The 218,824-nt window shown below is 40.1% G+C and overlaps 1 protein-coding gene, 2 long non-coding RNA genes and 1 pseudogene across 8 annotated transcripts in view, besides 7 other annotated features; all 4 read left to right on the top strand.

The window, feature by feature from the left end:
* LOC105372101 (uncharacterized) overlaps nucleotides 1–369 on the top strand; it is a 2,558-nt gene extending 2,189 nt beyond the window's left edge. The window contains exon 3 of the long non-coding RNA XR_935441.2: nucleotides 298–369. This is a non-coding gene — a long non-coding RNA (uncharacterized LOC105372101). The remainder of the gene's footprint in view (nucleotides 1–297) is intronic.
* A 14,734-nt stretch (nucleotides 370–15,103) lies between these two features.
* Nucleotides 15,104–23,676, top strand: LOC124904297 (uncharacterized). Its single transcript, XR_007066360.1, has 2 exons — nucleotides 15,104–15,475; nucleotides 21,372–23,676. It is a non-coding gene; the product is annotated as an uncharacterized LOC124904297 (long non-coding RNA).
* Nucleotides 24,287–25,216: a silencer, noted in NCBI's record as "silent region_9428". NCBI's record gives its function as "represses an Ori minimal core promoter by ATAC-STARR-seq in GM12878 lymphoblastoid cells {active_cell/tissue: GM12878}" and the evidence as "EXISTENCE:reporter gene assay evidence [ECO:0000049][PMID:35858748]".
* SMAD2 (SMAD family member 2) lies at nucleotides 24,992–146,907 on the top strand. Of its 6 annotated transcripts, none has more exons than NM_001003652.4 (11): nucleotides 24,992–25,064; nucleotides 59,055–59,343; nucleotides 85,300–85,389; nucleotides 86,428–86,621; nucleotides 87,407–87,541; nucleotides 90,731–90,805; nucleotides 104,537–104,590; nucleotides 107,177–107,389; nucleotides 110,064–110,201; nucleotides 110,380–110,524; nucleotides 113,914–146,907. In NM_001003652.4, exons 2-11 carry the CDS (start codon nucleotides 59,108–59,110, stop codon nucleotides 114,035–114,037), a joined length of 1,404 nt encoding a protein of 467 aa, NP_001003652.1. In that variant the 5' UTR covers nucleotides 24,992–25,064; nucleotides 59,055–59,107; the 3' UTR covers nucleotides 114,038–146,907. The 6 variants fall into 6 exon arrangements, with proteins under 6 accessions (NP_001003652.1, NP_001129409.1, XP_047293463.1 ...); NM_005901.6 differs by lacking the exon at nucleotides 24,992–25,064 and adding an exon at nucleotides 25,205–25,503; NM_001135937.3 differs by lacking the exon at nucleotides 85,300–85,389.
* Nucleotides 25,247–25,776: a silencer, noted in NCBI's record as "silent region_9427". NCBI's record gives its function as "represses an Ori minimal core promoter by ATAC-STARR-seq in GM12878 lymphoblastoid cells {active_cell/tissue: GM12878}" and the evidence as "EXISTENCE:reporter gene assay evidence [ECO:0000049][PMID:35858748]".
* Nucleotides 36,888–37,500: an enhancer, noted in NCBI's record as "NANOG-H3K27ac hESC enhancer chr18:45444735-45445347 (GRCh37/hg19 assembly coordinates)". NCBI's record gives its function as "activates a minimal SCP1, AML or CMV promoter by ChIP-STARR-seq in naive H9 embryonic stem cells {active_cell/tissue: H9 hESC(naive)}" and the evidence as "EXISTENCE:reporter gene assay evidence [ECO:0000049][PMID:30033119]".
* Nucleotides 53,839–53,888: an enhancer, noted in NCBI's record as "active region_13287". NCBI's record gives its function as "activates an Ori minimal core promoter by ATAC-STARR-seq in GM12878 lymphoblastoid cells {active_cell/tissue: GM12878}" and the evidence as "EXISTENCE:reporter gene assay evidence [ECO:0000049][PMID:35858748]".
* Nucleotides 59,919–60,119: a silencer, noted in NCBI's record as "peak3140 fragment used in MPRA reporter construct". NCBI's record gives its function as "represses an SCP1 promoter by STARR-seq MPRAs in K562 erythroleukemia cells {active_cell/tissue: K562}" and the evidence as "EXISTENCE:reporter gene assay evidence [ECO:0000049][PMID:32103011]".
* On the top strand, nucleotides 102,392–102,634 carry MTCO2P2 (MT-CO2 pseudogene 2; annotated as a pseudogene).
* Nucleotides 127,497–128,142: an enhancer, noted in NCBI's record as "H3K27ac hESC enhancer chr18:45354093-45354738 (GRCh37/hg19 assembly coordinates)". NCBI's record gives its function as "activates a minimal SCP1, AML or CMV promoter by ChIP-STARR-seq in primed H9 embryonic stem cells {active_cell/tissue: H9 hESC(primed)}" and the evidence as "EXISTENCE:reporter gene assay evidence [ECO:0000049][PMID:30033119]".
* Nucleotides 206,498–206,677: a silencer, noted in NCBI's record as "silent region_9426". NCBI's record gives its function as "represses an Ori minimal core promoter by ATAC-STARR-seq in GM12878 lymphoblastoid cells {active_cell/tissue: GM12878}" and the evidence as "EXISTENCE:reporter gene assay evidence [ECO:0000049][PMID:35858748]".

The raw sequence follows: 218,824 nt of genomic DNA, 5'->3' as shown, positions 1-218,824 counted from the left end.
TGCTTAGACCTGCTCCTTTCTGCATCGGTGGGCGTGGGATGGTCTTTGCTGCACAGAAGGCAACAATTTGGCTGGTGGTTGGGAGGTGCAGTTTTTGGCTCAGAAAATATGGCCGCTAAACCCATAGGGTAACACTTGTTCTGAGTTTTCTCAAGGAAAGTCAGGAAATATTTGGAAAAGGTAAGCAAGGCACAAGCCACACCCTTCAGTCTCTAGGCCTGACTGTGTGCTTATTGCTCTGTGTTGGTCAGGCCCCAGCTGCGTCACTGCAGCCAGGTCTTAATGCCTCTCTTTCAGACAATGTGGCAGCAAGGTACCTGCCCAGGACAGTGGAGATGTGGACACCTGGGTGCTGGTAGAGCAGTGGAACGCCCTGGAGAAGGACAGCCTGGAGACAAAACTTGAGGTAACACAGCAGCAGCCATCAGTATCGTCAAAGGGCCACTAGGAAGTCAAGTTTTAATATAAAACTAACTTGGGTGCAGTGACACATGCCTGTCATCCCAGCTACTTGGGAGGCTGAGGCAGGAGGATACCTTAAGCCCAGGAATTCGAGGCTGCAGTGAGCTATGATTTTGCCTGTGAATGACTACTGCACGCCAGCCTGGGCAACACGACGAGGTCCTATCTCTAAAAAAAAAAAAAAAAAAGAATTAAAAAAATATATATAAGACTGGGATTTAAATGCCCTAGAAGTAAAATGTCTTATTTTTAGAGGAGGAGGGATGCCTGTGGAGCTTAAGCACAGGTTAGGTGACGCTGTCAGGAAGAATGTGAAAGGGATTCTTTTCCTGAGCAAAAAGACCACATGATTCTAAGGTCTCTTCCAACTCTGAGATGCCAGGTTCTGATACCTAATATATGGCAATTGATGGGACTTATACAGGGAGTATCCAGTATTTATATATTTGGTGTGCTTACTTATCTCCGATCATTAGTTGTTAAAATCCTCCCAGCCATAACTTTGACAGGAATAGAAACGACAGTTTTTGTTGACTGTAAATGGACACAGAATACCGTGGCTTTGGAGATAAATTTTAAAGCACTAGGTATATTTGGCATCAGAAATACATGGCTATCTTGTTCATGCATGCTAATACGGAACAATAGTCAAGAGATGTTAAATGAAGATGAAGCAAGGATAACAGTGTAAAGCGCACACCTCCGGCTGGGCGCAGTGGCTCACACTGGTAATCCCGGGAGGCAGAGGTGGGTGAATCACTTGAGGCCAGGAGTCCGAGACCATCCTGGCCAACATAGTGAAACCCCATCTCTACTAAAAATACAAAAAAATTAGCTGGGCATGGTGGTGCGTGCCTGTAGTCCCAGCTACTAGGGAGGCTGAGGCACAAGAATCACTTGAACCCGGGAGGCGGAGGTTGCAGTGAACCAAGATCATGCTACTGCATTCCAGCCTTGGTGACAGAGCCAGACTCTTGTCCCAACCTCAATTTCAAAAAATGACATATATGTATATAAATATGTATACTTGTACATTCATGGAATAACTCCAGAAAGATATCCAAAAATCCGATACCAGTGTTTTGGTCACTGAGTGGCTGAAGGTAAGAAAAATAATTACTTTCTACTGGTTACTATTTTTGTCCTTTTTGACTTCTGTACACTGTGCTTGTATAACCTATCAATAATAATAATAATAATGATAATGAACCTTAGCTGACTTACCAAGAAACCACAGTTACTGGTAGGCACAGGGGAAGGGTAGGGAGGCTGTGGAAAGGGCAGCCTTTGGGGGGCCCAGGGAGAAGAAAGTCTGTATTTAAATACAGTTCAATCCTGCCCACATTTAGAAATCATTTGCAGTGAATTCCATGTGGGACTAGATTAGTTTGAACTTGAGCCACCCTCGAGTGGATCATAAAAGTGAAAGGGGGGTTCATGACTGTTCATGGTAACAAGTGATTACTTTGGGCTGTGGATATTTTCCTCAAATGCTCTAGTCTTCCTGGATGAACAGCTGGGTGCCTGGGTCCTGTCCTCATTCTGCCACTGCTAACAGTGTGACCTTGGGTAACAGACTCTGTTCTCTAGGCCTCTTGGAGAAGTAATGAGCTCACAAATGTATTGTCTAATTTATTCTGTCTGAACCAGGGTGTGGATGTGGAAACACCACTGCAGAGCAATGAAAACCAAAGGCTGGTCTTGAGGAACTAGAGAGTGTATCAAGGAAACCACAGCAGAGTTGGGCTAAGCCTCGAGAGAATTACCATATCCTGTTTTCTGTCGGAGCCTGGCCAGACCCTTTGCCAGGTTCCAGTGAATCACCAAATCACTCTGGGCACGGCTCAATGCACAGATGGTGCTGGGAGCTGGGAGAGCCGCGTTAGGCGGTAAATCTCTCCTGCACTAATCCTAGGAAGCATATGCTTAATTAGGCAAGGGTGTGTTGGACTTCCAGAGTACAGATAATTGAAAATCAGTGGAGATGGCTTGTTTTCACCTAAAAAAAAAGATGAAATATATGGGTAAGTGACAAAATTAAGGAGGCCCAAATTTGTTAATCTTTGAATTTTTATTGTACACTTAACTTTACAGAAAATAATTTTAACTGAAACGTTACCCTAGAGTCTCTTCTGATCTTGTTTGATATATAAACACATTTTATTATTTATTTATGTATTTATTTAGAGACAGGGTCTTGCTCTGTTGCCCAGGCTGGAGTGCAGTGGCAATCACAGCTCACAGCAGCCTTAACTTCCTGGGCTCAAGTGATCCTCCCATCTCAGCCTCCTGAGTAGCTGGAACTACAGGTGAGCACCATCATGCCTGGCTTATTTATTTTTATTTATTTTTTATTTTTTAGTAGAGGCGAGGTCTTGCTGTGTTGCCCAGGCTGGTCTCAAACTTGTAAGTGCAAGCAATACTCCCACCTTGGCCTTCCAAAATCCTGGGATTACAGATATAAGCCACCTCGCCCGGCTACAAACACATTTTTTAAAATAGGTATTGTATTTTTTATTTCAGAGGTGATACATGTTTTTATAAAAGGGTAATTGTATTTTATATTATTTTTATAGACATTTGGAAACAGAAATATATACAGAAAAAATAGAACTCATGAAAGAGTGAAACAAAGAAAAAAGTACTGTGTTAGCAATGTTGCAGATTACTCAAGTCACACTTGGCTGGATTTTAAAATGTGGTTTCATTTTGGTTTAATATTGTACTGATATTCAATATTAATACATCATCAATATATTTCTGATATTCCCCGTGAGCACCTCCTCATTGGACAGTAAGGAGCCCTAAGGCTTCCCAGTGAATAGTATCCCATCTCCTCTGGTTTAAACAGGCTACTTTCAATTTATAAATTCTTACTTCTCAGAGACCAATCCCCCGTAAGGTGTCAGCTGCCCAGGGATTGTATCTGAACCTGTAACTGCTGAATAGTACCTACCCCGACCTGGCTTCTTGGGATTCTGCGCTAGCACATGTTGCTGGGGCCTTTGAGCCCAGCAATTTAGCCCCACTTGCTTCTGCTGGTCCCCTGACCTTCTCAGCACTGTTGCATTCCCTACCAGGGCATTTGGCTTCACATGGATCCTTTGCTGTCTGTGAGCAGACCATGGAGAGCCAGGAGCGCATGGTCCATCTAACTGCCTATCATCTGCCAAACCTGTCTCAGCTTCTTCCGTGCTCAAAGTAGCCACAGGTAGGGTTTCTACCCTACCTGTATTGTGTCCAGGGAAATGAGCTGCTAGCCCTGATGTCCTTGCACTTCCCCAAATCTATTTAGAATGTGTAAGTGCCTGCCTGGCATATGTGGAGAGGAAAATAATAGGGATCCAGCACCTGACCTTCTTGCACTACATCAGTCTTTCTCCTTTGTTCTTTCACCTGAGTAGGAAAGGTCTGTCTTTGGATGTTCTGCTGTCTCTGTATATGTATAAATATACACAGAGGATATTATACAGAGACAAACGTAGATATTATATAATAGATTATATATTATACGTTATATATTATATAATAGATTATATATTATCTATATTTGTCTCTCTATATCCTCTGTGTATATATAGGCATATATATAAGTATATACAGAGGATATTATATGTATTATATAGTTATATGTATAACTATATATGTATATAAATATATAAATTTATATATTACATTAAATATATTAATATATTTATGTAAATATACTTATATATTAAATAGATATATATTAAATATATTTATGTAAATATAATTATGTATTATATGAATATATTATATTTATGTAAATGTATGTTTATGTAAATATATTAATAATTATATATTAATATTATGTATCTATTTGTGTTTGTATAATATCCTCCTTGTCCCTTCTCCATCCTAGACTATAAGGTTAGCAGACATCACAGTTTAACTGTTACAGGCAGAGTGAAACTTTCTTCCACAGTGAAAGAGACTACAGAAATTTAGAAATCCTGTTTCTTCTGACAAAGTCTGTCTCTCCATGCTATAAAACCCAATTTTGGATATCAGAAGCAAATTATTAACTCTTGTTTTTTGTTACAGTAAGACTTCTATCTGCCCCACCTGACAGCCTCCCACCCCTAATTCCTCTCCTTCCCCTTTACCCAACACAGATGGATTTTGTAGGCTGATCATGGTAAGGTCAAATGCACAGAACCATTAAGGGTTGGGGGGAAGCACATTAATGTGCTTAGAAATATTACTCCAGCTACAACATCTTTAAATTGCAATGTTTTGGTAGTGACTAGGAAGATTAAACATTTTTTAAAACATCTCATGTTTTATAAATATGAAATATTTTATTACTTTATAACAGTTCTGTATATAGTAAGGCTATTAACTCTGCCTTGGTGCACATTTTTTTCTATACAATGTTTTTGGTCTTATAAAATTTCCATTTCTTTCATAAGTTTATGCTTAGAAAACTTGTCCCCAAACTCTATTTTCTTTCACATTTTTCAGTCACTAAAATTTTTATGATTTTATTTTTTCTCTTTAATATATTGGGAATCTATTCTAGGATATACTGGAAGGAGAAGATCTAACTTGATTACTTCTAAACTGCCAGTTTTCCCGGACTCATCTGATGAATATTCTAGAAACATAAGTATTTATATCACTGTATCTCATGCAGATGCACTTGTTTGTGCTTTTCATCACTTAACCATTTTTGAATGGCAAGCATATGTACAACCTCTTCTTTCCTTTCCAAATGAGTGGTTTCCCTCCTGTGTAATCTTTTTAGAAGGTTACTCAATTATTCTAAGGATGCTTCCATTGATGGAAGTTCTTTTCTGGTTTCCTTTGAAAATTATTTTTGGCAACAGCTTTTGAGCCGTATAGAAAACCAGTCTTATAGCTTACTAATACTTTTTTATTGAACCCCCCAATTACTGCAGCTTGATTACCTGATTTGCCAGGTAATGTGGCTCCAGATGACTCCTTCCTATTTCCAAAGAGCAAACACACTTTTAAAGCATGTTGAAGGAGAAAAGGATAACCTCAGTTCTGCTATGTTTGTTTTAAAATTAGTCATGACTTTTTAGTTGCATGTGACCAGGTGTATGTATGCACATACATGAATAAGGTTTAATCTTCCCGTTCTACATATTTGGCTGTAACTACAAATTAGGGTCATGTGCACTTGGGAGGAAGATGACTTTCTAAAGTTACTGGCCTCTAAGCAAGCTCAGAGGGCAAGAAGAACTCTTCCCTTCTCCCTCCAAGAAGAGACTCATTGGATTCACCTCCCATAGTGGGATCCGCCAATGGGGATAGTGAGTGATTCTTGGAAACAGATTAGCTCTCTATTTCAGTGGTAGAGGCCATGGTTCCATTTAATTTTTTTTTCCAGTGCCCTGTGTATTTCTAACAACAACACTGACTAAAGGAAAGAAATGCCAAAACTGATATCCCTCTGGATTTTATAGATTTCCTAATTTTCTAATTGCTACACTCCTGCCAACAAAACACAGTGAAAGAATGCCCCATGAGGAGAGGTCTCAGAACACACCACAGGATGGGACTACAAATTTCAGTGATTACAAACAATTAAAGCAGGCAGCCAACATGTAATTTTCTTTTTAGGCATGGACATAGAATGAGAAACGACTTACTGGGTTGGAATAGATAGACACAGAGCTGTTTCCCTTTGTGTAAAAATCATACTTGATCAAGTAGAGATTACAGCTAATGTGCCCTCCCCCATTTGCCTTTAAAATTGAGGGATGTGGAAATTAGTGAAATTAAATTCACAGCTGCATTATTTGCAAATAACAAAAATTCTATTTGATCCTGCAGATGCCAAAAAAGGAATGTTTTGGCTTGTGGAAAAAAAGAAAGAGTTGAACATCCAAACAATGGGAGAGGAAGGGATACACTTGAGTCTCTAGGAACAATTGGAATCATGACCCCAAATATAACTGGAACTATCTCCCTCTGTTCTGCATTTTGGCTTCTTTCCACGCATTGACTTCATCCTGTCTCACTGCAGACCAGCCTTTTCCATGTATCAGAGTGGACGTCTGCACTAAGCTCCTGAATTTTATTGTCTCTGTACTGGAGAGATACTGCCTGTCATATTGTTGGTAGTCTGAAGTTCAAAAATACTGCATTGGAGTTACTGCAAAAACCTAGGGGTGCCACATGCCCCATAAACATTGTAGATGTCAACAGTTTCCTAACACAGGGTATGAAGTGTCTTGAGGAAGGGCCACTTTTTTTCTAATTTACACAAAAGTGCCATATGGACTCATGGTGGCCCTGGGTAGAGTTCTGATGGACACAGGTTAGGTCAGATGCCCATTCCTGGTCCAATCACTTATGGCCATATGGTTGAGGTCCTCTAAGAATATGGTAGTCCCTATAAGATTCTTATAAGCAGAAGAGGAACAGTTTATAGAGAAGGGAGATGCGGTTCCCTGAAGAAAGGGATGTGCTGGCAGGCAAAATATTAATTGTCCACTATGCCACAGTAGGAGTTTGGTGAGCCTATTTTACATTTTCTTTCTCCTTTGAAAAAATTTCTTGCTTCTGTTGTTCTTTGCGAAATTTAAACCCTGATAGGGCAATGACTGAGGTTCCATATTTTTCCAGAGCCAGGGCAAATACTATTTGTTAAAGAATACACTAATTTATTTATTAGGCGATGCTATGGTTTGAATGCTGGTGTCCCTCTAAAATTCTTGTTGAAATTTAATCTCCAATGCAATGGTATTAAGAGGTGGGGCCTTAAAGAGGTGATTAGACCACTTCCTTCTTAAAAAATGGCAGGAACTTGAATACACTTTACCTATTGAACACTGTGCTCCTGATCTTCTTATTATTATTCAGAATATTAATTTACTCTCCCTTTTATAAGCACGGATCATCAGTTATTTTGATTTTTATTTCAGTCAATATTAATTAAATTTATGGAAACATATTTTCTTATTCTGTCCTCATAATATTTTCTTCTGTTCCATGTCTCTAGTTATCTTTCTTTCATTTTCTTCTTCCTTTCTTATTTCTTTGGATTAAAAGGCTTAAGTGTTCTCTTTTAGTGAGGTTTGAGGGTGGTAAACTCTCTCAGGTTATGTGTATGTACCTACATTTTGCCATCAGTTGAATGGCAGTTTAGCTGTGTATAAAATTCTAGCTTGCCAAATATATTTCCTTGCATTTTGAAGATATTATTCCATTGTACTTTGGCCTGATCTTTTTTCCAGTTAGAAGTCTATTATTAGTCTATCATTCATTGTTAGATGATCTGTTATTTTCGTTACTAATTATTAAAGACTTTTGTTTATGTTCTACAGTTTCACTATAAAGAATCTAAGTGGGGATTTAGTTGTGTTCTTCCTACTTGGTACTTGGAACACACTTTCAAACCAAGGACCTGTATCATTGCTTAATTCTGGCAAATTTTCAGCTACCACCTCTTCAGTTATTACTTCTTCCTTATTCCCTCTATTCTTCTGGAACTCTTATTAGATGTATTACGTGGTCTCTCAATTTATTCTCCATGTCTTTTAATTATTATTTAAAACTTTTCATATATTTTGTGCTGCTTTCTGAGTGAATTTTATAATACTGTAATTCAGTTCATTAATTTGTTCATCAACAGTGCTCATTTCTGGTCTATTAAATTTTTAAATCTGTATTTCTATTTCAAAATTTATAATCAATGTTTTGTCCTTTCTATATAGTTCTTATTTCTGCCTGTTTGCTTGCTTTTTTTTTGAGATGGAGTCTTGCTCTGTCACCCAGGCTAGAGTGCAATGGCTTCATCTCGGCTCACTGCAACCTCCACCTCCCGGGTTCAAGCAATTCTCCTGCCTCAGCCTCCTGAGTAGCTGGGATTACAGGTGTGCACCACCATGCCCAGCTAATTTTTGTATTTTTAGTACAGACGGGGTTTCACAATGTTGGTCAGGCTGGACTTGAACTCCTCACCTCATGATCTGCCCTCCTCAGCCTCCCAAAGTACTGGGATTACAGGCGTGAGCCACCACACCTGGTCGCTTGCTTTTTTAAATGGATTTTAGCATCCCAAGCATATTTATGTTTTAGTCTTTCTCAGAATAACCCCTAAAATATATTTCTAATAAAGCAAATTATATTTGAATAACTGATTTTTACTCTGGTCTTTCTTAGCATTTTAGCTTTCTTCAAATGACTTATAATGGTTTTAGTTTGTAAGATCATTTTGAAAGGGAGATTTGTTTCTCTCTTCCCTATTTAGTAGGTTTCTGATAGCGTCTACTTAGTTTCCCCCACCCTCATGCCAGTATTTCAGTCTAGAACCAAGTCTTAGGTTTGCGGTGGGGGATTCCTGCCCTATAATGACACTGAGGATGCTTCAGATACAGTCACTAGGCCAGGAGGCAGCTTGTTCCATTTCCTAGTTGTGGTGTTATGTTTCTGTCTTCTGCCTCCCTAGGCTTCCCTCCTGCTTTTTTTTTTTTTTTTTTTGAGACGAAGTCTAGCTCTGTCGCCCAGGCTGCAGTGCAGTGGCGCCATCTTGGTTCACTGCAAGCTCCGCCTCCAGGGTTCACGCCATTCTCCTGCCTCAGCCTCCCGCCCTCCTGCTTTTATAAAAGCTATAAGCTCACATACAAGTCAAGAAGAGTTTTCTTTTTCAGCTTCCTTTCATGACCAGGTAAATATTCCTGGCTTTAATACCCCATCTCATGTGGGATCCACTTGGTCCCTATTATTCTACAGGACTGAGCTCCTAGACATGACTACTGCCTCTGCACCAGAAGCCCAGAGCACCATGGTTTTAGCCCTATTTACTTTGTTTCTGGGTCATGGAGATTTTTATCTTGTTATTGAGTCCAGTTGTATTACTTTAGTTTCTTTTTTTAAATCATCATCTATTACTGCTATATTTTTTAGTAAAAGGAATGCTTCTGAATTTACCATTTCCAGTAAAAATTTAAACTGTATCATTTTACAGTAAAGTATCACATAAAAGGTGAAGGGATATTCCTCAAGTTGAATACTAGTGTGTGTACTTATTCTTTTCTTTATCTTTTATTTTATTTCTTAAAGACAGGGTCTGCGTATGTTGCCCAGGCTGATCTCGAACTGCCAGGCTCAAGCAATGCTCTCATCTCAGTCTCCCAAGTAGCTGAGACTACGGGCATGTGTGCCACCATGCCCAGCGTGTGTGTACCTATTTATTTATACTTTTCTTTATTCCATAAATAAGGATTTGTATACAGCATTTATAATAAATAGTAAAATTTAAATAAGATATTAAAATTGAGTTTAAGGAAAATATAAATTAGAATAGATTTATATTCTATTCTATAGAATATACATAAAATTTCCATATTCACATTGCAGATGATAAGGTCCCACATATTGGGCTGTATATTTGCCTCTGAGCTTCCATATAGCCAAAGTGAATAAACACAATTGATTCCTTAGTTCTCTTTCCACAAAGAAAACCCTTCTCAGTTCTTTGAGAGAAGTCAAGTTCTTCCAGCAACACATTCTAAAATAAATTTCTGCTGTGCGTATCATAGAGAGGACACTGACAGGTGAAGTAGATGATGCCTTCAAAAACATAGCTACAATATGAGTTAGCAAGGCTGACTTTTAGAGATTCTTCAATGAAACCCTAAGGCACAATGCCCACTTCGTTAGCACATGGCAGAGTTGAGATAAACTCAGGTATGAGTCATTGTCAAATGTTCTTTAAACCTCACAACACTCCCCCCTCTCTAGGGCTTTAAAGGATCTCCACAAACCAACCCTGTATTAGATCACTTTCGTCAGCCTGAGGCAAGAGGTGAATTCCCTTATTAGTCATTTGATTGTTTTTATTGTTGTTGCAAATGACAGGAACTGAACTCAAATTAACGAAAGCATAAGAAAATTAAAATTTTTAGTTTTGTTAACTCTAAAACCCAACTGAATAATTGTAGGCAAAGAGTATACTGGCTGTAGAGACAACTGACTGCAGGGAAGTGAACACTGTCACGATCTTTTCCCCATCTTGTCTCTGCTTCCATCTTTGTGTTGGATGACCAAAGAGAAAAGAGAGCGCTTCTCCAATGGATCAAGTTACACAATCCTTGGGAGGGTTTGGTTTGGATCACATGCCCATCACATTTATTAGGCACATACTGTGTACCAAGCTCTGTACTCAAGCTCTTATGTGAATTGTATCATTCAATCTTCATGATAACTCTAAGGGAGAGGTAGAAAGCAACTGACTGAAACTAATCTCTGCCATAGGTGGTTTTGACCTTGGCCTTTCAGTTCTTTGATTCCTCACCTGCAACGATCATACCCTCCATCTCACCAAGTCACACAATCCTATGGTCATACCCTAAGGATTGTTTTCAACAACTGCAGATTCCCAATTTCAAGTGTCCTACTCTCCAATCACCACTGCCAGTACCCTAACTCCAACATTCATTGATCTCATTGGGTTTGCCAATTCACTGATCCCACCATTTTTCACTGCCTATCAACCCTCTCTTTTTTCCACCCCCACCTGCACCATCATGTACTTAACTCTCTTCTCACCTGGCTTGAAACTATGGTTCATCTGTGTCCTAGTTTGCTTCCCTCAGAAGCTGACCTTGAGACAAAGATTTGAGTGCAAGTCATTTATTTAAGAAGTGATCCCAGGAAGCATTGGGAGGGGAGTGGGAAAGTCACATAGGGAAGAGAAGGAAGTGAATACAGGGAATTTATTAAGCAGGTATGTGGAACATCCGTAGAATTATTCCCCTCTCAAGAGCAAGGAAATTGTAGTGTCCCATCCATTGTTAGCTAAAGGTTATTCTCAGGGGCTTCCTAGCACTTCAGGCCTATTCTAACATAGACCAACAAGAAGCCCTTCCACAGAGAGCTGCAGGGGCTTGGTGTGAGAAGCCAAGAACACGTGCTGTTATGGGGAGTGCAGAGTGAGGGTAGGGAATTGAGGACCATTATAGCCACTCTGTGGGAGATGCCCTTGCTCATATTTCCAGCCATTGTACTCCCCTAGTAAAATCCCAACCCTGGTGAAACCCAACCACTACCTAATCCAAGCATCTGAATGCAGTTAGAGAAAAGCACACAAACATGCTGACTGATCTCACCTTAAGGAGTCCATCAACATCAAGTGAGTCTTTAGTCAATTCCCTCTCTGACCCTCTAAGACATCAATTTCAACTTTCTCATCTCTTGTCAAACCTGTAAAACTCCCTTTCTCCTTCTCATATTTGGTTCTTGCTCCTTATTTCACTGGGAAATAGATGATATCAAAAGAGAGCTTCCACATGTTTCCAACATCTAAACACCCGAACATCAGAACACTGATATCTACTCATATACTCTCTGCCTTCTCTTGAGTTACCGTAGATCAGTGTTTCTCAACCTTTTCTTTTCATTATTGCCCCTCAAAGTGTCTTTTTAGATACCTTTTTCCTAATTGCCTCATGCCATAAGATTATGCACTGCATGTGTATCTGTGCTTTGTACATAAAAAGAGTAGGAGCCAACTTTTGTCCTCATTGAGGATACGTGCAATAGGTGAACCATCCAAGTTGCTGTGTTAGGCTAAACCCTCCCAGTGCACTGGGTTCCATCTCCTTTCACCAACTCTAGAGCGCCATTCTCACTGTTATCTGTTCTCTTTCCTGTACTAACATTTCCCCCTTTCTACTGGTTTATTCCCTTCAATCTATAAAAATATTCTATGTTCCATTTGATTAAAATCTTCCCTTAACTGCATATCTCCCTTCACTGGTCTTTCCTATTTCTCTATATCCATTACCCTTTACCAAAGACTCAAAAGACCATGTGTAGGTGTGCTGGCCAGCAGCCAGCATCACCCACCAGACATGTGAGTGAAGATGCCTCCAGACAGCGCTAGCCCCAGCCCCAGGTCTCAGAAGGGCTTTTCGTCACTTTCCTTGGAACCAAAGAGTGGAGATGCAAGAAAGACCCCTGAAGGCTAGCTATAAGAGAATTCAAACCCATTTTCACTCAGCGGAACTGTGCGGTTGCCCATGTGACCACACTTGGTAAATATTTCCTGGTTTTCACCTCAATTGGAAATGTCCACTGTGGCTTGTTGATCTTGGGTTATTTTACCTCTATGGGGACTTCTATTACTTATGAGAAAAATATCTTCCTAATGGGGTTATTGGAAGATCAAATGAGATAAAGTGAGCTTTAAGAACCTGGCACAATGAGAGGAGACAATAAATGCTCCCCCAACCTCCTTGATGCCACCTCTTGTATTTCCAGTAGAATTGGAATTTCACTGAGAGAAGGAACCATACCTACCATTCCTTTACATTCTTCATAGCCCATAGGACACTACTTTGTTTGTAATGTTTAATAAATCTTTTTTAAAAAAAATACCCCTGAATTGGACCAGAGGATAAAAAATTTCCAAAGCAAAAATAATTAAGAGCCTTGTTAGTTGAAGGCCCCTTGGTGTAGGGCTGTTTAAAAAATTGAATTAATTATAATTGTGCCAATGAGGGACACTAATGTTGATACACTTTGAATTCTTTGGTGGTGCCTCTTCTTTTGAATAAGAAATTTATTAAATATGTATAATATATGAAATATTATTGGTTTCTTTATGCACCGATTATGTGATTTAACACTTAATGCCTTGAAGTGAGGAACCAAGCATTGTGAAACATTTTGTAGCCTCAGAGATTGGAGTAATCTCTTGTACATAGGAGGGTCACACATATATTTGTTAAATAATAAAAAGAAAATAATTTAAAACATTACTGTTATTACAAGTTGACACCAAATTTGAAGATTTTGATTAAAAGAGAAACACATTTACTTCTAACATGAACACTAAAAAGTAGTATTTCACAAATTCCTTTTCATTTTGTATATTTTTCAATAAGTTTTTGTGTTTGTTTTGTGTTGAGAGGGTCAAACATTCAGTGAATGTTTGATCCACTGATTTTTTTTAATCCTTCCCCTTCAAGCAGAGGAACTTTTCCTTAGCATGGCTTTCAAAGCCCTTAACAATGTGGCTCTTCTTTATTGGTTCAGCTTCATTTCCTTCCACAATTCCTCATGCCCCTCCCCTCTCTTTCCTTTCCTTTCTCCCTCCCTTTCATACAAACATGCTCCTCTCACATCTGGGCCCTTGCTCATGTGTTTGCCTTTGCTCTCTTGGCTCTTTTCCTGGCTAACTCCCAGCAGTACCACCCTGCCTACAGTGGCCTTCCCTGACCGCCAAGACTGGGTGAGTTGCATCTCCTACAACTGTCTCCTCGAACAGAACAGAAGATCCTAGAGGGCAAGGACTGTGTCCTAATTCTTGTCCTCACAGTACAGTGCACAGTCCCTAGCAGATAAGACTCTCCAAGAACATGGCTCCTTGGCATCTTTTTTTTTTTTTTTTTTTTTTTTTTGAAACAGTCTCACTCCATTGCCCAGGCTGGAGTGCAGTGGTGTGATCTTGGCTTACTGCAACCTCTGCCTCCTGGGTTCAAGTGATTCTCGTGTCTTAGACTCCCGAGTAGCTGGGATTAGAGTGGGCCACCATACCTGGCTAATTTTTGTATTTTTAGTAGAGACAAGGTTTCACTATGTTAGCCGGGCTGGTCTCAAACTCCTAACCTCAAGTGATTCTCCCACCTTAGCCTCCCAAAGTGCTGGGATTACAGGTGTGAGCCACCACACCCAGCCTTCCTTGGCATCTTTTAACAGGTCACAAAATGTCATTGGAGATACAGTTGTTTCATTAGTTCAGTGAAATATTTTCTATATTGATAATAATTACAATAACAGGAAGGCTGAATCTTTGCCAGGTAAACTTTAGGCCTTCAATAACCATTAATAATCAATAATAAAAAGCCTAGAAGAACCTTGTAAATTACTGGAGAGCCTACTGAGAGACAAGAGCATCAGAGGGGTGGAGGAATTTTTGAAACAAAGTTATGATTTAAAAAGTAGTAGAGAAATATATGTGAATGTTTACAGCAGCATTATTCATAAGAGACAAAAATGGAAACAAGCAAATGCCCAATATGGTATATCCATATCATAGAATATTATTCAGCTATAAGAAGAAATGAAATACTGATACATGCTATAACATAGCTGGACCTTGAAAACATGCTTAGTGAATGAAGCCAGGTCACAAAAAACCACATACTATATGATTCCATTTCTAGGAAACATTCAGAATAGGCAAATCTATAAAGACAAAAAAGTAGATTAGTAGTTGGCTAGGGTCAAGAGTAGGGGAGAGAAGAATGAGGAGTGAATGCTACCAGTATGGGGTTTATTTTTGAAGTGATGAAAATGTTCTAAAATTAGATTGTGGTGATGGTTGCACAGCTCTGTGTATACTAAAAGCCATTGAACTGTACAGTTTAACTGGTTGAATTTTATGGTATATGAGTTATATCTCAATAAAGTTAATTTTTTTTTTTTTTTTGAGACAGAGTCTCACTCTTGTCACCCAGGCTGGAGTGCCATGGTACGATCTTGGCTCATTGCAACCTCTGCCTCCCAAGTTCAAGTGATTCTCCTGCCTCAGCCTGCAGAGTAGCTGGGACTACAGGTGCTTTCCACCATGACTGGCCAATTTTTCTATTTTTAGTAGAGACAGGGTTTCATCATGTTGACCAGGCTGGCCTTGAACTCCAGACCTCAGGTGATCCACTCGCCTTGGCCTCCCAAAGTGCTGGAATTACAAGTGTGAGCCACCGCACCCAGCCAATAAAGCTGATTTTTAAAAGTAGTACGGAATATTTGTTGCAAAGTTAAATATCAAGAGGCTGTGAAAAAAGTAATTTTCTACATAATCTTTGCTGATATAGTTCTACTTTGTGCTTTTTGGTAAATGAAAAGCCAAATCTCTAAAATCTGGGCCTTGAAACCCTGTGCACACAGGCCAGAAAGCCCCCCACTCAGTGTTGACCAGCCAAGTGGGTGAGAAGTCGCAATTACAGGATGCTAAAGATGACAGCAAAGCTGGTGCTGTGTGATGAACTCAAGGAAGAGAGCTGTAAATGAGGTGAGTGAAATGATTATTCGAAGGACATAGCATAATTAAGGGAAACAGCAAAATTACGTTTACAGTGTAAAACGTAAACATATACCTGGAAACTGACAGCTTGTAGAAAACGCAACTGTTTTTGTTGTAGACATCTCTCTGGCTAGCCGTCATATTTGGAAAGCATTCATTTCTGGCATCAATATAGTCGGGTGTAGTAGGAAGGAATCTGGTCTAGGTCTTGGGACACCCAGGTTCCAGTTCTGGCTCTCTCATTTATTCGCCGTTCAACAAACAACTATTAAGGCTACTGTGTGCTAGGCACCGCAGCTAGCCCTGGTGACTCAAAGTTCAAAGACGCACTTGTTCCTACCTCGAGGATCGTACTGTTCAGAGAAAGACAATTCAAAATATAGTAAGTGCTGTGGCAAGGAGCAAGGTACATCTTCCATCTTGAGGCATGAAGAAAGAAGGAGTAGGTGTGAGGGAAAGCCTTGCCACAACTTGAAGTTGTATTGTTTCCTTGTTAACTCTTTTTTTAAATATAGTTTTTGTAGAGACAGGGTCCCACTATATTACCTAGGCTGTTCTTGAACTCCTGGCCTCCAGCGATCCTTCCAGGCCTCCCAAAGCTCTGGGATTACAGGCTTGACCAGCGGCCACTGGCAGCCACCTTGTTAACTCTGCTGTCCCACAAGCATATCAGCTCATTGAGGAAAAGGAGGCTTTTTTATTACATTCATTTTTTATAAACAGCTTTATTAAGACATCACTCACATAGCACACAATTCACTCATTTAAAGTATATGATTCAATGGTTTTTAGTATGTTCACAGAACTATACAATCATCACTGCAATCTAATTTTACAGCATTTTCATTACCACAGAAAGAAACCCTGTACCCATGAGCTGTCACTCCCCTTCCCACCCCATCTCCACTCCCAGACGTTGCCAAACACAAATCCACTTTCTATCTTTATAGATTTGCTTATTCTAGATGTTACATATAATGGAATCACACAGTATGTGACCTTTGTGACCGACTTCTTTCACTTAGCATAATGGTTCAAGATTCAGTATTCATCCATATGGCAGCATGTTTCAATACTTCATTAATTTCATGGCTGAATAATATTCCATTGTATAGATACGCCACTGTTTATCATTCATCAGTTGGTGGGCATTTGGGATGTTTCTACTTCATGGTCTTATGAATGCTATGAACATTTGTGTAAACGTTATTGGGTGGACATATGTTGCTATTTCCCTTGGGTATATACCTAGAAGTGGAATTGCTGGATCATGTGGTTACTCTGTCTAATCTTTAGAGGTGTTAATACTACCAGATTGCTTTTCAGAATGACTGCACCATTTTACATTCTTGCCAGCAATATATGAAGATTCCAATTTCTCTACATCCTTAGGAACACTGGTTATTTTCTGTCTTTTTGATCATAGCCCTCTTAGTGGGTATGAAGTGGTCACTTTATTCATTTTTGTATCCCTGGTGCCTCAAAGACAACATGGCACAGGTAGATGCACAATTTATTTGTTGAGCAATTTTGAGAACATGGTGGACATTTGTCATTTAGGGGCTCCCCAGAACCTGGCCCCCTTTATTTTGTTTAGATAATTATCTGAGGATTACTGGAGAGAAGCAGATCCCCACTATAATATAGAAGGCTACCAAAATGTTAGCTCCTTACTTTCTCAACCCTGCCTGCAAGCAGAGCATGCAACATAGGCTAAGCTTGGTTGACCTAATAGATCTGCCCCGGGCTTCAAAGACAGGGCTCTAGTAATGCAAAATACGGGTGGTGGAGAAACAATTCTGGTGGCAGTAACAGGCACTGCAGTGACATCTGATTGCCAGGAGCAACAGTGCTGATAGTGAGAGTGGTGGGTAGCGAATGGTGGGTAATGCCCAGTGACACTGACTTGGAAGTGAAGGCCATGGCATCCTGTGTGGAATGGTGGTGGCAGTGATGGTTGCCTTCCTCCCTCAGTATGTGGTCCTGTGTCTTGGCTGTCTTCCTGGCTGCTGCCTAGCCTTCCTTGTTTCTTCTGCTTATTGTCTGAGCCTGTTTCTGCAGGGGCCTTCCCAGCAATTGTGTCAGCCACCCAATATCCTTTCACCAAATTCTCTTTCTCCTTAAGTCAGCCAACATCAATTTCTTCTGTTGCTTGCAACTAAGAACCTGGCTGTTACAATAAACACTGAATGGCTGAGTGTGTGTGTGTGTGTGTGTGTGTGTGTGTGTGCGCACGTGTTTGTGTGTGTGTGTCTTTGTATGTATGAATAGAGAGGTCAATGAATGAATGAGGGTACTGAAACTCTATACAGAGCTTCGAAGGGTGAGCAGAGGTTGGTCAGGCACCATAGGGCAAGTGCTTTCTAGCAGAACAAAGAGCACAGCATAGGCACTGGGGAATGAGAGAACATGGTGATTATGGAAACTGTCAGGAGTTCAGTCTGGCTGGGGAAAAGGGAGCAAGATGGGGAGTGTTGAGATGTGACACTACGGAGACTGGCCTGGGATGGATCATTAAGGATCTTTTAGGTTATGCTAAAGAGTCTTGATTTTATCCTGGAAAAAAAAAACAGGAAGAAGGACACTATAAATCAAGGTAGTGATATCAGATTTACATTTAGAAAATATGCTATTAAAAAAATTCTGGCAGCAGGGAGGAGGATGAATTGGAAGGGAGCAAGAGTAGAGACAAGAAGACCAGCTGAGGAGCTAAAGCAATACTTCCAATGAAAGACAGTGAAGTCTGAACCGAGGCAGTGAGCTTGGAGAGGAGGCATTGGATCTGAGATATATTAAAAAGGTAGAACCAATGGAAATTTTGTCTTTGATATACAGGAATTAAGAAAGAAGGAAGACCATGGATGACTCCAAGGTTTCTGTTTAAGCAGATCCGACAGGTGGTGGTGTCATTTATGCAGGCATTTATTCAACAGAAGTTTAATTAGCACATAGTGTGGTAGCTGCTGTGTATAATGAAGTGGATAAAATAAACCTGGTTCTACCTTTGCTGTAGTAATGATTACCCTATGTCAGCCTTAATTTACATGTCTTCTCAGATTTTCTGAGCCTTACCATCTCTGGGACCCTTAACCTCTTCTTCTGTTTCAGCTGCTACCAGTAGAGACTTAGTTAAGTTCCTTGTGGTTTAACTGCCTGAAGCCAACCAGCCACATACCCACAGTTTCCTCCCACCGCTTCTGAACTCCAGGGCATGGGACCTGGCTTTCTGAGTGACTGTTAAAGAAAATGGATAACCCAACTGGGAAGTGAGAAAATTTTAACTCCCTGAGGGAAAAGCTATGACCAACAGGAGACAGGAGACACAAAGATAAAATTCCTTCCTTATTCACATTGTTTTATGGTGTGATTTCTTCATACTGCCTGTCTGGAGATGTCCTGTATGGTCAAGTGGCTGTACCTGCCCAAGAGACAGGCTGTATTTCTTTAAGGCTTTTCATGGAGTAGTGTTTAGCACAGCAATGCATTGCTGTACCTTGTTCCCCATTTTTTCTTATCTTTTTCCTCATACTGTTGCCCTGGGATTATACCTTCTAAAAAACGCATCAATACTTAATCCTTGCATCAGGGTTTGTTTTCTAGGGAACTGGGCTAAGACATACTCAGATAGGAAAACAGAAGGAGGTCATCAGTTCCATTTGGATATGCTAAGTTTGAGTGAACTTGAGTGAAAATTATTCATCCATTCAAAAATACTTATTGAGTGCCTCCATATATGCTTGAATTAGGGATACTATGGTGAACAAAACAGACATATTTCCTGCTCTTTTAGAGCTTACATTAAGTGTTAAGGGTTGACAAGTAATAATTCAGTACAGAATAAGTAGACGTGATGATTCTACAAAATGATAAAAGTTTTTAAAGAAAAAATTTTAAAGGTGATGTGGTAGAGTGTGACATGTGTATGTTGGGAGGGACGTGTGTATGTATGACCACCCTAGACAGGGTGGTCAAGGGAACAGAGAGTAAGTGGAGGAAAAAGCTTCTCCAGAGGGATAGGCAAGGCTTTTGAAGAAAGTGGCTGGAAGGGTCAGTCTGGAGACAGATACATCTGTCCATCACTGGGGGTTCAGGCGTGGGTAGGAAATTTGCCTCTATTTTCACCACGAAATAGTTGGTGAGGACATATGCATATAAAGTAATGGGAACTTGGAGTTTTGTAGAGCAGCAAAGGTTCAGAAGTGTTGTTTTGCAGCATGGGTGTGCATGCAGACCAGGAACAGGAAGAAGAGTCAGTGGGCAGTGCCAGAGCAGAAAAGGTGGATACTACCTGCACAATCCATGGCACTAAGTGGTCACAGGACTTTGGAGAAGTAAGCCTGGGCCTCAGTTTCCTCAACTGCAAAATAAGAGCACTGAATCAGGCTCCACGATTTTACAAAGGAAAAGAGGAGTTGATATGAAACTACTATATAGCTATGCAATTTTTCCTTGAAACTCACCAGTGAAGTCTTTAGGACCCAGTAGTAATTGGCTCTCCCCCACCATTAATTACATTCTGGCCACTTGTCAGCTAACACAATTGTCAGACTCCTTCAGCAAAATGTCTTTTTCATAGCAAGGACCATTTACAGTAAGGACAAACAATTGGGACTCATTAATTCAATAATTAGGACACTGCTTATGCATCTATTGTCTACTCTAGTCAGCTATGTTAAGTAAGCTCTTCAGTCTTCATCACAGCAATTATGCTAATAAGCTTGAAATTTTCCAAGAGTATTAAACCTTCATACACTTATCCTGCCTAGCAGCAGCCTGGCTCAGTCAATATTGTCACCCACAGACAATTATAATGAAAGCATAAGGCCCAATTGTTGGCATGTGACTACCAAATAATCTCCCCTCACAACAGAACTTCAAACAATTTGTATATTGTTCTTTCAGGGTTTAGACACTGGCCTTTGTTATTCTTTTCTCAAAATATGTACATCTCAGATATTTAAATGCCTTTATGGGAGAGCTCATTGCATTGGAATTGTATTGTAATTTTCCAAATAATATTTGAACAGTCACTGAGTTATCCAATGATCTATTCATCTAATCATTATTTATCCATTTAAGTGTAGAGATAAGAAATATAATAGTAAGATGCCTGGAGAATGATGAGAAATATAATTTGTTTTGCCATATATTTTTGTCTTTATCCGAGCCAACTTCTCTTTTAATCTCTTTCTCTCTTTAATTATAAAAAATCCTGTCTTATTTTTTTTGAGTGACTTTGGCCAAAGAGTGAGAATTTTCCACTATGATCAACCAATGCTTCTGTGGTAGGTGCATGACAGACACCTGATGAACACTTGTTACATTTGAAGTTTTTTTCTCATATATGCCTTATTCCTGTCTCCTGCATTTCCTATCAGATGTGAAATACTATTTCTTTTTAGCAAAAACTAACATGAATAAGGATTGTGTGTTGGGGGGGGCGCATATGTTCAAATCTGCAACATAAATTCATTTGGAACCTGAAATTTCATTGTATCAATATAAATATCTAGCTGGTGTTGGATTTCTTCCTTATTATTTACAATAAAAGTAAGCCCATGCATTTGTTCTTTAAAATTTTTACTTATCTCATTTAATCAGGGTCCTCTCAGTTGCAAATAACTGGATCTTTCCTTAAGATGTAGTAATGCTCACTGCAATTTAATCCCACTAGGATGAGCAAATGATGTTGAAAAGAGACCCAACAGTTGTATGGAGGGCCACTATAAACCGGAAGAATGGGCGCAAAGCTGTGTAGAATGTTTGCAGATCTGTGACATGTTTTTCTTTTATACAAATGCTGTATTTCATCTTTCTTCAATTACTTAGTATTTTGGTAAGGGTAGGGGAAGACAAGTGAAAATAAGTTGTCCTTGTCCTTCAGGAACTTACAATCTAGATGGGGAGACAATATATATACACAGGAGAAGCTGGAAAAAAAAACTGCTCAAGACTAAATGAATGGTATGTATATCATCGTAAGTATAAGAGAGAAAATTCATATGTGAATGGTATAGCTTTGGGCTGGGGAAGCCAGAAAGGGCTTTAAAGATTTACCAGAAGGGGAGAATATGAGTTGTTTTTTGAAAGATCATGACTGTGTGTGTGTGGTGTGTGTGTGTGTGTGTCTTTGTATGTATGGATAGAGAGTTCAATGAATAAATGAGGGTACTGAAGCTCTATACAGAGCTTCCAAGGATGAGCAGAGGTTGGTCAGGCACCATAGGGCAAGTGCTTTCTAGCAGAACAAAGAGCACAGCATAGGCACTGGGGAACGAGAGAACATGGTGATTAGGGAAACTGTCAGGAGTTCATTCTGGCTGGGGAAAAGGGAGCAAGGTGGGGAGTGTTGAGATGTGACACTACAGAGACTGGCCTGGGATGGATCATTAAGGATCTTTTAGGTTATGCTAAACAGTCTTGATTTTACCCTGGGGAAAAAAAAACTGGAAGAAGGAAACTATCAATCAAGGTAGTGATATCAGATTTACATTTAGAAAATATGCTATTAAAAAAAATTCTGGCAGCAGGAAGGAGGATGAATTGGAAGGCAGCAAGAGTGGAGGCAAGAAGACCAGCTGAGGAGCTAAAGCAGTACTTCCAATGAAAGACAATGAAGTCTGAACCAAGGCAGTGAGCTTTTTCAAAAAAATCAAACTACAGAAGAAATAATGATGAAATTTAAATTTTCCACTTATGACCCTCAGGCTCTTTCCAGAAGCAACCACCATTATCATTTTTCTTTCGTGTCTTTCCAGTGCACTTAACTACTTTTGAATTGGATTCTGAATTGATTTGGATGTAATTGATTTTGCAGTGTCATGTTTAATGAAGGGTTAAACTTGGTCTCTATCCATATAAAAATAAGACTCATTCAATCTAATTTATACAATAGGGACCTACTGATAGATCTTGAGGTACCCTAGTGGATTTCCAAGCTGTTTGTTGCCATAGCAATCCCTGCTCTATGTGCCTTCAGTTTCTGTCTTGACCCACTTTGGTTTAGATGCATTTCTAGCAGAGGGGACAGTAGGCATGCTCCCATTTCTAAGCCCCTTGGGGACTGCATTGGTAGCCAGATTGTCCCTTCTCCCTCTTCCTCAATTGTAGATCCTGGAAGGCTTCCTAAATGGAAGAGTTATGGACCCAAAGTCTGAGACTTTGGAGAAATGGTCTAACTTAGACCTCAGGCGTACTACCCACTTAATTAATGTAACCTCAAAGTACCTAACTTCCATACTAGGAGCACATTCTGGAATCCCAGCCAGGCCTGCTTTGGTTCCTATTTCTACTACTCAGGTGGACACCCAAATCCACACCCTGTTCACACAGGAGAAAATACTTGTGTGACCAGGGTAGCTTTTAATATGCTACTTCATATTACAACTGTTGACTTGTATTAGCAGGAAGACAGACCAAAAACAAGAAACAGCCTTCCTACTTGTAAGTTGAACAGCCTTTGCCCTGGACCGTCCTCCCTAGTGGCTCTGGAAAGAGGAAACAAGGCAGAGGAGGTGGGACAGCTCCACCAAATGGCTTCCTGGGTGTCCTTCACAAACTTTTTTATTTTTATTAAGGGGTTAGTAGAGCTGCCTCTAAACTAACAATGGAAGAAACCACCCTGGAAGGGAATTTTTGGAGGAAGAATTTCTGCTGAGTAGGTTCGTCTCAGCATAAATGTTCGCACGCAACAGAAGAGAAGTTAATGATCACTGACTTTCCTTGAACTTCAAAGCCCTATGTTATTTACTTTCATATTTATTATTTAATCATCACACAACTATATTTAAGTAGGTATCGTTGCAGGTGAGTTCCATTTGCCAAAGATTACAGATCTGGAACAGAGTCGTACTCAAAGCTACAACGTGCCTGACTCCTGGGTTTATGCTCTTCATCGCAACCTTCCCGTGAGAAAAGTTCCTCTATGTGTGAGGACAGAGACGGTGGAAAGGACAGAGATTTTGAAAGGACATCTGGAAAACTTGTATGACTCAGGGGATGGCCACATCTCTCTTAAGGTCCATCTGAAGGCACCCTCCTCTGGGACACGTTCATTTCTCAGAAGAAAGCGTATACTTCAAAAACTCTTACTGTTTGGAGTGCTCATTTGGTACTTCCTGATTACCGATTTGTATTGCTAGTGCTTCTTTCCCGCTTATTTGAAGTCCCCAATTAAATCTATAAACTAAGCCACACATGAGAATGAATTACTGGACAGGCAGCCAAAAAAAAACTGTGTTCTAGTCTTGTCTCTGGCACCTGTGTGAAACCTAAGTTTCTTTTCAACTTTAGTTCTACGGTACTCCCTGCCTGTGTCACAGTGGGTGCATAGTAAACACCTGATGTGATTAGTTGGGCTCAATATTTTGTCAGCAGAGGCTTGGGTGTTCCTAAGGGTAACCGCAACAAGGTTTTCCCTGGGTGCAGTTATGTTCTGGGCAGCCGTAAGTTTAGGGCCTTGCTGCCTCCTGTAGGGCAGATGTGCAAGTTGGGGCCTAATCGTCGCAACAGTGGAGAAAAGGGGAAGGGAAGATATCCCAGCCATTAAGGGACATCGTGACAGATGTTTCTTTTAGACTTCACAAAGACCCTTCGGGACATGGATTATTGATATCATTTTTACTGAAGACGGAACCAAAATTTAGGTTAAACACTTATACCTGGCATCCCCTACCCGGGCCCTAAGTGCTCTCCAAAGACCCCACCTCTGGGCTTATTTACATCGCGAACCCGCCCTCGTTCAGCAACACGAGGGCCCCGCCCGCTCATTTGCATAGGGCGCGCCCAGTCACGGGCCGGGTCCTCGGGCTTCTCCCGAACCCCTTTTCTCTCTCAGGCGCGTCCTCCGCGCTGCGCGGGGCCTCCCCGTGGGATGAGCACGTGTCCGCTGCCGGCCTCACGACGGACGGTGGACGAGGCGGCAGGCCCCTACAGGCCCCACCCACGACGCTGGCGAGGGATCGGGCGGTCACCGGGAATCGTCTTAATGCGCGGCAAGGCGCGGGCCTCTCCCTCTCCGCCCGTGAGCCCCGGTGGGAGCGCGCCGGCGCCCAACTCAAGCGAAACCGCGGGCGTCCCGCCCCGCCCGGCCGCGCCCCGCCTCGCCTCACGCTAGACTGGGGAGGCGGGACCAATCAGCGAGCGACGTCTCCCTTCCGATTCGAGGCCCCCGATGCGCGGCTCACACCCCGAGCTTCCCTCGTGCTGATTGGCTGCGGGCGCCGCCGGTCCGGCCGGGAGGCGGGGCGGGCCGTAGGCAAAGGGAGGTGGGGAGGCGGTGGCCGGCGACTCCCCGCGCCCCGCTCGCCCCCCGGCCCTTCCCGCGGTGCTCGGCCTCGTTCCTTTCCTCCTCCGCTCCCTCCGTCTTCCATACCCGCCCCGCGCGGCTTTCGGCCGGCGTGCCTCGCGCCCTAACGGGCGGCTGGAGGCGCCAATCAGCGGGCGGCAGGGTGCCAGCCCCGGGGCTGCGCCGGCGAATCGGCGGGGCCCGCGGCCCAGGGTGGCAGGCGGGTCTACCCGCGCGGCCGCGGCGGCGGAGAAGCAGCTCGCCAGCCAGCAGCCCGCCAGCCGCCGGGAGGTGGGTGCGTGGCGCCGCGGCGGCCGGCGGCCGAGGGCGGAGGGCGGAAGCGGAGGTGGGCTGGCGGGGGAGGGCGCGGCCGTGCGGGCGGCCGGTAGGGCTGCGGGCGCGCGCCTGAGGGGAGGAGGGGCAGCGCGGGCGCGCGCGTCCTCACCCCCTCCTTCCCCGCGGGCGGCGGCCAGGCTCCCTCCCCTCCCCTTCCCTCTCCTCCCCTCCCCTCCCCTCTCTTCCCCTACCCTCCCGCGCGCCCGGGCCGCCGGCCGGGCCCGGGCCTGGGGGCGGGGCGGGAAGACGGCGGCCGGGAGTGTTTTCAGTTCCGCCTCCAATCGCCCATTCCCCTCTTCCCCTCCCAGCCCCCTCCATCCCATCGGAAGAGGAAGGAACAAAAGGTCCCGGACCCCCCGGATCTGACGGGGCGGGACCTGGCGCCACCTTGCAGGTAAAGCCTGGGCGCCCGCGGGCCTCCAGCTAGGGAAGTGTTTGCGTGCGTCCGCGGCCGGGGCGATGGGCCGTGTCACATGGCCGCTGCGGGTGGGGGCTGGGGTGTGGTGAGTTCGGGGGCTGTGGGTGCGCCGGCCCGGGCGTGCGGGTTCGGGGCCGGAGAGCCGGGAAGGGACGGGGCTCGGTTGCACTGCGCTGCCGCCCAGGCTGACGGGGGCGGGGGCTGCCTGCGTCCCTTCCCCTCGCTGCTCTCACACTCCATAGTTTGTGGTTCTGATTTTTAAAGCCGAAGGGCCAGAGCTCTTGTTTCAGGAGTTGTGGGGAAGCCTTGTTAGGGACGCGTAATACTTTGCCTCCACTTTTTTTTTTTGGTCTCGTAACCTTTGTTAACAGTGGTAGTCTCGGGTTTTCCATGGCTTGTGTGTACTCACAAACACGCACACAGCTGATAACTCTGTGATCATCCTTCACTCACTTGTGAAAGTTGTTCTGCGGGTGGAGCCTATTAGTTTTTATCACACGCCTTTGGAAAGCCCTCGAAGTGATTTCTCGTATTTCAAACTTGGTTTTTAAAATTGCAACTTACTTTGTTCTCTTGGAGGGGGATATTGTCTTTGGGTCAGGTACTTTTGTCTTTTACTTATCCTTAAAATGTCCTTTTGATCCTAAACAGAAAAAGAATGCCTGGGTTGGTTTTGTTATTCCTTTCTCTTGACCCTTTAAAAGCAAAATACCACCAGTGTGTTGTCAACCATACCTTTAAAAAAGAAATTTCCAGGTAAAACGAATTTGCAAGCAGCATTTTCCATCAAAGTCATGTCTTGTTTGTTGCAATTTGGACTATCTTAAATTTGGGTTTGTGAAACTTTTAAAACGACATGTGTAAAATAATTGTTAATAAATAAATAACTTGGAATAATTACATCTTTTTAGAAATGGTCTTTGAAATGTGATTTAATTTCCAAAATTCTTTTTCTCTCTTCTGACTTCATATGAATTGAACCTGATAGTTTCGTATGAATGAATCGCTGATAGGATGTTTTCCTTGAGCCTAGTAATAAATTTGCTCTTATTATGCTGAAAATTTGCTATTCTACTTTAACACCCTTTAAAAAGTTTCCATCTTACAGAGAAGTTAGTCAAATAGTTAAATGGAGTTTCAACAGTTTTAATACATGAATTAGTGAAGCAGATGAAGCAGAGATGGGAGAAGTAATTTAAAATGGGCTTCATAAATGTACCATAGTTTGAGGGTATTTAAAAAATTTGCCTTCGGAAAACCCATACAAGATATTTAAAGAATTTCCTCTGCCAGAAGGTCATTTAGCAAACGTTTATATTAAATTCAAAAGTAATACTTTTATTTTTAAAGTTCCTTAGCCGTTGCCGTAAACTTAGCTGTCGTAGTAAATATAAATAGTTCACATCTTTCGGCATTTCTAAAGAGTGTGCCCACTTTTACTATAAATATTAAACTCTGCTGGATTTAATTGAGTTCAAGGCTGTTCACTGGCCAGGTTTAATTAATGTAATGTGATTGGAAACGTTCATTTTGGGGTTTTAGTAAGAAATTGCTCTTAGAGCTTGGTTTTTATACTTAGCCACACCTTCTAAAGTGCGGCCACAAGCATTGTAGGTGTTCAACAAAAGTTTGGGTTTTCAAGGTTGTAACCTACGTTTACTTAGTCATAAGTGGTCATGTCTCTACACAGTCTGTAAGTTTCATGAAATAATAGTCTTTTAAGAAACTGTGCAGGGTAATTTCCTGTTGTTTGTGTCTTATCAGGCTTGGTATGTGTTTTAACTCTTGTGTAGGAATATTGGGGATGGTTTTGGTATTTCAACAGAACTTTAGTAGGAACAAAGGTTGTTTCTATTCTACTTCAAGATGGCCAGAGGTTGTTGTCCCCTTTTCATTTTCACATTGTAAATATTAGAATCATGTTGCTATAATCTTTACTTCACATTTGGGGGAATATATGTCAATGGAAAAACTCGGTTTAGCTGTGTAAACCGCTGGCCAAAGACCTATTGAATTTTTACATTTTGCAAATACTGTCAGTTTTAAAAGTCTTTCCTTGTTCTTGTTTGGTTTTGATTCTGTTGGTTTTGTGCTTTAGGGCTCCAAAAACCTCGTTTTGTAGCAGCTTTTTTATACAGGTGTTTTTGTAATGCATATAAAAGCTGTATTTAGTGCAGTCTGGCAGATGGAGATTTATTCATATTCTTAGGACAAAGAGTCATTTTTAGAGGGTAGAGGGGGGCATGTCTTTTAGATTCTTAGTCTTTTGATGGGTGTAGAAGAGCCATTTTTAGGCCCTTAGTTTCTGTGAGAGGTAAGATGTTTTCCCCTAAGTATTCCAAAGGTATGTCAGAAAATGTGAAACGTAAGGAATTCACAACCAGTTAAGAGAGGTTATGAGAGATTATGCATTTATATATTTTATTTTATTTTATTTTGAGACGGAGTTCACTCTTGTTGCCCAGGCTGGAGTGCAATGGCACGATCTCGGCTCACCGCAACCTCCGCCTCCTGGGTTCAAGCGCTTCTCCTGCCTCAGCCTCCTGAGTAGCTGGGATTACAGGCATGCGCCACCATGCCTGGCTGATTTTGTATTTTTAGTAGAGACGGGGTTTCACCATGTTGGTCAGGCTGGTCTCGAACTCCCGACCTCAGGTGATCCGCCCACCTCGGCCTCCCAAAGTGCTGGGATTACAGGCGTGAGTCACCGCGCCTGGCCGATGCATTTATTTTCAACAAATACATTTATTCATTTATTCAACAAACAGCTTTTTCTGTGTGTCAGGCTCTGGACTAGGCAATAAAGTCTCTTAACAGCAAACAAGTACACCCCTGTTCCTTAATGGAGTTAGAAAAGTGGAAACTCATGTCCCTTGCCCTATTCTCCAGTGTTTAGAGTAAGACAGTTGTTAGTGTACAAATCAAGGGCACATGCATTACTGAGCCATTCCTAAAGTGAGCTTGCCTTGCTTCCTGTAACATGTAGCAGATAGCACTAGGGAAGATGTGAAGTGTTACTCAGTGTCACTGGGAACAATCTGTGTATTTTGGGGGGACCTTGGCACCAGTTTTGCACAGTCTATACAAACTGAAGATACGGCCAGTCTTTCAGAAACATGTTTATTGCTGAACAGATGTACACTTGTAGAGCTAAGCTTCATCTGACCTTAATTTGATCACTTATTGCCCTTTAATTACAGAAGCTGGTTAAGGAAAGAAAGCAGAGTTGAATAACTCAGTGAAAGGATCGGGAATAGTGTAAAAAGTTAGTTAAACCGAGACCCAGGATTGGACAGCAGTCTCATGTAGTGGAAAGGCCTTGGGTTTTGGAATCAGAGAGCCCTAGCCTAATATTTTGTTTCTCAGTTACAATACTGGGCAATTTACTACCAACCCCAGGCCCTTGGTTTTCTGACACAAAATGGAAGTACTAACCCCTTCCTCTTATTCAGTGATCACAATTCAAGTACCTAGAACATTGCCTGAGATATAAGGGTCCTCCCAAATGATTTCTTCCTCTCTTGTAGTTGTGGGTTTGTTACTTGGGCTCTTTCTAATCCAAATGATTTGCCTACACTGTTATTATGGACCTATTGTAAAATGTATTTGAGAAGCAGACAATGAACAACAAAGGCCTGGGATAGCCAAATTGTCCCAGTCCATAGCTTAAAGCTTAGGAGAGCCTTGGAGACCCTTAATAAGAATGTGTTGGCATTTATTTAAAGTGTTTCTAACAAGCAAAGTTATCTGGCTTCTAAACCTGCACTAGATTAGAAACAAGTAGATTATGGGTACTGTGGGAGGCTTAGAGGGGGTGTGGTGGGGGCTGGGGAGTAGGATGTTAGCCTAGTGTCTCTTGTCAGAAAAAACAGATAACAGCTCGGTGAGGATAATAGAGATAATCTACAAGACACAAAAATAGTCAAAGCCTGACTAGCATGTCTGGGGCCATTGAGTGCAGGACCAGACCTGAAAGCATAGTAATGAATGTTCATCAATTAGCCTAAATCATGTTTGGGAAAATCTTTTTAAGAGTGCAATAATCTACGTAATATACTTTAGATTGTCACTCAGGATGATTAAGAAATGTTCTTAAAGGGGTTGAAGATTGTGCTATAGCTTATGGCTTATTTCATGAAAGATCACAGTAGCTGTTATGACCAAGATGTTTTTCATTTGTTTTGCCATTCAGACAGCCATTCAGATTCCAAGCTGAAAGGGTAGCCAGCAGTAAAGAAAGGCTGTTTCAGTGTGGTAGCACCCTATGTCACCCCTTTCTTTGGTGTAAGTAATTTTTTTGTCAGTCTGCAGGAGTATCATATAAATTTTCACTTGTGCTTTGACAGTAGTGTATGCTTTTCACTGTGTTTTGAGATAGAGTATGCTCGAGATTTCTAGGATAAAGCAAGAGTGGATAGTTGGCCAGTCTCTCTGTTGAGGGTTTCTTGACTCTTGTCATGTGACTTCTGCCCAGTATTAGCACTGATAATTTTTTTGATCCCCTTTCTTGTAACCTTACCTCAGGGTTACTTCTTAAACCATCTACACCATCAGATAATTATTGGTGACCTTGTAATATGTAGCCTTGGCTGTTTTTAAGAATCAGGTTTTTTTTTAGCAGTAGTACAAAAGTACTAGCCTTTTTGGTTTAAAAATGCATAGTTAGAGGCTTATTGCTTGTCATTGATCAATTTTGATCATTTTTTCAGGTTGGTGTAATTGTGATGTATTCAGTTAGGACATAATTCAATGTTGATTCTAGATTTACATCTCAAAGATAGCTCGCAGCTTCAGTTCAGCAATTTCATGTAGGGAGAATATAATTTTTCCAAGCCAGGTGGATTTAGACACTGCCTTTAGTTTGGTCAGATAGCCAGAAATATTAGGGCAATTCTGTGTCTTCTGTGCTTGCCTCACATTGTACAGTGTGAGTGGTTCTCCTTGGCTCAGTGGGTTCCTCTTATTTGTAACTGAGGCACATTGATAGGACAGGTGCTTGATGTATCTTTAGGTTTGTAGTCTTAAGAAAATAGAAATTCTGACGTGATTAATTCTTATCAAAGTTTGTGAATTTACTGTGAAATTGTCACTAATTATCCTAGGTAGCCCTGTCATTTTTCAAAATCTGGTTTTACATTGGCCTCAAGGCTGTAGAGTAGTGGAAAGCGAGGATAGACTTTAGTTGCTTCTGTTTAGTACACGTGTCTACCTTAATGTAAAAATTTGCATTTCCTTGAATAATCTACAGTGTCATACCTTCCCTCATTTTGTGGGGAAGGGGGATGTAGTTTCACATTTAATGTATTCAGTAGGAATAATCTTGGGTGAACCACTGGTATTCCATCTGTTCATTAGTTTGAGTCTCTTAAGTCAAAAAAGACTCTTGATCTGAGGAAGTAGCATAGTGAATCTGTGATCTTATAGTTTGCCTATGTTTAAAAGTAAACTACATTTTCATATGCTGCTTCAGCTACTTCCAGAAATTCTGTAGAGACATAATGGTTAAGGTCTTGTAAATATCAAGGAAACGTTCCATCCTCATCACGTCTTTCATTTCAGAATGTGAGGTGGTGAGGCCGGAGGCAGTGGCTCACGCCTGTAATCCCAGCACTTTGGGAGGCTGAGGCGGGCGGATCACTTTGAGGTCAGGAGTTTGAGACCAGCCTGGCCAACATGGTGAAACCTTGTCTCTACTAAAAATGCAAAAATTAGCTGGGTGTGGTGGCGGGTACCTGTAGTCCCAGCTGCTCAAGAGGCTGAGGTAGGAGACTTGCTTGAACCGGGGAGGCCGAGGTTGCAGTTAGCCGAGATCCCGCGACTGCTCTCCAGCCTGGGAGACAGAGCAAGACTCCGTCTCAAAAAAAAAAAAGAAAAAAAAGAAAATGTGGGGTGGCAAATCTTTTTTGCAGAGCCTCCTATATAAAATCCTCATAAATGATGCAGTGGAAGCTGGGCCCGTGAGCCTTCTGCCTTGACTTGAGTGAACTATTGAAACTCTTTTGTTGACTAGAGATACTTTATCTGTGGTAGTAAATGTAAATTTTCCTTATTGAGATCCACTTTTAAAATTCTTTTTTTTTTTTTTTTTGAGACGGAGTTTTGCTCCTGTTGCCCAGGCTGGAGTGCAGTGGTGCGATCTTGGCTCACTGCAACCTCCGCCTCCTAGGTTCAAGCAGTTCTCCTGCCTCAGCCTCCTGAGTAGCTAGGATTACAGGCATGCGCCACCATGTCCGGCTAATTTTGTATTTTTAATAGAAACGGGGTTTCACCATGTTGGTCAGGCTGGTCTCGAACTCCTGACCTCAGGTGATTCGCCCACCTTGGCCTCCCAAAGTGTTGGGATTACATGCGTGAGCCACTGCGCCCGGCCTAAAATTCTTAATAGACAGGTAGTTAGGTTGTAGTTCATGTTAGCTGATCAATTAAACTTTTTTTTAAAAAATGTTTTAGTTATCAGGAGGGTCCAGCTTTGGCCTGAGGTTGTGCATTGGCCATTTCTGCTCGAAACCAGTAGTAGTCAGACTTAAAACATGTGCACACCTGCACACACAGCAGCAACTAGAAAGCCTTTAGAGAGAAATATGCAGAATTTCGAAATGTAAAACAGATAAAAGGAGTAAAGCTGTTTTGTGGAAGGAAGAATAGGCAGTTGTTGAAGTCCTGCCTGATCAGTTTTCCTCTCATCCTCACCACCAGGAAGCCTTTGAAGCACAGCTGAAGAACAGTAGGTCTTGGAGAAATTTTTGCTGTAGACCTGCTCTATCTTAACAGGTAGCTGCCAGCCACATGTGGCTATTTAGCACTTGAAATGTGGCTGCTGTGACTGAGAAACTGAATGTTAAATTTTACTTAATCTAAATTTAGATAGCCATATGCAGCTGATGGCTACTGTATTAGACAGCACAGATACCCAAGGACATTTACATCATTGTATAAAGTTGTGTTGGGTGGCACTACTCTAGACTTTGCTTTAATTGAGCTTTTATGGCCTGAGGACCCCACTCACGTGAATTGACGTGGTATTAGTTGCTGCTTCAGAAGAGGGTCAGGATAGACTTTGGGAATTTGAAGAGCAATTAGAGTACTTGTACTTTATATTTGTGCTGATTTGAGTCTGGGCCTGTGTAGTGTTGTCATAGGTGCTTTTTTTTTTTTTTTAATAATCTGGGAATGATAAACCAATATGTAAGTTACGTGTTTACAAGTTGATTATAGAGTTGTGGATTCCACAAAACTCATTATAGGTGATAGGAATATAACTCTTAGTTAAAAAAAAAAAAATAAGTAGTCTCTTTACACAGCAGTCCCTATTTAATGTGGACTTTTGCTAAAATAATAATTTTCTTGAATTAAATTCAAGCTTGCATTAGGTTTGACAGTCCATAAAGTTGAACACATGAATGTTTTCTGTTTGCTTTTGTTTAAAAGACATGACCCATCATTCTCCATGGGGGCCGACCTAGGTTTCCAGTTGGCAGTGTCTTTCCTTACTAGCTTACGCTTTGGAGAGAACATAGTTGTAGTGAGAATTGAAAAATCTGTTTTTAAAAAATTGGGTTTTATGTATTTTAATTTTTTTGAGGTTTTCTATTATCCTGGTTACTAATGAATTATTTATTTGACTAAAACAGTTATACAATTCCAGGTCATTGATGCTGCTGTTTTTTTCTCTGCCTTGTAGTATGTTTGAACATAGATTGCTAAAAATCTCGGTCTCCACAGAGGATTGGTTCCGGGACTCTCCTGCAAGCACCAGAATATGAGAACGCTGAAGTCCCTTGTATAAAATGGTGTAGAATTTGTTTTATGCACATTTTATTGTTATTCTTTAAATCCTCTCTAGATTACTTAATATCTAATACAATGTAAATAGTTGTTATTCTATATTGTTTTAGAAATGATGAGAAAAAAGTCTGTACATGTTCAGTACAGTCACAGTTTTTTCCTGAATATTTTTTATCCATGGTTGGTTTAATCCATGTATTTGGAACCCACAGATAAGGAGGATTGACTGCACAGTGATTTTATATTATTTCTAGTGGGACCTTAGATGTTCTAGATGAGGCAGCACCATCATATTTAAAGTATTTTTGTTGAAATAATTAACTTTGGTTTTCTTTCTAAATAAAAATTCACATAGGTATTTGGGGAATATTTTGTATTTTCCTGCAGTTTGAAGATTTGAAATTTCTCTTCCCTCCATACCTTTTAAAAGTGCAATCTACTTTTGCTTTCTACATTTAATCACTATCTGTTCTTGACTTCAACTTTGCAAACATATTTTTTAACCATTCTTTTTCACATTTCCCTTCCTACTGGCCTTCCGGATGAACTGTCAAGTTTAGCAGTCTTTTCTCAGTGATCATACTTTCTTCAGTGTTTGCTGTTATTGTTTATACTGTCTTTATCTAAATTTCTTAAAATGACACAGACACAAGTTAGGCCCATTCTTCTTACTGTAAACAGATGAAAATGTTGGATAAAATATAAAAGTTTTCTCTTATGTATACAGTTGATCTTGAGAGAGAAAGTGCCCAGGTACTAGAAACTTAGAAAAATCAGTCAACTTTAAGGGAAGTGTGGCCTTGGGGGATTTACTAGAGATAAGATTCAGTAGTTGGGGCTGAGGTTATAATGCCATTCAATGAAAGGAGACAGAACTGTGGGAACTGTGTGCTTAAAAAAATTAAAAAATGAAAAGTGTTCTGGTATCATTGAAACATCTGGGGCTTCTTGGAGAAAGAAGCCTCAGACCTCTCTATGGAGGAACTGGAAAAACAGTAGGCTTTAGATGGACTTTAATATCACAGCAAGGCAAGGCAGGGTACATGAAAACATCTACAGCTGCATGTGGAATAGTGAATTTTTGTATACATAATCCATGACTGCAATCCAAAATTCAGGGATACCCAGTGAAGAGTCTCTTTACTGGTCTGTTCTTTGCCATACAGTTGCCTTTTCAAAGGCAAGTAGCTTTACTAGGTTTTTGTGTGGTGTTCCAGAGATTTTATGCATCTATGAACAATTTTGTGTGTATATTACCTTTTAGTACAAGTGGTCACATATGTCACTTAATAGTACATCTTATTTTGTGTCAGTATGTAATGAATGCCTTTCTTCTTTTTTGGAGTAGTGGGTTGTATAATATTCTTTTGTATGGGTGTCTGTAAATTTTTTTTTGAGACAGTGTCTCACTCTGTCACCCAGGCTGGAGTGCAGTGGTGTGATCACAGCTCACTGCAACCTTGACTGCCAGGGGTCAAGTTAATCTCCCACCTCAGCTACCTGAGTAGTTGGGACTGCAGGCGCATGCCTACCATATCCAGCTAATTTTTAAAATTTTTTGTAGAGGTGGGGTTTCGCCATGTTGCCTAGATTTGTCTTGAACTCCTGGGCTCAAGCGATTTGCCTGCCACGGCCCCTCAAAGTTTTGGGATTACAGGCGTAAGCCACTGTGCCTGGCCGGGTGTCTGAATATATCATCAGTCCTCTGTTGAATGTTTCCAGTCTTGTGGTATTAAAAACAATGCTACAACAAATAACTTCGTTTATATAGCATTTTGCTCCTTTGCAGGTATGTCTGTAAGATAGATTTCTAGGAGTAGTTCAAAGAATATCTACATTTGTAATTTATTTTAGAGAATGTACTTTATTCATTTTTTCGAATAACACATGCACATGGTATAAAAGTCAAGGAGAACAAAATAGCAAATACTGAAAAAAGTAAGCCTCCTTTACATCTCCTACCTCCTGCTGCCCAGTTGTGCTTTCCAGAAATGTAACCACTGTTACTAGCTTTTCGTTTATCCTTCTAGAGTTGCTCTGTCCAGTATGATAGCCACTAGCCACCATGTGGCTATTGAGCTCTTGAAATTGAGATGGACCACAAGCATAAAATACACACCAATTTTCTAACAGTACAAAAACAGAATGTTAAATATTTCAATGGTTTTTAATACGGATTGCGAATTGAAATAGTATTTTGGATATATTGGGTTAGATTAATAAAATTATTAAATTATGATTTCATCTTGTAATTCCCGCTGTGATGGCATCAGGAAATGGGATCTTTGGGAGATATTGAGGTCAGGAGGGTAGAGCCCTCATGAATGGGATTAGTGCCTTTATAAAAGAGACCGTTGTTAGCATTCTGTCCTCCATGTGTAGATACCTGAAAAAAGCGGCAGTCTGCAACCCAGAAGAGGGCCTTACTTGGAACCTAACCATGCTGGTACCCTGATCTCGGACTTGCAGCCTCCGGAACTGTGAGAAATAAATTTCTGTTGTTTATAAGCCACCTAGTCTGTAGTACTTTGTTATACCGTCCTGAACTGACTAAAGCACACCAATTTTTACTTTTTTAATGTGGCTGATAGAAAATTTAACAATATGTGGTTTGCATCCTGTTTCTGTTGGATAGCACTGGTCTAAAGAAATCCATACATATATAAACATGTACTAACATAAGAATTCCACTTAGGCAAAATTTTTTTCTTTTGCGTTGTAATCTTTGGAATCAGAAATCTGCTGAGATATTGGTAAAGAGTGGTACAAAGCTGTTCTTTATGGCCCCATCAGTCACCCCCATCCATTTATCATTTGGCTCTAATCAGTGAAGGTTATGCTTCCATTGACTTCTACAGTGTTCACTTTGGAGAGAAGGCTGCCGTTGTTTTGGCTTCGTCTTTTTTAGCTTGCTCCGATTTGCACTGGTTGCCTCTACACCTAGTACGCCGCAGTCATTCTGAGATTTCCCCCTCACTAGCATATTAGGGATTGCCTTCATTTTTTCTTCTTTGTTAGATCTCCTATTCTTTGTGTGTGTGTGTGTGTGTGTGTGTGTGTGTGTGTGTGTGTGTGTGTGTGTATTTTTTTTTTTGAGACAAGGTCACACTCTGTTGTCTAGTTGGAGTGTAGTAGGGTGATCATGGCTCACTGCAGCCTTGCACTCCTGGGTTCGAGTGTAGATCGTATTCCTTTTTGTTTTACTAGTATCTCCTTTTGATGAGACATATTCTTCAGGACCTTCCTGGAGAGTGTGTTGGGGGTGGGGCGGTAAATACTTGGAGATGTTGCATGTCTGAAAATGCCTTTGTTCTGGCTAACATAAGTCTAGGTTGGAAATTTTTTTTTGAAAAATTATGAAGCCCAGAATTACGAAGCCATTGCTCTCTTGACTTTGTTTACAGTATACTGTTGACAAAACCAAAGCCATTTTGATTGTTTTCTATATAACCTATTTTTTTTCCTCCTTGGAAACTTTAAGCCCTTTCTTTGTCTTTGGCATTCTGGTTTTGCTACCATGGGCCTTCATGTAGGTTTGTTTTCATCTGTTTTACTGGGGTCTTGATGGGCCCTTTCCATCTAGAAACTCCCATCTTTCAGTTCAGGGGCTTTTTCTTAATTTATCTATTTGACTCCCCTACTCTGCATCTCTGTTTGGAACTGTTGTTGGGACATTGGACCTCTGGAACCAGTCTTCCAATTTTTTTCATTTTCTCTACTGTTTCCCATCTTTCTTTTCTACTTTCTGGAAGATTTCTTCTACTTTATCTTCTAGCACTTCTATTGATTTTTTTCCCCCGTTTCTGCTGTCAAGCTATGCAAGAGCTGTTAAGTTCTCTGAATGCTGCCTTTGAGAGCATGCTGCTCTTTCTTCAGGGTTGCTCAGTCTTATTTCTCTGGCCATGTTGATGTTTTAAAAATGTTTTCTTTCTCTGTATAGTCTTTTCCTGAAGCTGAATTTTTCTGGTTTTGTTTGACGTTTTTCCTCAGATAAAGTAATTCTTAAGAAGTGGGGATCTAAAAAGCTGATCAAAAACTCAACATGTGGGTGAAACTTGTCTCCTTTCAGTTTCACTGGAGAGGGATCTGAGCAGGCAGGCTGTTTGTTGGTAAACTCCCAATATTAGCATCTATATGCCTTTCCTCCTGGGTCGGTCAGGTACCCTAGTGAAGTCTTTTGATCTGAATAACTGGGCGGAGGTCTGGCTGCTAGTATTTGGGAGCCAAAACCCAGTGGAGGAAGGGGTTTGGGAGTCGACATTTAACACAGCGTGCTCATGTTCATTCACACCCTCTTTTCTTCCTACTTATACCCAGGCCATCTCCTAGTCCAGGGATTTTGTTTTCCCCTTTGCAGAAAGTAAACGTTGAGGCAGAGGATTAGTTATCCAGAGACAGTAGGGGCGGAAATCTAAGAACTGAATTCCTTTCTACAAAGCTCTTAACAAGTGCTACCTATTATTCCTTCCCCTGCCTGGCCCTCAGTTCCTGCCGTGACTTGCTGTTGGTTCCTTAACTTTTTGAGGTTTCTGTGTTAATCAATGGTTTTCAGCTTTTCCTACAGCTAGCCTAGAGTTAGTAGTTTCTGATCTGTTCAATTACTGCTCACCCATTTTCCAGCCATTAAAATTTTGCTTCTGTTTTCTCCTTACCTCTTCTCCCTATCCTCATGAGGTTTCTGGTTTTTAAAAATTCCCTTGGTTAGGCGTGGTGGCTCATGCCTGTAATCCTAGCACTTTGGGAGGCTGAGGCAGGAGGATTGGTTGAGTCCAGGAGTTCAAGCCTAGACAACATAGGGAGAACCCATATCTTAAAAAAAAAATTCTTTATGGTTTTCAATAGGCTGTTTTCATCTACAATGCAATGATGAGTTAAAGTTTTCCATTAAAAATTTTTTTACCAATAACTCTCCAAAAGAATTGAAATAGAATAACGTATAACTCCAAGTCAGTGGGGATGAGGGGTGGAAATAAAGAGAAATTGATCACTCCAGTATAAGGCAGGGAAGAAGAAAAAAGAAAAGAAAAATGCATAGGTATTAGAAAACACAAAATAAGATGGTAGAAAATAAGCTGAAATATCTCCATAAACCCAATATGTAATCTCAGATTAAACTTGCTGGCTAAAGGAGAACAAAAATTTAAAAAATCCAACCAACTGTATTTTACAAGTGGAGATACTCCTAAAAGTATGATGACATAGTTTAAAAGCAAAGGAATGGAAAAGATATACTAGGTGTAATTTATAAGGTAAAATTGGAAGAATTACAGGTATAAATCAAATCTATAATCGTAGTAGAAAATTTTAATATACCTCTCAGTAATTTATGAAAGGGTAGATTTAAAAAACTACAAGGTTATGAAGGATTGGAAGAGTACAATTAGCAAGCACCCAACAATTACAGAAGATACATTCTGTAAGGGGAATCGCTTGAACCCAGGAGGCAGAGGTTGCAGTGAGCCGAGATCATACCACTGCACTCCAGGCTGGGCGACAGAGCGAGACTCCGTCTCAACAACGACAACAAAAATAGTGTCAGCGAGACTCTGTCTCAACAACGACAACAACAAAAATAGTGTCTTTGATTTAGTGCATGTAACTAAGTTGAAAAGAGTGCCAAGACTGATAGAGGAGAAAAAGAATGTACAAATGTATTGGAAATGAAGGGATGGTATAACTGCAGACAAACTGAGATTTTAAAACTGCAAGAATACTGTGAACAGTTTTATTTCTTTAAATTTGGAAACAGGTAAAGTGGACAATTTCTAGCAAAACAAATTACCAAGTTGGCTTAATAAGAATTAGAAACTTCACTAGATTATGATTTAAAAACTTAGTCATGTTTAGAAATATACCTATACCAGGCGGGGCATGGTGGCTACCACTTTGGGAGGCCAAGGTGGGCGATCACTTGAAGTCAGCAGTTTGAGACCAGCCTGGCCAACATGGTGAAGCCCTATCTCTATCAAAAATACAAAAATTAGCCAAGCATGGTTGCAGTCGCCTGTAATCCCAGCTAATCAGGTGGCTGAGGCAGAGCCCAGGAGACAGAGGTTGCAGTGAGACAAGATCGTGCCACTGCACTCCAGCCTGGGCGACAGAGTGAGACTCTGTCTCAAAACAAAACAAAACAAAACAAAATAAATAAATAAATATACCTGTACCAATGTAAAATTTTAAGTCCTCAAGCAAAACACCAGACTACAAATGAAGACCCCGTATGGGCAAGTGCAACCAAACGTGAGGGATTAACTCTAATCTTATACAAAATGTTACAGAAAAATTATTTTGCAAGGCTACTATAATCTTGATACCCCAACCAGATAGTGTGAGAAGGGGATATAGGCTGCATTCTCACCAAAGAACATGGCAATAAAAATTGTAGTTTGTAAAATGTTAGTATTTACTCAAAACAAAAATACCATGACTAATTAGGGTTTGTCTCAGGAATGTAGGGATGATTAAGCATTAGAAAACTCGTAAATGAAATTCATCATGTTAACACATTAAAGGAGAAAGGCCATATGATAATTTTGATGGACAACGGGAAAGCATATGATAACATTTAGTACTTGTTCATGACAAAAATTCTTAGGAAATGAATACAAGAGAACTTTCAAAAGGGTGTTAAAAAACACAGAAGAGTACATACGGTATAATTCCATCTATATGAATTTCTGGAACAGGTAAAATTAATAGTAATAGAAGTCAGTAGTTGCCTGACGGGGGAAGGTGGATTGACTGAAAAGGAACGTAAGGGAGACATCTGAGGTGCTGGAAATGTTGTTTTTTTGGGGATTGTGGTTACATTAGTGTAAACATTTGTTAGAATTATTGATTTCATGCCCACTCACGGTTCGCGACCCTCAGTTTAGAGAAATTGTAGAGTGCAGCATATGGTGAAATGTCTTTTTTAGCAAAGTGTGTGTGTATATACTAGGTTGCATGTAAAATGTACTTTTCACTGTGGGACTTTTTTTGGTTAAAAAGTTTGAAAGTTTGAAATTTTCTGCCCTAGAAGAGCTTTTACATGGTATAAAATGATATATACCAGCCTATTCATAGCAGGTTGTGAGAGAGGAAAATTGGAAACCTAACTAGTCATCCAGAGTGAATGGACAGTGAACTGTGCTAGTCATAAAATGGAATGCCATGTGACAGCTAAAATGAATGAACTAGGATTTAGGATTATGTATGTATCAGCATGGACTGAACAGTATCACACTTTCATATAAATTTATAAAATGTACAGAACTGTATTGTATGGATACAATATGTAGCAAAACTGTTAAATGACCATGGGGGAACATCAGGATAGTGATAATCTCTGAGAAGCAAGAGGGAGGGAAATGTTATCAAAGAGGAATACATAGGGGGCTTTAGCTGTATTCGTATCTTATTTCTTATGTCTGATCAAGTACTGCAAAATGCTAAGATATGACAGCTAGATGGAAAGTACATGAGTGTTGAGTGTAATATTTTTGTGTAATTAAAGTCCCCATTTACAATAAAAACCAAGATACCTGGAGAAATAAGTAAATTTGACAAGATGTAAGATTTTTTATGGAGAAAATATGCAACTTATCAATAGATAATAAATAAATGGAAATACTCATTTGCATAGTCGGAGTACTTGATATCATAAATATGTTCTCCATAAACTAATATAAATTCATTGCACTTCCAATCAAAATCCTATAGGATTTTTGTAGAACATGCTAAACTTAAAGTAACCAGCAATACTACACATCTGAAAAATAAGGAAGGGGGGTCACCCTGACAAATATCAAGACTAACTAGAAAGCAGTAGTAATTAATATTTTCTTACATTGATGTTAAGTGTGAACAAATAACAGAATGCGTGTGATCAGACCTTTAGTAGGAATTTGTTATGCGACAGAAGTGGCATTATGACTTAGCAAAAGGTAAGCTTTAATACACAGGCTGTCCTTATGAGAGATGGTTAGATCACTGTCTCACCTCTTAAAACCAAATTTCTGATCTTTCTTTTAGAAACTTAATATGAAAAGTAAACTAAAGCATCCATAAGAATATCTAGAGGGGATTCTCTGTATTACGTCAGGGTATTTATTTGTGCCTCACATTCTTCATTTGTAAATAATAGTACCTAACCCCAGTTGGTTCTTAGGATTCGGAATTCTTGCTTACTGGACTCTTAGGCTTAAGCACTCAATAAATGTTTCCTACTATATTTAGAGGCACAGCAAGATTTCTTTGAAAAGCAAGGTTGTGGCATAAAAGATTTTTAATTAAAATACAGCTTTGTGTGTTCCAAAAGACAACATAAAATGAAAAGTCATTCTAAGGATTTGGAGATTTTTTTGTAATACATACTCAGTGATAGGGTTTATGTCAGAATAAAAACAGTAAGAAAAGGACCACATAGTTGAGGACTCTGGAAAGAGTATGCACTGTTGTTTAATTAAATGTGCAGAGAATGCTATTTGTCAAACTATAATATAGAGTTAATAACTTGAAGGCTTTACTACAAGTTCAGGATAATTAGACCTCTTACCTTATTGAAACTTTCCGGTGAGTAATCGTAGAATCCTAATTTTACTAAGGTATCATTTGGTAAGCTGACTTATTCAGCTGTAAAGATAGTCTTTGTGTTCTTTTGAAATCTGCATTATGTAAGTATCACTTATTGCTGGAATTAGAAATAGTGTCTGAACTTAGATTTCAATTCTTGCAGATGTTGAAAATTTATTTCAGTAGAGAACTTGCTGCCACACCATTGAAGGAAATCTGTATATTCTGTAAATGACTCATTCACGTTTTGATAGCAACTTGATTATAAATCTAGTTTTCTTTTTTGTATTTCATTTGTTTTTAACCTGGAACACATTGTTATCTGTTCCTTGTCAGCCTACATTCAGTCTATTTACACTTCAAAAATATTGGCTAAAAATGCTTCAGTTTTTAAAATAAAAGCTTAACTAATTGAAGATGTATTATCAGCATTACTTACAACAAATGTTATTTTATTACATAATTTAAAAATTCTCCGGAGATATTAGACAGATGTCAGCCAACCATGGTTACTGAGACATGCAAAGGTAAGGCTGGCAACTTTAAGTGTTCACTTAGTTCCAAAATGGTTTTAACTCCTCTTGTAAGACATGGGACACTGAAATCATGTGGCAATACCAGGTCATGTGGCCATTCAGATGACCCAGAATAGGCCTAAACTTAAGTTAGTTTCATTTCAGTGAAGAAACAATATTGTAAAGGTTTTATAGAAAACTTTTAGATCCCCAGGAATACAGCTTAACTCATAAGAAACATTTCTCCTAACGAAAGTGTAACAGGCTGGGCGCTGTGGCTCATGCCTGTAATCCCTGTGCTTTGGGAGGCCGAGGCGGATGGATCATCTGAGGTCAGGAGTTTGAGACCAGCCTGGCCAATATGGTGAAACCCCATCTCTACTAAAAACACAAAAAATTAGCCGAGCGTGTTGACGCGTGCCTGTAATCCCAGCTACTCCGGAGGCTGAGGCAGGAGAACTGCTTGAACCTGGGAGGTGGAGGTTGCAGTGAGCTGAGGTCACGCCATTGCACTCCAACCTGGGCAACAAGAGTGAAACTCCTCAAAAAAAAAAAGTGTTACAGAAACTGTTTACTCTCATTCCTCCTAATGCTGGAAATCCCTTTTTTTTTTTTTTTTTTTTTTGCTGTTTATACAGAAGTTTCATTTTTTATTCTTTTTTTAGGCTAAATTCTTATGAATGGAATAATTGAACCAAAGATACAGATACTTGTAGGGAGATTCTTTTATTTTGCTTTTTCTATCAGTTTTTCACAAGGAACAGAGAGATTACTCATGCTAACTCAAAAAGAGGTTTTGTTCTGAGGATATAATTGTGGAGCTGGAACAGGCCTGGACAGTCCTCAGAAACCAAGCCTAGAGATTGGCTGCTCTGCTTTTCTTCAAGACACCAGTTGTCTCTGCCTAGCTCTGGCACACACTCTTACTTGTACACTGACTGCTAGCTCCCCTGAGTCTACTATATTTTATGCTGCCTCCTGGCCATGTGATGAACATAGTTACTTACATAAAGGCATGTATAAAACTGACCCTTTAGCCTTCAGGGTTGCTTCTCTTTCCTCATTCCTAATAGTGATGAATGTACCATTACATGCCACTCAGTTACATTAGGTAGTCGGTCACATTAGTTGTGTTTCAATCCTTTTCCCTAAACTGCACGTCCAGTAGGTCATTCAAAATGCAAATTGTCACTGGAATAAATGAAGTAATACTCCTATCATTAGCAGTAATTTCTGTCTTCAGCTCTTTAATCTGCACTGGCCTTATTTTCCCCTCATCTTCTGCCACAGTGCTTCCTGTGCACCGTATTTTAGTGATAACCTAAATTTTTCGTCTCTCCTAAAACGTTTCCTGTCTTTAGAAAACATGCTGAACTTTCTGCCTGCTGTACTATCTCTCTCAATACTTGTGCTCTGGTGTCAACTTTAGTGTCACCTTTCCCTTCCAAAGGTTGAATCCTGTTCTCTGTGCTAGGATAAGACTGTGTCACATGATACTACGGTGTCTGTAGTTGGCTCCTCTAGAGCATACTTTGTGGCACAGAGTAGGAATCCAACAGGGGCCAAAGGTAGCCAAGTACACTTTTTGCTGCCTGATAGTCCCAGGTTATTAGTTGGTAGATGATTACATGCGTTTGATGGAGTTTTGTGTATTTGCTTTATTTTATCAAGTTACATACTACAGTGCTTATTTATGTGTCGTATTATAGGTCTACCACTATAGACAGTTTAACCGGGCTGTTAAGTTCACTGTTGCTCTTTTATTTGCATTACAGTTCCCTAATTCTATGCAAACCTCACTTTCCCACCATTTCTACTATATTGCTAAAGAAAGTTACATAATCCTATTATTGACTCCTTTCAAATTTTTAGTGTTTGAACCCTAGTTGGACTCCCAAGGTTGCCAATGCAGTATTGTTATGTGGCATTCCATACATCCCTAAAAAGGGTTGACATGGCCAAATTTATGAAATTTATGAAATTTGGCATGCTGTGTTGCCTCTTCCTGGAGGGAGGCCTTGGGGCCAGTCTCCTGAATTGAGCTTGAGGATGCATTGATTTTTTTTCTGTTTCGAGGGGCGTGAGTATGATTATATTAGGTTATGGCCATTATTTTCTTTTTTTTTTTTTTTCCAGATGGAGTCTCGCTCTGTTGCCCAGACTAGAGTGCAGTGGCGTGGTTTTGGCTCACTGCAACCTCTGCCTCCCAGGTTCAAGCGATTCTCCTGCCTCAGCCTCACGAGTAGTTGGGACTACAGGCACTCGCCACCACGCCCAGCTAATTTTTGTATTTTTAGTAGACATGGGGTTTCACCATGTTGGTCAGGCTAGTTCTCGAATGCCTGACCTCGTGATCCAACCGCCTCTGCCTCTCAAAGTGCTGGGATTACAGGCGTGAGCCACCACGCCTGGCAGTTATGGCCATTATTTTCTAGCAAATTATACCAAGGGCTGAATATCCTCAGTTTGAGGACCTTTTTTGAGAACATTCTTTTGATAATTTAAAGTCCTTTTTTGAGCTTTTATTTAATGTTTCTTTTTTAGTAAATATACAGTTGACCCTTGAACAATGGGGTGGTTGGGGTGCTGTCCTGCACAGTGAAGAATCTGTGTATAACTTTTGACTCTCCTAAAACTTACGACCTACTGTTGACTGGAAGCCTTACCAATACATAAACAGTTGATTAACCCATATTTTGCATGTCACATGCATGATAAACTGTATTCTTTAAGCTAGAGAAAAGAAACCTACTAAGAAAATCATAAGGAAGAGAAAATACATATACTATTCACTAAGTGGAAGTGGATCATCATGAAGGTCTTCATCCTCATTGTCTTCACTCTGAGTAGGCTGAGGAGTGGTTGGTCATGCTGTCTCACAGGTAGAAGAGGCAGACTGGGAGTCAGGCACATTCAGTGTAACTTTATGAAAATAAGCAATTTTTGCCTGACTTTTTGCATTTTCATTTCTCCAAAAATGTTTCTGTGTGGTACCAGTCCTCCTTACACCTTTTGCTTTAGTTTCAGTGCCCATGTAATGGAAGGATCTGTGTTATAAAAGAAGTCAAAAGCAGCCTTCAATAATTAGAACCCTATATTATATATAGCTAGATTGTCCTATGTCAATTTGTTTTCTGGCACTGCTTCTTCTGCATCTTCTTCCTCATCATCTGGAGCTAGTTTAGAAGCACTGATCTCTGTTACGTCGTCTTCTGTTAATTCCTCTGATGTGTGGAGTCTGTTAGCCCTTGAATTTCTCTAAAAAGATCCATCTCTTGAAGCCCTTCACTCCCCACTTTTTTTTTTTTTTTTCCATATCCACAATCTCTTATGATTTCCTCGATAGGCTCTGGTGTAAATGCTGTGAAGTCGGGCACATCTGGATACTGTTTTCTCTAGTAGGAATGTATCATTTTGGACTTGATGGCTTTCATGGTTTTTTCTATAACAGCAATGGCATCTTCCATGGCGTAATCCTTCCATACTTTGATGACACTCTATCAGAGTTCTTTTTTGTAACATTGACGGTCTTTTCCATGGAGTACTGTGTGTAATGAGCCTTAAAGGTCCTTATGACTCCCTGATTTAGAGATGTTATTAATGTGTTCAGGGACAAGTAGATCACTTTGACATATTTGGTGTTGGAATCATGGGATTGTGGGTTACCAGCGACATTGTCCAATGTCAAAAGAACTTTAAAAGGCAGTCTTTTACTGGCAGGGTACTTGACTTCAGGGACAAAGCATTGATGGAACGAATCCAGAGAAAAGCGTTCTGGTTGCCCTGGCCTTTTTGTTGTGGCAGCCGGTGTTTATCTTTTCCCTTCAAGGATTGGAGGTCAGCAGCTTTATAGAGAAGGGCAGTGCTGATCATAAACCTGGACATATTTGCACAAAACAGTAGAGTTAGCCTGTCCTTTCCTACCTCAGATCTGGTGCTTGTTTCTCTTTTTGCTAATAAATGTCCTTTGTGGCAGTTTTTTCCCCTAGAATACAGCACTTGCGCCTGCATTAAAAACCCGTTCAGGCAGATACCCTTTCTCCTCAGTGATTTTCTTAATGGTGCCTAGGAACTAACTCATCTACTTTGGTTGACAGAAGCTCCTTTCCTGTTATCTTGACATTTTTTAAGCCAGCCTGTTTCTAAATTCTCAACCATCTTTTGATTTCATTAAATTTTCCAGCTTTAGATCCTTCACCTTAATTTTGCTTTAAGTTGTCATATAATGACTCCGCTTTTTCTCAAACCATGTAATAGTCTATAGGTACGCCTTTCTTTATAGCAATCCTGTACCTACATAAAACCTGCATTTTCAATATGAGATCAAAAGTTGTTTCACAAAAGGTGCAAGATCTTCACACCTGTTGGCCTAGCTGCAGTGGCAGCTTCACAAATTTTCTTTTTTTTTTTTTTTTAGCTGTAGTTCTTACACTGGATTCATTTATCTTGAAATGGTGGGCAACTGCAGCTGCAGACCTCAGTCTGTGGTACATACCAAGCAATTGGAGTTTTTCTTGTAATGTCATGATTTTTCTCTGCTTCTTGGGAGCACTGTCAGCATCACTAGTGGCACATCGTATGGATCTCATGGTATTAGTCAAGGCTTATGGTATTGCACTACACATGGTGAAAATTACATGAGAAATGTGAGAGATCACTTTTTACTGTGATAATTTACTGGAGAGAAGAACTGCTCATGCAGAGATGATTAGCCTCACACAGTGGATACTCGCAACACTTCCGCTCACCGTGATAGCAACAGGAGGTGGCGATGAAATTATTACAGTAGTACAGTATGTACTACCGTTAATTTTATGTAGTTAATGATTTAATACTTCATCTGAATGTTTACATTTCTCAACTGTAAATGGCTCCATGTATGGTCTGTGTTTGTGTAAGTTTTGATAAATTTTAACTTTTTATAGTAGATTTTTGTATTTCATGATGGTAAATGATAGAGTAGTATCTACATATCTTTTATGCTTTATAACATACCTTTTTCTTAGTTTTTTTCAGTGTTTCTAGGCTACCTGGTTTATGAGTTTTTTTCAGATTGTCTCAAATCTCCAAGACATTTTGCAATGTTTCTTGAATAAAATCTGTGTATAAATGGACCTATACAGTTTAAACCCATGTTGTCCACGGGTCAATTATATAGCTCTGTTACAACAACCATTTTGTCAGTGCCTCATGTATGTTTGTGATGGCTGTCATTTGGGCTCTCAATTTTTGTCCTCAAAACAATACCCCTTCCACCCTCCATCCACGAACATTTGCCTACATGTACTTGCAGAGGCTATCTGCATGTTGTGGACGGAAACTTCCAAGCTTACATCTTTGGTCACTTGCAACCTCCTCCCTTCTGAAATTTGTAATGTGCATTGGCATGTTGAAGCTTTTGAGAAGTTCTTCAGTAAAGAAGTCTATTTAACTTAATTTAGGAACTTCTTAATGTGTTTGTCCAGGCACCTTTTAAATTTTTTTGAATTGTAATTTACATTGCTAAAATGCACAGACTTCAAATGTTCAGTTCTGTGAGTGTTTTTGAGATAGAGTCTCACTCTCTCGCCCAGGGTGCTGGAGTGCAGTGGCACGATCTCGGCTCACTGCAGCCTCTGCCTCCTGGGCTCTAGTGATCCTTTCAAGTAGCTAGGAGTATAGACATGCACATGGCTAACTTTTTTCTGTATTTTTTGTAGAGACAGGGTTTCGCCATGTTGCTCATACTGGTCTTGAACTCCAGAAATCAAGCAATCTGTCTGCCTCAGCCTCCCAAAGTGCTGGGATTATAGGTGTGAGCCACTGGGCTCGGCCAGTTCTGTGAGTTTTGGTAACTTGTACTCATGTGTGATTACCTCTCAAGATAGAAAACATTCAGGAATTCAACAGTGGATTTACAGGAGCGAGGGAATAAAACAAAGATAGAGAACACTTTTGTCACCGTAGAAAGGTACTTTGTGCTTCTGTCCAAACATTTCCACTTCTCTTCCTTAGTGCCTCTGAGATGGTCATCTTGACTTGTCATTAGATTAGTTTTGCCTGTTGTGGGAAGCCATGAATGAAATCAGTCTATATTTCTTTGTCTTTTGCCCAGCATGTTTTTGAGACTGATCCGTGTTGTGGAGTGTATAAGCTCATTCATATTTGTTCCTGAGCAGTATTCCTTTTTATGAGCACACTATAATTATTTGTTTTCTTTTGATATTTTGGCTGTTTTTAGTTTTTGGCGATTATTAACATGGCTACTATGAACATTCTTATACAGGTTTCTTTTTGTGGACATACGTATTTATTTTTCCTGAATGTGTGATACAGGGTAGATCTATGTTTAACTTTTTGGAACTTGCCGGTTTTCCAATTGTGCTATATACCATTTTATACTTTCATTTCAGCAGTTTATGAATGTTCTAGTTGCTTGATGTGGTAGACTGAATCATGGTCTCCAAAGATATTCAGGTTCTAATCCCAAGAACCTGTGAATGTTGTTTTATATGGCAAGAGAGACTTTACAGATGTGATTAAATTAAGGATCTTGAGATGGAGAGATGATCCTGGATTATCTGGGTGGGCTTTAAATGTAATGCCAAGAGCTCTTACTAGAAGGCCATAGAGGGAGATTTGAATACAGAAGAGAAGGCAGTGTGACGATGGAAGCAGAGATTGGAATGATGTGCTCTGAAGGTGGGGGAGAGAGCACAAGCTAAGGGAAGGGAGCACAAGCTAAAGACTACAGGTAACCACTAGAAGCTGAAAAAGGCAAGGACGAACTTCCCCTCAGACACTCCAGGAGGAATCAGTCCTGCCAACACTGTGACTGTAGTTCATTGAAACTGATTTTGCTAAATTTGTGCTGTGATTGCGATTATTTGTTACAGCAGCAGTAGTATACTAATACACTCCACATCTTCATCAACATTTAGTAGTGTCAGAAAAATTTTAAACCATTCTAGATGGTGTGAAATGGTATTGCATTATGGTTTTAGTTTGCGTTTTCCTGATGATTGGTGATACTAAATACCTCTTCATGTGCTCCTGTGTCTTTTATGACATGTCTATTATTCTTTTCCTGTTTAACAAAAAAGCTGAGCTTACCTTTTTGTGTGATTTTTAAATTTTGTTGGTTTATGTTACATACACAGATTTGAGTATCCCTTATCCAAAATGCTTGGGACCCGAAGTGGTTCAGATTTTTTCCAATTTTTAGAATATTTGCATTATAGCTGTATAGTACAATGACCGTTTTTTTGGGGGTGTCATGTTGGTACTCAAGAAGTTTCAGATTTTGGAGCATTTTAGATTTCAGTTTTCGGATTTGTGATGCTCAGCCTGTATTTTTTTTTTCTTTTTCTATTTCTTTTTTTTTCTTTTTGAGACATGGTCTTGTTCTGCCACTCAGCCTGGAGTGCAATGGAGTGATCTTGGCTCACTGCAGCCTCCGCACCCCTGTGCTCAAATGATCCTCCCACCTCAGCCTCCTAACTGGGAGCACAGGAGGCACCACGCCCAGCTATTTTTTTTGTATTTTTTGTTTTTTAGTAGAGATGGGGTCTTGCCATGCTGTCCAGGCTGGTCTTGAACACTAGAGCTCAAGCAGTCCTCCTATTTTGGCCTCCCAAAGTGCTGGGATTACAGGTGTGAGCCACCATGCGTGGCTCAACTGTATTTCTCTTGTGGTTAATGCTTTTTATGTTTTAAGGTCATGAATGTATTCTGTGTTTTCCTCTAAGAGCTTAAGATTCTGCTTTCCCATTGAAGATGGTATGCACTTGTGGTTGAGGCTTGTTATTTTCCATGTTGTTGAAAAGTTGTTGAAAACTAGATTGACCTTGGGCCTTACTGGAAAATGAGTTGACTGTATATGTGTGGGTCTATTTCTAGACTTGTTCTGTTCCACTGATCTTTTTTTCTTATGCCTACTCTATACTCTTGATTACTAAGTCTTTTTAGTAAGCCTTGAAATAAGGTGGTGTAAGGCCTCCAGTTTTCTTTTTCAAGAATGGTTTGGTTATTCTAGTTTTTTTTTTTGTTTCCATATGAATTTTATATCATATGAATTGCTTAACTCTGCTGGAAGTTTGGTAGGGATTACATTGAATCCATATATCAAATTGGAAAGAATGGACATTTAAGCAATATGAATCTTCAAGTCTATGAACATGATCTCTCTTTGTTCAGTGTTTTTCATTTTTCTTAGCAATATTTTGTAATTCTTAGTGTTGAGATCTTGAGTATCTTTCTTTAGATATGTAGAAAATATCTGTTGTTTCAAGCGTATTTCTTGAAATTTCATTTTCCAAATCTTGACCCTTTATCTTGAAACCTTGCTAAATTTACTTACTAGTTCCAGTAAGTAGATTACTTGTAGATTCCATGCACTTTTCCATGGAGACAGTCATATCACTGTAGAATATAAAGTCAGTTTTATTTATTTCTTTCCAGTCTATCTTTTCTTTGTTGCATAGTTGTCCTGTCTACAATATCCAATGCATTACTGAATAGAAAGGGTAACCGTGGACATCTTTGTCTTATTCCCAGTTGTAAGGGAGAGATTTAATGTTTCTTTATGACATATGCTAGCTCTAGGTTTTTCATAGATGTCCTTTTCAGATTGAAGAACATTCTTTTCTAGTGTTGCTGGGAGTTTTAAATTATAGATGAGTGTTGAATTAACATTTTCAGATACCTTTTTTCTCGCTCATTTGAGAGAATCATAGGTGCGTTTTCTCCTTTGTACTATAAATGAGGTGCTTGATTTTTGAATGTTAAACCAATTTTGCTCCTTGGGATAAATCCTACTTAGTGATGATGACCTTTTCTATTATGTTGCTGGATGTGATTTGCTAATATTTTGTTTAGGATTTTTGCATCTAGTAGTAACAGACCTTTGCTGTGTATTAGTACGGGATCTTGGGCCCAAGCCGGCTTGTTGTCCCTTTTTCAGTATCAGACAGCTGTTGCTTCTCATTCCTCAGCATCTGTGTGCCTTTGTCTGGGACTGGTGGTAGCAATGTTTCCTCCCTTCCCGTGGCAGTAGAATATGGTGGTTATTGTTACAGAGTGAAAGGCATGTTTGTGTGTGGGAGATGGGCAAGTAAGTTTTGCTCCACAAATCCCCCAACTCAGCAGCACATGTCTTTTGCTCTACCCTTCCCTTTGAGGCAGGGGATCTTTGCTTGCCCTTGGGTTTGGTAGACTTTCCTGCCTCTCCCGTCATAGTTGAAGGCATTTGCTTCATACGAGATGCCACCAAATGGGAGGAAGGAGCTCTCTTCCGTTTTCTGCCTTTTTTCAAGAGCACTCAGTTGAGGCCCTTGGAAAAGAGCTTGTGAATGAGTGCAGATTCTCTTTCTATCGAGGACTCCCAGGGATTTTAACTGTTATCCTAGCTCGGCCTTTCATCCTTACTTTTATCTTTAATATTCAGCAGGTTGACCATGAATGTGTTTTCTTTCCATATGTGGATTAATATCTGTCATCTCTTGAAAAGTTTATGGCCATTATCTCTTCATACATTTTTTTGTTCCCCATTGTCTTTCATCTTTCTCTGGCACCCCAATTAAACCCAACTGACATTTGGTTTTGGATATTCTGAGTCCCCCCCCCCCCCACACTGTTTTTTCCCTCTTTGTGTTTCAATTTGCATACTTTAATTTGGCCTGTCTTCAAGTTCACTGCTCATTTCTGTTAAGCCCATCTAATGGTATCCTTAATTTCTAATACTATAGTTTTCATTTCTAACGTTTTCCTGTGATCCTCTTTTGTAACTTTGATATCTGTGATGAAGTTTTTTCATTATTCATGTTGCTATCTCTTCCATCAGTTTCTTTAGCATTTTTATTATAGTTATCTGATTTTATTCATGTTTTGACTGTTTGCTACTCCCTGTATCTTGTAATTTTTGATTGAATGCTGAACATTTGTATAAAAACAATGGAGATTGAAGTAAATAATATTTACTTTTAGAAAATGGTCCATCATTTCTTGTTTTGTCCAAGTGTGATTTTGGATCTCTTTTTGGTTTATAGCTGAGCCGTCAGCTTTCTGAACCATGAGAAATTTCTCTATAGCTCAGCTGTCAATTCCTTGGTCATTCTTATTTTCTTTCCCCCCACCCCCTCTTTCTCTAGTCCTGCCTCCAAGCTTTTGTGCCCAGTGAGACATCTTTCTGCTATTAATACCTTCCAGAGGTTTCTTTTAGCAATCCTACCCTGTCTTCAAGTTCGCTACTCATTTCAGCCTCGGTAGATCAATGTCCTGAGTATCTGGGTGAAAGTTTTCTCATCTTTCCTGTCCTACCGCAGCCCTTGGCAGCTCAATGTCTAGACTCTCTTGGGATCATCTTTTTCTCACCTTTCTTGCCTGTCCCTCCCCCCATCCCCCATTGATGAGGGTAGATTTTTTGCATTTATGGGAGATCTTAAGCTCCTTAGGGGATCTCCCTCAGCTTTCCAGTCCTGTTCCCCAAGCTTTGACATACTTTTTGCAAGTACTTAGTGGAAACCTATGGGGATGAGTGGTTGGGGTGGATGCACACTTGCTCTGTGGGATCCTTGCAATTTAATATGTCATGTCGGTGTGCATGTAGGCTGGTTTCTTCTTTCTTTCATTTATGGCAGGATTATTCCTCACTAGCCGCTCCACCAGGAAAGAGACCATCCATGCAGCCTCTCTTCTCTCAAGGCTCAACACTTGGAATTTAGTTCTTCTTAGGCTGCTTTGTATCCTCAACTCTGGTTCAGAGAGACCATGATTTTGTAGCTTATCTGGCTAGTTTTGATTATTAGAATGAAAGTGATGCTCTGTTGTAACTTTCTACGTCCTAATCAGAAGTGGAATTCCTTCTATGGAATACTTTTTAAGTATATAGTCTGATAATACATAACTGACACGTTTTCTGTTGTTTCATAATGGTTGATTTTCTCAGGGCTACGTTTCTCTATTTTTTCCTGTTCTCAAATCTTAACTCTCCATCTCTGTCCTCAAGTGGTAAGTGATCTTGTGTCTTATTTTGAAATTAAAGTCATCAACAAATTATTTCAACTCATAGATTTATAGTTGTGGAAGACTTACTATTCAAATGGAATTAGAACGTTTTGGGGGATAGGATGCAGTAGTTCTTGGTAGTCCAAGACTCTTAATAAAACAACTAGAAAAGCCAGGTAATTTACAAAATTTATATATTTAGCGATAGAGAACAATGGGTGTAAAAATGATTAAAGAAAGCAAAATTTTGCACCCTGGGGGAATACCTTTCACAAGTGAGCTGAGAGGTCTGCAGCTGATCATTGTTTTTCCTGGGTACAGAGTAGAGGAGGCCTTTGGGCTGCAGCCTGAGTGGCAGATTGGAAATATGAGGGGCCTTTAAACACAGAGAACGCCCTCAGTATATTCCTAAATTCTGTAGTTCAGCTGGGCGGAAGAGATAAACCAAAATCTCAGAAAAGGAGATTGGGATATTTTCTAGTCCTATGGTGTTGAGATAAAGATTCTCTAGGGGAAGCGACTTGAGAACAATAGGTGAGAGTTGAAAGCGTTTGAGGAAGTGGTGAATACACACTGATGATTTTCAACACACCCAGTTTCTTCCCCCGTAGACATTTGCCAAATTCTGAAGCTGCTTAGGCTAGAGAGCTAAACCAGAAGTCTCTTAAAAACAAAGCAATTCTTATAGTATCTAGGTACCTAGAAGATAACGATCTGCTAGCTTTTGAAATGAAGGCTCTGCAGAGTCTCATCCTAGGAACAGGGACAAACCAGAGGTAGTCTCCTTCATAGCAAAACTGCTACTCAGCAGTGTTCTATGATTCTGGCATTATAGAGGAAGTAGTAAAAGTATATGTATGAAAATTGTGTTAAGTGAAGGATGAATAAGAAAATATCTAGGGTAACCACTAAAAGAAAAGAATGTAACAAATGAATACAGAAAAAAATTGGATATAGAATATGTGATAAATTCAGAAGAAGACAAGAAAGAAAATATAAAACAAGCAGGCAACTAAATTAGTAATTATGTTACATGGAAATGGGCTAAATATTTCAAGTAAATGGCAAAAATCATCAGACTGGACAAATAATAATTACCTAAATATAAGTACCTAGAAAGATTGAGAGAAAATGATGCGAAAAGGTATACCATCCAAATGCTAACTGAAGGAAATAAGTGTGGCTATACCAATCAGGCAAAGGAGACTTTAATACAATAAACAGTAGTAGAAAAAGAGAACTACATTTTATAGTGTAAGGGGATTGATCCACCAGAGTTACCACAATCCTTTATGTGTACCCAGTAAAATAGCCCAAACATCTATAAACCAAAAATTTTATTTTGAACTAAAAGAAACAGACAAATATGCCATCACAATGGATGCACATATATAGGACATACATACATCACAATTAGCAGGCTTGATCTAATTGTCATATGTAGAACATTGAAACTATTAATGGTGGTATTAACCATCTTTTCCCTTGCACATGGAAATTGTACTAGAATTGACCATAAGCTAGGGCCATGAACAAAGCCTCAGCAAATATCATTGATTTTAATAATTGAATATGTTGTTTGTATTATAGTAAATAAAAATAACTAGAAAATTCCTAGCTGCCTAGAAATAAAACACTATGCTTTTGAATAACATATGACTTAAAATAAGAATTTATGATGGCTATTAGAAAATATTTTAAACTGATTGAAAATGAAGGTGAACTACAATGATCTAGATTGCTGCTGCTGAAATGCTAAGATGAAATTTATAGCCTTAAGTCTATGCATTGGAAAAGAAAGCTTTTTTAAGGAGGTAGAAAAGGAATAGGAAATCAAACCTAAAGACAGTAGAAGTAAAGAAATAATGAAGACAAGAGCAGAAATTAGTGAATAGAAAGTAATCTTACATAGAGAAAATTGACAAAGCTAAGAAAAAGTTGGTTCTTTGAAAAGATTAATGTAATTGACCACTTAGCAAAACTGATAAAAGGAGGATGGGGAGGGGGAGAGAGAACATAAATTTAAATAATAGGAATTGAAAAATGTCACATCACTACGGATCCTACAGCCGTTAAATAGAGGCATTTATGAACAGTTTATGGAGAATATGGGATAGGCAGAGTAGGCAGAAATTTTGAGTAGTTAGGGCTGGATCATTCAATATGGGTAGGCAGCACCTTTGTGTAGCTATTGAGTACTTGAAATGTGGCTAGTCCTAGTTGAGTTGTCCTGTAAGTGTAAAGTACTCAACAGATTTTGTAGACTTAGTATGAAAATTTTTTTTATATTGATTGCAGGTTGAAATGATGGCATTTTGGATATATTGGGTTAAATACATCATTAAAATGTTGCCTATTTTCTTTCCCTTTTTAAAATGTCATTAGAGAACTTAAAGTACATATGTAGCTCATATTACATTTTTATAGAGGTTGTTATATTGGCTTTAAGATAGGTACTGTTATCCTTATTTTACAGCTGAGAAAACTGGGGTGTATAGAGGTTGCCATGCAGCTAGTAAGTGGCATCCTTGGGATTTGAACCTGGCCAATTGGCTTCAGAATCTGTTCTCTGAAGCATTACACTGTTTATGGGTTCTTAAAGGATATTAAGTCATTTTACTGTTACTTTTTGCAAATATTGAAGGATTTTTAGTAGTAGGGTGACATGCAGTATGCATTTTAGAAAGCTGTTTGCATCAAAGAAGGTAGAAGGTGGTGACTGAAAGACTAGTTAAATGATTTGTAGATTGAGAAAGGAGTTGGAGCTAAATGTGTCATTCTAATCCTATCTAATGGACTAATTTGTCAGGCACAGATAGCTCTGTTGATTGTATAAAGAGCTCAGCCTTTAATGGCTCTTTTTAGGTCTCCAGATTAGCTTCAGATTGTTATGTGCAACACAATGCATTGACACAATTAAGTACTTGTTCTCTGGCATCATGCTGCTTGATATAAATCCTAGTGTTGGCACTTAAAAGTTGTGTTACCATGTTGTGTTGCTATAAATTGTCCTTTGTATTCATGACACCTTTCTCCCTAATCATCCACTTTTTTTCCACATTTGATAACTCCTTTATATGTATTTCTTAGAATTTTTTTTTCACTGAACTTGGCGCTTTCTGAGCTCTCCCATATACCAGCATTGCGTTTCATTACCACATGACAGTTTGATCTCTCTGCTAAGCTCCAAACCTTTGTTTCTAGCTGCTTATCGGGCACCTCCTTCTGGAATTTCATAGTCACAGCAAATTTAGTTTGACTAACACAACACTTATGTTCCCCAAATACTTCGTATTTTGGCGAATTGTATTTTCATTCAACTGGTTTTTCAAGCAAGAACCTGTAATTTGTAACTTTTTCTTAATCAACTCTGTTCCTTCTATGTCCCTAATAGCTATTCTTCCTTTTGTGTATTGCAATTCTCTGCTGGTTGATCTCTCTGCCCTTAAAAACTTACCCCTTCTCCATTCCCCACTGCCAATACCTTGCTACAAAGGATTTCTTTTGTCCTACCCGTCCCAGCTCAACAGTGTAGTTTGCAGATGAATAACACAGACTGGATTTGAGAATAAACAGGTAAATACAGGCACAATAGACAGGCAAAAAAAAAAAATTGTTGAATGCAAAAAGGAATGAATAAATGGCAAGCTGCCAAGGAAGTGCAAATATTTCCTCAGGAAAATCTTTCCTGACGCCTAAAGCAAAATCAGATGGTGTTTCTTTGTGTACCTGTAATCCCCCTTGCAATTTCTCTTAATTGTCATGTGTATTTTAATCATGGCAGTCTTCTTCACTAGTCATTGACCATCCTGAGAAGAGGGAATATTTAAAAAAAAAAATTATTCTTCCATGTGGTGCAAACCAAAATAATGGAATTATGGAGAGGTTAGAGCAGGAATGCAGTTTGTGTACATTGGAAATGAATCTTAGCATATAATCTATGAAAATTAGCCATGTTCTTTGATGGGAAATAAATTTGCATCTTGTGTTAGGATCTTCTTTAACGTTAAGAATATGTGCAAAGTGTGCTTAAAAACTGTTTTTTTCCTTTAAAAATGTTTTATCCAGTTTTTTGTACACACATACACAAAAACATACACAATGGCCATATCATTCAGCCTTTTTCATCTTTTCACCCCCTTTTCTGCATATTGGTATATCTGCAACCCATATTAATATCCTAGATTTTTGTTTATACACGTATAATCCAGTTACTAGTTGTAACACGTGGCACATTGCCAGATTACTTAGAATAAAGCTGTCACATTTGACCTTTTCACCAGCAATGTGGAATGATAACAATTTCTTCACATCTTCTCCAGCAGTAGGTATTTTAATTAATTCAATTTTTGCCAGCTAGATTGGGCATGAAATGATGCCTTATTATTATTTTAACTTGTACTTCCTCCTCTACGTTTAAAAACTATTGTCTGATCATTATGATAATTAAGGAACAAACTAATGAAAATGTAAGCATCATTGTTTTCTTAAAGATACACTTTGAAAACTACAATTTCAGTATTTGGGGTGTGTGATGTAAAGACTACAGACCTCTTTACTTTCTAAAAAGGATGCCTTTTGGGAACTTTATTAAATATGGCAAATTGAACACATTCATTTTCCTTTTTCCTATATCTCACTAAAATTGAAGGCAAAGGAAAGAAAAGCGTAAGAGCTAAGATATTAAGAGCTTCTGGAGCGAAACAATTTTTAAACCCCAATTAAAGGATCAGGAATAAAAGTTATGTGGGACTTACCAGTATCAGTAGTGGAGTCTAGAAAATTGAGGGGACAGTGCTTTCTAAATTCTGTGTGAACTGATAAGGAATGACCTACAGGGAATTAAGCAAAAAAATAAAAATAAAAAAATAATTTCAAGATATACAAAATAAGGAATATTATGCTACTTTTGTACAGCAATAAGGTGGGAATGTGGTTAGTTGTATGTATACATGTTTATATTTGTAAAATGACGCTGAATAGACAAAACAGCTTAATAAAAATGATTCCTATGGAAGAGAAAAGACAAGGTACAATTCCTTAAATTGGGAAGAGAAACTATCTGACTTTACTCACTATGCAAATTGTTATTTAGATGAAAATGAAAAAAACATGTGTTAAAAAATTTCTCTCAAGAGCAGGTGAAACCGGACTACAGCTTTTCTCCACGGACTCTGTTTGCCATGTTTATTTCTTTATTCTTGATTACTTCACACTTTACGCATTTTCCCTTCTTGTAACTGTAGATTTTGCCTCCTATTAGTTATGAAAGTTTAAAACCCGGGGGAGAGTGGGCTTACAAATTTTCAATGTATTTTTGTATAGTCTTTTGAGATTAGAGTGAAGTTCTAAAAAGTAAGAGAACCTTTTGTGAAAATATTTTAATTGACACTACTAAGAGTTTAAAATAGTATTGGTGGTGAAAAATCGTTAAAAGTATCTGATTTTACTTGCAAAATTACTGTATTTTCCCACAAGAGGAGTCCTTACAACATTCTTGTTTTTAGAAGGGTTTGTTTCCATCATTCATTTAAATTCATAAAGATAACGTTTTCATGGGTGGAGAAGTCTATTGGGAAAGTCATAATTCGAATTTCTATCTTGCTTTGCAGTTTGCTTTCTATGATAAGTTGAAATTATTACTTGATGTTCAAGGTAGTCTCTACATCATCCTTTCAATATTTCTGCTAGGTTCGATACAAGAGGCTGTTTTCCTAGCGTGGCTTGCTGCCTTTGGTAAGAACATGTCGTCCATCTTGCCATTCACGCCGCCAGTTGTGAAGAGACTGCTGGGATGGAAGAAGTCAGCTGGTGGGTCTGGAGGAGCAGGCGGAGGAGAGCAGAATGGGCAGGAAGAAAAGTGGTGTGAGAAAGCAGTGAAAAGTCTGGTGAAGAAGCTAAAGAAAACAGGACGATTAGATGAGCTTGAGAAAGCCATCACCACTCAAAACTGTAATACTAAATGTGTTACCATACCAAGGTAAGTTTTGTTAGATCCCAGGTTTGATCAAATTATGTCAAGGAATCTGAAGGAAAGTTACTGAATTTGTGTTCCTTTCAAGTTGCCTGTAAAAAGTGATGATTGAAATATGACTGTTTTTAACCTTGTATAAATTGTTTTTGCTAGCTGACTTGTTTTATAAATTATTTTCTTGAATAGTGAGGTTTAATCAAGCTAAATAAGATACTTAGATTTATTATCTTCATTGCCTACATTTGTATGTTATCCTCATTTCCGTGATTGAATGATACTTGAATAAAGAATTGAAGCTTTTTCTATCACTAACATAGTAGCAACCTACAGTTTTCTCCTCCTTTAGTCAAAACTTTCATCAGGGGTGAAAAGAGGCTGCTCACTTTTTAATGAATTTTATATGGTTTTTCTTTGCGTTGCAGCATTGCTTCCAAGAAAGAATAGTGTGTTAGGTGGCTTCTTAATTGTTGTAGGCATTAGTCAGAACCTGTCTTAAAGACCTGCCTCTTAGGTTAGGAGGACCTGTTACTTTAAAAGTCTGAAGTTTTCTGAGGATAAATTTAATCATTTACAGATAAGTACCACTGTCATAAGTATTGTTTTTTAATTAAGTGACAGGTGTTTTAAAGTGTGTTTTACTACTTGTGTACATTACAGATTTTGGGGAGATTGTTAAATGTAAGAATTCTCTAAAATGATAGTTTGCAGTGTCATACCGTGGGCTAGCATATAGCATGTGAAACCATTCTACTTGACTTTGAACTTTGAGAAGTACACTTTTGATGCTTATAGATAACAGATCCCAATAACACCAGTGCAGCCTGTCTAGTTGCAAATACTAACAGTAGAATGTTTCTTGCCTTGTTTGGTAGACCATCCATTTCTTTCCCTTACTTGTTTTATGTATATCTTAAAGGTTGCTTTTTTGGTTTGTTGATTTGTTTTACAAATGCTTATTGAGTGTTTGCTATGTAGAAGGCACTGTTTCTAGACATATGAGGATAACAGTGATTAACAAAACACAAAACTCCTGCCTTCCTAAGGGATAGAAATACACGATAAACAAGTAAACAAATTAATTATAATTTGATATGGTAATGAGTGCAAAGAAGACAACCAAATGCAGTGATATGATAGAATGAAGAATTAAAAAGCTGCTTTGGGTCGGATTGTGATGCTTGCGTGGAGCTTGGAGAAGCAGCAGCCAACTGAGGGAAGAGTCTTCTAGGCAGAGGGAAGAGCCAGAGTGAAGACACTGAGGTGAGCTTCTTGTATTAGAATATTTAAAAGGAGCCCAGTGTAGATGGAGGACAAGACTTGCCCAAAGCTTATACAGGGCATCCTAGAGTGTGGTGAGAGTTTGAATGTTAGTCTGAATATAACAGGATGCAAGTAAGTTTATTCTGATGGATTTTAAAGAGGATCTTACATATTTTTACAAAGATTTTTCTGGCTGCGGGAGAGTGGTATGTGTGTAGTAGGGTAGATGGAAGCAGGAAAATTAGGAGGCTGTGAGGAATCTAAATGCAAGACGATAGAGGCTGGACTGGCGTGGTGGCTGTGCTAGCACACGAAGTAAACAGATTTGGCATGGGTTTTAGAAGTGGAACTGAGGACTTCCTGGTGAATGGGCTGAGAAGTCAAGCTATATTTCATTCTTCATTGTGTAGTGCTTGGGATTTCAATTAGGTAACCATTTATCATATGCCCACTATGTGCCTGGTGTGCTCTTCCTCACTGGAGTTAAGATACAGTGTTTGCTTTTAAACTACTTACTTCCTAGTAAGGGAGATAAACTTAGAAAAAGATGGTTTCATGAGGCTTGGTAGATGTTATAAAAGAAGTATGCTTGGGGCTATATCCAGAGGAGGCTTGTGGAAAGTTTCCTTCTGGAGGAATACTGGTGATTTTGAGTTGAGCGGGGTAAAGGAGGAATTAGGAGAAGCCTGTTTCATCACATGTAGTGCGGTGGTGTGGAGATTGGGAGGTGGGGGAGGATTGGTGAAGCGTTCCAAACAAGTTGGGTATCCTTAGAGTATAAAGTAAGGGGTGGCAAATGGCCATAGTGTGTATAGGTAGTAAGGAGTCACTTCATGCTGTGCCAGTGTTCACACTTAACCTGAGGGTGACGGGTGAGGTTGGGGCCGTTTAAGTGCCGTAGGGTCTGAAGGCTCAGAAGTCAGATTAATTTCAAGTGCAACGTGGGTTGCAGCGAGAAAACTCCTTGAGGCTGTCAAGAATGGAGGCCGGGAGACTGGTATCACTTGATTGAAGGGAGCTGTGTGATACAGCAGAGATAGAGCCATGTTTTTGCACAACTTCAACAAGGCTCAAGTTGCCATTGCAGTGAGGTTATCCAGAGCAGAGCCTGAGAGAGTCTAATCTTTTAGGGAGGTACAGCAGTACTAAAATTGGCCATTGCTGGTATTTAACCTGTGGAGGAGGTCACCTTAGTCATAGCTCTTTTCCTTATTTCCCATTCTTTTTACAGCCTCTTTTGGAGATAGAGATCTCTGAGAGCTCATATTCTGGAGCTGCTTCATCATTAAAAACATTTTTTTCTGCCCTCTCACCTGATTAATGAAGTTGAAGTGATAATTGTCCATTATCTTGTTTTTCACTATTGAAGTTTCCTTGAAGCGTAGAAATTTGCCTAATTTGGTGGTTTTTTTAGATGTTGCAAAAATGGAGATTTGTTATTATTGATCATGGTCTATCAAAAAAATTTTAACTTTTTACACACTGTAGCTTAGTGCCATATATTTTATAAAGCTTGTTTTTAGTAGTAGAACAATTAAATTGTGTCAGGTTATTAGTCATTTCTTAACAACTAAATATTCTTAAATGTAAGAAATTTAGTTGGAATTCAGGGAACTCATTTATATGTAGAGTGTAAAAGATGGGAAGTGGGATGGAAAAGATTTGTTATGGCTAAATCCAAACCTTAGCTTAAACAGAATTATTCAAAATGTGATACACAATGGATTTGTAAGCACGTTTACTCAGAATTTCAAGTAAAATGTTAGTAAAGTGCCTTTATGGTTTTATAAGCCAAAAAATACAACTAAGTTCAGCTGATGAAGAACGGGAAACAAATTGCTTAATTTTAAGAAATGGCAAATGTTTTCTGTTGAAATGTTTACTGAACAGTTCCTCCTCTCTACTTTCAGCCCCTTAATATTAGAGTGGGGTTAAAGTTAGGGCAGAAACATAGTCCTGGCTTTGTGTCCCTCCCACTCCCCTCATCTCATTACTCTTGTTGCCTCTGGCAGTTTAAAAGCTGTAGTTATAGATACGTCACTGTCGCTCCCTTCCCACCATTTTCTGTGGTGACACAGAGTAATTTATAGGTAGAGCTTAACCTCAATAAAAGCTGCAGTGAGCTAAATAATAAAAAATTTCAGGAAGCTTTTTCATCTCAAACATTTTTGAGTCCGAGGGATGGGAGACAACTTGGTCGTGAAATCAGAATGGCAATTGATATTTAGATAAAGAATCAGACATAAGGAAAAAGCTTTCAATATATTATTATCCACAGTAAAGCAAAATTGAAATTGCAGTGGGGATGGAGGTCTGTAAAGTTAAAAGTAAGGACTATGGGGTCTAAAATGGCTATTTTATAATATTGATTATACATAAATGTATAGGAATGCAAAATTTATTTTCATAAGCATAAATTAAAAGGACTTTCCTAAGGTGGTACTCTGACCATGTAATCACATTTTTGATCTTTCATCCCAAGGAAATAATCAGAATATTGTCAAAGATTCCTGATGTTTGTTTCAGTATCATTTTTTCCACCAGTCCATTGGAATCTGTATTGTTTTTAATATGAATTAGAAAAAACCCAGTCCTAACCTTTAGTTTCTTTAATAAAGAACACTTAAGCTTATTTTATACCACAATTAAACAAGAATAGCGAAAGAAAAGTTTATGCCACTCTTTATAAACATAGATGCAAAAGTCATAAATAAAATATCAGAAACTAGAATTCAGTGGTTTATTAAAAACAAAACCACAAAAACATAACTAGGCATGGTGGCTCACGCCTGTAATCCTAGCACTTTGGGAGGCCGAGGCAGGCAGATCACCTGAGGTCAGGAGTTTCAGACTAGCCTGGCCAACATAGTGAAACCCGGTCTCTACTGAAAATACAAAAACTAGCTGGGTGTGGTGGCATGTGCCTGTAATCCCAGCTACTCGGGAGGCTGAGGCAGGAGAATTGCTTGAACCCAGGAGGCACAGGTTGCGGTGAGCCCAGATTGAGCCACTGCACTGCAGCTTGGGCGATGAGCAAAATTCCGTCTCAAAAAAAAAAAAAAAAAAAATGTCTAGGTAATGTTTATTGTCATTCAAGGATGACTCAACTACAGGAAATCTATTAGTATAAGATACCACATAATCATATTTAAGAAGCACTTTATGATCATCATGGATCCAGAAAGGGCTTTCTATAAAATTTGCTATTCATATTAACAAATTAGAAATAAGAGTTTTCTTAGCTTGATAAAGCATACTTCTAAAAATGTTAACACTTAATTATGAACTTTTAGAGATTAATTGACCAAATTTTTAGTAATGAGTATGGGTGACCCAGAAAAGTCCTGTATTTTTTTTTCTAGTATTTATATATAAAAGTATATCACTTTTATAGTCAGCACAATTAAATGTTTAAATAGGACTTTTGGGCAATTTAATTCGTGTCTATTTATGACAAGACTATTCTTGTCTTTTTTCTTTGAAGTCAGTTTTTTCTGTTAAAAGGCAATTCTATTTTTTTTAGCATTCTGATATTTGTATGTTTATGACTGTTTTTGCCTTCAAAAAGTGTATTTCTAGCCAGACGTGGCAGCATTCACCTGTAGTCCCAGCTGCTTGGGAGGTTGAGGCAGGAGGGTCACTTGAGCCCAGAAATTCCAGGCTAGTGTGCAGTGATCACATCTGTGAACAGCCACTGCACTCCATACCGGGCAACATAGTGAGAGTCTGTCCCTTTAAAAAAAAAAAAAGTTACTTAAAAACATAAAGTAGCATGTACATAACTGAAAAATCAACCATGATTATACGGTGGAAAAATCAGTCTCCCTCCCACCCCTGTTTTTTCATCACCCAGTTTTCCTCTGTAGTGAACGTTGTATTACTAGTTCCTCATGTGTCCTTCCAGGATGTTTCTTTTTAATGCTGCCATTAACATTTGGATTTTGTTTTGCCTCTTAGAAACGAGACAGAGTTTTGCTCTTACTGCCCAGGCTGCGGTGCAGTGGCGGGATCTCGGCTCACTGCAACTTCCGCCTCCCAGGTTCAAGCGATTCACCTGCCTCAGCCTCCCAAGTAGCTGGGATTATAGGCATGCGCCACCATGCCTGTCTAATTTTGTATTTTTTAGTAGAGACAGGGTTTCTCCATGTTGGTCAGGCTGGTTTCGAACTCCTGACCTCAGGTGACCCGCCCGCCTCGGCCTCCCAAAGTGCTGGGATTACAGGCATGAGCCACCATGCCCGGCCACCTCTTACAGACTTTTAAACATCAGAGTAATTAGTAACTTTATGCAGACTGTCTTGGAATAGAGCAGTTGTCATTAAAAAAACTGTCATCTTTTATTTCTAACCTCATGTTCATACCCTTTTGCTTCTCTAGGTAACCAGGAATAGCTAAAGAGAAGTCTTTTTGAACCCAAACTGTAGTATTCTTCCATTCTTAAGCAACTGCTTTTTCATAATAGGATAATTCTTTCTTCTCATTCATACATAGGCATGTGCGTGTGTCTGTCTGTATCGTAATATGTATGAAACACTATGGTGGAGGGAACTCTGAATTTCAAGTTTGATAACCTGTTTTTGTGTCAGCTTCTTTAGTATTGATGAATGTAGATCCTAGGGAATATGACTGTACTTTTTTTACTGTTCACAGCTGTGAAAGGCAGTAGTGCTATCTGAGTACTTTCACAGTATGACTTTTGGGTCCATTGAAATAATGTAAATGAGCTTCATAAGCTATAAAACATTATAGCTAGGAATATGATTTATTGGAAATATTCAGATATTCTAGGTCTTCGTTCTCTATTTTTGTTTTTCAGGAGAACTCACATTAAATTGTAGACATTAAAATGTATTGTCTCTGCTTAGAAAAAGTTTTTGCCAGGCAACATTGCATGATGTATAATTTAGTTTATTAAATGTATAAAATTTGTTGATAAAGTCAGAGCAATAAAACTTTATAAATATGAATTAGAACTTTGAGGTTATGGGGAATAGGGACCTTTTATCAGCCTTATCATCCAGTTTGTCATATACAGTTTATAAATGTGAAAGCACTTGTGATGAGGTCAAGTATCACGTGAAACACACTTTGGAAGGCACTTTGCTAAGCCCTGGACCTTATCTGGTGCCTACATTTACAGTTAGGTATTTTGAGGGGGCTCCTGCTCCAGGACCTGGTATTCAAAGTCCCTTGTGTATATGGTATATTCTTGCATGGGGCATTTTTATCACTTACCTTATCAGGGAAAATACCTACCTGCCCTAGGACCTTTGTCCCTTTATAAAAATTACTGAAATTATACCTAAATTAATCAATTTCTGTAATTTTATCATGTAACACCTGATGCAATGAACAATATACCCTCTTTTCTTGTCCTGTTTAACATATTAGCTTCAGGAAAGAGTCAACCTAGCTAAAATAGGCATTTAAAAAATTACAGTAATCTTTTGTTTTCCCAACATCCTTGGTCTGTTTCCAGTCCTTTTTTTTTTTTTTGAGATGGAGTCTCGCTCTGTCACCCAGGCTGGAGTGCAGTGGCGTGATGTCGGCTCACTGCAAGCTCTGCCTCCCGGATTCACGCCATTCTCCTGCCTCAGCCTCCTGAGTAGCTGGGACTACAGGCGCCTGCCACCATGCCTGGCTAATTTTTTGTATTTTTAGTAGAGACGGAGTTTCACCGTGTTAGCCAGGATGGTCTCGATCTCCTGACCTCGTGATCCGCCCACCTCGGCCTCCCAAAGTGCTGGGATTACAGGTGTGAGCCACCGCGCCCGACTGTTTCCAGTCTTACCTGGAACCATTCTAGGCTACCCAGGCCTTTTTTTTTTTAAAGTATTTACCATCCAGCCCAAAATGTCATACCCAGGACATTCTTATGTGACTACATTCTGGGAAAAACCATACTGTTTACTCCTTCCCCTTCCTGTCTTGTAGTAGAGTCCTTCCAGGCCTGTGTGGTCCTCACTGGCAATATAAGTAAATGTATCACTATCCAAAGTGCCTGAGATAGACAATACCCACACATGGACTATGGAGAGAGGTGAGATAATAGTAAAACAGCAGTTTAGGATATCTTGCTTTAAATCTTCTGTTGTACTTGGGCTAAAATCAGAACGTCTCTTACAGTTCTGTTGTTTTCATTTCCTTTTTTTTCTTTTTCTCTTTTTCAATTTAGATATTTTCTGTTGATCTACTTTTGAGTTTACTGATCCTGTTTTTGTGCTGTATTCAGTCTGTTAAGCCTACGTAAGTTCTTAATTTCAAATATATCCTTCAGTTATAGTATGTTCCTTTGATATTATAGACCCCAAATCTGTTGAAATTCTCCATTTTGTCTATTTCCTTAATATATTTATAATAGTTACTTTAAAGTCTTCTGTGTGGCAGTTCTAATGTCTGGATCATCTGTTGGTCTGCTTCTGTTATTGTCCATTCTTTTCTTTCTCAAATTTTCCTGCATTTTCATGTCATACAGCTTTTATTGTATGCCATATGTTTTGTACATTATGTAAAATTCACTCATAAAGATCTTGCAAATAATGCTCTCCCCAGAGTATTTGACCTTTCCTACCTTTACCAGGTAGATAGAGAGAAGCTCCCCTTAATCTAATTAGCGATTGAGCTGGGTGGGGCTAGACTGCCATTTTAATTTGGTTTAGTCTGCCACTGGATTATACCTTTCCTGCAAACAGCGCTCCAGGGATTTTGATTGAAAGCTTGTTAGACTGTCACCTAACCCCTGAAACACTGGGAGATTCACTTCTACTTTTTCGAAGTATGAGGTGACTTTGAAAGTATGAGCTCTTTAGCCTCAGCTTTAAGATCTGATAAGCGTCTTGAGGGGGAATACTCATGTGACTGTCAAAAGTTCTACTGTTTTATTCCTCAGAGCTTCTTTTCTCAGACCAAGCCTTTAGCCTGCACCTAGAATCTACACGTGACTCCAGGGGAGGAAGTGATAGGCATTTGTCAGTTCACCTAGAAAGCTGCTTTGCTGCAGTTTTAGTTCATCTGGATCTCATTAGTTTGATAGCTCTCCATTGTCTTTTGAGCAAGTTTTTTTTTTTTCCCTTTTTTCCCCTCTAGTAAGAACATTGGACTGCTGTGACCTGCTTATATTTTACCTGGAGTTGGAACTATAGCAGAATGTTATAATAGGAAATGTTCTGGTATTTACCAAATCTGGTATTTACCCCAAATCTGAGAACAGTAGATTGCCAGTAACCTGCATTCAAAATTGAGGTGCTATAGTGTTCATGCAGAACATGCAGAAAAGACACCCTGAGTCAAGCATTGCTACAGTTAAAACCTGTTACTCACCTGTAGGCTGTATAAAGATCGTGAGTTCAAGAGAAGGACCCCATAGTGAAAAGATTTTTGGCGAGAGTAGTATATGTTAAGGTATTTCTCCCTTTTGTTAATCCAATTTGAAGGACTTGACGAGAACTTCTCAGTTTGACATGTGTCTGCTGAGGTTTGAGAGATAAATAGACTGGTACTTGACTTCTATCTGAAAAAGCCTAAAAAGTGAGATAAAGGCTGGAGCTGCCCCTGTATCGGTAGAATGAAGAAAGGGCACAATGGGAGTGGGCCAGCACTTTGTCAGAGTTTGATGGGTCAAAGGTGGAAGAATTACCCCCATGGACAAAGTAGACGTTAGTAAGACATAATAGTTGAAGTTGGCTTACCTTGAAAGGATCAAGAGGCCATACTTGGTTGAAGGGTCACAGTGATCCAAGCAGACAAGCCTGAGAAGTTCCTGCATCAGGAACTAACTATAGGTGAGAGTCTGCATTTGGACTTCCAACCTCCACAGGACTCCATCACACATTACTGTCACATCAGATTACAGTCCAGCCAGCCACTTAAGATCGTGCCCCTTTTCTCTCAGACTCCCTCTTCCTGCTATTTCAGAACCGGGAGGGGCCTTAAAAATAATAGCTGGAGAGTACTGGAAGAGGTAGCGTGAAAAGAATTAATGAGATAGTAAGATTTTGGCTTTGCTGTGGCTGGATTTTAATTTCTGAAGACATTTATTGTTAATACAAATATCTGGATATGACTAGGAAGTGTTGAAATCTTTTTGGGATTTTGTGCAGACAGGATAAAAGCAGCTTGGGAAGAGCTTGTTGGAGAGCAATGACTAGAGTGGTGGTGGAAGGGAGCTCACTAAGTCTAGTTTGTTTCATGAGCTGTCTGTATCCTCTTTTTGAAAATTGAGAATTCCAAATTTAGTGGTTGCTGGGGACAGGAAGAATATGTGGGGAGAAAAGAGGGATGTTACGTGTGTCTACGTGAAATACATGCCATTTTAACAAAAGCCTTTTCTTTTTTTTTTTTTTTGCATATAATCATGATACTGGTTAAATTAGCCAGTGATGCTTTATTTTCAAAGAAATGTTACAACTACAGTTTTCTTCTATTATCATCATCGTTTTCCTTGAAGCGGTAGGTTAGTCTTTACTCTCAAAATCCAACTTTTAACTCTGACTTTGGGTTATGATGGGAAGCGCTATGAAATGGTCTTGGTGCTCTTATGAAACTGTGATCACTAATAATACTTAAATTAGAACTGAAATATATAAGGAGACTTCTCACTAACTCCTTCACCCCAGCCTTTTGTCTTTTAGAACTTTGCTTATCTTTATGGTTAGATAGATAGATAGATAGATAGATAGATAGATAGATAGATAGATGGATAGATATAGATATAGTTTCTCTGAAATTTGCTAGGACAACGGGGTTTGGGGGCAATGAAAGAAGGTTTTATATTTATGTTTAGGATGATAGGGACATTGAGAGATACTGAACACAAATTTATAATGAAGTTAAGTAATTTAAAAGGGTTTTCCTGTAATTTTTATATGATGCCTTATATAATTTGCATCCACAGGTATAAAACATTAATCTATGTGCTTAAACATTTGCCTAAACATTTTAACATGTTATCTAAACATAACCTCTATGCATAAAAGCAGTTTATCACATTCAGAGTGCTATACAGATTTGAGTTGATTTTTATTTTGTGGGATGCTAATTGTCAAAAATTGTCAGATTATAAAAACTTTTACAATCAAAGTCAAGCATTATAAAACTGTATAACTTAAAAAGTTGAATTTCATGGAATCACATTCTGTATTGTAATCATTGTTTTATGGTTGATGTAAAGTCATCCCTTGGTATCCTTGGGATACCCCATATCTCCAAAATTTGGAGACGCTCAAGTCTCTTATATAAAATGGCATAGTATTCGCATATAACCTATGTACATCCCCCACCATATACTTTGTTTTGGAGGCAGTGGGGAGACAGCGTCTGGCTCTGTCGTCCAGGCTGGAGTGCAGTAGTGCAGTGTTGGCTTACTGCAACCTCTGCTTCCTGGGCTCCGGTGATCCTCCCACCTCAGCCTCTTGAATACCTGGGATTACAATTGTGTGCCACCATGCTAGGCTAATTTTTGTATTTTTGGTAGAGACAGGGTTTCATCATGTTGCCTAGTCTGATCTCGAACTCCTGGGCTCAAGCGATCTGCCTGCCTCAGCCTCCCAAAGTGCTGGGATTACAAGCGTGAGTCACCATGCCCAGCCTGTATTCTTCATTGTTGTATTGTTATTTTATCTAGTTTTTCCTCTAGTATTTTCTGTCCATGGATGTGGAGCCCACATATACAGAGACCAACCATGTATTCCAGATTTTATGCACTTATTTTAAGATTAGAATAACATGTACTTATATTTTATATTTATTTTGTCATTTATGTTACTATTTTTCTTTTTAATTGTTAAAAACAGTATATATTGGCCAGACACGGTGGCTCATGCCTTTAATCCCAGCACTTTGGGAGGCTGAGGCAGGTGGGTCACTTGAGGTCATGAGTTCGAGACCAGCCTGGCCAACATAGTGAAATCCTGTGTCTATTAAACATATAAAAATTAGCTGGGCCAAGTGTCATAATTCCAGCTATCTGAGAGGCTGAGGCATGAGAATTGCTTGAACCCAGGAGGCGGAGGTTGCAGTGAGCCAAGATTGTGCCACTGCACTCCAGCCTGGGTGACAGAGACTGTCTTGGGGGGGGAGGGTATATGTGTGTGTGTGTGTGTGTGTGTGTGTGTGTGTGTGTGTGTGTGTGTGTGTATATGACTAAATCTAGAAAATCGATAAGCTATGTTATTAAAGTAAATGTACCTGAACCCTTTCAGTGTTAGCTTTTGTTTTCTTTAAGTAAAAAGTTTGTATTTGGAAGGGCTTGAAATACTTCAACCATTTTTAGAATTGATATTTAAATCTTTTCAGTAGTAGAGACTATTTTGTGTGTGGGAGATACTTTGTTTTTTCAGGGGCAGCAGAAATATCAAACGGTATCTCAGAGTAGAGTTTTTAATAACAGCATTTGGAGGTGGAGGTGGAAAATATTGAGAAAGTTTTTTTCAATCATCACCTGGTCCTTCTTCTAAGAAAGGCTATACTATATCAAAGATGAGTAGAAGTGTCAATTTTATTCTTATAGGACTGTGTGACTTACAGGAGTGTGATTATGGAAGTTCTGTTGTCTCCGCCTATTTTTTATTTAGTTATTAATATTTGGAAACCTAAGCTGCTTATTTTAATTTGGAAGGGGCTTTCTCAATTTACTTGTCCAAAGAAATTTTCTTTCCTGAGAAAATGTCTCTTACAGTGAAATCTTCAGTTTTTATAATTAAACATGTTGTGTAAATGTTTTACATACCTGGGATATTATACCAGTTTTATTGTTTTAGCTTTGATTTGCTATGTTTATATTACTTGTTTCTTTTTAGTAACTATATATGGGGCGGAATAATGTTAATAATTAAAAATGTGGCCTCTGTCTCTTCCACTTGCTGGCTGTAGGACCTTAGACGTGTTACTTTGTGTTTCCATTACCTCATTTGTCAAATGGGGACAACAGTGCCTGATTCATGGCACTGTTGAAGGATTAAGCGGTTTAATATGTGTAAGAGCTTGGTACATAGTTGGTGCTTAATAAGTGTGAACTATATGTGGGATGGGATTTTATATATAAAATTTGATTTTGAAGTGAAACTGATGATGTCACCTATATTACATGCACCAAGAGGGCATGAAAAGGTTTATTACTCACATAATGATGCTGTCTGAGTAGAGCATGGCAGGCTTCCAAGTTGGTCCAAAAATGACTTGAGAGAGCAGTGATAGGAGACTGGCTTGGGGTTTTATGGTGATTAGGGAATGGGGCTGTGGGCTGGTTTTTACACTGTACATATGCTGAGACTTGCCTGGTTTGAAATTTCTCTAATATCAACAGGTGGAGCACCTGGGCTTTCTTACCAGCTTGCCCAGATTCGAGGCAGAAGGGGAAGAGGAAATGGTGGGGCTTGAAACCTATCAGCAGTCAAGTATCAGAAATGGAGTTGGATTTCTTATTCAACACAAACAGGATAAATAAAAAGAAAACCACACTTAGATATATCATGGTCAAACTCATGAAAGAGGGAATCTTAAAGCAGCTGGTGAAAAATGGCACGCAGCATACAAATGACAGGTGATCAGCAACAGAGAAGATTGTAAAGTGATATATCTAAATCACCAACATCAGGGAGTCATAACAATAAATTGTATCTGCTTAATAAAGGAACTTAAAAATACATGCAGCAAAACTGGGTAGAATTAATGGGACAGAATCACAAATCCACAATTGGAGAGTTCAATTAGAACAAAAAAATCAGTAAAGACATAGAAGTTTTAAGTTACATTATTAAGTTACATTATTAACTACCTACGTGATATTTATAGAATACTAAACCCAACATGAGTAGAAATACAAGCGTTTCAAGTGTTCATGGTAACTTCACCAGGAAAGACTGTTTACAGGGCACAAGTCTCAATCAATTTTAAAAGATTGAAATCCAAAGTATGTTCTCTGCCACCAATAGAATAAGAAATTAATACCAATAAGACATCTGTTAAGAATTGGAAATTAAACCTTAAAATTCTGACTTATGGGTTATTCAGGGGAAAAATGAGGTAAAATATATTTCAAACCAAATTATAATGAAAATACAGCATATCACATATGTGGGATGTAGCTGAAAGAGTGCCTAATGGAAAATTTTATAGTTTTAAATAATCTGCTAGGAAAGAAAGTTACCTAAAAAGATAAAATAGAAAGTAAGTAGAAAGAAGAAATAATAAAATTAAGAGTAGAAATCAGAAAGCCAAAAGCGAGTTCTTTGGAGAGATAAACGCTTGTTAGACTGATCAAGAAAAAGACAGAGAGCCCACAATCACAAATGACCTATATTGGTACTGAAAGAGGGATTGTCATGGTAGGTCCTACAGACAGTAAAAAGATTATAAGCAAATATTATAAACAATTTTATGCCATTAAATTTGATGACTAACTGTAATGATGAAATTTAGGTTACCCCCAGCTGATGCATGAAGAAATACAAGATCTGGGTAGCCCTATAACAATGAAAGAATTTGACTTCATAATCAAAAGCTTTCCTGCAAAGGAAACTTCAGGCCCACATGGTTTTACTGGTAAATTTAAGCATTTGTGCAACAAATATCACCAATCTTATAGACAATAAACTCAGAAAAATGTTGTTTTATGAGGCTCACATAACCCTGAAACCAAAACCTGACAAAGATGCAACTAAAAGAAAAGTTAAAGATTAATATATCACTAACATACATGAGAAAAGAATACATCATAATTGAGTTCTATTCCAACAAGGTTAGTTTATAACTTTCAAAAAGTAATCAGTGTAAGCCAGCCGCAGCGGCTCATACCTGTAATCCCAGCACTTTGGGAGGCCAAGGCAGGAGGATTGCTTAAGCCTAGGAGTTCAAGACCAGCCTGGTCAACAAAGCAAGACCCCATTTCTATAGACAGATAAAATTACCCACCCAGGCATGGTGGCATGCCCCTGTGGTTTCAGCTACTCAGAGGCTGAGGCAGGAGGATCACTCGAGCCCAGGGGTTCAAGGCTGAAGTGAGCTATGATTGCACCAGTGCACTCCAGCCTGCATGAGACATTGGGACCTTGTCCCCCACCCCCGAAAAAAGAAAAATTAATCAGGTCAGATGCGATGGCTTATGCCTCTAATCCCAGCACTTTGGGAGGCCAACGCAGTAGGATTGCTTGAGAGTTAAGGAGTTTGAAACCAGCCTAGGCAACATAAGACTCTGTCTCCACAAAAAAAAAAAAAAAAAAAAAAAAAAGCCAAGCGTGGTAGTACATTCCTGTGGTTTCAGTTATTTGGAAGGCTGAGGTGGGAGGGTTACTTGGACCCAGGAAGTTGAACCTGCAGTGAGCAGTGATCACGCCACCACACTCCAGTTTGGGTGACAGAGCAAGACCCTGTCGGGCAAAACAAACAAACAAACAAAAAAACTATGTAATTTACTGCATTAACCAAGGAGGGAAACTATAAGATCACCTCACTTGGTCAAAAGCATTTGACAAAATTCATCATCCATTCATGATAAGCATTCCCAGCAAATGAGAAACAAAGAGACTTTCTCAGTCTGATAAAAGGTATTTAAGAAACACTAACAGCTAAGGATTTACTTAATCATGAAATACTGTGTTTTCCCTCAAGAACAAGACAGGGATGTCTACTCTTGTGTCCTTATTATTTTAATAGAAGACCTAGCAAGCGCAATGAGTCAGGAAAACAAAATATAAAAGGTTTAAAGATCTGAAGGAATGTTTCAAAATTCTGTTTGTAGATGACATGCTTATTTATGTAGGAAATCCTAAAGAATCTATAAATATAGCCACTAAAACAAATGAGTAAATTTAGCAAGGCTGCACTTTATAGATTCAGTGTCTAAAAATCAATTGTATTTTTGTAAATACTAGCAGCAGACAAATAGGGGTGTTAAGAAAATTCATGAATAGTAGCATCAGTACTAAATACTTAGGAATACATTAAACACACACACACAATGACCTCTGCTTAAAATGCTGAAACCTTGCTGAGAGAAGTTAAACAAATGAAGAGGGAGTTGTGATTCTCATATGGCCAGGTATGCTCTTACCAGACTGACACTCCCTCAATAACAAACTGCACAAAATTCTAAAAATAACATGAAGTACTGGAGAATAAACAAAAATAGGCATGTTTTAGAGGGGATTGACACTCGGAAGAAGGAAATGGCGTAGGCGAATTTTCTGTTTTACAGCTTTTGTCCATGCAAAGTGTGCAGGGTAGGTAAAATTCCAACACAAAACCAAGTCTTTCTGGCCTTGAAGCACCATAGGTAAGACTTGGGAGAATCACAACTATTGGAGAGTGAGGAGTGAATATCAGCAAGGAGAGTTTCAGAAAGAGAGCCCTGGATTCTGCCTACAAACTTTGCCAAAATCACCTGCTGATCCCACATGTGTACGGTAGACAGTACAGCCAGATAATCAGCCTGATTTGAATTGCTCCAGGACAGAGTTTGTGGTTTGAATGCAACCAGGTTAGTTGTCTGGTGAAACAAAAATGAAGACTTTTGGAAGATTGTAACAGAACCTCTAACTACCATCAGATAAAATTCACAATGTCTAGCATACAATCCTAAATTACCTAACATACAAAGAACAAAGAAAATGTGACCCTTTATAATGAGGAGACCAACCCTAGAAGACCTACATGTTGGAATTACCATGCAGTAAACTGATGGATACACTTGTGAATTGGAAAACTCAGTAATAAGTTAGAGTACTTAAATTACCCTGACTTCAAGACTCACCTTGAAGCCATAGTAATCTGTATAGTGTGATACTGACATAAAAACAGATAAGATAGCCCCACATAGATAAACACTGTGTGCCTATATGATTTTCAACAAAGTTGCCAAAGCAACCCAGTAGGGAAAGGAAAGTCTTTCAACAAATGGTGCTGGAACAGCTGAATATCCATGTGGAAGAATGAACATGACTCCACCTTACACCAGTGAAAACAAAATATTTCTGGATAAATTGTAGTCTAATTAAAGCTAAAACTATAAAGCTTTTATAAGAAAATATAGGAGAATATTTATGACTTGGGGGTAAACAGAGAATTGTTCAAAGTATATAGAAAGCAGTGACCATGAAAGCTGCTAAGTTAGACTCCATTGGTATACAAAACATATTATTAAAATACATTGTTAAAAAATAAGTCAGAGTGGGAGAAAATATTTGCAAAACATTTCTGAAAGGATTGAATCTAGAATTTATAAAGATTTCTATAACTCAGTAATGTAAAGATAGCCTAATTTTAAAATGGACAGTAGTTGGCTACTTCACTGAAGATAAAGGTCCAGTAAAGAAATGGAAAAATGTGTAATATCGGTAGGCTTCAGGAAAATGACAATTGAAACCACAATGAAATACCACTGCACAATCATCAGACTACCTATAATTTAAAGACTGACCACACCAAATGTTGATGAGGCTTTGGAATAACCAGGAGCTCTCTCTCATACATTGAAAGAGGGAGGACTGTAAAATCGTACTCTGGAAAATGATCTGGCAATTTATTGAAAAGCTAAACATGCATCTATCCACTGACTCAAGATTTTCACTTCTAGGTGTTTACCCGAGAAAAAAAGAAATCATATTTCTATATAATGATATGTACTTTCTTGAATGTTCATGACAACTTTATTCACAATAATTAAAACCTGGCAACAGGTCAGGTGTCTATCAGTATAAGAATGACTAAATAAATCATGCTTGTTCAAGTAATGGAAAACGACTCCACACACACACACACACACACACACACACACACGTCATATACATTAACATGGATGAATCTCAAAATCATGCTGAGTCAAAAAAGACCCAAAAGAATATGTACCATATTCCATTCATACATAGACTTTCCAGAAGACACGACACCTATGGTGAAAAGATCAGATTAGTGGTTGCCTCTGGGGATGAGCGCATGGATGCCAGACATTGAGAAATGGACATGGGTGATGATCTTGACAGGGTTGAGAAGTGTACAATGTATGCATCTGAGAAAACTCAAATGGTACCATTAAGATGTGTGTTTCATGCTGTGTAAATTTAACCTAAAGAAAAAAAGAACAGCGAACTCTAGTTATGTGCATTCTTAAGTGTCTAGATTTGTGTTATCTGCAGCTTTTATTTTTCTCTCTGAGACAGGGTCTAGCTCTGTCATTCAAGATGGAGTGAGTGCAGTGGTGCAGTCTCACTGCAGCCTCCACCTACTGGGCTCAAGTCTCGGCCTCCTGAATACTAGGAGCATAGGTGTGCACCAGCACACCCAGCTAATATTTTGTATTTTTGATAGAGACGGGGTTTCACCATGTTGCCCAGGCTGCCCACATACACCCTTATTTTTAATGTTCCAAAAAGTAAGGGATGGATAGAGAGGTTAAGTAGATACATGAGAGAGCAAAAGAAAACAAATCCAAATTACAGAATTTAGCTGATCAATGTGTAGGGTGCTTACTCGTAACTTTAATGGATGTTTGAAATTTTTTATCATACAGAACTCAGGAGAAGATGGAAAGCTTGTTCATGGAAGTATCTGAGAAGTTGGAATAAATACTTAGAAACTGTTGAGTTTTTCTTTTCTGAGATATTCCTCTCCAAAAGTTTGCTTGATTCTTTCGTTTTGTTTTGTTTTTTAAGATGGGATCTCACGGTTACCCAGGCTGGAGTGCAGTAGTGCGTCATAGCTCACTGTGGCCTGAAACTCCTGAACTCAAACTATCCTCCTGCCTCAGCCTCCCAAATAGCTGGGACTGCAGGCACATGCCACCATGCCTGGCTAATTTTTTAATTATTTTGTAGAGATGGGGTCTCACTTTGTTGCACAGGCTGTTTGCTTGATTCTTAAGAACGTATAGGGATCCAGCTGTACAGAGCTTTCTGCAGTCTTTTGTAATAGAATTAGTTGTTAAAATTGTACTTATTACATGAGCATCAAAGACCTTGGAATAAAGCTATTCCTCACATATCTGGACATTATTTGGACTTACTATGTTACCGATTAGGAAGACTTGGTATTAGTTTATTTTTTAAAATTCTGTTTCATGTGTGTTCTTATAAAATTATACAAATAACAGTACCACACCATTGTGTGGTGAGCTCTACTTAGAGCTCTGTACAGCTTGGGTATCTGGAATGTAGACATGCTCTGTTCTGATTTGAAACTTAGAATGAAACCCTGACATACCGGAATGCACATTTGGTGACTGTTTGTTTTTGAATGGTTACTATTTCATTGCTACAAGATAAAATCGAAAAACATTTTCTACACAGAGTGAAGGTTTAAGCCAGTTAAGGACCCTGTTAAACTGTCTCCAGATTTAATTACTGCCCAATTATGCCTTAATTATGAAGGAATGTGAGCACTTATTAGCTATTGTTGATGATTCAACCTTTTTGAAATAAATTTCTTAATATATTTCTTTTATATTTTCAATTTTTATTCAGGAATATCTCAAATTTTCAAGAGATACAGTTTTTTGCATCTGTAATGCAGCAACTTAAAAAATCATTTGCACCTACTTATTTCTCAATCAGGATTGTCTACATTTTGCAAATAAAATATGGGGAAGAGACTGGATTCTGAGGCAAATAAAAGGCTATCATTCTTAATCATTGATTAAAAATTTAAGTTTAATCAAAGTAGTCACATTGTTTTCAGTGATGTGATAAATGACATTTAAACATTTGTAATTGAATACTACAATCTATTTTGTGTCTTTCAATTATATTTGTAGTCAAGATAAAATATACAGCCACACATAGTACTTGTAATTATGGAGACTTAAAAAAATTATTACAGTGATTAACTCTTCATTCCTGAGCTGTTTAAATCTAAACTTTTAGTCTTAAGTCACATATAAAAATGAAAGGATTATTTTAAGTAGAAATAATTATGGATGCATAGTTACAGATTACTCCCCTAGAAGTCTGTATTAAATGAGTAGATCAGTAATCAAGAGCTGGAGCCTTAGGAAAGTTCCTTTTGTTGATAATATTCTGCTAATTGACTAATTTTACTGAGTGTTCAGCATGCTTTTAATCTTACCAAGGTGGCAACTTAGGTTGTTATCCCTTTTGATTTGTTAAAAAAAAAAAAAAATACACTGTTTAGGCAAGAAGATCATGAAAAATAATAAATTAGTAAAACAATGGGGTTTATTACTTTTGTTATTGGTTGTCTAACTGCAGCAGTAAATCTTGCAGATATGGTAGGAACAGTAAAACTGGTTTAAAGGGTTACCAGATTCTGTGATGCGAGCCACCTTTTGCCCAAAGTTGGTAGTGTTTTCTTCAACTTAATTTTCACTGCTTCTCTTTTCTTTCTCCATAACAAAGATGTGAATAAATATCTATATCCTTAACGCAAAAAAAGTAGTAAATTGACCAAACATAATATCTGGATAATTGGAACAAAGTGCAAAATGTTAATTTAGATGTGTATATATGTAGGCGAGTGTATACTTTGTAAATTGTACACTAGATATTAAATTTTAATTTCAGTTTTCAAAAGTCAGCTTATTCTTAGATGAAGAAAATCTTTGATGTGTTTTACTGAAATACTTATTGTAAAAGTTATTACTAGGGAAATTTGATAAGGATTTCTATTAGGTTTATTACCAAGTCATCCTGTTAGTTTAGTGATTAATATACTGTATGCCAACAAAGGTAGTTGCTATATTAGTATGTTTATGACTTTAATAGCTGTTTTGCCTCTCCTCCCCACCTCTTTTTAATTTAAGCTAGATATATAAGCAAGAACATTACACAGTTGATGGGGGATAATCTGTCTTTAAGAAACTGTTCCATGCAAAGAACTTTGGGACTTTGCGTGAGATAACATACGTATGCTTGTTCATCTGTATATTGATGCAGGGACATCATTGTAGTTAGTTAATGGTCTGCTACATCTTATTTCAACATATTGTAATATTTCACATTAATTTGTTAGTAAACAGTATCAAATTTGTTCAGGCAGAATTTATGAGACCAATTTTTGCTGATATTTTTCAATACATGAGAGTTTTAAGAATATCCTGAAGTTAGATGGTCAAATAAATTTAGGAAATGTTGAGCCAATGTGTTTGGGATATTGCTATCATTGTTATAATAACTTAATAATCTCTTTAGGATATGTTGATTTTACATAGCAAGTAGTCTTAGTTTAACATTTTCAGACCTATTTTCTATCCTTAGTACTTTGTAAACAGCTTGATGTTGTACAGGTTTCTGTTTTTCACATTTGAGTAATGTACAGACATTTCTTGTGGACTTCCTTTAATATTATTTAAATGTATAGAAACATACTTAAGTGCAAACTTAACGCTAACCAAAAGACAAATTTATACTCAGTTATATAACCCACAAAATTCCAATTAACATCAATTTAATAGGTGATGGATACTATTTTTACATAACTTGCAGGTTACTTTGAGGTCCCTAATCCATTTAGTCTTACACAGTGCTTGATATAAAGTAGCTAGCTTATGAAGACAATTGTCATTAAATATTTGTTTGTAAGATGCACATTTTTTTCACTTTGAGATGCCCCTTATAAATAAAATTGAAAGAGGATTTTCAAGTGTTACACAAATAATGTTGCATTTTAAAGTAGATAATCTTAGATTAGTGAAATTTATTGAATGTGTAAAAAGCTTTTTATATAGTTGTTATAATCAGTGCTACTTCTCTAAAATTTTTCCTGCATTTGTTTCTTTTAATATTTTTTAGAAACTGGCCATACCTAGAAGTTATAACTTACACTTTTTATTAACAAAATGAAAACCTGGGAGATACAGTTTTTCCCCAGTGTTATTTAGGATGTTATGATTTAATGTGATAAGGAATATTATAATCCACTTTTGTACTATGAAAATACCAGTTGGGTCACCAAATATGTTGTTTGCTGGGTGGTACACAAAGGGCTTTGGGAGCTCAGGGTGTTGTTGGGAAATACATTGTGGTTAGACAGAATCTTTAAGGAAGAGTGGGTGATTAAAACTGCCTCATTAAAACCTACCAAAGGCATCTTAAAAATTGACCTCGTTTGTTAGACTTATTAAAGAATTAGTAGTAAAGTTAAAAGGTGGCTAGGAAGGGGCAGTTAACATAAATTGCACATGGAAGAAAATTGGTACCAAAGGTTCATGTGAGACAGAAAGGACATTGTGTGAGAAAAGAATGATCAGGGCTCAGGCTGGCATGTTATTATTTGTCTCTTATAGTAATGCCCAAACTGCGCTTTAAATGATGCAGTATAGGAAGTAATGTGCCTCTAATGTTTTAGAACCATATCTTTTTATAGAAGTGTCAAGATGACATTGACTTGCATTTTATTCTCTGGCAATATTTTCTTCTGTTTTATTTTTACAATTTTGGTGAAAGGCAATATACATTCACATGGCTCAAAAATACGTATGTTTATGTATGTATACACATACAAGCATGCATATACACATACATTGGAACCTCTCCCTTCCCACTCTGCACCTCAAGTAACTACTGTCCATGATGTATGTGTGTCTTTATGCATATATTAGTGAGTAATTACAGATCTTTTTACCTGTCCTTTTTTAATACAGGGAGTAGCATATTTTAGACCTTTCCATATCAGTTCATAGGGTGCCTTCATCATATGCTAAATTGTTCTATGAATTTTTTGTTGGGACTTTTTCTGTTTTGGTTTTTACTTTTCTTTGCATTCTTTTGTGTTTTTCCTTTTTTCAGGTAAATTTTTTATAGGTGAAGTGCACAAATCATATATTCAGTTTAGTTAGATTCAACAAATGCATATACCAGTGTTTTAAGATAAAGAAATTTCAATCATCCAGAAAGTTCTTTCATACTCTTTCCTAGCGGTTCTTCTGGAAACAATTACTGTTGTTTTTCACTTTGAATTTGTTCTGCCACTTCTAGAGCTTCGTATAAGTGGAGTCATTCAGTGTAGATACTTTAGTGTTCAGCTTCTCTTGATCAGAATATTCCCAAGATTCATCCATGGGTCAGTAATTCTTTTTCAAGATTGTTTTGCTATTCAAGATCCTTAGTATTTCCATATACATTTTATATCAGCTTGTCAGTTGCTACAAAAATATTTTTGCTGAAATGGTCACTGTAATAGATATAAAACAAATAGGCAACAATCATTAGGGAATTAGGTCAGATGGACATCTTAATATTGACTCATCTGTGAATATGCTGTATCTCTATATACTTAGCTTTTAAAAAATATCTTTGAGCAAAGTTGAGTTTGGGCAGAGTTCACAGTCACATTGTTGATGTTTTTCCCTTGTGCCTCTTTCTTTACAGGGTATCTTCCTTCTTTTTTCAAACTCTCTGGCAGCCCCAAATGTGTCCTCTGATTCTAGGTCAGTAAAACTGCAGTTTTCTAAAAACAACCCCCCTGCAGTGTTCTGTTTGAATTCTAGTTGCCCTGCCTAGCTGTGGCTGGGGAGTGCCCTTGGGTACACAGCCACAGAAATGCAGCTCTCATCCAGTACAGTTTGCAGCTTTGACAGTTGGACCTCCCTTCAGCTTTTGTCTGTTTTTGATCTGTGTCTGCTATTTTCAAATAGTTGATTATTTTGTTCAGAGTTTATCATTGTTATATGAAGGAAAGTTAGCCTAATTGAGGCTGCTCTGCCATTACTGGAATTAGAACCTCCATTCTGTTTTGTGTATTCTTTTACTAATTGCATACTGTTTTAATTATTGAGAATTTATTATGTGCTTCAGAATCTGGTAGGACAGGTCTTTACTATTTGTTAGAATTTTCTGGTCATACTTATTTGTTTTGGCTTATTACAGTATTTGGACTAATACCTGGATTTTTAAAACATTTATTTTTATTGAGATTGCATCAAATATATAAATTTGGTAGAGTTAATACCTCTATGATGGTATCTTCCTGTGTAGGGACGTATGTTTTTCTTTTTTGCTCAGTGCACTTTTGTGTTCTTTAGTTATGTTTAAAATGTTTCTTTGTATAGTTTGACACAGTTTTAATTACATTTATCTAGATGCTGCTTATACAACTCTCACTATCTAAGGGGGATTGGTTCTAGGATTTCCCACTCATACCAGAATTAGTGGATGCTCAAGTTCTGATAAAAAATGGCATTGTAAGCCTGGGCACGTTGACTTACTTCTGTAATCCCAGCATTTTGGGAGGCTGAGGTGAGAGGATCACTTGAGTCCAGGACTCAAGAGACTTTGTCTCTACAAAAAGTGTTAAAATTAGCCAATCGTGGTGACACACGCCTATAGTCCCAGCTACTCAGGAGGCTGAGGCTGGAGAACTACTTGAGGCTGGGAGGTCAAGGCCGCAGTAAGCCTTATTTTAAAAATAAAATGGCATTGTATTTGCATATAACCTATGCACATTTTCTCATACTTTAAATCGGCTGTTCCCAACCGTTTTGGCACCAGGAGACAGAGTCATGAAAGGCAAGTTTTCCACTGACCGTGGTGGTGCGGCAATGGTTTTGGGATAAAGACGTTCCACCTCAGTCATCAGGCATTAGTTAGATTCTCTTAAGGAGTGCCCAGCCTAAAGCCCTCGCATGTGCAGTTCACAATAGGGTTCTTGCTCCTATGAGAATCTAATGCCACTGCTGATCTTCCAGGAGGCAGAGCTCAGGTGGTAATGGTCTCTCCCCTGCTGCTCACCTTCTGCTGTGTGTCCTGGTTCCTAACAGGCCGTGGACCGGTATCAGTCTGTGGCCTCTGAGACTCCTGCTTTAAGTCATCTCTATATTATGCATAATATGTAATACATTGTAAATGCTGTGTAAATAGTTGTTATACCATATTGTTTTTAAATTTTGTATTTTTCAATTGTTGTATTTTTTAGTTTTAAAAATTTACTTATTTTTTCTACTTTTTGATCCACGGTTGGTTGAATCCAAGGATGTGGAACCCTTGGATACAGAGGGCTCTATGTTTTATTATAAATTGGCTTATTTTAAAAAATATTTTTTATTATGTAAACAGGCAATGATTTTACTAGCTAGAAGCAAATTTAATGTTTTAAAATAAACCTTCCAATTTTGTTAGGCATGATAATGATGGAACTGAGGCTTAAATATACCCTATGGCAGCAGTTGGAAAGTGGCCGAATTAGGGTTGGGGTCTAGATCTGTCTGCCTCTAGATTGATTGCAAGTTCTTAACAATTACTGTTTATTCTTCTCTGATTCCTTTCAAGGATTAAATAAAGTACAATGTAAACTTCATGCTCTATTTTAGATTCTGGTTCTCATGTGAGTCCCAGAATAACTTGAGTGAAATGTTCTGATACAGAGCAGAATAGCCTCTTGTGCTACACTTTTGTTAATTATTTTCAAAGAATAGTCTCCTGTATACCATTTCTTTAATAGACTCAGAAGTCTGTAGAATTGAGGTGATTCTGTTGTGATTTAAACTACATCATGCTATATGTTTCCAATAGATATTTGAAAATATCTTTTAAATAAACCATTAATGTCATGGTTTTTAAATCAGTATATCTTTGGAAAAAAGGGAAAGGTCTAAGCCTTAATTTACCTGGCTTTTTCTGGCTTTTATAGTCTGGTAAATTTTGCAGCCTGAAAAAGCAAGAGAATCTATAAAATACTTGAATGAGATGCTGGAAAATTTCAGAACAGGTTTTGTTTTGAACTGTCGGGTCACTGTAGCCCCCAAAGCAGGGCATGATGTGTTCCTGCAGCCTGATAGCTATGTGACAGCACCTGTAGTACTAAAGCCAAGGATGCCAGGTGGTTCTGTTGCCTGGCCACAGGAAGCCAGCGCTTCTCACCATTGCCCTTTGAACTGTTGATCCAGTTAAGCTCACTAACAATGTGTAAATATGAAATTTAATCAATTGCTTGATTCATTTTCAAAAGATGTTTTGAAATACTCCTTTATCCGCATTGAAGTTTTGATGATTTTGTAATATGTAAGAAATGGACTTTTCAGAAAAGTACAACTTAGTACTTGAGACATTGGCTGTCAAAGTTCCATTCCAAAACTTCCTTTTAAGCTCTCTTTCCCTTCTCTCACTGACCAGAAGTTACTATGAAATGAAATAAAGGTAGGGAAAAAGGGAGAATTATCTCTGAGCTGCCCATATTCTGGAGAGAAATGTGGGAGAAAATTTTTAAGGTGGTATACTAAATTAGAATGACTTCAAAGTCTATTTCTTTATTTATTCTAGAGATGAGAACAAAATAATTTTCAGTAAAACTTAAAAATATCATGACCAGATAACCTGAAAATCTTAACTGTGGATGCATGTCTATTTTTATTGGGATTTTTTTCTATATTAAAAATCAGTTGACATCTGTTTTTAGATAATTTTTTAAAAAACTGGATTATAAAATGAAGCACTTAGTAAAGCTGATGGCAGAGGTTTTAGATCTTTTGAATACAGGAAAGTGGTAAGGGCATTATAGGTATGATTCATTGAGCTAGAGGGCGTTGGTGTTCACATTTTAAAAACATAATCATGACTTATCTGGAGTCACATGTTCCATTTTATTGGCTTCCTTCATATAGAAAATATAGTAACCAGCACTACATGCCTGTGAAAAAGTGAAGCAATTGTATATTTTCTGGGTGAAGGAAGTATTCTGTACATTCTCCATGTTTTACATCATGGTATTTTGAATAACCATGCTTCCATGTTCACATCAATTTTTTGTTTTTCAATTTATGCACAGCACTTGCTCTGAAATTTGGGGACTGAGTACACCAAATACGATAGATCAGTGGGATACAACAGGCCTTTACAGCTTCTCTGAACAAACCAGGTGAATATTCTGCCCTCTGTCGAATCTTAGAGATCTTGTGGGAGGGGGGTATATTTTGAAAGACCTATATGGGGTTGCTTAGTATAATTTTGCCTAGGATGTTTCCTTAATGTAAAATAAGGCATAGCATTTAAAATATCTGCTTGCCAGTATAAAAAATATATTAAATGTTTCAGCTGATGTTTTAATCAATGCAATTCTAGTTTGAATCTTCTTTAAATTACTGTATCCCCTAAAGAATAATAATTTTGATAACTATATATTTATTTTAGCTTGAGATCAGATTATAATCTGTTGTTGGCCTAATTTTTAAGTAGATACATGATGAGTTTTGCTAAATTTCTTGTTATCAGAATCTCATCTTTATACTAATAAATACATACTTAATGAACCCCTTATATCACAATTAACAGTAGGTTAACTCATTTTTATGTTACTTTTTTTAATCACTTCATTTTCTTTTTTGCGTATATGGTATTTGTTCATTTCATCTCATCATATTCATCACCATCCACATTTATTTGTGAACTACATAAATATACCTCAGTTCTCAAAACAGTCACAACTGGGTAAAGAGTTGCAGTAGTCTGAGGAAGTTACTATCACATCATTGTTGGTATTTATCATTCTTCACACTAGTTCCTTTTCTGACTCTTCAGTCACCTCCAGAATTAATATCCTTAGAAGCATCTCTAAAATGAGTTTGATTTACTAAACATAGAAGTTGACAAAGTTTTTCAAGTATAACTGCATAAACTCTCTTTTTTAAAAAATCAGTTTTTCCCAAGTTGTTAGCCTTTCATTGGCATTTGAGTCATTTATGTGACATATTTATAAGAAACATCTGCTAGTGCTGCTGCATACTTTTATCAGATCCATTAAATAGTACATTTTTGTTCTTGATTCTCACTAAAACTAACTAAATGGCTGTCATTCTTTTCTTTATGCTTTTATTGTACTAATTTAGCCCATTTGACTGCACTTTTTTTTTTTTTTTTTTAAAGTTCCCTCCTTTCTTTTCCCCTTGCTTCCCAACAGGTCTCTTGATGGTCGTCTCCAGGTATCCCATCGAAAAGGATTGCCACATGTTATATATTGCCGATTATGGCGCTGGCCTGATCTTCACAGTCATCATGAACTCAAGGCAATTGAAAACTGCGAATATGCTTTTAATCTTAAAAAGGATGAAGTATGTGTAAACCCTTACCACTATCAGAGAGTTGAGACACCAGGTAGGAATATTGCAAGTTTTTTTCTTGGTTTTGAATTAAATGCCTGAACTTCAGTATATTTAAGTACTCTTGTGACCCAGGAAAATTTTAGTGTAAATTCTAATAAATTACCTTAAATTGTGCATATTATTTGGTGGTAATTAAAATTTTTTTATTTTTAAAAATTTTTAATGAGAAAACATATCTGTTTCTTGGAATAGCATATGATTTGGCATGAAAGTGCATATCCAGGAAATCCTGTAGATTGGCAGTCTGCTCAGCGCTATGCTGATGTGCTTCTACATGTCCCTGCTGCAGTAACATTTTCAAGCATTTTGCACTTGGAGTGCTTTTAGAAGTACTTTAATGACATCATTTGTATGTACACCGTTTAGTAAAGCTTGTAACAAGACTTTTCATTTAGTTAGCTGTCTACCTGAAACTATTAAAAAATATAGCAGTAGCTGCGTTTTTGGAAAATTTCCTATATCTGATTTTACAGATAAAGACAATGTTAAGTTTTCCAATGGGGATTTATGAACTTTTATGGTAATATAATATTACCAGGATCACATTGTTCCCAAAAGTTTGAGATAAATTAGAACTTGGAAATTTGGATAATAGACTACCTAAGTTAGAGCCATAATCAGATTTGTCATTTTCTCAGTAACTAGTATATATCGAGTAGGTGGACCCTAGCTTTAAAAATTAAGCTACAACTTCTCTTCTTGTTGAAAACTTTAAAAAAGGTTCCCCCACTCCCCTTTGCTCTTTGCCATTAACTTGGATTTCTTGAACTTTTTCAGTTTTGCCTCCAGTATTAGTGCCCCGACACACCGAGATCCTAACAGAACTTCCGCCTCTGGATGACTATACTCACTCCATTCCAGAAAACACTAACTTCCCAGCAGGAATTGAGCCACAGAGTAATTATATTCCAGGTATTTTTGCCTTCTGAATCTCCTAAAACTTGGATAGATACAAATTTTGTTCATAAGCATTCAAGTTTTAGTAAATTGTGGTTTCACTTTTTTAAAAATGCTTTTGAGTTTTTAATAGAAAAATTGGATTCGTTGGGTGATTATTTTGTGAAATGTATAAGCCTAGTACATTAAACAGTTTTGTTTGGAGAAGAGTTTTACTTTATATTTCATTTTCTTTTGCAGTGACTTTAATCAAAGTACTGTGAGAAGCAGAAAAGAAAAGATCTTAGTAAGTTTGTCTTAGTTGTTGAAGCTAAGCGAGATGCAGAATGTAAGCAAAACAAATGGTGTAGGAGAAAAGTACCCCCCAAACACATGTAACTGAATATCCACCCAATGATCACTTTTTCTTAGATAACTTGGTAATATTTAACAGAAATATAACATTTCTATAAGAAATATAATACTTAGTTCTATAGACATAGCAACACTTACATATTATAACACGAACGTCAGAAAACCTCCTTTAATTATGTTTCGTCTGCATCTCAGTAATTTCTGATGAAAATTGAATTCAGCTACATGGTTCTCAAATTTTGTTCTGATGTATTATGTGATCCAGTAATACTCCACGATATGATATCTGGCCTTTTCGTTTTTTATGGTTTCTTTTTTTTTTTTTTGGAGAACAACTAATACTTTGTTACTTTTCTTGTATGTTTTCCTTTTTGTTTGGTTGATTTTTCTCCCTAGCAGAAACAGCATGATGTTAGGATGAGGATTAAGCTGTAGTGTCTCGATTTCTTTCTTCCTTTTGTAATATTCTTTTATTCCACTCTTATTTTATACACTAAAAATATGTAAGGAACTTAAGAGCATTTACAAAATTCTTAAAATACAGTTTTAGTACATTTAAACAATTATTTCTTTCATGTATCCATCATGGAAATAATGCTTATTCATTGAAGATAATTTTTTAAATGTAAGGAAGAAAAAAAAGAAAAGATAACTAAGAAAGATAAGTTTTTTTTTTAAATAGCTGGTTTTACAAATGGGAAGTGGTTTTTGATTGTTTTAATGTATATTTCTTTGATTACTGTTTTATTCCAGAAGAGGATTTAAAGCTGCTTTATGGGTTGCTAGGAAATACAAACTTACTGAAGTTAAGAGAGGGAGAGGGTGGGATGTAGTATGATAACACTAGGAGGAGGGAAAACCCGGGACTATGAAACAGGGCAATTGCTAGGTAGAAAAGGGAGTGGAGTTGTGTGAACGTTGGTGTGGGGAAGGGGAGGCATTTTAAGTCGTTAGTGTGGGAATTACTGTTATTCAGCCAGCAATACTAACCTTAGGTATAAACATGCAGTCTTAGGGACAACACGCATATCCAGTAATTATTTGGAAGGCTATTCACCAGAATGTTTAGTGGCTTTCACTTGTGAAGATGTTTGGGCTCATTTTTCCTTTCTTTTTTATTCCTTTAATTATTGAGATTTGAGTATTTTATAAAGTAGAAAATCAGAAGTGGATTATACCCATTTGCTTTTCTGGACAGTGGGGCTTTATCCGGTTTCAAGCAACAGCAAAACCAAAGGGTTCACATTTTATTCCACTTAAAAGAAATTTTAACATTTTCTCAAAAATGCTAATAGCTTTATTATTTATTACAATAATGGAAAAAATAAACACAGTAAGATAACGTATTTTAAGGTTCAGCATTTCTTTCTGATTAGATCTTTGAAATACAGGTTAAACTCAAAAAGCTTAGCGCCGTTTAACTTTATTAGCTTTAACTTTTAAAATATGCATAATATGTACCCTTATTTTTATGTTCTTTGAGTATATGAAGATAATTTATTCTTAGAATTTTTGTTTTAAAAATTTGGGGGTACTGACACTTAAATGAAAAGTTTGATACTTAAAGTTTGTGGTTAGTTTATTGAATAGATATTGTAAAAGGTTATTGAAGGAGACCCTTAACCTGTATCTTCTCTTCCTCTTTTTTTTTTTTTTTTTTTTTTTTTGAGACGGTGTTTTGCTCTTGTTGCCCAGGCTGGAGTACAATGGTGTGATCTCGGCTCACCGCAGCCTCCACCTCCTGGGTTCAAATGATTCTCCTGCCTCAGCCTCCCTAGTAACTGGAATTATAGGGATGCACCACCATGCCCGGCTAATTTTGTGTTTTTAGTAGAGATGGGGTTTCTCCATGTTTGTCAGGCTGGTCTCGAACTCCCCACCTCAGGTGATCTGCCTGCCTCGGCCTCCCAAAGTGCTGGGATTACAGGCATAAGCCACCGCGCCTGGCCTCGTTCTTTTGATAATTTTAAAATTGTTTGGATATGTGTCTTTGTTATCTTGAATCGCTCAAAACTGTTCAGTGTAAATGTAAAACTGATGAAAGTCTTCTGAACTTATTTTTCCTCCCTGGAATTACAGTTGATTAAATTGTATACATGTTTTTATTTTACATGCAGTTTATTCAGCTATTCAGATACCTTTCTGAACATAAGTGTTTTATTCAGACAACATGTTGGAAATAATATATTAGAATCCTAATGGTTATTTTCAGGGAGCATTTTACCTCTTTATACAGTAGTCTATATTTGAATTGAATTTTCTGCTTCAAACACTTAGACTTTACCAGTTAGGAATCCTTGGAGAAACACACTTTTTAGATAGAATTCAGCCTGGACCAATCCGGAACCATACTCTACCATATTTTACCCTATAGAACTTAGTGTAAGTTGTAAGCCTGTATTATTTAATACTTTTATAATCCAAAATCTTGTGTGTTTTTTAATTTTCTAAGTACTCATAAAATAACGATGTTCATTAGATTAAACAACAACAACAAAAAATTGTAGTTACTGATGGTTTTGCAGCCTACTGATTCAGATCTGAGGCATTTTTAAAGTTACGTTTTTGGCTCTTGCCCCAGAATATGTACATATAGGAATGAGCAAGATACGTACATAATGTGTATGTCCAGAGAGTAGGATTTTATTAAAAGTGGATGTTAAGGATTCACTGCAAAATTTGGACAAGATCCTGAATTATACACCCTCAGTATGCAATATTACTTTTTATAATATTATATAACATTATTATTTGTTATTTGGAGTGATTCATTGGTTATCTCTGGTAGCTGAGAGAAAAGGTAGTGAGATTATGTTGCAGCTGTGCTTGATTTGTTTTAAACTTTTGTAGAAACGCCACCTCCTGGATATATCAGTGAAGATGGAGAAACAAGTGACCAACAGTTGAATCAAAGTATGGACACAGGTAAAAAAAATGTCTTTGAAAATTCCTCAGTTATTAGATATACATTTCTTGTATTGTTTGAAATTCACAAAAGATGTTACTCTTAAATTTAGAGAAGTTGAGACGCATACCAAAAAAGATGATCTTCTATCTTGATTTAACATATCTGAACTACCAAAGAGGTCCATGTTGTCACTGAAAAATTATAACGTATGCTACTCTGCAGAATAATTGTTATTTTTTATTAGAGTAAATGAAAATTTGAAAACATGCACATACTTTTATTTCTTTTTAAGTATTTGCTTCTGTTGAAAATTTTAGTAACCCTATGACTAAGTATCTCTCTGTGATAAAAAACCATAATTACTCAAATAACAGATTTTCAGAGGAATTTGGGGGTGAAGGATGGGGATCAGCTTTTCACTGCTTTTTTAACCTAATAGTGAGTTTTGAATTATAGTAGATTAATTTCTTATGCTTAGCTATCAACTCCAAAAAGTGATGAAGAAAAAAATTAAAGCTTTAAATCACGTCTTACGTAATAAAATGTATAACTCAGCAGAACTAATAAACTACCAGTGAAATCACTTTGATGTCATTGTAATTGTCCAGTTTGATTCATTTTACCTGTCTGTATCTTAACTGTTGGACACCTTAATATCACAACCTGACAAATTATACCATCAGTCTTTCTCCACATCTTAACACTAATGCATTCTTGGTTATGATAATCTAAATTATTTTTAAGTGGATTAACATTGGTGGGGGAGGGAGGGGTTACAATAATTCTCTTGTTTAAATCCGTTTTTTTGGACTCCCAGGTAAAGAAGTTTCTGCTGTAGCTAATCATACATTTGGGTGTTTAGGAGTACCAGATAACTAAGAAAGGTAGATAATCTAATGAACGTTGGAAATAACGTGTTATACATCTTAATGCAAATAATATTTGACTTTCCACATATGTTTTACTAAAATTAGATGACACTCTTCTTGAAGCAATAATATTCTTTTTTGCCTGTGATGGACAGCTGTTACTGTGACATTTAAAAGTGAATGATGGGAAAAGATACTGAACGTCATAAACCACAGTGAGATACTACCTCACACCTACTAGATGCTATAATCAAAAAAGGACAATAACAAATGTTGGTGAGGATGTGGAGAAATTGGAGTCCTCATATATCGCTAGTAGGAATGTTAAATGGTTCAACACTTTGGAAAAGTTTCCTGTTCCTCAAAAAGTTAAATACAGAGTTAACATATTGTGGCCAGCTATGTATCCAAGTGAACTGAAAACATGTCTACTCAAAAACTTGTACATGACCATTTATGCAGGCATTATTCTTAATATTCAAAGTTAGAAACAACTCAGATGTCCATCAAATGATGAATGGATGAATAAAATGAGGTATGTTTCTGCAATGGAATTATTCAACCATGTAAAGGAATGACAGTATAGCATGACGTGTGGCAACATGGATGGACCTTGAAAGCAGTATGTTAAGTGAAATAAGCCAGAAAAAAAAGGCTGCAGGGATTCTAATTTAGTGCACAGACACCTATTCAGCAATATAACTGAAACACAGGAGGAGCAATAATACAAGTATTCGTTATGTATGATAAATGAATCAAAGTACAAAAGTGGAGAATAAGCTGAATCAGCCAGCTAAAATAATTGCAGTGTTGGGGCTAACTTTGAACCCAACCTAATATTTCTGTTTCAGTGGAGCAGTGTTACTGGCTTTCTGAATGACAGGTTTAAAAATTACTGTATGGCAATGGGAATATGTGATTCATGAGATGCCAACAGTTAGTTTGGCTGCCAGCCTCTTACCCAATATCAGTTTCTCTCTTGGGGCCATGGCAAGAAACAATTCTGACTGATGCAGGGCTCCAATTTAGAACAAAGTTGGCCACCTCTCTAACTCTGGTTCATACCTTCCAGAAGGAAGGACATAATTAAATTCATCTTTCATAACCTGCTGTTAAAAATAATGAATTGAAATTTTTTAAAAGGGCAACCAGAGGATAAATTAGGCATAATAAGTAAGTGTACGAACAAGCACTTGTTACTTTTTTCTTTTTTTTTTTGATTTAGATTTTGCTGGTCAAGACTTTATTCTTCCTTTATAGTGGATATTAGAGATCAGGCTGGACATCGTAAGAAATTTATAAGTTCGATTAACCTTTGTAGTATTGTATAATCAGTCCCTTTTCAAGTCATGATTTTTATGAACATATTTGTTCAAACAGGTATATAGAGAAATAGAATATAATAGATCATAAGATGTGGATTTCATAACTCACAATTCAGTTTTGTATCTTCTACATACACTGTGCTTGGTCCAAGATACACAAAGAGACTTAAAGGGTTTTTTAATCTGCCTGTGTCCCAGAAGATAAAATGAGGTGCTAACCTCCAATACCTCAGAATGTGGCCTTGTTTGGGAGTAGCATCTTTGTAAATGTAGTTGTTTAAGATGAAGTCATACTGAAGTACGATGGGCCCTAATTCTATATGACTGGTGTCTTTATAAGATAGGGAGGAATGTGCTATATGAAGATGGAGGCAGGTAACTGGAGTTAGCACCTGCAAGCTGAGCAATTCCTAGGATTGTTGGGAAACCCAAAAGCTTAAGAGAAAGGCATGGAACAGATTCTCCCCTTGAGCCTTTGAGAGAGCATGGCTTTGCTGACACCTTGTCTTGGGACTTAGGTCCTTCAAAGCTCTGAAAAAATAAATTTCTGTTGTTTTAAGCCACCCAGTTTGTGGTATTTTGTTAGAGCAAGCCCTAGGAAGCTAATACAGTGAGTATTAAGATTTTGAGAGTATCCTACTAATATGTACACTTAATTATTTGTAAGTTATATACAGGTACTTCAAGTACATTTAAAAATATATACAAAAATTAGAAATTGAAGGATGAGATTAAATAAATAGAAAATACATTTTAATTTTTTCTTCTTGTAAACTACTAGTTTTTTGTACTCCTAGACAGTTTTCCCATACACTCCACTTACAAGACTTACTCCTCTTAACTAAATGCATATAATCAAAATAGCATAGTGAGACTCTGAGCTAGACTATCTGAGTTTGAAATGTTCCTCTTACATATGCTAGCTAGGTAACCTAGTTTTTAAATCTGTAAAATAGGGACAATAATAGCATTTAACTCATAGAGTATTAATAGGACTGATATTTATAAGGCATCTATGTGTTCTAACCTGTAATAAGCACTGTATGAAGGTAGTTAAAATGTTAAGAGGAGTTAACCATTAAGAAAAAGGAAGATAGTGGATTGCACAAAGATGTGAAGGAAAGTGAAGAATTGAGATCCAGACACAGAAGCACTTGATTTTTGTGGTTTAGGATCAGCTCTATAAAATAGGAAAGTAAGATTTTTGTCAAAAATGAGGGGTCAGGTTTGACAACTTCAGGATAATAGTCTTATAACAATGCCTTTTCTCTGCCATGTGTTAAACAGTTTTTGATGTAGATGTATAGCATGTCTTTCATTAGATAAATTTTTTAGTATTTTATACTTTTAGTGCTGTTATACGTTTTTGTTTTTACATTTTATTTTCCAGTTGTTCCTAGGATATGGGAAATACTTGATTTTTGTATATTCTTTTCTCCTGCATTCTTGTTAAATTGACTTTTTGGTTCTAGAATTCTGTAGATTCTTGAGGTTTTCTGCATACACAGCCATGTCATCTGTTGATAAGGACAGTTTTTTTTTGTTTGATTGTTTTTTGAGAAGGAGTTTCACTCTTGTTGCCCAGGCTAGAGTGCAATGGCATGATCTCAGCTCACTGTAACCTGAACCTCCTGAGTAGCTGGGTTTACAGGCATGCACTACCACGCCCAGCTTATTTTTCGTATTTTAGTAGAGACGGAGTTTCTCCACGTTGGTCAGGCTGGTCTCGAACTCCCAACCTCAGGTGATCCACCCGCCTCGGCCTCCCAAAGTGCTGGGATTACAGCCGTGAGCCACTGTGCCCGGCTGACAGTTTTTCTTTTTTTCCCCAGTCTTCATGCTTTTTTCTTTTTCTGTCCTAACTAAGACCTACAATAAACTGTTGAAGCTATAAGAATGGACATTTTTGCATTGTTCTGATTATAGGAAGAACACATTTCACAATTCCCCCTTTAAGTATGATGTTAATTGTGGATATTTTGGAGATTGTATCTGATTGAGGAAGTTCTTTTTCCTTTTTGTTCTTAATGTTCTAATTGTGTTTTATAAATGGCTGTTGAATTTTGTCAAATTTTTTTTCTGCGTTTATAAAGAGGATCATATAGTTTCATGGATTTGAATTGTTTTATTTTTGAGAATTTTTCCATCTATGTTTATGAGAGATTGGTCTGTAGGGTTTTTTCCCTTGTAATGTGTTTATTAGTTTTAATATCATAAAATGTGTTGGAAAGGGCTTTCTCCTGTTTTCTCGAAGAGTTTCTTTAAGGTTGGCATTATTTCTTTCTTAAATTTTTGATAGGGCTGGGCATGGTAGTTCTTGCCTGTAATCCTAGCATTTTAGGAGGCCAATGCTGGAGAATTGCTTGAGCACAGGAGGTCAAGACCAACCTAGGCAACAAAGCAAGACCCCGTCTCTACAAAAAAAAATTTTTTTTTTTTTAAATTAGCCAGGGGTAGTGGCATTCACCTGTGGTCCCAGCTACTTAAGAGGCTAAGGTGGGAGGGTCACTTGAGCCCAGGAGGTGGAGGTTGCATTGAGCCATGTTTGCGCCGCTGCACTCCAGCCTGGGCAACAGCGAGACCTTGTATTCAAAACAAAGTTTGATTTTTCCAGAGAAACCATCTCTTGTAGGAAAAGGTTTTTTAAATTGAGAATTATTTACATTTTTAATTTTGTGTATGTGTTTGATAAACTTGGATTTTGTTAGAAATGTGTTCATTTCATTTAAGTCATAGGATTGATTAATTGAGACAGGATCTCACTTCGTTGCCCAGGCTGGAGTGCAGTGGCCTGGTTGGCTCACGGCAGCCTCAACCTCCCAGGCTCAGGCAATCTTCCCCACTTTAGCCTCTCGAGAAGCTGGGACCACAGGTACATGCTACTGCACCTGGCTAATTTTTGTGTTTTATTTAGAGATAGGATTTCACCAGGTTGCCAAGGCTGGAGAATGTATTGATATAAAGTTATTTCTGATATTTGTTATTCCTTTCATATATGTGAGATCCATTTTAAAATTTATAATGTTAGTAATTTGACTTTTTAATTTTTTATTAGAATGTCTTGTAATGGATTAATCAGTAGTCTTTGTTGTCTTTGTCTCTTTTCTGTTTTGTTTGTATTCATCTTTTTGTCTGCTTACTTTTCATTTAATCTGGTCTTTTCTAGCCTCCTGTGGTGTACATTTAGATCATTGATTTGTTTATAATGTACACATTTAAAGCTATAAATTTCCCTCTAAGCTTTATGTTAGCTCTATATTACAAATTTTATGTTGTTTTTAAATTATCACTTATTTTCTAATTCTTCTTGATTCATGAGTTATTTAGAAGTTTGGGTTTTTCTTAGGAGTGTGAGGATTTTCTAGATACTTCATCAATTTCTAATTTAATTCTGTTAACAGTCCAGCATATAGTGTGTGTGACTTTAGTCCTTGGAAATTTATGAAAATTATTTTATGCTATAACTTGTAACTTATCTTGATAAGAGTTCCATATATAGTTGGAAAGAATGTATATACTATAGTGTTCCAAATGTCATTTAGGTCAGGGTGGTTGATAGTGTTTACATCTTCTTAATTCTTTATGATTTTTTAAAATCTCCTTATTTTGTCAGTTATGATAAGTGTTAAAATTTTCAGCTCTGATTTTAGAGTCATCTGTTTGTGCCTTTAGTCCTGTCAGTTTTTGCTTCGTGTGTCTTTAACCTCTGTTATTAGATGATACACATTTGGAATTATACATCTTCCAAATTAATTTGCCCTAATTATAAAATGCATTTCATATTAACATCACCATATCTTCTTTCTTACCTCTGGTTACATGATATATTTTTAATTGTTTCAGTCTATCCGAATCTTTATATTTATGGTGTGTTTCTTGTGGACAGCATATTTTTGGTTTTATTTAATCTAACAATTTTTGTCTTTTAGTTGGAAAATTTAGTCCGCTTATATTTAGAGGGATTATTGATACTGGCTTTAGGCTACCATTTTGCAATTGTTTGTCTATTTGTTCTCTCTGGTTTTTATCTGTTTGTTTTCCTGCCTTTTAGACTAATCAAATAATTTTTGTTTCATTCTGTTTACTCTCTTGGCCTTTTACCAGTAACACTTAGTATTATTTTCTCAGTTGGCATTCTCGTGATTACATTGTACTTATGTTATACCTAGAAGTTTATTTAAGTTGTAATATTTTACAACGTCATGTAAAATTTAAGAACTTTACACCACTCTAGTTTCATTCATCTACTTCTGTTGTTTGTACTATTATTGACATGTATTTTACTTAATAAAAATATATAAACCCCAAAGTTCAGTGTTATTTTTTGCTTTTGATATCAAGTTGATTTTTAAAGGAAATTAGAAGGGATAAAAAGAAGTATTTTATATTCACCTACATATTTACCAGTTTGGCTCCTTTTTGCTGCTTTTTATTCCTTTACTACAGACATTTCTTTCAGTTGTTTTAGCACCATTTTGCAGAGACATTCCTTTCTCCATTGATTTACATTGGCTCCTTTGTTGAAAATCAAGTGATAATATGTATGTGACCCTGACTTTGAGTCTGCTCTTAATCCAATTAAATGAATTTTTCATTTCAGATCCTTTATTTTTTAGCTATATAATTTCCATTTTAAAGTCTTCGATAATTTGTGTCCAGTTAATATGTAACATGGCCTGCTTTTGTTGACTGTTTTATCTCTTGATTATGGGGTCATTTTTTTCCCCCTCCATCTTTGAATATCTCTTGTTTTTTAATTGGATAGTGGGTGTTGTATATATAATAATATTAGAGATTAAAATAGATAACACTTTCTTTGGAAAGACCAACTCTTTTCTCTATTTGCCAAGTTGAGGAGCTGATCCTTTCCCTGCCCTTAGGATTTGAGTTGGAAAGGTGATAATTTGGTGCTTTAATGTCACATCACTCAGGTTTCAGGGAGGGTCAGTTCCCTACCTTATCAGAACTTTCAGATACAAATATGGCAAGACTGCATATTCTTATTTCTTTCCAGCCTTGCCCAGGACTTCCTATGCTAACATGTACTCAGCTAAAGACATGTATTAAAACTGACTGGTGAAGAGGAGCTCTGTGCTTGCAGCTTCTTCGATTCCTGTCGTCTGTGCATGGCCATTGAAATTTTAGTTGGCTTCTCCTTTGGCAAGCTCAGTCCTTTGTCTGTGTCCTGACTTGGCAGATGCTGTCAGTAGTGAAAGTGATTACCACTCTCTGTTAACTGGGGAGGAGCTCATCCCTCTCTGTAAATTAGTTCCTATGGACTTATTTGGATCTATATCTGTGTGATAACTTTAAAGAAAAATAGAATTTTTCTTTGTTTATCCACTGTTTTCTTACTGCTATTTCAGAAGCAAAGGTTTTCCCCAATCTTCTACATACTAACTATAAGGGGAACTCTGTAGGAGTTTCTAATAAAAACAAAAGCAGCCTTTTTTCTCATTATGAACAGAATTATGCTCTCATAGAAAAATTGGAAATATGTAAAACCTAAGATGCTATCGCACTGGGGATTAAGTTTTTTAAAACAAGAAATGAAAAAATGATCATTCATGCATTATATATTTCATAAGCTGAATTTGATGATTATAATGTTGTATCACTTTGGCAGGGAAGCTTAATCTCTTATTTCTACCATTATTCTGTGTCAGATAAAAGTTAAACAGTGTTCTACACATAAGATTATGATACAGCATTTCAAATTATACAACAAATGGATGTTCATTATAAAAAATTAGCATAGTCACTTTGGGAGGCCGAGGCGGGCGGATCACGAGGTCAGGAGATCGAGACCATCCCGGCTAAAACGGTGAAACCCCGTCTCTACTAAAAATACAAAAAATTAGCCGGGCGTAGTGGCGGGCGCCTGTAGTCCCAGCTACTTGGGAGGCTGAGGCAGGAGAATGGTGTGAACCCGGGAGGCGGAGCTTGCAGTGAGCCGAGATCCCGCCACTGCACTCCAGCCTGGGCGACAGAGCGAGACTCCGTCTCAAAAAAAAAAAAAAAAAAAAATTAGCATAGTTAGGCAAAATAGGAAAACTTAAGCATTATATGTAATTGCATCTAGCAAAAAATTAAAATTTTAAAAGGTTCAACTTTTACCAGAAATTAAAAAACAATGCTGTAATGAACCTCATTAAAAAATAGCTAGAAAATGACAGAGAAATTCAGTAGGATGTCAGATTCTAGAGTTCCTGTTCTTGTTTATTACACTATATGTCTGGCTGGTTTTAGGTGACATGGGGGAGAAGTGGGTGCTTTTGATACATATTGCTGAGGCTTAGAATATGACTAGTGATCATATTTGGGTTAAGGTTGAAGAAGCAACCCAGGATGATTCCCAGTTTTCTGGAAGGTTTGTGAACACTTTAGTCTGTATTCAGTAAATTAGACTTTTTAAAGCATACATTTTTATTGTATATGTTTAAGGTATATAACATGATATTTGGTGTATGTAGTGAAATGGTTGCTGTAGTCAACTAAATCCATCATCTCACATAGTCACCTTTTTATGTGTGTGATAAGAGCACCTAAAATTGACTTACTAAATTTCCAGTATACAACACAATATTGTAACTGTAGTCCTCAGGTTGTACATTAGATCTCTGGGCATATCTTACATATCTGCAACTTTATACCCTTTGACCTATAATCTCCCTATTTTCCCCCCAACCTGTAATCACCATTTTATTATGTTTCTATGTATTTGGCTTAAAAAAAAAAAACCCCACATATGAGATTATGCCATGTGTCTTTCTATGTCCACCTAATTTCCTTGGCATAATGTCTTCCAGATTCATCCATGCCAAAAGTGGTAGGATCTCCCTTTTTAAGGCAGGATAACATTCAATTGTGTGTATAACCCTCCATTTCTTTATTTATTCATCTGTTGATGGGACACTTGGGTTGTCTTCTGTATCTTTGCTATTGTGAATAAAAGCAGCAAGAGTAAAAGCAACGTGCCACATAACAAGGGAGTCTTCATTAGACAATCAGCTTTTTCAGCAGAAAGTTTGCAGGCCAGGAGAGATGGGTGGTGTATTTAAAGTGCTGAAAGAATTAAAAAACAAAACTGAAATTAGCCGGGTGTGTTGGTACACACCTGTGGTCCCAGCTACTCAGGAGGCCAAGGTGAGAAAATTGCTTGAGCCTAGGAGGTGGAGGTTGTAGTGAGCCAAGATTGTGACACTGCCCTCCAACCTGGGTGACAGAGTGAGACCCCATCTGAAAAAAAGAAAAAAGTACCCCTGCCAACCAAGAATACTATAACCAGTAAAGCTGTCCTTCAGAAATGAAGGAGAAATAAAAAATTTTTCAGACAAAAGCTGAGGGAGTTCATCAGTGCTGGTGTGGTGAGGATGGGGAGCAACAGGCACACTCATTTATTACTGGTCAGAATGAAAAATGGTATAGCCACTTTGGAAGACAGTTTGGTGATTTCTCACAAAACTAACTATATTCTTACCATATGGTTTAGCAGTCTTGCTTCTCCTTGGTATTTACCCAAATGAATTGAAAACTTAGGTCTACACAAAAACCTGCAGATTGATGTTCATAGCAGCTTTATTTATAATTTCCAAAACTTGGAAGCAACCAAGATGTTTTAATAGGTGACTAGATAAATAAACTGATATATCCAATTAATGTACAACAGGTCCTCAAGTAATAATGTCATTTCGTTACAGTGTTGATGATTGGGGAATGTTGGTTTTGTTGTACAATTATTTTGCTTAAGTCAGTTTCCAAAAACCTATGGAAGATGTTAAATGAAGACTTACTATATATGACATTCTGGAGAAGGCAGAACTATGGAAGCAGTAGAAAGATAAGTGGTTACTGAGGCTTTGTGGGAGGTAAAGAGGACTAGGTGGAGCACAGGGCATTTTTAGGGCAGTGAAACTACTCTGTTTGAAACTGTAAATGGATACACGTCATTATACATTTGTCAAAACCCAGAGAATGTATAACATAGCCCTAATGTAAATTATGGACTTTCAGTGATAATGATGTATCAGTGTAGGTTCATTATTATAACAAATGGACCATTGTGGTTTGCGGATGTTATAGGGAATTTGGGGAAGCAGGGCAGGGGTCATATGGGAGCTTTTTGTACTTTCTGTTCAGTTTTGCTGTGATCTTGAAACTACTCTAAAAAAAAAGTCTTTTTTAAATTAAAACAATTTAATGTCACCTTAAAAGATATAACAGATTTTTTTTAAAAAAAAACCTGGGTGAATATTTGCAAATAGATGACAAGTCTAAGAACTGATTTTTAAGTTTAAAAACTTACAAATCAAGAAGAAAAAGATAGTTAATAGAATTGGCTAAAAGAACAGAAATACACTGTTTACAACAAAAACAAGAAATTAAAAAATTGCTCCTTTTAAACCTATCATATTGGCAGATGTCAACATGTAGTGACACGGTGTGAAGAAACACTAGCTTATAAATTCTTAGTGAGATGAAACATTTTTGAGAGGGTATTTTGGCACTTATAAAAGTTTAACACATTTTATTTGACATTTGTTAATTTGTCAAAGGTTTGACGAATGTATCCTACAAATATATGTGAATTTGTATGCGAAGATACATGCACAGGGATTTCTGTAGATGGTTTAGCTGTAAGTAGACACTGCTAATTCACACTGGATCTCAAATAGGATATTTATAATATTCTAAGTGGAAGACCTGTGGTAGGTGAGACTCCAATAGCAGCATTTATGTATGAATAATTCATAGGCTAATCATCAGTTCGTTGCCTCTGGTTTTTTTTTTTTTAAAGGCTTCTATTAATTGTTAGCTTATTTTAAGTTTTTAAAATTTGTCTTTTTTGTAATCTGTAATTCTAACCTGTCACATCTGACTGAACGCCTGTTAATTTAAATGATCCTACTGGTCATTTCTAAGTATTTAATAGAGGAGTAAACAGTTAAAAGATATGAATAGTTGGGCAGTTTCCTCCATTTCTAATAGTGGCTTTGTTTATTTTATGTTGGTTTCAGGAAACAGCAGTGAATTTTAGCTCATTGTTCCAAATATGTTTTGACCTATCTTAGTTGTACCTGTTGTGACTTGCCAGCAGATTTGTGACTTGCCAGCAGATTTGTGACTTGCCAGCAGATTTTTCAAACTGAGAAAAAAGGAACATAACTTAATTATGTTGTGGAAGACCGTACTGTCTTCTAAAAACTAAGCATCCCTTCTCTGATTCATTTATTTATCTAGGGGCTACCATTTCACCTTTATTGCCTGGTATTTTATGTCATGGTTATAATAGTGTGTGGTAGGGAGGAGGTGTGTAAGATGGTCTGACCTATCTTACTCTTTTTTTTTTTTCCCTCTCGAGACAGAGTCTTGCTCTGTCGCCCAGGCTGGAGTGCAGTGGGATGCCCTCAGCTCACTGCAACCTCCGCCTCCTGGATTCAAGCGAGGCGACCTGCGACTCCTTGACTTTGACAATCGAGTAGTACTCCCGGTTGAAGCCCCCATTCGTATAATAATTACATCACAAGACGTCTTACACTCATGAGCTGTCCCCACATTAGGCTTAAAAACAGATGCAATTCCCGGACGTCTAAACCAAACCACTTTCACTGCTACACGACCAGGGGTATACTACGGCCATTCTTCTGCCTTAGCCTTCCGAGTAGCTGGGATTACAGGTGTATGCCACCATGCCCGACTAAGTTTTGTGTTTTCAGTAGAGATGGGGTTTCACTATGTTGGCCAGGCTGGTCTCTAACTCCTGACCTCGTGATCCACCCACCTCAGTCTCCCAAAGTGCTGGGATTACAGGCATGAGCCACCATGCCCAGCCTGACCTATCTTATTCTACAATTATGCTCTTGGTATACATTTGAAGCTTGGGTCATGCTCTTTTAGGTAACTGTGCCTAAACGTGTAGAGAATGATGATCATAAAAGAAAATATATTTTATATTTTTAATAAGATTATTTAACAATGTTTATAGCAAATGTGTTTTAAAATTGAGTTGCATGGAACTGAGCAGACTAGTTGCGCCATGATTTTTCATATGTTGTCTGTGGTGGTTCTTATTTTGTATGTTTGTGCCCCCTTATTTTCTTGATTAGATTTAGCCTGTTTACCCAAAAGAAGAAACAGATCATTTTCTAAGAAAGTGTAATTTACCAGAACTGACTCCAGAAAATAGAGCTATCTGAACAAGTCACCCTTCATAGAATAATGTCTCGTAGTAAACCCTAGAAAGTTACTAACTATAATTTCACAGAAGAATTCTACCAAACTTTTAAAGAATATGCTGTTATAATACTATTTAAACCTTTGCAGAGGATAAAGCTGCTAGATTGTCATAACATTGACCACAGAGCCTTACAAACATAGCACTCATGTAAATCTTCAGGCTTGTATTGCTTGAGACTATTGATGCAAAAATCCTAAATAAATATTTTATTACTGTTAGCCTGAAAGCCAATGCCATGCTTAATGGGAAAATGGTAGAAACATTACCCTAAAAGTCAAGAGTAAGATATCCACCGTCATCACTGTTTTATCCCAAAGTGTGACGCTAACCCAAAGATGATTGATAAATCTTGTAGAAGGGCTTTTATTTTAGTGCTACATGATCAAAATTAGGATTAAGAGTCAAAAGACCAATGATTAAATATTTGTAGCTCATACCATAAGAAGACTTACATCCCTAATACACATAAAGAGCTTTCAAACAATCAGTAAGAAAATGATCAACATCGCAAAAGAAAAGAACAGACTATCACAGGAAGGAAATATAATATAAACATGTGTAAAGCTACTCAAAATTAAAACTGTACTTGTGACCATGTTTTCATCTAGAAGCAATAACACCTCAAGCATCCCTTTACTATGTTGTGACTGGGAATGTAAACTGGTACAACCTTGATGAATGATAATTTTACCCAAATCTATCAAAATTGCAAATACACAAACCTTTCGACCTGGCAGTTTCTTGAAGAATGTATCTTTCAGATGTGATTGGAAGCGTGCAAAACGGTCAAGATTAGTTATTGCAATCTCAAAGCATTGGTTCTTATAGCAAAAGATTGAAAATAGCTTGAATATCCATCAATGTGGGATCGCGATGTTATGTGACTAATTGATATGTAGATAGACAAATAAGGAAACACATTGTGAACAATCTGATAGAATAATATAGAAGATGAAAAACGGTTACCACTTGTATATGAAAAGAAAGGACACAGAACAAAAATGTATTTGCTTATGTGGTTCATAGAGTATTTTGGAAAGATACCCAAGGAACCGTCAATATTAGATATCTTTGGGAAGATGAACTGTTGGGCTAGAAGCCAAAACTGTTGCACCTTTTATACTGGAACCCCCCCTTCTCTTCCCCCGACCCCCCACAAATTAAACTAAATTTAAGCACTTACATATTCTGAATTCTTGGTATTTAAATTATCTTTGTATTATTGTTGATAATTATAACCAGATAAAGCTAGTTTTATGATTACTTGATCAGAAGTTCTGGAAATACTTCATTTATTTTTAAATCCTTTTGTTTTAGGCTCTCCAGCAGAACTATCTCCTACTACTCTTTCCCCTGTTAATCATAGCTTGGGTAAGTTGCACATATGTTCCCCTCATCATTTTTATACTGTATCACCTACTTAATAATAAAAATCATCTCTAGGAGTTATTTTTTATATATCCGAGAAAGGGATCCTAATGAATAGCCAAATAATTATGTATGTGGTTAAAGTAGTGCTTTTTAAAAAGAATATTGACACCATCCCTCAAAATTATTAAGTCTTTTCTGCTGGCACATATAAGAAATAGGTATAATCTATTTATTATTGAAATCATATTCCTCATAGAAAATTATATAACCTGTTATGGCTAGATTTTTATGGTTATGTTTATTTTATGATGTAATTAATAAAAGGTATGTGTATTACATATATACACATTGACATAAATATGTATACATGTATACGTAGTATGGGGATTTATATATATTATACATAATATATATAATATATATAATATATAATATACATAATATATATAATATATAATATATTATACATAATATATATAATATATAATATATATTATACATAATGTATATAATATATATATAATATATAATATATATTATACATAATATATATAATATATATATAGTATATAATATATATTATACATTATATATATAATATATATATAGTATATAATATATATTATACATAATATATATAATATATATATAATATATAATATATATTATACATAATATATATAATATATATATAATATATAATATATATTATACATAATATATATTATATATATAACATATATTATACATAATATATATTATATATATAACATATATTATACATAATATATAATATATAATATATATTATGTATAATATATAATATATATTATACATAATATATATAATATATTATATATATTATACATAATATATAATATATATTATATAATATATATAATATATATTATACATATTATGTATAATATATATAACATATATTATACATAATATGTATATAACATACATAATATATATTATACATAATATATATAATATATAATATATATTATACATAATATATATAATATATAATATATAATATATATTATACATATATATAATAATATATATATACTATATATAATATATATATGAGAGTGTGCACATATATGTACAAATGTGTATGTGTATGGTCCCTTCATAACCATGAGTTCAGCATCTGCAGATTCAACCAACTGCAGATTGAAAATAATCGGGAAAAAATGAAAATAACAATACGACAGTAAAAACTAATACAAATTGTATTTATTTTTATTTATTTTTTGAGACAGAGTCTTGCTCTGTCGCCCAGGCTAGAGTGCAGTGGCGCAATCTCGGCTCACTGCAACCTCTGCCTCCTGGGTTCAAGCAATTCTCTGCCTCAGCCTCCTGAGTAGCTGGGACTACAGGTGCATGCCACCACACCCAGCTAATTTTTGTATTTTTAGTAGAGATGGGGTTTCACTATGTTGCCCAGGCTGGTCTCAAACTCCTGGCCTCAAACGAATCACCCACCTTGACCTCCTAAAGTGCTGGGATTACAGGCGTGAGCCATCGTGCTGGGCCCAAATTTTAAAATACAGTATAACAAATATTTGTATAGCATTTATATTATTAGGTATTATAAGTAATCTAGAGATTATTTAAAGTATACAGGATGACGTGAATTTAAGTTACATGGAAATACTACACCCTTTTATGTCAGGGACTTGAACATCTAAGGGTTTTTAGTTAGGGGGAGCCGGTCCTAGAACCAATCCCCTGTAAATGCCAAGGGATGACTATATATATATATATATATATACATACATTTCTGTATTACTATTATTATTTTTGCCCTCATTTTACCCTATTTCACAATTTCTCTTCGGTTGTTACATGTTTGGAATTTATTCTACAAAATTGTGAGGTTTTTTTCTTTTGCAGTATTCCTTATGATATGTTTTAGTCAAACTGCAGAAGCTAAATATATAGTTTTCCAGTGAAATAAGTAGTCTTTTGACTCTATGGTCTGTTTCTACTTGCATGATCTTTGTGTGTTACTGCTTTCTGGTTCTTATGTATGAGTGGGTTTTCTCTTTTTGTAGCTAGGGTATCTCACCAAGAGTTTGATGTTAAAATAGACAAATGTCAAAAATATGTCATATTTTGTATCCTTTTATTATTACTGTTTTTCTTTGTGTGGCTTTTGACTCATTAATCTTTGCTCTGGCTTTATCTTACCCCACTTTAGCTTTTTTATGTGCTTTAGAAATGCACCAAGTATGGCAAGTTGACTGACTTTGCCTATGATTGTTTTGTATTTGAACAGGAGCTAGACTAAAACTACTGGTAAAACAAAGAATCCAACATAAAGTGATTTAATGACATGGGAGAAATTTGAAAAAATCTGGTATGATCTATGAAACTGGAGTTTTGTGTGAAAAATACTGAAAATCTGGTATCATCTGTGGAAACCGATACAGATACTATGTCTACTTCCTGAGCTTTTGCCAGTGCAGGCTGGCATAGAGCATGTAAAGATGATTATATTAAATCTATTTTTGGCTTGAATTGTTCACGCATTTCTTCCTTTTATTATTTTTTTATTTTTTTCTTTTTCAGATTTACAGCCAGTTACTTACTCAGAACCTGCATTTTGGTGTTCGATAGCATATTATGAATTAAATCAGAGGGTTGGAGAAACCTTCCATGCATCACAGCCCTCACTCACTGTAGATGGCTTTACAGACCCATCAAATTCAGAGAGGTTCTGCTTAGGTTTACTCTCCAATGTTAACCGAAATGCCACGGTAGAAATGACAAGAAGGCATATAGGTATGTTTTATTTTCCTTGTTGTGAAAAATAAATGCTGTATACTCATAATGTAGGCATTGCATGGTGTGCCACATCAAGAGCTTGTGTGCAGTAAAACCAGCTTTCTCTCTGGTGGTTTAAGTGCCGACACATTTAAGTGCACAGGCTTCACTGCTTCTAATAGATCCTGGTGATGCTTCAGCTGCAAACTCTTCAACTTTTATTTGGCACCCTTGGTACTGGAAAGTTCTTCAATAAATATGTGTTAAGATAAGTTTAATTTGCTGAGTCTCTACCAGTCATAAAATTGCCATGTTCAGATTTGGGGGTTAATACTTTTTTATAAATCATGTTTTTTTGTTTTGTTTTGTTTTTGTTTTTTTTCAGTTTCTTTATATAGCTCCCAGGTTTTTTCCCCCTTTGGTGAGTTTATATATTAAATGAAATCTGCTTGCTGTTCATCTGAAATGAGATATCTAAAACAAGAACTGCATTTAATATAGTTCAAAATATAATTCAGGGACATCTCAAAATGTGGTCTGGGGACTTCTGGTAGTCCCAGAAACCCTTTCAGCTAGTTTGTGAGGTCAAAGCTATTTTCATAGTAGTACTGAGATGCTGTTTGCCATTTCTACTCTCATACTCTCATGACTGTACAGTGGAGTATTCCAGAGCCTACATGCATATGATTTTGCAAGAGATGAAATGTAGATTTGATAATGAGACTCCAATTCTGTTACACTAGACATGAATGTTGAAATGTTGCCACTCTATTTTTTTTTTTTTTTTTTTTTGCTTTGGAAATATAGTTGTTTTTCATAGACAAAAATGGTGAAATGTTGCCACTCTATTTTTTTTTTTTTTGCTTTGGAAATACAGTTGTTTTTTATAAACATTGTTAATATGTAATGGATTTGATTTTTAAATGAATTTTTTAAATCTCAGTTTTTATATCTAATATGGTCATTTTCCATAATATTCACATAAACAAAAGCTCTTTGGGGTCCTCAGTATTTCCTTAACGATGAAGTGAAAAAGTGTGAGAACCATTCATAATTGAACATCATTCTCATCACCTTAAAGTAACTTCTTTTAACAGTAGTTTGCTTCTGTTTTTTTTCTAATTAACCATTACCTCCTGTGAGAAGTAATGCTGGTTATCAAAGTGTGATTTTGATACTGCAAAATGATAGTGACTAGAAGATCTATTACTTGGTTCCAAGTGGAAGTTCTCAAATCTTGCTTGATGTATAAATTTGGATAATCTTATTAAGATACCCAGTGTCGCTGTAGGTGCTTTAACTAAAATAGTTTTTTGTTTTTGTGACTTAATTGGGGTTCTGCAAAAAAATTTAATGGGTTTTCTCTGCCTTATTCTCTTCTCCCTCCAAAGTTTTAGATTGCTGTCGTTATTGGATTTTTTTAAATTTTTTATTTCTAGTTTTATAGGTGATATTGATCAGGGAATATAGCCTGAAAAATCTCTACTTTTTGGACTTAGTGTTTTCCCAATGACCACGTGCATGACTGTTTTACAGATATTCCATAGTCTTAACAGAACCACCGTACCAGGTTCTGTATTAAATCTGGAGTGTTAGTTGTTTGATTAGTTTTCTTTTGCTGTGTAACAAATTACCACAAACTCAGTGGCCTAAAACATCAGTTTTTTACCTCACGGTTTCTGTGGGTCAGGAGTCCAGACATGGGTTAGGCGGTCTTTTCAGGGTTTAACAAGGCCAAAATTGAGGTATCAGCTGGCTTGTGTTCTTATCTGGAGCTTGAGGTCCTCTTCTAAACCCACATGGTTGTGGCAGAATTCAGCTCCTAGATGCCTCCTGAATTCCTTGTCACATGGTGCCATCCATCTTCAAAGTCAGCAATGGAGAATGTCTCTTGTGTTGAATACCTTTCATGCTTTGAATCACTTAGCCTATGACAGTCTAGTCCCTTTTAAAGGATTGCCTGATTAAGGTTAACTGATTTGCTGCCTTAATTACATCTGAAAAAATCCTTAACAGCAGCACCTAGTGTTTGATTAACAGAGAATGTATGTGCACCTCAGGGCTGAGACTCTTAGGTGTCATGTTAGAACTCTGCTTCTCACAATTTTTTTTTTAATTCTTATATCTCATATTATTTTGCATCTGTGATCTCTCAGATTCTGAAAGAAGTATATTAAAAATCTCCCAGTAGAATTTTTTCTCACCTAATCATGCTTATACATCTAGAGGTTGGGTTTCCACCATAATATATAGTTTTTAAAATGGCAAATGACTTTTTGATGTTTTTACATCTTTTTTCTTAACATTAAGTGGGATCTCTAAGAAACTACAGTTGTAATGAAGATATATTTCTCCAAACATTAGTGAATTCCTTCAAAATTAACTCAATCTTTTACTTATCTTAATATATATCATTTGTATGAAACTATTTTACTATGTGTACTTTTTCTACATTGTTTAAATACTTTCAGTCAGTACACATGTATTTTAAAATCAATAAAATTATTGTTAGAAAATACTTGGGAGAAATATACAGTAGTATATTTAAAGTTAGACTTCAGAAAGACATTATCTGTGAAAAAGATCCTGGAAATACCTTATATCATTTTAGAATTTTTCCAAGAAAATGCTTCCAAAGTCACACTGAAATAGTAAATGTTACAAAACTAATCTCATTTGTATTTTGTTTCAGGAAGAGGAGTGCGCTTATACTACATAGGTGGGGAAGTTTTTGCTGAGTGCCTAAGTGATAGTGCAATCTTTGTGCAGAGCCCCAATTGTAATCAGAGATATGGCTGGCACCCTGCAACAGTGTGTAAAATTCCACCAGGTATGGATTCAATAATGTACATAAACCTATCATGTCAACTTGCTTAGTTTTTCTTGTTGCTAATTTTAGGAATCAGTAGATGATTGCATGCTCATATTCTAAAACTTGTAACCCTTTTAAAATTACTTTTTAATAATGATACTCTTTTGACAATTTCTTTTACCTTTTTTAATCATAGGCTGTAATCTGAAGATCTTCAACAACCAGGAATTTGCTGCTCTTCTGGCTCAGTCTGTTAATCAGGGTTTTGAAGCCGTCTATCAGCTAACTAGAATGTGCACCATAAGAATGAGTTTTGTGAAAGGGTGGGGAGCAGAATACCGGTATGAAATACATATTTGGTTCTTAAATTTCCACAGTGTAATTATGTTTCATTGCATTCTTGCATATTCTGGAGTTCATTTGTATCTATTTTCAATGAGGTTATAGAGTCAGCTGATCTTTATGTAAAATAAAGTTGGAGGCCTCCAAATTCAAAACTGTTGCAAATTACTGAGCTGCCATTATGGAAGATATTAAAACATGCACAGGCGTGCATTTTAACGTAATTCAGAGTGTTAAATATCATAAAAGGGGTGTATATGAAGGGTTATGTCAGTTTATGGAAGGAGAGATGTTTGCACACGGTGCTCAAGGAAAACTTGATGGCACATGATCTAGTTGTAAAAGGTGCATTGGATTTCAATAGTCATAAATGGGGTGGGCAGAGTTGGGAAGTGATAATCTTGACAATAGCATAGCAATTCAGTTTGGAGAATAGAAAAATAAGGCTGGACAATTAAATTGAGACAAACTAGATGTAGGTTAAGAGGAGGAACTTCATTCAGAAGTAGAAGGAATACTTGCTAATGTGCCAGGCACTGTGCTGTTTTAAGTGTAGTATCTAAAAATTATTATTTCTGTTGTCAATTCATTCTTTGTAAGGTTGAAATATATGAAATTGCCATCGTTGCAGGTAACACATGGTTCAAACTAATACATATTTGGAAATAGACATAGAAAGCTGATAATTTGCCCAAGGTTACATTATAAGTGGTTGAGATGGGACTGGAAGATAGTTCTCCTGGACTCTTTACCTCTTTTATAAGGATAGTAGTAACAATTATGTTTAAGTTTTACAAAAACTAATTTGTCATCAGTGGATAAGATAGTCTAGATTATTGATGAATTAAACAATAGATTGGATTTCACATCAAAGAGAGAGAAGACTTCTTGACCATATTTAAGAGTAGGAATTAAGTAAAATACTTAGTCTTTCTTCAATTCGTATTGCTTACTCCATATGCCTGCTTAAGAAATATTCATGTAATATAGTGATTGTATTCCTGCTTCTTCCAGCAATTTAGTCCCTTCCAAATTTATTTGTTTTGGACTTGCTTGTCTATCTTAAGTTTTGTCAGAAATCTGATTTGAGATTGTGCAATGTGAGGTCTACTTGTTGAATACATTTAAAAATATATGGTATATATTTGTATCAGAGAATGAAGACTTGTCACTATTTTTTTCTGAGTTATATTGGTAGAATAATTCATTTTGTGATTTTGCTGTAGTTCTGTTTTGATTATTACCCTTTTGAGATGTTGTTACCTGTTAAGAATGCTGAATGCCGTTTTTTAAAATTAGACTTGACCTGAGTTGATAGCAAAATTAGATTTAAATTATATTGTCTAATAAGATTTCAGGTCAGACTTTTTTTTGTTCTTCAGAAGGTTAGAATAATGCAAAATATGGTAGGAATTTAGTGGAAGTAAGAGTGAATTACAGAGAGAATTCCATGTGTATCTATAGATCTGCTAAGAACAGTTTTACTTGGTAAAGATACTGCCCTTCTTCATTCACTGTGGACTCTGCTGTTCTTTAACTCACAGATAAAGTAAAATCTGTAATTACAGAAGCAGTAATATGCAGTATGTTTTTATGAGTATTGGGAGTCAGGTACATCTGACTTTGGAAAATCAAGTAGTTTCCTGTAACATTTACAAATCAAAATGGCAAATATCCATCTATCTGTGGATATGTGGGTAGCTACCAGGAACTTACTGTCTGTAATCATTCTGGAGCTGAGGAAATAGACCTAATGTTTAGGTTTCTAAAACTATTTTTTTTAAATTTCCTTAATGTCATCTTGGTTGTTAGCACAAAAATGAGGAAATGTAGTAAACAGGAAATTTAGATGTATGAAGAATTTGTATTTAATCGAGTGGCAGCCTTCTTAAACCTACTCCCCTTGGGTGACCTGGATTATGGATTATTCTAGAAAGGGAAGTGGGACAGGGGAGAACAGGGCAGCCAGGACCATTGTTAAGCCATCTACCAGAGTGGGTGGGTCACTAGAACTGACACCCTTGGGGAAACTCTAGGAAACAGTAAACAGTCTACAGAATTATCCTACCCAGGGGAACAGAAGTGCTGGGCATGTAAATGTCAATTTCTGTTTCCTTGGTTGAGGGCTGCTCCTGGGGATGCTTCTTTCCTGGCACCTCTAGCCTTTTTGGGTATATCAGAGAAGTTCCTGGGCACAGAAATGCAGATACCTGCAGTTGGAAGTTGTCTAGAGCACACTGAAAAATCCAAAGGGTACAGTGGGGCACTGATACCATCTGCCTCAGAAAGTGACATCCTTGGAAGTACAGTTTTAAATTACATTGAACATGTGTTGCTTGGAGATGAAGAGTTGATAATGGGCTTTTCTCATATTTGAAGGGCTGTTAGTTTGTAGAAGCAAGTGGATTTATTGACTTTATTCTGTATAGCAAATAAGATGGAACTAAAATCAGCGCATGGAAGTGACAGGATGTCATTGAATAATTTGTAATTCTCTTAGAGTTGCCCCTTTTGTTGAAGCACTATTAAAAGCCCGAATGGTGTTGCTAAGAGGGATGTTCATTGGCTTTGGCAGGGAAAGTTGAATTCCAGCTTTTAACACTCTCTGTGGTGTGGGTTTAGCTTGGGCCAAAATTTTGTTTTTGCTTTGGTATACTTTTACTTAGATTCTGTTTGATATTTGAGTATCTACTATTCTGTGGTTGATTTGGTAAGTACAGTTACTTTATGTCTTGGTTTGCTTGGACAATCCTGATTCACGTGTCTCCTTTTGGCCTGATTTTTTTCTGCCCCCCACCCCGAGACAGAGTCTCACTCTGTCGCCAGGCTAGAGTGCAGTGGCATGATCTCGGCTCACTGCAGCCTCTGCCTCTTGGGTTCAAGTGACTCTCCTGTCTCAGCCTCCCGAGTAGCTGGGACTACAGGCACACGCCACCACGCCCAGCTAATTTTTATATTTTTAGTAGAGACGGGGTTTCACCATGTTGGCCAGGATGGTCTCAATCTCTTGACCTTGTGATCCGCCTGCCTCGGCCTCCCAAAGTGCTGGGCTTACAGGTGTGAGCCACCACGCCTGGCCCTGGCCTGATATTAATAGTATCTACATTCTCTCTCAGGTGTTCCATTTTGGATGATGGTGAATAATAAGATCACCTTATTAATTTTAGTGCGATGAGAAAAAGATGTTCTTGTAAATCACTTCTAAAACAAGGTCATCAGAAGTACTTTGACTTTGAGGATCAACCATTTTGCGGAATAATCGTGTCCAAAATTATATACACAACCTTTTAATTTCTGTAAATTTTTAATGCAGTGTACCTAAACATAGCCATTTTCCCTGCCTGTGGACTTGAATTTCATAATCATTTTCCTGTATTCTTTTAAACAGAAGGCAGACGGTAACAAGTACTCCTTGCTGGATTGAACTTCATCTGAATGGACCTCTACAGTGGTTGGACAAAGTATTAACTCAGATGGGATCCCCTTCAGTGCGTTGCTCAAGCATGTCATAAAGCTTCACCAATCAAGTCCCATGAAAAGACTTAATGTAACAACTCTTCTGTCATAGCATTGTGTGTGGTCCCTATGGACTGTTTACTATCCAAAAGTTCAAGAGAGAAAACAGCACTTGAGGTCTCATCAATTAAAGCACCTTGTGGAATCTGTTTCCTATATTTGAATATTAGATGGGAAAATTAGTGTCTAGAAATACTCTCCCATTAAAGAGGAAGAGAAGATTTTAAAGACTTAATGATGTCTTATTGGGCATAAAACTGAGTGTCCCAAAGGTTTATTAATAACAGTAGTAGTTATGTGTACAGGTAATGTATCATGATCCAGTATCACAGTATTGTGCTGTTTATATACATTTTTAGTTTGCATAGATGAGGTGTGTGTGTGCGCTGCTTCTTGATCTAGGCAAACCTTTATAAAGTTGCAGTACCTAATCTGTTATTCCCACTTCTCTGTTATTTTTGTGTGTCTTTTTTAATATATAATATATATCAAGATTTTCAAATTATTTAGAAGCAGATTTTCCTGTAGAAAAACTAATTTTTCTGCCTTTTACCAAAAATAAACTCTTGGGGGAAGAAAAGTGGATTAACTTTTGAAATCCTTGACCTTAATGTGTTCAGTGGGGCTTAAACAGTCATTCTTTTTGTGGTTTTTTGTTTTTTTTTGTTTTTTTTTTTAACTGCTAAATCTTATTATAAGGAAACCATACTGAAAACCTTTCCAAGCCTCTTTTTTCCATTCCCATTTTTGTCCTCATAATCAAAACAGCATAACATGACATCATCACCAGTAATAGTTGCATTGATACTGCTGGCACCAGTTAATTCTGGGATACAGTAAGAATTCATATGGAGAAAGTCCCTTTGTCTTATGCCCAAATTTCAACAGGAATAATTGGCTTGTATAATCTAGCAGTCTGTTGATTTATCCTTCCACCTCATAAAAAATGCATAGGTGGCAGTATAATTATTTTCAGGGATATGCTAGAATTACTTCCACATATTTATCCCTTTTTAAAAAAGCTAATCTATAAATACCGTTTTTCCAAAGGTATTTTACAATATTTCAACAGCAGACCTTCTGCTCTTCGAGTAGTTTGATTTGGTTTAGTAACCAGATTGCATTATGAAATGGGCCTTTTGTAAATGTAATTGTTTCTGCAAAATACCTAGAAAAGTGATGCTGAGGTAGGATCAGCAGATATGGGCCATCTGTTTTTAAAGTATGTTGTATTCAGTTTATAAATTGATTGTTATTCTACACATAATTATGAATTCAGAATTTTAAAAATTGGGGGAAAAGCCATTTATTTAGCAAGTTTTTTAGCTTATAAGTTACCTGCAGTCTGAGCTGTTCTTAACTGATCCTGGTTTTGTGATTGACAATATTTCATGCTCTGTAGTGAGAGGAGATTTCCGAAACTCTGTTGCTAGTTCATTCTGCAGCAAATAATTATTATGTCTGATGTTGACTCATTGCAGTTTAAACATTTCTTCTTGTTTGCATCTTAGTAGAAATGGAAAATAACCACTCCTGGTCGTCTTTTCATAAATTTTCATATTTTTGAAGCTGTCTTTGGTACTTGTTCTTTGAAATCATATCCACCTGTCTCTATAGGTATCATTTTCAATACTTTCAACATTTGGTGGTTTTCTATTGGGTACTCCCCATTTTCCTATATTTGTGTGTATATGTATGTGTTCATGTAAATTTGGTATAGTAATTTTTTATTCATTCAACAAATATTTATTGTTCACCTGTTTGTACCAGGAACTTTTCTTAGTCTTTGGGTAAAGGTGAACAAGACAACTACAGTTCCTGCCTTTGCTGAGACAGCAGTTACACTAACCCTTAATTATCTTACTTGTCTATGAAGGAGATAAACAGGGTACTGTACTGGAGAATAACAGATGGGATGCTTCAGGTAGGACATCAAGGAAAGCCTCTAAGGAAAGGATGCATGAGCTAACACCTGACATTAAAGAAGCAAGCCAAGTGAGGAGCCAGGGGAGATAAGCATTCCTGGCAAAGAGAATAGCATCAAATGCAAAAAGGTTCACACTAAAGGAAACTCCTGATTAGGTATTAATGCTTTATACAGAAACCTCTATACAAATCCAAACTTGAAGATCAGAATGGTTCTACAGTTCATAACATTTTGAAGGTGGCCTTATTTTGTGATAGTCTGCTTCATGTGATTCTCACTAACATATCTCCTTCCTCAACCTTTGCTGTAAAAATTTCATTTGCACCACATCAGTACTACTTAATTTAACAAGCTTTTGTTGTGTAAGCTCTCACTGTTTTAGTGCCCTGCTGCTTGCTTCCAGACTTTGTGCTGTCCAGTAATTATGTCTTCCACTACCCATCTTGTGAGCAGAGTAAATGTCCTAGGTAATACCACTATCAGGCCTGTAGGAGATACTCAGTGGAGCCTCTGCCCTTCTTTTTCTTACTTGAGAACTTGTAATGGTGTTAGGGAACAGTTGTAGGGGCAGAAAACAACTCTGAAAGTGGTAGAAGGTCCTGATCTTGGTGGTTACTCTTGCATTACTGTGTTAGGTCAAGCAGTGCCTACTATGCTGTTTCAGTAGTGGAGCGCATCTCTACAGTTCTGATGCGATTTTTCTGTACAGTATGAAATTGGGACTCAACTCTTTGAAAACACCTATTGAGCAGTTATACCTGTTGAGCAGTTTACTTCCTGGTTGTAATTACATTTGTGTGAATGTGTTTGATGCTTTTTAACGAGATGATGTTTTTTGTATTTTATCTACTGTGGCCTGATTTTTTTTTTGTTTTCTGCCCCTCCCCCCATTTATAGGTGTGGTTTTCATTTTTCTAAGTGATAGAATCCCCTCTTTGTTGAATTTTTGTCTTTATTTAAATTAGCAACATTACTTAGGATTTATTCTTCACAATACTGTTAATTTTCTAGGAATGATGACCTGAGAACCGAATGGCCATGCTTTCTATCACATTTCTAAGATGAGTAATATTTTTTCCAGTAGGTTCCACAGAGACACCTTGGGGGCTGGCTTAGGGGAGGCTGTTGGAGTTCTCACTGACTTAGTGGCATATTTATTCTGTACTGAAGAACTGCATGGGGTTTCTTTTGGAAAGAGTTTCATTGCTTTAAAAAGAAGCTCAGAAAGTCTTTATAACCACTGGTCAACGATTAGAAAAATATAACTGGATTTAGGCCTACCTTCTGGAATACCGCTGATTGTGCTCTTTTTATCCTACTTTAAAGAAGCTTTCATGATTAGATTTGAGCTATATCAGTTATACCGATTATACCTTATAATACACATTCAGTTAGTAAACATTTATTGATGCCTGTTGTTTGCCCAGCCACTGTGATGGATATTGAATAATAAAAAGATGACTAGGACGGGGCCCTGACCCTTGAGCTGTGCTTGGTCTTGTAGAGGTTGTGTTTTTTTTCCTCAGGACCTGTCACTTTGGCAGAAGGAAATCTGCCTAATTTTTCTTGAAAGCTAAATTTTCTTTGTAAGTTTTTACAAATTGTTTAATACCTAGTTGTATTTTTTACCTTAAGCCACATTGAGTTTTGCTTGATTTGTCTGTCTTTTAAACACTGTCAAATGCTTTCCCTTTTGTTAAAATTATTTTAATTTCACTTTTTTTGTGCCCTTGTCAATTTAAGACTAAGACTTTGAAGGTAAAACAAACAAACAAACATCAGTCTTAGTCTCTTGCTAGTTGAAATCAAATAAAAGAAAATATATACCCAGTTGGTTTCTCTACCTCTTAAAAGCTTCCCATATATACCTTTAAGATCCTTCTCTTTTTTCTTTAACTACTAAATAGGTTCAGCATTTATTCAGTGTTAGATACCCTCTTCGTCTGAGGGTGGCGTAGGTTTATGTTGGGATATAAAGTAACACAAGACAATCTTCACTGTACATAAAATATGTCTTCATGTACAGTCTTTACTTTAAAAGCTGAACATTCCAATTTGCGCCTTCCCTCCCAAGCCCCTGCCCACCAAGTATCTCTTTAGATATCTAGTCTGTGGACATGAACAATGAATACTTTTTTCTTACTCTGATCGAAGGCATTGATACTTAGACATATCAAACATTTCTTCCTTTCATATGCTTTACTTTGCTAAATCTATTATATTCATTGCCTGAATTTTATTCTTCCTTTCTACCTGACAACACACATCCAGGTGGTACTTGCTGGTTATCCTCTTTCTTGTTAGCCTTGTTTTTTGTTTTTTTTTTTTTTTTTTGAGAGGGAGTCTCGCTCTGTTGCCCAACCTGGAGTGCAGTGGTGCGATCTTGGTTCACTGCAAGCTCCGCCTCCCGGGTTCACGCCATGCTTCTGCCTCAGCCTCCCAAGTAGCTGGGACTACAGGCGCCCACCACCACACTCGGCTAATTTTTTGTATTTTTAGTAGAGACGGGGTTTCACCGTGTTGGCCAGGATGGTCTCGATCTCCTGACCTCGTGATCTGTCCACCTCGGCTTCCCAAAGTGCTGGGATTACAGGCATGAGCCACCGCGCCCAGCCTAGCCATATTTTTATCTGCATATATCAGAATGTTTCTCTCCTTTGAACTTATTAACAAAAAAGGAACATGCTTTTCATACCTAGAGTCCTAATTTCTTCATCATGAAGGTTGCTATTCAAATTGATCAATCATTTTAATTTTACAAATGGCTCAAAAATTCTGTTCAGTAAATGTCTTTGTGACTGGCAAATGGCATAAATTATGTTTAAGATTATGAACTTTTCTGACAGTTGCAGCCAATGTTTTCCCTACGATACCAGATTTCCATCTTGGGGCATATTGGATTGTTGTATTTAAGACAGTCAGAATAATGATAGTGTGTGGTCTCCAGAGGTAGTCAGAATCCTGCTATTGAGTTCTTTTTATATCTTCCTTTTCAATTTTTTATTACCATTTTGTTTGTTTAGACTACACTTTGTAGGGATTGAGGGGCAAATTATCTCTTGGAGTGGAATTCCTGTGTTTTGAGCCTTACAACCAGGAAATATGAGCTATACTAGATAGCCTCATGATAGCATTTACGATAAGAACTTATCTCGTGTGTTCATGTAATTTTTTGAGTAGGAACTGTTTTATCTTGAATATTGTAGCTAACTATATATAGCAGAACTGCCTCAGTCTTTTTAAGAAGGAAATAAATAATATATGTGTATGAATTTATATATACATATACACTCATAGACAAACTTAACAGTTGGGGTCATTCTAACAGTTAAAACAATTGTTCCATTGTTTAAATCTCAGATCCTGGTAAAATGTTCTTAATTTGTCTGTGTACATTTTCCTTTCATGGACAGACCATTGGAGTACATTAATTTTCTTAATCTGCCATTTGGCAGTTCATTTAATATACCATTTTTTGGCAACTTGGTAACTAAGAATCACAGCCAAAATTTGTTAACATCAAAGAAAGCTCTGCCATATACCCCGTTACTAAATTATTATACATCCAGCAGATTCTGGGATGTACTAACTTAGGGTTAACTTTGTTGTTGTTGATAATACTAGATTGCTCCCTCTTTAATTCTTCTTCTGGTGCAAGGTTGCTGCTTAAGTTACCCTGGGAAATACTACTACAAGGTCAAATTTTCTAGTATCTTACAGCCTGATTGAAGGTGATTCAGATCTTTGCTCAATATAAATGGATTTTCCAAGATTCTCTGGGCCATCCTTGACCCACAGGTGATCTCGCTGGAGTATATTAACTTAACTTCAGTGCCAGTTGGTTTGGTGCCATGAGATCCATAATGAATCCAGAACTTCACCATTGCTTAGATATAAGAGTCCCTTGGAAGAATAATGCCACTGATGATGGGGGTCAGAAGGTGTATTAACTCAACATAGAGGGCTTTTAGATTTTTCTTCAAAAAAATTTCGAGAAAAGTATTCTTTTACCCTCCAAACAGTTAACAGCTCTTAGTTTCTCCAAATATGCTCTTTGATTTACTTATTTTTAATTAAAGATGGTAATTTATTGAACAATGAAATCCGTAATATATTGATTTAAGGACAAAAGTGAAGTTTTAGAATTATAAAAGTACTTAAATATTATATATTTTCCATTTCATAATTGTTTTCCTTTCTCTGTGGCTTTAAAGTTTTTGACTATTTTACAATGTTAATCACTAGGTAACTTGCCATATTTCTGGTTCTATATTAAGTTCTATCCTTTATAATGCTGTTATTATAAAGCTGGTTTTTAGCATTTGTCTGTAGCAATAGAAATTTTACTAAGTCTCTGTTCTCCCAGTAAGTTTTTTCTTTTCTCAGTAAGTCCCTAAGAAAACATTTGTTTGCCACTCTTACTATTCCCAATCTTGGATTGTTCGAGCTGAAAAAAAATTTGATGAGAAACAGGAGGATCCTTTTCTGGTGAATATAGGTTCCTGCTTTAAGAATGTGGAAATCCATTGCTTTATATAACTAATATACACACAGATTAATTAAAATTGTGAGAAATAATTCACACATGACAAGTAGGTAACATGCATGAGTTTTGAATTTTTTTAAAAACCCAACTGTTTGACAAAATATAGAACCCAAATTGGTACTTTCTTAGACCAGTGTAACCTCACACCTCAGTTTTGCTTTTCCAACCCTGACTTGAAAGGCATATTTGTATCTTTTTATTAGTGATAGTGAAGCTGTGACACTAACCTTTTATACAAAAGAGTAAAGAAAGAAAAACTACAGCGATTAAGATGAGAACAGTTCTGCAGTTGTTGAACTAGATCACAGCATTGTAGGCAGAATAAAAAATGTTCATATCTGAGAATATTCCTTTCGCCATCTTTTCCCAAGGCCAGACCTCCTGGTGGAGCACAGTTAAAAGTAACATTCTGGGCCTTTGTAATCGGAGGGCTGTGTCTCCAGCTGGCAGCCTTTGTTTTAATATATAATGCAGGACTGTGGAAAACAGTTGGCATAGAATATTTTCACCTAAAAAAGAAAGAAAAGACATACAAAACTGGATTAATTGCAAAAAGAGAATACAGTAAAATACCATATAACTGGACAAAGCTAGAAGAACCTTTAGAAGATTTGTCTGAAAACAGATTTCAAGAGTGAGCTTTTATACACTGCTCACTAATTTGCTTGATTACTACCAACTCTTCTTAAAGTTAACACGTTTAAGGTATTTCTGGACTTCCTAGCCTTTTAGCAAGCTTAGAGGAACTAGCCATTAGCTAGTGATGTAAAAATATTTTGGGGACTGATGCCCTTAAAGGTTATGCCCTTGAAAGTTCTTACCTTTTCTCTAGTGATATTAAGGAACGAGTGGGTAGTGTTCTCAGGGTGACCAGCTGCCCTAAAGTGCCTGGGATTGAGGGTTTCCCTGGATGCGGGACTTTCCCTGGATACAAAACTTTTAGCAGAGTTTTGTATATATGTGGATTTTTCTGATAAGTAGCACATCAGAGGCCTTAACCACTGCCCAAAAGCGATTCTCCATTGAGAGTACATATCTTGAACTTAAGAAATTCATTTGCTCTGATTTTTAATCTTGTAAAGTTTTTGCTAAACTCAAAACAAGTCCCAGGCACACCAGAAGGAGCTGACCACCTTAGGTGTTCTTGTGATTTATCCTTACTTCCCTATGTTGTCATAGTTGCTTCTAAACTCAGCTGCACTATGGCTGTCAACATTTCTGATACTTATTGGGATATGTGCCATCCAGTCATTTAGTACTTTGAATGGAACATGAGATTTATAACACAGGTAATAGCTGAAGGTACCAGTATGGTGGTGAGACTCACACTTAGTGATCCAGCTAAGGTAACTGATGTTATAATGGAACAGAGAAGAGGCCAACTAGATAGCTAAGTTCTTCTGAACCTATGTGTATATGTAAGTACAAATCATGCGTCCTTATGGGGTTAAACTTAATCTGAAATTTACATTTTTCATAGTAAAAGGAAACCAATTGTTGCAGATTTCTTTTCTTGTGAGGAAATACATGGCCTTTGATGCTCTGGCGTCTACTGCATTTCCCAGTCTGTTCTGCTCGAGAAGCCAGAATGTGTTGTTAACATTTTTCCGTGAATGTTGTGTTAAAATGATTAAATGCATCAGCCAATGGCAAGTGAAGGAATTGGGTGTCCTGATGCAGACTGAGCAGTTTCTCTCAATTGTAGCCTCATACTCATAAGGTGCTTACCAGCTAGAACATTGAGCACGTGAGGTGAGATTTTTTTTCTCTGATGGCATTAACTTTGTAATGCAATATGATGGATGCAGACCCTGTTCTTGTTTCCCTCTGGAAGTCCTTAGTGGCTGCATCCTTGGTGCACTGTGATGGAGATATTAAATGTGTTCTTTGTGAGCTTTCGTTCTATGATTGTCAAAAGTACGATGTGGTTCCTTTTTTATTTTTATTAAACAATGAGCTGAGGCTTTATTACAGCTGGTTTTCAAGTTAAAATTGTTGAATACTGATGTCTTTCTCCCACCTACACCAAATATTTTAGTCTATTTAAAGTACAAAAAAAGTTCTGCTTAAGAAAACATTGCTTACATGTCCTGTGATTTCTGGTCAATTTTTATATATATTTGTGTGCATCATCTGTATGTGCTTTCACTTTTTACCTTGTTTGCTCTTACCTGTGTTAACAGCCCTGTCACCGTTGAAAGGTGGACAGTTTTCCTAGCATTAAAAGAAAGCCATTTGAGTTGTTTACCATGTTACTATGGGACTAATTTTTAATTGTTTTAATTTTTATTTAAACTGATCTTTTTTTATATGGGATTACATTTTGGTGTTCACTCCCTAAATTATATGGAAACCAAAAAAAGTGATTGTATTTCACATATGGACATATGATTTTAAGAGTACATGTTTTTGTTTTTTTAATTTGGTGTTACATAAAAGATTATCCTATCCCCCCGGGAGATAAATTTATACTACTTAATATAACCCCACAACAGGCGCACACCACACACTGCACAGTGCTATTTATACATTTTTATTTATTTCAGAGTTTGCCTATGCTACATTAGCGCTCTAATACATAAGATCTATGCTGTAAACAAAAACATCTTCAAAGTTGAAATTTGCTGAAATATACTTTTAACAAAATAACATTTTTAAGGCTCCATTGAAAAATACTAGATAAGATATAATCTCATATAATCAGTATGAATAATTTTAAAAATGAGAAATATTTAGGTCAGCCACACTTCCTTTGTGCCTTGCAAGAATTCAGTTCTGTGGATGAATCAGTACTGGTTAGCAGACTGTTTTCTGCAAACCATTTTAAACATGCTTTAGTATGCAACAAAAAGGGACCTCAAATGCTAAAATACACTATTTTACGTGGCATTGAATAGCCTTGGGACTGGTGTAGTTTTATCAACACTTTTTTATTAGGAAGAAACCCAAGAAAATTTACTGTAATTGCTACCACCTGCCACTGTATAAATAATCTAAAAGGGACTTCCCAACATTGAACAACAACATTGAGGGCTGACTCGAGATCCTTCTACATTGTCACCTCAGCCTGGCTTTGCCTGTCACTGCTTAGCTTGAAGTAGTGACACTGTTCTGTATCAGGAGATTTTTATAATGGCCCTAGCATCCATAATTCCACATGTTCATCAAATGGCTGAAGAGTATGAGAGAAGTATTAAGGTCTATGTTTGGGCTGTCTCCCCACTTGGCATATTCTGTTTTTCCCTCTTCAAAATAGATTGAAAGCCTCTTAGTGCAGGAAGCAGGCATCAGTATCAAACTGATGTCATCCAATGTAATTATTTTAAGCTCCAGGTTTGTCTAAGTTTGGGTGAAGAATGTTCAGGAACATGTTTGCAACATACAGTTATCCAGCTTACCCTTTGACAGATTCACCCTTCTCATCAAAATAGTAAGCCCAACCTAAAAATTATAAGTTTACAAATAAAGGAATAGAAAAACCCAAAAAGCTAATTTACACATAAAAATTATCTTTTGCTGCAATAAATAGGTATGGAAATATTTGTAGAATTGGTTTAACTGATTTTGTAAAACAAATGTCATGCTATTTTGCCATAGTGAGACATGCAGTAATTCTTAAAATCACATTAATAGAAGGCAAGAACATTGAATCAGACTTAGCAGATAACAGATTCAGTGATAAATGAACAATAGACTAAGCATACTTAGGAAGCTACATGAGAACAGAATGTATTACTGTGCTCCCGTCCAAACTGCATGACTTTATTGGTTATAGAATAAATGGAATTTGAGATGGGGATTTGCCAGTTTTTACAGTCTGTCTTCAATAGTTTTGTTGGCTGCCTCTGCACCTTTCTAAATGTTATGTGAAAATAAAATTATTTAAGTTCTAAAGTAGTTTAGGAAAGAGATGTGATGACAGGAAAAAGAAGTTAACTTCTGAACAGTTTGGTCCAGGAAGAAGATGGGCAGAATACAGTAAGCCCAGGGTTGAAGAATACATTCAATTTGGAGAGATGGAGAAGACCTTTGAAGAAGGTCAAAATGAGATCTTGGAACAGAACTCTCACCTGTGTGTCTGGATATACATGAAAACTGGACGGTGTTATTGAGCTACTGCTTATATGGTGAGCAGAAAATTGATAACCACAAGCCTGGTAGGTTCTGCTATGAAGCCCACATATAATCACAAGGCCTAGATAGCTTGGAGTTAAAAGCCAAGGATAGCTGTATAGTTTGGGTTCCATAGTTTGCAGTGAGATTGTGCTTCTGAGCAGTCATTTGGGGGCAGTGGTTCTGAGATTACAAGCCATAACCCAGCCAAGAACGGGCTACCTGTGGAATGAGGATGAGGAAGTTGCTACATATAAACCCTAGTGTGTGTGTGTGTATTAAGTGAAACTTAGTTAACTTTTTTGCTCACAGCCAAAGATGATTCATCTAGAGAAGCCATTGGAATTTTAGCAGAGTTTTGTATATATGTGGATTTTTCTAATAAGTAGCAAATCAGAGGCCTTAACCACTGCCCAACAGCGATTCTCCATTGAGAGTACGTATCTTGAACTTAAGAAATTCATTTGCTCTGATTTTAAATCTTGTAAAGTTTTTCTTCATGAGAGGTCTTGCCTCTAAACTATATTGTGGCAGTATTTGATCAAACTACATAAGTACCATGTAAATAAGATTTTAATACAAATGATGACTCACTTCTAAATGGTTTGCCATTTAGAAATGTGCTGCTGTGAGAAAAACGAATTTTTTTTTTTTTTTTTTGGAGACAGAGTCTTGCTCTGTTGCCCAGGCTGGGGTGCAGTGGGGCGATCTCGGCTCACTGCAGCCTCGCCTCCTGGGTTCAAGTGATTCTCCTGCCTTAGCCTCCTGAGTAGCTGGGATTACAGGCACACACCACCACGCCCAACTACTTTTTGTATTTTTAGTGGAGACAGGGTTTCACCATGTTTGCCAGGCTGGTCTTGAACTCCTGACCTCAGATGATTTGCCTGCCTCGGCCTCCCAAAGTGCTGGAATTACAGGCGTGAGCCATCATGCCTGGCTGAAAAGTGAAAATTTAAGCCAGCTTACCACCTGGAATAAAAATGTTTTATAGGAATGTCTAGGTTGCTCTTTTATATTGAAAAAAAACTTATTAGTGTCTGTTTTACCCAAGAACCACAAGCTACTTCATTTCAACTTTTAAATCATGAATAATAACGTGTTATCACCACATTTAAAAATGTACATCGTCAATCACAAACACATATTCTAAGGAATTGAATTTTATAGAGATAATTGAATGCTTTCATCTGTAAAAGAATTAGTGGCCTGCAAACCACTGTGGATTCTTGCTATGCTTTGAAGTTGTCAGTGGGGGAATTTGCTGCTGCAAGTTACTTAGACTTGTAGGCAAAGGGAAATTCAAATTTTTAATTCTAAAATGAAAACCACTGACAAAATTTTATACTCTGAAAGTTTGGTTGTTAGCTTAGTCATTATTTTCCTGTTCTTTATCATTTCGGAATTCAGATGCTTAAATTTAACATACAAATTATTTGTTGGTAAAACATAAAACATAAAAAGCTACATTTGGTAAACTAAATTTTAGGATTCAAAGTCTCTAACAATTTCTATGTGACATGTCATACGGTGCAGTTTTTATTTGCCAAAGTGTCTACTTCATACTGCCTATGCACTGCTTCCCGTTTTTAATCTCTCTACCCCAACCCCCCTATAATTAAATAAACCCCTAGAAAACTGCCTTCTTTTAGAATACCTAATTGATTACTTTAAATATTTTTTCAGAATCAAAATTACAAAAGGGAGAGATACCTAAGAATCTGGCTTGTTTATATTCTTTAAAAGATCGCATTTGATTGAAGGTGGGTGCATATTTTTTATATCCACTCTTTCCCCATTTGTATGTGACCATTGTAAAAGTGGATGTGCTTTTTTTTTTTTGCTGAGGTCTAGAGACAATGTTTTAGAGATACAGAATGAAACATTTATGGGTAAAATACAATGGGTAAGACTTGCTTCAAAATAGTATGTGACAGAGGAAGTAGATGGAGGTATGAATGAATAGGACATTGATGGTTGTTTGTTGGGATTGGGTAAGGGAGCTTTGTTGTATTCTATTTCCTTTTAGATAAGTTTGAAATTCCTTGTAGTGAAGAAATTAAACGTCTCCATCAGGTGCATTGCCACGTCTTCTCTAGGAAGCCTCCTTAACATCCTCTGGTGGCTCCTGAACTTTTTCTGTTCTCATTCACAGGGAAGCTCATGGGGCTGCCTGGAGACTTGAGGTTACATCTTGCCTAGTATTACCAAAATTGTGATACTTTTCTCCACCCCATAATAGCACAGTCTTTGGTCTCAACTTGAACTAAAGTCTTTTTTTTTTTTTTTTTTTTTTTTTTTAGTATTTATTGATCATTCTTGGGTGTTTCTCGGAGAGGGGGATGTGGCAGGGTCATAGGACAATAGTGGAGGGAAGGTCAGCAGATAAACATGTGAACAAGGGTCTCTGGTTTTCCTAGGCAGAGGACCCTGCGGCCTTCTGCAGTGTTTGTGTCCCTGGGTACTTGAGATTAAGGAGTGGTGATGACTCTTAACGAGCATGCTGCCTTCAAGCATCTGTTTAACAAAGCACATCTTGCACCGCCCTTAATCCATTTAACCCTGAGTGGACACAGCACATGTTTCAGAGAGCACGGGGTTGGGGGTAAGGTTATAGATTAACAGCATCCCAAGGCAGAAGAATTTTTCCTAGTACAGAACAAAATGGAGTCTCCTATGTCTACTTCTTTCTACACAGACACAGCAACAATCTGATCTCTCTTTCCTTTCCCCACATTTCCCCCTTTTCTATTCGACAAAACCGCCATCGTCATCATGGCCCGCTCTCAATGAGCTGTTGGGTACACCTCCCAGACAGGGTGGCGGCCGGGCAGAGGGGCTCCTCACTTCCCAGACGGGGCGGCTGGGCAGAGGCGCCCCCCCACCTCCCGGACGGGGTGGATGCTGGCCGGGGGCTGCCCCCCACCTCCCGAACGGGGCAGCTGGCCGGGCGGGGGTTGCCCCCCACCTCCCGGACGGGGCGGCTGGCCGAGCAGGGGCTGCCCCCCACCTCCCTCCCAGACGGGGCGGCTGCTGGGCGGAGACGCTCCTTACTTCCCGGACGGGGTGGTTGCTGGGCGGAGGGGCTCCTCACTTCTCAGACGGGGCGGCCGGGCAGAGACGCTCCTCACCTCCCAGACGGGGTGGCGGTCGGGCAGAGACACTCCTCACATCCCAGACGGGGCGGCGGGGCAGAGGCGCTCCCCACATCTCAGACGATGGGCGGCCGGGAAGAGGCGCTCCTCACTTCCCAGACTGGGCGGCCGGGCTGAGGGGCTCCTCACATCCCAGACGATGGGCAGCCAGGCAGAGATGCTCCTCACTTCCCAGACGGGGTGGCGGCCGGGCAGAGGCTGCAATCTCCGCACTTTGGGAGGCCAAGGCAGGCGGCTGGGAGGTGGAGGTTGTAGCGAGCCGAGATCGTGCCACTGCACTCCAGCCTGGGCAACATTGAGCACTGAGTGAGCGAGACTCCATCTGCAATCCCAGCACCTCGGGAGGCCCAGGCGGGCAGATCATGCGCGGTCAGGAGCTGGAGACCAGCCTGGCCAACACGGCGAAACCCCGTCTCCACCAAAAAATACAAAAACCAGTCAGGCGTGGCGGCGCGCGTCTGCAATCCCAGGCACTCGGCAGGCTGAGGCAGGAGAATCAGGCAGGGAGGTTGCAGTGAGCCGAGATGGCGGCAGTACAGTCCAGCCTTGGCTCGGCATCAGAGGGAGACGGTGGAAAGTGGGAGACCGTAGAAAGTGGGAGACGGGGGGAGACGGGAGAGGGAGAGGGATGTGCTTTTTTTCTAACCGTTATTGCCACCAAGTAATAATGTCTTAATTCACAATTTACATAGTGATTGGCTGGAGAGAGGTATTGAGCATAAATTTTTTTTTAAGATTCAACTGGGAAATGGATGATTTACATGATTTTAGTCTCTTTAGTTGTCTGGGTATTTCTTGACTGGGAATAGCAATATCTTAAAGGCCATTTTTAACAAGAATGCTAAGGATGGAACACTTGAAGGAAGCAGTCCTGTACAGTCAAATACTTCAGTTACCTTGGATAATAGAATGAAAACTCAATTGCCTACTTTGAACAAATTTTTTTTTTGGATTTTAATGGCTGGACAGAATAACATTCTGCTAATTTTAATCCTTGGTCATTTCCGATGTAATGGAAAATGCAGTTTGACTCAGAATCGGAGGCCTGGGGTTTGGACCCTGATTGTGCCAATTTATGTGACTTTAGATAAATCTTTTCATCAGTCTACCTTAAAGTTCTTCATTTCCTCCAGTTCCCTAAAATGAGGAAGTTAGTTTTTAGGGTGGTTATGAGAACTAAATGAGAGCACTTGAGAGATCATTCAGCCTGAAGTGGGTACTCAGTATTAGATGGCTAAATCTGCACAGTCTAGAATACCAGGCAAAGGTTACTCTGAAGGTCTTTGCTAATAACAAATCTTTCTCTAAGAAAGTTTGTAAATGTGATGTTAAACTCAGAAATGTCACATAGAACATATTGGAGCAATTATTGCCGCAAAAGTAACTCGTAGCAACCACAAAAACCCAGTGGTGTGCAGCAATAAACAGTTTATGAATTAGATAAGTGATTTCGGCTAGATGTCTCTGGAGCAGTTGTAGTCTTTCCTCGTTCATGAGGGAGTTGGCCTCACCTGGAAGGACTTGGCATTTTTCCACATGCCTCCTATCCTCCATTAAACAAGCATGTTTTTGTGGAGGTTGTAGAAGGCAACAACAGCCAAGCCCAATCCCATAACTCCCTTTCATGTCTGCATGCTTCATGCTAACTAGCATTCACCAGAAACAAGCCACATGGCTAAACCCAGTGTGGAAAGGCACTACAGAGTTATTAGACCAAGGGAGAGAACATAGGAGGGGTGAAGAATTGGAGCCTTAAATGCAGTCAATCTACCACACCCTTGCTTTGTATTTAACAGGTTACTGTACTGGTTTGCCAGCAAACAATGGAAAATGTGGAGAAGCTGAAGAATGCTCAAGCTGGGACTTAATAGAGTGGCCTATTTGGTTTGAAATGTTTTAACTTACAGAGCATTGAGTAGAAGCCTAATCTAATATACATAAGGAAGACAAAAGCAAAGGATTGTGTTTTCTATCTAAAGGTTAATCATTGTGGTTGCTCCTGGCCATTATCACATGACTGGAAGTTAACACTCTCCAAACGCTGAGCCTATCCTGTACAGCACTAGAAAGTAGAAAGAATCACTCAATTCAGGGAAACCGTTTTCTCTTAATGTGAACATTTACATTAATGCCATTTCCAAAACCTTTCTGGGACTTCTTAAATGCAAAGATGCTATCTGCTTTACTTCATGCTGCCTGTTTTTAGGAGCTTGGAGTGCTTTAGGAAGCTTCCCAATACTGGTTTAGCAGTAATTTGGTTGACTGATCAAGGCATGTTTTAACTTTGACACTGAAATTTTAAAAAGACAACAGTTATCTTGCCCGGAGAGTCAAGTTTCTGCTTCCAAGGAGGTCAGGAATTGTTCTCTTTGGTGATGTGGCTGTGCTTGGTAGCCCTTGAAAGTGGAGTCGACAGCAGTCCTCAGCTTTTGTGTGCCTGTCTTAGTCTGTTTTGTGTTACTATAACAGGATAGCTGAGGCAGGGTCACTTATGAAGGATGCTCACAGTTCTACAGGCTGGGAAGTTCAAGGGCATGGCCCTGGCTTTTGGCAAGGGCTTTGCTGCTGCTTCATAGCTTGATGGAGAAGGTCAGAGGGGAAGCAGACGTGCAAACAACCCACTTGTTCACAACAACCAAACAAGTCTCTTTTTAACAACCCACTCCTGGGGACTAATCTAGTCTTGAGAGAGTGAGAACTCATTGCAAGAGCAGCACCAAGCCATTCATGAAGCATCTGCCTCAGTGAACCAAACATCTCCCACTAGGCCCCAGCTCTCAACACCACCACAATGAAGATAAAATCTCATCATACATTTGAGGGACAGTTTGGGAGACAGACCATAGCAGTGCTCAGTATTTCTACCCAAATGTTCAGGTAACTTAATATATTTTTCCTTGAATATATGTTTAAATGGGCTTCCCTTCCCCACGCTCATCTTGAATGGTCCCACAACAACTTTTGATTATCACGTTCCTGTAAATACACAAAAATATTTTGTGGTCTTTTACTGGCAGCCCAGTGGATGGGACTTTAAAAAATCACCCAGATTCCAACAACCAGAGAAAACGACTGGTGTATATTTTTTCCAGTCTTTATTTGTATGTCTGTGTATATTCAATGGAAAATGTTTGAAGCTTCACTCACAGCACATTCCATTAGAGAAAGCTACTAAAATCATAAGGAAAATCTAAAATGCAGTAAGCCAGTCAGCAAGCCATAATGGGCATATGAAAACAAAGTTTTTTGCCATGATTTGTGGACCACAGAAGATCTGTGTTATTAGTCTATTTAAGTTTGGTGTTTGAAATTAAAAATGTTCGACATACTTTTTATGTTTTTTTTAAATATACTGTCTATATTTAAAATTGAGTATACTGTACTTTAGTGTGTTTGGAAGCAGATATCCCCAAATAAAAGTATACAGTAGAACCAAAGAATTTTATTGATCAGCTAGAATTTAGTTTTCAGGTGTAATAACTGTCAACCTAAATAACAGAGGCTTTCTAAAAGAAAATGATGTTTATTTGGGAATAGGGCATTGTGAAGGCAATATGCATGCCATAGTAAACTGTGTGTATTCAGGAAGGTAAAGGAAGACAGGTTTTTAAAGGACAGATAAAGATTATATAATTGTCTTGAAATAATTATTCTTGGCTACAAGGATTAATAACAAGGATGCTGCCAGTTCGGGTTTGGACAATCGGCTTCTAGGCAGATGTCCCAAAAGTATTTTCTGTGTAAGGTTGCGAATAGTGTTTGTGCAAGCTGGCGTGGTTTCTTCTGGGTCTTTGAGGTAGTGCGTAAAATCCCTCTCTTCATGGACTTCCCTGGCTCCATTTGTCAGGGCTTTTGGAAACATGACTCTTGATTCTGACAGCTTTCACCTTTCCCTCTCTTGATGAAGATGTTTTTCCGAAAGTATCTATGATGAATCATCTTGTAGTTAGGCTTTGATTGTCCCTTGGTGACAGAATAGACCTTTCCCGGGTTATTGGTCTGGTCCTGCATCCTGCATTGGCAGGAGTGATTGGCAACTAAAAGTCAGTGTTAAAACCCTTTTAGCCACCTTTGAGGGCAGGGAGGCTTTAAGGGAGTGGCACTTAGGCTAAGTCCACCTGGAGTCTATTATTAAGTCCAATTTTTTTTCCTTAGTCCTTTGTTGTCCCCTCAAAGTGCTGGGCTAGCATTATTCTGTTAGGAATTGTACTTCTTTCTGCAGAAAATTTGGCAAATAACAGATACAAAGTTTAAAAAGGAAATACACAAAATTAATAGTAATGTGACAATCCCAGTTTGCATAATGGTTTTGAGCCCTGAACCTAGGCTTACAGGCAACCAATTGAATAAATCAAATTGTAATACAATTCTTGCTCTGATGTCTTAGGAAAAATGTCTACAGCCTGAAATCATCAACTTTTTGTCCTGGTTTGCAGTTTGAATGTCTCTAGCTATGGCATTGGTTGGTATGGTGAACTTTTGTGTGACCCATACATCAGCATGAGACTTGCTCCTTTAAAAATTAATCACATCTTAGCTTATAGGCCTCAGAGCATGGGAGTAGTTTTTTTTCTTAGAGAGTCATAGCCAAATATTGAAGGAAATTAGGAGGATTCAGGAGCAAATCCAGTCTGCAGGTGGATAACAGGAGTTTCAAAACGGTACAGAGCTGTGATCTAATAACAGGTACATATAGCTTTCTTCAGAAACTTAAAGTTACCCTGATTTTTACCAAAGATGTTCAGAATAAAACAGATTTGTAAACTTTATCAGATTTTGTCTGCAAGAATAGTAGTATGGTCACAGTAATCTCAGATTTAAAAACCTCCTTGAGGCTAAGAAGCTAAGTCAAGGTAGACTTTAGATTTTACCTATAGTTTTAAGGTTCCTGGGCCTGCCAGGAAATGATAATTTTTAATTCAGTGTAATGCTGAGAACCATTGAAGCCAGGCATTCTACACATTCTCAAATATGACATTTTAATCAAAGCCTTGGTAATACAACCAGTGTTTCCAATTGTATCCTGTTATAACGAGAGCCGATTTTTATTGAACTTAGGCAAATCATATTGCCTTAAGAGTACTCACAAATAGGCTGGGCACAGTGGCTCATGCCTGTAATCCCAGCTCTTTGGGAGGCCAAGACAGGTGGAACACCTGAGGTCAGGAGTTTGAAACCAGCCTGGCCAACATAGTGAAACCTCCCCCCGGCCACCGTCTCTACTAAAAAATACAAAAATTAGCTGGGTGTGGTGGTGCATGCCTGTAGTCCCAGCTACTTGGGAGGCTGAGACAGAATTGCTTGAACCCTGGAGGCAGAAGTTGCACTGAAACAAGATCGTGCCACTGCATTCCAGCTGGGGCAACAGAGCGAGACTCCGTCTCAAAAACAAAAACAAATGAATACTCAAAATAGTTTCCAAATTGGAGGGATCAAGAAGAAAGGAAAAGCAAATATTTCTACCTTTGTTCACAAAAGTATTCCAAATTGCTGTAAACTATAGATAGCATGAGAGAATTTCTTTAAATATGGAAAACAAAACATTTAAGTAAAAAAACAATAATGCTTCAAATAAAAGTCACAGACACATCTTCAGTTACTTAGTCTCATGTAACTTTTTTTGTTGTGGTTGATCTTAATTAGTAGTTACATGGACTCATCAGTTTCTTGAAGTTCTGAAAAAATATTTAGTCCATTGGTATTAAAGTGATTAGTAACCTGTATTTAAAAGTGTGTTAGCATCTTTTCCATGAATCTGATTGCAAATGCTTTTAGAGAAAAAGCAATAACTGGGAATTACAAAAACTTAGAATAACCATGATTAAAAATCTGATGAGAGTTTACCATAACCAGAAATAGACAAAGAGTTTTGGTTATTTTTGTGGCAAACAGCATAATCAGAATTATGACTGATGACATATTTCTAACGGCATCGTACAATTTTGGAACACTCATATCAATAACATACTCATAAATGTAACTGTGTCTAGTATTACATCATTAGACAATGCTTTTCATACAATTTAATACATCAAAGAAGCCTAATTAGCTAACATCTCTACCAGATGGCATACACATGCTCTGAGGCTTTCCAGAGGCCCAAGTGGAAAACTCAAAGGTAATTTTAAGTCAAAAACACTTAATTTAGAACTTGAGCCTAGAGAAGCCTGTCAAAGATGTCAAAAGTTCGAAACAGGATCACAGGTCACTATAAAATATTTAACAAGAATGATAATCAAAAGACTTAAGAAGCAATGCAGAAAGTTACATACATTTAAAAACCATCTTTTCAAAGCTTCATTTTTCCCAAGCAAAAAAAAAACTTAAACACAAGAATTTATCTTGATAGAACATAAAATTTTTCTTAGGCCAGTTGCCAAAATGGTAAAGAAAAATCTCTTGCAGTGTGACTGCCTTTACTTATGGGAAGCCTATTTGGATATACTGAAAGTTGAATCTGATGAAAAGGTACTTGAATTTAATCAGACACAGGAAGAGTATTTCCAAGGTTATGAGTGTACGCCTTATAGAGGAATGTAAATAAGAAAGCTAGTATGTTGAACAGAATACATGGCTCTTGGAAAAATTACGAGAAATTTCCTGCTTGCGTGGAACAATTCAAACATGAGAAGAGCCAAGAATTCAGAATCAAGTTATACTGGAGGAAAACATTGCTTTTCTAGGCCTTCTACAGAACATTTCAGTATCAAGTTATAACAGCAAGAGTTAGAACCAGAGGAAAAAAGTTACAGGAGCTAATGAAAAAGTTAAGAGTTATCACCCCTGCCAAACAAAAAGATGTACCTTCTTAAGGGGAGAAAGAGCTAAAGGCAATGATGTGTGACCTACAAATAAGGTGCAGCAAGATACAGCAAAGGTTGAACTTGTGAGATATAAATCAGGATCTTCAAGAAGAAAACTCTACCTCAAGAAATGAAATGACCATCTTAAATGAAAAAAGACAGCCTTTCTAACCTGAATCTAGGGGAAATTAAACGGATCTCAGAAGGAAATATGGCAGAAATTTAAACTGTGGTTTAGAAGATGGCTGATTTTAGAATTAAAAATTAAAACCTCTTTCAATTTTATTAAGACCAGATCCTTAAAAAGAACCTTGTTCTAACATTGGGGACCAAATTTTGTGTGTGTGTGTGTGTGTGTGTGTGTGTGTGTGTGTGTGTGTGTATAGTGCATGTATAGCATTTACACTATCGTGTATATACAAATATATAGCATATGTATAGAATATACTGTATTATTGTACATATACATATGTACAAGTATATATGTAAGCTCAATGTCTTATGATTTCATTCTGACCTATTGCCAACTTCATTACACACAACTCCTTTCATAAATGTATCCTTCATGAACATTTCATGATCTGCACAGACCTTCAGTGACATGCTTAAACTTTCTGCTTTGTTTTATACTTCCCCTTAAACAACTGGTCATCCTGCTTTAGGATAAAAAGTTACTATGCAAGACTCATACAGAATTATTCTGTTAATTTTGTAACCTTCCTTACCAAAGGTACATTCTCACACCCATTAACTTCCTTCATATTTCTCTCCTCCTCCTACTTAGTGGTTCCTTTCTGTCTTGTTTCCATATTTGAAACAACCTCTAATAAACTCTGAATTTAAACAACTTTTTTCCCAATAAAAAGCAATTTTTATGCCTTATAACTTTTCTCATCAAAACATCTTTTTTTGGGTACACTTTGTATATGGAATTGTGTATTTTCAAATTTTAACTTATTAACCTTAATTTTTAGTGAAAACCTAGGAAGCAAAATTTTGAAGTGTTATATCAGCATTTTATAAATGAGAACCATATTATAATTTTTAGAAACATGTTTCCTTATAACTTTGTATATTAATAGGCCCAAATATATTTAGTCTTTCTATAATTTAGGAAGCCAAGAACAAACTAATATTTTCAGCAGTTTATTGTTTTTTTTTGGAAATGATCCAGACATTTACTGAAGATTAATTTATAAGATTTCAAATTACATGAAAAGTTCATTAACATCCTATTTTTAAAAACATTCTTTTGGTTTATTTTTTAGAGACAATGTCTTGCTGTGTTACCCAGGCTGGAGTTCAGTGGCTGTTCACAGGCACAATTGTAGCACACTGCAGCCTCAAACTCCAACTCACACAATCCTCCTGCCTCCGTTTCCTGAGTAGCTGGAACTATAGATGCATACCTGCATACCACCATGTCTCACCCTTGCTTATCCCGTTTATAATCCATCCAATTCTTTTTTTTTTTTTTTTTTTTGAGACGGAGTCTCGCTCTGTCACCCAGGCTGGAGTGCAGTGGCGTGATCTCGGCTCACTGCAAGCTCCGCCTTCTGGGTTCATGCCATTCTCCTGCCTCAGCCTCCCGAGTAGCTGGGACTACAGGCGCCCGCCACCGCGCCCAGCCAATTTTTTGTATTTTTAGTAGAGACGAGGTTTCACCGTGATCTCGATCTCCTGACCTCGTGATCTGCCCGCCTTGGCCTCCCAAAGTGCTAGGATTACAGGCGTGAGCCACTGCACCTGGCCCCCAATTCATTTTTAACAATTATTCCTAGATTACTTATAAAAACTGAGATATTAGACATAGCTAGTCATTTCAAGTTATTTTCCTGTTAACCATTTTTATTACCTGTGAGTATCATGTGTTCAATTAAGAACCATAAAAATGAAATATGTAGGTATTTTGCCAGTAACTCAGAGGACACAGCTGAAGTCAATAATACAAAATTAGTTCAACTTACAGTTATACAAAGATCATTCTGTTTTTAAGTTGAGTTTATAGTTTTATGACCTTAAAAAGTCTAACAGAGACAAATATAAAACTGAGTAGTAAATTCAGGCAAAAATTTTAAAGACACTTATTTTTGATTTACCAATTATTTTAAAACCAGCTTATCAGATGTTTAAGTTATATTAACTAAAAGGCACTTGTGTTAATTACTATATATTTTGTATTAGCACTCATTTATTTGATGAATAGAATTCCTTAAGGGATTTGTGGCCAACTGCCAGATTTTACCACGTAGACACAACATACAACATATATATACATATGTGTAAACACACCTAAACATACACATACACAAACATAGCTTTCATTTTAGAATTTTAGTCATACGATAGTAATACAGGCTTGCTGGTTTATAAAAGACAGTTATTGGATTCAAATTATATTTCTGAGAAAGTGGGACCTGCTCAGCTGGGTAAACATGCAGAATAGGTAATCTTATGAAAGCTGTGAACCAAAAGTTTTGGTAAATAGCAGTTTGGATTTTTAAAAAACCTCTTACCCCACCTCCCCAACCCCTTTTTTCCCTTTTTTCAGTTTCAAATGAGTTTAATGTTAATATTTAAATGCTTACATTTTTAGCTAGGACTGGCTGAATTGTATAAGAAAAAACAATCTCCAGGTGGCCTTGAATTTTTAGTAACAAATCTTTTGTTTGCCATTCTGGTTTTTTTGACTAGTCAGTGCAGGCAGGGAAGCATTTTAGCAGTTGTGGATGAGGGGTTTTTGTTTTGTTCTTTTAGCCTTTGCATAGCAGGCAAGCAATTTTTATGCTATACCAGAGATACCTTATATTATTGCCCTGAGCTCAAGATTTTGACCTGTTTGAGAGCCTAATTTTTATACGTATTTATCTAGTTCTTTTAGGCTATTAATCCTTTAATTAACTGTTCCATCACCCTAAGCAGTTATTAGGCAAACCTAAATTTACATTAAAAGGGATACTTCTTAATTCTAGGTGTTGGTTGCCAGGGAACTATTATAATTTATAAAGCCATTAATTTAAGGCCCTTTAAGACCTTTTTTTTTCTTTTTGTTCTTGGCTGGAATGCCGTAAGGAGTGAGTTTCATCTCAACACTGGCAGAAACAGCAGATTTAAAGTAGGCAGAAAAAAAATTAGAGAGCTTAGAAGACTCTACATATCAACTCTATAGCTGCAGTCTCTTGGTACTAAGAATAAAAAAGCTTGGGGAGTTTAGACAAAGCATAGACAATCTCTATGATGGTCATTGATCCAAAAACATGCATGAGGAAAAGCCACATAGCTGACCTGAAGTCCCAGAAAAGCAGGCATGCCTTAATGTTTGAGAATTTCCATTTTGTTTCTTCTCAATCTCTTAAGAGCAAAGAAAATTCTGTAAATCCTGACAGATAAGTCAGGTGTTTGGACCAGTGTTTTAACTGGTGGCGATTGCCCTAGTGGCTTTAAAAGAGCCATCCTGTGCCCAAAATTTAGAATGTTTATTTTTGCTCTTGGGAGATGTTCAGAAACAGGGGAAAAGAGCCAAATCATTTACAGATGCATGTAACCATATCGAAACGAAACCAAAATCAGTGTTCCCAAAAGTGTTAACCCAGTCATGCAGATTAAAAAATAATATAAACACAGAAGAACCCAAAGTAAATTTACCAGAAAAGGCATGCCTCAGAATCCAGAGTACTCAGCCAGGCGCAGTGGCCCATGCCTGTAATCCCAGCACTTTGGGAGGCCAAGGCAGGAGGATCGCTTGAGCCCATGAGTTCAAGACCAGCCTCAGCAGTATAGTGAGACACTGTCTCTAAAAAAAAATTGTTTTTAAATCCAGAGTACTCAAACCAGAGGGACACTTGTCTTTATATCAAAAAGGACTTGCCAGGAAAGACAAAAAGTCTTTTGTCATCCCAGGAGGGATGTAAAGTCCTTTATTAAAGTGGTCTTAGAACCAAGACAAATCCAAAGTCAAGTCAAAAAGCCTCTGCCAAAAGTGGGAGGCTCTGCCTGAGAAAAGACTCACTGGGGCAGAACAGACAAGCTATGTAAGCGGAGAGCCCAAAGGGCTCCTGTGAGTACTGCATACTGATTCTGAGATCACCACTTCTCTCTGAAATGTGTCCTACTTCAGGTTCTACTGCTGAACACCATTTATGTCAACACAGAGAGAGGCTCTCTAAAAGAAAACTCTATTTGGGAATACAGCATTGCTGTAGAAATACGCATGTCATGGGCCGTGCGCGGTGGCTTATGCCTGTAATCCCAGCACTTTGGGAGGCTGAGGTGGGCCGATCACGAGGTCAGGAGTTTGAGACCAGCCTGGCCAACATAGTGAAACCCCCTCTCTACTAAAAATACAAAAAATTAGATGGGTGTATTGGTGGGTGCCTATGATCCCGCTACTTGGGAGGCTGAGGCAGAAGATTGGCTTGAACCTGAGAAGTGGAGGTTGCAGTGAGCCTAGATGTGCCACTGCACTCCAGCCTGGGCGACAGTGCAAAACTACGTCTCCAAAAAAAAAAAAAAAAGACCCATGTCATGGTAAACTACGTGTGTATTCAGGGAAGTAAAGGAAGACAAAGATTTTAAAGAAAAATGAGGGTTGTATAATTGTTTTGAAATAATTGTCGTTGGTTACAAAGATCAATAGCAAGGGTGGTGCCACTCTGAAGTTGGACAGGCAGTGGCTAGGCAAAAGTATTTTGTGGGTAACCTTTGTGAAAGGTTGCAGTTTTTGTAACACAAGCTGCTTTATTTTCCCAAAAGCTTTCACAGTACATAGAAAATATATTGGACGTGTATTAAATGTGCCAAATTAGTCAGCAATATTACATTAAAATATGTGTTATTACTTGTTAATGTTCTTAATAAGTTGTTCAGGCAGTTATACCAGACTATCTTTTCTCATTTTCCAATTTATAAGTGTATTATCCAAAAATGTTAGTTTTAGGGTGACCACTGTATATTTTGGTATTTTTTAAAGCTACCCAATTGTGTATAATTTATAAAAATCTTTTTTTCATAAGACCTAAAACTTCTGAACAATACATAGGTGCAAATAAATAAATTCCTTTTTATCTCAAACTCACTTCCACTGCCCTCCCTGAAGAAAGCCTTTTGTTATTGTTGTCTTGACTAAATGTGGCATGGGAGCTAACATTTTCAAGGGAAGCTGATCTTATCTCCGGGCTCTAGAAGCCAAGACATGAGGTATGTGTTTACCGTCTCTTAGGTGACTCTCCAGAACTTTCATTCTCAACCTCCTCCCTCACTGCCAGTTCCTCCTCAGCTTCTTAGCCAAGTGGTAGAGGAAAAATGGTATTTTATGTCAGGACTAAGCCATGTGCTCTGAGCCCTGGGTAAGTCTGCAAGGCTTCTCTAGAACTCATACATAGGTCAATTATTCCTCCTCTGAAAACTTAAACTCTGGCACCACTAGCTTTTTCCTACAGCATACATGGGCTCAGTAAATCCTCTGTTAAGACAACAGGAAAATTAAGACAATGTCCTTGCAAGCCCCATAACTACTTTCTATCCCTGCTATTCACAGCCAAGTGTGTCGAGACCAGTTCACACAAACCTTGTTGATTTTCGGTTTCACCCCCTCCTTACTAAATCACCCCTCCATTTGCTGCAGTTGCCCTTGCGTGCTGTACTCAGACTTGGAGGAAGTGATGTCTTATTCAAGGCCAGTTTTTGTACTAGTGGTTAAATAAATGGTTTCCAAATTGGAGTCAGAAGGAGAGCTTCTAAAATGTAGGTTCCCTGGCCTCAATTGTGAGATTCTGCTTTAGCAGGTCTGGAATTGGAGCACTGGGATCTGCATTTTCAGAAAACCCAAAATGATTATCAGCCAGGACTTAAACCTCTGCTTTAGACCACATTCCCTGTGGGCTTTCAGATTTTCTATCAATGTTCTTCCCTCTTCCCAGCTCCCACACATTAAAACTCAGATCATGCAGAAAAGAAGTTACAGTTCCTTCATTTCACATCAATTTCTCATGCATCCCATCTGGTTTTGGGAAGGTGTGGGACGAGGTGGATGGCCTTAAACTTGCCAATCAAAGATAACGTTCTCTTTCGATTCAAATAGCCTATCTCAGGCTTAAAACCATCTCTTTGGATAAATGCTCAGCTTTTCAAAGGTTCTTCCTAGCTTCTTCCTCATGATGGCATCTAGTGGGTGAGAACAGTCATCTCCAGGTGACACAGGAAAGAGTTTCTCTAATGTATGTGCTGAGGTCCTTGACGGTCCTGCTGCTGGTGCTCATCCTGCCATCTTTGCTGGATGTCACTGAGTCTACTGGGTAATGTAAGTGGGTCCCTGGCTTTTGTTCACTGCTGTCATGCCCTGCTCCTGACCACAACTCTGTCATTGCCTTTGGTCTCAAGGTCTCTACCTTAATAGCTTCCATGTCCCAACTATGGGACTGTTAATCTGCTGGGCTTTGGAGTGGGTGGGAAGGGATGATGTTGGAACTTTGGGATGTACTGAACATCTTGCTCAAGCTTTGGGAAGCCAACATTTTCTCAGACTGACTAGACACCTCCTTCCACCAATGCTGAGCTAGTGCTCCTGTGCCATACTGGGTAAGCCTCTAAGTCATGAGTAGGACTTTTTTGAGTGGCTTGCAGTCTTCCCCAGGCTATGCCAGGAAAGTAGTTGACTAACCCTGCTGCTCCAAGACTCGCATACCCATCCTGAAGTTTCCGTTTATTTCCCAACAGGGCAATTGCAATCTCAATCAATCTCTCCCTGCCCTGGGAGTCATTCCACTCCTGCCTAATGAAGAGACTCTTCTCACATCGTATTCTCAGTTTCTCTTATCCATGGTTAGGAGTAAAACTCATGTTCAGTTGTCCAAGCTTTGCTTTTAGTATGTGAATGGAGCTCTTAGCATGTAGAACTCCCTTCTCATTCTCAGTAAAGTCTGACTTTGAAGACTACTTATCATCTTCCTAGAGATGCCAAAGAATAATCAAGATAATAAAGGCAGGCTCTGAGATTCACAGCTGAGTAGCAACTGTGCTGTTACTCTAGTACACACCCTCTCCTTTCCTGTGACTGTCAGGCTTCAGGGCTTACCTTTATTGGAAAGACAGCAGGGGGGCATATATGAAGAAAATGGAATCTTTAATATTGTCAAAGTCTTGACCCAATAGAGACATTCTTGCCCCAGACTCTCTTGCTTCAGTGCCTTTGCCTGTTCTGGTCCTAAGTACCTTGAATATCCTTCTCTTGATGCCCTGATATAAAACTCTTTATTCCTCAAAGCCAAGTTCAGGTTATCACCTCCACCACAGACTTTTCTTTCCCTCCCCAAACTTCATTGCCTCTTCTCATCACTCCCTTTGTAATTTGTTTATACTGGTAAGAGAGCATTCATCATAATTAGGCCTATCTATGCCTACCTTTCTTGTTAAATTATGAGCTTTGTTCTGCCTTGGATATCTCTCTGGCTTGGATATCTCTCTGGCCTTTGCTCTGCACTTCCAAATGTATCCATTATTCAAGACCCAGGTTTCCAGCCTGATCAACATAGCAAGATCCCATCTCTCCAAAAAAAAAAAAAAAAAAAAATTGTGGGGCCGGGTACAGTGGCTCATGCCTGTAATCCCAGCACTTTGGGAGGCCGAGGCAGGTGGATCATGAGGTCACGAGTTTGAGACCAGTCTGGCCAACATAGTGAAACCCCATCTGTACTAAAAATGCAGAAAATTAGCCGGGTGTGGTGGTGTGTGCCTGTAATCCCAGCTACTCGGGAGGCTGAGGCAGGAGAATCGCATGAACCCGGGAGGCAGAGGTTGCAGTGAGCCGAGATTGCGCCACTGCACTCCAGCCTGGGTGACATTGCAAGACTCCATCTCAAAAAAAAAAAAAAAAAAAATTAGCTGGGCATGGTGGCAGGCACCTGTAGTCCCAGCTACTTGAGAGGCTGAGGTGGGAGGATTGCTTGAGCCCAGGAAGTCGAGGCTTCATGAGCCATGTTTGTGCTACTGCACTCTAGCCTGGATGACAAAGTGAGATCCTTTTCTAAAAATAAGGACCCAGTTTATTTTATTTAGTTATTTAGTTATTTTTGAGACCAAGTTTCATCACTCAGGCTGGAGTGCAATGGCACAGTCTTGACTCACTGCAACCTCTGCCTCCTGGATTCAAGCAATTCTTCTGCCTCAGCCTCTTGAGTAGCTGGGATTGCAGGTGCCCGCCACCACACCTGGCTAATTTTTGTATTTTTGGTAGAGACAGGGTTTCACTATGTTGGCCAGGCTGGTCTCAAACTCCTGACCTCAGGTGATCCACCTGCCTTGGTCTCCCAAACTGCTGGGATTACAGGTGTGAGTCACCCTGCCTGGCCAGAACCCAGTTTAAATTCCATCCTCTCTGCAGAGTCTTCCTTAACCACCCCTATTGAAAGTTACCCCTGCTTCCTACAAGAAGTGGTACTTGGATGTTCATGAGATACCTGTGCAAGGCTCCTGTGGGGGTCCTGGGGAGACAGTGACATGGACACTCATGAAAGGAACCTTGGAATAGCGAGTGTGTGTGCTATAAAATGTGCTTTAGATTTGATTACCACCACTTAAGTTATGAGCTCTGATATGGTTTGGGTCTCCATCCCCACCCAAATCTCATCTTGAATTGTAATCCCTACATGTTGAGGGAAGGAAGTAATTGTATTATGGGGGTGGTTCTCCCATGCTGTTCTCATGATAGTGAATTCTCACAGGATCTGATGGTTTTATAAATGGTAGTTTTTCCTGTACTTTCACACACTCACACTCTCTTCTGCCACCTTGTGAAGAAGGTGCCTGCTTCCCCTTCTGCCATAATTGTAAGTTTCCTGAGGCCTCCCCAGCTGTATTAGTCTGATCTCACGCGGCTAATAAAGAGATACCGGAGACTGGGTAATTTATAAAAGAGGTTTAATTGACTCACAGTTTTACATGGCTGGGGAGGCCTCACAATTATGGCAGAAGGTGAAGGGGGAGCAAGACACATCTTACATGGCATCAGGCGAGAGAGCTTGTGTAGGGGAACTCCCCTTTATAAAACCATCAGATCTCGTGAGACTTATTCACTATTACAAGAGCAGCACGGGAAAGACCCACCCCCATGATTCAGTTACCTCTCACTGGGTCCCTCACATAATATGGGGAATTATGGGAGCTCCAATTCAAGATGAGATTTGGGTGGGGACACAGCCAAACTATATCACCAGCCATGTGGAACTGTTGAGTCAATTAAACCTCTTTCCTTTATAAATTACCCAGTCTCAGGTATTTCTTTATAGCAGTGTGAGAACAGACTAATACAAGCACCTTGAGGTCAGAGGCTAAAATCACTTTTTCCCAAACATTTCCTTTTTATATATGCTACATCTTTGTGTCTGCTTCAACATTTCCAGCAGTGCTTTATATATGGTAGGCATGCAATAAATGCTTCTTGATCGACTGACAGGTGCTCAGAAGATCTAGGTTGGTTGATTCTCTTGTGATGCCATCTTTTCCTGAGAGCTCATTAATTTTTAAGTTGTTTTCCTTGAAATGCATGGTATGTTTCCTCCACCCTGCTCTTTGCCTTTCATAGGGTTCCATTTTGATCAGCTGCTCTCATTGTCTGTTTTGTGATCAAAGGTTCTGATGAACTTTGGAATATGTGTATGTTTGGAGTGAGGATGGGGTCTGGAGGAGATGCATGGTTGAGGACCAATTCACCCAACCCAGCTTACAGAAGTAAAGCGGCCCCTTAGGAGCACTGAAGCATTGCTGTGGATTTCAGAATTACCTTATTTCTTTTTCTTTTTTTTTTTTTTTTTTTTGAGACGAGGTCTCGCTCTGTCGCCCAGGCTGGAGTGCAGTGGCACAATCTCAGCTCACTGCAAGCTCCGCCTCCTGGGTTCACACCATTCTCCTCCCTCAGCCTCCCCAGCAGCTGGGACTATAGGTGCACGCCGCCACGCCTGGCTAATTTTTGTATTTTTAGTGGAGACAGGGTTTCACCGTGTTAGCCAGGATGGTCTCAATCTCCTGACCTTGTGATCCACCCGCCTCAGCCTCCCAAAGTGCTGGGATTACAGGCGTGAGCCACCGTGCCCAGCCAGCTTCTTTCAAATCAGAGTAGGCCTTCCAGTGTGGCAGGCCATAAGATCTGAAGTTTTCACCCTGTTCCTGGAAGCCAAGTGGACAGCAACTAATTTTTACTTTCTTTATTGCACATTTGGGGCTTGGGGGATAGAGTCAGATGTGTGTCAGTTGAAACTGTAGCTACTGCATTCCACTCCTTGGGGGATCGTAGTGCTCATGCCAACAGAAAACTTCGAGGCTAATAATTACTGTCTTCAGAGTACAAGACAGGCACGGAAGTTGTTTTGGCATAAGAAAACCACGATTTGCATCCCACAGTCTAAGGAAGACGATGCTGAATTCAGAAGATGGTGCAAAAGTGTGACAGTTCAGCTGTGGCGGCTGTTGCTGATGCATGGGACTATTTTATTTACATTTCCTTTCTTCTTTTTTAACAGAGACAGGATCTTGCTGTGTTGCCCAGCCTGGTCTTAAACTCCTGGGCCCAAGTGATCCTCCCACCTCAGCCTCCCAACGTGTTGGGATTACAGGCATGAGCCACCATGCCTGGGCTTTATTTATATTTCCAAGTCAAATGTTAGTTGGTCAATCAGTCTTTTTAAGCACCAATTTTGTGCCTAGCCTTGTGGAAACTGTAGGAAAAAGATACTTTTTATTTGGGAGGACCTTGATTTGCTGTCACAGGTGCCACTAATGCCAATTATAAGGCAGTGTGGAATCAGGTGATTGAAAGCCCAGTCTGTAGCATAAACTGCTGCAGGGTTCCAGTGGGGGCAATTAAGGTGGGCAGGGAGGGTGGATAGCATTTGACTTTGACAGCATAACCTGAGCAGAGGCACAGTGGGGATGGTGAGTGTGCAGTGGGAGGAGGGAGAGAGGTAAGTGGTAGGGAAGAGGTGGGAAGGGGGCAAGGAGAAGGCTCAGGAGGTTTGGGGACAGGGAAATGACTTGGTTGGCGACCTCTTACTTTCTTCTCGTGTGTGCAATTTGGAATTCACTTGGTTCTTAGTATTTCTGGGTCAGATGACTTCTTTGCAGTATGAGAAACCATTTCCCAGGCTGGCTACCTGGGCTGTGGTATCTTCCAGTGCTCCTCTGTGATTGTACTCAGATCAGCTCGTCTAGGCAGGCAGGATGGCAGAAGCCCTCTGACTTCATGTCTGAAAGAGTATGTGTTTCAACTCTGTAATTACAGCATTTAACAGACGATATCAGCCCTCTTTGGGATGGCTTTTGGCAAATGGGCTAGAAGTCTATTGTGCATTTAAATGATACTGCATCTTCTCTTTAAAAGGTTTCTCAGTGAGTCCACCCCACTCTGTATCCAAGTATGTCTCAGGCCATGAGGCAAAAGGAAATGAGTAGTTCTTTTTGGTTGGAGAATTAAAAAGAAATCTCCACCCAAGTAACAGGTACATAGTGGGAAAAAATAACATCTGCCTGAAAGCTTCATCTTCAGGCAAAGAGAGGGTCAGGGGGCGGGAGCTTAGTAATGGGGAAACCTCAGAAGATTTAAAGAGAATTACAGACAGACAAGGCTGAACATTGGCTGTCATCCAACAAAGCTCTTATAAGATGGGAATCACTGCCCGGTTCTTGAGCTCCGACCTGGAGGGAAGAGGAGTCTGGAAGACTTGGCACAGGCCTGAGTGCTTCATTGTCTTTCTGGTTCCAAGTCCTCCTCAGCTCACTAGGAAGGAGGTGGGGTGGGGGCAGGTAGGCCACTCTGCATAAGTGCACACATCTACACTGGCTAGTCTACTTCACAATTCCCCCACAGGTTATCCTTATCTCTACCTGGTTCCAGTTCCAGATTGGAGGGATATAGAATACCATCCCCACCCCTCACCTTGCTTGCTCTGGCCTGGAAAACTGTCATTCCTTTACCACCAGCTGGCATCTGCCATATGCTTCAAGGAACTGAATAAAGAGGAAGGGGAAAGAAGAAACTAGAGAAACTGGAATGCTTCCTATCTGACCCCCAAGTACAGGGACTGCCTCTTTCCGTAACGGCACAGAACGTCTCCATCCCTTTGACCTCCACCTCCCCAGAGATGCCCGAGGAGGACAGCCTTGTTTCTGTGATCTGTTGTTGAGAACTGCTGCTGAGAATTCTTCCTTCAGCACCGCCTTAGGCACCATTGGTTTTTCACTAGGTCCGCTGTAGAAAACAGCCAGGAATTACTTAGTTGACTACCACCTGAGGTGCTGTTTGGTGTTGGTAATAAAGAATAAAGGTGGAAATGAAGCAACGAGACTGCTTTTCTTTGTGGTTCATAAATTAATTCTGATAACAGTTTTTAAAAGAGAAGTCAAATATTTTGAGCAGAGCCAAGCTCACTGACATACCTAGGTGGTCTTAGATGTAGCCAATGCGCCAGGTACCACAGGACGCCTAAATTTGTATCAGTGTATACCATCACTAGTTATGAATAAGAATGCCTTCTTGCCACATATCCTCATTAACTCAGTGTATTATCAAACTTATTTAACTCTTTCAGGCCAGGCATTGTGGCCCATGCCTGTAATCCTAGCACTTTGGGAGGCCAAGGCTGGTGGATTTCTTGGGCCCAGGTGTTTGAGACCTGCCAGGGCAACACAGGAGTTTGAGATCAGTCTGAGCAACATGGTGAAACCCCACCTCTACAAAAAATACAAAAATTAGCTAGGCATGGTGGCGTGTACCTGTGGTCCCAGCTACTCAGGAGGCTAGATGGAAGGATCACTTGAGCCTGAAAGACAGAGGTTGCAGTGAGCTGAGATCACACCACTGCACTCCAGCCTGGGGGGAAAAATATTTCAGTCTGAGAGGTGAAAAATGGTAAGAGAATTTGATCTTTTCAAAAGGTAATCATGTTTCTCCCATGCTCAAGACCTTCACTGCTTTCTTATTGTGCTTACAATGAAGCCAAAGTCCTTTAGCATGGTCCAGAAGGTGCTCATGGTCTGGACTCACTATCTCTCTGACTTTATCTCATGACACTAACCTCAACCCTTAGAATAGTTCCTACCTGGTGAGAAGAGAGCATGTCCTTACAGATAATACCAACCAGTAAATGTGGGAAAAAGTCACCATAATGTAGCTACCATAGTAATAACTGATTCAGTCAAGGATCACAAGGATCACCGGACACTAAAACTCTTGGGTGAAAGTTATTTGGTGATTGGGATATTTGCACAGATTAGTCATCAATTGCAAATATAAATGTCACTTTCTCAAAGTGACATCTATACAGTGGAGAGACATGGTGGAAGCTCCTTAACGAAGTGATCAAGTTTAACAACACCGGTAATGGGACAAGTAGATAGCATATGCCTCCTGATGCGAAGTACTGGGAAGGTACACATCAATCACTTAGGTGAGTTTTCTGTCAAAATACAGAACCTGGTTCTAATCATGACAAAACATCAGAAAAACCAAATCTGGGGACATTCTACAAAATAATTATGAACAAGAGGGCAGGGAAGTAAGTAAAATAAAGACAGAAAGATAACTGTGAGCCTTGTAGACTATTAGAAGGTCTTTGCTTTCCTAATAAGCTGGAAAGCCATTAGTGAGTTTTGAGCTGAGCGTGACATAATATGGCTTTATTTTATTTTATTTTATTTATTTTCGAGGCGGAGTCTCGCTCTGTCGCCCAGGCTGGAGTGCAGTGGCATTGATCTCAGTTCACTGCAATGTCTGCCTCCCAGGTTCAAGCTATTCTTGTGCCTCAGCCTCCCATGTAGCTGGGATTACAGGCATGCACCACCATGCCCAACTGATTTTTGTATTTTTAGTAAAGACGGGGTTTTACCATGTTGGCCAGGCTGGTCACGAACTCCTGGCCTCAAATGATCTATCTGCCTTGGCCTCCCAAAATGCTGGGATTACAGGCATGAGCCACCACACCCAGCCAATATGACTTAATTTTAAAATGACTGCTTTGTTCTAGCTGCTGGATTGAGAATAACCTATATAGGGGCAAGGAGAGAAGCTGTGTGCCCTGTTATGAGGCTAGTGCAACAATCCAGGCAAGATGGTAGTGATGTAGACCAGGATGAGAAGTGGTTTGAGATATACATAACTTGAAACATAAAAATACAGAATAGAATCACAACCATATACCCATCACCCAGCTGCAACAATTTTCATCTCATGGCTGATCTTTACACTCCACCTGTTTTATTTATACACCACCTATTTCCCCCTGCCATTTTATTTGTATGCAAATCTCGGTTGTATCAATTCATTCTGGATGTTCATTTAAGAATTTGCTGATGGGTTGAATGTAAAGAAAAGGAGGAGTCAAGGATGTCTTCAAGTTTGCTGTGAAGGATGGAGGTTCAAGTTATTGGGATGACAAAGGCTGTAGGTGGAGTAATGTGAAAGAAATAATTGAGAAATTCCTTCTGTGTATATATGGTTTGAAATGCCTATTTGACATTCCAGAAGTTGTTGAATATACAACTCTAGATATCAGGGAGACAATGGGGCTGTAGATATAAATTTGGGAGTTGTTAGATTATAGATAATCTCTAAAACTGAAAGATTGAACCTCCAGCTTCTGGTAATCACATAGTAGCTTGAGTCAGACTAACTCTTCTGCTGATAATAATTATCGTATAAACTCTGGAGGCATGGGAGAGTGACCCAAAGCAGACATATGCTGGAGGAGATTCAAATCTTGAGAAAAAGGAACCACGGTGGGTGTTTTTTTACCTTTTGTTCCTGAGGGTACTCACTAGCCCCTACAATACACTGTGAATAGAACTCAAGTAGAAAGTGGCAGTCCTACTGTTCTGAGGCTTCTAGAGAAGCTGGAAACTGAGGAGGAGAGGAGAAGTCATAGAGCAGGGAATCCCATAATCTCTGTATAAACTCCTTTTAAATCCTTGCCTGACTCCTTAAGTCTGTAGATGGGGGTCAAAACTCCAAGATTCCCAGGGGAAAAGCAACAGCTACCAGGCTGGAAGCGCTGAGCAGAGATATTTCAGCTTCCCAGGGCAATTTAAGTCCTTCCAAATTAGAGGAGCTTAGTAAGGATCTCAGACTTCCATTGAAGCTTCAGAGAGCCCACACCTTAAGAGTAAGGACACATCTCAGGACTCAGCGATTCACCCTAGGACTAAGGACCAAGCTGAAATAGACCACAATAGAGCTAAAATCAAGACATCTCAGATTCAAGATGATCTGCTAGTAATTTAAAAGGTTGTTAGAACCATCCTCTTCAGAAGAAGATAAGAGAACCTAGAGTCTCTACAGTAAATCCTCCATAATGGCCAATGTACCATCTAAAATTACAAGAAATGAAAAACAAAAACAAAAGTAGAAGATGTGACTCACAGTAAAAAACAAAACACACATCAGTCAACAGAAGCAGACACACAGATATTGCATATGTTGGGATTATCAGACAAGAACTTTAAAACAAATTTGATAATTATTTTGAAGAATCAATAGGAATCAGCCAGGCACAGTGGCTCACCCCTGTAATCCCAGTACTTTGGGAGGCCAAGGCGGGCTGATCACACAAGGCTAGGAGTTCGAAACCAGCCTGGTCAACATGGCGAAACCCCGTCTCTACTAAAAATACAAAAATTAGCCAAGTGTGGTGGTGCACATCTGTAATCCCAGCTGTTTGAGAGGCTGAGGCACAAGAATTGCTTAAGCCTGGGAGGCAGAGGTTGCAGTGAGCCAAGATCATACCACTGCACTCCAGCCTGGGCAACAGAGCAAGACTCTGTCACAACAACAACAACAACAACAACAAAATGGGAATAATTAATTGATAAAGATATAGAAAATTTTAGGAGAAATATGGAAACTAAAAAAAACTGTTACAATAGCCTAAATAGTGAGGAATAATAATGTCTCACAAATAGAAGCACCAAAGTAGCCCAGGCCCCATATTGCCAAGGAGTGAGTTACTTCCTATCTCTGTGTTCCACTATCCTCCATTCATTTGTTCATTCAATGAATATTTATCAGGTGAATACTTCATGTCAGGCACTGCTCTAGGGGCTGGAGTCATATCAATGAACAATCAAAATCACTTATCTTGGCATTAACTTTCTATTTTGGAGAGACAGACAAAACAAGTGCACGTGGTGATAAATTATGTAAAAATAAGCTGGGCAAGGACTAGAAAGTGACAGAAACTAAGGAGTCTCTTTTACATAGAATGGTCAGAGAGGACCTCTCTGATAAAATGGCATTCGTGCAGGGACCAGTGGAAGCAAGCCAAGTGAGTGTCTGGGAGAAGAACCTTCCAGGCTGAAGGAAGAGCAAGCACCGCGGCTGATGGCAGAGTGGCTTGGTGAGTTTGGGACGTCAGCATGGCCAGGGTGCGGCAGGTGAGGTGTGCTGGGAGCTGAAGATGGGGAGGTGGAAGCAGTGGGCCAGCTCACACAGGCTGTGGAGGCCATAGTAAGGATGCTGGATGTACTGAAGCCCTTTCAGGATTTTGAGAAGAGGAGTGCCTGGATTGACTTCGTCTTAAAGAATCACTCCCTCCTGGAGAAGGGCAAGTGCAACAGCAGGAAGCTTAGTTGAATGGTGGTTGCAATAGTCCAAGCCAGGCGTGGTAGCGTGTACCTGTAATCCCAGCTACTTGGGAGGCTGAGGCTGGAGGATTGCTTGAGCCCAGGAGTTTGAATCCGACATGGGGAACACAGCAAGACACCATCTCTAAAAAATAAAGAAATAAAAAATAAAAGGCCAACAGGGGAAAATAATAGCCCAGGTCAAAGATGATGGACCAGGGTAGTAGCAGAAGTGGTCAGATTTGGGATATATTTTGAAGGTGGGACAAACAGTTTGCTGATGAATTGGATTAATTGAAAACTCAAGGTTTTGGACCTGAATGACTTGAAGAATGGAGCTTCTAATAACTGAGGCAGAAGACTGGGGGGCAATAGGGGAGTAGTAGATTTATGGGTTAAAATAAAGAGTTTAGTTTTGGATGTTTTTAAACCTTTGTCCAAGAGGAGCTGTTGATTAGGCAACTGAAGATGCAAATCTGAACTCTGGGGAGATGATGGGGCTTGAAACCTAAGTTTGATGTCTATAGGATGCAGGGGTGCTCAATGTTGTGTGACTGATGTGCCACACACCCAGGACCTGAGCATGGGAGAAAAGAAGGTAGATTCCTGGATTCTCCCAAGTTTAAGGATTGGAAAGATGAGTCGAAACTAGTAAGGAGACTGAACAGAATGACCAGGAAAATACGAGGGGACCAAAGGGTCTCAGTGCCATCCCTGTGACCAAGTTTCAGGAAGATGGGATTTGTCTGTGTCTAAATGCTGCTGGTGGGTGAGAAAGGTAAGAACTGACTATTAGATTAACAATGTGGAGGTAATTGGTGACTAGACAAGACCAGTTTCTATGGGTGGTGGACAAAACCCCCAAATGGAATAAGCCAAGAGAGAATGGAAATTGAGGAATTTGGGATGGAGCACAGAGATTTTTGAAGGGCATTTTCTGCAAACAGGAGCACAGAAATGGGTGGCAGCTGGAGAAGGAGGTTGGTCAAGCAAGTGTTTTTTTAAAAATAAGGGATAAGGCAGCATGCTCAATCCTAAGGAGAAGGGAAAACGGAGGATGTCAGGATATTGGGGTGATGACTGCGAGCAGGTGATAGGAGATGACTTGAGTGCACACATGGAAGGGCCTTTGAGAGCAGTGTGGAGACTTCAAGCACAGTGAAAGGAAAGCAGGCCGAGGGCATGCACTCAGGCACAGCTGAGTGAGTAGACTTGGTGGCCAAGGTGAGTGAAAGCTGTCTTGTGGTTGCTTCTACCTCCTCAGGGACATAAGAAGGCAAGTCATTAGTTAGTTAGAGTGAAAATGAGGAAGGATGTGCTGGGCATTTCGGATAAGTGGAGAAGGCATAAAGTAGGGGTCAAGGAGTTGGGGAATTGAGTGGACTGGGCAAATGGAGGAGAGTTCCTGAAGGCATCAACAGCCCATTTGGCGTGAGTGGTCACGCCTTTTAGGCGAGACAGTATGCTTGTTTGCTAGACTGTTATTATTCTGCAAAAAAATTCACCAGCTCTCTCTGGAGGAGAACTATATTTTCCTTCTCTGATGACATCAGGCTTGAGCATAAGATTTGCATTGATCAACAAAACATGGATGGAAGTGATATGTATCATGTCTAAGTGGAAGCTTTATGAAACAGCATGTCGTCACCATGTTCTTTACCCCTTGGCCAACTGGCCATATCCCAGGGGAGCTGCTCCATCATCCTGGAGACCGGAGTGAAGACAATGAGCAGCAGAGCCACAGCCAGTCTGCAGTGAGCACATTCTACAAGTGAAAGCACATTCTACCTCTGAAGCAGCCGGGCCCTGAGGCTGGGGTTGGTTGTTACAGTGGCATGGTCCGTGCTGACCGATACAGCCCACTGTGCGCCTTTCTCCAACTGTCTTCCCTCTGCCTCTGTGCAGGTGCAAAGAGGATTGACTCAGTTTAATCAGCACTGGGGCTTTGAGAGGGGCAGAGCAGGGAAAGCGAGGGCCCAGGAAACTGAGGGTGTATTTAAAGGAGTCTGAGTTGGGGAGGAAGGGAAGCAAGGGACATGCTAGAGTCATCTTTGGGTTCATTTCTTATAGTGACAAGACGGCTGCCAGGGGCAGTCAGGACTACACGTGTCCTTGCTCATGTCCCTGAGGAGAATGTGTCCCTGTGTCCAGTTGGAACTTCTGGTGACAAAGAGTCACCAGAATTTCTTTTTGAAAGGACTTATTTTAATTTGTCTTGCCAGCAGAGCCTCTGCCCCTGATATTTCAGGTATCTGCTTTTGTTTGTCCTTTTGACCTTTTCAGATTGAATTAAACTGGAGACACAGAGAGAGAGAGAGAGAGAGACAGAGACAGAGACAGAGAGAGGTAGGTTGTTCCTGGGCCAGTAGGAGTTTCTGATGCTTGGGTAAGGATGGTCCTGTGTGGTCTGCTCACACCCTCCAAGTCCTGATCGCTGCCTATCCATTCCTGATGGGGATAAGGTCCAAATCACCTATTTTGGAAGCTGGGCAAGCTGGAACCTGGTCTGTCTGACTGGAACCCATTAATTCCCTGTACCTTCCTGCCCAGAGGCTAGAAGGCTTCCATACTCATGACCCCCCTTCCCCTTATTAGAGAAGCCAGACAGACGTGCACAGCCATGGGCCCTGCCCCTAGAGACTGTCTGCTAGTTCTGGCCCCAGCCTTCAGGCCTGTTGCCCAGCCAAGCACAGGAGAACCTCGGCAGTCCTGCCTGGATGCCTCTCCCAGCTGCCTGCCCCTCCGGCCATAGACACTGGACAGGAGCCCACATGCTCCTTACTCCCCCTCATTTGGGCATCAGCACTTAAAAGAGGCTTTATGATGAAGAGTGGGAGGTCCAGACAGGCCCCATTTCCCAAGATTGCAGGGTACAGGCCTTGGTGGGGCTGAGCCGTCCCCTTGATCTGGGTGCTTCTTCCACAGGAGTCTAGCCTTGCTTCAGGCTGGCTCTGTGAGCCCACCTGGCCCCTCGCTCGTCCTCAGCAAGCCTCCCACTGAAGTCAGGGCATGTGTGAGGTGACCACATAGCAGGGGGTGCTGAAGATGTCATGGTGCGATGTTGGGATTTCTGCAGTGTTTATGTTCAGTGACCCTCAAAAAGGCCCAATGGGGCGGGAAAGGCCAGGACAAGTTTACAGATGGGAAGCTGGCCCTCTGAGAGGGGAGCACCCATTCAAGGTCACATGGCTTGTTGGTGGCTAACCAACCTGTGGCCTCATGACACCAAGTCCCATGCTCTTTTCACTGCCCCTCACTCCCAAGGAGAGCCACTGTCATTCAGTGTGGTGTTAACCTAGACTGCAGCAGACCCTCAGGCCTTGGCTAACTGGTAAACCTCAACCACAGCTCCAGGCTGGGCTTGCTCAGGGACTGCTGGAACACACCGGTGGTCAGGCCAGGGGAGGGTGGAAGATGGGGAGTCCCTGCCAGACTTCTGTGGGAGTTCCCAGGTACCCCTGCAGTGGGGGGGTTGGAGGGAACCTGCTTTTTGTGTTTTATGGAAGATTAGTTTGTTATTTGCTCAGTGACCCAAAATTGAAACTCAGGTCCCTTGGAGGAAGCTCTAGGCTCTGAAATTACTTCTCTCGGCCTCAGTTTCTCCATGGGTTTTGGATTCAGGGGTTGACCACAGTGATTCGGAGAGGATAGTTTGCATGATGCCTGGCCTGGCTCGTGGGCCTCATTCTGCCACAGTGGAGGAGGGCATGCAGGCCATCTGGCCGGGTGGGGAGTGCCAGCTGGCAACAGGGTCCACCGAGGCACTGACTCCCTGCCCTGGGGCTCTCAGCAAGTCCAGCCAGCCAGCCTCTGTTTTCCCAAGTGTAAAATGGGTGTCAGGCCATTTGCTTCTGTGGGAGGGCCTGGAGGGCTGTAATTATGGGAGGGTGTGTGAAGTCCTGGGAGCCCTCGATGGGGTTTTGCAAGGAAGCTGCAGACAGCCATGGGTCATGACTGGTTGGGAGAGTTATGAAATTCCTTTAGTAAAAAGAACTATGTGGGGAGTGGGCGGGAGGGGTTGATGGCGACTCAGGAAGAAAGTGTCTGGCGCCCTTGGGAAGACATCTTAGCACACCCCAAAGCCCTCTCTCACAATTCAATCAAGTTGTTCCTTCTGTTCATACCAAAAGGGCCTTTTTAAAATACAATTAGGCTCTGTTTTATTATGTGTGACAGACGAGGCCATTAACCATTCCGACTATTAAATCAGACTTCATTAAAAAAAATGGAAGTAACTGTAAATTGCCTTGGGTCACGATCGTTTAGAGCCGAGACATTTCAAAGAAAAACATTAGGGAGCTCACGACCATGATGAAGTTAATCAATTTGACATCCCACGGAGGGCCGGGTGTGCCTGCACCAGAAGAGCGGCTTCACAGCCTCTCCCCAGAGCCTGCTCCTGGGGAGCAGGGGTGTCTCTGCCTCTCCTCTCTCCAAAGGAGAGCTGGGAAGGCTGTGAAAATAACTTGGAAATTTGGGGGAAAGGGAATTTCTTGTCTCTCAGTGAGGTGTTATTGGTTTGCTTTTCTGAAAAACTATCTAAATTTATCAAATGTGATACCAAGTCATACATAATACATTTTCATGTTTTTGCACCAAAAAGTGACTTTAGAGCTGTAAGGAGCAGTGCTATATAAGTATAATGTATCTTCCCTAGCCCTCTAAGTGGGGTGGGGTGGGGTGGGGTGGCTTCCACGGACTTCCTCATTTCTGGACAGGTTGTGCCCTTACCAGGCATCTACTTCTTGGCAGGAGTCCTGAGGGAGAGAACCCTGCGCTGGGGTGAATCTTGCCCTCCTCTACTTTGTGGGGGTAGAAAAGGGGGGATGGACAGGGCAGTACAGCCCAGAGGGCTACAAAAAGATGGGAGGAAACCCAGCCCCTGCACCTTCTTCTCCCCTAGGCAGTGCTGAGCCCGGAGAGAGCAAACGCCAGTGTTCCTCCAAGGCTAACGAGAGGTGGGGGCTGAGTTGTGTCTGGGACGCATCCTGGCCTTGAGATGGCAACAGGCATGGCAGGGGTGGGGATGGGCGGAGACCACTCAAGGCCAATTCAGGAGGGGTGGGAGCCAGGGTCGGGGATAGGTAATGAGAGGAAGGTCTGGTTGTAAAGCCCTGGAAGGTGGGTTCCTGTCTAAGCGGGAATTTCCTGGCTGGATTATTAGCGTAAGTCCATGGTGGGGGTGGAAGGGGAGCATGTTTATCTGGAAAGCAGAGATGGGAGGAGCGGGCGCCGTCAGCCTCAGAGAGCTTGCCTCTGGGACCTTACGCGCTCTCTCTCTTTTCCCACTGTCCTGCTGATTGAGATGCACCAAGGGCCCACCTGAATGCCACACTTGCTTTCCTTCTGGTATGGCCTGCACAGGGCTCACCTACCTCCTCCACGAAGCCCCCCAGACACTACCCCAGCTGGACCCTCTGCTTGGGGACTCTTTTGCCTCCCCGCTCTGCTGGCACCATCTGAAAGCTGCTAGATCAAGTAGGCCCTTGCCAGCAAGCCTCTGTTCAGTCTCCATCTCTCTCTGTTCCAGCACGCCTTCTTCCCGGTCCTTTGCTGTACTGCTCTAGATCCTTCCTACAGCCCAAGGACTTTGCTGGCCTCAAGCCCCTTCAGAAGATGTCCCCACCCACCTCTCTGGCCTTACCTCCTGCCTCTCTGCTCCAAACTCTTAGCACTTTGCACTGTGGTTTCTTCCGGCCTCCTTGACTTTGCAGGTTCCTTTTGCCTGAACTGCTTGTTCCTGTCTTCTCAGCCCAGGGAAACTCTTTTCAGATTGCTCAGGGTTGGTGACTCACAGTATCTTCCTTCCTTTCTTAACTCTCTTTCCCTTTCCTCCCTCCCTCCCTCTCTCCCTTCCTTCTTTCCTTCCTTCCTTCCTTCCTTCCAACCATCTGTGCCAAGCACAAGATCTCTGCTTCACAGAATTGCAAAGACAATAAAGAAATGTACTGTCAGGTGGTAATGGCGCTGTGGAGAAACACAGGGCAGGGTAAGGGGAGAGGGAGCGAAGGGGAGTGGTCAGGGAAGGCCTCCATGGCAAAGGGGCGTTGGAGCAGAGACCTGAAGGAAGTGAGGGAGTGGTCACTGCCACAGTGTCCCAGGGCCAGGGGCGGGGACATGCCCGTGTGTGTCCCACAACACAGCTCCATGACTGGGACAGCTCTGGGGCCAGTTGTGCATAGTATTGTCACAATAGTAGTTACGCCAATCTGTTTCCCCTGGCCCCTTGAGCCACGCGGGGGCAAGGATGTGTCCTGTTACTCTCGGAATCTGCGCTCTGGAGCCAAGCGCAGCATCAGGCACCTGCAGGCAATTGGCACGTGCCTGTGGATTAAGAGAATGAATGAATGTCTGAACATGGGGAAAAAATGAGCAGATTTCTGGACTTGTGCAAGGCTGTGGGGAGGAGAGAAAGAAGGAAAGATGCATCTGGTTTTCGTATTCAAGGAATTTTCAGTTAATTAGAGAGAAAAGACATGTACACACCTGAAATTAAGACAACTTAAACCTAGTTTAGATATAAAGTTAAATAACTTTAGGTGATACCTTAGAATCCATTAATTCCACATTTTATCCAGGATGAGTGTCAAACACTTCCAAGTCCCTTAGATGCCCCTACATTTACTCCAAGAATACTCCAGAACGTTTATTTGGGGTTGGCTTCCCAGGCTGCTTCAGACTCATGAATTGTTCCCTGGACTCTGAGATCCTTACTTATCTGTTTTTAAACCCAAACTCTCTCCCCGGAGTGATGTTACTCCCTCACTCAGCAATGGTTGTACATCACTGATTCTTCCTATTGTCTTCCTAGAAAGCATCATGAGAAACTGCTTCTGTATGTTTTTCTCCATTTGCTTACCTGGAGCAAATAAGCCGATTGTGGTAAGCTTGTGTTGTATCATCTGTCTCCACACCACCAGCATGTAAGCTACTTGAGGGCAGGGACCATGTCTGTTGTGTCCGCTTTGTATTCCCATGCTTACAGCAGTGCTGGTTCTCAAGAAATACATAATGAATGAATGAATGAATGAAGGTCAAGAAAACCTGTACTATTTCCAAAATCTCAGCCTATTCTGGAAGGATGGAGATTGTTAGCCCACTACAGGCAGCTCCTTGATGATGAAGCCATGTGTCCCTTGTCTCTGGATTCTTCATCCTGGCATGGTGCTCAGCATGTAGGTATGTCTGACACATACCTGCAGGGGGTACTGGGCAAAGGAGGACCCTTTGGAGCCTGCAGCAGTGACTGGCAACTCTCTGTGGCCAGCAGTGTCAGGCTCCCGGGGGCAATTGGCATGTGCCTGTAGAATGGCAAAATGAGCAAATGTAGGGACAAAGGGAGAGATGAATGCATTTCTGGACTTGTGCAAATACCTGTCGTCAGGTGTCTACTAATGCTATCTTGCCCCAGTAAAGCAGGACAGAGCCTTACATTCTGACCACAGTGCTCTGTGACCCCAACTCGTGACTCTCTTCTCCAGCCAGAAGCAGGCCACAGGGGTGGCTTCTCGGGGACTCCACACTGCCAATGTTCATTCTTCTTTCCTAACGGTGCCAGTGCTGAGAGAGTAAAATGTGTGTTTATTTTAATTTTTTCTTTCTTTTTTCAAAATTATTTATTTATTTATTTATTTATTTTGAGATGGAGTCTCGCTCTGTCACCCAGGCTGGAGTGCGGTGGTGCGATCTCGGCTCACTGCAAGCTCCACCTCCTGGGTTCATGCCATTCTCCTGCCTCAGCCTCCCGAGTAGCTGGGACTACAGGCGCCTGCCACCATGCCTGGCTAATTTTTTTGTATTTTTAGTAGAGATGGGGTTTCACCGTGTTAGCCAGGATGGTCTTGATCTCCTGACCTCATGATCTGCCCACCTCAGCCTCCCAAAGTGCTGGGATTACAGGCATGAGCCACTGAGCCTGGCTTTTTTTTTTTTTTTTTTTTTTTTTTTGAGACAGAGTCTCACTCTGTTGCCCAGACTGGAGTGCAAGTGGCACGATCTCAGCTCACTGTAACCTCTGCCTCCAGGACGCAAAGGATCCTCCCACCTCAGCCTCCCGAGTAGCTGGGACCACAAGCACATGCCAACATGCCCAGCTAATTTTTGTATGTCTTGTAGAGACAGAGTTTTGCCATGTTGTCCAGGCTGGTCTTGAACTCCTGGACTCAAGCAATCCACTCCCTTTGGCCTCCCAACGTGCTGGGACTATAGGTATGAGCCACCATGCCTGGCCTATTTTAATTTTAATTAGTTATTTTTAGACAGAGGCTCTTGCTCTGTCACCCAGGCTGGAGTGCAGCAGTGCAATCACAGCTTTCTGTAGCCTCAGTCTCCTGGACTCAAGTGATCCTCCCTCCTCAGCCTCCCGAGTACCTGGGACTACAAGGCACACACCTCCATACCCAGCTATTAAAAAAAAAAATTTTTTTTTAGAGATGGAGTCTTGCTATGTTGCCCAGGCTAGTCTCAAACTCCTGGCCTCCAGTGATCCTCCTGCCTCAGCATCCCAGAATGCAGGGATTACAGGCATGAACCATCACACGTGGGCCCAAAATGTGGTTTGGATAAAACCTTTGAGGGTTTGGGATGAGGTTTGGTGGGCCCTGGCAATGAGACTATATGAGTGAATGTCTGTATTTTTTTCCATTTGTGTCATTCCCTTATGTGTGACTTTCTGCAAAGATGGGGTTTAATAGAGAAGAGAACCAGGTCTCAATCTTTTCTTTGAATGAGAAGTCTAAAATATAAGTCCTTAAAAATTTTAGCCTGGGGCAAGCAAAATCTGAATTATCTTATCCGTGGGTACTCACACCTAGGGATGTGATGAGTTCATCACTCCCGGCCAGTTGGTTGCATGATCTTGTTCTTGGGTTGCAGGCAGGCCCCTGGGCCTTGTCCCTGCCACAGGCCAGAGGAAAAACGGGCTCCTGCATCCCAGCCAAGCAAACACCATCTTCCCCCTCATCGTACTTCCTGCACATCCCTCACCAGACACCCACGTGCCCTGGAGATTGTTGCTGTTGCCAACCGTTGTGATTTTAATCCTTGCTCTGTTTTTCCTTCCTGGAGACCAGGGACCTTCCTGAGGTTTGTCCCTGCAAAGCTCCTCCGGGGCACTCCGTGGCCATTTCCTCCAAAGACCACTCCCTGGGGAGGAGTGAGTCACTAGAACGGGTCTAGGGGTAGGGGACTGGCTTCTGGGGAGTGGGGGGTCCCACTGTTCTTTTCTTTGGCTCTTTGCCTGGAGCACGTCTAAGTGATGACCTGAGTTTGGCGGGCCCCTGGTTCTCCTGGCAGCCACGGTGCTTTTCGCAGCTTTCCGTTCTGAGAGGGGCCACTGTCTCTGGAGGTGGGGGAGGCTTTCTGCTCCTACCCAGCCATGGCCGCTTAGCAACACCTGGTGCCAGGAGAGCGTCCAAGGAGCCGCTGGTGTGTCCTGGAGCAAGCTCGCTCCCTGGGGTCCTGCCTGCACCGCCCAACCCCGAGTGCCCCAGCTTCCTGCCCTCAGATCCTAACCTTGACTCTCTGAGCCCTGACCTAGGAGCCAGCGATGATGAATTCCAGCTGAAACTGCCTTTCCCTAGCTGGGTAGTCTTTGCAAATCACTTCTCCCCAGCCCCTAGCTTCTTCACCTGTTAAAGGAGGGTTAAAAAGAAAAAAATTTAAAAATACCACTCTGTCTTGCCAACCTCATGGAGCAGGAGCCTGTTGTGAAGCTCACATTAGCTGAGGCCGGAGACATGGCTTAGAAAGTGCAGGGCACTGTGCAGATACAAGGCTGCAGCTATTTTTATTTTTAACATTGTAATCCTGTGTGTCTCTGGGCAATCCCAGCCTCGAGAAGAGACAGCCATTAGGGGATACATGAGCCTTTAAAGGGGAGGTAATGAAAAATATTGAGGCCAAGATTAATTTTCTTAAGCAATCATGAAAAAGCAGAGATTTGTGCTAATAGTTAATAAAAATGTCACTTCTCTTTTTTCATTCTGCCATATTATTATATAAATACATAGTCTGTGGAAAAATAGACTATGATAAAATGTTTATTTATAAAATAAACAGAAAATAAATCACTGAAGGAGCAAGCCAAGCCCATCACCATTGGCTACGTTATTCTCTGACTTCTCCACCCTGGAATTACGGTGTTTTCACAGAGCCTTTGCCACGCTCAGAAACACCCCCCTCGCTCCAGGGGCACTGTCCCCACTGTCCCTTGCTCAGAGGTGGCTTCTGGTCTGAGGGAGATGAGTCTTCCCTCTTCACTGTCACTGGGATTTCCAGCTGATTCCAATGATCCTTTACTTCAGGGCATCCTCACTGGGGGACCTCCCTGCCCCATCAATGAACAGTCATGATTTCAGGGTTTGGAAAAGGGATTTAAAAAGGCATTCAGAAACCGGTGCCTGAGGACGGGGCCTGGCAGTCTTATTGGGTTTCTTGAACAACTCTTTCCCCATTCCCACCTCACTCTCCATGACTATTTCAAGCCTTCCTCATTTTTCTCAACTCTCCTGTGTGCCTTCCCCTCACGGGCACCTGAGGACCAAGCGCCGTGCTCTGAGAACAGCCTCCCAGCTGGCCTCCTCTCACTGCCTTTCCTTCTCCCTTCCTGCTGTGACACCCCAAGCCTTGCTCCCGTGGTCAGCTGCCCCCTCTCCCGTGTCTTGACTCCCCCCTCGCTCCTCGATCAAGACGCTCTGTCTCCCCCATGGCGAAAGAAAACCTCCCTCAACTCCTTGTCCTTCTACTCTCCTGCCCAGTCAGGCTTGTCAGAAAAGGCACCTACACATCCTTCTGCTCTCCTTCACCTCGCTTTGTTCCCCAACCCACTCTGGGTGGATTTCTGACACTGAACCTGCTTCCTTAGTGCTGTGTGGGACTCCAGTCGGTGGGTGGATGGGTGGGGTGGAACTGGCCCCTTCTCCCTTGTTACTCTCTTCATCCTCCACAAGATCAACTCCCCCAGGCTATTCAGGCCACTGAATTTCTTACCCAGGGCTTAGGAGAGTTTCAGGAACTATGGAGGGCTGGGACAAAGATTCGACTTCTGGCTATTTTGCACTTCCCCTTGGATCTCATGCAGGGAGATACCTAAGACATAAGCCATTCAAATGAAGCCATGGAAAGGTGCTCAACCTTACTGCTAATTAGGCAAAGTGCAAATTAAAATCCCAGAAACATACCGTTTCATACCCATTAGCATGGTAAAAAAAATTTTATTTTTTAAGACAGAGTCTCATTCTGTTGCCCAGGCTGGAGTGCAGTGGTGTGATCTCAGCTCACTGCAACCTCCACCTCCCAGGTTCCAGTGATTCTCCTGCCTTAGCCTCCCGAGTAGCTGGGATTACAGGTGCGTACCACCAACCCTGGCTAATTTTTGTGTTTTTAGTAGAGACAGGGTTTCACCATGTTGGCCAGTCTGGTCTCGAACTCCTGACCTCAGGTGATCCTCCCGCCTCAGCCTCCCAAAGTGCTAGGATTACAGGAATGAGCCACCGCGCCGGCCAGTAAACATTTTTTAAAAGCCTGATAATACCAAGTGTAATCAAGGATGTGCTGAGATCAAATGTACCCAGCTGGGAGTGTCATTGGAAGAACCACTTTTGAGAGAAGTTTGGCAATAGCCAGAGAGTTGAAGATGTTCCTGCCCCATGACCTGGGCATCACAGTTCTAGGTCTGTGTTGCAGAGGAGTATGAGGAGCCTGGTTGGTGCAAAAATATTCTTGCAGGATCATTTGTAACATAAAAAATTGGAAACAACCAGAAAATAAATGTAAAAGTTGTGCTCTATCCATATAGCAGTTAAAATGAATGAACTACAGTCACAGGCATCAACATAGATACATCTCAAAGACATCATGTTGAGTGGAAAAGACAAGTTGCAGAAGGAATGTCTAGTATGAGACTATTTGTATAATGTTTTAAGACATGCAAATTAGTACTATAAAATGTGTGTGGATACATAAATATGTATTAAAACTATAAAAATCTGCACAGGAATGATAAACACCAAATTCTTAAGAGGTTCTTCTTTATTTTCCTGGGGAGAAGGGGAATGATGGCAGGAACGATATGCAGGGATCAACTCGATCTGTTGTTCCATTTCTTAAAAGTGAAAATCTGAAGCAAATGTGGCTTAGTGTTCAATTTGATAAAGCCGGGTTGTGGGTAGATGTTTATCTTTGATGTTTATCTATATGTTTGATATGTTTTCTAATAAAGCCAATCCATTCATGAAAAATGCTACTTGGGCCTCCTCAACATTGGGGAGCATGAAGGATTTCTCCCATTCCAAATGGCTCTCCTGTCCCGGGTGGCGTCTTTTCTACTCAGCACTGGTGCCCCTTCTTCAAGGCACTGAGTTGGAAAACTCTGAAGCACAACAGTGAAAAATTCTGCCCTTCCTCCAGGCTGAGCCTCTCTCCCGGAGTCCTGCCCTTCACATCACATCATACAGCTGATCCTTTTTGTCTGGGTAGTGGCCCAGCTTCAGCCTGATGCAAGAAAACATGGTGTTTAGGAGCCAGATTGGCTGGGTCCAGATGCTGGCTCTGCCACTTGACTGCATGACCTTGGGCAAGTTACTCCGACTCTCTCTGCCATAGAATGGAGGGTGCATGGGAAGGGGAAAGGTGGCCCATGAGTCCAGGAAGGTGAGCAGGGGCAGCTCAGGGGGCTTGAGATCCTCATCCTATCCAGAGCTGGGTTACTTGGCACAGAGTGACCAGGTTATATTGATACTGGGCAGCAGGAAATGGCAGCCTGCTGTCCACCTATCCCAAACCACATGGGAGTTGAAATGGACAGGATTGATGCTAAAACAATTTACTTGGACTGGTTTCCCTACCCAGATAACCAAGCAAGTGTCATTGAAAGCAAATCTGCTGTTGATTGCAGCAAACACTTAGATAGGACAGGAAAGAAACCCAAGCCCCTCCAGCTGTTGCAGAGCAGCTCAGAGGCCCTGCCTCTGTGAAAACTCTTTCCGGGGTTTATCTTCTTACATCAAGCATTTCAAGGAAACCTAGATAATCCTGCTGCATGGGATCTCCGCAGAGCTCTCCAGGAGAGTCGTGAGCCCCTCACACCTCCATGCTCTTGCCTCTTGGGGGTGTTACAGCCACATCTCAGTGGTCCAGATCCTGGGGAGCTCACACCTGCCCTTCCATCCTGTCCTCTTATCTTCCCCTAAGAGCGTTCATATGCATGGCCTTCTGTGACACTCGAGATGCAGGCCGTGCTGGGATGAATACAGGGAATTGCTGTGGGTTAAATTGTGTCCTCCCAAAATTCATGTGTTGAAATCCTTACCTTCAGTACCTCAGAATGGGATCTTACTTGGAAATGGGGTCATTGCAGATGGAATTAGGTTAAGATGAGGTCACTAAGGTGAGCCCTAAGCCAATATGACTGGTGTTCTTATAAAAAAGGAAGAATGTGGACCCATAAACACACACACACACACAGAGAGAGAGAGAGAGAGAGAGAGAGACAGACAGACAGACAGAGAGAAAGGCCATGTGAATATGAAGGCAGAGATTGGGGTGATGCCTCTATCAGCCAAGGAACTCCAAAGATGACCAGCAAACCTCCAGAGGCTGGGAAGGAGGCCTGGAACAGATTCTGCCTCACCACCCTCAGAAGGAACCAACTCTGCCAACACCTTGATCTTAAGACTTCCAGCCTCCAGAACCATGAGAAAATACATTTCTATTGCCTAAGCCCCCAGTTTGTGGTATTTTGTTACGGCAGCTCTTAGCAAGCCAATACAGGGACTATGTGACCACCTTTCACCTGAGGACCTGAGGACCCCCGCGAGCAGTGGTGTGCTCAAGGTCACTCAGCTACTGAGGAAATCTAGCCAACACCTGGTTTCTCTGACGGTGTCTCCTTGGACACTTATACGAGGGGGTCAGTGATTTCAATAGGGACTGGGAATAAAAACGTATTGCAGTTTATGCTTCTATGAAGTGTGATATGTCACGACGGCTTCTGGGTGGGCTGTTCCTGAGCTTGATTGAGATGGTGTTTGGGGAAAGCAATACTTTACTTATCACCTGTAGGAGATCACACAACATGCCAGATTCAAGTGATGGGCCCCATCGTAAAGACCACAGCCTTCAGACACACCATCAGTGTGGCAGCTCATTATACAGCTAGTCTGGCATGTCTGGCTGCCTAATTTATGGGACCTATGACATTTTGGCATGGCCTTGGCCTTCTGATCCTGGCATCCTTTCTGCCTTATATCCATGGGTGTGGATGATTCTAAGCATCTTTCTTTGGGAGTTATTCTTTTCCTCCCCACAATGGTGCCAAGCTGGCTCCCACACTGTGGGTTGGAGGGCTGGAGTTGAGCAGTGGGGAGTGTGTAGGAGGAGGCAGGACAGAGGCTACCCATCAGGAGACTCGTGACACAGTCTTGCCTCCATCTCTCCACCCACAGCTGTGTGGCCTTGGTCAAGCCACTTCCCCTTCTGAGTCCCAGTTTTCTTACCAGTAAAGGGGAGATTGGGGAGTTGGGAAGATGAGTGCTTTTCAAATTGGGAGGAGGCTGGAGACCAACAAAGATGGTAAGAGACACCAAGAGTGGGGCTGGCTCACCAGCTATTTTTGCTGTTTTAAAAACCCCACCTAAGTGCCGGGTTTTTCTGCAGCATGAGCCTGAGCAGGACAGTCAAGGTTGAGCATCTGTCAGTGTACCTGCTTTGCTCATGAGAGCCTGTGGCCAGGAGATACATGTTTTTAGATGAAAAATACAGGACACATGCATGAATTCTTAATTTGTACAATTTAGTTGGCAAGCAGCTCTTAAAACAAGTCTCCTGAGATGGCGCATACTAAAAGTTGTCTCTGGTTTTGAAAAGATGGAACCACTGAGTTTTGGGCCCCAGGTTACCTCCTGCTCTACACCTATGATAATAGTCCCACACTGGGGTGGCACCCCTCCTCTCGGTGATCCAGGTGGATGGCAACCCCACCTGGATGGCTGGTCGATGGCTGTGCCCCATAACTCCCTCCCTCCCCTGGTCATGTTACATCCTGCCTCTTCAGATTAGAATTCAAGGTCACCTGATATAGGATAGTTTCCATCTCCAATTTGCAGGCAGTTGCCAACACCATCCTTGGCAATTTTTGTCTGTACCTCTGTGCTGAGCGTGGTTTTTGTATATGTCTTTGTATTGAATGTGGCATACCTTCCTTTAAGATGTGAAGCTCCTTGAGCATTGGAACAGAGTTATTCCAGCTAGAACTGGATCTGGGGCTATGGATTCTTCCAGCTTGTGGCCAGGACCTGCGTGTCTGGTGCTGCAGCGTCAGGCTCAATGAACAAGAGGCTCAGAGCTTGGGTTGACGATGGTCAGCACATCTGGTGAGGGGCAAAGCCGGAAAGCCAAGCTGAGTCTCACTGATTCCCTGCACAGTGCTCTTCTCTCCTCAGCAATGCAGAGCCATGCCACAGCCCATCTGGCTCAAGGAGGCCTCTGGACTCAGAAGGCAGGAGAGCCCTTAAGGGGCCTAATAACAAAACCTGTAATAGCAACCGTGGTGGGAGAGAGAAGTGTTTTCCCAAGCTTGGAAGAAACACTGTGCAAAGGAGACATGGGCTCAAGGCTGACTTCAGAGGCAGGCAGAGGTGTCTGTTGAAAGTCTGGGCTTGTCTTGACTTACATGGACCCCCTAAGGTGACTCCTGTAGGCACACAAGCGCAGTGGAGAATCATGAAGCCACAGAGATTGCTATTGTTCATCCACCTCCCCCTTCTTCTCTAGTAGTATAATTTTGCTTGCTATTTTTTTTTAAGTGAGGCACTTGGCTGCCCAACATAAAGGTTACATTTCCTAGTCTCCCTGGCTGTGACTAAGTTCTAGCCTGTGGGGATGTAAGCAAAAGTGAGGAAGTGTTCTTAGAAAGAAGGGATGTTCCTTTTTCTTCTCCTTTTCTTTTTGCTGCTCTCTGAAAAGCAGATGAGATGGCTGGTGCTGGAGGAGCAATCTTGGGCCTTGAAATGACCTTGTGAACCACACACGATGGAACTCCAAGATAAAAGCCACCTCGTCATGACACTATGGGGTGTCTCAGCAGCCCTGGTCCACCTACTTTTCATCTTGGGTGTGAGATAGAAGTAAGTTTCTATTTTATTTACGCCAGTGTTTCTTTGAGGTTTCTGTCCCTTAATCCTAAGCTCCAGAGAACACCTTATTCCTTTTTCCAGTTTTCTTGTAGTTCTTCTGATTACCTTTTGATGCTGGTTTATCACGAACACTCTCTACAACTTGTTAAAACTCCCCTGTCTTGGTAAAAAGAGAACAGAACTTATTCAGGCTCTTAGCCTTTGGTAGGCAGTAGATCTAAGTGTAATTTATTGACATTGTTTTGTTTTGTTTCTATGGTATTTATTTTTAGGTTACCATTTACTTAAAGTAAATGATATTACTTTTCCATTTACAATAGTGACATGAGGTCATTTTCCTTTTTAAATAATTTACTTAAGCAAAAACAATTGAGTCGATTCAAAAGATATTAAGTGACTAAGAGTGCAGGTTATGTCAGCCATGGCCGAAATCAAAGAGGTGGCTGGAGGATGACAGTGTTTGGGAAGCAAGGCTCTAGGTTGTGCTGCTTCAGAAAAAATTGTCTAAATATTCTTCCTCTAATATTTTATGGCTTTCATTTTTGATAATTCAAAATATTCTTGTAATGGGGCTCCCCCAGACCAAGCATAGTAATTAAGAGTGTGGGCTCTGAAGCTAGACTCCCTGGGTTCAATTTCTTGCTCCTCCAATTGCTAGCTGTGTAACCTTGGGCAAATTACTGTACCTCTCTGTGCTCAACATCTCATCTGTAAAATGGAGCTGATGATGTGTTTGGGAGGACTAAGTGACTAATTGCTCGTAAAGTACTGAACGGAGTGTCTGGTGTGTATTAAATGTGCAATAAATGGCAGCTGTTATTGTTCTTGGTTTGTGTGACTTGAACACACCAACATGTCGATGTTGAGAGCTTTATATTAAGCTTTTTGGAGTAGAATAACTCTGATTTGATGCTTGAAGAGTTTCATATTGTAAAGGGAAGGTACACCACATTCAACCCGGAGAAATATACAAAAGCCATTCTCAACATGGAGCTACAAACAAAAATCACCGAGGATGGTCTTGGCAACTGCCAGCAAATTGGAGATGGAAATTCTCCAAATCAGGTGACCTTGAATTCTAATCTTTAGAAGGAAGGTGTCCTTTTAGAAGTCCTTTTCTGATATTTTGTAGAACGTCCCTCAATTTGGATTTGTCTGATGCTTTCTGATGGTTAGAGTGAGGTTATAGAATTTTGGGAGGAAGACCACAGAGGTGATGTGTCCTTCTCAGTGCATAGTATCAGGGCGTGTGTGGTATCACTAGGTCTTATTATGGTGATGTTAACTTTGATCACTCGATTTAGGTGGTGTCTGTCAGCTTTATCCATGACAAAGTTAATATTTTCCTCTTCTTACACTCTGTTAGAAGAGATTCACTATGTCCCAGCCCACACTCAAGGAGAGGGAAATTAAGGTCCACCTCAAAGGGAGGGGTATCAAAGAATTTGTTAACATTTCTCACTACAGTAACTAATAAGTATTTTGAGGAAGATATTTTGAACATACGTCATGTTTTTTCTTAAACTTCTACCTGTTAATGTTAGCATTCATTCAGAGATGGAGCCTGCCTCTGCTTACAGTAATTGTAATTGAGATGTTCTAATGGTGATCTTCTATTTCTGTCATTTGTTCTACATTTATTAGTTGGAATTATTATTATTTTTTTTACAGGCAGGGTCTCGTTCTGTCACCCAGGCTGGAGTGTAGTGACATGATCACAGCTTACTGCAGCTTCAACCTCCTGGGTTCAAGTGATCCTCCCACCTCAGCTTCCTGAGTAGCTGGGACTACAGTCATATGCCACCATGCCCAGCTATTAGTTGGAGTTTATTTGCTTATCCAATCGTTTATTTATTTTGTTCTTTAGGATTTAATTCAATAACATCGTATTGGGAGCCTTTTCAGAGTGGCTTGTGTCCTTTGACATGACCCCATTTTTTTTTTGAACACTTTCTTTCTTTCTGGTACCACAGGATACTCTTAGTTCATCTTGTATTTTTCTTACTCCCACTCTGGATCAACCATTTCTCCAAGAAGCCCTGATTCCTTTTACTGGGAAATGGTATTTAGAAACCAAAATCTTGGTATTAGATGTGCACATTGCTATTGGGATGTCACTGTTTCTAAGTCCTTTCAGTAGACAGGGATAGAAATATGAATCTATCTATCTATCTATCTATCTATCTATCTATCTATCTATCTATCTATCTAATCTCTATTGTGATGATCATAAATGAGTTTGTGCTGATGTCTCTAACACTAATTCAATGCAACAGATTTCATTACAGTTTTCTGCCTTTGCTTATTTGTAACTTCTTTGTCCAATAGTGAGAAACTTGATTTTCATTTCTGTAATATATTTACTTATTTGTTCAACCCTAGTGTATATATAAAATAGTTTCAAAATCTAACAGTATCCCTATAGGAAACAAATTTACTAATGAAGACACAATGTTTGTGTAGTTCTCTTTGTCTTTTACCTTACAGCATTTAGGCAAAACACTGCTTTTGAAAGTCAGAATGCGTTAGGTCAAAAGCATTATTTTAGAAGTTGAAACCTAAATTTAAAATATACTTATTCTATGTGCAGGCAATGTCATTTTTAGGATTTTATATACTCTTTCAAATGTGTAAAAATATATGTGCAAGAATGTTTGCGGCAGCATGATTCGTAACAGTGAAAAATGGAGAAATACTAAAATGTCAGTTAGAAGGGATCACATTAAATACATTGTGGCACATAAATATTATGACACATGCATGCAATAAAATGCTATATAGCCAATGAAAATAAATAAAATCATTTTATTTGTAATGCTTTGGAAATTAACAAAAAATAAAAAACACATTTATTATAGTATGATTTATTTGGTGTAGAAGAATGCAATATACATATACTTACTGATGAGGAGTGGAGCTGGAGTTGGGGGAGGTGTCTGAGGAGGACTGAAAGACTAATTTTTATTCTCTGTTCTACTCTGTGCTATATGATTTTTTCTTATCTGAATATACATTACTTTTATAAAAGAAAACATTTAAAAGTGAAAAAAAAAAACTTGAAGAGAGAGGCATAAATGGGTACATGGAGGAGGTTTAATAAATAGTAGCTGGTTCCATTTCTGATCTGGTGGAATGAGCTCCTGATAAACTTGTAATCCTACAAATAATAATAAATTCTGGAAAAAATACAAAAAAGCAATGGCTTGAAGCCTCTGCAGAGTGAGAAAAATCAGGGAGAATTTGGAAGGGAGTTGAGACTTGGAAAAAAGGACTGGCACATGGTGAATTTTCTATTCTAATGGCTTCAGGCTGAAAACTGCTTGCTATGGCATTGTATGGAGTGACTAAAACCCTGATAGAAAATCTATCACCTTTCTGGCCTGAAATGTTCGAGGACAGAGCCTGGGGTGGCCACAGCCACTGGAACATGTAAGGATAATCCCAAAAAGAGGAGAGCCAGAAAGAGCAACTCTTAAGTTCTGTGCATGCACTCAGATATCCAAACTGAGGGACATTGGTTAACCCTTGTACCGTACATGTGCTTGCAGGTAAGGCTAACAGAACTGAACTGAGATTTGAATTGCTATCTACTTAAGGCAATTCAACTGAACTTTGAGTCTATCAAGTTAATTGTCTTCTAAAACAATAACATTAGCATTCTTTGGAAGAATATAATAGAGTTTAGAATCTCCATGATATAAAATTCACAGTCTATGGTGCAGTCCAAAATAACCTGACATTCAAAGAACCAGAAAAATATGACTTTTCCTAAGTGAAAAGACAATCAATGGAGGTCAATTGTAAGACACCCTGCTAGAATGATCACATAAGAACTTTGAAGCCACTATTATATGCATGCTCAATGAGGTAATGGAAAATGTATTCATGTGATTGAAAAGATAGGAAAACTCAACAGAGAAATATAAACAAGAGCCATATGAATTTTCTAGAGCTGAAAAGTAGCATATTTGAACTAAAAAATTTGTAGAGTTCATAGCAGTGTGGACCTAATAGCAGAATGGAGATGTCCCCCACCCCCCACCCCCCAAAAAGAATCAGGGAAGGTACATCAATGAAAATTATCTAATCTGAAGAAGAAAGAGAAAAAAATGTTAAAAAAATGAACAAAGCTTCCAGGAGCTGTGGAACATATGTATGTGTACTTAGAGTCTCAGATGGGGAGGAGAGAAAGAATGGGGTAGAAAAAATATTTGAAGAAATAGTGGATGAAAATTTTCCAAATCTGGTGAAAGGTATAAATGTATAGATTCAAAAAATGTGGTAAACCTCAAGTAGGATAAATGCTAAGAAAACCACATCTAGGTACATTAGAGTGAAACCATTGAAAATCAAAGATAAAGAGAAAATTTGGAAGCATCCAGAGAAAACAACACATGACATTCTGGGGAACAATAATTTTAACATCCACAGATTTCTCATGAGAAAACATGGAGGCCAGAAAATAGTGGAACACCATCTTTAAAGTTCTGAAAGAAGAAGAGAAAAAAACCTGTCAACCCAAAATTCTGTACCCAGCAAACATATTCTTCAAAAAAAAAAAAAAAGAAAACAAATAGACATTTATTTATTTACTTTTTACATTTCCAACAGACCTGCACTGGAAGAAAAGCAAAGGACATTCTTTAAGCTGAAAAGAAATTATATAAGAGAGAAACTTGGACCTCTAGGAAAGAATAAGGAACATCAGTAATGGTAAATATCTGGGTAAATATATACGATTATTATTATTATTATTATTTTTATTTGAGACAGGGTTTCTCTTCTGTGCCCAGGCTGGAGTGCAGTGGGACACTCTTGGCTCACTACAACCTCCACTTCCCAGGCTTAAGTGGTCCTCCTGCTTCAGCTTCCTGAGTAGCTTGGACTACAGGTGTGTGCCACCACACCTGGCAAATTGTTGTATTTTTAGTAGAGGCGGGGTTTTGCCATGTTGGTCAGGCTGCTCTCAAACTGCTGACCTCAAGTGATCTGCCTGTCTCAGCCTCCCAAAGTGCTGGGATTACAGGCGTGAGCCACTGTACCTGGCCATAAGATTATTTTTTAATTTCAATTTCCTTAAAATACATATGACTATTTTGGCTAGGCACAGTGGCTCACACCTGTAATCCCAGCACTTTGGGAGGCTGAGGCAGGTGGATTGCTTGAGCCCAGGAGTTTGAGACCAGCCTGGGCAACATGGTGAAACCTCATCTCTACAAAAAATACAAATATTAACCAGTTGTGGTGGCACATGCCTGTGGACCCAGCAACTCAGGAGGCCGAGGTGGGAGGATCACCTGAGCCTGGGAGGTTGAGGCTGCAGTGAGCTTTGATCATGCCACTGCATTCCAGCCTGGGTGACAGAATGAGACCCTGTCACAAATACATACGTACATATATACATACATAAGACTATTTTAAAAAGAAAGCATAGTGTTTCTTGCAGGCTACAGTATATGTGGATGTAATATAAATGGCAGTTACAGCATAGGGAGTGCTGTGAGTGGGGTGGGGTGGGTGAGGGATAAATGTAACTGTACAGTTGTAAAGCATCCAAATTTTATGGGAAGGGACACAATATCAACTCTGTGAGATATTAAGGATGCACACTGTAATCCCTAGTGTAACCTCTAAAAAATAATGCAAATAGTTCTAGCTAAGAAGCCAATAGCTATATTAAAACGTAATTCTAGAATATACTGCAATAGTCCAAAGATGGAAGGAAAGGAGGAACAGGGGAACAAAAACTGAGAAGGCATAAACAGAAGATAGGTAATGAAATGATAGACTTAGCTCCAATCCTATCAACAATTAAATTAAATATTAATGGACTAAGCACCCTAATTAATAAATAGTAATTCACATTATTATTATCATCACTACCACTATAGACTGTAGAAGAGTGTGGTCATCTTCTGTTCTGGTCCATCTTTTAGAATATCACTCAGCCCATGAGCATCTAAGGTTTGGCTTTGAGTTATCCGTTGCTTTTGGAATAACCTTACTTGTCTCCCCAGCAAGCAGGCAGGGTGCCCCTGAAAAGGCCATCTCTCTGCCCTTTCTGTCCCTGCTGAGTGCCTAGGCTAAGCTCATCTTGGATGCTTAGAGCAGCACAGATGCAGAGCAGCACAGAATCAGCACCAGAGAAGATACTAGGACTATTGAATCTATCTTGAAAAATGCCTGAGTTTCTCTTGATAGAAATCTGTCAACCAAGATTAGTCTCTAAGCAGAACTTTTTTTTTTTGAGATGGAATTTTGCTCTTGATGCCCAGGCTGGAGGGCAGTGGCGTGATCTCAGCTCACTGCAACCTCTGCCTCCCAGGTTCAAGTGATTCTCCTGCCTCAGCCTCCCGAATAGCTGGGATTACAGGCACCTGCCACCATGCCTGACTAATTGTTTTTTTTTTTGTATTTTTAGTAGAAATGGGGTTTCACCATTTTAGCCAGGCTAGTCTCGAACTCCTGACCTCAGGTGATCTGCCTTGCCTTAGCCTCCCAAAGCGTTGGGATTACAGGCATGAGCCAATGCACCTGGCTCTAAGCAGAATTTTAAAGATAATTAGCATGCACATAATATGTTTTGAAATTCTGTACAAAAAGATTTGCAGTAAAAAATCTGCCTCCCTCCTATCCTGTATCCTTGAATCAATTTGAAATAAGTTTTTAATGTGTTTAGCCTGAACTACCTCTTGCAGGGGTGGGGCTGGGGGGCCTAGAGACACTAGCAGCAGGAGCAGTTGGGTTTTACATTTTCTACTCAAGCAGATGTCTGCCTCATGTTCTTTTTTTAGCATTTGAAACCGACTTCCTGGAATCTATGTCCTCACTATGGCAAGCGATAGTATTCCAGAAAGCTTGTTTTTATGGAAAAAAATGTAGCTAAGCATGGTGGACTGGTCTTGCCAGCTTCATAAAATACAGAATTTGCATGAAGGTGAAAGTCCTTTGTAACTAGGAGTTGAAGAGGTGTGGGTGGGGAGCGTACCCAGAAATAGTCTCTGCCGGTTAAATTTGAGGATTAAAAAAAGGTCATTGGTAAAACACCATTTAATATTGAAATGGTTTGGGATTTTGTTTTTCTGCAAAGGACAGAAGTAGAGTGGAAATGTGAGAAGGTCATGGACTATGAAATCTAACAGGATTGGTTTTCATCCTCATTCTACCACTAATAGCTTTGGCAAGTCACCTCTCTAAGCCTTAGTTCTGCCATCTGTGAAATGATCCTGGAATAAAGTAAATATTCAACAAGTACAGTTTTCTTACCCAACTCTTCCTCTCTGTGTTTTGGTGTTTTCCCATTATCTTACACTGCATAACAAACCATCCCAAAACTTAGTGGATTAAAATAAGCAAAACATTCATTTTTCTCAGTGCAGAGGCAGTTTCTGATATGGCTCCTGGGATTCTCACCCTTGGATAATCCCTTCCTCTGGAGCATGAGATAGATGTCGTGACTTGATTCCAATGAATAGAACATGGCAACAGAGATGGGATGTTGCTTCCGTGATTAGGTTATAAAAGACTGAAACTTTAGTGTTGCTACCATTTTCACTCTACTGCCTTCTTGGCTTGTGTGAAGTAAGCCATTGCGTTGGGGAGACCCATGTGACAAAGAGCTGCAAGCCATAATTCCGCAGGCCTCAAGGAAATGAACCCTGCCAGCAACCACCTGAGTGAGCTTGGAAGCATTGCCTTCCCACCTTGAGGCAATGAAAGCTCCAGCTGACATCTTGATTACCACCTGTGAAGGACGCTGACACAGAGGACCCAGCTGAGCCGTGCCCACAGTCCTGAAACACTAGGTTAGCAAAGAGGCTGTGAGAAAAATGTCTCGAGCCAGTTGGTTATGGGGTAACTTGTTATGCAGCAATATGTAACTAACTCATCAGGAATCCACAGTTGGGGAAGGGCCTGGCAGGGATAACGCGGCTCTGTTCCACTTGTCAGCTGGGGTGGGCATAGAGGCTGGGGACTGAAGTCACATGAAGGCTCTTGCACTCTCTCAGTCACATGCCTGGAATTAATGTCAGCCGTGGCATGAGACTTTAGCTGGGGAACTTGTTGGAACACACGTGCATGGCCTCTCCATGAGGCCTGGGCTTCCTCATAGCAAGGAGGCTGGGTCCCAAGAGGAGGGAGGGAGAGAGAGAGAGAGAGAGAGAGAGAAAACCAGATAGAAGCTGTATCACTTTTTCTAACCTCACATCAGAAACCATGGCATCAGGTCCACTAGATTTTATTCCTTAGAAGAAATCCCCGAGGAGGCTGAGCAGGATACTCAAGGGGAAGGGAATTAGACTCCACCTTTCGTAAGAGGGTTGTCCGATAATCAGGAAATCCATGTGGGATCAGAAACGTTGCTGCGGTGGTTTTTGGAAAATGGCATCTGCCGCTCTTGGGAAATGCAGTCCCTCTGCTTCCATCAGGTGTCTTCTTCTTGTTATTTTTTGCCTTAACTTTAGTTGACCCTCTTTAGGGGATAGGGTACTTAGGTAAGACAATATTTCAGAAAAGTCTTCTTCCTAAACCATTCCACTTCCCAGGGAATCAATATGGCCATAGGCTCTAAATGCCTTAGGAATAAGACTTTCCCCCTTTTATTTTCTTTGAAGACAAAATCTAAGTGTTGTGCACAATATACTTGGGTAACTCATAGTTTTAATTTTTTATTTTATTTTTTGAGACAGGGTCTTGCTCGTCACTCAGGTTGGGAGTGCAGTGATGCAAGCCCTCCTGGGCTCAAGTGATCCTCCCAAATAGCCGGGACCACAGGCATGTGCCACCATGCCTGGCTAATTTTTTGATTTTTTGTAGAGAGGGGGTCTTGCTATGTTGCCCAGGCTGGCCTTGAACTCTTGGGCTCAAGTGTTCCTCCCACCTTGGCCACTGCACCTGGCCTAACTCAGTTTTGACCAGGAGGAAGCCCTGAAGCTCAATTGTTGCTCACTGACTCACTGGAAAGCCACTTGCTTGGTGACGTATCAGTTCTCTGCTTGAGCAAATCTGCAAAGACAATGCTTCTGAGAATATCCTGCAATTCTTTTCTTGAGGAGGGAGGGAGAGAGGGAGAAAGAAGAGAGAGAGAGGGAGGAGAGGGAGGCAGAGCAGAGAAGAAATATAAATCCAGATAGACGAGTGGGATTGAAACGTGAAAAGAAGGAAAAGAACGGAAACCGTAAAACACAAGAGACCAATGGCCCAATTCCATCCGAATAAGGAAGTAAGAGATAACACTGTTTTTGTTTTGTTTTGTTAGAGACAGCATCTTGCTGTGTTACCCGGGCTGGAGTGCAGTGGCACAATCATAGCTCACTGCAGTCTTGACCTCTTGGGCTCAAGTAATCCCCCTGCCTCAGCCTCCTGAGTAGCTAGGACTACAGGAGCACACCACCACACCCAGCTGATTTAAAACATTTTTTTTTTTGTAGAGATGAGCTCTTATTGTGTTGCCCAGGCTGATCTCAAAACCCTGGCCTCAAGTGATCCTCCTGTCTTGGCCTCCCAAAGCTCTGCGATTATAGGTGTGCGCCGCTACGTCTGGCTAATACTGTTTTTTAAAAACATCTTTATTGGGATACAATTCACATACCATACAATTCACTCATTTAGATTGTACAATTCCATGGTTTTTAGTGTGTTCACAAGAGTTGTACAATTTTCAGCACAATTAATTTTAGAACATTTTCATCATCCTAAAAAGAAACCCTGTATCCATTAGCGTGGGCACTAGTGTAGTGACCACTCCCCAACTCCCTCCACCCTCCCAGCCCTAGGCAACTGCTAATCTACTTTCTGTCTCTATAGATTTGCCTTTTCTGGACATTTCATATAAATGAAATCATTCTATATGTGGTCTTTAGGCTTCTTTCACTTAGCATAATGTTTTCAAGATTCATTTATGTTGTAGTATATATCAAGACTTCCTTTTTATGGCTGAATGATATTCCATTGCACACATATGCTACATTTTGTTTATCCATTTATCAGTTTATGAACATTTGGGTAGTTTATTTTTTGGCTGTTATGAATGCTGTTGATAGGAACATTAATGTACAGCAGGGGTCCCCAACATTCATCTATAGCAGGGATAGCTGTCCATGGCCTGTTAGGAACCAGGCTGCCCAGCAGGAGGTGAGTGGTGGGTATTGAGTGAAGTTTCATGTGTATTGACAGATGCTCTCCATTGCTTGCATTACCTCCCGAGCTTCACCTCCTGTTAGATCAGCAGAGGCATTAGACTCTCATAGGAGCACAAACCCTATTGTGAACTGCACATGTGAAGGATCTAGGTTACACACTCCTTATAAGAATCTATTGCCTGATGATCTATCATTGTCTCCCATCACCCCCAGATAGGACTGTCTAGTTGCAGGAAAACAGGCTCAGGGCTCCCACTAATTCTACATTATGGTGACTTGTATAATTATTTCACTGTATATTACAATGTAATAATAGTAGAAATAAAGTACACAATAAATGTAATGTGCTTGAATCATCTTGAAATCCCCCTCCCCAGTCTGCGGAAAAATTGTCTTCTATGAAACTGGTCCCTGGTGCTAGAAAGGTTGGGGACCGCTGGTGTACAGGATTTTATGTAAGCATATGTACTTGGGTATATGCTTAAGAGTGGAATGGCTGGGTCATATGGTAACTCTATATTTAACATTTTGAGGAACTGACACATTGTTTTCCAAAGTGGCTACACTCTCACCAACATATACAAAGGTTCCAATTTCCCTACAACCTCACCACATTCTCTGTCTTTTCTATTATAGCCACCCTAGTGGGTGTGAAGTGGTATGTCACTGTGGTTTTGATTTCCATTTCCTTAATAGCTAGTGATGTTGGGCATCCTTTCCTGTGCTCACTGGCCATTTATAGATCTTTTTTGAAGAAATGGCTATTCAGATTCTTTGCCCATTTTTAAATTAGCTTATTTGTCTTTTCATTATGGAGTTGAAAGAGTGCTTTGCATATTCTGGATACAAGCTCCTTATCAGATAATATGATTTGCAAATATTTTAGCTTATTCTGTGGGTATTTTCACTTTCTTGATGGTATTGTTTGTAACACAGAACTTTGTAATTTTAATGCAGTGCATTTCATCTATTTTTTTATTTTGTTGTTTGGGCTTTTGATGTGGTATCTAAAAAGGTTGTGCTTAACTTAAGGTCATGAAAATTTACTCCTATGTATTCTTCTAAGAGTTGGGATTTAAAAAAATGGGCTTACATTTAAGTCTTTGATCCATTATGAGTTAATTTTTGTGTATGGTGTAAAGGAGGGGGTCCAACTTTATTCTCTTGCATGTGGCTATCCGTAATACTGTTTTCTTCATATGATAAAACTTATAAATCAAACTTTTTAACACTGCTTTTTTGAATGAAGCAAGAGGGAGTGGGATCCACTTTCCCGTTAGTACTACCATATTTTAAACATGAGATTTCTATGACTTCTATTCCTTCTTCACTCTCTATTGTGTATAATGTGGACATGGGTGCATTTCTAAAATTAATAATTGTGTAGAGGGGCTTCAGTTCTTTAATTTGTGAAAAAAAAGAGGATTGCACTAGAATAGTGATTCTCAACCATATCTACTTATTAGAATCACCTAGGAGCTTTACAAAACACCCACACCATAATCCCTTGTCTGCATATTTAATTGATCTGGGGTACGGTCTGAGTATAGGTATTTTTCTAAGCATCCCAAGTGATCCTATGGTGCAATCAGGATCATAACTCCTGCTCTGGAAGGTTTCTCTGGGAGCTTTCCACATCTATCATCCTATAGTTGTGTGGTAGTTCTGAATAGCAGGAACCTGACAGAATATGGCACTCAACCCAGGTGAGCCATCTCTAAGCACCCACACTGCAGAGCACTCTATGAGTAGCTGGCATCTATCTTGGGTTTGACAGGGCAGATCTTCGCATCGGTGCCTGACCCCTGCAGTAGCCTTGAGGGGACCTCTGCAATCAGTCCAAACCAATGGCCACTGTTCATGGGGCCCTGTTCCAGCCATACTGGCTTCCCTCAGCCACATCTCTTCTCGCCTACCTCCCAGCCATTGTGAAATGGCTGTTCCCTCTGCCTGAAGCTCTGTTCCTTTCCTTCTTCTCCACTGACTTCCTCCTACCCTCCTCTAGTCTTAACCTAACATCGCTTCCTCAAATAAACCTTTCTTGTCTCCTTTTCTGTTCTTCAGATCCCCTCTTATATACCTCCAGAATGTCATAATGTTATATTCCTTCTTGCCTGTGTCCCAACTGTGAAGAATTATGGGTATATTTATTAGATTGATTTTCCTCACTCACTTGTAAGCCAGTGACCATGTCTGTCTTGGCCACTGTCGTTATTCCTAGTGCTAGAACAGGGCCTGCCATCTAGCGAACAACCAAGGAATACATGAACGACCCTGAAATGTTGAGAAAAGCCTGTTGAGCTCTGTTGAGCGCCTGCTCTTAAAGAAGACAGAGCTGTGTACAACCCATTTAGAAAGAGGTTCAGTCAGGAGAAGTTTAAATGGCAACCATTTAGATGTTTCATGGGAATCTTGGCTTATCCCGAGAATGTCTTCACCAATAACTCCTCATTCTCTGGCTGTGCAAGATTGAGGCAGCATCAGGCTGTGGCTTTGGGAAAAGGAAAGTCACCCTCGTGTATGTTAGGTCATCCCATGTAAGTGTACCACATGGATGGTTTGCCATTTATGAGTGTGAGTTGAGCATGCATCCACTCAATTCACTGGAAATCTGATTGATGGATGATCCTGCAAAGCACTCCAGAATTCCTTGAGTTTAATCATTAATTCACTGGACAAGGCGTCATCCCTATTTGTACCTCCATTTCCTCTGAAAATGGAGACGTTGGACTAGATCGCCAAGTGCCCATATTGGACATCATCTGCACAGAATTACTTCTCCTCAACTCCATCCATCAGGCTGTGTTAGGAACTGTTGTCTCATCCTTATCTCAGCTGACAACTGATAGACCCAGGGGTGAGCACCTTGGCCCAGGTTGGACCCATCTGTCTCTTTCCTGGACTTCAGGGTGGGGACTAAGAGAGAAGTCCACCTTATTCACATTTTTTCCCACATGTCCTGGAGAAGGCAGTCTAAAGACAGAGAAAGACTGAAGGAATGGAGCCGTGTAGAGTATGAATGATGCAGGGAGAGTGGACCCCAATTCCAGTTGTTTCTGAACCCCAGCTCATCCTTGCACTTAGATTGTTTTTGTTTTGTTTGTTTGTTTGTTTTTTGTTTTGAGATAGAGTCTTTCTCTGTCTTGCCCAGGCTGGATGCAGTGGTGGGATCTCAGCTCACTGTGCAACCTCCACCTCCTGGGTTGAAGTGATTATCCTGCCTCAGTCTCCCAAGTAGCTGGGATTACAGGCGCCTGCCACTGTGCCTGGCTAATTTTTTGTATTTTTAGTAGAGACAGGGCCAGGCTGGTCTCTACTAAAGACCATTGTCCAGGCTGGTCTTGAACTCCCGACCTCAGGTGATCCACCACCTTGGCCTCCCAAAGTGACTGCACTTAGTTTCTTATAAACAATTTTCACTTGTGGTGAAGCTAGTTTGAGTTGGGGTTCTGTTACTTACAGTGAAAATATGAGCCTTTGTGCCTTCATATTTGGAGACCGGAGTATTTATGATCAATATTTAAAACAAGACCTAGTTCCTACCTTTATCAGCAGCATTAACCAAACGGTTAGAGACCTAGACAGGCTGACAGCCCCATCGTCCTCTGTATTGGCAGAACCACTCTTGGGTCTTTGGGTCCATTTCCAAGAGATACAGTGCAAGATAATAAAATGAGGAGGGTGGGAGCCTGGGAGGGGTTTGGGAACAGAGATCTAACTCTAAGAAGCTCTTTGCCAGGACAAATGAGGGCAAGACATTGTTTTCCTTTTCACTGCTGTGTCTCTTAAGCCTCAGACAGGGCCTTGAATAGTGCCTGGCACATGGGAGATGCACATAAAGCATTTATGGAATGAGTGTAATGTGGGAGTGCTCACTTCTCCGGTGTTCTAGAATAGAGGGCTTCCACGTTTGTGAGAAGTATTGGTGGCTAGGGGGAGTGGGGAGAATGGAAGATGTGGATCGCAATGAAACTGAGGTTTGATGGCAGGAAGATACCCTAGGGCGGGGGTGGTGTGGAAGTGGCCCATGTTCTGTGTTGCTGCCTCCAGCTCGTGCCTGCTGGCCTCTGTGCCATTGTTTATGTCATCTCACCTACCAACCTTGGGGACCCCATTTCCTCAAGTCCCATCCCTCTGTGATGACTTTACTGACCACCCCAGCTGGAAGAGCTCCTTTCCTCAGTGCAGCTCACCTGGCAGTTATTTACATAGTGTCTGGCTTGACAGCTCAGTTGGGAGCTCTTGAAGGACAAGGACGTGATCGTCATCAGCACACCCCTAACCCTCCTAGAACCTGCCCCACAGCAGCATTCAGGGCACAACAGCTGATGAGCCCAGGCCTGGACCAGGCTGGCTGACATGGAAGGTTCAGGGAGAATGTGGGCAAGGTGACTGAGACCTCTGTTTCTACTGGTCCTCCTTCACTTCTGTCAGTCCATGATTCTCTCAGCATTTCATTTGTGCCCTTTTATTTCTTCTCCTGGACTGTTAGTTTACAGTCTTGTTAGGGGTAATTCCGCTACCCCAGAAATCAATGCCTTGTGACCTGTTGTGCAAAGTGCATGGGCTCCCCGAGACCTTCAGAGCAGCCCACAGGGCGCAGAGAAGGGGGCAGTCTCTCCTGCGTCCTAAGTCCTGCCTCCCCCTGCTCCCTCCCTCTCCAATGCCACCCTCTCTCCCTGATTCCTTTTGGGTAAAAGAGCATTAGTTATTGATTTTTTTTTTTTTTTTTTTTTTTAATGACAGGGTCTCACCCTGTCGCCCAGGCTGGAGTGCAGTGGTGCAATCTTGGCTCATTGCAGCCTCTGCCTCCTGGGTTCAAGCAATTCTCCTGCCTCAGCCTCCCGAGGTGCTGGAAGTACAAGCACACGCCACCATGCCTATCTAATGTTTGTATTTTTAGTAGAGATGTGGTTGGCCAGGCTGGTTTCGAACTCCTGACCTTAAGTGATCCTCCTGCCTTGGCCTAACCAAAGTGATGGGATTACAGGCATGAGCCACTGCCCCCGGCATGATTTTTTTTTTTTTAATTCCAGGTTTGAGGCTCCTAGACAATCAGTCAGTTCATAATCCTCCAAGTCGCGAAGTACCCACTCCCACCAACTTTTATAAACCCCTGTCTTCGAACAAGATGACCTTGGCTTTCTTTCAGCCTCCTTTGCTGAAGCCGTTGACTGGTATCACCAGGATAAACACAGGCGTGGGCTGACCACAGGGAGCAGAGGTGCTGGGCCTGATTTAGCCTCTAGGCCTTGAGGGGGTAGCTGATGGGGCAAGCTTCCTGGGCGGGATTACAAGAAATCCTAGGGCATCCTTGGGCGGTGTGTCTGGGGGGTCCAAGGGTGTTCTGAATCTGTGTGACCATAGTGAGCGGCTGTGCCGAGGCATTCTTCCAGGGAGAGGGTCAGTAGTTTTCATCGGTTTCTCAAAGGAGCCTGTGACTTTCAAAACTTTAAGGAGGCTGGCGTGGATGATCTCCCTCGAGGTCCTTCCTGCTTCAGCCTCTGCACTTAGGAGTTAAGAGCTTTGTTAGGAGCCACGGAGTGGAGACACAGGCAGTGGCTGATTCCTGGGCGCCGCCTTCTGGTGGTGGGGTGCATAGCACCTTTGGGCAATTGGAAAACCCCTGGGCCGACTTCCTGTCTGGACAAGCCCTAGGAAAGGCTCTGGGAGGAGTTTTTGGAATCTGGGTGCAGCTGCCTTCCCTCCCAAGAGATGGAGAATGGTTCTGGTCCAAATATGGAAGGGAAACCCTGGCAGGTCACATTCCTTCTCCTCGTTCACTCTGCACTTGGCTTCTGAGCCCCCTCAGGAGGCTGCATGGGAGTTGAGAGTCAGGAACCATGTTAGCCCTGGTCTGGTCTGGGTAGAGGGTGTGGCAAGAGTGGCCTTGGTTTGGGAGGGAGGAAGTTTTGCCTTAACTAGGGGTAGAAGACCTAAGGAACCCTGGCCAGAATAAAGGCAGAGCTTTGTACATCTCAGAAGGCTTCCCTCAAATCAACGCCTTCACCCTACTTCCATCGGGAGAGGCAGGTCCTGTCTGAGTCCAATTCACAGATAAGGACAGTGAGGCCCATGTAGGTGATGTGATTTGCCTAAGCCTACACAGCTAGACGGATTTGGATCCAGTCTTTCCACTGGAAGTCCCACTGAAGATAAACACTCCCACCTTCCCCAGCCTCCTTGCCTCCTCCCCTGACACCCCCGCTTGGGCTGCCTGGGGTCAAGAACCTGCATTTAGCTCAGCATGCTTCTGGTGGGTGGAGTCCAGGGGGAAGGGTGAGAGTCCTGCTTTCTAGTTCCTTCCACCCTCCATGTGCAGTGGACCCATAGGACCAGACCAACTGCCTTGGGCCTGGGGCAGAGCAGGGCAGGAAGCTGAGGCCGCCTCCTCAACAGGGGTGCTCCCTGTACCATCCTCCCTGAGGTTGGAAGGCAGCTGCTTTGGGATAACAAAAAGGAAGGCCCCAGTTCCCACATCAGAGTGTAAAGCAATGGGGCTCAGCATCCCACTGGGTGTTGGAGGCTGAATATGCAATAGAAGCCACGGAAGGTTTGACCATCAAGTGATGGGTCCATGACATGTTACTGAATGTAAGTCAGGTTGAAGCTGGGAGGATGGTATTACAGAGCCCTTTGTCTTCCCAGCTTAGTTGCCACTTCCTCTGGCAAGCATCCCTAATGGCCACTCTGAGTTTGGGAACCTTCCCCCGTCTTCCTCCCTGGTACGTGGAACTCACATGCTCATTGCATTTGACACTCTCCATTGTATTTTCCCATTTGCTTGTCGGTAGCCCTCTTAGGCTCTGGGCATCTAAAGGTAAGACCCCGTTTGTCACATTTCACTATGGTAACATCACATTTCACTATGGTAACCCAAGCATTTAGCCCACAGCCTGGCACATGATAGGTGCTTACAAAAATGTGTTGAATGAGAAACAGATCCTATCACATAGTATCCTGGTCAGAAATAGAATTGTTGGGAAATTTCTTACCTGGACAAGAATTCTGAGATGTTCAGAGGAGGACAGACAGCTACCAGGTTCCCCAGAAAGACACAAAGGAGCAAGGATTCCTTGGTTCTGCCTCGAGTCCCAGCATGAGTGGGTCTCCTGGCTGCAGTGTTCATGAGTTCTGTGTCTTGGTCGAGCTGTCTCAGTGGAGACTTGACTGTGCAGGATGCTGTGAGTTTGTGTGAAGTTCATGGCAATCCTGGGGGGAAAGGCCTTTCTTTTCGTGGCTCCATTCATTGTACTTTTTCTCTGGGTCAAAAAAGGGATATACTATCAGGCTTTCAGTAAATTTTAAAGAGTTATTGAATTTTGAATACATTTTAAAGAACATTATACACATGCGCATATAAAAGATATAAAGAAAAAATAAAATGAATATACATCTACTGTGCATCAAGCTTAAGAAATTGTTTTTATATATATTGTATGTTATTATTATTTAGTTCAAAATAATTACTAAATTTCCATTGTAATAACCTTGAAAACTCCCATGTTATCTCTTCCAAATCCCTTTGCCACCTCCGGAGGCTCCAGCCTCCTACATTTTATGTTTATTGTGTCCTTTTATTAAATAACCTATGACATGTGTATCTGTCAAAAACAATATGTTATTTAGTTTTGAATGTTTTTGAAATGTATTTAGGTCGCATCATATTGTATACATTCTTCTGTGACTGATTTGATCCATTCTGGTAAGTGTAGCTATGTTTCAGTTGTTTTCACTGCTGGTCAATATTCTATTTTATGACCAAATCACAGTATATTTATCTATACTTCTTTCTTTAGAATAATATTTTGATGGTATATGTATTTTCCATTCTTTTGCTTTCAGACTTTCTGTGTTTCTGTGTTTTAGGAATGCCTCTTGTAGGTAGCTTGTAGCTGGATTATTAAGAATTCAGTTGTACAAACTTTATCTTTTAACTGGAAAGTTAATCCATTTTGTTTACGGTTTTAATGATAAATTTGGATTTACTAATATTATCTTATTTTGCATTTTCTACTTGTCCAAGTTTCTTCATTTCCTTTTTTTTTCTTTTTGAAACAGGTTCTTGCCCAGGCTGGAGTGTAGTGGCATGATCATGGCTTACCACAGCCTCGACCTCCTGGGCGCAAGCGATCCTTCCACTTCAGCTTCTCAAGTAGCTAGGACTACAGGAGTGTGTCACCATGCCTGGCTAATTTTTGCATTTTTTGTAGAGATGGGGTTTCGTCATGTTGCCCAGGCAGGTTTGGAACTCCTGAGCTCAAGTGATCCTCTTGCCTTGACCTCCCAAAGTGCTGAGATTACAGATGTGAGCCAATGCACCTGGCCCTTCACTTCATTTTTTTTCCCCTTTCTTATTTTCATTTGTACTGCAGACTCTCATTCTTACTGGCCCCCACTGGGGTTATACATCTTAGTTCTGTCGTTTTAGTGGTTACCCTAGAAACTTTAACAAGCATAGTTAATCTAATAAAGTAAAAAGCTAATCAGCATTTTACACTGTGCAGTTTCTGTAGATTTAACCTTGGTTACCCGCTGTTTGACTTGGTGTGTCAGGCAAACCCCAGTGATCCACATTTTTGTACCATCCCCTTCCCTTGAGTATGAGTGGAAACTGTGACTTGCCTCTAAGCAATAGGATATGGCAAAGATGGTGGCATGTCACTCCCATGGTTGTGTTTCTTTATATAGCACTCTGTCTTAGACTGAAGAGAAAGATTTTCCCCCTAGTCTTTGTTTTTTTAAATAAATTTTATTGTGTACATTTGAGGTTTAAGACATGTTATGGGATACACATAGATAGTAAAGTGGTTACTATAGTGAAGCAGACTAATTTATCTATCATCTCACGTAGTTACTTTTGGAGGGAGGGCCTGCTAGTCTTAAAGAACCAAAAAATTATGTATGAATGTCTATGGAGAGGGCCATGTGGCAGGGAATGGAAGGCAATCTGTAAATGATGAGAAAAAATGGGGACCTCAGCCCTATAGATGTAAGAAGATCAATTCTGTCGACAATTGTGTGGGAACCTGGAAGCAGAGTTTCCCCAGTCAAGCAGCTGATGACACTGTAGTCCTGCCGGCACCTGATTGCATGCAGCCTTATGAGACCTGAGCAGAGGACCTGGTTAAGCTGTGCCCAGATTCCTGATCCATGAAAACTGTGAGATAATAAATGTGTGTAAGTTAACCATTCTTATGAAGAACATTTAGGTTGTTTCTAGTTTTTGGCTAATTTAAATAAACCTGCTGTGAACATTCACGTACATGCTTTTGTATAACCATAAGTCTTCATTTCTCTGTAAAAAAGCCCAGGAGTGGAATTAATGGGTTGTATAGTAGTTGCATGTTTAGTTTTTTTGTTTTGTTTTGTTTTGTTTGAGATGGAGACTTGCTCTGTTGCCCAGTCTGGAGTGCAGTGGTGCAATCTCGGCTCACTGCAACCTCTGCCTCCTGGGTTCAAGCGATTCTCCTGCCTCAGCCTCCTGAGTAGCTGGGATTACAGGCACGTGTCACCATGCCTGGCTAATTTTTTGTATTTTTAATAGAGACAGGGTTTCACCATGTTGGCCAGGATGGTCTCGAACTCGTGACCTCAGGTGATCCGCCCAACTTGGCCTCCAAAAGTGCTAGGATTACAGGTGTGAGCCACTGTGCTCTGCCACATGTTTAGGTTTTTTTTTTTTTTTTTTTTTTTTTTGAGACGGAGTCTTGCTCTGTCGCCCAGGCTGGAGTGCAGTGGTGTGATCTTGGCTCGCTGCAACCTCTGCCTCCTGGGTTCATGCCATTCTCCTGCCTCAGTCTCCCAAGTAGCTGGGACTACAGGCGCCCACCACCACACCCGGCTAATTTTTTGTATTTTTAGTAGAGATGGGGTTTCACTGTGTTAGCCAGGATGGTCTCTATCTCCTGACCTTGTGATCTGCCCGCCTCGGCCTCCCAGAGTGCTGGGATTACAGGTGTGAGCCACCGCGCCCGGCCCGCATGTTTAGTTTTTAAGGAAACCACAAGCTGTCTTCCAGAGTGCCTGTGCCGTTATGTATTTCCACTAGCAATGTATGAGTGATTCAGTTTCTTTGCAGCCATCAGCATTTCGTGTTGTCACTATTCTTTAGCCATTCTGATAGGTATGTGTTGATAACTCATTGTAGTTTTAATTTGCATTTCCCTTATGGCTAATGATGTTGAACATCTTTTTGTGTGTTTATTTGCCATCATATATCCTCTTCAGTGAAATTTCCTTCATGTCTTTTGCCCATTTCTAATAAGATTGTTTTTGTTTTTAATGTTGAGTTTTGAGTTTTTTGCATGTCTTGTTGGATATATGGTTTGCAAATTTTTTTTTCAGCCTGTGGCTTGTCTTTTCAGCATCTTAACAGTCTTGCACATAGCGAAAGTTTTAGTTTTGTTGAGGCTGATGCTATGGTTTGAGCTTGTCGCCACCAAAACTCATGTTGAAATTTGATCTTCAGTGAGGTGGTGTTGGGAGGTGGGGCCTAGTGGGAGGTGTTTGGGTCATGGGGGCAGATCACTCATGCATGGCTTGGTGCAGTTCTTGCTGTAGTGAGTGGAGTCTTTGCTCTGGCCAGACTGTATTGGTTTTCACAGGAATGGGTTAGTTCCCATGACAGTGTGTTGTTAAAAGCCAGGGTGCCTCTGTGGATTTTGCCTCTTTGCATGCATCTGCTTTCCCTTTTATGTTCTCAACCATGTTATGACAGTGAGAAAGTCCTCACCAGAAGCCAGGGACATGCCCTAGAACTTCCCAGCCTACAGAACTGAGCTAAATAAGCCTTTTCTTTATAAATTACTCAGTCTCAGGTATTCTGTTATGGTAATACAAAATGAACTAAGACAGTCAATGTATCAATGTCCTTCTTTTCTTAATTGTGCTTTTGATGTCATGTCTAGGAACTCTTCTCCTAGTTCTAGGTCCTGAAGATTTTCTCCAGTCTTTTCTCTTCTTTTCTTTTCCTTTTCTTTCTTTCCTCCTTCCTTCCTTCCTTCCTTCCTTCCTTCCTTTCTTTCTTTCTTTCTCCTTCCTTCCTTCCTTCCTTCCTTCCTTCCTTCCTTCCTTCCTTCCTTCCTTCCTTCCCCTGTTCCCTTCCTTCCCTTCCTTCCTTTTATTTTATTTTTTTTCATTTTTGAGACGGAGTCTCACTCTGTCACCCAGGCTAGAGTGCGGTGGTACGATCTTGGCTCACTGCAACCTCTGCCTCCTGGGTTGAAGTGATTCTCCTGCCTCAGCCTCCTGAGCAGCTGATATTACAGGTGCCTGCCACCACACCCAGCTGATTTTTGTATTTTTAGTAGAGATGGAGTTTTGCCATGTTGGCCATGCTGGTCTTGAACCCCCGATCTCAAGTGATCTGCTTGACTCGGCCTCCCAAATCCAATGTTCTCTTATAAAAGTTTTAAGTTTTATATTTTACACGTAAGTCCATGATCCATTTTGGGTTAATTTTTGTATAAAGTTTAAGGTTTAGATTGAGGTTCTTTTGTTTTGTTTTTTCACTGCCTATCAATGTCCAGTTAGTTGTTCCAGCACTATTTGCTGAAAGATCACCCTTCTTCTGTTGAATTGCTTTGGTACGCTTGTTAAAAATCAGTTGAGCTGGGCTTGGTTGCAGGTGCTTATAGTCCCAGGTACTCAGGAGGCTGAGTCCTAGGCTATAGTGCATTATGCCAACCAGGTGTCTGCACTAAGTTTGGTATCCAAATGGTGACCTCCCAGGAGTGGGGGACTACCTCAGAAATGGAGCAGGTCAAAACTTCTGTGCTGATCAGTAGTGGGATCTTGCCTGTGGATAGCCACTACACTCCAGCTGGGGCAACACAGCAAGACCCTATTTCTTAAAAAACTCAATTGGGCATATTTGTAAGGGGCTATTTCTGGGTTATCTATGCATTCCATTCATCTGTGTATCCATCTCTCTACAAATACCACAGTCTTAATTACTGTAGGAATATAATAAGTCTTACATTGATGTCTTAGTCAATTCAGGTTGCTATAACAAAATGCCTTAGACTGGGTAATTTTTAAACAACAGAAATCTATTTCTTATAGTTCTGGAGTTTGGGAAAGTCAAGATCAAGGCACAAGCAGATTCAGTGTCTGCTGAGGGCCTGTTCCTCACAGATGTTGTCTTCTTGCTGTATTTTACATGGTGGAAGTGGTGAATGAGCTCCCTCAGGCCTCTTGTAAGGGCACTAATTCCATTCATGAGGGCTCTGCCCTCATGACCCAATTACCTCCCAATGACTTAACTACCTCTTAGTACCATCACCTTGGGGGTTAAGATTGCAATGAATCAATTTTGAGGGGACATACAAATTCACATCATAGCAACTGGATAGAGTGATTTCTCTCACTTTATTCTTCTTTTAAAACATTGATTTAGCAGGAGGTTGAGACCAGCCTGACTAACATGGTGAAACTCTGTCTCTACTAAAAATACAAAATTTGCTGGGCGTGATGGCGCACGCCTGTAATCCAGTTACTCAGGAGGCTGAGGCAGGAGAATCGCTTGAACCTAGGAGGCAGAGGTTGCAGTGAGCCAAGATTGCACCATTGCACTCCAGTCTGGGCAACAAGAACAAAACTCTGTCTCAAAAAAGAAAAATTGATTTACTATTTTAGGGATTTGCTTTTTCATTTAAAACTTAGAATATATGGAATAAGCTGGCCTAAGTACCAAAAACAAAGAAAAACACCTAACGGTTTTAAAAACCTCTATCTGAGATTGTGATAGAAATTGCAGTAAACTGCTAGATGAATTTGGGAAGAACTGAGATTTTCCTATGTTGCATCTTCTAGTTTATGAATACTTTATGTCTATTTATGTAGATTTCCTTTGATTATTAGATCTCCTTTCATTAGCATTTTGTAATTTTCAGCACACTAATCCTATATTATGTTTTGTTATATTTATACCTAAATATTTTATTTCCTTTGGAGCAATTGTGAGTATGTGATTATTATATGTTAGTATTGTGATTGATTTTAGTGTGTTGATCTTATATCCAGCAACCATGCTGAACTCTCTTATTGATCTTAAAAGCATTTTAAAAGATATTCTATTTAGACAGTCATGATATCTGTAACGAGGTACATAGGTACAATATTATTTCTTCTTTTCCAATCTCCTCTCCTCTCCCCTCCCCTCCCCTCCCTCTCCCTCCTTTCCTTCCTTCCTTCCTTCCTTCCTTCCATCTTTCTCTCTCTCCCCCCTCCCTCTTTCTCTCTCTCTTTCCCTCTCCTGCTCCCTCTTTCTCTCTGTCTTTCTTCTTCTGCCATATTGCATGGGCTAGGACTTCCAGTATCAGGTTGAATGTGAGTGGTGGGAGCAGACATCTTTGCCTTGTTCCTAATTTTTAATGAGCAAACCATTTATTCTTTCATCGTTAAGTATGATTTTAGTAGTAACTTTTTAAAAAATAATTTCAACTTTTATTGTAGATTCAGGGGGTACATGTGCAGGTTTGTCACACGGGTACACTGTGTGATGGTGAGGTTTGGGGAATTAATGATCCCATCACCCAGCTAGTGAGCATAGTACCTAATAGGTAGTTTTTCAACCCTTGCTGCCTCCCTTCCTCCTTCCTCTGGTAGTCCGTGGTGTCTATCGTTGCCATCTTTATGTCCATGTATACCCAATATTTAGCTTCCACTTATAAGTGAGAACAGCAGTATTTCTGTTCTTGCATTAATTCACTTAGAATAATGGCCTCCAGCTGCATCCATGTTGCTGCAAAGGACATGATTTCGTTCTTTTTTTTTATGGCTGCATAGTAGCCATGGTGTATTTATACCACATTTTCTTCATCCAATCCACCATTGATGGGCACTTATGTGGATTCCATGTCTTTGCTGTTGTGAATAGTGCTGTAGTAAACATCCGAGTGTGGGTGTCTTTTTGGAAGAAGGATTTCTTTTCCTTTGGAGGTGTACCCAGTAATAGGATTGCTGGGTTGAATGGTAGTACTATTTTCACTTCCTTGAGAAATCTCCAAACTACTTTCCACAGCGGCTGAACTAATTTACATTCTCACCAACAGCATTCTGTTTTCTCTGCAGCCTCATCAGCATCTGTTGTTTGTTGACTTTTTAATAATAGCCATTTGGCCTGGTGTGGGATGGTATCTCATTGTGGTTTTGATTTGCATTTCTCTGATGATTCGTGATGTTGGGAATTTTTTCATGTTCATTGGCCCCTTGTATGTCTTCTTTTGAGAAGCGTCTGCTCATGTCTTTTGCCCACTTTTTAATGGGGTTATTTGGTTTTTGCCTGTTGAATTAAGTGCCTGATAGATTCTGGCTATTAGACCTTTGTTGGATGCATAGGGTTTGCGAATATTATCTCTTATTCTGTAGGTTGTCTGTTTACTCCGTTGATAGTTTCTTGTTTTCTTTTTCCTGTTTTTTTTTGTTTGTTTGGTTTTTGTTTTTTGAGACGGAATCTTGCTCTGTCGCCCAGGCTGGAGTGCAGTGGCGCAATCTTGGCTCACTGCAACCTCCATCTCCAAGGTTCAAGTGATTCTCCCACCTCAGCCTCTTGAGTAGCTGGGATTACAGGCACCCACAATCACATCCGGCTAATGTTTTATATTTTTAGCAGAGACGGGGTTTTACCATGTTGGCCAGGCGGGTCTCGAACTCCTGACCTCAAGTGATCTGCCTGTCTTGGCCTCCGAAAGTGCTGTTGATAGTTTCTTTTGCTGTGCAGAAGTTCTTTAGTTTAATTAGGTTCCACTTAATTTTTGTTTTTGTTGAAATTGCTTTTGAGGACTTAGTTATAAATTCTTTCCCAAGGCTGATGTCCAGAATGGTGTTTCCTAGGTTTTCTTTTAGGATTCTTATAGTTTGAGATTTTACATTTAAATCTTTAATCCATCTTGAGTTAATTTTTGTATATGGTGAAAGGTAGGGGTCTAGTTTTGTTTTTCTGCATATGGCTAGCCAGCTATCCCAGCACCATTTATTGAATAGGGAGCCCTTTTCACATTGCTTATTGTTGTTGACTTCGTTGAAGATCAGATGGCTATAGGTGTGTGGCTTTATTTCTGGATTTCTATTCTGTTTCATTGGTCTATATGTCTGTTTCTGCACCAGTACCATGCTGTTTTGGTTACTGAAGCCTTATTGTATAGTTTGAAGTTGGGTAATGTGATGCCTCCAGCTTTGTTCTTTTTGCTTAGGATTACTTTGGCTATTTGGGCTCTTTTTCAGTTCCATATTAATTTTAAAATAGTTTTTTCTAATTATGTGAAAAATGATGTTGGTAGTTTGGTAGGAATAATGTTGAATATGTAGATTGCTTTGTGTAGTATAGCCATTTTAATGATATTAATTATTCCAATCCATGAGCGTAGAATGTTTTTTTATTTGTTGGTGTCATCTATTATTTCTTTCATCAGTGTTTTGTAGTTCTCTTGTAGAGATCTTTGACTTCCTTGGTTAGAGGTATTTCTAGGGTTTTTTTTTTTTTTTTTGCAGCTATTGAAAATGGGACTGCCTTCTTGATTTGGCTCTCAGCTGGAACATTAATGATATACAGAAATGCTACTGATTTTTGCACATTGGTTTTGTATCCCAAAACTTTACTGAAGTTGTTTATCCGTTCTAGGAGGCTTTTGGTGGAGTCTTCAGGGTTTTCTAGGTATAGAATTATATTGCCAGTGAAGAGACATAGTTTGACTTCTTTTCCTGTTTGGATGCCTTTTATTTCTTTCTCTTGCCTGATTGCTCTGGCTAGGACTTCCAGCGTTAAGTTTTTGTAGATGCTTTTTATTGAAGAAGTTTCATTAATTTCCTAGTTTTCTGAAGTTCTTTTTTTTAAAGTAGGAATGGATGTTGAGTTTTGTCAAATGCTTTTCCTGTGACTATTGAGATGATTAAATGATTTTTCTTTTTCAGTTTGGTGAGTTACATTGATTATTGAATGCTAAGCCAAACTTGCTTTCCTTGTGTAAACCCCACTTGGTTATTATCTTTTAAAATATATATTGCTTGATTTGATTTGCTATTTTTTTGTTTAGAATTTTTATATGTTTCCCTATCTCTGTAGTTTTGTTTTGTTTTCTTGTCTGGTTTTGGTATCAGGGAAATGACTTCATAGAAGAAGTTCAGAAGTATTCTTTCTTCTTTAACTTTCAATTGCCTATAATTAATACTATTTTTTTCTTAAATAAAAATTATTGGTAGAATTCACCAGTGAAATTCTCTGGGTTTGGAGGTTGTTTTTTGGGGGAGAGGGGAGAGTTAAACATATTTAATTCTTTAGTAGATATTCAGGCTATCTATTTATTTTTTAGTGAGCTTTGGGAATTATATCTTTCAAGGAATTTATACATTTCATCTAAGTTGTCAAATTTATTGGCATAAAGTTGCTAATAACATTTCTTTGTTATCCTTTTAATATCTGTAGAATCTATAGTGATGTCACCTCTCTTATTTCTGATAATGTTAATGTATGTCTTCCTTCTTTTTTTCTTGATCAGCTTAGCTAGGCATTTATTAATTTTATTGTTTTTCTCATAGAACCTGCTTTTTGTTTAACTTTCTCTATTTTTTTCTATTTCTGCTCTGATCTCTGTTTTTTATTCTGCTCACTTTGGGCTTACTTTCATCTTCTTTTTCTAGTTTCTTAATGTGAAAGCTGAGATCATTTACTTGAGAGTGCTCTTGTCTTAAATAGGCAGTTAGTGTTATAAATTTCCTTCTAGGTACTGCTTTAGCTGTGTATTCAAACTTTTGATATATATTATTTTCACTTTGATTCAGTTCAAAATACTTTCTAATTTCCTTTTAGATTTCTTCTTTGAACCACATTTATTTAGAAATGGGCTTCTTGTGGATATTTCATAGATAATTCTGTCATTGATTTCTAAATTCTATTGTGGTCAGAGGACATACAACCTATGACTTATATCCTTTGAAATTTATTACGCATGTTTTATGGCCCAGAATATGGTCATGGGCACTTGAAAAAAATGCTTATTCTGCTGTTGTTGGGTGGAATGTTCTATAAATGTCATTTAGGTCAATTTTTTGTGAGGTATTTTTGCTGGGTATAGAATTATAGGTTAACACATTTAAAAAGTATTTTTAAAGTATTGTTGGTACTAGCTTCTCATTTCCGTTGTTTCCAATGAGAAATCTGTTATCCTTTGTTTGTTTATTTATTTTTATTTATTTTATTCTTTTTGAGACAGGGTCTTACTCTGTTTTTCAGGCTGGAATGCAGTGGTGTAATCATGGTTCACTGCAGCTTCAACCTCCCCAGGCTCAGGTTATCCTCCAACCTCAGCCTCCCAAGTAGCTGGAACTATAGGCATGTGCCACCATGCACAGGTAATCTTTGTATTTCTTACAGAGACAGAGCTTCACTGTGTTGCCCAGGCTGGTCTTGAACTCCTGAGTTCAATTGATCCACCCACCTCAGCCTCCCCAAATGCTGGGATAACAGGCATGAGCCGCTGTGCCCAGCTGTTATCCTTTATTTGTTCCTTTGTTCATTTTTCCCCCTTGTCTGCTTTTAAGATTTTCTTTGGCATTAGTTTTAAATAATACTATTATGATGTGCCTTGGTGTGATTTTATTTATATTTCTTGTGCTGCAGCTTTGTGAGATTATTGTTCTGTATGTTTGTGGTTTTCATTAAATTTGAAACAGTTTGGCCATTATGTCTGCAACAATTTTTTTTTCTGCCTTCCTCCCTACTTTGGAAATCCAATTTCATATATATTAGGTTGCTTGAAATTGTCTCATATCTCACTGATTCTCTTATAACTTCTTTTGGATCCTTTTTTTCTGTATATTTCATTTCAGATATTGTCATATTTTCAAGTTTACTCATCCTTTCTTCTGCAAAGTCCAATCTGCCATTAATCCCATTCAGTGCATTTTTCATCTCAGATATTGTATTAAGTTCTAGAAAACCAGATATTGTTTTAATCTCTGGAAATTCAATTTAGCCCTTTTAAAATGTCTTCCATGTCTCTATTAAAGTTTTTGAACATCTGTAATACAGTTGTAATAACTGTTTTAGTGTCCTTGTTTGCTAGTCTTAACATCTGTGGCATTTTGGGGTTAGTTTTAATGTATTGGTTTTTCTTATCTTCAGAGGTTGCATTTTTCTGCTTCTTTGCATGCCTGGTAATCTTTGATTGGATACCACACATGTGAATTTTACATGTTATGTGATGGATAGTTTGCATAAATATTCTTTATTTTGTGATGCAGGTGAACTAGTTGGAAGCAGATTGATTCTTTGGGTCTTGCTTTTAAGATTTGTCAGGCAGGACCAGAACATTTTTTAGTTTAGGTCTAATTATTCCCCACTACTGAGGCAAGGTCCTTCTAAGTGCTCTACCCAAATGTCCCATAAAATATATTTTTCAGTCTAGCTGGTGGAGTCAGGCACTCTTCATCTTAATCCTCTCAGACGTTTCCCCCCAAAACTTGGGTAGTTTCCTCAGATGTATGTATTTATTTGTACTATACTGAATAATCAAAAAGAAACCCTCTACAAACCCTTGGAATTCTTTTTTTCCTTTTTTAGATGGAGTTTTGCTCTGTCGCTCAGGCTGGATTTCAGTGGCATGATCTTGGCTCACTGTAACCTCTGCCTCCTATGTTGAAGCGATTCTCCTGCCTCAGCCTCCCGAGTAGCTGGGATTACAGGTGCCCGCCACCATGCCCGGCTGATTTTTGTATTTTTAGTAGATGGGGTTTTGCCATGTTGGCCAGGCTGGTCTCGAACTCCTGACCTCAGGTAATCCACCTGCTTTGGCCTCCCAAAGTACTGGGATTACAGGCGTGAGCCACTGTGCCCGGCCCGGCATTTTTATATAAGAACCTTTGAACACTTAATGTAGTCTCCTTCTGACATATGTTATCTATTTCATTTCTATTAAGTATAAACATTATTTTTGTTTCATATAATTAATGTTTATGTATGCTATTTTTCATTGCTCTTCATTCCTTCCTGCATTTCTGAGTTTCCACCTGGAATAATTTTTTTTCTGCCTAAAGAACACTTTTCAGTGTTGTCCTTAGTGTTGGTCTGCTTTGATGAGTTTCTCTAGTTTTTATACATTTGAATATATTTTTATTTCACTTTCATTCTTGAAGAATATTTTTGCTGGGTATAGAATTCCAGATCAGCAGTTATTTTCTTTCAGTACTTAGAAATATTTTCCAGTAGTCTCTGGCTTCCAATTTTATTGTTAGGAGGTTTTTAAATGATAGTTTTTCTTTTCCTTTTAGCTGTTTCTTAAATATTTTATTTATTTATTTATTTTACCAATTAACTATGTGGTTTTAATTCTTGCATTGAGTTTGAACAAGTCTCAACCATTTTCCCTTCAGAGATTGCTTCTGTTTCATTCTTTTTTCTCTGGGATTAGAATTGCATGTATGTTCGACTTTCTTATTGTATTCCTTATTTCTCTTACATCCTTATGTGTTTTTCATCTCCTTTGTCTCTCCATAATTCATTTTATTTTTTGACCATTGTTACCTTTTACTAATTATTTTTGTCACCTTTTTCTAATCAGTTGTTAAACTCATTCATTAAATTCCTAATTTGGGTATTTTATCTTTCAGTTCTTGAATTTATAATTTTTCAAATTTTAAATATTACTTTGGTCCTTTTCTGAAATTCTACATTTGTGTCTTCAGTTTATTGGACAATAAAACATGCTGATCTTTTCCCCATGAAAAGTAATGTCTTCTCTACCACATTGCACCTGTACTGTTGATGTTCTGAACATAAAGTTTATTGAACATAAATTCAGTCTTTTACTTTATGTTGTTAATTTCTGCTTATCAGTCTAAAATTTCGAGGTCTTTTGCGGTCTTAACTTGGCCGATGATTTTATGAGGAGGCCAGGAAATCAGCAGAAAGGACTCTAATTCAAAGAACAATCAACTTTATTCTCTTCTGATACAAGATTTTCATGCCTGAAGGCATCTGAAAAATAAGTTTAGCATGGAATCTAGGAATGCCACATCCATGATGGCAAATCTATTAACTGTAAATTCTGCAAATAAAGGAAAGTTTCTGCTATTAAGAAACTTATCATTTAACTTGGAAGACAAAAAGAACACAGATTAAATAATTAGTGGGACATATTAAAAATATGCAGTTAGCAGAACTAATGATGAAGTACAGATCCTGAGCGTAGTTCACTTTCTAGTCTCTAGATGGAGACTCTGAGGACCAGAATAGTTTTGAAAGGCCCCATGTGTGCTGTTACTAGGCATAAGAAGAAGGGTCCCACGATGAATTACTTTCTTAAAACTTTAATTCATTCATTCATCCATTCAGCAAACATTTTTGGACATTATTATATTCCAGGCACTGAATGCTGTACTGGCCCCATTGGAGAACAAGATGGGCTGGACCCCTGCTCTCACGAACCTTACATTCTGGACACTCCTGATTGTGGACCAGAGCGGGAAGCAGAGGAGCATGGCTGGAGGAGGCCTTGCAGAGGAGCAGCCTGAGAGGAGTGATTGGGCCCATGACCCTGATCATTATCTGCCATCTCATCTCCCCAGAACAGCTGGCCCTGTTTTAGGGGTTGAGATCCTGGAGGTTCTGCCGGCCGAGGACACAGTACTCACAGATGGCCTCGCCCTTGCCTTCTGGGTTTCGTGCAGGGATTGGGGTGGGGATCAGAAGCCCACCAGCTCTTTTCTCTGTGATATGAGCCAGATTGTAATGTTGAGATCAGCAACTGTATCTTTTCATCTCTGAATCTCCAAAGCCTGACACATTGTAGGTGCTCAGTAAATGTTTATCACTAAAAGATGTTACCTCGAGAATTACCTGAGGTCCCTACCTTTAAGCACTTTGTGTTATCTCCATTTACAGATGAGGACTTGGTCGTGGTCACAGAGCCTACATTTTCCGCAGAGCCCTACTTCAGTTCTTACCTCTTCCATTACTCTCTCTGTCATAATTCCAATTCATAGTTGGGTTAACCTTTTCCTGAATTCTTTTTTTTTTTTTTTTGAGACAGAGTATCGCTCTGTCACCAGGTTGGAGTGCAGTGGCACGATCTCGGCTCACTGCAGCGTCTGCCTCCCAGGTTCAAGCGATTCTCCTGCCTCAGCCTCCCAAGTAGCTGGGATTACAGGTGCCTGCCACCACGCCTGGCTAATTTTTGTATTTTTAGTAGAGATGGGGTTTCACCATGTTGGCCAGGATGGTCTCTATCTCCTGACCTCGTGATCCGCCCCTCTCGGCCTCCCAAAGTGCTGGGATTACAGGCGTGAGCCACTGCACGTGGCCACCCTTTTCCTGAATTCTTACAAGACTAAGCCTGAATTAATCATTTTATCATTTCAATAATAGCATCCATCTTAATGTCACTTGCCCTCTGCCAAGCACTGTGCTGAATGTTTTAATACTTCAACTCAGTTCTTTACAATATCCCTTTGAGAGAGGCATCTTTATTAATCCATGTTACAAAGAGAAATCTAGGGCTTACAGAAGTTAAATAATGTACCTGGAATAGCACAGCTAGTAAGTGCCACAGCTAGGATTTGAACCCTGGACGGTCTGACTCAGAAGTCTGTACCCACAAGCATCATGCTATACTGCTTCTGTTGCACCGTGTTCGGCTCAGTTCCCCACTGGAAGGCAAGTGCTTTCCGGTGCAGGGAGCACATCTCAAGGTTTTGTTTGTTTGTCTTTGTGATTTTCTGCCCACCTGTAAAGGCCTGGCATAATGCCTTGTGTATGGTTGATAATCAGTAAAGACTTGCTGTGCTGAAATTTCACTTGCGGCGCTGTCAGGCTGCAGGCTGCCACTAGGTGGTGCTACATTCCAGGGAGTGGACAGTGGCGGGCCATTTGATTGGCAAGAGGCAGGGTTCTGATAGCTCTGGACAAGGGGAGAGGAGTGTGGTCTATTCAGAAACGGGAAGGCTGGGGCCGTGGAGGAGGGGGACTTCATACCTCCTGAGAGGATATGGGGGGAGAGAGAATCTACTACCCAACTGGTGCCTAATGTTGCATCCCAGGAAGCACCGCAGTTAGAAAAGTGGGCTGGCCAGAAAACAGAGGGGCCAGAGTGCGTCTGCAGCCCACAGAGGTGGGATGGAAACAAGTCAAGGTCATAGGGCATCAGAAAACCTACCAGGCTGTTGGTAGAGAGGCCCTGGCCTGCCTTTCTGCCCAGGACCATAGGAGGCAAATGGCCAAATCAACATTTTAATTCCACTCCCATTCAGATGTGTGGCTCCCCATCTTCTAGTTGGGCCCTCAGGCCACTATTGTTTTAGGTGCCCAGGGGAGAAATGTGCAGTGACTGATTCTAGACCCTGGCCCTCTGGCCCCTGCTACCTGTCTGTTCTCCTCTTCCACACTCCCCTCTGGCACATTGTAGGTGGAGCCACACTTTGGTGGAGAAAGGAGTTTAGTGCTGTGTACCAGATTGAGATGGAAAGTGTTGAAGGCAGAGTTCAGATATGGATGGGTCTCTGCAGGCTGTCCTAGTCAGGGAGGGCTTCCTGGAGAGGGAGATCCCAGTGGACAGGTGGGGTCTGATCCTGTACCTTTGAGTGTCAGGCCTTGGTGTTTGGCAGTGGTTTAGCTCAGCAGGAAGAGCAGAGGATGTCAGGAGACTTGGGCATTGGCCACAGGCTAGCTGTGGGCAGTGACTGCATCTCAGCCTCAGTTTCCTCTTCTGAAGGGTGACCATATTTATTGTCCACACCAGGATGATATTGTGAGTGAAAGGAATATTAATTGCCCTGGGTCAAAGGCAGAAACTGGGATGCTGTCTGGGAAAACCAGAATATAAGGTCACCCAATTTCTATGTAAAATGAGTTGCCTTCTAAGGACCATCAACTCGAGGTCCTCTGATTTCTGACTCTAAGGGAAGCACACAGTAGGGACACAGAAATGAGGCCAGAAAGTCCTGGTTCTGTCACATTCTAGATGCATGGAAGATTTGAGTGATGCTCACTCATGAATCCATGGATCTATTCATCCAATCCAGCTATCCATCCATGAGTCACACAGGACCAACAACTCTGCGGGAAGCCCCTGGGTCCCAGGCTCTGGAGGGCTGCACAGACACACTGCTGTTCTCAGGGAAGAGCTGAGGCGCCCTTTCACCTGGCAAGGCTCTCTTGTGCTGGAGTTGGGTCCTTCCCTCCCTTCCTTGTCCTACCCTAGCTCTGCCCCTGAGGAATTCTTGATGCTATCCACGCTCCTTTCCTTGGGCCCCTGGTGCACAGAGTATGCTGCACCCCCCGACCCCAGGAGGTTTGCTAGGAAGCACTTGGGATGGCCCCCGGTTCTGTCTGGCCCTGCCTTACCCACCCATCCTCATCCCACCCCAGCCTCTGCAGCCTAACAACCCCATGACAAATTATCCCATGGCGAAGTTAAATTGGCTGCTGCATCCAATACCGTGGATTATAGAGAAAGGAAAATACATAGCTCATTAACTCAAATCCCAGCCCCTCCCCCAGGCCTTGTTTTTTCTTCATCCCTCCTCTACTTATCTCTGGAGAAGAGACCTGGCCACAGGACTGCCTCCTCTTCCTTCTAACGACTTCTTGGGAGAGGGAGGAACTTGAAGGTAGGGGACATGGGCTTTCAGGACGCCAGGACCAGGTGAGCACTCTCGCACTGCATGGGACCCACCAGCAGAGGGCGCCACAGCACAGCGGAACCCGCGGGAAAGATGGAGACCTGCGGAGAGGGACTCCTGGAGGCTGGAGTGGACGCTGGCAGGGGAGAGCTTCCTCCCCAGGACTTTCCCTTATATTAATACAAGGGAAAGCAGGGCAGATCTCGCCCTGGAGACCCTTTCTGGAGCAGGGAAGGGGACCGCCCCGCTGAGAGCCAGGGCCATGCCACAGCAGCAGGGCTGTGTCGTGGAAGGAGGGGAGTTGCGCCGGGTGCGGGGCGCCCTTGTCTTGAACTGGCCCGGGGCTTCCGGTTTCAGCGGACTGCGGGGGCGGCGGCGCCAGGGCAGGAGGCTGGGGACGGAGGCTGGGATCCGTGTTGGGTGGGACACTTGCTGCTTGAGAAGATGTCCTTCTCCCCCATTCAAGGGCTCACCTGTGGCCAGATAGGGAAGAGCCACGCTTTCAGAGGGTCATGAAGAATTCATCCAGCCTTTGTGCCCGCCTGACCGTGAACTCGAGCCGAGACAATGGCAGGGCTGGGGGCCTTTGTCTCCCTCCCAGCAGAGGCAGTGTCAAGTGTTGGCCACCTGTGGGCGGGGAGCCCCCTCTCTTGGGAGAAGGGCAGTCCTGTAACTTGACGAGGGGCACCAAATTCAGGGCTAATTAATTGGAAATTAAATTTTCCATTTGGCTGGGCCAGAAACAATTGGGGTTGGGGACCTAAAGTCAGGAGAGGCCATTGGAAAGAGGGAAGGTGTATATGGTGTGTGTCTCCGCTAACGTTATACTGTGGAGGAAGCAGGGTGTGCCCCCAAGACGCACAGTCAGAAAATCAACCAACCAACAAACAATTCAACACCAGAAATGGTGGCTGTACTCAGCATGCTTTCCTAGCAAGGAGGCAGGCCAACGAAGGCGCTTGCAAAAGCAAGAAGGCCCCTCATTCCACAGAGTTTCAGGCACCCACCATGTGCTTGACACTGTGCCATGTCCATCAGCAATGCATGTGCTGCCTGAAATTCCACCATTAGAAATTCATTTCTTTGTGACTTTACAGCTGTTTAATTAAGTTAGCATTTATTGAACTCACATTATATGCTGGGTACAATTTCACATGTGGGGCTGCGTCAGTGAACAAAAGGCAAACTGCCTGCTCTTGTGGAGCCGCTAGTCCAGTAGGGAAGACAAAGATAAAGAAATAGATATATTATTTGTAAGGTGAAGGCATTCTGTGTGGGGCAACACGGGCTGTTCTTTTAGATAGGGTGGTCAGGGTAGGCCTCATGGAGGGGAACTTGGGCAGCCATCTGAAAACTGTGATGGAGTTAGCCGTGTGGCTGTCTGCGGGAGGGCATTGCAGGCAGAAGGAAGGGCAGTGGTGCAAGATGGGACTGTGCTTGGTATCTGTTGAGTGGGCCAGCCTGGCTGGAACAAAATGAGCAGGGAGGAGAAATGTAGAAGCTGTGGTTGGATTCGAGCATGTGGGGCCTTGGAGGCCATTGAGAGGACTTTGGCTTTAATGGTGAATAAGATGGGCTGTGGGGGTTTTGAGCAGGGAGGGACCTGATTCTACCCATGTTTCACCAGGTCATTCTGGCTGGCATGTGGCAGGTGGAGGGATAGAGGCGGGGACATGGGGCAAGTGTGGAGGACAGTTAGAAGCTACTGCAATGGTCCAGGTGTGAGATGGCATCCCCAGACCCCATCGGCGATGCTACTGCCTCTGTGTTTGGTGGTGGGGCTGGTCCCTCATCTAAGTCCTTCTCAGCCCTAATAGAGATGCCCGCACCTGCCCCACCTGGCTGTGCCAAAGCCTGCCCTGGAATTGAGATGGTGACACCCTCCCTGCCCTGACCCTTGCCCTTGAGAGAAGCCTCAGATCCTGTCTAGTGGTCCAGAGGCCTGGTTCTTCCTCCCAGCTCTGACTCTGAGTGTTTCCAGCCATTTTTTTCATACCTCTGTGCTTCAGTTTCCTCACTATAAAACTGATAAGTGGCCAGGCGCGGTGGCTTATGCTTGTAATCCCAGCACTTTGGGAGGCCGAGGCTGGTGGATCACGAGGTCAGGAGATGGAGACCATCCTGGCTAACATGTGAAACCCCGTCTCTACTAAAAATACAAAAAATTAGCTGGGCGTGGTGGTGCGCACCTGTATTCCCAGCTACTTGGGAGGCTGAGGCAGGAGAATTGCTTGAATCTGGGAGGCGGAGGTTGCAGTGAGCCAAGATCATGCCATTGCACTCCAGCCTGGGTGACAGAGCAAGACTCCATCTCAAAGAAAACAACAAAAAACAAAAAACAAAAAACTGATGAGTACATTGCCTGTTCTAGGCAATTGCCTGTTCTAGGCCAGGCATGGGGGCTATAGACATGAGTAGGCTCTCCAGGAGTCTGTGGGTCCTGCAAGAGGGCAAAAAGGAAACAGAAGCATGGGACAGCATAGGTATCAGGGACTCTGTATTATTTTAAAAGTGTGCAAGGAACATGTGGGAAGGAAAGACTGGACCGATTCTGCCTGGAGCAGGGAGAGAATGCTTCCTGGAGGAGGCAGCTATTAAACTGAGGCAGGAAGGAGAAGTCAGCGTTCACTAGGCAGACAGTAGGAAATGGTGTATCTGGCAGAGAACAGCAGGTGCTAGGGCTTGGAGATGCAAAAGTGACAGTTAAAAGATATCACCTTAAAATTATTGAATTTTAGAGCCAGAAGGGACCTTGGAGATCATGAAATCTAGTGGGTTTTCAAACATGTTTTGGTCTTATTTCAAGCATATGTAGAATTCCATTGTATACACCAGTTAATATTAATAGCTAACATTCATTGAGCGTTTACCGTATGCCAGACACTTTACCTGTGTTAATTCAATTACTTTTCCCAACAATCCTTTGAGTTAGGTTACTACTAACATCTTAATTTATAGATGAGGAAAATGAGGCATAGAGGAGTTAAGAAACTTGCTCATGGTCACACAGTGTCAGTGAAAAGGCTAGGAATTGAACCCAGGTAGCCTGGTTCCTAGCCTAGGCATGTGGTTACCAGGCTGTATGGCCTCTGTAGATGTGAAGGTGGAGCTGCTTGTTTAAGGAGGGGTGGTACCCAAAAGGCCTTGTCCCCTCCTCATCCACACATTTCCCGCTGAGACCCATGGATATAACCTGCCAGCAAGAGGCTCCCTCTGAAACCACTGATTTAGATCAATCATATGATGGAGAAGCCATATCTGTCAGGTTATGCCATAGATTCCAAGGTTGTCCTGTAATGATGAGTAAGCCAGGGAAGGCTTTCTGGGGAGGGAGTGCCCATTTCATGTCATTAACACCCATTCTCTAACCATGTGGGGTGTTTTCTAGCAAAAGCTTCAGCCTTGTGGGGAGGATGCATGGGGGTTGGCAGGACAGCACATGGCTTGGTTTCCAGCCAGGACTCCTTGGTCGGTTTTCTTCAGCACTGAAGTACTCAGGTCCCAGGCCTGAGGGCAGAGGCAGGAGGAGCAAGACTCTCAGCGGACTCCATGTGGTTGATGATTGGCAGGTGGAGATGAGGAGCATGTGGGAAGTCTGCAGGTCCCAGGCAGAAAGTGCACTGCCAGGGCATCAGTGCAGGTCCCGGACATCAGTGCAGCGCCAGAGCATCAGTGCAGGTTCCGGGCAGGGCATCAGTGCAGTGCCAAGGCATCAGTGCAGTGGGTAGGAGGGACAACCCCCTTCACACTGACCGCCCCCCTCAGCTTGCTTTAAAACAGAAGAGGGTGGGATTTTGCCTTGGTGTCGGGAAAGGGCACGGTTATGTGAGGGCTGGTGGACAGGGGAGCAGTAGTTTGATTCTTGTTGGAGGCCACCCCTCCCAGTTCCCCTTACTGAGGGATTGGGGGGTACTAGAAACCCTCTGAGCTTCCAGGTCCTCATTCTAAGCTTCTAGTGTCAGCTTCCAGGGGCCAGTGGAGACCCTGCCTCCTCCAGGGTTCTTTCCTGACCTCCCAGCCCGTAGGGTCCTCGGTCCCTTGGGGCATCACTAGATCCCTCTCTGGTTCTTGCTGGTACTTTTGGCCACAGCTTTACACCCTGCTTTCCCATCCCTAGGTGCTGTTTCCCCCAGGTGGGCATCCAGCCTGTTCCAGGTATTGATTCATCCAGCATTTAGTGAGTGGCTACTCCAGGCGTCAGGCACCAAGAGGGGCCTGCCCCTCAGCAGCTCCCAGTGTGGTGTGTGTGTGTGTGTGTATGTACATGTGTGTATGTCTATATGTATGTGTACATGTATATGTATGCATATATATGAGATGTGTGCATGTGTATACGTGTGCATGTGTGTATGTATATGTGTATATGTGTGTATGTGTATATGGGTGTATGTGTGTGCATATCTTTGTATACATGTGTATATGTGTTTATATCTGTGTGTATGTGTGTATATGTATGTGTATGCATGTATATGCATGTGTGTATAAGTGTATGAATATGTGTGTATAAATGTATGTATATGCATATGTGTATAAATGTGTGTATGTATATGCATATGTGTATATAAATGTGTGTATGTATATGGGTTTATAAGTGTATGTATATATGTGTATGTGTGTATAAACGTGTGTATGTATGTATAAGTGTGTGTATGTATATGTGTATGTGTGTATGTATGTGTATGTGTGTGTATGTATATTTGTATAAATGTGTGTATGTATATGTGTGTGTATGTATATTTGTATAAATGTGTGTATGTATATGTATGTATAAGCATGTATATGTATGTTTATGTATATGTGTGTATATGTGTGTATGTGTGTATATGTGTGTGTGCATGTGTGTGTATATGTGTGTATCTGTGTCAGACTGACAACTGAGCAGGGAGACCAAGTCAATGACTGTGGTTTGGTCTGAGGAGGGCTGAGACACACACAGGCTGAGGGCCCAAACTTACCCTGAAAACTGCGGCCGAGCCCAGTAGCGGCCATCCCAGTAGCAGGTATGGGAGGCTCTTGTTAACGACCCTATCAGTGGTCCGCAAATCCACCAGAAAGGCGTAGCGTCCTTGTTAATTTCAGGCCTCTCAAAAGCAGCCCTGCCCAGCCTGTCCTGGCCCTCTCCCCTGAACATGTCATCCCTAAAATCTTGACCTCCTACACTTAAGGAGGGCCCTCCTTCCCTCCATCAACCCCATGCCCAAAGCAATCCCCTAAATCCACAGCATCCCGAATTCCAGTAACCCTTTAGAGGTTCGCGCATCCCATTACTGTTTTGGCCCTGTCCTGTCCTGCGTGGGCCAGCCAGTGTGATGTTGGTTCCTTAGCAGCCCTGGGGAGAAGCAGAGGGCGGGGGGCGTGGGGAGAGTCGAAGGAGCCATCCTGGATCCGTAGGCCTCCCGTCCGTCCGCGGGTCAGTGCGGCATCGCGGACACCAGGGGGCGCCAGAGCGTCGGGTTTCGCGCGGCTGCCCTTCGCAGTCCAGACGGCGCGGCGCGCGGCGGCCGCCAGGGGTCAGCAGAGCTCAGGGCCGCGGGCGCGAAGCGCGGGGCTCAGGGCTGGGCGGCGGCAGCTGCGTTCCCGGCTCCGAGCGCCGTTCTCTGTTAGGAGGGTAATTTAGAGCAATTACACCGATTATTATTGCTTTTCTAATTAGTGCTTTTCCTACAGAATTAGCCGAGTGTTTATTAGGAGCTGCTTGTTGCCAGCCGCTTAACTGCTTCGCTGCCGGGCGCGGGCGAGGGGAGGGGCGCCGCGTGGGGCTGCCTGGTTATGTGGTTTCGCATAAAAGCACGGATTAAATATTCATTCTCCTTTGTTACATATAGCATTAAATTTTTATCAGCTGTATGTTTTCCCTGAAGTTTTCCCTGCGTGTTAACGTTCAGGCGGACTGCAGAGGAACTCCTGGGCCTTGGCTCGTGGGGAGGACAGATCTGTGATCCTGGAGGCCAGAGGGTTCCCTCTGACATCTGTGACACCGTTAGACTTTTCCCAAGCGTGTGTCCCCGGATCCTTCTAATACCGCTGCGACGGAAGCAGGATGGATGGGGAAACTGAGACCCGCGGTGAGGGGTCTTGCATGACACTCCCAGGGCTGACACAAACCAGATTGTGGGGTCCGGCACGGAGTCTCTACCACTGTCATCTTTGGGACCTTCTAAGTCTTCAGGCCCCTCGGGAACCTCCAGCGTCACCCTGGCCATGCAGTGCCATGTGGGTGGGCCCAAGCCTCCCCTCTCACAGGAACACAGGCTTCAAACTTTTCCCAGCTCTATCCATCTAAGCCCTGCCAGGAGGGGGTCGGATACCTACGGTGCTCCTGGATTCTGCCACCTCCCGTGCGGGTGAACCTTCTGGAGCGCTTGACCCAGAGAAGTGGCTACACTTGGGGCGGGAGGCAGAGGGGAGAGATTTGGGGTTTATTCAGTGCACTCCCCTTTATGGCGAGTTAATTGTTACTTGCTTTGCCTCCAGGAGGCGGGGGACTCTTCTCACTTCACCAGTCCTGGGGAACCCATGTGAGAAAAACTAGAGGCACAAATGCGCCCACAGCAAACCAGAGGGTGTGGTTTGTACTGCCCGGCCTTGGTTCACGGTTCAAAAGGCTTCTTGGAAAACCACTGCCCCGGTGCATTCAAGTGTTTGTTTACAGCTCATTAACTACTTGATGGAAAGGTTGGGGTGGGGGAAATATTGACAGAAAATCAATCAGAAATGAAGATTAACGATCTCCAAAATATTCCTGTGGGTCCATAGGGAAATGGGACTTGAGTTCTAAAACCAGGGTCTCATAAACTGAGATATTGTTTCTCCATTTGCCTTTGCGCAGAGAGAGGTCACCAGGAATCAGGTTGTGACGAGTGGCCACACCTGCAGGGAATTTGAGATGGGCCTCCAAGGGAACCTTTTAGCTGTAAGGCCTGTTCCTCCTGGCCTTTGTTCCTGTCAGCAGGCAGAGAATAGAGAAGAAACTCAGGTTGGTTCACTTCACCACCACCGTGAGACTGGGCAAGCTGGGACCAGGACAGGGTCCCACGGGTGCCTTCGCTGCGTCCCATGCCTCTGTTCCTGTTTTATTAACTGGATGAGATCAGGCTTCCCAGGTGGAGCTGGAAGGGAAAGGCAGGCAGGTATTTTCAAATAAGCCCATGGGAGCTAGAGGTCAAATAACAGCTGGGAGATGCCTCACGCCAAACCCAGGGTGGCTCTGGAATGGCACCGGCCACAGTGGGTCCAATCACAGGGTGGAGAGGAGCCCAGGCTTGGTCCCCGCCCCCCAGTTCTGCTCGCAGGCTTCCGTCTTCATCTTCCCTCTTTCCATGTGACTGCAGTTCAGGCAGGGTACAGTGGTGTTTTAAGCTTCTGCCCCTCACCCTGAACACAGCTGCGTAGGACCCTCCAGAGGCACTCCGGTCTGGGGCAATGTCTCTACTGAGTCCCGCCCCAGGCTGCTTTGGTTGCCTGGGAGAATTCCCAGGTCCCCCTGCTGCATAGGCCTGTTTGGGACCCTGCACTTTTTTGGCAGGGCTGGATTTCCCAGGCTTAGGGGCTGGCTCCCCAGGTGCATCACACTTCAGTGTGCCCCCAAGATCTGGCCACCTCCCCTAGGTACCACCATTTCTGGCTCCCCTCTCTCTGACTGTTGAGGGGCTTTTCTGCTTTCCATCCTGCAGAGATCCTTGAGACTAAGAAGCTGAACAGAGCCTGGCTGCCTGTTTAAAATGGAGAGGAAGAAAACAGCAAGAGAGAACCCCAGCATTTGGATTGCAGTCTTCACCTCTTGCCTCATGGGGATCCACATGGTGAATGTAAACACAGTGCTGAGGCTTGTGTGGAGTCTTGAGTCCATGACGCTGGAGACCCCAGGGTAGAAGGTAGACCACCAGAGCTCTCATGCATGGGAGTGGCTCATAGCCATCACCTTTGAAATCTATTGTCTCGAGACATTGGCGAGCCTGGGCCTCAAGAGTCTTCTGGAGACACCTTCCTGCACTTAACACTGATGTCACTGACGGGGGAGCTCTGGAAGAGTGCCATGAACTTTCAAGGTTGGAAGAGGTTTCAGATGGTCTACACTGGGGTGTCTACTGGTGGCACTTAGCACTACTGACATTTGAGGCTGAATACTTCTTTGTCAGGAGACTGACTTGTGTGTTATGGAATATCTAGTAGCATCCCTGCCTCTACCCTCTAGATGCCAGCAGCATGCACACACCTCCTCCCATGTTGTGACAACCAAAAATGTCTGTAGACATTGTCACATGTTGTGGGGGAACAAAGTCACACAGTGAGACCCATTATTCTATGCTAATCTTCTTTAACAAATGCACAAACCAATACCAAGAAATAGGATATGGCATAAGCAACATCATTGAAGACTAACAAGTAGAGGGCCCAAATGCTTGGATTCTGGAATCAGCCACATCCAGACTCAAATTCCACCTCTACTACTCACTAGTTCTTCTGTGATCAGAGACAAGTAACCTCTCCTGGCCTTAGTTTGCCCCTCTATTAAATGTGCATATTAATTTTACCACCTGTATGGGTTGCCGTATTCAATAAGATGATGCACATGAAGAGTTAACAAATTGCCTGACATCTTGGAAGAGCTCAATTAATAGCTGTGAATATCAGAATCAGAAGATAGTTCTGAGCTTTTCTACTGATTAGAAATAGAAAGGCCTGCAGAAGGTATGAGACAATGGCATTCTGAGGACACCCAACAACCTCTCTCTCTCTCCAAAAAAAATAGACATAAAGAAAAAACTTTTGGCAAAGTTCTTATACATGCTCAAGCATAGTAAGCTGAGGTTGGGCGTGGTGGCTCATGCCTGTAATCCCAGCACTTTGGGAGGCCAAGGCGGGTGGGTTACGTGAGGTCAGGAGTTCGAGACCAGCCTGTCCAACATGGTGAAACTCCGTCTCTGCTAAGAATACAAAAATTAGCCAGGCCTGGTAAGGGGAGCCTGTAATCCCAGCTACTCTGGAGGCTGAGGCACAAGAATCACTTGAACCCAGGAGGCGGAGGTTGCATTGAGCTGAGATTGTGCCATTGTACTCCAGCCTGGGCGACACAGTAAGACCCCCATCTCAAAAAAAAAAAAAAAATAATAATAAGCTAGGCTGTAACCCACGAGGGAAGATGGAAAGGAGATGGGAGCAGATTAACCAAGGAAACAGCAGTGGGCCTGACCCCGAGAGGGCCCCAAGGTGGAGGTGGCTGGTGGTGACAGGGAAGGGCGTCACTGGGACAGTGGACAGGTGACTGGCTGGGATATCGCAGCAGGAGCAACAAGTGGCCCTTATGTAGTTTCTTGCTTCTGCCATTGGCCACGTAGTATCCACAGGAGTGGATGCCTGGGGCAGATGCATGTGATAGGTTTGGTATCAAATGGGGGGTTTCCTGGGGCTGGGCAAGTCTTAGAAGGAATGAGGATCCTTCACTCCCAGATGTCAGGGGTGTGTGGCCATGCCCATCTTCTGCTCTCAACAGTTGTTCCCTTTCCCTTCAAGCAGGGTGAGCAAACAGAATTGCCAGTGCTCAGCCTCAGAGAGGAAGGTGGAATCAAGAATGGCCAAATGTTTGAGGAGAGCTGATGTCATAACGCAGGAGCATCCAGATGACGAGTGAGGGAATTAGCTCTGAGAAGACAGAGGGAACAGCACAAGTAGAAAGGACTTTAAGGTAAGAAAAATTAATGTCCTCTAAAAGACGTGAAAGCATACATATATCATTGTATGGATCCATACAATAAGAATTAGTGGCTGGGTGTGGTGGCTCACACCTGTAATTGCAGCACTTTGGGAGGCCAAGGCGGGTGGATCACCTGAGGACAGAAGTTCGAGACCAGCCTGGCCAACATGGTGAAACTCCGTCTCTATTAAAAATACAAAAATTAGGCGGGCATGGAAGTGGGCACGGTGGCGGGCACCTATAATCCTAGCTACTCAAAAGCCTGAGGCAGGAGAATCGCTTGAACCCCGGAGGCAGAGGTTGCAGTGAGCTGAGATCGTGCCACTGCACTCCAACCTGGGCAACAGAGTGAGAATCTGTCTCAAAAAAAAAAAAAAAAGAAAAGAATTAGCTAGAGATTATGAAAATGGAAATTTTGCTAGTTGAACAAAAATCTCAGAATTGGTGGACTGAATTGAGGGATGAGCATAGGTGAAGAGAGAATAGCCAAAAGATCGAGGCAAGAATTTCTCCAGGAATGATGCAGAAGGTAAGATGACAGACAGCGTAAAAGGACAGTTAGTCAACACCAAGGACATTTAAATAAGGAGTACCAGGAGAATGAAATAGAAATAATGGAGAGGAGGTGACACTTAAAGAATTAGCAAAAGAATTTTCCAGAACTAAAGAAAGACATAAGTGCTCAGATTTAAAGGGCCCACACATAGCTGGCAGAACAAAACAAAATACAAGCATGGACATGTAAGTGAGATTTTTAGGACAACAAAGATAAAGGAAAAGTCCTAGAAGTCTCCTGAGAGAGAAAAAAAAAACTTAAATACATAGCACAGTTAACCCTTGAACGATCTGGGGGTTAGGGATGCTGACTTTTTGTATAGTAAAAAAATCTGTGTGTAAATTTTGACTCTACTAAAACTTAACTACTAATGGCCTGCTGTTGACTGGAAGCCTCACCAATAATGTAAACAGTTGATTAACAGATACTTTGTATGTCATATGTGTTAGACACTGTATCCTTACAATAAAGGAAGCCAGAGAAAAGAAAATGTTATCAAGAAAATCGCAGGGCCAGGTGTGGTGGCTCATGCCTCTAATCCCAGCATTTTGGGAGGTTGAGGCAGGAGGATCACTTGAGCCCAGGAGTTCGAGGCTGCAGTGAGCTATGATGGTGGCATTGCACTCCAGCCTGGCAGTCAGAGCAAGACCCTGTCTCTAAGAAAAAAAAGAAAAGAAAAAAACAGAAAAAAAATCATGAAGAAGAGGAAATCTATTTATTATTTACTAAGTGGAAGTGGAGCATCATGTCGAGTAGGCTGAGGAGGAGGAAGAGGAAGGGTTGGTTTTGCTGTCTCAGGGGTGGCAGAGGCGGAAGGAGACCTGCCTGTAAGTGGATCTGTGCAGTGCAAACCCATGTGGTTCAAGGGTCAACTGTATATTCACTCCCTGGGGCTTCTGTAACAAATTATCACAAACTGAGTGGCTTAAAACAACAGAAATTTAATTATCACAGTTCTGAAGTGTAGAAGGGTTGATTCTTCTTGGAGGCTGTGAGGGAGAGCCTGTTCCATGCCTCTCTCCTAGCTTGGGTGGCTCCTGTCAACCCTTGGCACTCCTTGGCCTGCAGCTCCATGATCCTGCTCTTTGCTTCCATCTCCACATAGCCTTCTCTGTGTCTCTGCATTCTTTCCTTTTCTTATAAGGACCCCAGTCCTTGGACTTAGGGCCCACCCTAAAAGATCCCATCTCAAGATCCTTAATTATATCTGCACACACCCTCCTTGCAAATAAGGTCACACTAACAAGTGCTGGGGGTTGGGTCTGGGACTTAAATGTGTCTTTTTGGGTAACTCACTCCAACCCACTACGCATAGGAACAAGAATTGGATTGATATCATATTCCTCATTAGCACAATTGGATACAAGAAAATAATGGAGCAATGTTTTCAAAGCTCTGAGGGGAAATGGCTTTGAACATAAATGATCATTCAAGTGCGAGGGTAAAATGAAGCTACATCAGACAAGTAAGGGTTCAGAACATTTACCAGCCTTCCAGTTCTTCTTTGGAAGAATTATTGTCTTTGGCTAGTGTGTAGGATGCCTGCCTTCCTCCATCTCCTCCCCTGTCAGCAAGGAAAAAGTATCCCAAATAGCCTGGCATTAATACCTTTACAACATTAAGATATTGATATATAAAAATACTAACATATTGATATATAAAATATTAATATATTTATGTTGTTTAACAAACTATTACAGTTATTTAGACAAAAATATTATTAGATAACATAAGAGAGTGGTTTGTTATCCTGTTCTCCCCATCCTAAATCTGCACTCCCCAGAGTAACCCCTCTCAACTCTTTTAGCTATTTAATCTGCTATTTACTTCTATATTTTAAAATTTCTTGCATAGGTAGCTATTTCTTGATTTCTCAGTTTTAAGAGTTATTGATTGACTTTCAACCACAGATAATTAAATTTTAGCTCTTTACACACCCATTTGCTCTCTCACCAAACACACAAACTATCCTTCCCCCATCCTCCAATAGAGCTGTATCACAATTTTTCATAAAAGTCACTAGTTGGGTATTTATATTAGTATGAGCATATAAATATTCATAGCTAAGCCATGTAGGGTGCTATGAGTATAATTCTTTTTTCTTCCTCCTGGATTGATACTTGCTTTTGTTTTCATTTGCTTAGTTTATAACTTGTTAGTGTATTGCAAATCTATTCCTAAATTCTTCTACAGAATTGAAAATCTCTTTAGAATATGTTGAAATATGTTAACTATTTGATTAGCTATCATCCTGGGATTTTTCTTCACCTCTTTTCTTGGTGGGATTCTTGGGTCCCATGTCTTTCTTTTTCTAGGTTTACTTCCTTATTTTGGAGATCTGTATCATTCAGTAGTTTCCTGTGAAAAATGAAAAACTCTCACTCTTGGCAGTTTGGTTGGTTATAGAATTATAAATTGGAGAATATTTTTCTACCCTCTTTGAAAGCATTGTTTCGTTGTCTTTTAGCTTCCAGTATTGCTATAGATATTCTGATTCTGAATCATTTGGATATGATCTTTTATTTTAAATGGGATCTTTTTCTACACTCTGGAAGCTTTTAGGGTCTTCTGTTGATTAATCTCTTTAAAAGACTGGGATGCCCTTCTTTTTCTTTCTGCATGTAAAGAGATGTGATGGTTGCAGTCCTAGCAGCCATACTGAACCATGAGATAATGTTGGAAGAAGCAGCCCTGTTCTGCAAAGCAATAAGATAGAACAAGCCTGAATTTCTGACATCATGCAGAGTCATTGCCATTGAGCTGTCTTTCACTTGAGAGAAAAATACATTTCTACACTTTTAAATTACTATTTTGTGTGCTCTTTGTTTAACAAAGCTAAACATTTCTGAATGATAATATGGACACAATAACATATTTTCCTTCACGAAATCACTTTTAAAACACTTTCAAATAACTCTCAATGCTTCTATGATAAAAATACACAATTACTTTCTGCCCAAATTTATCTGAATAAAATTGAGATGGGCATTATATAATTGAGCATCTTACATACAACAAATACAGGAAAAGACTGAATCTGGAGGAAAACATAATAAGGTTAAAAGAAGCTAGTAAAACTTGTTGTTTATTGTAAAAATGTTTAAAAGCTGAAAACCACCCAGAAAAATTTCAGATGCCATCATGGGGGATAGCAGGGTTGAGGCGGTGAGGAACCGAGGGAGGGATGGGCAGTCGGTTTGTTCTTAGTTTGATCTAAGGCTGAATATAGATACTGATTATTTGTAGATATTGTTATGGAAATGCAAGGGATTGCTGACAAAATTTTAAGGGTAAACACCAGAAAATAGAAATCCAGGGTGTAACTCTTAAAATATTAGAAAAAAATGAATCAAATGAAGACAGCTCAAATGAATTACCAAAGGCAGAAAAATGGGTAGAAATCAAATAAAAAAGCATAATAAATAGAATACATATAGAGACATACACACATACACACACATCATTGTTAGAGTAACTCTAAGCATATCAGCAATCACAATACTTTTGAATGAGTTACATTCCTTTCAAATTGGATTTTTAAAAATCCAGTTTCATGCAGTTTTCTAGCAAGATACATATAATGTAAATAGAAAAATTTAAAGAGAAAGGAAAAATGTAAAGATATATATCAGGGAAGGCTAATAAAATAAAAATAGGGATAGTAGCATTAATAGCAAATAAAATAAAGGGGAATATTTTATGTTGATGAAGAAACTCCCTGTTAAATGATATATGATAATTATGAGCCATTATGCATATAACAGAAAGTTTACATATATAGAAAGCAAAGTTGATAGTACTGCTGGGAAATATAGATAAATATAATATTATAGTCAGATACTTCAACTTACTTCTCAACAGATCAGACCAACAAGTAAGGTTATAGGGGATGCAAATAACATAATAAGGTTGGTGATATATAAAATGCTTGATATATACTGAACAAATAGAGAATAGAAATTTCTTTCAAACATGCGTAGAACATTCACATAGTTGCCCACATATTAGGTAACATATAAAACATTAGTATATTTTTTCTTTTTTACATCGATACATAATATTTGTACATATTTATGGGATACATGTGATGTTTTGTTAAATGCATAGAATGTGTAATGATCAAGTCAGGGTTCTAGCATATCCATTACCTGAAGCATTTATCATTTCTATGTGTTGGGAACATTTCGAGTCCTCTCTTCCAGCTATATTTTGAATTATGCAACACATTGTTGTTAACTAGAGGCAGCCTACTCTGCTATCAAATATTAGAACTTAATTCTTTCTGTCTAACTGTGCATTTTGTAACCATTAGCCAACCTCTGTTCATCTCTACACTCCCACCTCACCTTTCTCTGCCTCTGGTATCTATCATTCTAGTCTCTACCTCCATGAGATCAACTTTCTTAGCTTCCACGTATGAATGAGAACATGTAATATTTGTCTTTCTGAGCCTGGCTCATATCACTTAATATAACGACCTCCAGTTCTATCTATGTTGCTGCAAATGACATGATTTCATTCTTTTTTATGGCCTAATAGTATTTCCTTGTGTATATATAGCATATATTTTTTAACCCATTCATCTGTTGATTCCCACTTAGGTTGATTCCATGTCTTTGCTATTGTGAATAATGCTGCAATAAACATGACGTTGCAGGTATCCCTTTGTAAAATATTAATACATTTTTAAAGATTACCATGATACTTAAATGCCACATTCACAAGTCATAATGCAATAAAATGAGAAACCATCAACCAAATAATGCCAAAAATAAAATCTCTGGACTTGTGATTTAAATAACACATTTATCTCAATAATTACTGAATTAAAGGTTAATCAAAATGGAAATAACACATTATTAGAACAAATACAAGAGCACAGTATATCCAAATATGTGGAGTATGATTCTTCAGAAGATATTGTAAAGCTTTAAGTTCATTAATTAGAAAATACCAAGTCTGAAAATAAATAACCTATGATTTCAACTTAAGAAATTAGGTAAAAAGCAACAATATAAAACCAAAGACAATAAAGAGAAATAATTAATAAAGATGAAAGCTCAAATGAACAGAAAACAAAAAGTGGAGTTAATTCATAAAACCAAAATCTTTTTTTCTTTTTTAAAGACCACCAAAAGAGACAATCCTTTGCCAATCCTTTGCCAAGATTGATGAACAAGGATTGAAACAGATAGACAACAGCAGGAACTAAAAATGGACCTAATTACAGCAGAAAAATAAAAAATAAATTATAATTGGAGAAAGAATATTTATGTTAAAATTCTCACTGTCACTCTCAGCTTTTCATGTCTATAAGTATACTATAAAGATATTATTGAAGTTGTGACTTTTTCATAGAAAAAGTCACCACTTTAAAGTTCCTAACTTGTATATCTTTAGATGATAAAGGGTATCATTGTATTTTGTATGTATTTCAAAGTTATTGTTCTTTTAAAGGTTTCTCCCCTCATGGTTTCAACCATTCTGGATGTGTCACAAATCAGCTTGCACTTCGTCTTAGGTTTGGCCTTGTCTACAATGCTGTGCCACTTCCTGGGGCACCCACACAGAGGATGCTCATTTGGTGGGTGCTAGGGTGAATATTTGTGTCCCCCCAAAATGTTCATATGTTGAATCCTAACTTCCAAGGTGATGGGACTAGGAGGTGGGGACTTTGGGAGGTGGTGAGATCATAAGGGTGGAGCCCTCATGAATGAGGTTAGTGCCCTTATCAAAGAGAACCCAGGGAGCTGCCTTGCCCTTTCTACCATTGGAAGACACAGGAAAAAATGTCCCTCTAGAAACCAGGAATGAGCCCTCCCCAGACCCTGAAGCGGCCGGCACCTTGACCTTGGACTTCCCAGCCTTCAGAACTGTGAGAAGTAAATTTCTGTTGTTTGTAAATCTCCCTATTCTGTTACAGCATCCCCAGTGGGTGAAGATAGTGGATATATTCAAGCTAGTCTTTTTTGGTTGTGAAGGGTAGAGACTTATTTTGGAATAAAAGGTCTTTGTCAAATCACTTTTGGATTGGATTGGAATTGAAATCTGTCAGGGCTCTCTCTCTCTCTCTCTCCATCTGTCTCTGTCTGCAGGTGCCCTCCAGCCCAGCCCTTTCCTTCTCCCAACAGCCTGCTTCATCATGCGTGTTTCCTATCACGCCGGGGTAGTGTGGTTCTGAGTTGATTCCACCTTCTGCCTCACTGGCTCCATCTCTCACTCATCTCTAGTTGAAAACCATGAGAGGGCTCAGCTTCCCTCTCCAACACTAGGCCTTAATAGGTCACTGTCCCTCCCAAGGTGTGGCTGCCCCTTGGTTGGGTGCCCGCCTCTGGTCCAGTCGGGTGGATTCCAGGGTCTCCTGGCAAAGCACACACAGTGTGGGCAGCAGCTGCATGGCTTTGGCCATTTCCCGTTGGATGGGCCGTGAAGGTGTCCTCCATCACTGACATCTCCAGCACAGGCTGAGGTGGTTGCCTGGGAAAATGAGCACAGTCTCCAAGGCAGGTCACTCAGAGGGTCTGTGTCTCTCCTGCCTTCCTTTATGGCTGTCCTCTCCCAACCCCTGTGTCTGCAGGGAGAGGGCTCTGAACCTCTCAGAATCTGGGGACTATGTCAGGGGGCAAGGAGGGCATCCAAAGGCCTTGCCTGTGCTCTTGGAGACTGCACATCCTTAGTTGGGATGAAGCCAGTGACATCCCAGCATCGAACTGGCCTTTGGGCAGAGGTCCTGGCAGCTCCAACTACAGCTGCTGCTTCTTCCATCTTTGGAAATGTGGGAAATGTACAGGCTTCCACAAGGCCTCTGGGGCCACTTCCCTGTGGGTGGCAGCCAGCTCAGGCAGCCATCACCCGAAGCCTCACTTTTGGTCTTTTCCACCTCTAGCAGGAATGGCTGAATCCCACTCATACTTCACTTAGCTCAAGTGCTGCATCCCTGGAAGCAACTCCAGCACTCCTGGCTTGATCACGGAGCCCAGGGTTGTTCTGCTATCGCAGTGTTTGCAGTTGTCAGTACCATGGCTCAGTGTTTGCTGTCTCTCCTGACCAGGCCATCCCGAGGGAAGAGGAGATTTCCTGGCTGCCTGATGGCAGGCTGGACCACGTGGCACGTTTCGGACCACGAAATGTGGGTGGAAGAGACATGTGCGACTTTTGTTTTTTAAAAAATTTTATTTATTTATTTATTTATTTATTTATAATTTTTTTAGAGACAGGGTCTCACTGTGTCATCCAGGATCGAGTGTAGTGTTGTGATCATGGCTCCCTGCAGCCTCAACCTCCTGAGCGCAAGTGATCCTTGCACCTCAGCTACGTGAGTAGCTGGGACTACAGGCATGCACCACCGCATCTGGCTAATTACTTTTTTTTTTTTTGTAGAGACAAGGTCTCTCTCTGTTGCCCAGGTTGGTCTTGAACTCCTGGTCCCAAGGGATCTTCCTGCCTCAGGTTCCCAAAATGCTGGGATTACAGGCATGAGCCACTGAGCCTGGCCAGAC

The sequence above is a fragment of the Homo sapiens genome, chromosome 18 (genome assembly GCF_000001405.40).
Source record: "Homo sapiens chromosome 18, GRCh38.p14 Primary Assembly".
Lineage (NCBI taxonomy): Eukaryota > Metazoa > Chordata > Mammalia > Primates > Hominidae > Homo > Homo sapiens.
This window is presented reverse-complemented; position numbering and strand designations above follow the sequence as displayed.

Bases quoted from the DNA above. Each gene is read 5' to 3' on its own strand.
- SMAD2 (NM_001003652.4), top strand. From the start codon at position 59,108: ATGTCGTCCATCTTGCCATTCACGCCGCCAGTTGTGAAGAGACTGCTG. The intron at 59,344-85,299 runs GTAAGTTTTGTT...ATTTATGCACAG, and splicing joins AAATGTGTTACCATACCAAG to CACTTGCTCTGAAATTTGGG. The intron at 87,542-90,730 runs GTATTTTTGCCT...AAACTTTTGTAG, and splicing joins ACAGAGTAATTATATTCCAG to AAACGCCACCTCCTGGATAT.